Source organism: Amblyraja radiata, chromosome 6, assembly GCF_010909765.2.
Source record: "Amblyraja radiata isolate CabotCenter1 chromosome 6, sAmbRad1.1.pri, whole genome shotgun sequence".
Lineage (NCBI taxonomy): Eukaryota > Metazoa > Chordata > Chondrichthyes > Rajiformes > Rajidae > Amblyraja > Amblyraja radiata.
In genome coordinates, this window is record NC_045961.1 from 28,836,100 (window position 1) to 29,063,069 (window position 226,970).

The 226,970-nt window shown below is 42.6% G+C and overlaps 3 protein-coding genes and 1 long non-coding RNA gene across 4 annotated transcripts; 1 reads left to right on the forward strand and 3 right to left on the reverse strand.

The window, feature by feature from the left end:
• Positions 1 to 6,590: 6,590 nt before the first annotated feature.
• amotl1 (angiomotin like 1) lies at positions 6,591 to 118,949 on the reverse strand. Its single transcript, XM_033022402.1, is given in 17 exon segments — positions 6,591 to 7,461; positions 10,157 to 10,408; positions 14,380 to 14,482; positions 14,484 to 14,637; positions 16,634 to 16,759; positions 18,912 to 19,102; positions 22,821 to 22,970; positions 27,543 to 27,688; positions 43,219 to 43,311; positions 45,922 to 46,066; positions 66,074 to 66,136; positions 66,138 to 66,348; positions 73,535 to 74,462; positions 76,236 to 76,382; positions 100,450 to 100,500; positions 104,563 to 104,679; positions 118,797 to 118,949. Coding segments are annotated over 16 exon segments (2,958 nt in total). The 5' UTR covers positions 104,657 to 104,679; positions 118,797 to 118,949; the 3' UTR covers positions 6,591 to 7,357.
• A 10,216-nt stretch (positions 118,950 to 129,165) lies between these two features.
• On the reverse strand, positions 129,166 to 180,409 carry piwil4 (piwi like RNA-mediated gene silencing 4). Its single transcript, XM_033023425.1, has 19 exons — positions 180,397 to 180,409; positions 174,747 to 174,869; positions 170,942 to 171,156; positions 164,175 to 164,296; positions 162,132 to 162,212; positions 159,093 to 159,290; positions 155,927 to 156,038; positions 155,013 to 155,139; positions 154,272 to 154,389; positions 152,980 to 153,091; positions 151,644 to 151,828; positions 149,453 to 149,525; positions 141,116 to 141,313; positions 139,662 to 139,762; positions 138,659 to 138,729; positions 134,167 to 134,320; positions 132,081 to 132,206; positions 131,416 to 131,563; positions 129,166 to 129,878 (listed from the first exon to the last, which is right to left on the reverse strand). The coding sequence occupies exons 1-19, from the start codon at positions 180,407 to 180,409 to the stop codon at positions 129,762 to 129,764; spliced, it is 2,394 nt and encodes a 797-aa protein (XP_032879316.1). The 3' UTR covers positions 129,166 to 129,761.
• A 19,285-nt stretch (positions 180,410 to 199,694) lies between these two features.
• Positions 199,695 to 201,145, reverse strand: fut4 (fucosyltransferase 4). The gene has a single exon (XM_033022404.1). It carries the CDS (start codon positions 200,749 to 200,751, stop codon positions 199,714 to 199,716), a length of 1,038 nt encoding a protein of 345 aa, XP_032878295.1. The 5' UTR covers positions 200,752 to 201,145; the 3' UTR covers positions 199,695 to 199,713.
• A 6,334-nt stretch (positions 201,146 to 207,479) lies between these two features.
• Positions 207,480 to 222,465, forward strand: LOC116974192. The gene is made up of 3 exons (XR_004412301.1): positions 207,480 to 208,896; positions 212,165 to 212,167; positions 222,454 to 222,465. It is a non-coding gene; the product is annotated as an uncharacterized LOC116974192 (long non-coding RNA).
• The last annotated feature ends 4,505 nt before the right edge of the window (positions 222,466 to 226,970 follow it).

The following is a 226,970-nucleotide window of genomic DNA, read 5'->3' on the forward strand; positions in this document are numbered from 1 at the left end:
CAAACAGGGTGGACTGAATGATCTCCCCCTAAATCATGAATATTCTATGATTCTAAGAAAAGCAACAGTGCATAATGTGTGTGTTACTCTGCTCTAGAATGTATAGTATTTGTTCATTTCTACAATTCCTTAAGCACCCTTGCCTTGTGTGTATCTTATAACTGCTGTTATTGCAGTTATTGATCTCTGCAGAATACCAATGGATCAATATGACTTTGGGGTTTGTATACAATTTGTAATGCTGAATTATACTTTATCTCCCTCTAGTCCCCCCTGACTCTCAGTCTGAAGAAGGGTTTCAAACCAAAATGTCACCTATTCCTTTTCTCCAGAGATGCTGCCTGACCTGTTGAGTTGCTCCAGCATTAAGAGTCAAGAGTGTTTTATTGTCATGTGTCCCAGATAGAACAATGAAATTCTTACTTGCAGCACCACAACAGAATATTGAAACATAGTACATTGTAATCGATTTAATAAACAAGAAATAAATGCTCAGTGTGCGTATATATAAAACATACACATATAAACATCCATACATACACACGCATATATACATGCATACATACACACGCATATATGCACACATAAAAACAAACAAATAATAATACTGCAAAAAGACAAAACCAATGACCCCAAGTCTATATAGTCCAGAGCTTATTGAAGGTTGTAGAGTATGTTACTATGTTTGGTGCAAACCAGCATCTCCAGTTCCTTCCAACACATGATATTTTATCTGCCAGTTTCAATGTCTGCCCTCCATTGGTTATACATTCAGGGAAACATCTTTTTGTAAACTTTTTTGCAGTCCTACTTCGCAAATTTTCCAATTTTTATTTCCCACCCTGCCAATTGTTGTCACCTATTTTTACAATTGCGCAAAGTCAGAATGTCCAACTTTGTCCAACCAATGCATTGAATGTACAGCAGAAGCATTTAGGTCTCTTCAGAGGATGACTGTGTTTTGCCATCCTCACAGGCATCTGTGTCATCCGAATGTCTTTGCTGACATATGTTAATTCCAGATTTTTCTGCAAACAGGTGCAGGGAAGAAATGCATGGGAAATATGTGAAGCACACTGGTGGTATTCATACCAGACATAGATGGAACACTTGGGGAGTTGTCGAAAACACTTCAGGAATTTGCTAATAGAGTGACTGCTTAGTTACATGAAAACCTTTGCAATTAATATTGTACCAGACACATACGGGGAAGTGTTTTTTAACGTGCTTAAACATTTGTTATTTATTTGTGCAAGAGCGGAAGGGTAGAGTTGCAGCTTCACAACCCCACTCTGGTTTTCTCAGAAAGTGTGAATCCTGCAGATTTGTGAAAGAGCAGCGTTCATAAAACTGGAAAATTGTAAATACTTACTTTCTGAAGGAATTGAATCCTTGCCGTGGGGTGGTCCACTGATTCCGAAGCCAAGCAGTCATTATTCTGTTTGTGGTGGGAAATATTCCTTGCGGCAGGCACCTTGCCAGAGGCAAATTCGGTCTTCTGGTGATACTTGCAGGTTAACACGGTTGCCAGCAGGGGTCACTGGTTGGTACTGTGAAGTGCAAATTGCCCGGAATCTTAAATCCCCTCCCAGTGAGTCCAAGGACAACGTTCTTCATCCAGATGACCTGAGGTCAGATGGCAGTTCGAATCCGGGCCCTTCCTGTATGCAGCCAATCATTAATTCACCTCACACATACTTTTACACAATTGCCACAGATGGAAATAATCTTGCTGATGTGCATTGGAAACTAAAGTCCAAGCTGGAGTTTGAAATCCCCAAACTCCTAAGTTTAAGCCACCTTTAGTATAAGTCACTATCTTGGAAAAGGAGATGAATTGATTCAGCTGCATAAAGGATGGTTAAATATCAGATTAACAATAAAAATGACAGCTAAAACCCACCAAAAGCAGCACACACCATTTTGGCAGCTTCTAACAACAACCTTCCCAAACAATGACCAGTTGAACAGGAATAAATATGCCTTTACTGAGGATTTCTAGCACAAAGTTGAAAATTGACCTTGAAGCTGTTCTTCATAAGGTCATAAAGAATAGGAGTAGAATTAGGCCATTCGGTCCAACAATTCTACTCCGCCATTCAATCATTGCTGATCTATCTCTCATCTCCTAACCCCATTCTCCTGCCTTCTCCCCATAACCTCTGATACCCAAACTAATCAAGAATATATCTATCTATATCTGCCTTAAAAACATCCACTGACTTGGCCTCCAAGGCCTTCTGTGGCAAAGAATTCGACAGATTCACCATCCTCTGCCTAAAGACATTTCTCCTCATCTCCTTCCTAAAGGAATTTAATTCTGAGGCTATGACCTTTGCTCCTAGACTCTCCCACTAGTGGAAACATCCTCTCCACATCCACTCTATCCAAGCCTGTTGGCTGTGGGGTAGGTGATAACGAGTTATACAGATAGTGAAACTCATCAGGTACAACAACTGAGGTGGGGGTGGGATGGAGAGAGTGGGGATGGAAGGTTACGTAGAGAAATCAATATTCATATGCCTGTTTGGAGTTGCCCAAGCAAAATATGACATTCTGTTCCTCTAATTTGTGTTTGGCCTCACTCTGACAGAAAGACCAGTACGGAAACAGGAAGGGGGAGTTAAAGTGGTTTGCTTTTTGTGTCTATCTTCAGTTTGAACCAGCATCTGCAGTTCCTTCCTGCTCCCTCTAATTGGAAGTTGGCAAATGATGGATCAAGTGCCATTTCTATTTTAAAAATAACTGAATTTATAAAGAGGAATTGCTACTGTTGTTGAAATGTAGGGTTCTGCATCTGCTGCAAAAGTCAATATAATGTGCACGTTCATGAACGATCAAACTCCACTCGTCCATAGAATAAAAGACAAAGCATCTCAGGAAATTTAATGGCAAAAAATATTTAAAGGTTGATAAGGTTGTATGATGGGAACCTACCAAGCTGGGTTAACATCAACAAGTATAACAGTGGACTCTCTGAGTATTGTTCCAATGCATTTCTGTTGATCTAAGAGTGAGCTTCAATCTTGGTGGCAGTCGATCAACTTGGCAAAAGCGGTCCAGGATTTAATGGAGGCCGGTAATTTGCGGTAGTTTTAAAACAAAATAAAATGTATCTGGGGAGGGAGAATGCTTCCACTATTTCTTTTGTTTCTTCCGAGGGTTTCAAGAGACTTCTTATCACTCAGCATCCACAGAGGTCGAGTCCTATCTCCCAGCTGCTAGTCCAGGGACCCTGTGCGGGGGAGTACAGTTGTGGGGTCTGAAGATGGGTCCCAACCCGAAACGTCGTCTGCCCATTTCCCTCCACAGATGCTAGTCTGCCCCGCCGAGTTCCTCCAGCAGATCGCTTTATACATTGCTAGGAGGCCCTCTGTTCAGCAAGGCGCTCCTTCGAACAGCCCTTCCGAGATGAAGCAACAGTGAGTATAGGGTCTAAGAAGGAACTGCAGATGCTGGAAAATCGAAGGTACACAAACAAGCTGGAGAAACTCAGCGGGTGCAGCAGCATCTATGGAGCGAAGGAAATATAGATGCTGCTGTACCCGCTGAGTTTCTCCAGCTTTTTTTGTGTACCCGTGAGTATAGGGTCTTCTTGTTCATGGAGTCACCAGCAGAAAGACTGTGTTCAGGCATTGGAGGAAACCAATCAGGCCTTCATCTTGAAGAGGAAACCAGAAGCAGGCACTGCAGCAATGATGTGGACATTTCTCTCAGCGTGAAGACAGAATATCCACGTATCTCCAGACTTGCTCCACGAGCATCTCCAGGTTCTTCTTGGTGGACACTTTTGCCACTCTCTGTCCCTCCATATGTGCTCCATAGTCTGTGTGAAAGCAAGAGCACAGTGGTGTGATGCTTGCTCCACACCAATTTCTTCTCAACGTCTTCTGAATGCCAGACCTCTTATCAACAAAGGACCCGCTTATGCGCCCTTTTCACCCTTGCAGCAAAATAACCACTTTTACTTAAAGATCTGGTTGTTTTATTTTATTTTACAATTCTATGGGGCCAATTATCCTCCTTCCACACGTATCAGTAGCCAAGGTGTTAGCCAACCACCAAGGTACAAGTCTCCCTTTAATAATATTAGTAAAACAGTTAGGTTTTAATGAGTCTGGGGAAGGGTCTCGACCCGAAACGTCACCCATTCCTTCTCTCCAGAGATGCTGCCTGTTTGGCTGAGTTATTCCAGCATTTTGTGCCTATCTTAGGTTTTAATAATAACCTTGCAAGTTTGATGACAGGTTTATCCGGTGCCAACTCATAAATTAGCAGATTCATTGAATTCAAGATATGACAAGTTCAATAAATTCCTTGTGCCATGAGCTGCAGCTCTTCTCTATACCATTTGTCCTTCGCCATCTCACGCTCTTGGTAAAAGCAGCACTGCACCCCTTTCCACGGCCTTTCCATCACTCCAACTATGTCCGTTCTCAGAACATTAGGGCTTCAAACACTGCCTCTTTACTGTATCTGCTCTTTGCACAATGCTTTGTTGGCTGGCAGCAACATGAAGTCACAGGTCCTACAAATTACTTCTGAACAGAGAATTAAGCTGTTATCTAAAGCAGGGAATAGTACAATATATCAATTATACTGCACTACTCCCTCTACTCCACAGCAGTGTTTCCACTTTGAAGGAAATTACAAAAATTCAGGAAATTCTGGTTGTCTTCTGGTAATTTTAGGGAAATTGAATAATTTCGGGAAATTGCCGCATCCGGCCAGCGAAGGGGTGTGAAGGTAATACACTAATACAATAATAATTAAAGGTTTAAACAGAGCGCTGTCAGTTTAACGCGTGGGAATTTAAACAAAGAGCTGTCAGCTGCAGCGCTATGGGTTCTAAATATAGCACTACCGGCTGCAGCGCTATGGGTCACAGACTGTTCAGGAAAATTCTCGTATAACATTGAGTCTTTGGATTCTCTTTCTCAGTGGAAGTTGAGCCTTTGATTATTTTTCAGGCAGAGGTAGAATTCTGGATAAGCCTAGTGGTGAAAAGTTACCAGTTGGCGGTGGGATTGCAGTTACATTGGGATTGGCCTTGATTTTACAGAACGATGGGTGGGCTCAAGGGGTCGGAGGGAGGGATGGAGAAAGGGAGGGGTGGAGAGGAGGGAGAGAGGGAATAAGAGAAGGAGAGATAAAAGGACGGCAGAGAGGGGGAGGGAGAGAAAGAGGGAGGGAGGGAGATAGGGAAAGGGAAGGAGGTTCAGAATGTCAGTTTCCTCACCAGAAGTCAGAGCCTCTACAGTGATGTACATGGCTGGTGGCTCCCACTAATGCTGTAGTGGATGTTGAGGTGCTGGTCATCATGAAGCAAATGAAGCTCTCCCCTTCTTTCCCAACAATGCAACTTAGAAAACACCCCTATTGCCCTAGCAGGTCACATTTATTTTCATTGGTGATAATGACCTCTCTGCATCCTGCGTTTGCTTCATGTCGTTCATCAATATTACAAGCCTATCCAAATTATTCAGCTCGATTTTTTTGGCTCAGGGAGCTCGGCAAATTGTTTTTCAGTTAGTGTTTTTACTGATCGTTAAATTATCTCCTGGAATTATCACAGAATTCCTTCTGTGGAACATTAGTGGATTCTCCGAAGAAACAGCTAAGAGTTGTTAACATTTTTTTGAGATGGCCACCAATTTTCTGCCCAAGATACAATTAGAAATTCCTGGGAAGATTCTATCACCCTATACAGCATTGAACATTATTTAGTGTTTACAAGGGTTTTGTATTTCCAAATCTGGCAAGAACATTTATTACTGAGCTGAAGTATGATACTTTTAAATAACAACTTTAAGCATAAATATTAGAAGCATAGTTCTGCATTTAAAATTATTTCTGACAGCAGTAATACTATTAACTCTTTCACAGTTCAGATTTTGAGATGTTGCCACTATTTGTATAGATGCAACAAGACCAGGCTGGGGGATTTGGTGTCCCTCTGCTTCCTGCAGAAAAATAAATCGATGCAGGATCAGGATATAGCAGCAACTGGGCTATTAAAGAAGTGATTTTTACCAAATGGATAGCTTGCATACTCAAACTTGGATCTGATTGTTCCTATTAATATGGATGTTGAACTTCTTTTAAATACACATGTTCAGAAAACACACTACATTCTAGTAATAGAGCAAATCATGGTCAGTCACATTCCATAGATATCTGCAATATACTACTTGTGGAATTATGATAAATCCCTTTTTCCTGAAAAGCAATGTAACCTCCATATATCTTCCGAATGAGCTTGCCACTTGTTCTACTAGTGCCCAGTTTGGCAGAAAATAATCATCCTTTTGCAAACCATATTATAAGTAGGAAATTGTAGCCTATAACATTTATATATTTTATGGTATATTTAGTGAATAAAATCCCAATTTAGATTCACCATAATAATCATGACAAAATCAGTGTTTGTGTATAACATAATTCATCAACCTTTTGATATTTTACTTTTATGGTATCAGTGAAGTTGACTAATCATCAGGGCAGGTTCAATGCTGTTGTCATCTGCGAACCATTGGCAGTACCTGTAACGCATTATATAATGGTGGTCAACACTATCAAGGACTCCGTTATTTGTGTGCAAGGCAAGGTCTGCTTTTACTTTTGTGGACCATGCCTTTTTATTTTTTTCATTCTTTGATTGTATTACATGGAACATTTAATGCAGACATTTTCTTATAAATATACACCAGAAAATCTGCTTCGTTGTGATCTCTCCTTGTATATGATTTGCTAAGCTAACGATTCTAAGCCTAATGCACCTTATTTCCACATTAAAACAAAACAAAATACTAAAGTATACAAAGAGCAGGTTTACACAGTGGCAGCTTGGTGCCTGTTCATTTGTGTTTTTAATATTGCAATAGTTGCACAACTGAAAAGCAGTAAAGGTGCTACCTTATACCGTTTTATCAATAAACATATGGTCGTGAGTTCAGGAAAAGTGCAAAACAGCCACAAAAAACTGCTCCACTATGATATGAATAGAAGATAAGTGCATAGGTATATTACAATGAAACAGGTTGCTCAGAATATTGTGCTCCTAGCTCATGTCATTTGAGTTTACAGCTCCATCAAATGCATTTCAATAATAACAAACACCCATCCCATACTTTCCATCTCATCCACTGCCTTCCTCTTTGCTCAGTACACTTCCATCTTATATACAGCATATGCGCAAACAATTTCACAAATACATCTACATCCAAAACAGCGTCCTTCTTCTTTGACAAGATGTTTTCACAACTTCTGATGATCCATATCTTTATGATACTCGTGTCTTTAGTGCAAGCTTCAGACATCTGTGGACTGAGCAGCAGTAGTGAGCTGTATCCTGTTTTTAAATGAGGATTTCAACCACATCTCCATCAAGGTTGGGTTTGTAGGAAAAATAGCCACTTCTTCCTTTCTTGTCATATGATCGGGTAAGCATGGTGGATGCATCTGCCGGAGAGAAAGAAAATATTACAACATATCAGTGCTTTGGGGTGCATGATCTCTCTGTGCAGTCTCCCAAATTTAAAGAAACACTGGCAATTCTGAATTAATTACAAACCTTGATTTTACATTGTTATTAAGACGTTTGCAATTGTGTCAAAATATCTCCACAGGCAATGTATATGGTTATGTAGATTCAGGGGTACAACATCTGAAGAAGGGTCCTGACCTCATGTCACCTATCCATGTTCTCCAGGGATGCTGCATGACTCACTGAGTTAGTCTTGAAAGCATCCAGAGAACCTGCCTCCACCGCCCTCTGAGGCAGAGAATTCCACACTCACCACTCTGTGAGAAAATGTGTTTCCTCGTCTCCGTTCTAAATGGCTTACTCCTTATTCTTAAACTGTGGCCCCTGGTTCTGGACTCCCCCAACATCGGGAACATGTTTCCTGCCTCTAGCATGTCCAAGCCCTTAACAATCTTATATATTTAAATGAGATCCCTTCTCATCCTTATAAACTCCAGAGTGTACAAGCCCAGCTGCTCCATTCTCTCAGCATATGACAGTCCCGCCATCCCGGGAATTAACCTTGTAAACCTTCTGCCTTGGAATCAAATATGACGTGATATTTCCATTATTTAATTATTAATGGCTATTCAGCCACGGGAAAAATGTCTTCTATTTGAATGCAAAAACAAAGAACTGCAGATGCTGGTTAAATGTACAAAAGGGCACAGTGCTGGAGTAACTCAGCAGGTCAGCAGGCAGCATCTCTGGAGAACATGGATACGTGATGTTGAGTCCAGACCCTTCTTCTCCATGCATGTTGCCTGACCCGCTGTGTTACTCCAGCACTTTGTGACCTTTTGTCCTATTTGAATGTTGCCCTCACTCTAGATACACCCAGACTCATCAGGGTTTTACTGAATATCACTCAGTGACCAGGCTATTTTCACTTTCCAAACACAGTGGTACTATACACAATTGTAATTTCCTGAGGGTGTTCATCTTGACATTTTTTGATTAAAGTATTTAAGTATCAAAGTATTTGGACCTATTCCACACTGAAACAGGAAGGCAGGTTACTATCTAACTGGCGTCAAGTTGGGAAAAGTACAACGGGATCTGGGGGTCCTTGTACATCAGTCTATGAAAGTAAGCATGCAGGTACAGCAGGCAGTGAAGAAAGCAAATGGCATGTTGGCCTTTATAACAAGAGGAATCAAATATAGGAGCAAAGAGGTCCTTCTGTAGTTGTACAGAGCCCTAGTGAGACCACACCTGGAGTATTGTGTGCAGTTTTGGTCCCCTAATTTGAGGAAGGACACTCTTGCTATTGAGGGAGTGCAGCGTAGGTTTACAAGGTTAATTCCCGGGATGGCGGGACTGTCATATGCTGAGATAATGGAACAGCTGGGCTTGTACACTCTGGAGTTTATAAGGATGAGAGGTAATCTCATTGAAATATATAAGATTGTTAAGGGCTTGGACATGCTAGAGGCAGGAAACATGTTCCCGATGTTGGGGGAGTCCAGAACCAGGGGCCACAGTTTAAGAATAAGGAGTAAGCCATTTAGAACGGAGACGAGGAAACACTTTTTCTCACAGAGAGTGGTGAGTGTGGAATTCTCTGCCTCAGAGGGCGGTGGAGGCAGGTTCTCTGGATGCTTTCAAGAGAGAGCTAGATAGGGCACTTAAAAATAGCAGAGTCAGGGGATATGGAGAGAAGGCAGGAACGTGGTACTGATTGGGGATGATCAGCCATGATCACATTGAATGGCGGTGCTGGCTCGAAGGGCCGAATTGCCTACTCCTGCACCTATTGTCTATTGTCTAAAATGACCTATTTTACATAGTAAAATGTTCTTTAAAACTGATACTCTTCCTTATCTTGTAGAAAGATACCAGGAATTATCCACAAGATAAACAAAATGCTGGAGTAACTCAGCGGGACATGCAGCATTTCTGGATGGAAGGAATGGGTGACTTTTCGAGTTGACACCCTTCTTCAGACGGGTCTGAATAGAAAGAATGGGTGACATTTTGGGTCAAGATCCTTCTGATGAGTCTCAACCCGAAATGTCACCAATTCCTTCTCTCCAGAGATGCTGCCTGTCCCGCTGAGTTACTCCAGCATTTTGCGTCTATCTTCAGTTTAAACCAGCATCTGCAGTTCCTTCCTACACAGGAATTATCCACACCCAGTTACCACCCAGCAACCTCACCATTAATTAGCAAATCCTTTTACCTGCAGAGTCACTTAAACGCAGGAACAATGGTGATGTTTTATTTTTGCTTTATTTGGGCCAGAAATCCAAGGCAAATCATAAAGCACCCAACACCAAATCAGTCCCCCCTGTTCATCAGAGCAAGGATTACATGTGATCTTGCTGGCCTACATGGCTCAATTCTGCTTATGCTGCATTTATGAGTGAGCTTGTAGACAATCATTCAATATCAATCAGTAAAGGTAGCGCGAGGGCTGAGGAAATCCCTGCGTCTTGGTGCCAAATGTGGGAAATACACAATTATGTTTATTCAGCAGAAACTGCTGAAAATGGTCTCAGAAAGGATATAATCCCACAGCATTGAAGTTTTAAATGCTGAAAAACATTTTGTTTTGAACACTCCTGGAAGAGGAGGAGAATTAGTTCAACTTTATTAGCCACCACCAAAGCCATGGCCAAGTTTGTTTACCTGTTCTCTCAGTACAGCTACGTGCCGATTTAGGTCTGACGACGGGACTGCCAACAGGGGTAGTGTTGAGGCGCCTTCTACCATGGATTGGAGCACTACTTGGACGGACCAATTCAGGACTTTTATCAGTCTGCGTACTGTTGTCCTTACTGCCAGTCTTGCTGTGTGTGGAAACTACTGGAATTGAGAGCACAGTTGCTTGAAGAGGGGCGGACAAAATGTTTTCTTGACCATCTTTAGCAGTAAGCATCCCTGTGAAATAGAATCAAATTAGCCATCAGTCTGAAGAAGGGTCCTCACCCAGAACGTCATCTATCTAAATTCCACAGAGATGCTGCCCGACTCGCTAAGTTATTCCAGACAAAGTGTGTGGGAAGGAACTGCAGATGCTGGTTTAATCCGAAGACAGACACAAAAAGCTGGAGTAACTCAGCGGATCAGACAGCATCTCTGGAGGAAAGGCATAGGTGATTTTTCAGGTCGAGACCCTTCTTCAGACCTGAAACGTCACCTATTCCTTTTCTCCAGAGATGTTGTCTGACCCGCGGAGTTACTCCAGCTTTTTGTGTCTATCTTCGAGTTATGCCAGCAGTTTGTGTCTTTTTTTGTAAACCAGCATCTGCAGTTCCTTGCTTCTACATTCTAAAATTGGCCATTGGTTGTTTGACAGCTAAATTTGTTTGCGAAATTCAACTTAGCCTCATATGAATACAACAAATTTATTGAAAAGAAAAATCACCTGACATTCAAGTTTTTAACCAAATTGAACATATGGTCATATTCATGCATGAACAGTTAACTGTACCCTACTCCTTTTTAAAACTTAATTTATGCTGCCATTCTCATCAATTTATGGGCATGGAGCATTAAACAAAAATGTGGCTTGGAATGCATTTTTAAGAAGTGCCAATGTTTTAATGGTGAGTAATGCTTCCCTTTTATAGTTTTGATTCATGCTATTGGAAATGTAACCAGAGAGTAGGCTGCTTTAATGAAAAGCCCTTTATACAGATTTATATAGTAACAAAGTCGTAAGAAAGTAGCACTAAAATTGACAAGGCATTAAAGAATAATATTTGTATCAAAATTTTAAATCCATTTGCAAAACGTTCACAAGTTATAGGACCAGAAATAGGCCATTCGGCCCATCAAGTCCACTCTGCCATTCAATCATGGCTGATCTACCTTTCTCTTGCAACTGACTTCTCCTGCCTTCTCCCCATAACCCCTAACACCCGTGCTAATCAATAATCTGTCAATCTCTGCCTAATACATATCCCTTGACTTGGCCACAACAGCCTTCTATGGCAATGAATTCCACAGCTTTACCACCCACTGAACAAAGAAATTCCTCCTCATCCCCTTTCTAAAGGCAAGTCCTTTTATTCTGAGGCTATGGCCTCTGGCCCAAGGCCCCTCCACTGGTGAGAGTTCACTACTTGTTATTAAATTGTCCGATAGTATTTTTGATTATTAAATAACAGATTTACACTCATTTAATTGGCATAATCATGTCACTAAACATCCATATATTTCATAAATTCAGTTTTATAGATGCAGCTAAGAAATTTCATGCTTGTAATCCTGTGTGATGGATATGAAACATTTTAGACTGGCAAAGCTGCCAGCTCCAACCTAGGGTTCAAGAAGGAACTGCAGATGCTGGAAGATCGAAGGTACACAAAAATGCTGGAGAAACTCAGCGGGTGCAGCAGCATCTATGGAGCGAAGGAAATAGGCGACGTTTCGGGCCGAAACCCTTCTTCAGACTGATGGGGGGTGGGGGGGAGAAGGAAGGAAAAAGGGGAGGAGGAGGAGCCCGAGGGCGGGCGGGTGGGAGGAGACAGCTAGAGGGTTAAGGAAGGGGAGGAGACAGCAAGGACTAGCAAAATTGGGAGAATTCAATGTTAATACCATCCGGACGCAAGGTCCCTAGGCGGAATATGAGGTACTGTTCCTCCAATTTCCGCTGGTGCTCACTCTGGCAATGGAGGAGACCCAGGACAGAGAGGTCGGATTGGGAATGGGAGGGGGAGTTGAAGTGCTGAGCCACCGGGAGGTCAGGTTGGTTATTGCGGACTGAGCGGAGGTGTTCGGCGAAACGATCGCCCAACCTCCGCTTAGTCTCCCCGATGTAAATCAGCTGACATCTAGAGCAGCGGATGCAGTAGCCAAGATAATGATTGAGGAAAGAGTACTGACTACTTATCCCTAACTAACAAACTAGAGTAAAATGTACCCGAAGGTTGATGTCCACTTGAGTTCTGATGGGCTTATTTCCATGCTCCGTGACTATGGGTCAATTTTATGAGATTTTGAACTCTTTCCCAGTGAGTGTTAATAGCACCCTGATGCAATTTTACCGGATGGATTGTTCTGCATACATACGTTGCTCATATTTGCTCTTTAAAAGCATTTGAGCAAGAGTAAGTAGCTCAAGGAGGTAGATATACGATTCAATGGGGGTCAGGAGCAGCAGAAATGCTCTGACCAGGTATTTATGTGGGCTACTGGACCCATCCCAACTCAGGGGCCGCTCCACTGCTGGATTTCACATGGCCCGATGCTTCAGAACCATGCAGCCCACGAACGGCAGGAGTTCAAAGTAAGGCCAAATGCAATTTGAAGGAACAGCATCTCATATTTCACTTGGGCAGCTTACAACCCAGTGGTATGAATATTGATTTCCCGAACATCGTGATCCGTGCATCCCCTCTCTCTCCAACCCTCCCCCACACATCATACTAACTTCAAAGTCATCTTGTTGAGTCTCATTGTCTGTAATTGTAATTGGTTATCACCTAGCCCACTGCAAACAATGGCTTGTCTCCTTTAATATTGGTACTTTTTTGCATATCTTTCATTCATTTGTTCTATATCATCTTCTATATCACTCGGTTCCCTTTCCCCAGACTCTCAGTCTGAAGAATGGTCTCGACACAAAATATCACCCATTCCTTTTCTCCAGAGATGCTGTCTGACCCTCTGAGTTACTCCAGCTTTTTGTATCTATCTAGAAGTATTTCCTAGGCAGACACAAAATGCTGCCAGATTTATTTCTTTGTCAGTCACATTCTTGCCAGATGTATGGCAAATAGGGCCGGCCTTAGGAAGTGCGGGGCCCAATTGGGAACAATTCTGGTGAGTCCCAGGTTCCCAGCCAAGGTATGTAGAATCATAGAAATACAAATAAAGACTTTATATCTCTATGGTAGAATGGAAAGTAATCAAAATGTGCTCTTCTACCCCATCCTAACTTGGGGGGGGGGGGGGGGGGGGGGGGGGGTGGTGGGTGTGTGTGTGTGTGTGTGTGTGTGTTAGTTGTCTGTGCGTTAGTTGTCTGTGCGTTATGTGTGTGTGGGAGGGAAGGAGAGAAGGGAGGGAGAGAGAGAAAGAAGGAGAGGAGTGAGGGAAGTAGAGAAAGAAGGGAGGAAGGAGAGAAAGGAGGGAGGGAAGGAGAGAAGGGACAAGAGAGAGAGGAAGGAGGGAGGGAAGGAGAGAAGGGAGGGATAGAAGGGGAGGAGAGATGGGAGGGAGAGGGCCGGCAGCAGGAGCCGATGCCGGGGTCCGGGCGGACGGGGGTGAGCTGAGGCCGAGGTTTGTAAACGTTGCTCCAACCCCCGGCCCGGCCCTCCCTGTATTGTTCACCGTGTCTCCCCGGGGAGAGAGAGGGGGGAGCCGGGGCTGTGTGCGTGAAGCGCGGCGACTGGAGGGGCGAGAGCGCTGCCCCGGGACCGTGAGGGAATGACCCACCTCCCCCTTCTCCATTCACCCCTCACCCCCCCTCCCCGTCTACCCCTCTCTCCCCCCTCCACCCGGGGTAGATCTACCCGAGCGGAGAGTAGATTACTCCGGCGCGGGGCCCAGTTGGGAGCAATTGGTCCAATTGGCTTAAGGCCGGCCCTGATGGCAAAGAGATCTGACCCTGAAAGCAAAAGGTGTCATTTGCCATTGGTATTGAGCTACCAACAGGTTCACCAGTTAATTTTGGTGATTGTCCACAACTGGGTTATATCTGCATTGATCATTCTGAACTACATAACAGCAGGATGAAATGCTCACACTTACAACTCTTAACATCAAAACCATCAACGGCTGAATTACAAATGTCACACAAAAGAAAAAGAGACATGTTTTCCCCACAGCAATATACGATATACCAATAGGTTATTACATTTTCATATACCGTAATGGGGAGGGTAAAGTATTCGTATGGTGTTCACCTGCACTTCCGGTCCAGCGGTTTTCCTCCTTTTTCCCGTCCACTATTTGGGAATTGCTGAGGGACGTCTGGCGAGAATGCAGCCCATGTGTGGAGGGAAATGATCCTACCAGGCCTCAGAGACCCTGCTTCAAGCTTTCCCACCTCCTTCCGTGATCGCTGCTGGAGCACTTTGATCATGGCATCTTTCTCGATAAGCTGTGCATGAAGGTTTTTTATTCTATTCGAAATGCAGCCAAATCCACTTATTTCTGCTAACCTATTGGAAATTTTAAAAAAGTTATTTAATTGCGCAGTTGTTTATTCCCACTCCAGTCCCAAAGATGCCGAGTTTGTTCAATGGGCAGAGGTCTTCATATATGATCATTTACAGGTTCTCATCCTTCTAAGCTTATTTAACTCTGTGCTAATGTTACAGCTGTTAGTTATCTCTCCTCAGTCCATTATTTCCCCAACCCATTTCATGTCTTTCATGGCCCACTTAATGTCCAGTTTGACAAACACAAACGGGGGGGGGGGGGGAAACAGCACCTCATATGGCTTGCAACCTAATGGTATGAACATTGAATTCTCCAATTTTAAGTCACTAACCCACAAATAGCCCCTTTCCCACTCCCATTTCTCCCCCCCAAGACCACCCCTTTTTCTTTCCCCTCCCTGAACCCTGGCTGGCCTTCCACTGGCTTCTCCCCTTCCCCTCCATCTGTATCTATCCAATGGCTGCACAATTCACAACTTTTCTATCCCACAGCTTAACAATTTGCAACTCTTTACCGTTTTCGGGCTTACACTTGTCTTTTCGTCCATGGCCTTTGTTGAACAATCTCCGTATCAAAAAGGCCCTCACCTGTGTTCATCTATTAATGGCCGTGTTCTGTCTTGCCCTATCCTCTCTTCTTGCTTTCTTACAACCCCCCACACACCCCCCCCCCCCCCCCCCGCAATCATTCTGAAGGGTTTCATCCCAAAACGTCACCTATCCATGTTCTCCAGAGATGCTGCTGATCCACTGTTACTCCAGCATTTGGTGTCCACCTCATGTCTTTACATTTTCTTCACAAATAAGGACTGATCTGCTCTTTCTTTTCAACATTTTCAGTGTATTTATAGTATCAAGATCTTTAATTTTCCTTTTATGTCTTGTATAGTATCTAATTGATCAGTCGCTACCTCTGATTAAACACACGGATATTATAAATAACATCAACCTTCCAGTCCTCAGTAGTCGAGTTATCAGAGGTAGCTCATCAGCTGAGACATTGCCTCAGCTAGAATTGTCTGACTTGATGATTGTTTAATTAAATGCTTGTAAAAAAACACATTTTTGTTTTAGAATACTCCGTACCAAATTGAGTGATCATTTGCATTTTCAACAATTAGTTTCTCTATTAGTTTCAGTTTAGTTTATTGTCATGTGTACCGAGGTACAGTGAAAAGCTTTTGTTGCGTGCTAACCAGTCAGCAGAAAGACAATACATGATTACAATCGATCCATTTACAGTGTACAGATACATGATAAGGGAATAACGTTTAGTGCAAGGTAAAGCTGGCAAAGTCCGATCAAGGATAGTCCGAGGGTCATCAAAGAGGTAGATAGTAGTTCAGCACTGCTCTCTGGTTACGGTAGGATGATTTAGCTGCCTGATAACAGCTGGGAAGAAACTGTTCTAAGCATCTTCACGGAGTGCCTGGAGTTTCAATCGTGCCTTGCAGTGCCTTTAGATATCGAGCATGCATGAAGGGGCTGTTGCTATGGAGACAAGCTGTATTGGTGAGGCATTTATAGTGTGTACCTCACCTGCCAAAATGATCACCAGTCCACACTGACACGGACAATGAATCAGTTGTTTCCAATTTGTTCACATACATCATAAAATTTGTCAATCAATGAGAAAGAGGAAGCTCATTTCAGACCTCAGCCATCCATCCATATAAATCACACATTTCCTCCATGTGTCTCTTAAAATTCCTTTGGGGTCTTTGATTACACAATCCTATCTCTTCAAGAGCCCAACTTAAATTTGACTTCATAGTGTCCTTGCTTACTTGTGCACTAAATATCTATATTTTGTGTAACCAGGAAGTTAATGTTAAAACTAGTCCACAATTATTTAAATCAGCAATGTTGAAGTAAAAACACAAGCTGTTAGAGAAATATTTTCCTTTGCACTTGTGATTAGGCAATTAATCCTCGTATCAAATTAATCCTGAACACATGATTCTGTAAAAGATTCAGTTGGGGAGATGAAATGTACCTGTGTTCTGTGTCTTGGTGTCTCTGATTTGATTGTATTCTCTCCTCTTCTTCCTTCCAACTTTGTGCATCCAGTGAATTGTCATTGTAACTGCTGTTCGGCGAGTGATTTATTATAGTGGTGTCCCTGGTGACACAAGAGAATTTCTGTTTTTCCAAGTGTTCAATGAACCCTTTATGAATACCAACTCATATTAAACATATCCAAGTCAGTCACACTGTTTGACACACCGATGCAACTGAAAATACAAGTTTGAATTATACATGTCACTTTAGCTTTGGTGGATTCTAAATGTCCATTTGCAATGCTAAAAATAAAGATTAGATATTAGATGCATGTACTACTAACATTTAAGAAGGAAGTTAAAGGGAAAGGAAGATTAGACTGGAGAAATGGACTAGGCAAACCATTTCCCTACTCTACCCCTCAAGAAGAACGGGTTCATAAGTGATAGGAGTAGCATTAGTCCATTCGGCCCATCAACTCTGCTACGCCATTCAATGATCTATCTCTCCCCCCAAACCCCATTCTCCTGCCTTCCCATAACCTCTGACACCTGTACAAATCACAAATCTGTCTATCTCTGACTTAAATATATTCACTGACTTGGCCTCCACACCCTTCCGTGGCAAAGAATTCCACAGATTCACCACCAACTGACTAAATACATTTCTCATCTTCTTCGTAAAAGAACATCCTTTAATTCTGAGGCTGTGACCTCTAGTCCTAGACTCTCCCATTAGTGGAACCATCCTCTCCACATCCACTTTATCTAAGCTTTTCACTATTCTGTACGTTTAGATGAGGTCCCCCCCCCCCTCATTCTTCTAAACTCCAGCGAGTTCAGGCCCAGTGCCGACAAACGACAATCATATGTTAACCTACTCACTCCTGAGATCATTCTTGTAAATGGACCATATATTCCAGAAAAGAGCATGGTGCTGAGCTCTAGAAGAATCTGTACCTGGTCCACATTTCTCTTTTCTGTTATCAAAATTGTTACAAAAAAGAGAGGTTTAACTTCTCAGTCCAGTTCAGAAAACTGGAACCTAACCAGATGAAAGGTTCTGATGAAAGGCCATCAACCAAAAATCTGTTTCTCTCTCTGCAGAAGCTGTCTGAACTGCTTTATATTGATAGCATTTCTTTTAAAAAAATAATCTGCAATACTTTGCTTCTGTACATCATTAGAATGAATCAGCCTTTAGTTCCAAACTCAGTACCAGACAAGATCTATATTTATTGATAACATTTCTCATGAATCCAATCACCACATTTGTTTAGCATCTTTAACCTTTCACATTTTTGAATCAAAAATGTTAAGTTTTATTTTGCCATTTCTCCACTATCATTTGCACAACTTCTCTCTTGCCTGTTGACCCAACCAAACCTTATAGAACCAGAATGAGAGAGTCAGGTCCACACCCTACCAAAACATCGTGGCTTGGTGGTCAGCTCAGTTCTCTAGTTGAGGCATTTTGTTTTGATGTCAGTAAGAGCTGGCCGTGTTAGGTAGACACTTGGTCAGAAAGGAGTTCAGGGACATGATTTGTGATGGCAGCATTATTTTGAAAAATTGATTTCATGTTTGATTTGTTGTCTTAGTAGGAACGGGAGTCTAAGGGAAATATTGCCAAGCCTCGTACGGAACAGCTTCATATTCGCCCCTATGTAATAGCTTGACAGTGATATTCAACCAAGACTTCACCTGGACTTAACAGCCCTTTTCAGTCAAATATGTCAAGTCTGATTTTGTGCAATGTCCTGGTGCAATATTCTCCAAATGTCTACGTTGGACTTGGTTAGGAAAAAGAATAAGGGCTCTGGCTTGGATTGGCTAGGGTTCAAGAATACACTTGAACTCTGCGTAGCTGTCGGTCTTGTGAGAAGATTCACGGAAATACCAATTCACTGTGCCATGCTAAGCTGACTAGTAACCATAGCTCACAGTTAGTTTTCACTTTTAGGTGTCAGAATTGATTGAAGTTGCTAACTGCTGCCTAAAAAAAGAGCAGAAAAAAAAAATCAGAGGAGTAAAGAGCAAATGAGGTCCATCCCTGAGTAATTAATAATGCACTTGTAGTTCAACAACCAGAAGGCAGATACCATTCCAGAGGGGAGAATGCCCAAGCATCCATGTATGGCAAAGTTTCCAGGCCATTATGAATGTAAGAGGAAAGACATTGGCTCTACATGAAATTGAAGTCAACTACATGTTAGTAAGTTGTGCTAAAACAGATTCTCATAATTCCTTCCTCACACGATGCTTTATTGTTACCTCTGAGCAGCAGCTGTGGCAGCAGCATCCGTAGCAAAATGTCTCATTGCTTTTTCTTCCAAATACTTCTGCTCCCACTTGGTCATGTCAGCCTCCAGGGCCAGGATTCGTTCCTCTTTTTCCCGTAACGACTCCATCAGTGCCGGTGTGTTGTACTCGGGGACATTGGCCATCAGGGGACCACCGTGCCGCTGCAACAAAATAGCTTGGATTTTAAATTCAATTAATAGAAAAGAAAAACCCCGATGAGTCAATTTCAGGCTTGTCTAATACAACTGAAAGGTTCCTGCATCTGCTGCAAATACTTGTTCACACCGAAGATAGACACAAAAAGTCAGAATAATTCAGCGGGACAGGCAGCAGCTCTGGAGAAAAGGAATAGGTGACGTTTCGGGTGGAGACCCTTCTTCGGACTGAGAGTCGGGGAGAGGGAAACGAGAGATATGTAAAGGCTCACAACAAATCAGAGCCCGTACCAATGACCCAGGAAAGGTGAAGCCCACAATGGTCCATTATTGGTTGTGGAAGAGGTGATAACGATGGTATACAAACAGTGATATTAGCAGGGCGACTAGGGTAGGGGAGGGATTGAGAGAGAGGGAACGCAGTTGATATTGATTTCTCCAATGTCAATTTAGCCATTCAATCCCTCTTTCCCTCTAGAAGGAATGGGTGACGTTTCGGGTGAAGACCCTACGTGCTATTTTACATATCCCCCTTTAAGACATCAATGATCATACTATTTCCTCGATGTAGAATTATGTGTAGAACATTGCCAACCCCTGAAATACATCACCAATAATTTTCACCTTCTGTTTCCTCATATCCCAAACACCTCGCACTCTCTCATTCCTTACCCATACTCTTTAGGCTATACAGATACTAAAGAAATACAACAGCAAACGTAACGGTGTGCAAATAATATTTAGCTGACAAGAAATGGAAAACTAAAAGTGTTACCAAATGAAGCTTCTGATTTAGGCTGTTTATTTAGATTTTTTTTCCTTACTACATAATGTTTGGATAAACGACTATTGTTATATCCAACATTTCTAATGTGTCTGGACATAGGAGGTTAACTGAGCCTTGGTTATCATAAAGGCTCCTGTTAAAATGTTCCCTGGAGCACCTACTCTTCACCGTAGGAGCAAAATACCTCACAGTGTAACATGGAAAAACAGCCGACTTAACTCCTGTTTTTATGCAAAGACCCACTTTGAGGGCAGGTGTGGCTAGAGTTAAGACATAAACTGAATGCAAGGTCAACTAGGTTAATGATTCCTGTTGCTGAGTCAGTTATTAATGAACATGGCATTACATTGAAGATAAATTAAATCTGCTATGTTATGTAGCATTCAGGGACAATTACAGTATATGGAGGAAGGCAAAAGCACTTTAAAAGTACAAGAGGATAGAGCAGAAATTCAAGGACACAACATTTGTGCTCGGTCCGCCAAGGCCTACTGGACCTCCTGGTTTGCTAACTATTTTAACTCTCCTTCTCATTCCTATACTGACCTTTCTGTCCTGGCCTCCTCCATTGCCAGAGTGAGGTCACATGTAAACTGGAGAAACGGCAACTCGTATTCCACTTGGGTAGCTTACAGCCCAATAGTATGAACAATTCAATTCTCCAATTTTAGGTAACCTCTAACTAACCCGACACAAACCCTCCCCCTTCACCCCCACAGTTCCCCTCCCCCCCATTCTCCCACTTCCGTAACCCACAGCATCTCGCTCCCCTTCCCTGTAACCCACCTAGACTCGCGCCTATCCCCTGTCCCCCCACCACTGGCCTCTTCTGGCTGCACAATTCGCAACTTCAATCCTGTCTCAGACCTTCTGCTTTTATCTCTGGACTTTGTTCCTACCATCTGCCTATTAAAAAAAAAAAAAAACCCTTGCCTGTGTCCACCTATTACAACGATTTGTCCCGCCTCTCCCCTCTTACAGCTTTCTTCTCCCCCCTGAAATCACTGAAGAAGGGTCTCAGCCCGAAATGCCACCTATCCATGTTCTCCTGAGAGCTACTCCAGCATTCTGTGTCTATCTTTGGTTGTGTCCTTTTGTACACTAACCAGCATCTGCAGTTCCTTGTTTCTACAAAAACCAAAGGACTTAGTTTTCAGCACATACACTCAATAGACATGAAGTGAAGTTCTGCTGCACACAATAATCTAGCAATATCGACCTTTAAATGTTGATTTGTTTTGGTCTTGACCCATGTGCCCAAGAAAGAAGTCTGGATCCAATAATTGGTGTGGGAAATCCGAATATGCACACTAATGACAAAATATAACAAGTGTGAGAATTCCTGTAAAAAAACAGCGAGCTTGATACAAGATATTGTCTTTAGCTGGATAAAGAGAAATTGATTTAAATGAACTGCAATCATAATGTCCAGTGAATCTATTTCTGAATAATTTGGCTCAGATTTTGGATACTCATTGTCATTATGTTGTGAAACGGACATTAACTTAAGTGGAGTTTATCACATAAATTTCATTCATTCATTTTTTAAAGAAAATAATCTTTTAGCTTTTATCCAAATCATTTGTATGCTTGATGGCGACACAAGAGATTGTAATTTGGAGCAAAAAAGAAACTGTTGGATGAACTCAGCAGGTTCAGCAGCTCCAGTGGTGTTTATTACTTTATTATATTCCTTGAATGAGTGAACAGCATGCGTCATGATCCTGACCAAAGGGTTTAGCACACAACCAATGTCAATGAGGACCTACATTGAATAAAGCTGATGACTTGTACTGAACAAATCTACGTCACTGAATTACTCTTTTCTCAAATCTTCTTTTCTCAACTCATGGCTTGCAACTCATTGTGCAGCAAATATAAGATAGAGTCAAATTTCTGCAGGTAGTTTAATTTGAGGAATGTGATCCATCCATTTATTGGCTTTAATGAGATAATAAGATGATAAACCCCCCCCCCTCCCCCAGTACTGGAGTTTTTCTTCAGGATCAGCGCGTAACCACTCAATGTATCTCGACTAAATTCCAGAAACAAAGTCACACAAACCTCACAGTTGAGCTGCAGTGTGCGCTTGCAAAAGCTCAGAGGCTGGGCTCCAACATATCATTAACACATCCACTGGGCCAGATGAGAACATGAGCCTTACAGTCAACATACATAAAACCACGATCCTCCAGCCATCTGCCTCTGCTGCCTTCCAACAACAAAGGTGATGATAAGACTCTGAAAAATGTGGCCCACCTACCAAACCCTGGGAGCCAACCCCAAGCAAAGTGAGAAGGCTAAATTTCACAAATTTAAAAATGTCAAATAAAAATGCTAATTTTCTCCATATATTCTTTTAATTCCATTTACTTCAATAAGTCCATAGACTTTGCACTGGTTATAAAAGCTGGAAAATCTAACCAACTGTCCTGATCCAGTGAACTCTACAGGGAGCAAAGCTAGTCAGCACAGTAACAGTCAGCAAAGTGTCAAAGTGGAAAATACCACTGCCAACTTAAGGTAGTGCTAGCATTGGACGGGAGTCTTGGCAGAAGCAGTGAAATCCAGGCAGAGGCTGACCCACTGCAAATAATAATCGGCATATTTAGTTTTGCTCCTGGGTTTCATAACCATTGAGAAGGTTTGTCTCACAGGTTAACAGACAAAATGTTCTCTATCTGTTGTGTTCCTAAAGTCATCTAACCAGAGCAGAAAGCTTATAGTTTATGGTTTACTGAAAATACATGTTTTAAAACTCACATAGCTAATTAATAAAGGAAAGATTAAAAATAACCGTTATAAACTTAAATAATTATATACTTGTTGATCTTGCATAATAAACTATAGTTATATATTCAATGTTTTTGCATTTGATCCAATGATTGACTGGGATTTCCATCTGATACAAGTAGGTTGACTGAAAGCAGGGAATACCTGTTGCACTCGGAGAGATTCCAGCTCCCTCTCCAGTCGAGTACGCAGTCTCCGTTCCATCTGCTCCCTCTTTTCACAGGCTGCTTGCAGTTGTGCCAGGGCCTGTTGCAGCCTCTCCACCCTGTCCACATACATCTGCTTCTTCCGCAACTGTCAGGAAAACAATACATCGGCATCAGGGACAGAAAGTGATTTTATTTCTATCTCCAGAAGCTAGGAATTCGTAGGCATGCGAATCTCATAACAAGCACTTCTCAATTCCCCTGCTCTATCATAAGATCATGTGATAGGAGCAGAATTAGGCCATTCGGCCCATCGTCTACTATGCCATTCAATCATGGCTGAACTATCTATCCCTCCTAACCCCATTCTCCTGCTTTCTCCCCATACCTGTACTAATCAAGAATCTAATTCTGCCTTAAAAATATCCACTGACTTGACTTCCACAGCCTTCTGTGGCAAAGAATTCCGCAGATTCACCACCCTATGTCCAAGTCTGAATTCCAAGTGGTTGATACTGTATGTATCTCTGCTGACCACAGTCATGTTTGACCCAAGTACATTCTAATGCCCCTGTCCCACTTAGGAAACCCGAACGGAAACCTCTGGAGACTTTGCACCCCACCCAAGGTTTCCGTGCGGTTCCCGGGGGTTGCAGGTAGTGAGACTGACAAAAACCTCCGTGGACCGCACAGAAACCTTGGGTGGGGCGCAAAGTCTCCAGAGGTTTCCGTTCAGGTTTCCCCAAGTGGGACGGGGCATTAGTAATTCCTTTTGTTCACAAAATTAAGTTTCATTGGCTTCAATAGAACCTAATTTCAAAAACAGGGTTCAACTCGCTGTAGGTATCTGATCATGCATTGAGCATTTATGACTTGGGATTCATTTCTATACCTGGTGTTCAGAAGTACTAACTTCAATATTGAAGAACACAATTACTGGGTTACCAGTAAGGTTGATTTTATTGTCACATGCGCATGTATGGCAAGGTACAGGTACAATGAAAATATTGTTTGCAGCACGTAGACTCAGCTCACACACAAATTATACATAAATCACATAAAATTGTCTGCAAAACAGTAAAAAACACTGTACAAAAAAACAAGACAACAGAGCAAATCAAAAGTTAGAAAAACTATCCATTGTAACGTAACAGGAGGTCCACAGTGTTCTGTTGTGAAGATAGGATTATGGTAGTGCAGGTTTGTTCAAGAACTTGATAGATGGTTGAAAAGTAGCTATCCTGCGACTTCAGGCTGCTGTACCTGCACTGAGAAGAGGGCATGGCCTGCATAGAGGGCATGGCCTGGCTAGAGGGCATGGGTTTGCTGATAGATGCTGCCTTGATGCAGCACCTGAAGCAGATGCTTATGATGGTGGGGAGAGCTGTGCCCGTGGTGGACCAGGCTGAGTCCATTACACTCTGCAGCCTCTTACATTTCTGTCATCAAGTCAGGATACATTCGACAATATATCTCTATAGGTTTGTTAAAGTAGGTGGTGACATGCCAAATCTCTTCAAACAGCTGAGAAAGAGGTGGTGGTGCACTCTACATTTATTCGCTCAGCTCAAGACACGTCATCTGAGATGTTATTATAATCTCCAAGCAATGAGGCAGAAGGTTTCATTCTCACCTTATTTTGTCCCCATGGGAAGGCGATTTTACTCTAAAACAGTACCTGTGAAAAATCTAAACATATTTGTCTCCTTCCATTTTTGAGTCTGATAGAAGGTTCTATTAAATTGCACATTACAGTGTGAGCACCTTGTAGCAGGGAAGACAACTCGGAATATTCCAACAACACTGGTTTTAGTGATTCATATGGATGGTTATGGGAACAGGCAACTCTGACGCCCAAAATTAGAGTAATAAGGGCCAACTCGAGGACACAAAAATCTAATTTATTGATACAACAGCCAAATATGCCTATGGTCATGTTTGATGTTTAGTTTATTATTGTCATGAGTAGTGAGGTACAGTGAGAAGCTTTTGTTTGAGTGCTATCCAGTCAAACACTATACATGATTACAATTAAAGGCTAAGAACCCTGATGAGGCTACATAATTACAATTACATAGTCCTACTGTCTCCACCAACTTCCTTTCTCTTCCCCCCCACTCCCCGACATCAGTCTGCAGAAGGGTCTTGACCCGAAACGTCGCCTATTCCTTCTCTTCACAGATGCTGCCTCACCCACTGAGTTTCTCCAGCATTTTTGTCTACCTTCGATTGTTCCAGCATCTGCAGTTCTTTCTTAAACATGATTACAATTAAGCCTTCCACAGTGCGCAGATAAAGGATGAAGGGTACAGCATTTAGTGCAAGATAAAGCCTGATTAAAGATTGTTTAAAGGTCTCCAATTAAGTACATGGGACTTCAGGATCGCACTCCAGCTGATGACGGGATCGGTCAGTTATCTGATTAAAGTCGGGAAGAAACTGTCCCCGAATCTGGAAGAATGCCGTTTCAAACTTCTGTACCTCTTCCCTGATGGGAGTGGGGAGAAGAGGGAGTGAATGGGGTGAGACTCATTCTTGACTATGCTGCTGGCCTTGCCGAGGCTGGTCTGTAAGTTTCCTTTATCTCATATCACAAAGGTGCGAGATAACTTGAGTTGAGGATTTCTGATTTGATGTAGGCCAATTAAGACACCTTTTAGTTTTAGAGATATATAGTGCGGAAACAGGCCCTGTTACCTGCACTAACCTGCACGATGCAAAGAGCACCCAGGCCTCTGGCGCTGTAAAGCAGCGACTCTAGCGTTGCATCACCTTGTTGTCTAACTTTTGGCTGATGCATATGAGAACATGTCACGGTCATGTCAGTAGACAGCCTGTCGGCAAAGCTGCCCTTTTAATTTCAAACTGATTACTGTTTGTAACGTACGTAAGAGCAGGTTTTCTGAAGACTGGTTCTTGTTTGAATTAATGCCTGCTTTATCTACATAACTTTATAACTTCACTGAAACATACTGAATATTTGGTTTAGATTTGTTTCGTGTAGATACAGCGCGGAAACAGGACCTTTGGCCCACCGAGTCCACGCCGACCAGTGATCCCCGCACATTAACACTATCTTACACACACTAGGGACAATTTACACTTATACCAAGCCAATTAACCTACAAACCTGTACGTCTTTGTAGTGTGGGAGGAAACCGAAGATCTCCGAGAAAATCCACGTGGTCACGGTGTAGAACGTACAAACTCCACACAGACAGCACTCGTAGTCGGGATCAAACCTTGGTCTCCGGCGCTGCAAGCGCAGTAAGGAAGCAACTCTATCGCTGCTTCACCTTGTCCCCCTTGAGGGGGTAGATATATCCTCTGGCTGGAAATACCGGAACCAGGGATCACCGTCTTAAAATCAGGGGATCATCATTCAGAACAAAGCTGGGAAGAAATAATTTCCTGTTCAGAGGCCCATTTATTCTGTGGTTCCTAGATCCAGAACATACAATTGGTTATAACCGCTTCAAAGATAGCAGTTATAAGCAACTACAAGTTATGCAGTGTCAAAAGTAAACTGCAGCACATAATATTATTTTATATTTTTTTCTCTGGCACAAAATACTCCCTTCAGGTTGAACAACACTGGAATCTTTAAAATAAATCATTATCCATGTGGGATAACACAGCAGCAACAGCAAGGAACAAACTAAAGACTACATTGGAAGTTTTATTCAGCTTTTTCCTTTTTTGCAAGCTCATTCCTGGCATAGCCTCAGGAGGAGAGCACAGAGAGTGTTTCAAAGACATCCTCAAGGCAAACCATGCAGCAAATGACTCCGTTATTGGAGGCTAGCGCCCAATACTGCTCAAGATGGACTAAGTATGTGCCACAAGAAGCTGGCACTTTGAAAGCACGTGACAGCATCAGGCAATGGAAAACTGGGAAAAGCAGAAACAGTGAGCCGATGACCAGATCCCTCCTATTCTGCTGGGTGGTAGCAGACTACGCCACTCCCAGATCGGTCTATTCAGGTCAAGTCGATTCATGACCATCATCCTCACTCACCGGCAATCAGCAATAGCAATACGATAAATTCATTTAGAATGCAAAATCAACCACAATCCTCTGCTAAAACTCCTTTGTGTTGAATCTAAAGCAAATTTAGTTTATGCTTTTGTTCTGCAGTTGGCTGTGCTTCATACGAGAATTGTAAAATATATATATATTTTTTAACGATGTTTACACATACCAGATATGCAGATAGACACAAAATGTTGGAGTAACTCAGCGGGACAGGCAGCATCTCTGGAGAGAAGGAATGGGTGACGTTTCGGGTCGAGACCCTTCTTCAGACTAGCAGATATGCAGGCACAGAATTTTAAAAGGGATTTTATGTTAAAAAAAAAATTCACCGCATTTAACTGCTTCAATCTCTGACGTCAGAAGGTAAAATAAATGGACTTTCAAAAGTGACTACATATTATACTTAGTTTGGTTTCAATAAAAGCATATGCAAAGGAGTATCTGCTAAAAGGATCAATATCCATCAGGGAAGAATTCAAAGCAATGAATAATTGAAATTTGATTTCTTTGTGCTCAGTTTAAAAAAAACTAAATCAATAGCTCTAAGTAATTTGTAAAAGTAGCAAGCCTATTAAGACTGGATGCCAAATATTCTGCAGTGTGGCCAACTGTGTTGAATCTGTCCGTCACCAAGAAGCATAAATCAAACTAAATGATATACAAACATTGGGGTTATCAGCTCACCTCCTCGTCCAATTTGACCACCTTGGCCTGTGCACTGTTCAGTGCCTGTTCCAAAATTTCAATATGTTTTCTCTGGTCTTCATTGGTTGAATGTGTTGTGGCCAGTTCCATTTCCAGCTTTTCCTTTTCCTTCAAATACTCCTTGTCTGCATTAAAGATGGAGAACACGGTTAGCTCTGTGAGGTAGCTTTCCTCTTAGTTGAAACCAAGCCAGATGGATCCAAGCCTAAAGGAAACCTAAAGAAATGTAGTATACATCATTCTCATTTGAAAATCTTCTATGTTATAGTACATTTCAGCTGCAATGAATGACTACCCTTCAGAATTATATGGTAGTTATTTACTATTTGCTGAATTTTAATTTGTTTCTATGGATCAGCTACTGACTAAAGAGCGTAAAAAAAGGTTATCACAGACTTCCAAAATAGAGAGCAAAATGCATCAGGTCTGCACAAGTAACCCTTGAATCCCTTGGTACCAGAGAATAGCTTCCAGAAGGATTTTGGTTGTAATTTCCATTGAGGAATATTCACACGTGGAGTTAGAATTGGTAGTGGATGGAGAAAATACTAATTAGTGGAAAAGGTTAAATTGGGAAATTCACAGTTGCCTACCTTACTCACAATTCCAAATGGATACTTACGAGGACTGGTATCAGTAAATTATCAGAAACCGAGCCTTTGCATTTGAATTAATGTGTTTGGAATAAATTATGCATTTAGGATATAATCCCTACTTCAGCAGCTATTGATTTGCCTACGTTGACTAATCAAAAAGGGAAAATCTGCATGATAAAGAATCCATAATTTCTCTCAGAAATATCTGAAAGCCCCACCTAAAATTAATCTCTTTGAAATGCAATGATTGCTGCTACATAGCTAAATACAGGGGCATGTTCAAGCACATATACCAATTAACATAATTAGAATGAAAAACAAATCCAAAGTAGTGCAAAAAAAATGGGCCATAGTTTTCTATTGTCAAGGTAGGATTAGGTTCAGTCTGAAGAAGGGTCTCGAACAAAAGTGTCACCCATTCCTTCTCTCCAGAGATGCTGCCTGTCCCGCTGAGTTACTCCAGCATTTTGTGTGTACCTTCGATTTAAACCAGCATTTGCAGTTCTTTCCTACAATAACTTATTTCTGTAAGCAACCTTATAGTACAGCAAAGTTAGTTGTCCAGAACCAGGTTTCAGTATCTCCCGCTTGATGGTAGCAGTGAGAAGAGGGCATGGCGTATATGGTGTGTTCCTTGATGATAGATGGCTTCTACACAAGGTGCTGCCTCAAGAAGCTTTCGATGGATGCGAGGGCAGTGCCCATGATGGACCAGCTGAGTTCACCACTCTCTGCAGCTTCTTGGCTTTCAGTGCATTGGAATTACTGTACCAGGGGCACAATGCAAATTTAATTTCTATACTTTCTACAGTGCCCCTGTAAAGGTTAGTGAGAGTATTTGGAGATTAACCAAAACTCTTTAAAATTAACAGAAAGTGAAGAGTGGATGAGGCTTCGACATGATTGCATGTGCATGCTGGGGCCACAAAGGATTATCCAAGCTATTAAAGGTCAGAAATTTAAAGCTGCTAACTCTCTTCAGCACTGACCCATCAGTGAAAACTGGCACATCGTTTCTCAATTTCCCTTTTCTGTTCTGAAATTACTGATCGCTTTCTTGGTTTTATAGTTGCTGTGGCACCTCACAATCAGGTGTTCCTTCGATGTCCTGTACGTTGACTCTTCACCACCCCCAATTCAACCAAGCATGTTTGTGTTGTTGGCAATAGGAGCTATACTTAGCCACACAGTCATGTGCGTAAAGAGAGTAGCGCAAAGGGCCAAGCACACAACCTTGACGTGCACTTGTGCTGATGGTCGGTGAGGAAATGTTGTTACCACTCCGCACTGTTTGAGGTTGCTTGTAAAGAAAGGAAGGATCCAGTTGCAAAAAGGCGTTAGAGACCGAGGTCCTGGAGCTTGGTGATGAGTTTGGAGGTTTGATAGCATTAAACGCCAAGCTGTTGTTGATGAATGGCAGCCTGATGTAAATATTCCTGTCACCTAAAGTATCCAGAACAGAGCAGAGCAGAGAACCAGAGACATAGCATCTGCTGTTGAACGGTTGTGGTGAAAGGCAAGTTGAAGCTGCCTGACCCGCTGAGTTACTCCAGCTTTTTGTGTCTACCTTTGGTGTAAACCAGCATCTGCAGTTCCTTCCTACACATTGGTAATTTCTGAGTCAGTTGTTGATTTGTGCCATAACCAACTTCTCAAAGCACTTCATTACAGTGGATAGAAGTATTACCAGTGGTAGTCATAGAGGCAGGTCACTGTGCTCTTCTTATTAGTACAATAGATGCTCTTTTGAAGCGGGTGGGAACATTAGACCACAGAAGCGAGAGAATGACCATATCTTGAATATTCCATTAAGTAGGTCTCTACACATCTTTCGTACTCAGCAGGTACGCCTCTGAGCCAGATGTTTTTTGTGGATTTACTCTCTTGAAGGATGCTCTGTCAGCAACCTCAGAAACAGAGGACACAGGGTCGACAGGACCTGTGGAGGCTTGTGCAGGTGCGTCATTGTTCTCCATTTTAAAGCTTGCATAGAATGTGTTCAGCTCACCTGGAAGTGATGCGCCGATGCTAACTGGTTTTGCCTTGTAGGAGGTGATGGCATGCAATCCCTGCCACAACTGTCCAACATCAGTCTACAACTCCAGCTCAGCTCAAAACTGACTCTTAGCAGTCTTTGATGGTCTTCAGGAACCCGTCTATACATGTCTTTGGGAATTTTGTATGTTTCTCTTAGATCACCTCTCTTCCTACTGAACAGAACAGAGGATGGGCCCAGTCTGCTGAACGTCTCATCATAGGACAAACTCAGGAATCAATCTGGTCACCCTCTATCATTCGTACATCCTTTGTTGTAGAAACCAGATCCATATACTGTATTCCAGGATTGATCTCACCAAGACCTTTTGTACTTGCGGCAAAACTTCTTTCTTTACTCTTGTTCTCAAGTCCTCATATCATTTGCCTCCCATTGCTTGCATATCTGTGGCGTTTTGCAATTGTTTACGTTTCCTGCTGGATTACCCTCACATTCAACTTTTCCATTAATATTCATATTAATATCCGACATAAAACTCATTGGAAACTTATTTTCATGATGGTGCTTGAATTCACGCCATTCTAATTGGTTAAAAGATGCACAGTCTCTTGTTTGAGAACATTTCCACCCGAAAGTTAATCATCTTCAAGTGTGGCTAAACAAAACTCTGCCAACCACTTCAGTTAGAATGGCTGCAATAATGGAACGCTTTATAACCTATTTGAGCAGAGGCAATGTTTTTGAAATCTCTTCGGTTCTCAAAATGTAGTTGAATGATAAAAACCTGGTTAATGCTACGTAAGGTAAAATAGGTTAATTGGAAAAAGAAACTCAATATATAGCCTTGACCTTCAGATGAACTATCCTATTCTCCACTTAATATTAGTAACATACATTCTGGCTGCATATAGCATAATGTCGAAGGCACTACACAGGAATATTATGAAACAAAACTTAAGGCACATATGGGAATACTGAAACAAATGAGAAAAAGCTTGGTCAAAAATGTAGGTTTTGAAAGGAACCTCTTAAAAAAGAGAGAACAATGGATACACAAGAAGACTTGAGAGACATCATCCCAGTTAGGGCTTAGAGACCTGAAGGCAAGGCTTCCAATTGTAGAGCAATGGATAGATAGAACAAATAGAATGGAAGTCTAGTGATCAAATAGATGAAGATTTGTTTTGTCCTTGCCTCCCAAAACATTTAATTACGACTAATATTATGTAATGGGATAAATCACTATAATATCAATTTGACACCACAATTTTGTCAACAGATGTTTGGTTATTGATACGGCTGCTACAAAACAGATTGGAGTTCACCCCCATTTTCGCATAAATATGGCACTCATTAGCTTTGCTTGGTAAAAACAGCAAAAACATCAGCTGCACAGCTACTGACACAAATGTGATGCCATGATTGCTATTATAATGAATTATTTCATTGTCTAAAATAGCAATGCCTCACATTGATGAAAATATGCAGAGAAAATGCTTGAAATGCATTAATTGACTTGCCTGTGTCAACGGCTTATTTACAATCCCTACTTCCCCTATTATTCATTTTTTAAAGAATTTTATGATGCAACTTACTAACAATGAATACATATCAAATAAAACACAACAAGCTGGAGGAACTCAGCGGGTCAGGCACCATCTGTGGTCCGAAATGTTGCCTGTCCATTCCCTCCCCAGATGCTGCCTGAGCCACTGAGTTCTTCCAGTACTTTCTATTTTCTAAAGATTCCAGCATCTGCAGTTCCTCAAGTCCCCACAGAGTTATTCTGCTTGCGTAAATAATGGAAAAAAAGGAGAGAATGCCTTCACCTATTGATTTTATCAAAATGCTTCACAAGTTTCAGACATGTGATAACACATCCCGGCCTGTTTGACGGCTATTGAAATTGAGCTGATATTATGTGGGATGGCTTTCGTGTTGGCAAAATTAGAGCAATATCTCCAAGGGTCTGAAATTCATGAAGACCAAAAGGCAGCAGTTCTATATCTTACAATGAGGCATTTGACACAACACAACACAGAAGGTAGTTGAGGCCAGTTCATTGGCTATATTTAAGAGGGAGTTAGATGTGGCCCTTGTGGCTAAAGGGATCATGGGGTATGGAGAGAAGGCAGGTACAGGATACTGAGTTGGATGATCAGCCATGATCATATTGAATGGTGGTGCAGGCTCGAAGGGCCGAATGGCCTACTCCTGCACCTATTTTCTATGTTTCTATATCTAGCCCCACACTGATCGGAACAGGTTAAATCCTGAAAAGTTAACATCAGTCTGAAGAGTCACCTATCCTTTTCCTCCAGAGATGCTGCCTGACTTGCTGAGTTACTCCAGCACTTTGTGTCTATCTTCAAGTTAAAGCAAATGTCACTCAATTGCCAGGGCTCACTTGAGTGCAAAAATCATGATGGGTAAAACTAACTATTCAGAATTTGTCGATTGCTGTCACCTTATGTCTTCCTTTCAAACCAGTACCATTTAAAGCATGAATATTGTAGGGTGCTGCCGAGAAAGCACATCCAGAATTTGTATTACCTTAATTTGTGCCTTTAGATCAGGGGTTACATCTTTATTTGGGAACCCCCCCCCCCACCACACATTAATCATGTTAAATCGGTCAAAAAACAGAGCGCTGGAAATACATCAGCAGGTTTGGCAGCATCTTTGTGTACCCAATTATATTCACCATGTTACGGCAGGGTGGTTCAGCAGTAGAGTAGCTGCCTTACAGGGGTCAAGGAAAGAGCGTTCACTTCGCAGCCCTGTTGCCACCAATCTTTCCACCACCACGCACAAGAAGACAGACACCATTGTATGCAGATGCCAAGAAGTGTGTTCGGCTCGGACTGAACAACTTCTAATCTTGTGTGTGGACTCGATGAGAAGAAGAAGAAGCTACCTTACAGAGCCAGACTCCCGGGTACGATTCTGACTACGGGTGCTGTCTGCGTGGAGTTTGTACGTTCTTCCCGTGACCTGCGTGGGTTTTCTCCGAGATCTTTGGTTTCCTCCCACACTCCAAAGACGTACAGGTTTGTAGGTTAATTGGCTTGGTATAAAAAAAATTGTCCCGAGTGTGTGTAGGGTCGTGTTAATGTGCGGGGATCGCTGGTTAGTGCAGACTCGGTGGGCCGAAGGGCCTGTTTCCATGCTGTATCTCTAAACTAAACCAAACTTAATGTGAAGATTCTGGTAGATGTGTGCAGAATCCTTCTGGCATCGCACTGATGGGCTTTTCTATCTGTGAAATGTATTGATCAAGTGAAACTCACATGACTTATCTACTACCAGGTTTCAGGTCAACAGCTTAGAACAACCGTAAAACAATTATTACAACACCTTAATATCCAAACTCCAATCATAGAAATGTGTTAATGCGCTGCTAGAAAATGCTCTTAACAGTCAATGAAAACACCTGGATCAACTTATCTGAAGAAGGTCTGAAGAAGGGTTTTGGTCCGAAACGTTGCCTATTTCCTTCGCTCCATAGATGCTGCTGCACCCGCTGAGTTTCTCCGGCTTTTTTGTGTGCCTTCGATTTTCCAGCATCTGCAGTTCCTTCTTAAACAACTTATTTCTTGCAACTCTGGATTTTTCCCCCACCCACTGTACAGGCGAAGTCAACGTTGTAAAAACCACCCTCTAAAATTCATCATAACTTCAGAGAGGTCACTCATCTAAATATAGACATCCAATTGCAGAAATCCAATGCATTTTACAATCAAAGCAGATTGTTACTTTGCAACAATCGAAATAGCATCTTAGCATCGTCCCTGCATCATTCTTCTCTGCAATGATCCTACTCGCAATGACCCCATTTACAATTCAGCCAATTTTGGATTAAAATCAACGAAAATGCAGGATAAACATTTTGGGAAATAAAAGACTAAGGAATTTAAGAGCAGAGAATCGCAGGAGATCAAATATACAATGAGATTGATTCATCACTCTGGCCTCTAGGTTTTTACTTTAAATTGTAGCATCGAGTCAAAATAACACAAAATACTATTGACTGAGCCACAGTTAGAACATTTTATCCAATCTCTGGCACTCGTCTTTAGTAACAAATGTCAAGGCCAAGCAGAAAATACAAAGGAGATTTATTAATTTCATACCAACTGTGAAAATTAAAGAAACCAGAACATGTTGTCAGAGCTATAACGACAGAGGGGAATGGAAAACAAAAATCTGGAAATCTTCAGATCAGACAGCAACATAAAACTCCGGGTTGATGACCTTTCAACAATTAAAAAATAAACAATGTTCTTTCAGATAAAAATACATGTTTTGTTTAGTTTAGAGTTACAGCGCAGAAACAGCCCATTCGGCCCACCGGGTCCGCGCCGACCAGCGATCCCCGCATATTAACACTATCCTACACCCACTAGGGACAATTTTTTTACATTAACCAAGCCAATTATCCTTCAAACCTGTACGTCTTTGGAGTGTGGGAAGGAACCGAAGATCTCGGAGAAAACCAACGCAGGTCACGGGGAGAAGGTACAAACTCCGTACAGACAGCACCCACAGACGGGATCGAACCCGGGTCTCCGGTGCTGCTTTCGCTGTAAGGGAGCAACTCTACCGCTGCGCCACCGTGCCACAAATGTTGGGAGTGAGAGTGAAGAAACAAGTACAAAACATAAGCTCTAGGACATGATGAAATACATCAAATTCCAATGGCAAGGATTACGAACAAGGCAAAAGCCGGTTATAATGGGGCAAGTAAACAAACAAGGTTTTATATGCAGCAACTCATTTAACCAAACACTTCTGTACTGGTAGGTACACAAAAATGCTGGAGAAACTCAGCGGGTGCAGCAGCATCTATGGAGCGAAGGAGATAGGTAACGTTTCGGGCCGAAACCCTTCTTCAGACCTGGTCTGAAGAAGGGTTTCGGCCCGAACGTACCTATCCTCGCCATAGCTGCTGCACCCGCTGAGTTTCTCCAGCATTTTTGTGTACCTTCGATTTTCCAGCATCTGCAGTTCCTTCTTGAACACTTCTGTACTGGTGATGCTTGGGCTGTAAAATGAGTTTATTAAACAACCTGCTCTCTAAGCTTAAATGTGGAGAGTACATATTTAAAAGTATTCAAGTTGAAATATGCCAGGGACAAAGTATGGCAAATGTAAACAATCTCTACCACGTTGTTTTTCAGTAGATGCATATTTACTGGTATCCCATAGCAAAATAGCAGCAGTAGAGCTGCTGCCTCACAGCGCCAGAGACCTGGGTTCAATCCTGAGCATGGGTGTTGTCTGTGTGGAGTTTGTACGTTCTCACCAAGTGGGTTTTCTCCCATTCCAAAGACATGTACGTTTGTAGGTTAATTGGCTTCTGTAAACTGCCCCCAGTCTGTAGTGATGGATGGTCTGCGTGTTTCCACACTGTTTCTGTAAACAAAGCTAAAACTGCTGAACATTTGGCCATCTGCACTTGCCATTATATCAGCTCCGCTACACTGTGTCAGTGGGCCCCTCTCCTAAGTTATGAAGACTCTACTGGAAGCTTTCAGTGCATCTGGATCACCGAGTGTTAGGAGGCAATTGACAATAGGTGCAGGAATAGGCCATTCGGCCCTTCGAGCCAGCACCGCCATTCACTGTGATCGTGGCTGATCATCCCCAATCAGTACCCCGTTCCTGCCTTCTCCCCATATCCCCTGACTCTGCTATCTTTAAGAGCTCTATCTGATTAACTGGGTGTTCTAGGAACTGTTGGGTCGGTGGGTTGGACCTAGGGAGTTTGATTGAACAGGGCAGGGATTGTGGAAGAAATGCAGTGCTTAGCATTCACACAATGGGGGTGGGGAGGAGGATGGGTAGTACAAAGGTAATATCTCCGATAGGGTGGGAACAAATTAATTAATGTGGAAGTAAAAAATATGCTTGGATTCTTTGTCTGTGTTATGTATAACTAATAGCAGACTGCAGGAAAGTAGTGACAAAGGATGAGAAATAGCACAGGAGGTCAAAGACAAACAACCCAAAATGGTATAAGACAGAAAGTCTCACTAAAGGTTGATGAAATAGTGCGAAATAAAGCTATTATTGACATCTTCAACAGGACACAAAGGAATTTTGTTTAAAATCGTCCAAATTACAATTCAAGCTGAATGCCAACAAATACACAAGAGCCAATGTGCCAGATATTCTGAGTTTTGCTATGATATTAACTATAACTGACTGTTCAGCTGGTAGAGGTGAGGCCTTGCCTCAAATTTGTGGGTATGCATCGTGCAACATCAGATTCACAGGGACAAATCTGTCATTAGGCTCCATCCAACCCCATCGTGACCTGAAAGATTCAAGATCCCACCGATTTTAAATGAGGATTGAATAGCAAAGATTTAGGGGGCAAAATACTTTTTAAAAAATGCTTTAATTACAATTTTTTCAATATTTTAAGTGATTGTCTTTCTTGCCAACTGCACGTTTTAAAAAAGGTATTTTTCAGTTTTAAAAAAAAATGTCTTCAATTGTTGTGGATTATTTTAAACTATTAAACAGCAATGATAATTTTCCAGTCTACAAAGGCCCTGTCCAGGCTTTGCCAACTGCCAAAGGCAACCTCGAGGCTGGATCTTCTTGCTGCAGAGTTTAGAGTTTATTGTCACGTGTACCGAGGTACAGTGAAAGGTTTTTGTTGCGTGCTAACCAGTCAGCCGATACATGATTACAATTGAGCCATTTACAGTCTCTATATACATGATGAGTAAAGCCAGGATGTTTAGGCGCTAAAAATCTCTGAAATAGGCAGGCAAAAAGGCATAATAAAATTACAAAAAAGGCACAAAAAAGGCGTTCATTGACAAAAAAAGGCATAAAAAGGCACGTATTTCCACCACCAAAATATGGTTAAAAATGTTAATATAAAGGTATACTACATTAAATGACCAAAGTTGCCTGGTTGCACATATTTTCTAGCATTTATTTTCAAATTATCTGGTGTTAAACTATACCGTCTGTCAGACAGAATATGCTTCAGTTGTGAAAAACTTATTTCTACCACAGCTGAGGTCACTGGTGCATACCTGAATAACTGCACACGTGACGGTGGTTTGAGGAAGATTTTCTTGACATTGGAAACTAGGCGATCGACATTTGGAAGCTACGTATGTGCTTGGCAATTCTATGAAATCCTTGAGCTAAGCACGTCAAATGCAACATTATGGGGAATAAAACTTTAAGAGCACAAGCAGCTTTTTTCATGTACGGACCTGCATCAGTCATAAACAGAAGAACATTCTCATGTTTTATACCTTCTGGCCAAAGTACAACAAGTGAAGATGTAAACAACTGAGCAATAGTTGAGCTGTTTGACTTCTCCAATACTTCCGATGTCAACAAATAGTCGTTTGATGGTTGACCTGCCTCCAGTGTACCAATGACCACATTGGCAACATATCTCCCCACAACATCAGTTGTCCCATCTATTGAGATCCATATTTTGTTGCATGCAACTTCACCCCTAATTTTCTGCACAACAATGTTGAAGTTGCTGTCAACATAATTTTTCCGTAATGATGACTTGGCATATGTTCCTCTGTGTATTTCTCTAAAAAAACCTGAGAGATTTGTTTTCCAATTTCCACAGTGTAATTCCAGCATCAATGAATGCCTTGTACAGATCACTCGAAAACTCAGATTTGCGACTGGAGCCAGCAGTAAATGTAGTGAGGAGACAAGCTTGGGTATTTCGCTTGGGTAATCTACACCCCAGCGGTATCAACATTGACTGCTCTAATTTTAGATAGCCCTCTTCTTCTCCCTCCTCCCCCTCACCCTTCCCAGCTCTCCTTCTGGTCCTACTGTCTCCGCCTCTTCCTTTCTTTTACACGCCCCACCCCCCACAGCAGTCTGAAGAAGGGTCTCGACCCGAATCTTTTCCTTCGAAGATGGACACAAAATGCAGGGGTAACACAACGGGACAGGCAGCATTTCTGGACAGAAGGAATGGGTGATGCTCCGGGTCGAGACCCTTCTTCAGACTGATGTCAGGGGAGAGGGAGATACGTAGATAAGGAAGTGTTGGTGTGAAAGCAGGACAAAGGGGATGGTGATCAAGGAAAATTTAGAATAGAAACATAGAAAATAGCTGAAGGAGTAGGCCATTCAACCCTTTGAACAAGCACCACCATTCAATATGATCATGGCTCATCATCCAAAATCAGTGCCCTGTTCCTGCTTTTTCCCCTATCCTTTGATTCCGTTAGCCCTAAGAGTTAAATCTAATTCTCTCTTGAAAAGCTTTGTTAGCTTGGAGAAGGTAACAACAAGGGTGCTGACTTAAGGGCCTGTCCCACTTCCACGTCCTAATTCATGACCTTTTTTACTCATAGACATTTTTCATCATGCCAGAAAAACGCCCCGACCTACTTGATGCCACGAGCACCATCGACTAGCATCACGGCCTGTACGACCTACCTACGACCTCGTGACGACCATGCTGCGAGTATGAGTCGAGGGCAAACTCGGCAGAGGTCGGGAATTAGGTCGTGAAAGCGGGACAGGCCCTTAAGGCTTTAACGCAACTGGTTACTTCTGATGAAGAAACATATTTCCTTGAATATTGAGTAAATTCAAATCAAAAGAATATTATTCAGTCAAAATGACAAATTATAATCATAGTGGGTACCATCAATTCTCCAATAAACTGAATGTGACTAAATAGTTTACAATTTAATGGTATTGCTAGATCAACAACATAGATTAATTTATTTGAACTAAATTACTGTCTTAATTTAGGTAACATCTTTTCTTTATTGCAAATTAAACTAACCTCATTGTGCTCACGTTTTTCATTTATTCCAAGTAATTTGAGGCACCTCACGATTTTTTGTTAAAAGAAAAGGCAATCCCCAAAACCTAGTACTGAATTTGCTATTATTTACATGCAGGCTCCCGATGTATTTTCGTATCCATAAAGGAAACCAGTGCAGAGGCCAACCAATGGGGTAGCAAAACAGCTGGCAACCTGCCAAGCGAGAGCATCTTCAAACAGCAATGAATGGCATTTCTCAAGGTCCAGGTTAGAGTCTGATGATTGAAGCTCACGATATGCTCGGCTTATTTAAAGCACGCAAAAACTCCTGGCAAGAGTAATCCAGTGAGAAACTGTAAACCTTTAACCGACAATGCAGCTGCTGTTGGCATTCCCAATATGCAATCCATCCAAACTTAATTCAAGGGAATGTGCAAATATAGAAGTGGACATACTATTTCTGCACATTTAGTTATGGAAATAAAACTGCTATCACATGGTGCAAGATTCTCATTTTACTCAACATATCCAGCTCCAGCAGTGGATTTCCTGTTTTATTGATGGATTTATTAGTTCTACATGCTCAAATTAAATATTTTAACTCTTACACCCACCACCTTCCAAAGTTATCAGCAGCTGAAATTGAAAGAAAAATATAAATTTGAGATAGTTGCAGTGGTTTTATTTTTATAGTATCTTGATCACATATGTGACATTACATCATGGTTTATTTTTGGTTCAACTGAGTCTAGGCTACAGACAAAAACGTAGTTTCATAATATGTCGTTTATTTTTAATTACTTGAGGTCAACACCACAGCTTCCTTTCAAATGACGAGTATTTTTATGTAAAGTTTCTCCTCCTGACAGCTTGTATCAAGTTTTTGACCACTTGATGTGAGGAAAAATGTAATAGCAAAGCAACTCATGTTGAAAAACAAAATAGGAAGGTTGAATTTTAGAAAACAAAAACTCTCAGTGTTAATGAATTGCAATGTTTTATTATTTCACTCTACCTCATGGGTTTGATGCTAGAAAGCTCACATTTTCGGTACAAACTAATGAATTAGTAAATTTCATCAGTACATTTTCTTTTACAAAAATTCGTGAGGTGCCTCAAATTACTTGGAATAAATGAAAAATGTGAGCACAAGTAACTTGCCTGAGGTTAGGTTAATTTGCAATATAGAAAAGATGTTACCTAAATGAATCGGCCTGTCCCACTTAAGGGCCTGCACCACTTTTCCAGAGTTATTCACAATTTCTCCTGAGTTATTCACAAATTCTCCCGAGTTTTCAAACTCGCAGAATGTTCGTAAAGAGTCCGTAGGAGGCTGTAGGAGTCCGTAGATATGTTGTAGCGGCTCGTTATGCCAGCCGTAGGTACTCGGCGCTATTTCTTTACTCGTGGACATTTTTTATCATGCTGAAAAAAAGGTCCCGACTTACCTGATGCCCTGAGTACCTACGGCTGGCATAACGAGCCGGTACAATATATCCACGGACTCCTACGGCTTCCTACAGACTCGTTACGAACATTCTGCAAGTTTGAAAACTCGGGAGAATTCGTGAATAACTTAGGAGAATTCGTGAATAACTCGGGAAAGTGGGACAGGCCTTTTAGGCGATTTTTCAGGCGACTGCCGGTGACTGTCAAGAGTGGTACACACACACATTGCTTCCTTCACCAGCCCGTTATGCAGGCAGGGGACAGGGCAAGCGGGGGGAGCGCTGTCTGACTTTTTTTTTTGGTGTGTGCAAATGTTGGTTTAGGTGTCTCTCGGTGTGTCTGGTGTGGGGGGTGGTGGGGGGGGGGGGGGGGAGGGGAAACTGCTTTTCGGTCGCCTCCTTGACGGAGAGGCGACTTTTTCCATGTCACCTCCCTCGCGGCCTAACTTGGATTGGAGCGGAGCGACCTTCCCGGAGCTTCAGCAGTGGGCGCAGCGTGGACTTTTCCATTGCGGAGCCGGGCTAACCCTTGCCAGGGGTCGCCAAAGAGGAGTGCTCCGAATGCTGCCCTGGTGACTTTGGCATCATGGGGCTGTCGTCTGCGGAGCTTCTAGCCGCGGGCATGGTGTGGACTCACCATCCGGAGTCTGGGATCCCTTGCCGGGGTACGCCGGAGAAGAGCTCCGACCGCCGGCCTGTGGCCTATAACATCCTGAAGCCGCGGTCTCCGGTAGGAACGTGGCCGATTCGAGCACTCCAAGCCGCGTGTGTTCGACCATCCCGACGTCGGAGTTTTGATCATCCCGACAAGAGGGCCTGTACATCCGGCCGTCCGTATCGGCGACTAGGGAGGGTTGATGGCCCCGACCACGGATGAACAGAGGCGGACTGACTGAACTTTGCTGCATCTTCGTTGGTGGATGTGACGAATAAATTTGACTTTGACTGAAGTTCACACGGTGCAAAGCCAATGCGATACAGACACACACCGCGATGCACAGGAAGGTTGGCCCTGTAAGTAAGACGGTGAGAGCACAGTGTACGGGAAGGGTCACATAAGTCCTTTAAAAGAGATGGGGGGGGGGGGGGAGAAGGGGAGAGAAGGAGTGGAGGGGGGGGAGTGGAGACAACTTTTAAGAAGCCAGAGATACACGGCTGTGAAGCTCGGCGGTCATTCACATTATTGGTCGGTTATCCTTGGTTCTGAAAACTACTGCTTATGTTTTTTTTCCCAATGAGCCAATGAAATTCACCGGACAGCACCGGCTACAACCTACGAGAACCTACGACCTCCTGGCGACCCACTACCACTGCACCTACGGCACGAGAATTCTCGCTACTCTCCATGGCGGCTTCATTCTGGTCGGCGTTAATTTTCAACATGTTGAAAAATTTGCGGTGACCATAATAAGGCCGTGACTGGTTCCCAGAATGCGGGAACTCCTCACGACCATGAAGGCGATTACCCGGCAACCACCCGCGAATATGTGGCGACCGCATAGTCTCCTGCAGTCGCCTAAAATATCGTCTAAGTGGGACAGGCCCATAAGACAGTAATTTAGTTCAAATAAATTAATGTAAGTTGTTGATCTAGCAATACCATTAAATTGTAAACTATTTAGTCACACATCAGCTATTTAGTTTATTGGAGAGTTGATCGTACCCACTATGATTATAATTTGTCATTTTGACCGAATAATATTCTTTAGATTTGAATTTACTCAATATTTAAGGAAATGTATACAATTTCTAAGCATATTTTTCTTCATCAGAAGTGTTAAAGCCTTAGTCAGCACCATTCTTTAGCCCCCAGTGGCCATTTGTTATGTTGAATTAGAAGAAATAATGAATTTTAGAGGATGAATAGCAGTGTCTAGTGCCACCACTGTCATTCAGCGAGTCACGACTACAATATTAACATTGACTTCTCTAATTTAAAGTAACCTTTGCTTTTCCCCTCTCTCCTTCCCTCCCCTTCCCCTGAACAGTCTGATGTCTCCGAGTAAATTTTATCTCTGTTGGCTTTGTTGTTACCTTCTCCCAGCTAACAATGATCTGGTCTCTTTTCAAGAGAGTTAGATTTAACTCTTAGAGCTAACGGAATCAAGTGATCGGGGGAAAAAGCAGGAATTTGGATTTTGGATGATAGAAACATAGAAAGTAGGTGCAGGAGGAGGCCATTCGGCCCTTCGAGCCAGCAACTCCATTCATTGTGATCATGGCTGATCGTCCCCAATCAATAACCCATGCCTGCCTTCTCCCCATATCCCTTGATTCCACTAGCCCCTAGAGCTCTATCTAACTCAGCACGATGAGCCATGATAATATTGAATGGTAGTGCTGGCTCAAAGGGTCGTATAGCCTATTTTCTATGTTTCTATTCCACTTTTTCCTTGATCATTAAAAATCATCAAAAAATGATTCAAATGAATTAAAGGTCTCTCCATTTCAACCAGAGAATAAAACAAACGGGAACACGAATCTGATGGACAGCAGGAACCTTTGTAGATCATGGGGACTGAACTTTAACTTTTGATTTTGCATTTTTGGGGTAGATGTTGAATTTGTCCTGCTTACTCATAGGGATATATCTCAGCCAGCCTATGTCACCTCTACATGTCAACGTCACAGGGCTATTGCACTCTCAATACACTTTTATTTATTTTTTTAAAGTGAAAATTATGACACTATCCTGTGATCCTTTGTCCATCATCACAAAGCAAATTCTCTGCAAGTGAAATAATATTGCCATTAGCTCATAGCATCTACAAACTGCAGCATTCAATGAACCATAAAACTTGTTCTGGTAATTGTGGCCTACATAACTCACTCTGTGTTGTGTAATGGTTCTCTTTCGTCATGTCATCCTCAGCATCATCATACATCCTGTAGGCTATCTGTCTGTTGGCAGTCTCCAGGCGATCTATGTAGAAATAAAAACTTTTTACTTCAATAATGCTAAAGTACTATTTGTGATAAGATATTGCAGAACAGACATAGAAACAGAAAATAGGTGCCGGAGTAGGCCATTAGACCCTTTGGGCCAGCACCACCATTCAATATGATCATGGCTGATCATCCATAATCAGTGCCGTTCCTGCTTTTTCCCCATATATCCCATGATTCCGTTAGCCCCAAGAGCTATATCTAAAGCCCCTGACCCACTTCCCGAGTTACTCACGAATTCTCCTGAGTTTTCCCCTTGATTCAAACTCGGAGATGCCAGCCGCAGGTACTCGGGGCTATTTTTTTTACTCGTGGACATTTTTCAACATGCTGAAAAAACGTCCCGACTTCCCTGATGCCCCGAGTACCTACGGCTGCCATTACGGGCCGCTACAAAATATCTATGGACTGCTGCGGCCTCCTACGGACATTCCCGAGTTTGACTCAAGGGGAAAACTCGGGAGAATTCGTGAGTAACTCAGGAAAGTGGGACAGGGGCTTTACTCCCTCTCTAATACATCCAGTGAATTGGCCTCCACTGCCTTCTGTGGCAGAGAATTCCACAGATTCACAACTCTCTGGGTGAAAAGGTTTTTCTTCATCTCAGTCCTAAATGGGGAAAAACGTTTTCAAGTAATAAACTGATCAAGGCATACAAAAGTTTGCTCTTCATAGCAATTCTACTTCCAATAAAATTTCCAGAAGTCCTGTCGCAAAGAATGTGAATAATGCTTTCAGAACCCAACTTCCAACAAAACTCGTCATAACAGGAACTAGATTCGTTCATTAATATAATCCTTTCTCAAACCTAGATTACTTCAAAATTTGCTCTACCAAAATAACTTCTAAACTATAGTCTTTGTTGTAATGTTGCAAATGCTGCACCTATTTTGTGCACTGTAAGCTTTCATAAACAGCAGTGAAATAGGGACTGATTTTTTGCTTTGTTGGAATTATTTGAATGATACCCGTAAGCCAGGAAATGCTGTCAAGAAAACTGCTGCTTCAGGTATGGGTTCAGTTTATCATCTCAATTAAAAGATAAAATCTCGGCACATAAAACCCAGAAGCCAGAATGCAATAATGAGACACATTATGTAAAATGCCCTGAAGATAATAATCAATGCAAAATTAACTTTTGAACTGCAGGACATCCTGTTAATTTGACACCCATCAGTGAACTTGCCAAGATTCCCCAGCACTTACACTGGGCAACGTGTTAATGGATCCGGTGAGAGTTCAGACCACAAATAGGTTCCACCAGGCCATTTACATCAAATGGAGATTTTACGGATGCAAGGATCAGAATAAGTTATACAAGTTTCCAACGATATCCACTTGCTTCAAGTGCATCTAACAGGATTAAGAAATCACAAGGTGGATGGACCCGATATGAAACAGTGATCACAGGGATTACACTTGACGCCCATAACTGGCCAGTTATGCACTCCAAGGGAAATCATCCCTGGGAGTGCAGCTTCTCAATGGGACTGCCAAATCACACAATCTATCCATACTGCAATTATTTTAATCAAAGTCTGAAGATGCAAAATGCTACAGAGATATTATACGCATGAAAATGTAACACGACTGTGGCCGATAAGAGGATGCATAACAAGGAGATTGAACATAAAACAGTACAGCACAGGAACAGGCCCTTTGGCCCACAATGTCTGTGCCGAACATGATGCCGACTAACTCATATCTGCTGCACATAATCCATATCCCTCCATTCCTTGAATATCCACGTGCCTATCTAAAAGCCTCTTAAATACCACTGTCATATCTGCCCACATCACCACCCTTGGCAGTGTCTTCCAGGCACTCACCACCCTCCGTGTAAAAAAACTTGCCATACATATCTCCTTTAAACTTTGCTTTTCTCACCTTGAGGCAATGTCCTCTAATGTTTGATATTTCCATTCTGGAAAAAATGTTCCACCCGTGTCAGTCTGTCTACCCTATCAATGCCTCTCACAATTTTACATAATTCTTCCCTCAATCTCTGCCGTTACAGAGGGAAAAAGTATATCCAACCTCTCCTTGTAGCTATACTCTCTAATCCAGGCATCGTTAAGGTAAATCTCTTCTGCACGCTTTGCAAAGCCTCCACATTCTCCCTGTTTTGGGTGACGAACAATACTCCAAATGTGGCCTAATCACGTTTAGTTTTAGTTTAGTTTATTATTGTCACATGTACTGAGGCACAGTGAAAAGCTTTATTTTGCGTGCTATCTAGTCAGAGAAAAGACAAATGAATATAATCAAGCTGTGTGGAGAATGTTTTCTGGGAAAGCACATAAGCAGGCTATGAGCTTCTTCATCCAAACTTACCTTATACTGTAACCCCAAATATGTTAATCAAATCTTCAAACAAGAATAAAAATGACAATGGTCCCATATACTTGAAGTACCAGCAAACCAAACACTGAGCTTAGTTAAATGATAGCAGGTGTGAAAATATTGTGCTGGATTTTGTTTGTTACTCTAAAGCACTGACTGTTAGCCTGCTCTGCAAGTGCAAATTAAAATGAGTGGAATGTGCTTCTGACAAAAGCAGACCGTTAATAAAACAATTTCATAATACCTCGGAGGTCCCTGTTGAAATCATGTAATCTTCGTATTTCCCCTTCCAGTTTATTCCTCATGGCTTTATCCAGAGTTTCTCGTTTGGTGCTGGACTTCACCAAATTCTCATGGGCTTCTGAGATCCGCTGAATTTCCATTTCAAACTGCAAAAGGACATGAAATAGTGCATTGTAACACACACATGATCTCCATTTAGTTTCATTTCTTAACGGCTATTGAAAGGGGAAAGCACATGATTTGCTTTCAAGACTAACATGACATGTGATTTTGTTAATATTAATAGATATCAAAACAAATTTCTTGAAGCTCATACAGACATATCTATTATGTTTAGAAGTAGTTGCTATTGGCATAAAGTGGACCAAAAGGGCGTGTGTTTTCAATGGCAGGTAATGAATGAAAGGCCTCACATTCCTGTACTCACATGTTACTCAACGGAAAGTTTCAATTGAACAGCTTCCTCCAGATGCCCAATTATAAAAGCAGTTATTTAAAATCTTTTAACTGTATTGCTTGAGAGATAGTCAAGAATGCACAGTGCAACAACAGTGTTGAACAACACAAGTTGTGGCTGTAGGCAGGATACCAATGTCAGCCCATTGACCAAAAGAGAACCTGAACTATTTTCCAACATTATTGTGTTTCAAAAATAATCCCTCTGAAGATCATAAGTAATTCCACAAAAAAAACCATTAAGAATGCATACGCTAATTCACCACCACAATTGGACGAGAAATCTACACATTTTGACAGAATATTAACAATGGAATCCTACAAATGTTGGCTGTTTTAACAAAATATGCTCCACTTTTATATTTGATAGACATGGAAACAGCAGCATGGAACAAGTATGGAACAAGTTAGCTGGTAAACTTTTGTTTATAAAATTAGGGGTAACTAAATACTGCATCAAAATTAATATGTTGTGGAATGAGGAAGCACAGACGTTGGACATTGTGGACAATCAATTTGGATTGGGTGATTGGCATTAATATTGAACTGCACAACAGGGACAAAAACAATTCCATTATTTATCTCCAATATTTATTTCATTCCCTTGCCTCTGATCTTGTACACATTCTTGACCTCACCGTTCTGCACAAATAGACTTTGAGAAAGGCGATGGCCTAGTCTGGATCTCGTTACCATGGATAGTGTCTCACCTGATGCCAGTGCACATCAGAAAATTACCAATAGAACTCTGCAATTCTCCAGTAATTTTGGTGGCATTCAATGTATTTTACCATTGGTGCAAGTATGAAAGTTTCTGGCTTTTGACTACCATTTTGAATGATAAGATAAAAGAGTATATGATACGATAGGATATAACTATATTTATCCCAGGAGGGAAATTAATCTGGCAACAGTCATAAAGACAAAATACATGAAACATGAAATTAAAGTGATGAGTGGAAAGGATTGGGGATGTGCAAAGGTTGGGATGGGGGGGGGGGGGGGGGGGGGGGGGGGGTGGGGGAGTGTGGGGGGGGAGTCAGTATACCCCGCGACAGAAGGGGGGAGGAGTTGTACAGTTTGATAGCTACAGGGAAGAAGGATTGCCTGTGGCGTTCTGTCCTGCATCTTGGTGGAACCAGTCTGTTACTGAAGGTGCTCCTCAGGTCACCAAATAGGAGCAGCAGCAGCAAGCTGTCCAACTATTCAAGCTTGCTCCATTCATCATGGTTTGGGGCCACTTTTCCACATTATCCCCATATCCCATATTTCCCTTAATATTCATAAATCTAATCATCACCATTTTGGACGAATACAATCCCCAAGCCTCCACAGCCTTTAAGCCTAGAGAATTCAAAGATCCACCAGCCTCTTGAGTGAAAAAACTGCCCACCACTTTTTTGGGAATTTTGAAAGGTTCAATGAGACCTCACTTTCACACACTATGCAGAAGATGGGCCTAATCCACTCAATCCCTCTTCGTACAGCAAACCTGCCATCCCTGAAAGCAGTCCAGTGAATCTGTGCTGCTATGGCAAGTGCATCCTTTCGTGGGTAAGTGGATCAGTATATAATACTCTAGATGCGTTCCAGCAGTGTGGGAGGAAACTGGAGCACCCGGAGAATTAGCGCAAGACTTTCAGATTCCACATTCAAACCCCCTCATAATAAAGACCAACATATCATTTACCTTAATGTAACAGAAATGAACTGCAGATGCTGGTTTATACCAATGATGGACACAAAATGTTGGAGTATCTCTGCGGGTCAGATAGCATCTCAATTGAAAATGGAAAGGTGATGTTTCGGGGCGATTATTGGGAGGAGGAACCAGAAGCAAGAAAAGACCAGGACAACTCAGGGATGACAACAGATGAAATCAGGCAGAGTGGTTCCGATAGGCCAATTGTTAGCTAGGGATGGTGTGATGCCAAGAGGGATACAGTGTTGCAAACCACAGAACGAAATATCCAACTTCTAATGTCATTTGCCTTTCTAAATCGTTGGTTGCGCCAGCATTTTGGCTTTCAGCAACTTGATTAAAAAGAATACCTTGGCCCCTTTAAACTTCAATTTTATCCCACATTTAACAAACACTTTTCCACAAATTCTTGCCTACTCACTCAGCTTATTGATATTCCCTAGAGCATCTTGATATTCTCCTCAAAGCTCAGACTCCAACCAGTTTTGTACCAACAGCAAACATGGAATTATGACATTTGGTCCCCTCAGCCAAGATGTATAAAACACGAATAGTTGGGCACCAAAGCACCAATCCCTGCGACAAACACTCATCACAAACGGCCAACATGAGAAGGATCCATTTATTCCCAATTTGTTTTCTGTCTGTCACAGTGCCCTCCATAATGTTTGGGACAAAGACCCGTCATTTATTTATTTGCCTCTGTTATCTACAATTTGAGATTTGTAATAGAAAAAAAATCACATGTGGTTAAAGTGCACTTTGCCAGATTTTAATAAAGGCAATTTTTATACATTTTGGTTTCACCATGTAGAAATTACAGCTGTGTTTATACACAGTCCCCCCATGTCAGGGCACCGTAATGTTTGGGACACATGGCTTCACAGGTGTTTGTAATTGCTCAGGTGTGTTTAAATGCCTCCTTAATGCAGGTATAAGAGAGCTCTGGCACCTAGTCTTTCCTCCAGTCTTTCCATCACCTTTGGAAACTTTTATTGCTGTTTATCAACAAGGACCAATGAAAGTCAAAGAAGCCATTATGAGAAAGTCAAAGAAGCCATTATGAGACAGAGAAACAAGAATAAGACTGTGAGAGACATCAGGCAAACCTTAGGCTTACCAAAATCAACTGATTGGAACATCATTAAGAAGAAAGAGAGCACTGGTGAGCTTACTAATCGCAAAGGGACTGGCAAGGAAGACCTCCACAGCTGATGACAGAAGAATTCTCTCTATAATAAAGAAAAATCCCCAAACACCTGTCCAACAGATCAGAAACACTCTTCAGGAGTGGATTTGTCAATGACCACTGTCCGCAGAAGACTTCATGAACAGAAATACAGAGGCTACACTGCAAGATGCAAACCACTGGTTAGCCGCAAAAATAGGATGGCCAGGTTACAATTTGCCAAGAAGTATTTAAAAGAGCAACAGTTCTGGAAAAAGGTCTTGTGGACAGATGAGACGTAGATTAACATATCAGAGTGATGGCAACAGCAAAGTATGGAGGAACTGTACAAGATCCAAAGCATACCACCTCATCTGTGAAACACGGTAGTGGGGGTGTTAAGGGCCTGTCCCACTTGGCGATTTTTTCAGCGACTGCCGGCATCATTGAATGATGTGTCAGGTCACCGAAAAATTTGCAGCGTGATGACGTATGATGCGCGGTGTTTTTTTCAAGTGTCGCAACATTTTTTATGTCGCCGCTGGATTTTGAAATGTTCAAATCTTTTGGCTACACTGATATAACGCCTTTATGGCCTGAGCATGTACGGCTGCTGATGGTACAGACTCACTTATCTTCATTGATGGTACAACCGCTGATGGTAGTAGCATAATGAATTCTGAAGTGTACAGACACATCCAATCTGCTCGTTTAAACAAATGCCTCAAAACTCATTGGCCAGCGGTTCATTCTACAGCAAGACAATGATCCCAAACATACTGCTAAAGCAACAAAGGAGTTTTTCAAAGCAAAAAAAATGGTCAATTCTTGAGTGGCCAAGTCAATCATTCGATCTGAACCCAATTGAGCATGCCTTTTATATGCTGCAGAGAAAACTGAAGGGGACTAGCCCCCAAAACAAGCATAAGCTAAAGATGGCTGCAATACAGGCCTGGCAGAGCATCACCAGAGAAGACACCCAGCACCTGGTGATGACCATGAATCGCAGACATCAAGCAATCATTGCATGCAAAGGATATGCAACTAAGTACTAAATATGACGTCTTTCATTTACATGACATTGTTGTGTCCCAAACATGGTGCCCTGAAATGGGGGGGGGGGCTTTGTATAAACACTGCTGTAATTTCTACATGGTGAAACCAAAATGTTTAAAAATGGCCTTTATTAAAATCTGACAATGTGCACTTTAACCACATGTGATTTTTTCTATTACAAAACTCAAATTGTGGAGAGGCAAATAAATAAATGATGGGTCTTTGTCCCAAACATTATGGAGGGCACTGTGGCTATTCTAAATTCCTATTATTACATTAACCACAGTTCCGCATGCTCTAATACTGTTCACCAACCCTTCTGCTTCTCTTTTACCTTTTTCATTAATCACATCATCAAAAATCTTCAGCAGATTATTCAGACGTGATTTTGGTTTAATAATCTTCTCCATTTTTTCAGTCTTAAGGTGTATTAATTACTATATCCTTCATTACAGATTCCAGTGATTTCCCTAATCATGACATTAGTTTAACAGATGGTAGACAAAAATGCTGGAGAAACTCAGCGGGTGAGGCAGCATCTGTGGAGCGAAGGAAATAGTCAACGTTTCAGGTCGAAACCCTTCTTCAGACTGATGTGAGGGTTTCGACCCGAAATGTTGCATATTTCCTTCGCTCCATTGATGCTGCCTCACCCGCTGAGTTTCTCCAGCATTTTTGTCTACCTTTGATTTTCCAGCATCTGCAGTTCCTTCTTAAACATTAGTTTAACAGATTACTGCTTTACTATTTTCTCTCTGCTTTTCTTAAATGGCCGGGGCATTGCTATCCTCCAATGTGCAGGGACAACTCCAGAACCCGTGGAATTTTGGAAGATGAAAACCACCATCTCCAGGGTCATCACAAACACAAAGATGACAAAGAGATAATGAGTGCCAAATAGAGACAGAAATGAAATGACGGCGAAACAAATTTAAAAAGCAAAATAACGTAGCACAACGAACACAATGGACAAAATGTCATCAGCTGTACACAAAGTCATAGACAATAACAAAGAATGAGTAGGCTGGAAGCAATCGTTGAACTTGTTCAAGTGTTCAAGTGAGTTTATTGTCATGTGTCCCTGTATAGGACAATGAAATTCTTGCTTTGCTTAAGCACACAGAAAATAGTAGGCATTTACTACAAAACAGATAAATGTGTCCATATACCATGATATAAATATATACACACATGAATAAATAAACTGGTAGTGCAAATAACAGAAAGTGGTTGCTAATAATCAGAGTTTTGTCCGAGCCAGGTTTAATAGCCTGACGGCTGAGGGGAAGTAGCTATTCCTGAACCTGGTTGTTGCAGTCTTCAGGCTCCTGTACCTTCTACCTGAAGGTAGCAGGGAGATGAGTGTGTGGCCAGGATGGTGAGGGTCCTTGATGATGCTGCCAGCCTTTTTGAGGCAGCGACTGCGATAAATCCCCTCGATGGAAGGAAGGTCAGAGCCGATGATGGACTGGGCAGTGTTTACGACTTTTTGTAGTCTTTTCCTCTCCAGGGCGCTCAAATTTCCGAACCAAGCCACGATGCAACCGGTCAGCATGCTCTCGACTGTGCACCTGTAGAAGTTAGAGAGAGTCTTCCTGGACAATCCGACTCTCCGTAATCTTCTCAGGAAGTAGAGGCGCTGATGAGCTTTTTTGATAATTGCGTTAGTGTTCTCGGACCAGGAAAGATCTTCAGAGATGTGCACCCCCAGGAATTTGAAGTTCTTGACCCTTTCAACCATCGACCCGTTGATATAAATGGGGCTGTGGGTCCCCCTCCTACTCCTTCCAAAGTCCACAATCAGTTCCTTGGTTTTGCTGGTGTTGAGGGCCAGGTTATTGCGCTGGCACCATATGGACAGTTGCTCGATCTCTCTTCTGTACTCTGACTCATCCCCATCAGTGATACGCCCCACAATAGTGGTGTCGTCAGCGAACTTGATGATGGAGTTCGCACTGTGGTTCGCTACGCAGTCATGGGTATAGAGTGAGTACAGCAGGGGGCTGAGCACGCAGCCTTGAGGTGCTCCCGTGCTGATTGTTATTGAGGCTGACACATTTCCACCAATACGAACAGACTGTGGTCTGTGGACGAGGAAGTCGAGGATCCAGTTGCAGAGGGATGCGCAGAGACCCAGTTCTGCGAGTTTGGTAACCAGTTTGGAGGGGATGATTGTGTTAAATGCCGAGCTGTAATCAATGAATAACAGCCTGACATATGAGTTTTTGTTGTCCAAGTGGTCCAGTGCGGAGTGGAGGGCCAGCGAGATCGCATCCACCGTTGATCTGTTGTGGCGGTATGCGAACTGCAGTGGGTCCAGGTTTTTGTCGATGTAGGAGTTGATTTGCTCCATGATCAACCTCTCAAAGCACTTCATCACCACCGGCGTTAGTGCTACTGGTCGATAGTCATTGAGGCACGTCACCTTACTCTTCTTGGGCACCGGTATAATTGATGCCCTTTTAAAGCAGGTGGGGACCTCAGACCTCAGAAGTGAGAGGTTGAAAATGTCCGTAAAAACTCCCGCCAGACCCTAAAGTTGCAGTATTTTGAACTACATGTTGTTGAAAGATCAAGTTGATAACTTTAAGGTATCAGAAATTGAAGTGAATAAGGCAATGTACAAATCTTTAACAAATCACAGTGAAGGATTGGGAAATTAAAAATGCAAGCACTGAATGGGAAGTATGAATTAGTAAATATTAAATTAGACGTCAAACCATGCCAAAAAAAAAACCCCGATTTGATCGAGGATCAAAAGAAAATAAGTTTGGGACTCCAAAATGTTTAACTATTTAAACAAAGGAACGAGGTTGCCGACTTATAATAGTTAACTTCCATTGCCTCGTGGTTAAAAAGTAATAATCAACATTTATTACGCTGGCAATATTGTATTTTGAATGAAATTAACAACATAAGTTTGTGACATTTAGTTCACATTAACTTTACAATGTGCAATGCATTTCAATGGCGAGATATAGTAGATAGTAGCAAGCAAAGTTCTTGATGAGAGCGTATTGTTCCAGTTTTATTTGTATTATCAGTTAGATCTTCCCAACCCTATAGTTGTAGCATGGTTATTAATTACATAATCATTCATCAAGTTGTATGCCCGTCTGTTTATGCCATTTGTCAGTACCTAGAGTTTTGGAAAATTCAGTTATTTTCTTCACTTTTCTCATTTCCAAACTATGTTTGAACCAACATGGCACCACTAATTTGAATGTTTGTAGGAATCTGCAAATACCCCTTTCAGTTGCTTGTTAGGAACACACTAGATAGAAACAATGTTTCTGGAACATTCACAAATATGAGGAGCAGCACCTCAAATGCTGGATGAGTAAATCAGCATGCAGTAACGCCTTGGGAGTAAAGTGGAAGAGCTGAAACAGGTGTTTGACATACCTGGCGAGAGCTGCCATCATTTATAAAATATTTTCTTGGGTATGGATGGGAACAATATCCAGAGCATCAGAGCAAATGAATATATAGAATAGAATTTAGAATAGAATTTATTTGCCACACAACCAGGGTCGGTGGAATTTGGGTTGTCAGCAGCGGTACAATGATAAAGAACACACAACCACAATAAAAATGTAACACAAACATCCACCACAGCATTCATCACTGTGGTGGAAGGCACAACATTTGGCCAGTCCTCCTCCATTTCCCCCCCGTGGACAGGACCAAAGTCCAGAGTCAGTCCAGGATCGGCTCTTCCTCACCGGAGACCGCGGCTTTAAGTTGGTGTAGGCCGCAGGCCAGCGGTCGAGATTTAAAGTCTCCGCCGCAGCCAGAAGCACCGTAGACTGCAGGGCCGGCGGTCGAAGCTCCCCTCCAGGGGTGATGTTAAGTCCATGCCGGCCCCGCGGTAGAAGTTGGCCGCGGGCCGGCAGTGGTGGCTTCTTCTTCCCCCCCCCGGGTCCCCCACGAGGGATCCCGGGCTGTAGACGCCGCACCAGCTGGAACTCTGCAGACCGCGGCTTCAGGCTGTCGGCTGCCGCGGGCTCGCGAAACGGAGCGCTCCCCTCCGGCGAGCCCCAGCGAGGGCTCACCCGCTCCACGCCGAGAGTCCACGCTGCGCCCGCCGCTGAAGTCCCGGGCGCGTCTCCGTGGAAAGGCCGCGCCGATCCTTGATGTTAAGCCACGGGGGAGGCGACCTGGAAAAAGTCACCTCTCCGAGGAGGCGACCGAAGCGGTTTCCCCCTTACCCCCCCCCGACCCCACCCCCCACACAAAACACACCGAGGAACATCAAAAACATACTTTAAAACATACTAAAAAAAATTAAAAAGTTGAAAAAAAACTAACGCGCTGCTGACATGGCTGCTGCCAGAGCAGCGCCCCCTCCGAAGATTATCCGAAGACTAAACATTAGTCTCTCATGAACGTACATCATTGAACACAATGTTAAAGATCAAACAGATTGTATTAGTCCCAACCATCAGCTAAATATGGTGCACTTGTGCTTCTCAGAGCTTGACCATTATTTCATTTTTTTTAAGTTACTCGAGTATTGGGAGTTAGCATTCAATTTTACTTCTTGCATGCAGCAAAGCTGTATGTTTAAGGTCGAGTCAGTTGGTAAATAAGAGGTGAAGAGTAGATGAGTGGCAGAATTGAGGTGTCAATCAGATCAGTCATTAAATAGTAAATCAGGGTAGTTAGTAAATTAGAGCCCCACCTCTTCCTCTTACTTCATATATGTCTACGACCTGCTTACTATTATTATTATTGTTGCACTATTATTGTTTGTTTGTTTTTTATGTGTTTTTTAAGATCAGACTGATTATATAATAATATCTGTATTCATGTGTATATATGCATACACTGAACTTTTTTTTCTCATTTATTATATTGTTTACAGAGTACTATGTTTACATATTCTGTCGTGCTGCTGCAAGTAAGAATTTCATTGTTCTATCTGGGAATGACAATAAAACACTCTCGAAATGAAGATCTCACTGGCTCTACCTAGCCTTATTGTCATATGATAGAAATATAAAACTATACCAACCTGAGAAACAAAGATCCCTCACCCAAGCATCATGTATAAACAATATTGGTGGGCCGCACTACCACTATAGCAATGCTACATTTCGCTGATTAAATCAGAAGGTTTAATAACATTTTTTTTTAAAACCTCAGCACGCTGATGCCAACTATCGCTGCAGTTTTCTGCCAAGGACAAGAGAAATCAACAGATATTCAAACTTTGAATCATTTTAAGACAGTATTTTGCACTAAATCAAAGACATACTTTGCTACTTGCTTCAGTGCATCTATTTAACAAAACCTCTGTCATGCAACTTGAATTTGATTTGTCCATGCATTTGCCAATTTACTCATTAGATTCAGAAATAGAAAGAGCACTTCATTAAAATCTTTGCTCTTAGTCCAGGCTTTTAAAATGACTTGGAGAAATTCCGATGATCTAAGTAATCTAAAATAAACACAACATTTTATTTGGACTGGAATCTTAAAATGGCAGGCAATCATTTGCATCAAACAACTTCTGCCAGACAGACAAGATCTCTGGACAAAAACAAAAGGTCCAACAGATTTGTAATTAATTTGGTTTTGTTTGGGCCTTGACTGAAATTACTTCTAGTTCGGTTTGACCTGTAATGCTATCTGCTGAAACATGTTGTACTCTAGTAAATATGGGCATAATGCATGAAACAAAAGAAGCTCATTCAATGCTGGGCACATTCCTTCCACAGAGTAAAGTGTTGTAATCTAAGGTCAGATGGAAGCCATTTTATCCATTATGCCTGTGCTTGTACAAATGCCACATTGGATCTAACCACCACAAATCAATATATATCAGCCAAAGACAGTCTGACTTTGATCGTTAAACCTTATAGGAAATTAGTCACTCTAAATAGCATCATAGATGGAAATAAGTAAACACCCAGCCATCTATAGTTAATTCTTCCCTGTGTCCATTAATTTTTCCTATTCTTTTCATTAAGCAAAAATGAAACTTGGATAAAGTATCTGTTGGTCCGATTACTAATAAGGTGCCACACAGTGAGTAGAACACGACACTCTCTGGCCATGGTTGCTGATCCTGATGTTAAAGTGTGTTTATGTCATTGTGTTTACTGAAACCAGTGAAGAGGGCACACGTTTCGTTTAGTTTAGAGGTACAACGTGGAAGCAAGCCCTTTAGCCCACCAAGCATGCCGACCAGCGATCACCCATACACTAGTTCTGTCCTACACACTAGGGACAAATTACAGTGGCCAATTAACCTACAAATCTGCACGCGTTTAGAATGTGGGAGGAAACTGGAGCACTCGGAGAAAACCCACGCGGTCACAGGGAAAATGTACAAACTCCATGTAGTAGTCAGGATGGAACGCAGATCTCCGACCCAACTTTACCTGTGTCCGGCCTGGTTGGAGACGCCTGTTCTAGCTTCTCTGAAGAATTTGTAGCATTGCCAAGTAAATTGCCTGCACAGTATCACAGGTGCTGTAAACATTTTATCCAATCACAGAAGGTATCCAATGGTGCCCAATTCAGTGCCATCATGCACAGGTATTTTTCTACTAAAGAGATAGTTGATAGACACAGTAAATCATAACCGGCTCATCATTCACCACTCTTGGGCCCAGATAAACCAAAAATATTCTCAGTGAATATGAACAAATGAGGGAAAGAATACAAATATAATCTACAAAGTGGAGATAAACTCATCCTAAAGTAATTTCCCAGCAGATGAGAAATTCAACCCCAACTTCCAAAGTAAATTGCTTTAGGCAATTTTGCAGCTTAACAGACAGGAGCCATTAGCATACTCTTTGGCTCGATGGCGATAAAAATCCGGAGAAATACTACGCTGTTTTCTGCCCAATTTACAACATTATTTGTGTAACTAATTATTAACAGTAAGAGTATGCTAACTGCTCCTGTCTCTGTTAAACAGCAAAAATGGCATTGGTCATTAACTAGTGGTTCCTTAAATGTTTTACCCTAACCCACATTCAAAGCCATCATGTATCCCATTAACTTTAATGGGAAATAAAAATGTTGTTTTGATCACTTGCAGCAGATTGCTGTCTGATAACACCCATGCACTGTTTAGCAGGGCTGAAATATGATCTCATAATAAACAATTTTGATATATGCATTTTGGACTGAGCGCAGTTCATGAATACATTATTTTAAAAAGGACTCAATTCCTTCTGAAACATGAACATATCCTGGGGCGCCGCGCGCAACCGCGCGTCACTGCCTACGTCACCACACATCATGCGTGCGTAATGCGCACCATGCACGCATCACGTGCACGTCACGACGCGCGCGTCGTGCCTCGTGACGTGTACATGATGTCACGTAAATGATGTCGTGTAATGATGCCCAAGTGGGACAAGGCCTTAATTTTACTTCGGAGTCACGTGAGTGACTACGTGAAGAACCCGCTCAGTGCGCAGGCGCGGCATTACGCCAGCAGTGCAACAGCGGCTGCCACGGGAGTTAGGCTGTCCCGTTACAGATGAACCGTACCGTCAGGTGAGTACCCTGAGGTCGGGTTTTCTTTTACAGGTGAGCCTTTTTCTGCTTGTGTTTTTTACAGGCAGAGAAAAAGGCTCTGGAACAAAACTGTCCCCCGTTTTCCCGTTGGGGAGGGGAAGGGGGGCAGCAACAGGCGGTAGGAGCGTTACCCGGTGTTCCGTAATTCCCCGACACCGTGCCGAGGCCAGCCCGCTAGTACCTGAAGCAGCGGGCTGGACGCATAGCCACTCGAGAGGCATCCGGCAGGTGTTCCCGATGTCGGACGGGACGTCTCTCCACCCGCACGGGGGGAGAGAGAGCCGCCTGAGCCGCTGGAGCAGCTCACGGAGCAGGTGCCTGCGAGACGCGCTGCTTGAGGGGCGCTCTCACTACTACAAGGCACAAAAGCTCCAGAAGAACCTGTCCCCCGCTCGACTCCAGCGGAGGAGCGTTCCATTGCAGGGGGGGCAGCAACAGGCGGTAGGAACAATTACCGGTCGCTCCGCTATCCCCATCACCGCGCCGAGCCCAGTCCCGCTAGTGCCTGAACTGCGGGCTGGATGTCTAGCCATCCGAACAGGCATCCGGCCGGTGGCGTCCGATTCGTCGGACGGGGACATGTCTCCACCTAAATGGAGGAGAGACAGCCGCCTGAGCTGCATCCAACAGCAATTGGAGCAGCTCCAGTGAGATGCGCAGAAAGAGCGCTCTCGCGGAGGGAGGTCAGGCACCCCCTCCACAGTGCTTCATGCACTGCCCTCTGCTCCCTCATTACTGGAGGCTAGCATTGGTGACCAGGGCTGGGCTGGTCTGGAACAGGGGCAGGCGGACGAATTCGGGAGTATGCCAGGGGTGCAGGAACATGAAGAGCTGTTGGGTGTGATGGACCGCTTGTAGCAACCCCACGGGCTGGAGCACCGCTGGAACCAAGAATGGCGGCCAGCATCAACCATTACTGGAAAAGGTGCTCGCTGAGGTGCTGAAACAACACAGCACCAGAAAACGGTGAGGCCCTCAAAGTAAAAAGTGTCAACAGCCAAATCTGGGGGCATGTGGGTCACACATCCAGACCCAAGAACTCAAGCTACAGCGGATCCTAAGGCTCCTGACGTCAGCCATCACAGCCTTTGCTCGTTCCGTGGAGACCACAGAGATGGATACCTGCCAGCAGGATGTGCTGGCATTAATGTGTACCACACAATTTGAGATCAACAATCTCCGGAGGGAAACATAAGACCTGCCCTCAATCCCAAATTTGCTGGCTTGTGTAAAGCCCCAGCTGCGGAGACGGACGCGCTGCTATTTGGGAAAGATTTCAATAAAAAACTGAAGGAGATGCAGGAAGCACCAAAAACCTTCGGCCTAATGAGGGCAGGCCCCGGGACGAGCAAACTAAGACCTCCGATACCCAAGCGGCAGCACCCCACGGCATCCACCAGTCGACGTCCGCAATATGGGACTGGTGAACGCTTGGGGTCCGCACATTATCCCCAAAGATCTTTCAGATCAGGGACCGCAGCGGACCCTCTGGAAAATGCGCCTCCCCCCAACATCGCCAGCACGTCAGAACAAAATCTTCAGGAAAATGAAGAAACAGAATCGCCAATAACCATGGAGGTAGGTGGGTCTGGTCCCTACCAGCATATAGAGAATAAGGGTGCTTTATTAACAGGGGGGAGATTACACTTGTTTAAAGAAGCATGGGGTATGGTCACGAGTGACAAGTATATACTCAACAACATTACAGGATATAAAATACAATTCATGTCAGAAAAAACGCCGCCAGTTCAACAATGGCCCCAAAGGGTATTTCTCCCTCCGTCAAAAAGAAACGTGAGGGACAAGCTGAACTGGTGAGACTTATCACAAAGGGGGTCATCGAAAAGACCAAACATGAACCTTTGGAATTTGTATCGAATATATTCACTAAAACCAAAAAAGATGGTGTCTGTCGCATCATCATTGACTTAACATCACTAAACAAATTTGTTAAGTATATACATTTCAAAATGGAGACATATGTTACTGCCAAACAACTGAATTCCAAAGGACACTTCATGGCAAGCATTTATCTTAAAGATGCTTACTATCTAGTACCCATATACAAGGATCATCGCAGATACCTAAAATTTATCTGGATGGTACAAAGCATTGCCCTATGGGCGAACTTCAGCCCAAGATTATTCACCAAAATATTGAACCCAGCCATAGCAATACTAAGAAAACAAAAACATATTGTCATGGCATATCTGGAGGATATTCTCATAGTAGGGAAAACGATGGAATTGGCTGTGGCAGCAGTATCAGCTACAAAACAGCTCCTCGAAACTCTGGGGTTCGTCCTACATCCAGATAAATCTAAGTTGAAGCCATCCACTATCATGGACTACCTGGGCTTCACAATTAACTCAGTCCATATGACTGTTACCTTGCCAAAGGCAAAAATGGTTGAATTAGCACAATCATGCAACAAATTAATGGTCAACGAGCGACCAACTATTCGACAAGTAGCAAGAGTAATTGGGGAAATGGTAGCAGCATTTCCGGCTACACAATTCGGACCTTTGCACTATCAAAAAATTTACAGAGAGCAAAGGTACGGGCAATAAAACGACATACAGGTCACTATGATCGTGTCATGAACTTACCCACTGAAGCAATATCAGAGCTACAGTGGTGGGCAGAAAACGTTTGGCATAGTTTCAGCCCTATCTTTATCACTAACCCTACTTTAGTTATTCAAACAGATGCCAGTGCTCAAGGCTGGGGAGCGACTAACTCCATATCCAGCACAAGTGGTAGATGGACTAAACTAGAGTCATCATTACTACTTACACTGGGCATTAACTATCTAGAGATGTTGGGCGCCTTTTATGGTTTAAAAGCATATTTATCTAATATGCAGCACTTGCATTTTCAGTTACAAATTGATAAATACTACGGTGATGGCTTATATTAACCATATGGGTGGCATAAAATCATTATCATACGACAAATTGGTCAACATGATTTGGCAATGGTATGTCGAAAGACATATTTGGCTATCAGCTACTTACCTACCAGGTAAGCTAAACACCCATGCCATGAGAAAATTAAACACCTGGGTTGCAAGTTTGAACAGACCTTACCTGGAACTGGGATTGTCCAAACAAACCATCACCACCATGTCGGCATCCCTTCGAACATCCACCAAGAGGCAGTACTTAACCAGCATCAAAAAAGGGAGAAGTACTGCCAGGAAACATGGACAACATACGCAACAGCTACAGCCACCAACATACTGGAGTTCCTGGCCATCTACACCACGATGTAGGGATCAGCTACAGTGCCATCAACACAGCGCAGAGTGCTCTTTCTGCTTATCTCAAACCAGCGGCAGGACAACAGGCGATGGGATCCCATCCACTGGTGGTAAAACTGATGAAGGGCATTTACAATATCAAGCCCTAAGCCCAGGTATACCCATATTTGGGATATCAGTGTGGTCCTGACATATCTCAGGGAATGGCCACCAGCCAGATCCCCCTGCCTCGAGCAAGCTACACTAAAGACGCTCATGTTGATGGCATTTGTTTCCGCTTAGAGGGTCCAGTCACTACACCTATTGCGACTGGACAACATGATCACAGCTCCAGACCAGATCTGTCGTTATCCAGCGACTGGTCAAACAGAGCAGACCAGGAACACCTAACCCAGTCGTGGCTTACCCACCAGAACCACGGTTATGTGCCATGACCTACCTACTATCCTATATAGACACAACCAGAATATTCGAGGGAGATGAAAAGCCTTGTGGGTCAGTCACAAAAACCTTATGGTGGGGTACGAGCCAAACCATTGCGAGATGGCTCAAGCAGGTGCTAGAAACTGCTGGGATAAACACTAACATGTACAAATTTTATTCCACCAGGGCAGCATCCATGTCGACGGCTAAAGAATGGACATGCCTATAGACCACATCCTGGCTACAGCAGGATGGTGGGAAGGGAAAAGACCGTTCAGAAATGTTATAATAAGCCGTTGGCAAAACCTGGTTTATTTGCAGTAAAGATTTACGAACTGCAAATATTTAATTTAAGCCCAGGGGAGCAACTTAATTCTTTGTTGTTATTGTTTAAAAAATACCATTGTGTTTTTCTACAAATAGACTCATTGGTTCATTACGATAACACTTCCTCCCTCAAGAACTTCGGCAGTGAGTGAAATGAAACTGTTACACGGTTTGAAATCACAGAGCTTTGAAATCTTCACGTAGTCACTCACGTGACTCCGAAGTAAAATAGTAAGATTAAACGAGAACTTACCAGTTTGAAGTTTGATCTGTATTTTATGAGGAGTTACGATGAGGGATTACGTGCCCTCCGCTCCCACCCTCATTATATGGATCAAACTAATAAATTGATGTCTCCTTATCTTTACTATGTTTACTTCAAAATAACTGTGTCTATCTGTGATTCCACACCGCTGCTTGGAAGTATGCCGCGCCTGCGCACTGAGCGGGTTCTTCACGTAATCCCTCATCGTAACTCCTCATAAAATACAGATCAAACTTCAAACTGGTAAGCTCTCGTTTAATCTTACTATTAATCAAAAGTGCTAAATTGCAGCATTAATACCATACACCCAATAGTTAAGGTACTTCACAGTTTAGGAGGGCAATAGGGAATGGGCAGAGGGACAAAGAGGAAAATTAGATACTAGACAGAAATTTAAGAGTTAGAAGTTTCTAAAAGAAAAAAATAATATTTAAACGAAAATAAAATTTAAAGCAGGTTTTGAAAAATGGGAAAATTGTTATTGGTTTACGTTGATGGAATAGACAGAGCAGAAAAAGGTTTTGCAAACATTGCCGCTGACAGATTAAAAAGTAAGTTTAGATTTAAAATTAGTAGCTTTCCCTATTTGGTGAGACAGAGTCATAGAGTGATACAGTGTGGAAACAGGCCCTTTGGCCCAACTTGCCCGCACCGGCCAACCTGTCCCGGCTACACTAGTCCCACCTGCCTGCGTTTGGCCCATATCCCTCCAAACCTGTCCTATCCATGTACCTGGCTAACTGTTTCTTAAACATTGGGATAGTTCCAGCCTCAACTACCTCCTCTGGCAGCTTGTTCCATACACCCACCACCCTTTGTGTGAAAAAGTTACCCCTCCGATTCCTATTGAATCTTTTCCCCTTCATCTTGAACCTATGTTCTCTGGAAAGGTAGCTAGCATATATTCAAAACTGACAATTACGAATTACCTTGTGTAATGGGTTTCGTGAAATGTTCTTGGAACTGACATTCTATTTATTAGTACTATATTAAACAGATGTAGGCAGAATTCAAAATATGCAGGAGGAATGATCATACCCGTTTATTCTTCAAAATGAAAAATACCAGATCAAAATATTTATGTACTACTTACAAATGTTTCATCCCACTCTGCTGATGATAATTCAAATATACACCCCCTTTTTTTTTCTGATTCACGATGATGGATGTTTCCAATCAAAAACATTTGTCTTTAGAAAAAAATCTTTGTCAAATCAATCAGACTCATAGAACACAAAAAAGACCTCTTCACCCCACCATGTCCATGCTGACCATTTTGCCCATCTACTCACATCCCACTTGTCTGTGTTAGGACCATATCCTTCTATATCTTGCCTCTGTAAATGCCTGTTCGAATGTTTCTTAAACTGTTATTGTATCTATCTCCACCACTTCTTCTGGCAGCATGTTCCAGATATCAACCACTCAGAGTAAACAAACATACCACTTAGTTCTCCTTTAAATCTCCTACGTCTCACACTAAAGCCAAGGGCAGCAGGCACAATGGGGACAATATCTGCTATAAGTGTTGAACCATTTAAACTTGGAAATATGTTCCTCCAGGGTGCTGTGTCAAAATTGTGGAGCTCCTGCACTAACACTCAAGGGTATCTTGACTTCTCAGACATTAATGGTTTAAGAAGTCAATTTACCACTATGTTATAGTTGACGATTGGGTGGTGAGATCTGACCTTTGTGGAATACCCACATCATGAATAAATCGTGGAGAAAAAAAACAGTAGCTATCTAAATTTTAGGATTTTCATGAATATCTCTTCTAGACAAAATGAGCTTCATATTTAATTTTTTTTGCCCTTATAGCAAGTTGATGCCGGAGCATGACAAATCTTTGCAAGGTCATCCCACAAGAGGACGTACCATCGTTCCACTCTTTGAAGTTACTTTTGTATGGCTTGATTGATGTCCAGTCTGATTTGACTAGATAGTCCACAAAATAAAGCTTCTCACTTTATCTAGATACACGCAACAATAATATACCAAAACCAATTTAAAGCTGCACTTTCCTGTTTTTGATACTTCTAACATGAGAACAGGGCGGCACGGTAGAGTTTCTGCCTTACAGCGCCAGAGACCCAGGTTTTATCCTAACCACGGATGCTTGTCTGAACAGAGTTTGTATGTTCTCTCCGTGACCTCCGTGGGTTTTCCCTGGGACCTCCGGTTTCCTTCCACACTCCAAAGACGTACAGGTTTGTAGGTTAATTGCCTTGGTAAATTTGTAAATGGCCCCTAGTGCGTGTAGGATAGTGTTAATGTGCGGGGATCGCTGGTCGGTGCAGACTCAGTGCTCTGTATTTGCTCATAGCAACACTCCAACACATTGCATGTGTCCAACAACACCACAGTGATGAAAATGGTAGAAAAAATGTGTTGTGCAGGAGTGCTGGTTCTTACCACTAATCTTTATCAGTTCAGGCATTCTATCAATAACAACAAACTTAACATAGCCCAAGATGCAAGGCATGCTTTGTCAAATCACGTTTTATTTTAAAACATGATGCCATTGTAATGTATGTCTTTTTCTCGAGATGTGCAAATTGTAAGCTTGGAGGTAACTCATTCCACCTAATGCAGTATTTCAATTGGACTCAGACTGCAAAACAGAAGCTTCAAGTTAGGTGCTCAACATGTGAGGAGGAGCAAGTGCAGATGGGAACATGATGGCATGAAGCAAATAAATAAAAGCCCTGGCTTAAGATCAGCTCAGAAACATTGGATATCATCCAGGTCAATTCATGGATCCATTTGAGAGGTGTGATGGTAAATTTGGAGGACTTTACAAGTAATAAGAACGCAGTACATTTTGAATACTTAAAAAGATCGACAATCTACCTTTCAAAGGTGAATAACAAGCAAATCACTCTGCAGAGTCATACTACATGGAAACAGCCCAACCTGCACACAACGATCAACAGGTCCCATCTACACTCATCCCACCTGCCTGCGTTTGGCCCATATCCCTCTAAACCTATCCTAGGCAAGTACTTGTTCAAATGTTTCTTATGGGCCTGTCCCACTGTACGAGCTAATTCAAGAGCTCTCCCGAGTTTAAATAAAAATCAAACTTGTGGTAAGCACGTAGAATGTAGGTAGCGGGTACGTCGGAGCTCGGGACGTCTCTTAGCGGCTCGTAACGCTAACGGCAGGTACTCGGGAAACGCGGTAAGCTCGTGAAGACTCGTGAAGATTTTTCAACATGTTGAAAAATGTCCACGAGAGCCCCGAGTACCTACGAGCGGCTATTACCGTAATTCTCTGAGTTCGAATCAGGGGAAACTCGGGAGAACTCTTGAATTACCTCGTACAGTGGGACAGCCCCTTAAAACGTTGAGATAGTACCTGCTAAACGTTGCAATAGTGCCTGCACATCCCAGTTCAGCTGGAGGTCCATGTCAGAACCTTTTTTATTTATGCTATTTAGCCCCTATGCTTAATAACAGCATGTATGTATTTATCATAGTGGTGAAATGGACTGGATATGCTGAGGAAGTGCCTACCAGCCCTGAAGTAACACTGGATTGAATAGTGGAATAGAATCAACAACTGTGACTGAAAGCTTGAGTACAATCCGACAAGGTTCTGTTACACTTGGCTATGATCATTCTTGTTGAGTAGGATTCAACATCAGGGTCATGTTCATAATATTCTGAAATGATTTTATTTATTCTTGCAATAAAAAGTTAAGAAAAAACATTTGCTAAAATCGTAATGTCTTTAAGTTTTAGTTTTCTCGTTACACAGCTTTCATTTATATTGGCTATATTTTCTGTTCCTTCAGTCTAATTAACGACGGCAGTAATGGTGCTGTTAGAAAATTGGTTATATAACAGAGTAAGTCATATGGCTAGCAACTACTGCAAATACCTTAACAATGAACTACCTTCGGAACTTGGCTTGCCTTCAATCTGAAAGAACAAAAGAATCGCAGTACCTTTTGTAGCTTTACAGTCTTGTCACAGAAACCATCCAGTTCTTGGCACAGGGCACGGTTTTTTTTCCGATAACATCTCCACCATCTGCTGTGCACGTGCCACAATTGAAACCGCATCAACTGAAAGTTGCTGGTTTGACACAGATGCTGGCTGGGGCTGGGGAGACGCAGGCGGTATTATTGCCAGTTGCAACTGATTCCTTTCCAAGGTGCTCTGGGAAGACATGGAACTGTGGTGCTGCAATGGTTGTGGTTGACAAAACACCTGGCATTGCCTGGAAAAACAAAGCAACCACATTGACAATGATATCGTTTATGCGTATAAAGCAGAGCAGGTTTTATGCATCTTGCTGCAACATCTGGATGGCTATGAATACATAGCTAAGAACTAATCTCTTGTATTTCCTTCTTGAATCGTTCCACCATTCTTCACTTACAATGCTTCAAATCTCCTCCTTTGCCCTCGCTTTGGTTCACCAGACCCAATATATCCTGGTGACCTGGTATCATACAAATATAGAAGATAGGAGGAGAAGGCCATTCAGCCCTTTGAGCCAGCACCGCCATTCAATATGATTTCATGGCTGATCATCCAAAATCAGTACCCCGTTTCTGCTTTCTCCCCATATCCCTTGATTCCGTTAGCCCCAAGGGCTAAATCTAACTCTCTATTGAAAACGTCCAGTGAATCGGCCTCCACTGCTTTCTGTGGCAGAGAATTCCACAGATTCACAATTCTCTGGGTGAAAAGGTTTTTCCTCATCTCAGTCCTAAATGGCCTACCCCTTATTCTCAAACTGTGACCCCTGGTTCTGGACTCCCCCAACATGGGGATCATTTTTCTAGTCTGTCCAATCCCTTAAGAATTTTATATGTTTCTATAAGATCCTCTCTCATCCTTCTAAACTCCAGCGAATACAAGCCCAGTCGACCCATTCTTTCATCATATGTCAGTCCCGCCATACCAGGAATTAACCTGGTGAACCTACGCTGCACTCCCTCTATAGCAAGAATGCCCTTCCTCAAATTAGGAGACTAAAACTGCACACAATACTTCAGGTGTGGTCTCACCAGGGCCCCTTACAACTGCAGTAGGATCTCTTGCTCCTAAACTCAAATCCTCTCACAATGGAGGCCAACATGCCATTAGCTTTCTTTACTGCCTGCTGTACCCATATGCTTACTTTCAGTGACTATAAGCACACCCAAGCCTCGTTGCACCTCCACTTTTCCTAATCTGACACCATTCAGATAATAATCTGCCTTCCTTTTCTTGCCAATAAGTGGATAACCTCACATTTATCCACATTATACTGCATCTGCCATGCATCTGCCCACTCACCCAACCTATCCAAGTTATCTTGCAGCCTCATAGCATCCTCTTCGCAGCTCACACTGCCACCCAGCTTTGTGTCATCCACAAACTTGGAGATGTTACATTTAATTCCCTCGTCTAAATCATTAATATGTATTGTAAATAACTGAGGTTCCAGCACTGAGCCTTGCGGCACCCCACAAGTCAATGCCTGTCATTCTGAAAAGGACCTGTTAATTCCTACTCTTTGCTTCTTGTCTGCCAACCAGTTCTCTATCCATGTCAATACCCTAGCCCCAAAACCATGTGCTCTAATTTTGCTATTCTCTTGTGTGGGACCTTATCAAAGGTGTTTTGAAAGTCCAGATACACCACATCCACTGGCTCTCCCTTATCCATTCTACTTGTTACACCCTCAAAATATTCCTGAAGATTAGACAAACATGATTTCCCCTTCATAAATCCATGCTGACTTTGCCCTATCCTGTCACTGCTTACCAAAAGCGCTGCTATAACATTTTCAATAATCGACTCAAGCATCTTCCCCACTACCGATGTAAGGCTAACTGGTCATTAATTCCCCGTTTTCTCTCTCCCTCCTTTCTTAAAAAGTGGAGTTACATTGGCTATCCTCCAGTCCACAGGAACTGATCCAGAGTCGAGAGAAGATTGGAAAATGATCACCAATGCATCCACGATCTCTAGGGCCACCTCCTTGAGTACTCTGGGATGTAGACCATCAGGCCCTGGGGATTTATCTGCCTTCAGTTTACCGTACACCATTTTCTGACTAATGTGGATCCCCTTCAGTTCCTCCCTCCCACTAGATTCCCGGTCCACTAGTATTTCTGGGAGATTGGATAAGTCTCCACTAAGAAAGATACAAAGTACTTGTTTAACTGGTCTGCCATTTCTTTGATTTCCATTATAAATGCATCTGTTTCTGACTGTAAGGGACCCACATTTGTCTTCACCAATCATTTCCTCTTCACATATCTAAAGAAGCTTTTACAGTCAGTTTTTATATTCCCCGCTAGCTTTCTTTCATGCTCTATTTTCCCCTCTTAATTAACCCCTTTGTCCTCCTCTGATGAATTCTAAATTTCTCCAACTGCTCCAGTTTGCTGCTTCCTTTGGCCAATTTATATGCCTCTCCCTTGCATTTTAAACTATCCTTAATTTCCCTTGTTAGCCACGGTTGAGCCACCTTCCCCATTTTATTTTTTCGCCAGACAGGGATGAACAATTTTTGTCGCTCATCCACGCGATCCTTAAATCTTTGCTATTGCATCTCCACCGTCAAACCTTTATGTACCATTTGCCCGTCTATCCTAGCCAATTCCCGTCTCATATCAAATTTTAAGTTATGTATGATTGAGTTCATTTGGCAAATATCCTTAACGTAATTGTCAAGACTTAAATTATACTTGGGTTAGTTACAATGACTGCAAAATCCAGAGTCCACAGCAGAACATTGTATTTACTATATTCTGAGCGAGTACCTAGGTCAGCATGGTGGCGCAGCGGTAACGTTGCTGCCTTACAGCGCCAGAGTCCCGAGTTTGATCCTGACTATGGGTGCCATCTGTACAAAGTTTTGCACGTGCTTCCTGTGACTACATGTGTTTTCTCTGGATGCTCTGGTTTCCTCCCACATGCAAAAGACGTGCAGGCTCGTAGGTTAATTTGCATCTGTCTGGTGTGTCATTTGTAAATACGACTACTAAATTAAACTTTTGAAATATCAGGTCTGCCAGCACTTCAATTGGAACTTACAGCTATTTTTAATAAATGATGAATCAATATTTCATGTGTCTTCTGGAACTTTATTCCATAGATCAATATACTCCCCATTCAGTTCATTTCTCAATCTGTATTTTTCACTGGTTTAGGCTTTAATTCCACCCCCCACCCCTTACTAATATCTTGCAACATAGAAAATGGAGGAAAAAAAAGAATGTTTCAATACAGATGATTACTTAAATAGGTTCTTTGTGTATTTTTTAAAAATTTAGTTAATATAATTTTCATGCAATCCAACCATCTGCTCCCTGTAAGCTAAAGAATTCTTGTGGTTAATGACCAATTAACATCGAATTCACCTCTTCCTTTCCTTTTCCACATTTCCTTTGTTTTTCAATGTACATTGCTCTTTCTTAAATCTATTTAGGCAACTTATTTAAAATTCAGACGTAATCCAAATCTCCTGAGAGGCTTTTAAAAAAAGTCACCAGAAAGCCAAAATAATTCAGTGCAATCTTTTTTTCTCCATTTCTTGAGGGAGTTATCTAGAACATTGATTAGACTTTGCTGTAGAACTAGTGAACAATCGGATTGTTTGTACTTACACAAAGGAATGAGGTCTGGAGAACAGAATATTTTCTGTTTCTTTAGGATAGTGTTTGGAATGGTTAGCCCAACAAATCAGATTATTATGTTTGCAACACATTAGTCCCAGCATTAGTCCCAGTATTTTGACTTGCTACTGTAGTTCACTCCATATTCTGGAAAATTCCACAGCAAAAATGATGCAACTATTGGCCAAACAGGGTTGTTTTTGTAATATAAACACTGTGGACAATGTTCACTAATATCTTATTAATGAAGAGCGTACTACCGGTATTAATTTCATCTATATAAACTATCTTTGAACATTGACATCCTGTGTTTTTAAGCCATCTCTTAAATTATTATCAAAGTAGTACCTTATTTACAAAATAGTACTTTTAACGTTTGCTGATACCTCTTTTTGAGGATGAAATTTGTACTGTAATCTCTGTGCACAAGTATTTGAGCAGAAAAGCATAATATGGGACAATCAAAGCAGTGTGTTCCAACAGTCTTGCCACAGTTATGCAACAGTTAATGCCAAGAGGCATAAATACCTAGATATAAGCAGGCCATTTCTGAGTACAGAATAAACATGGCTTACACAAGGCTTACAAAAGAGCTGATATGATTAGGGATTGCTTTACTGTAGAATTTCCAAAATATCTAGCCAAGAGTATGACTGGATGGTAGAGAATTTTGTTACATAAAAGACAGGGTGGAATTTAATTGGCAATGGTTGACGAAATATTGGGGCACAGTTCCCATTGAAAAGTTCAAGATGTGTGGAACCGCCATTTTTCAAGTACTGAACTGAATGAAAACCTAGGACATCCGAGCACAATCTTCCATTAAAGTCAAGTCTCAATCTGGGCTTCGCAGATGGGACCACTCATCAATAGCTATGCAACATGTAGACTTCCACAGAATCCCCAGCTCTGAGATTTGAAAGACCACAAACATCGCCTGAGACAGCTCGTACTGTAAGTCTGACAAGTACAGTGGCCCCATTCAAACTGACTTCCCTCCACCTCCTAATGAAAGCCAGCCTCACAGATGGAGGTGGCTTCTTGGCTTAATGCAAACCCCCTCCCCCAGCTTGATCCTAGACAGGTGACTGGTGAGCTCTGGTCAAAGATCTATACCAGCTGACTCGGCGTGTTGTAAAGCAACTTCATTAACTTCCAAAACCCACTCAAAAAACAGAAAATGTTACATCTAAAGGGCCTGTCCCACTTATGTGTCCTTGGCATGCAAATTACGCGACCTCGTGGTTGCGTTGAGGCGCACGGGCATTGTGTGGCCGTGCGGGGCCGGTCCCACTGAGAAGCGCGGAGGGGTATGTAGTTGTGCGCGACATCGCGCAGGGCTCTAAAATTTTTGTAGCGAACAAAATCTTTGCGCGCCAACAGCCTGTCGCGTAACTGACGGCCAAAGTGGGACAGGCCCAAGACCCTGGCGCGACGCAACGTTTCACCTCCAACAGCAGCAGAAGCAGGCAAACGATCGCCGAGCTCGGCCTGGGGTTCACGACCGTTGCGGTCCGGATCCGCCCCCACTTCTACTCCCAGAGCGGGGCCATGAAAATTGGAGATAGACACAAAATGCTGGAGTAACTCAGCGGGACCGGCAGCATCTCTGGAGAGGAGGAATGGATGACGTTTCGGGTCAAGACCCTTCTTTCAGACTGAAGAAGAGTCTCGACACGAAACATCATCCATTGCTTCTATCCAGAGATGCTGCCGGTCCCGCTGAGTTACTACAGCATTTTGTGTCCATCTTCAAATGACGTCACTCGCTCCAGACGGCTGTGCGCATGCATGAAATCACGCGCGACCTTCGTGGGACCGTTGCGCCTCATCGCGACCACGAGGTCGCGTAATTAACGTGCCAAGGACATGCAAGTGGGACAGGGGCTTAAGTCACTGGCATTTAATACCCAGCATGCTAACTAACGAAACTGTAACGAGTACAAAATGAGATAAATGACAAAATTAGATAAATTGAATAATGTCGCAATCCTGGCAGTGCCTTGAGTAGGTATGTTGCAAAGCCTACCTGAAGCGTCTTTGAAAATCTGCCGCTGCGTGTGTGCGCGATTTTGGCGCCGTTTAGAGGGGGCGGGTTTAAAACGCGATTTTCTCTAGGCTGTTCAAAACGAAGATGTTCAGCCTAGTTAATTATTAACGAAAAATCGCTGGAAGTCCCCGTCGCAAAAGCTATTATTAGTTTTAAAGGCCTCGTAAAATAGTTATAGTAGTTTAAAAATCAATCTCTAAACCCGCGACCGCCAGCAACCGTAGGGTCTCATAAAGCAAACCACAGAAGGTAAGTTGTATATTTTTACATTAAAAAGGGCTTCTAAATATCCCTTTATACAAAGTTTAATATTGCGAGTAGCTCATTTTGGCCCCGTTATATCCCGCAGTATTTTTCTGGGGATTTGAGGGCACAAATCTACCGCAATGTGAACGTTCTAAACCAGCGCGTTCACAGGATCCCACTGGAAAGCTGATTTAAATGGGCATTTATTTACAGCAATTAAACACTAAATTCCTTCCATTTGGTCTATAAATTAATGTAAATGAGATTTTAAAATCATGTTTTATTGTGAATTATTTGTGAATATTATTTGGACATTTAGGCTATTTAAAAATGTTAATCATTTATTAAGAAATGGATAGATGTTTAGATCTAGTAATTGAAGTCTGAAATTAGCTGCAATTAGGTAACTAACTAATTATATGCTTTAATTTCAGGTCATCCAAGTAAGATTATTTTATATTTGTTTCAGAATGCTTCAATCTATGATAACTGAAAATTTCATTCAGTTCTCTTAATTTTTAAGAAAGTTATGGGCTTTTGACTGTTCACGATCACAGCTTTTTTGTTATGTCCATAGAAAATCAATAGGGAACAAGATGCTCATTTCCCAGTATGAAAATGGCCATAACTTTTTAAATACTTGAGATATGAAAGTGAATTAGGTGTCAAATTAAACTTATTTTTATGCTTTATCTGATGGGATAAATTGCAGACTTGATTTTTAAAATCTCAAAATTTTGTAACATTGCTACCTTGAGTTGGAGTGAAGGCAATGTAGGCTGAAGCAGTGGCATAGCAGTCCTGCAGATTCCATCTGATCCAAGTCACCTTCCACAGCCTTTAACATCGTATGCAGGTATAATGATATAATTCAAAATGCCTCTTTTATAAAAGACAGAAATGTGAAATGTATAAATGAATGCTGGCAATTTTTTAAATGAATCAATATTCTTACGAGGTACAGAGTGAGGAGGGCCATCAAAGAGTGAGGAAGGTCATCAGAGAGAGAGCGAGGGAACCATCGAGAGCGAGGAGAGTGGTCGGTCACCAAGGATGGTCGCTGAGAATGAAGGGGAACCCAGTGGTGGGAGGCCACTGAGCACGATGGGGGGGCTACTGCCACGTGCGGTGGCTGGCAATCGATAGGACTGCTCGGTGAACTTTTGTAGCTTTGTGGGCGCGAAAACGTGGCGACACTTGTGTACTACCTCAGTGAGGTTCGCTACATGATTTAATCCAGTTGTATGCAAAACAAAGCATTTCACTGTACCTAGTTACATGTGACAACAAGGTATCATTGAGTCATAAAGTTTCCAATGTGTGCCAGATTAGGTTAAAAGCCTTATTAAAATCCATTAGAAATCCTATAGGGAAGTAGAATAGAAACAGAATTCCCATAATAAACACACAGCATTAAGAATCTAATATTACTATTTCACAACTTCTAATTAGCTTGTATTTTTGTTAAAAAGAGTACATATAGCTGTTTTTACCTTGCCGATCCATATTCTGGTGGTGACTGGTATCTTAGGATGGTTGCTTCTTGTCTAATTGCAAGAGTACCAGAATATTGTTTAGGCAACTCATGAAGAATTCCCGAGGATGTATCACTGTAAAAGTGCCCAAGCTCGTGAGGCTGATTAAGTGTTGGAAACATTTGCCTGGCTTTGAAAGGGTATTCTGGGGGAGGGCCTCTAAAGTCGATTCCTGTGGTGGGGGTCTGTGGAGATGGCTGACCCCCATTCTTGAAGGTTTTGTTGGACTGTTGGGAAGTGATCTTGTTGTTTGAGGCAGCAGGATGGGACTTTACCCCACTCCTTTCCAAAGAAAGCTGCATTAGCCGCTCACTAAGTGAGCGAACGTGACCTTGCTTAAGTTCTTTCAGTGCTTCATCTTTATGCACCTGCCCAGAGCTTACTCGGTTAACTGTCGGTCTCCCCTCGGTTCTGGTTTTCTGACTGGCAACTCCAGCTACGTATATACCAGGAGCAACAGTTGCCTGTTGTTGCCCTCTGAAGAACTGAGACAGTGCTTTGGCTTCCTCGTAGGTTGGTAGCTCATCGACATTCTGCTGTGCTAGAGCAAGCCGTGCCTGCTTCTCCATCACGCTGTTGTCCACCTGATGCTCTTGCCCTTGAGGTTCTTGGCGTGCTGACTGGTGGACCATTTGTGGATCTTCCTGCACAAGGTTTTCTGTAGAAGAGTGCGTGCTCCCAATGTCGTTGGCTGGTCCTGCACTCCCTGCGGCTTGCTGCTGTATTGCCAGTAAGTTCATATTCTCATTTGGATTCCCATACCTTAAATGCTCCCGAATTAAACGCTGCAACACATTTCCCGTTGCTACTTCCTCTGAACCTCGCATTTCAAATGTTGGAGTCCCGATGATGTCCTGTGGTGGATGGTTGAAAAGTAGCTCTTTATCTAGAAAAAAAGTCAAAATGTAAATATTGATAACTTAAGATATAGATGGACATAAAGTGCTAGAGTAACTCAGCGGGTCAGGATTAAAAGGATAGGTGAGGTTTTGGGTCTCTTCTACAGACCGATTGTCACCCATATAATTTCTCCAGAGATTCTACCTGACCCACTGAGTTACTCCAGCACTTTGAGTCTGTCTTTGGTATGAACCATCATTTGCAATTTTTTTGTTTTTACTTAACATATAGACATTGGCATTATTTGAATAGGAGTACAAAACATCTTACCGTCCAACATAGGATTACTAAATATTGTAGTATATTGGAATAATTACAATAATACTATTTAATTATAAAAAGTTGCATATGTCAGACTTAAATTTACAGCAGCACTTTCAAACAAGTTAGCAAGATGAGAATGTAACGGCTAATGTAGAAACTTGAGGATAAATTCTAGACAGGTTCATAATTTGCACTGTAATATGTCCTTCACCCGAAATGTTAAACCAATACTCTTTCTGCCCATGACACTATTTGAAAATGAAAAATGGATGTGATCACACCAACATTTATTCTTAATTTGTTATTGTGCCAAAAACAGATAACCTGGTTACTTACGTTTCTATGACTTTGTCATACACCCTTGGACCAATGTGTTTACATACATTCCAGTAGGAAGTTACCTTAAGATATTCCGGGGCTAACATTGTGCATTTATATTGTAACTCTAATATGGCAAAATATCCTGTGGGGGGTGGGGGGGGAGGATGATGGAGACATTCGGTTAACTGCATATATCTGCCAGAGACATAGCTACCTGCAGTGGGTGATTTAATTTGTACAAGACATCAGTATAGGTGAAAAATGTCAAAGATTTAAAGGACTGGAAGAGGATGCAGGAGTAGAACGACTGGAGGCCATAGCAGGACTTAACATTGAGGTGCCCTTGGAGATTGTAGTCAGGAAAATGTGAAGACATTTGGACAGGTATATGGATAGGAAAGGATTAGATGTGTATGGGCCAAATGCGGGCAGGTGGGACAGCCTAGGTGGGGCATCTTGGTCGGCGGGGCTTGAACTGATAGGCTTGTTTCCATGCCGTATAACTTTATCACAAAGGCTCGAAGGGCCGAATGGCCTACTCCTGCACCTATTTTCTATGTTTCTATGAAGTGCACTTCAAAAATACTTCAATGTCGGTGCAATGTCCTGAACAATGACAAAAGTAGACCTGTTAATGCCTAGTGATTTATTTGGAATATCCAGCTTTGTTATCACGTGGAAAACAGATAAGAAAACTGAGGTTTCTGTTAAATATTAAAAAATGAAAAGGTAGAAATACAGTAGAAATTTACAGCTTTGAAAATTTACATGTTTATTCTCACAAAGATAGACAGAAAATGCTGTAGTAACTCAGCGGGACAGGCAGCGTCTCTGGAGAGAAGGAATGGGTGATGTTTCAGGTCGAAATGTCACCTATTCCTTCTCTCCAGAGATGTTGCCTGTACTGCTGAGTTACTCCAGCATTTTGTGTCAATCTTTGGTGGAAACCTGCATCAGCAGTTCCTTACTGCACATTTATTCTCTCAATTTATCTTAATGTGAGAGTTTAAAAAAACAATCACTGCCCTTGCAATTATAATTTGAGTTTCAGCTTCAAGCATGGACAGAAGCACTCTTGGATAGAAATACCTTTTCCAGATCCCTCTCTGATAGCAAGCACAATTTAATTTTAGTTTAACTCTTGCTAGCAGGGAAGATTTAAAAAGAAGGGTACCTTCTTCAGTTGCATCAGTTTCTTCTGTGTTTAATGGGAAATGCTCATGACACAGTTCAATCTCACCATAGGAGCCCCGTTCATAGAGATATCCCCTTTGCTCTAATAGGCAAAACGGAGGACCAGGGTAATATACATCAAGGGAATCTGAAAATTAGGAAAAACACATCAATTACCACTTTTATTCTACATATCCAGGAGCAACTATAATGTAGCAAAACAGTCTTGCATCTAACGTGCATCCATTCATCCACAGATACCGCACATCAAAGTATCACACTTAGATACAGCAGTAAACAAAGAAAAGAGAAAAGAGTGTTTAATTGCCCCATTTATCAACAACGGAACAGTGAAATTCTTACTTGCTGCATCTTACCAGGCTAGTAAACATAACACGCATAATAAAATAATCAAAAATAGATTGATAACAATAATACTAGCTAACCATAATAATGCAAAAACCAAAGTCTGCAGTGCACCCAAAGACTCAGTCCCCAGAAGATCATAGTTACTGAAGTTAGTGTTGTATAGTGTTCAATGGTTAATGGGAAGAAGCTGTTCTTGAACCTGATGGTCATGGATTTCTGACTGCTGTACCTTCTTCCTGATGGTGATAGCAAAATGAGAGTGTGGCCAAGGTAGTGTGGGTCTTTGATGATATTGGCTGCCTTTTTAAGGCAGCATCTCCCATGGATCCCTTCAATGGTGGGGAGATTACTACATTGCAACGCATCAGCTCCATAGACAAAGTCCAATGCCCACAATGGGATAGGGGTGAATCAGAGTGTATACTAGTTTAGGGAAGGACAGTTCAGAAGCGTTATAACAGAGGGGAAAGAGCTGTTCCTGAGTTTGGTGGTACGAATTTTCTCTTCTGTACATTCTAGCTGGATGATAGCAGGGAGGAGGAGGAATGACCAGTGTGGGACGTCTGATTATGTTGGCTGTTTTTCCAAGACAGCAAAGTGTAGATGGAGTCAATGGTGGGAGGTCTGGTCTGTGTGATGCAATAATACATCTAGCCTGCAACAAAATGCTGGGTAATCTGGGGACCTCATCGAAAATATAATGTTTTGATATTTTGCTATGACAAGAAGACAAAGAATATAATTTAACTTTAAGTTTAAGAAGGAACTGCAGATGCTGGAAAATCGAAGGTAGACAAAAATGCTGGTGAAACTCAGCAGGTGCGGCAGCATCTATGGAGCGAAGGAAATGGGCAAGGTTTCGGGTCGAAACCCTGTCTGAAGAAGGGTTTAGACCAGAAACTTTGCCTAATTTATTTTAATTAGAATTTTATCATTTTTATTTGCCGTGTCTTTCCTGTATTTTAAAACCAGTCTAGGGCCAAATCTCAATGTTCCTTGAATTATATTTTTCTTTCCTACTCTCGTCCAGGTTCCAACCCCATGGACATAACCCATTAAATAGGTTTCTGAATAATGTCTAAATTCCTGCTCATTGTACACAGTATAAAACATTTTTTTTGACTGCGTTAGTTTTTGAAAGTGCGTCTTCAAAGATTGTAAACAACAGGCAAGTTCCCAGTTTTATTCAGTAAGTGATCAATACCTCACATTCTATTGTCTATTGTCCTAGCTAGAAGTTTGGGATGTGCTTTTCACTCCAGTTGTATCAACAAAACTAGATGTAAAGAGATGTATAGCAAGATCTTGGTTTAAACCAAAGATAGACACAAAAAGCTGGAGTAACTCGATGAGTCAAGCAGCATTTCTGGAGAAATGGAATAGGTGACATTTTGGGTCGAGACCCTTTTTCAGACTGTGAATCAGGGGAGACTCCCCCCCGAAACATCAGCTATTCCTTTTCTCCAGAGATGCAGTCTGACCCATTGAGTTACTCCAGCTTTTTCTGTGTATCTTCGGTTTACTTGCACAGTTAGTTCCTACCTGCACAGAGAAGTATAGCATGCAGCTGAATGTCCCATCTTATTTGGCAATAATGACCAGAAATAAAATTCTCCCCTATATCAAAACATGCTTTGCCGAGAAATAAAGTATGTTCAGTCAAGTCTGAATTGTTGCTCAGGGTACTCGTTGCTGTGAAATAAAGCAGTTTTAATACTTCACACTTGCCAGTGTTAAGCCACATGTATTTTTGCTCCTCCAGAAAAAAGACACAGGGAAGCTAATCTGGACACATATAAAGGACCATTTATCCTGTTTCAATCATAATATTACCAATGCTGTGGCTGGCAGCTCCACTGTGGTGCTGTAGATTGGGTAGTTTGGACGATGCTCAAATCTCTCATTACAGAACTAATAATGCTCCATGAGAAAATATCCAAGTCAAGACCTTTAAATTACTGGTAGCCACCTGGGGTACCAAACTACATTGTAAAGAGAATTCAAAAATGCTTAAAGTTTTAAAGTGAAAATAAGAACAGCAATGTCAATATTTACAAAACTGTTGAAATCAAAATTATTGCTGCCATCAAGAGTAGTACGGGTCAGAGAGCAAGTAATCTAGACAGATTTTCAATTATAAGAGGAGAGTTTAATGTAGAACGAGCCGTTAAGTGCAGAAAATTCTTGGGAATGGTGGCAAGAATAAAGGGCAGTAAAATCAAAGAAGAATTCAGGAAAAGAGAAATAACCAAATTAATAAAACCGCCTTTGAATTGGATGACTGCTCTTCAAGATTTCTATATCTTCCACACCTTGTGCACTGACCAGTCATAGGTTCCAGTGATTATTTGATAAGGTTTGAGGTTATCTATTTTATTAAATCAAAATCGGGATGTTAGAATTATTAACCAGGGATAAGTGGAGGGAGCTTGACTTCCAGGCCTGGTGTAATATGGGACACCAGGATCAGGAATGTGGGCTAGGGTTTGGGGCCGGAGATGGTGTCAGTAACTTGGGAAATTGTACTGATATCTCTGTTGCTTGCTGCTTCAATGGTGGTCACGATGGTCTCTCACCATCCAGCTGCCACAAGTCTAAAGATCAGTTGAGGTCCTCCTGTAAGGCTGACGCATGTCAAAAGCAGCTGAGCATGCCTTGTAGGCTGAAACATAGAAGCTAAAGCTTTCATTGAAGTGGTTATATCTATGGAGGAATTGAATGTTACCAGTTAGTGTCATTGGCTGTATCCCAGAAGGTATCTAAAGTTTTTGCTATCCACAGTAAGTCCACATCCCAAAACCATGCAGATGGCTTCAGTCTACTTCACATCGGTTTATTCTTTGAGCTCATAATTTAATGTTTGAAATGTGCAAACTAAATCCTGATGAAAGATAGAACAATCCTACGTGCTTATAAAAAAAGAGTTAAAGACATACGAGAATGTCACAAGAAAATGAAAGTAGCCCGGACAGAAAACGCCTTTATACTTAGGGACAGCTTTCTGGGAATGTATTGGTTTACACATGCAGGGAAATTCCCAGAAGTGCTTGGATGGATCATTTTTTTAAATAAACAAGATTGTATTCAACATAATGATTTGAATGTTTAAAAGGAATACGAGCAAATCAGTTAATAAAAACAGAAATAACTCAATTGAGGCCAAATTGTTTTGACCAGTGCTTTTCATGATACCTTGAAGTGCACAATTACAATTTCATTCCTCAAAATAATAATTTGTCTACAATGAAAGTTGGGTTCTGATATTTGTCACTTTGACATAATGTTCAGATCTTCAGAATGGAGCATTTTGAGGGGAAGTGAACCACACACGGCCTGGTTAATAAAAGTTGCAGCCCATTAGAGAAGCAAAGTGAAAAAAGCTGCAAATAAACAAGTCATTAAAACTTTTAACAGCGGTTAAAAGGGCTTCCCACCCCCCCCCCCCCCCCCCACCCACCCCCCAAATAGTACATAAAAGGGGAATAGAAGCATGTACTAATACAGTTTGAAGTATGGAATGGAGATTGGCTGCAGCATAAATAACAAACAAACCATTTTTGTGTGGTGGACTAATTCTAGAAATCCAAGTACATGAAGCTGATATTTCAACAGGCCTCTGATGATTGTTCCATTGGTAGAACGTTCAGTGCAGGTTTCAAGGGCATATTTTCTCAATAAATGTCAGGTTGGGGATAATTTGTAGGGGTAGTGGCCAGTCTAGTGAGAGATTCAGGTAAGCAACGAAACAATGATTTGGGCTTTGGGAGTTGTGAATTATAATGGGAATGAGCCTTGGGGAAGTGGCAATAGAATAAAGGCATGTGGGGTGACTGACTCTTTAGCATTCCTAATCCAGGCCTATGTTACTCAAACATACAGTAGTTGTAGCAGAAGTGACACACCATTGGTCTCCAGAAAACCTAGTCTAAGTTATCGTTCAATATTCCAATACGTCAAGGCAGGCATAAAATGAGGATATATACTGCAATCAACTCAGAAAAGCATCATGCTATAAAAGCGACTAGCTTCCGCTAATCAATTTTCAGGAGTGATACAAGATGTTCTGGAAAAAGTCAGTAACCAGTTTCATCCCAGGAAATAAACAGTAATTACTACTTTCCAATAGTAAAAGGTTGTTGCTCTACTGTGCTACTTCTCATTCAAACAACTGCATTTTTTAAGTGCCAACTTTAATGGCAACATATTAACAGATGTTCATTGTGGAACGATGTGAGAATTAACTGATGCTGGATATTAATGTTTTTGTATGAACCGCTCACTCGTTTCCCATTCATGATACCATTCCCAATCACAGCCAGGATCTTCATGAAGAAGCAGTATGTAGAGTGAGAGACTAGATATTTGGATAAGGGAGCCATTTATTTATTTGTAACAAAGTACAATGCTCTCTGAAATGACCGATTTCATTGTTGGGGAATAATAGGAACCTTCTAATTCAAATATATAGAAACATAGAAAATAGATGCAGGAGTAGGCCATTCGGCCCTTCGAGCTTGCACCGCCATTCAATATGATCATGGCTGATCAACCAACTCAGTATCCCGTACCTGCCTTCTCTCCATACCCCTGATCCCCTTAGCCACAAGGGCCACATCTAACTCCCTCTTAAATATAGCCAATGAACTGGCCTCAACTACCAGTTCCAGAGATTCGCCACTCTCTGTGTGAAAAAGTTTCTTCTCATCTCGGTCCTAAAGGATTTCCCCCTTATCCTTAAGCTGTGACCCCTTGTCCTGGACTTCCCCAACATCGGGAACAATCTTCCTGCATCTAGCCTGTCCAACCCCATAAGAATTTTGTACGTTTCTATAAGATCCCCTCTCAATCTCCTAAATTCTAGCGAGTATAAGCCAAGTCTATCCAGTCTTTCTTCATATGAAAGTCCTGACATCCCAGGAATCAGTCTGGTGAACCTTCTCTGCACTCCCTCTATGGCTATAATGTCCTTCCTCAGATTTGGAGACCAAAACTGTACGCAATACTCCAGGTGTGGTCTCACCAAGACCCTTTACAACTGCAGTAGAACCTCCCTGCTCCTATACTCAAATCCTTTTGCTATGAAAGCTAACATACCATTCGCTTTCTTCACTGCCTGCTGCACCTGCATGCCTACTTTCAATGACTGGTGTACCATGACACCCAGGTCTCGCTGCATCTCCCCTTTTCCTAATCGGCCACCATTTAGATAATAGTCTGCTTTCCTGTTTTTGCCACCAAAGTGGATAACCTCTTGTCTATTGGTTCATTAGCTTGCAAAAAATGACTATTGGTTCTAAAGCTTGCAAAAAATGTCTATTGGTTCTAAAGCTTGCAAAAAAATGTCTAATGGTTCTAAAATGCTTGCAGATAGTATCTCTATTGCTTCTAAAGAGTGTGTGCGCGTCGTCTGTCTGTATGTATGAGTTGCTGTGTCTGTAAGTGTATATGGATGAGTGTGTGAGTGTCTGTGCATGAGTGTGTGTATGTGTGAGTGTCTGTGCATGTGTGTGAGTGTTTGACTGTGTCTCTGTGTATGAGTGTCTGTATGTGTGTCTGTGTGAGTGTCTGAGTATCTGTGTGTGAATGCGTGTGTGTGTGTGTGTGTGTGTGGAGAGCCACTAAGAATGCATGGGGGGAGATTGAGGGGAGATGGACTGAATGCGTGTGGGGGAGGGGAATGGCATGGAGCAGAGTGGGGGGGAGAAGGGAAGAGGGGTGACTGAGTGAACTGCCACCACCAGCTGTGAGTGACTGGGCTGCCAGCCCACCAACCATGAGTAAGTGAAATGCCAGCCCACCAGCTGTAAGTGACTGAAGTGCCAGCCCACCACGCATGACTTAGTGAACTGCAAGTCCAAAAATCCATTCAGTCCACAATGTCCATACTAGCCCTCTGGAAAACAGTTCCTTCAGTGCACAACAGCCTGAGTGACTGAGCTGCCCGGCCAGAGTGACTGAGCTGCCCAGCCAGAGTGACTGAGCTGCCAGCCCAAGAATCCATTCAGCCCACAATGTCCATACTAGCCCTCTGGAAGCCAGTCCCTTTGACCCACAACACACATAATAGCGCTCCAGAAACCCCCCCACTGGCCAGCAATATTGGAATTGGTGGAGAGGTGGAATATTGCGTTGGGGGACCAGCCCTCCCGTGTGATGCTGGGACCCAACGGGTCCCACTTAGTCTAGTATATATATATATATGGCAGGAAGGTTCCTTTGAATAACAAAACAAGTTTTAATGGAAGTTGACACTTAGAAAATAAATAAATTTATGAGCAAATAGCCTAAAGTACTGATATTGAGTATATTCCAAATAGCAAAATAGAATGCCACACCTGCTTTGTAATTCCCTGGTGTAACTGGTCTGTGCTGATGTTGATTCGACACAAGTCTCCTTCTATTCATCTAGCCAACACTGATGGTTACACTCCAAAAAGTACTTTGATTGGTGTAAAACACTTGGGATAGATAACCTTAGTCATAACAGGAGCCATATAATTTGAGATTATTTTAATCTAATAATATCATCGTAATATTTCTCTCATTTGTTTATAGATATACCTTCCCTAAATGCACTCAATTATTCAGCACAAATCCTCCTCCAAAATGAAAAGACAGTGAAAAATATCAGACTGCTGATCCTATCACCATAGCCATCCACAGACTTCTAGCATGACACTTCATTCACTGGGGGTGTACAAAAGAAGCGATTCGGGAAGAGAGCGTAATATTGTGTAACAGAATAAACTGTACTCATTTTGTACGGTGACCAATGCTTCCCTTTACTTCTGTCAGCAATTGTTGCAGACTTAAACCCAGAAAAGATCCTTTGCACCTATTAACTGTCTATTGACATCAACTTGAGAAATGCATCTATCCTCACACCTTTGTCAGAAACACAAATGCCAATTACTGATAAAGATTTGACACAACTCTGTGCAAATCACCTACAGAGAACTTGGTCAACATCCCATGCATTTTATAAGGGCCCTACATGACCAGGAAGGACTGACCTTCCCTGCCTTTCAAAAAAAGACGCAAAGTGGTGGAATAACTCAGCGGGTCATGCAGCATCTCTGGATAGGCCACGTTTCGGGTCGGGACCCTCTTGAGACTGTTACTCCAGTACTTTGTGCCAATTTTTTGTCAACACGCATTTGCAATTTATTTGCAGTCTGAAGAAGGGTCTCGACCCAAAACATCACCTATCCATTCTCTCCAGAGATGCTGCCTGTCCCGCTGGGTTACTCCAGCTTTTTGTGTCTATCTTTGTGAATAATCACAAATTGGTTTACATCACAACTCTCACTTTGACAATCAATGACACAAAGAGGCCTGAATAAAACCAAAACAACAAATAATTTACTTTGTATTTCAACCTCGCTCAAAGTTAAATTTGAAAGGAAATAAAAGGTTATGCAATTCTAGGGGTTCCTCCGTATTTATGAACTAAAGGAGTTTTACAATTTGCAAATTAAACTGTGGTTTAATTATCACGAGATTCATGTGTACAGGAATTTAGTTTCAACCAATTTACAAGTGTAGTGAATACATGGAACAGACTGCATTTGGAAGCCATGATGACAAATTCCACCATCATTTTTCAAGAGGAACTACATAGATTTATTTTGCAGAGAAATATAATATAGAAAATTGTAAAATGTTTTGGACGAATCAGATGAAATGCAAAAATATAATCTTCTGAATGCAAGTGTTATAAGTGAAAGTAATATATATATTATAATTATTATATATATATTATAAATTTGTATATATATAAATTTGAAAGCTTTTTATTTTGTGTAGCGCAATATGTACACAGAAGTTTAACTAGATTTCTCCATCATCCACTGCTGCTTTTTACCCCACACAATCTGTGTTGGTGTATCCCCCAGTTGCAAATTGTAAAACAAATACTCAATGTTGGTTTGCTGATCCTTTAACAGAACCTCTCGTTCCCTTCTCATTTATGTTATTATTAGATGGACTTCCACAAAACAGCTTTATTGCATTCTACTGGGACTGTTACTGTCTCTCAATGACCCTGGAATCAAAACATACACTGCCTTGGAAATGCTGTAATATCTGAACCCATGATATAATGAGGCACACTGATAAGAAAGTTGTAAAGTTGTGTATACGAGCAGTCTACACTCAGATTAATTAACTATCATTTTTATCTCACCGGTTAGAATTTGATGTAATTTCTTGTTAAACTAATTATAATTTTTATATAGTTAATGTGTGTACAGATGGTCTACAACAAAGGATCATATCAAATTCACTTGAACTTTGTCCAACTGCTTCATTAAGAATTCATAAAGTAGTTTCTGCCAAGATGCTTAGACTACTAAAGACTAAAATACCACAGAACCCATGGAAGACGAGGAAGAAGTTTCATTTTCCAGTGAATAGGGTCAATTACAAAGAGCTGAAAAAACAGATGATAACTATTACGAAGATAGACGGATATAATGAAGAGAACTAATCTGCATTTGTATGTCAAAAAGCACTATTAAAAAAAAAAAAAATGGGATTGTTGAGCAAAATATTTTGCTTACATTTTACTGACATTATAAGCATAATCTTAACATGGTAATCATGGAGATAATATCAGAGCCCAAATCAGATGACACTGTTTTCACCATGTTTTCTCCGTTACTATAGAAGTGTAGCAATGGCATTTAATACTGTCGGATTAGTGCTAAAACCTGGCACCAGCACATCATTTGGATAGGATGAAGTTGAAATCCATATAATGAGTGATCTCCGGTGGAAAGTAACTGACCTGAATGAGATCTGACTTTTTAAAAACATTGTCTTCCAAGAAAGCTGATGTTAAGATGAATTAATCAAGATTTCATTCTCCCACAGTTTATTCCTATTGTTCAGCAAAAGGTCACAGTTAGTTCATAATTGTTCTACATTGGTTGGTTACAGAGAGAGTTACAGTTCACATGAACCGGCAGGAGCTCATCACAGGAAATAACTCGGGGCAGCAAAATTTCCATGTCATTAAAACAGGCACACTTTTGTGCAGTGCTTAAATGATTTAACATGGTGCATCTTAAAGAGCATGAAATAGGCAATACAAGTTTATAATCTCAAATGAAATTAGTTGGTCCACTCAGGAAGGAAAGAATAGAAACATTACTATTTACACTGCGCTAATTCAGGATTAGAAACAACTAAATAAGTAACTTGAGCATCATCTCAATTGTAAAAAGCATGAAACATAACAGAAGATATAAAGTAAGTAGTGAAAGTGAAGCAGAATAAAATAGGAGCAAAATAACAAACTGATAGAGGAAATCGGCAGGTCGAGCGGCATCTCTGGAGGTAAATGGACCGTCGATATTTCGGGATTTAAGATAGTTGACCTTCAGTTTTTCAATATGAAAAAGGATTCCGATCCAAAATGTCATCTGTCCATTTCCCTCCACAGATGCTACTGTGTTCCTCCAGCAGTTTTTTTTGCACAAGATCTGCAGTCCCTTTTGTCTCCAGAATAAAAAGTACTGCTGCAATGGGAAACTGCTGAAACAGAATGGAATTAATAATACCTCATTGGTGCAATTATTTGGTGTAAGAAGCCAGGAGCCTCAGTTAGATAGCACTATAAGAGCAATAACCATCTGGTAAAGACTGTGGGGAAAATACTGTGCTTGCATCTTAAGAAAAGATGGTGTTCAAGCTAAAAGCATGAATCTAAACTCCCTATGAAGGGAGTTTACTACTCTGCAGGTGAAAAACTGAGTGTGATGGACATTTCTCGATGACACACAGCAGCTTGGATGTGAAAATATATTTTAGCATGGCAAAGAGATTCGACATGGAGAAATAAGCAAAAAAAATTTTTTTTTTAAAGAAATACTGCAATAATTTACATTTGGCACCTTTTTAATGTAGCAAAACACAGGTTTGTAATCAGACAAAAACTGGCATATGTTCAAGGTAGAAACAAAAAGCTGGAGTAACTCAGCAGGTCACAGAGCATCTCTGAAGAAAAGGAACAGGTGACATTTCGGGTCTGATAGAAGAAGGGTCTCGACCCGAAACTTCACCTATTCCTTTTCTCAAGAGATGCTGTCTGACCCGCTGAGTTACTCCAGCATCTGCAGTTCCTTCCTACACACCTGGCATATGTTCAATGTAGATGAAGATTAAAAATGTCAGGAGAAGGAATTTAGGGGAGGATTTGGGGGCAGGGAGGGAAGAGAAGGGCTTGAGAAACGATTTAAGGAGGAAACCCTGAGTTTAGGTCTGAGCAGCCGAGGCCCAATGCTGAAGGCACGAATTAGACAAATACAGAGTCCTTGTAGAAATGTGTATTGAAAGTACAGAAGGGCAAGCGAGGAGCCAGATCTAAAGATGAGAAATTATAAACAGAGTTAATGGTGATTTGGAGCCATATTGGTCAATGAAGAAAGAAGTGATAAGTGTATGGGACTTAATGGGAGTTTTAATAATCCAAGTGTTTAGGAAGTGGGTTAGACTATAGACAATAGACAATAGGTGCAGGAGTAGGCCATTCGGTCCTTCGAGCCAGCACCGCCATTCAATGTGATTATGGCTGGTCATCCCCAATCAGTACCCCGTTCCTGCCTTCTCCCCATATCCTGGAATAAATAGACACAAATTGCTGGAATAACTCAGCGGCAGGCAGCATCGCTGGAGAAAAAGAATAGGTGCCATTTCAGGTCCAGGCCCTTCTTCTTCGAGTCTGAAGAAGGGTCTCGATCCGAAAATCACATATTACTTTTCTCCAGAGATGCTGCCTGACCCGCTGAGTTACCCCAGCAATTTGTATCTATCTCCAGCAGAAGTCGTGTGATAGGAGTAGAATTAGCCCATTCGCCCCATCGTCTACTCTGCCATTCAATCGTGGCTGATCTATCTCTCCCTCCTAACTCAATTCTCCTGCCTTCTCCCCATTACCTCTGACACCTGTACTAATCAAGAATCTATTTACCTCTGCTTTAAAAATATCCACTGACGGCCTTCTGTGGCAAAGAATTCCACAGATTCACCACCCTCTGACTAAAGAGATTTATCCTAATCTCCTTCCGAAAAGAACATCCTTTAATTCTGAGGCTATGAACTTTAGTCCTAGACTCTCCACTAGTGAAAACATCCTCTCCACATCCACTCTATCCAAGCCTTTCACTATTCTGTATGTTTCAATGAGGTACCCCATCATTCTTCTAAACTCCAGCGAGTATAGGCCCAGTGCCGACAAACGTTCATCATAAGTTAACCTACTCATTCCTGGGATAATTCTTGTAAACATCCTCTGGACCCTCTCCAGAGCCAGCACATCCTTCCTCAATTTTACATGCGAGTGGGTAAGAAAGATCACTCTAATCTTACTCCAAATCGATGCCACCGCCAAACTGGTTCAGGGGGTGGCAGGAGGCTGTTAAGGTGGGGAATGGTCTGGCATTTCTGTTTGTGGTTGGCGGCATTGTCGCACTCACCTCATGTGGTTTCAGGTGTGGAAGGTCTGGAGCAGATTGCAGGTCGGATCAGGCAGAGTGTGCCAGGGGTAAAGTGGGTGGGCATGGTGGGGGGTAAAGGGGCAAGGTGGGGATAAACGGTCAGGGTGGTGAGTAAAGGGGTGAGGTGTAGTGTAAAGTGGATGGGGGTAAAATGTTGAGGTGGAGGTTAAAGGGGGTGGGGTAAGGCATATAGCGGGTGGGAGGAAGACCTGAGGTCACTCCCGGGTCGGAGCATAGCCGGACCTGCCAACTGGCCGCATCTAGATGTCAACTATTCTCATCATAGACCGACCTGGCACCGAGAGGATTTCCTCCAGCTTCGGGTGCGGGGGGCGGGGGGGACACACAGAGTAAAGAAAGCAAACCGTTTTCACACAAAGTAGGTAAGCACTTTTGGCCGAGTCTACAGATTTTCACCACGAAACTTTATCTCCGCCTTACAGAGAAACTAAACGTGGGGCAACGGACTGCTCCTCCACACTCTGTCCCACTTCTACAACAAGTGGAAGCCCCAACTCGGCGAAATAGCGCCTTTGTTGTACCTTAAAGCGGGCCCGCTCGGTATTCAGTCAGTCGCTGAGGCCGGGCGGGAGCAACCCTCCTCGCCAGCCAGGGGACAAAGTCAGTGAGGAGCCGGGTCCGAGAGGCCGGCAGGTGAGGAGCAAGAGCCCACCGCCCGCTTCCCCATTCATCCGCCGCCAGCCGAGCTGCGCCAAGCCGCTCCCGGGACTCCCCCTCTCGCAGGCGGGCTGCAGCTCGGCTCAACCCCGTCCCCTCCCCTCCCCTCCCCAGCATCAGTTGCCCCCAAGACAACAGCGGTACCCGCTCAATCCAGGCAAAGCTTCCCCCCCCCCAACCTTCCTCAAACCTTCGAGTCCAGCCTGCAGATAACTTTGTTCGCCGAAGTGCCCGCCTCCAGCTGCCTCTTGCAAAGTTGCTCCAAAGTTTGCAGGAACCAGCCAATTTGGAAGCGATCCTTGCAACGCCACTGTCAACCGAGAGAGAAAGAGCAACGAACCGAGTGGAGCCGAGGCGAGCGGCTGATGCGGGGGGAAATGCTTCAGCCGGAGGGAGAGCTTCGCCAGCCGACAACAATCAGCCCCATTCACAGCGGAATGAGAGGAATGGCAGCGCTTCACCTCCTGCAGCACAGCCCCGGCCCTCTGGGTCCTAGCGAGCGCCACTGTGCACTCACTGCAGTCCCGGAGCATCTGATGCCTGCAAGGCTTCACCTGTTCTAAGATAGACACAAAATGCTGGAGTAACTCAGCGGGACAGGCAGCAGCATCTCTGGAGAGAAGGAATGGGCGACGTTTCGGGTCGAGACCCTTCTACGGATTGAACTAACGTGGGTTTCCACAGGTCTCTCGCCCCCACTGTAAATTACAACGAAGACACAAGAGGCTGCAGATGCTGGAAGCTTGGACAAAATAAAACAAGGTGCTGGGGGAACTCAGCGGGTCAGGCGGTATCTGTGGAGCGTAAAGGACAGACGACGTCCCGGGGCCCTTAGATTGATAAAGAATCGCTGAGGTCTTCCTCCAGCACTTTGTAAATGACAACGATTTCAATATGGTCTCTTTGAAGGACTTTGTTTAAGAAATAAATGTTATAAGGCGTACAATTTCACTGCTAAAGGGGAAAATCCACTATTACTAGGAAGAATTTATTTCATTATCAAATCAGGCGAATTTCTGGTTCTTTATAATAGGTGGCTTTGGTGATCATTTTGTAAACTATTATTATATCTATGCCTCATCACAATATTCCCATCTTTCACTTTCTCTGGGCTGCTTTCTATAGACAGCAACTCTTTTTGATGCGCTTATGCAGTGCTTCTTGCATTTATTTAGAATATATGATTCTATTTAATATTCTTTCAATTTTACCTATGTTCTGTCCAGATTGTGTTTCGTTGCTCTCGGAAAATGCTACCCTACAGAAAGTAAGCAGGAACAAAATTGTTTAAGAAGGAACTGCAGATGCTGGAAAATCGAAGGTAGACAAAAATGCTGGAGAAACTCAGCGGGTGCGGCAGTATCTATGGAGCGAAGGGAATGGGCAACGTTTCGGGTCAAAACCTTTCTTCAGAATTCTGAACAAAATTGTAATATTTTCAAAATATTAAATTATGTGTCCAATATTATTTTCTGCCTTTGAAATGTTTGGGTGAAAACATTGTGCAAGCTTATGTTTTAATTTATTTAAGGATGAGCAGTGCTGACTTTCCTGACTGCCATGTTGGAGTCAGAGTAACCAACATTATTGTTTAGTACAGATGCTGGTTTACACCGAAGATAGACACAAAATGCTGGAGTACCTCAGCAGGACAGGCAATATCTCTGAGGAGAAGAAATGGGTAACGTTTCGGGTCGAGACCTGTATGAAGAAGAGTTTCGAGCTTCTCTCCAGAGATGCTGCCCGTCCCACTGAGTTACTCCAGCATTTTGTGTTTATCTTCGGTGTAAACCAGCATCTGTACTAAACAATAATGTTGGTTACTCTGACTCCAACATGGCATTCAGACTCTGGTAAATGGGTCTCAGCTCATCCCTATGCAATTAGATCCTTGACTTCCTCATCGGCAGACAACAATCGGTAAGAATTGACAACAACGATTGTTCCTCGATGACCATCAACTCAAGGACGTATGCCCGATCCCCTGCTATACCCATGATGGTGCAGCTGGACACAGATTCAATGTCATCTTTAAATTCGCAGAACAAATTAATTGTTGAGCGAATAATGGATAATGATGTGTCAGAGCACTGAAAGAAGATTGAATGGTGCCAGAGGAACAATCTTGCTCTCAACACTAGCAAGACCAAGGAGCTGATTTTTGACTTAAAGAAGGGAAATCTGAGGATCCATGAACCTGTCTTCATCAACAGGATAGGAGTGGAGAATCGGCAGCTTAATGTCCCTGGGGTCTGAATCTCTGAAGATTTACCCAAAGCCCAGCTCATTGGTGCATTCACAAAGAATGCTCATCGGTACCTCTACCTCTTTAGAAAATAGATGAGATTCAGTATGTTGCTGAATATTCTATTGAACTTCCACAGGTGTGCATTAGAGAGCAAGTTTAGTGGTTGCAAGAAAGTCTGATTCGGTAAATCAAATGATCAGGAACGATGGAAGTTGCAGAAAGTTATAGACGGTGTCCGGTTTATTATGGATATTGACCTTCCCTGCATCGAAGGGATCTACAAGAGGTGCTGCCTCAAAAGGCAACTAATACTATCAAAGACCCACACCACTGCATATGCTTTCATCAAGACTAAAATGCCGGACTTCTAGGGTGGTTATCTCTGGATTGCTTCCAGTACCTCGTGCTAGTGAGGACAGGAACAGGGAGATAGGGGATCTGGATGTGTGGCTGAGGGGCTGGAGCAAGGAGCAAGGATTTAGATTTATAGACCACTGGGATCTCTTCTGGGGTAGGGGTGTCCTGTACAAAAGGGACGGGTTACACCTTAACTGGAGGGGGACAGACATTCTGGCAGGCAGGTTTGCTAGGGCTACACGTGTGGGCTTAAACTAAATAGTGGGGGGGAGGGATTGACATGGTCATCAGACTCTGGTAAATGGTATAAAGATGGAGTTGAAGGGGAAGTGGCTACAGGAAAAATTACAAAAGATTCTTGAATTAATGGGAAGGAAAGTTCGACAAAGCTCTTAAAAATAGCGGAGTCAGGGGATATGGGGAGAAGGCAGGAACGGGGTACTGATTGGGGATGATCAGCCATGATCGCATTGAATGGCAGTGCTGGCTCGAAGGGCCGAATGACCTACTGCTGCACCTATTGTTTATTGTCTATTATCTTGTTTCTACCATCAGCAGAGGAGCCTGTGACCTTCTCTCCGGAGATGCTGCTTCACCCGTTGAGTTACTCCACCATTTTGTGTCTCCTTAATGAGCCTGTCCCACTTAAGCAATTTTTTCAGTGACTGTCATAGTCATAGCATTTGCTGAAAAACCAGCGACTGGACCCCCTTACGACAATGTCTACAACAACCTACCTCCTAGTCGACGTCAAGCTATGTACGGCAAGCTACCAGCGACCCATAGGACGTCCACCTACGACCACACCTACGACAACCTACGTCCACCAGTGACAAGCTACGACAAGGTATGTCAATTCAGTCGCCGGTACCTGACGTAGGTTGACGTAGGTAGTTGATAATGGAATTCACCGCTCAACATCGACGACAACCTACGTCATCCTGGCGACAGCGCTTCGTCAGGCTACGATCGTTGGTGTCAAGCCCACGGGCGCTAACTGTCGCCGAAAAGTTTTGAACACTTCAAAATCCAGCGGCGACCAGAAAAAAGATACGACTCTTTGGGCGATTGAGGAGACCATACAGGCGACACCCCGGCGACCATGTGTTGACTGCCTAGTCGCCTGCAGTCGCCTAAAATATTGCCTAAGTGGGACAGGGGCATTAGAATAAAGAACCCGTCAGGTTCTTGAACACTGCACAACGTTAACCACAACTCCATCTCAGCAACAATCTATTAAGGACTATGTTTTGGTTGCACAGCATACTTTGGTTTTGCACTGTTAAGGTCTGGTTACCCAGTATTATCGATTACTAATTTATTGTGTTATTTATTTATTTGTTGTGCTATTGCATTAAAAGGCCTGCATAGCTGCAGCAAGTAAGGATTTATTTGTTCCAATCCTGGTACAAATGACAATTAATGCTCTTGACTGATTCTTGATCTGTAAGAATTTAACTCCTCCCCACACCACCATGTTTTTGAATTACTTCAATAGGGAAATTCAGTGATGAATACTTGAATCTTAATGTTATTCGACATGCTGGTTACATTTACGCAAGTGCAAAAAGCAGGAAATATGGGAAGCTGTGTCATTACATGGCATCATCACATTCACCAGATGTGCTATTGCAATGTTAAACCTCTATAGGTGTAAATAGTAATAGGTGTAAAAGTAAGGCTGAGCAGTAATTCTACTTTGAAAGTTTTATTCTTGAATCCGTGCGTCTGCGCTTTTGCATAATTTTCATGTATTTTTAAACTTGATGCAGGAAATTAGAGATTCTGCAGCTTTCTCGAGTGGAAAAGTTCAATTCTGTGGCATGATGCTACATTTCACAGACGGGCTTGGTTATGGGCCAGTGACGGTCAGACCATCCCTCCTCAGGGGAGTACATGTTCATCCTCCACACCCTGGGCAATAATCCATCAGGGTGTAACACCTTTCTTTATAGGATGTGCATGATATCCATTATTTAGAAATTAATGGAAAAATGTAATGTGCTCCATCAGCAAAATTCAACCCTATTGTTTATAAATCACTATCGTTTATTAATGTGAAAGATTGTTATAACATTAATTTATCTTGCCTTAAAGCATCATGAAGAGAATCCATATTTTGTGTAGGTGTACATTTAGCCCGTCTTTAATGAAAATTGTTATAGTGCATCAAAATAATGGAAAGTACACCAGAAAGTACTGATTGTAGCTTTTACACATGAAAAATCACAAATGTCTTTACTTTTCTTTAGTTTGTCTGCAGCTTTGAAAAAATTAAACTCCTACAATTGCTGTTTTGTCACTTACAAACACTAACTGCTTATATTTCTTGGACTTTTTTTGTTTATTCTTCATTTGCATGTTAATGAAAATAATATTAATCTGGCCTATTTCAATTTATTTTCATATGTATTTCAACAGACTAATAGTTAATCTGGGTGGGAGAAGTATTTGATTCTCCCCACCAATTCCCCCTCACTGCTTAGTTTGTCTCTAATGTAAAGTTATATATTTACAAATAATGATTATTGGGTCCTTGTGATTGATTGGAAACCCTTTGCTACTATGTTAAATGTTGTACGGTGGTTCTTGATTCATAAGCTGTATCTGAACTGTTCTTTTATATTTATTCATTTTCTGGGATCTAGATGTCACTGGTAAAGCCAGAATTTATTGCCCATGTCTAATGGTCCATGAGAAAAGCTGGTGTGCCACATTATTGAAGAGTCGTAGTTCTTCTGGTGATCATACACCCAAAGTGCTGTTGGTTAGGAAGTTCTAAGATTGACACCCAACAGTGCTGAATGTCCAATGATACATTTTGAAATTAAGACAGTGTGAAAAGTGCTTTTTCTCTGTGCATCTGTAGGTCTCTATTCAAGTTCAAGTTCAAATGTGTTTGTCACATGCACCATAATAAGGTGCAGTGAAATGTAATTTACTGATCTCCATTCAAAGCATTTAAAGTGACATTTTAGGGTAGAGGTTAACATTAACAATTGTGCTAAATATATCACCACATTGCTCTTTTCCCTCTAATAATAGATTAATTTTGTTTTAAAACCAATTGTGATTTTGATTGAATCTACACCACTGCCTTGCAGTGCCAGATGCATGCAGCCTATGCCATTGAAGCATTGACAGGCCTCTCAACATCTGTTTGTTACATTGATCTGCAGCAAGTCTACACACAGGATGTGCTTTTGTAGAAACCTTAAAAGGATCTGATCACTCGGGCATGATTTATTTCAAGCTTTACTTAGTTGAAAGTGTTTCCAAGCAATTGTTGGAGTTTTTAAGGTTTATAACGTGGGTTGGCACGATGGGAGGTGTACGGTGGGGAGATGATGAACATGGGGAGGCGAGAGGCAATGGAATCCAGAGTTGAGGCTTAAACCAATGTCCAAGGGAAAGAGTGACTGAGACCTTTCTCTATTTGAGGGGCGTACTGTTGTGATCTGGGTGAAAGGTCTTGTTAACCATTACGACAGCATTTTCCCGACAAGACAGCAAATGACAGGTTATTATAAACGGGTGCAAATTACTGTACACCTGATACCTGTAAATCGTGTCCCTGCAACATTCTGCCAATGTCTTAGTAGTGCAGTGGGAAAGCTCCAAATTCTTGGCATTCAATAAAAATTAATTAATTCAATACAAGCTGTAGTTTCAAGAATTGATAACTGATTCAGCATTTTACTTTAAACTCCAAATCATTTTTTGAATCGATTGATGTGCAATTATAGAGCTATATATATACTTTAGCTATATATATGACTTTTGTGGATGACAAGCTTGAGTTTAGCTCTGCGTTTGCACTGTGATGTGATCCGTGGGCCCGAAAACAAAAACATGGGTGGGGCAGCAGATAGAGCTACTGCCTCACAGCGCTGGACACCTGAGATCGATCCTGATCTTGGGTGCTGTCTGTGTGAAGTTTGCTTGTTCTCCCTGCCTGTGACCACATGGGTTTCATCTGGATGCTCTGGTTTCCTCCCACATTCAAAGACGTATGGATTTGTATGTTAATTGGCCTCTAAATTGCCCCGAGTGTGTAGGGAGTGGGATAGCCTAGAACTAACGTGAACACCATCATAACAATGGTTGGCTTGGACTCAGTGGGCCAAAGGACATGTTTCTAAGCTGTATCTCTAAACTAAACTAAAATTTAGCTCAACATCATCTTGCTTATTCCTCTCACTGGTTTATGTTGTTTGTTTAGCATCCAGGGTTGCACAGAGAAATGTTCTTCTATTTAAACAAAGGAAAGTTTTCTATTTAAATGGCACATACTCTATTATCTAACCATCATTTCCATTTCTGCCCAAGAGGGAATCTTTCAAATCTATAGCCACTTCAAAACAAAGTGCATCTATTTCTAGCTCCATAATATCATTTGTATTCACTAATGCTTTCATATTGCCTTGAATCGGAAATTCTGTAATTCTCATTCTCGGTTATGCTTATGTTGCTCCTTTTATAACCCACAAGTATTTCTGATAGGAAATGTGTCTCACAGGATTATTGCCAATCTCCTAATACTAGTGCTGTCATAAAGCATGTGGGAAAGAATGGTTAGTGTGGATTGTACAGTTACAGATGTCTGTGCTGGAGCAGGTGGACTGACCAGAAGCATTTCTGATAATGTATCCAGGACCAATACGTTGCATGGGTATTGGGTTAGTGCAGGAAGTTCATCAGCAAAGATCACTCACTTCTGGGTGTTCCATCACCAAAACCGAGGAAGTAAATGGGAGGGAGGTTGATGACCAGAAGAGTGGCAAAGACCAGGACAAATACAGTGGCTACAATAGAAGATAAACTATCAAGGATGGGACTAGGATAGGAGATATAAAGCAAGACTTGCATTTCCATTGTGACTTTGATGACCTCTGGACAACCTAAAATATATTTAGTGTACATTAAAATACAGAAAGCACAGTTGATGCAAGCTTCCACAAAAAAAATAGCAATAAATTGCCTCGAGTACCTCTCCTGTTTTAGCACTGAATACATCAACTAGCAGTGATATTTTATGCCTCTGAAATTCAGGTTTAGTGCTTACAGGTTGAGTTGTGAGGCAAATCTGTTCGTCTGATGGTAATAGAAAATTGCTTATTGACTGTGATGACAATCCTGTTCTTCTGAATAGTATGTTCACCCCAAAGGAAAAATATAGTTTCAGTCCAACACTTCATGTGTAAGCCACCGTCCTAACACTGCTATGCTCCAGGATTCCGTAATCTAGTCTCTGGAGTAAGCCTCTATTCCATGAATGGACATAAAATCCTGGAGTAACTCGGTGGGTCGGGCAGCATCTCTGGAGAAAAAGGATGGGTGATGCTTTGGGTCAAGTCTGAAGAAGGGTCCCGACCCAAAACGTCACCCGTCCTTTTTCTCCAGAGATGCTGCCTGACCCGCTGAGTTACTCCCAGCACTTTGTTATAAAAGGGCTCTTTGGTAGTAATGGTGATAATTCTGTAGCTCTTTGTTACTCTATTCCATGGCCTTTTACTCGGAGGTAAGGGTGCCTGCCACTAAAACCACACATAAAGTAGTGCAGTTAGTGCTGTTTCACTGTCCCAGTGACTTGGGTTCAATCTGATGTCTGGCGCTGTCTGTGTGTTTACATGACCACCCACATCACAAAGATGTTAATTGGCCATTAAAGTAGCAGAATCTAGGAGACGTTGATTGGAATTTGGAGAGAATATAATCAAATTACTCCATATATGGGTGCTTGATGGTCATTGCTGACTTGATGGGCTAAAGGTGCAGGAAGAAGGGTCTCAACCTGAAACGTCACCCATCCTCTCCAAAGACGCTGCCTGTCCCGCTGAGTTACTCCAGCATTTGGTTTCTGATGGACTAAAGGGTCTGTTTTCATGCTCTTTGACTAAAGCAAAACCTGGGCTTGGGAGTGACTTCTTAGGAAAGGAAGCAACCCTGTTCCACTTAGCTTCACATTCGGATACGTAATTTTAAAATTCTTACTTTTTTGGTTGTGCCAATAATTCTCCTTTTATAGCCTCAAAATAAAGCGACACAAGAGGTTATTGGCCTAAACGTATGCCATTAATTGGCGCTAAGTTGGTTCCTTTGAGCAGGCCACGTTGCTCGCCTGTCTGACACCAAAACAGATTGGCTGTTCTGATCTCTGTCAAGTAGGGAAAAATATTGTGATTGGGGATGTTCTTAAAGCCTCTTTGGGAGGGGGGTGGGGGGGGGGGGGGTGTAGGGTGTAACACCCCCACAGAATTTAGAGAAATTCTGGCTCATGCCCATTAAAGGTGGAGTTGGAGCATTTGGGATGATGTTAGGCGTTTCAAGATCATTCGTCAAGAAAACACAAAGCCCTGAGACTGACATCAACTACTGCAGGAAGATCATCAACCCGGTGAAAGATGGATTTTGGTCGGCCTGAAACCTGTTGCTCTTCCAGTGTCATGAGATGTCTGTGAGCAAATGCTGCCGACTGAATGACACATTCCAAGGTGCACAAACATGTGCTGAGCGATGCACTGAAACGCTTTGATTCCCACATTGGCCACAAGACCAGAGTGGAAGATCACAGATACATGCACAATATGTCAAATGACACATAAGGCACAACCACAATCCTGGAATTAGTCTCACTATGTGGTCTGTAGATGGAATACCAGAGTATATCGTGGATGAAGTAGAGTGATTAAAATGGTCATAAAATTACTAGGATTATGATTGAGAAGCTGGAAGCACTGAACAAAAAGGTGGGAACCTCTGCCCCCTAGTGGATTATAAAGTGATCAGGTAGATTTATTTGACTTTTAAGAGGATTGTTTTATTCTTTATAATATTATCACTGAAAGGAGTATTTCTTTTCAGTATTTTTATGGAATAGTTATTTTTTCTGTTTAGTCCTGGTTTACATGTGACTCTTTGCTGAAAATATATTACAGAAAGGACTTTAGCACAAGAAATTGCAAACAAAAATAATTTGCAGTTTATACATTAAAAAACCCCAGAATCAATCTAATTAACCATACACTTGACATCAACAGCGATTGAGGAAGAAAGTACACATCTTCGACAACCCTTTGCTCGGAGTGTCAGCCAGGAAACAACTCTAACTTTGATGCCGTCTCTTTTATCCTACAGTCCAAAAACAACAGAAATAGCAAATATCTACCTTTGCAGTTCTAGTAATCTCTTGAAAACATTGATCAAGTTACCCTGAAACTAAATTCCAGTAGATGCAGCACAAGTTGGTGCAATCATTCCTTGAAATTAAATATTTGAGTACAATTCCGCTAATTCTATGCTGCACCCTGATTTCGATGACCTCACTTTTGCCTATACTTAAATCTATTTACCTCAGTTATGCTTGTTTATCCTCTTGGGAATCTCTTTAATTGTCATTACAATCTCTTTGTAATTTTATGCTTCCATATGACCACGTTCACCGTTTACACTTACACCGTAGACTTCTCTAACTTCAAGTAGCCCACGCTTTCCCTCTCTCTCTCTCCATCCCCTCCCCCTTCCCAGTCCTCCCACCAGTCTGCGACTACATTTTGTCTCTGTACCGCCCACTCCCCTGACATAAATCTGAAGCAGGGTCTCGACACGAAACGTCACCCATTCCATCCCTCCAGAGATGCTGCCTGTCCCGCTGAGTTACTCCAGCAGTTTGTGTCTACCTTCACCGTTTACAATCCTGTTCACTTTAGTCTGTGATGTTACATTTCTGGCTGCTCTTATTCATGACTAAATTACCTGTGTCTGAGTAAAAATGAAAACAACAAACAAAAAGCAGGAGATACAAAGCCAACCACACTAAATGAGAAGCAGGACAATGTGAACATTTCAAAATTAGGAGCATCTGATGTTGATAAAGTGCAAGAAATTGTTTGAGAATACATCACCTTCTATTTATTGGCTTTGCAATCAAATCTCAAACTCACGGAACATTGTTCCCTCTTCCTTTCCTTTTGACTTTTCCCATCTTCTCCATCAATGTCTCTTCATTTATTCTCTTCGCTCCCAACCTCCTCTGTCTCACCTCCTTATTTTCTTTTTTTGATAGGTTTCATGTGTATAACATAAGAGACAAGTGCCAGAAAATCCTAACATTATATCCTCCAGTGTATTAAATGAAAGTGCGGTACTTTGTTCTCATTGTGTGGTATACATCCACAAATTCTGCCATTTAAACGCTTTCTTTGAAATAATCATCTTATTATCAATTTTGAATGATTTGGAAAAATAATGGTTTCTAAAAGCAGCACAGTGGCGTAGCAGTAGAGCTGCTGCCTTATGCCACTGTCCCACTTATGCCCTGTCCCTGTCGGTGGTTGCCGGAGGTTGCAGGTGGTTGCTGGAGGTTGCAGGTGGTTGCTGGAGGTTGCAGGTAGTGGAAGGAAAGACCTTTGGTTTAGAAGGTAAGACCTTCCACTACCTGCAACCTCCGGCAACCACCTTCAACTAGCATAGCAACCGGCTTCGACTAAAAAATTACCGCTTTTTAAAATGGCAATCTATTTTTAGTCGCGGCCAGTTTTGAATTTTTTGAAATAATCGCCGGAACAGAGAAGACGCGCAAAACTACTTTCGACCATTAGGGAGACTGACAAAAAACCTCCAGGAACCACATGGAAACCTTGGGTGGGGCACAAAGTCTCCTGAGGTTTCCGTTCAGGTTTCCTAAGTGGGACAGGGGCATTACAGCGCCAGAGACCTGGTTTTGATCCTGAGTATGGGTGCTGTCTGTACGGAGTTTGTACATTCTCCCCGTGACCGCGTGTGTTTTCTCAGGGTGCTTCGATTTCCTCCCACACTCCAAAGACGTGCAGGTTTGTAGCTTAATTGGCTTTGGTAAAATTGTAAATTGACCCTAGTGTATAGGGTGATCGTTGGTCGACACAGACCCGGTGGGTCGAAGGGCCTGTTTGCACGCTATCTCTAAAGGAAAATCTAACATTTGGTTTAGAATTAGTGCAAACATGCATTCGTTTCTGAGAATTCATCCATCATAATAAATTATCACCATTACTACTTGTGGTGTTATCTGGTTTATAACATCTTACCCATATGATTGCTATCCACTGGAGGAGGTATCAGTCCTGATTGGGCATTTTCTGTGTGAGAGAAATATTTCTTGTAAGTTTTTTTCTGAAAATGTTGTATTACCCTAAAAAAAAGTCCACAACCCATCTAATTCCCATAACCCACAGTGTTCTGAGTTTACACAAAAATGCTGGAGAAACTTAGTGGGTGCAGCAGCATCTATGGAGCGAAGGAAATAGGCAACGTTTCGGGCCGAAACCGGCCCGAAACGTTGCCTATTTCCTTCGCTCCATAGATGCTGCTGCACCCAATGAGTTTCTCCAGCATTTTTGTGTACCTTCGATTTTCCAGCATCTGCAGTTCCTTCTTTAACACAGTGTTCTGAGTTTCTTCACCTACAGCAATCACTCGGCATCAAAGTTGAGTTGCTTCCACTCAATTCTTGTGTGTTCCATGGTGGCTGCTGAAGCTAATGTGGGAATTGGAGTCTTTTAGAGATAAGGCTGAAGGAAATTCATCAAGTTGTTTGTTAATGCTTTGAAGATATATTTAAGAGATTTTGCAGTGTAGGCATACTTTTATTTCTGAGTTCTGTGGGCCTTTGTGAAATTGTGACCTTTTAATTTATAGCATTTTTAAAAAATCTTTCGAAGAATATTTTAAAGGAGAAAGCCTCAACTAATATTCAAAGTATGTATGTGGGGGCAATAACGATATTACATGAGATATAAGTATATGTGGGAATGCTGTTAGTCTGCAACATCACACGTGTTCTGAAGCTCCTGAGGTCTCCAAAGTACATAAGAAATTGGTACAGAAACAGACCATTTGCCCTTTGAGCTTCCTTCTGCATTCACACATTTCGGCACCATTTTGCTGCGTAATCCCCATATGTCTTGATTCTCGTAATATGCAGACCATTATTGATGTGTTATGAAGATAACAATAACTTTATTAACTTGCTTTGGAAAGTGACCTTGATATATGAAAATAATCTCGCATCCCTTCTCCATACAGTCTGACAAAGCTCCACCTATGCTGTGAGGAATGGATCGCAGGGTTGTGGTATTAGTTTGACTGGATCATAATGAAACGGAATCAGTGTGTTCAGCAGCCATGAGTTCCAGAATACAGCTTCTTGTTTCTTTGCTCACCATTCTGTTGCCTTCAGTAAGTTCTATAGATGCTAATAGTTTTCTGAAAGATGGCAAGAAACAGAAGTAGCTGCCATACTAAGTACATCCTCAAATTATTCAAGTTGGTCAAATTCAGATAGCTTTATTATGTTTTTGATTTCTCCCTATCCAGTCTGCTATTCTCCAGACTATCATAGAAGATTCTGACCCTGGAGCAGTCAGCTTTGCTTCTCTTTCATCAGTTCTCACCAACTTCAAACATCCCTTTCATCTTGATCCTTATCTCATTGCAGGTAAACTGGAAGCTGGGTCTCTACCCGAAACGTCACCCATTCCTTCTCTCCAGAGATGCTGCCTGTCCCGCTGAGTTACTCCAGCTTTTTGTGTCTATCTTCAGTTTAAACTAACATCTGCAGTTCCTTCCTACGTAAATGGAAGCTAGATGCCTAATTGAGCTTGATCTGGCCAATGACACAACGTGTCACCGCTACTACAGCCCTGGTGTTCGTCTTAATCTCCACAGAAATTCTCTCTTCTTCAATGATTGTTGGTGTATGGAAACGTTCAGTGGAATTCTGCCTTTGTGTGAGCAGCCTATATAATCTATCTAGGTCAACGTCTTCTTTACCTACTTCATGTACAAATTATGGACTCCACACTACTTGGTGGTTTGGAATTATCTTGGACTTAATCTTGCTGTCAAGCAAATTGCAAACAGTTGATGGTGAACAAACTGATTGTTTCTGCATATAATAGCACGACGCAAATGATAACGTTTCATCTCCAGTTGGTTATTCCCTTTTCCTGAATATGCAATGGAGTTAGTCACATTTTAGCATAGAACATAGAACAGTACAGCACAAGAATGGGTCGTTTGGCCCACAATGTTTGTGCCGAACATAATGCTTAGTTAAACTGATCTCATCTGCCTATACACGATCCATATGACCCAATTCCTTGCACTTCCTGTGCCTATCTTAAAGTCTTTTAAATGCCACTTTGGTATCTGCCCCACCACCATCTTGGCAATGTATTCCAGGCCCCCGCCACTCTTTGTGTAAAAACATAACTTGCCCTGCAAATCTCCATTAAACAATCAATAATCATAATTGAAAGTTTAAAGCTCGTATTACAACTGTCCCCACTGTTGTTGGGCATATCCACCCTGGGGTAAAAGGTTCTGACTGCCTACCCTATCTATGCCTCTGATAATTTTATATACTTCTATCAAGTATCCCTTCAACCTTTGACGTTCCAGAGAAAACAATCCAAGTCTATCCAACCTCTCCCTGTAGCTGAAACCTCTAATCCAGGCAACATTCTGGTCATCCTTCTCTGCACCCTCTCCAAAGCCTCCACATCTCCTATTGGAGTGCCCAGAACTGCACTCAGTACTCCAAATGCAGCCTAATTAAAATCCCATCGAGCTGCGTCATCACCTTGCTAATGGTCTGACACTACTGGGCAATGTTGTTAATCCTGTGCTTGATTGTTTGTTGTCTTTCTTGTGAGAGCAATGTCAAATGCCTGCTTCAAATATAATTTATTTTCAATTTTCCTCCTTTGAATATACACATTTTGGCATTCTACATGATAATAAAAAGCTTAATAGTTCAGAATTAGATGATAATTATTCCATAGTCATTGGACAGCAAAACTGTACACTTTTGTGAAATTATTAGTGCAGTGTGTTCTTAACGTTGGTGGTGACTTTCAACTGCTTGGATATACGTATATCACTGTCTGTCTTTGGCTATTTGTAATTTGATGAGGATGCGGATACTGGGACAGTCAATTAAAGTGCTCCTCTACCACAAAATCTCAACACAAATTCTTGGTTGAATCAAGCAATATAACCGGCATGTGGCGCCAGCAATGGCTGCCTCGCCAACAATCTGTCTGACCCTTCCTTCTTTGTTGCTCTTTTTAGTATGTGTTAAATGTATGTTTTCAGTGTTCTTTAGCTTATTTTATGTGGGGATTGGGGGAAACTTTCTAATATCTTACCTCGATGGAGATGTGATTATTTATTTATTTATTCCCCCCCCCCCCCCCGTATCGTATCTCCATCCGCACTGCGGCCTAACATCGAGGAGTTGGCGGCCTTTGCTGGAGACCGACTTTGGGAGCTCCAACGGCAGGAGCCTGCAGGACTTACCATGTTGGAGCTTGCGGTCCCTTTGCCAGGGATCGGCCTCGGAGCTCCAACCGTGGGAGCCTGCGGACTTTAACATCGTGGAGCTCGCGGGCCCTGGTTAGAGACTGACTTCGGGAGCACCAAGCGCAGGAGTTTCGACCGGCCCGATACAGGAGCTTCAATCGCCCGGATGCGACAGGCTTTGATCGCCCAGATGCAGGAGCGTCGATTGCCCCGACTGCGGAGAGTTCGACTGCCTCGACCGCGGGGGAAAAAATGATGGAAGAAGATTAGACTTTATTGCCTTCCATCACAGTGAGGAATGTGGGGAATCCGCTGTGGTGGATGTTTATGTTAACTTTTATGTATTTGTGTGTCTTGTTGCTTTCTTTATCGTATGGCTGTATGGTAATACGCATATCACTGTACCTTAATTGGTACACGTGACAATAAAAGACCTTTGAAACTTTTGAACTTTCATGTGTATATGGGATAATTCTAACTAAATAGAGCACTTGCCAATTGAGCAGGTCAAAGTATAGTTGCTTTGTAACAATGCAAGAATTAGGAAAAGTAACTCTAGTTTAGGAGTGACGTTAAACAACATTGTAATAGATGATAATTACAATTATAGGGTTTACTAATCTACACATGTATAAAAATATATAACCAATGAACTGTTTGTTTTAAGTGATTCTGATTTAAATAAAGCAGCAACCTGTTGAAGCTTTGAATAAATATACAACCATTGAATGAATAATAATCTACTACAACCGAGTCTTTACATGCACTGTATTAACTCTACTAAAATAACAAATCATGTTTATTTGGAAATCTTGATGATTTAAATATTTATTTACCTTCACTTTTCACCATATCAGCAATGTGATTGATTCCGATGTGTGTTAACCAGTTGGTCAAAGCTGCAGAAGCCCAGTTTTCACAGGGATCCATACCGTTAAAGAGTTAAACCCGCACTGCAACACAATATTAATACATACTGTCAATAACACTCTGTGATTGAATGGTCTGGCTGTATTCCTTTGTCAATTAATATATGTTATTTTTATTTTTCCCGCAAATAATACGTCAAGTGTGTTTTTTTTATTGGACTATATTATTCTTCTATTGTTTCCTTTGTTATAACGGATGCTTATTGAATTTCTGAATGACTTCTTTTACTCAGAAAATGTTGTGAACTTCAATGCAAAGATCCACAAACCTGTAACTCTCAACGTGGTTGACACCAATTATAACTCTGCAGACATAAAAGATGCAATTTATGAAGTCCTGACAATTTATTTTGAGAGGTGGAGATCATAAGGTCAGGTCTTCATTGCTGCCACACTACATTAATAAGTACTAAATTAGATGGGAATTATTCCTTAGGAACAAGAGCTACTACTTCAGAATGGCTGAAGTGTCACTCTTGGATTGCTCATATCTGGGGAATAATTCCAGCATCTTGAGATAGTAATTTAAGATAAATGAGTATTAGCTCTGCATAATAATGTAGCCCCATACTTTCACTGCATTTTATCCTATTTAAGAAACAATGAGGCATTCATCACAGTTAACATCATAATCAATGTAATGTTCAGATATAAAGACTTCATACAGCAATATCCAAGGTGATGACTCATTGAAGATTACTTTCCCTAAATGTAATTACTTTACAAAATGATCTGACTTGCCAAATTCATGATTAGGAAAGCTTACTGCTTCTCGTGAGAAATCTTGGAAATATCAATAATTCTCCTATTGATTCTCCTTCTTCTTGCGTTTGAGGAAGCAGAATTCAGCTGCAGCGGGGTAATGCCATCCGGTTCGACATCCGTAGGTGCGCATTTTCAAGATTATAGTTGCATTGCATGATGGCAGAACTTCAAGGATATGAGAGTGATGGAAACCGTATTGGACAGACAACTCTGGTGGTTTTGCTCCACCATAGGCAGTCATGAAAATGAATTTAATAAATTAATTTGTCATTTAAAAAACAGAAGTGGTTTACTAATATTTTTAAAGAAAGGTAACTGAACCACTCCACGTACATGTTTCTATACATGTGATTCCAAATAACAAAACTGGCTTGTTGTTAGGGCAACCTCCACTGGGTCACTCCCATTCTTGGTGGGATGGACTACGTACAGACCTAACAGCTAGAACCCGAGCCGTGTGTCATTAGCGGTGGTTTCACAATTCTAAACCACAGCTTAAAGTCATAGAGAAATACAACGTGGCAGTGGGGCCCTTCGGACCATTGAGTTCACACCGACCATCAAGCACCCATTTTACATTAATCCTACATTAACTCCATTTTTTCCTTCTCCACACATTCTCTTCAGCTCTTCCCCAGATTCTACCACTCACCCACGCACCAGGGGTAACTTAGTTAGGCCAATTAACCTAACAACCCACACACCTTTGGGACATGGGAGGAATCCCATGTGGACCAGGGACTGTGCACAAACGTCACATAGGCAGCACCCAAGTACATGCTTGAACCTGGTTCTCTGGCGCTACAAGGCAGTAGCTCTACTTTGATAACTTGCTATAAGGAGCGGGTTGAAGGCAGTGGGGCTACTATTGTGTAACTTAAAGGGAGCTGCCTGTGTCATTCCCAGTAGCTGAGGTATGATGCTGGAAACTGGTTTTAGTTTTGGGTACATAGTAAGTGAAAGAAAAACCTTTGCCAAAGAGATGTGCAAGCAGGTTCTGGTGGAGGATCATCCTGAACAGTTGGGTGAGACTGAACTCTCTGCTCAATGGTGTTTTCCCCAGGGCCACAAGACTGAGACAAAGAACAACTGCTGTTGGAAGATGATCAATTCAGTGAAAGGCACCCTTCGTTCTGCCTGAAACATCTGTCTTTCATATGCATGTTCCTAGGTCCGGGATTAAAGGCTGAGGGATGCAGTGAAGCTGGGTGCAACCCATTGCTTAAGGACATCATGCCTTTAGTCATTGAATTATATGGCCACAGAAGTTAAGCAAAACCAAAAAAAAAATGTCATGCTAATGTACTGTGGATCTTGTTCATAAGCCCTTGGTTGCCATCTCAGTCCTCCCCACTCAATCACCATCCCTTATCATGAACCTGCCATACTGGGCGTGACCCTGACTCCCAACGCTCCGACATGAATTCTCCGCTAAGATCGTCTGATTTAGGATTTTCCTTTGTCCACTCCTAGCCTCTCGTTAGGTTAAATATATCTCACCGGGTAGAGAAATGAAATAGCTCAGTGTTGGCATTATGTATTTGTTATGAAAGCTATGTACAATGACCAGCATTATTGAATGTTCAAAAACGTCACTCTTTCCTAACATGCAGTAACTGCATCAGGCAAGCCTAGGGTATGAACTTGAGAAAACAACGTCTCCTTTCTCTATATTTCAAAACATATAATTTGTTTATTAACTAATGGATTTTATGCAGAGGCATCACAAGCATGGAAAATGGTTGATGATCAAGCATACTTGATTCCTTCTTTGATTATCAGAGATTTAAAAGACATTTGAACAGGTACATGGATAGGAAAGGTTTAGAGATAATGTGTGCAGTCTGAAGAAGGGTCTCGACCCGAAACATCATCCATTCCTTCAATCTAGAGATGCTGCCTGCCCCGCTGAGCTACTCTGGCTTTTTGTGTATCTAAGGTTTAGAGAGATATGGGTCAAACATGGGCAGGTGGGACTAATGTAGTTGGGGCGGGCGCCTTGGTCGGCATTGACAAGATGGGCCGAATGGCCTGTTTCCATGCTGTATGACTCGATGATTCTACAGAAACCAAATTAACCTACTGCACTTATAGGATATGATTAGAAACTGAAGCACCAGGAGGTATTCAATGCTGTTATATTTCTTGTGTAGGATTGTTTGCCTTTATTTTCTGTTGGTTTTAGTGCAGTAGAGATGACAGGTAAAATGGTGCAATGTCCCTCCAGCAGGATGTGGGAAGTTAGGGAAACTGCTGGTGTTCCTGTTGACTAAACTTGTGGAGATTGTGTACACATGTAGCTCTTTATTGGGGAACAGGAGCTGTGGCCGGACGACCTCAGGATTGTCCAGGAGAACGAGAGCTCCATGGAACTAAGTTAGAACATGGTCGTATCTAAGGTATAGGAAGAGAGTAGGTGGGTGACCCAGAGGAAAGGGAGTAGGCAGAGAGTTCAGGTGATCCCTCTGGACATTCTCCTTCAAAAACAGGTATACCCTTTCAGATACTCTTGAAAGGGATGACCCGTCAGGGCTGAGAAGCAGAGTAGCAGTTGGGTCTGTGGTAATGAGACAGGCTTTGAGACACAGTGGGGAAGGGTAATGTCAGGCAGAGCAACAGTGGTAGGAGACTCAATAGTTAAGGAGGCGGGCAGGAGGTTCAGTGGCAGCAATCCATACTCCATGGTGGTGCGCTACCTCCCTGGTGCTAGGGTCCAGGATATATCGGAGACATTCACAAAGAGGGGGATGAGCAACCAGAAGACATTGTGCATGTTGGCACAAATGACATGGGTAGGAAAGGGGATGATGTTCTGCAAATGAATATTGGGAGTTAGGCAAAAGGTTACAAAGCAGAACTTCCCGGGTAGTGACCTCTGGATCACTCCTGGTGCCACATGGAGAAATGACTCCTGGTGCCACAGGAAGATAGGACAGACGAATGAATGGCCAAGGAGTTGGTGCAAGGGGCAGGGACTCATATTTTTGGACCGTTGGGATCGCTTCTGGGGCAGAGGTGACCTGTACAAGAGGGATAGATTGCACCTGAACTGGAAAGGAACCAATATTCTGGCAGGCATGTTTGCTAGTGCTACACAGATGGGTTTAAATTAGATTAGCAGCGGGGAGTGCTCCAGTATCCTCCCACACTCCAAAGACATACAGGTTTGTAGGATAATTGATTTGGTAGTGTAAATTGCCCCTAGTGTGTGTAGGATAGTGTTATTGTGTGGGGACTGTTGGTCGGTGTGGAATCAATGGGCCGAAGGGCCTGTTTCTGTGCTGTATCTCTAAACTAAACTAAACTCTGATAAGATCAGGGAATGGGTTCAAGAACATCTGGGGTCAGTTTGAGATTTATTACAATTTCACCTTAGATCCAAACAAAACCAATTCGATTTTGGAAGTTAACATTTTCCCCTTTATTGCTTGTCTGTCTCTGCCATTATTTTCAATTGCAGAGCTGTAAAACATTTCTATATTTTTTTCCTTTTCTTAAGGGAGCTATTTTGCCTCCTGCACTATTTTGTCTAACTTTCTTGTCTATGGCATAGTGGAATTAACCAACATGAAATACAAATTAATGAGACTGGAAACAAGTGGAAATATTTGATTGGAATTGATCATTCCTATTTAACACTTTATCAATAGACAATAGTGTCCAAGAAATCCTGAAATGGGAGGGGAGAGGAGACTGAGGTTGTGGTACATATAGGTACCAACGACATAGGTAAAAAAAGAGAAGAGGTCCTGAAAGAAGAATTTAGGGAGTTAGGTAGAGAGTTAAGGAGAAGGACTGCAAAGGTAACAATCTCAGGATTACTGCCTGTGCCACGCGACAGTGAGAGTAGGAATGGAGCGAGGTGGAGGATAAATGAGTGGATGAGGGACTGGTGCAGTGGGTATGGATTGAAAGGAAATAGTAAAAATTGGAAAGAGCCATGGTTTTCAAGGGAAATTGGACACTTGGTTCGGAAAAAGAGGGAGATCTACAATAATTATAGGCAGCATGGAGTAAATGAAGTGCTTGAGGAGTATAAAGAATGTAAAAAGAATCTTAAGAAAGAAATTAGAAAAGCTAAAAGAAGATATGAGGTTGCTTTGGCAAGTAAGGTGAAAGTAAATCCAAAGGGTTTCTACAGCTATATTAATAGCAAAAGGATAACGAGGGATAAAATTGGTCCATTAGAGAGTCAAAGTGGACAGCTATCTGCAGAGCCAAAAGAGATGGGGGAGATATTGAACAATTTCTTTTCTTCGGTATTCACCAAGGAGAAGGATATTGAATTATGTGACGTAAGGGAATCAAATAGAGTAGTTATGGAAACTATGAGATTCAAAGAAGAGGAAGTACTGACACTTTTGAGAAATATAAAAGTGGATAAGTCTCCAGGTCAGGACAGGATATTCCCTAGGACATTGAGGGAAGTTAGTGTAGAAATAGCAGGGGCTATGACAGAAATATTTCAAATGTCATTAGAAACGGGAATAGTACGGAGGATTGGCGTACTGCGCATGTTGTTCCATTGTTTAAAAAGGGGTCTAAGAGTAAACCTAGCACTTATAGACCTGTTAGTTTGACGTCAGTGGTGGGCAAATTAATGGAAAGGATACTTAGAGATAATATATATAAACATCTGGATAAACAGGGTCTGATTAGGAACAGTCAACATGGATTTGTGCCTGGAAGGTCATGTTTGACTAATCTTCTTGAATTTTTTGCAGAGGCTACTCGGGAAATTGATGAGGGTAAAGCAGTGGATGTTGTATATATGGACTTCAGTAAGGCCTTTGACAAGGTTCCTCATGGAAGATTGGTTAAGAAGGTTCAATGGTTGGGTATTAATGGTGGAGTAGCAAGATGGATTCAACAGTGGCTGAATGGGAGATGCCAGAGAGTAATGGTGGATGGTTGTTTGTCAGGTTGGATGCCAGTGACTAGAGGGGTGCCACAGGGATCTGTGTTGGGCCCACTGTTGTTTGTCATGTACATCAATGATCTGGATGATGGTGTGGTAAATTGGATTAGTAAGTATGCAGATGATACTAAGATAGGTGGGGTTGTGGATAATAAGTAGAGTTTCTCTTTATGCGAGAGCTCCAGACTGACGCTATAGAGAGAGAGAGAGGACGAGAGAGAGATGAGAGAGATAGAGAGAGAGAGAGAGAGAGCGAGAGCAGAGGAGGAGAGAGAGAGCAGAGAGAGAGAGAGAGAGAGTAGAGAGAGAGAGAGAGAGAGAGAGAGAGAGAGAGAGACGAGAGAGAGAGAGAGAGAGAGAGAGAGAGAGAGAGAGAGAGAGAGAGAGAGAGAGAGAGAGAGAGAGAGAGAGAGAGAGAGAGAGAGAGAGAGAGAGAGAGCGAGAGAGAGGAGAGAGATCTCGAGAAGAGAGCGAGAGAGATGAGATAGGAGAGAGCGTAGAGCGAGAAGAGCTGAGAGCAGGCCTTTCCCCCTCTTCTCACACCCCGCTCTCTATCCCCTCTCTCCCCCTCTCTCTATCTCCCCCTCTCTCTCCCTCTCTCTCTCTCCCTCTCTATCTCTTCTTCCCTCTCTCTCCCTCCCTGATTGGATGCAACCCCCTTAGAGACAACGGCTGATGCCCGTTTTTTCCCCCTCATTTCAAAATCATACTGTTCCGATTTTTCACACTTTTTAACTTAAAAATCAGAACAAATATGATAAAATCGGACTAGTTGGCAGGTAAGCTCCAGGTGTGGTCTCAGTAGGGCCCTGTACAACTGCAGAAGGGCCTCTTCGCTCCTACACTCACCTCCTCTTGTTACGAAGACCAACATGCAATTTGCTTTCTTCACTGCCTGCTGTACCTGCATGCTTACTTTCAGTGACTGATGAACAGGACCCCCACATCTCGTTGTACTTCCCCTTTTCCCAACTTGACACCATTCAGATAATAATATGCCTTCCTGTTTTTGCCACCAAAGTGGATAACCTCGCATTTATCCACATTAAACTGCATCTGCCATGCATCTGCCCACTCATGTAACCTGTCCAAGTCACCCTGCATCCTCATAGCATCTGCCTCATACTTCACTCTGCCACCCAGCTTTGTGTCATCTGCAAATTTGCTAATGTTACTTTGAATCCCTTCATCTAAATCATTAATGTATACTAGACCAAGGGCAGACCCGTTGGGTCTGCTCCCCCAACGCAGCCGTTCCCTACCCGTAGCCCCCACGGGAGACGTGGTCCTCCAACTCAAGCGGCTCAGGAATGAGCAGTGCGGCTGTTTTTAAATGGCGTCTTTGAGGCGAGATGCGGGCGCCAGCAGCCGTTATGGTCGCTGGCCAGCAGGAGACGACAAAATGAGTGAGTGGAGGGGGGGGGGGGGGAAGTATTTGATTAAAAACGTGTACTTAAACACGACGAAATGTAATGAGGAGCGGATACTTAGAAAGAAAAGTGAAATCTCTACCGAAATGGAAAAGATCTCGGCGATTGAGCGTCTGGATTCGGCGTGGCAATGAATCAAAGGCAGAAAGGCAGCCGGACGGCAGGCAGCAGCCGGACGGCAGGCGGCAGCCACAGAGTTTTAATAGTATACTAGACCAAGTGCAGACCCGTTGGGTCTGGTCCCCCAATGGTGTGATCCCCCAACCCAATATTCGTCCAATGGAACTGAAGCCGTTCCCAAATGTAAGATTCCAGCACTCCCCTGCCTCCCTCAGCAGTGGATTAAAAAAAAAATCAAAATTGCACCTCCCCTGCCTGCTGCAGCAGTGAAAGGTTCAGAGTGTTCCTGTCTTGCAAGTTTGTTTCGATGTGTGTTGGAAGCTGTTTCGAAGTGTGTTGGAAGCTGATAGGAAGGAGCAGCCGTCAACCAATCAAAAGGCAGAAAGTCAACGAATCAAAAGGCAGACAGGCAGCCGGACGGACGGATGTCGGACGGATGGGGCGAGAGTTTTATAGAATAATAGATAGATAGATAGATAGATAGATTGTAAATAGCTGCGGCCCCAGCACCGAGCCTTGTGGTACCACACAAGTCACTGCCTGCCATTCTGAAAGGGACCCATTAATCCCTAAGTCTGAAGAAGGGTTTCGGCCCGAAACGTTACCTATTTCCTTCGCTCCATAGATGCTGCTGCACCCGCTGAGTTTCTCCAGCATTTTTGTGTACCTTCGATTTTCCAGCATCTGCAGTTACTTCTTGAACCATTAATCCCTACTCTTTGTTTCCTGTCTGCCAACCAATTTTCTCTCCATGTCAGCACTCTACCCCCAATACCATGTGCTCTAATTTTCCCTACTAATCTCCTATGTGGGACTTTATCAAATGCTTTCTGAAAGTCCAGGTACACTACATCTACTGGCTCTTCCTTGTCTATTTTCCTAGTTGCATCCTCAAAAAATTCCAGAAGATTAGTCAAGCATGATTTCCCCTTCGTAAATCCATGCTGACTCGGACCGATCCTGTTACTGCTATCCAAATGAATCCATTATTCCATCTTTTATAATTGACCAGCATCTTCCGCACCACCGATGTCAGGCTAAATGGTCTATAATTCCCTGTTTACTCTCGCCCGCCTTTCTTAAAAAGTGGGGTAACATTAGCTACCCTCCAATCAACAGGAACTGATCCTGAATCTATAGAACATTGACAAATGATCACCAATGCGTCCACGATTTCTAGATCCACTTCCTAAAGTACCCTGGGATGCAGACCATCAGGCCCTGGGGATTTATCAGCTTTCAGTCCCATCAATCTACCCAACACCATTTCCTGCCTAATGTGAATTTTCCTCAGTTCCTCCGTCACCCTAGGTCCTCTGGCCACCTATTACATCTGGGAGATTGTTTGTGTCCTCCTTAGTGAAGACACATCCAAAGTACCTGTTCAACTCGTCTGCCATTTCCTTGTTCCCCATAATAAATTCACCTGTTTCTGTCTTCAAGGGACCCACATTTGTCATAACTAATTTTTTTCCTCATCGCATATCTAAAGAAACCTTTACTATCCTGCTTTATATTCTTGGCTAGCTAACCTTCGTACCTCATCTATTCTCCCCATATTACCTTTTTAGTTATCTTCTGTTGCTCTAAAATTTTCCCAATCCTCTGGCTTCCCGCTCATCTTTGCTATGTTATACTTCTTCTCTTTTATTTTTACACTGTCCTTGACTTCCCTTGTCAGCCATGGTCGCCTCTTACTTCCCTTAGAATCTTTCTTCCTCTTTGGAATGAACTGATCCTGCACCTTCTGTATTGTTCCCAGAAATCCCTGCCATTGTTGTTCCACTGTCATCCCTGCTAGGGTCTCTTTCCAGTCAACTTTGGCCAGCTCCTCCCTCATGCCTCCATAGTCCCCTTTGCTCAACTGTAATACTGACACTTCCGATTTTCCCCTCTCAAATTGTAGATTAAAACTTATCATATAGGAAGTCACTACCTCCTAATGGCTCCTTTACCTTGAGTTCCCTTATAAAATCCGGTTCATTACACAACACTAAATCCAGAATTGCCTTCTCCCCGCCCCCCGCTATCAATGTTGAGGAGAAGATTCCAATTCAGCCATAACAAGAACAAATGTAGTAATAAAGTAACTCGCTCAAAGCATTTTCCAATACCAGTAACCAGCCCAGTTTTTACTTTTGATTACAATGTTTTAAATTATATTCTTTGGTACAAAGTTCTGTCTCAAATTAAATTAAAACAAATTATCATTTAGGAGCTAAATAAATTGAAAACTGAGCTGGAATGTTTCAACGTAACTGATGAAAATGCTGGAAAATAAGTGGTTAGTTTTACATTGTCATATCTAATGGTGAGAATGAATAAATGGCAGGCATTTGTTTTGGACTTTGATCAAGATATTTGATTTTGGAATCTCTACTCAGTGCCAGTGAAACAGACTATTTAATGGGAGCAAAAATTCCATAGATGCTGGAAAACTGAAATAAAAAGCACTCATCAGATCAAGCAGCAGCGTGGGTTGAGAAACGGAGTTTCACATTTCAGGTCAAAGACAGTTCTGGTGAAGGATAGGCCATACCCTTCTTCAGAAATGTTTCCAGCATTTTTGGTATTGCTTCAGATTATCCTGTTCATACACAGCAAACAGGTTTGAGGCCTCTTTAGATATTTTACAAGTGCCTCATTCTATGACTGGATCTTTTTCTTCTTAATTGCTTTATTGATGTGCAGATGTCACTGGCAAAGATTCCCAAAGTTGTGCAATTCCAAGTGGGCAGCCGTGGGAAATAGGAATCTGACTCATTTGGCGTCTTTTGTATTTTCACTATCTTTTCTCAAAGATGATATAAGCATACACATATTTCTCTATGCCCATGTTCTATATTTTTAAAATTCTTCACTTGCACTTTAGACTTTAGACAGCATTGAAACAAGCCCCTCGGCCTGCCGAGTCTATGCCGACCAACAATCACCCTGTACACTAATACTATCCTACACAGTAGGGAAAATGTATTTTTTTTAAGCTAAGCCAATTAACCTATAAAGCAAAGATAGACACAAAAAGCCGGAGTAACAGTGGGACAGGCAGCATCTCTGGAGAGAAGGAATGGGTGATGTTTCGGTTCGGACTGGTTAGGGTAGGGATAAGGGAAACGAGAGATATGACAATAGACAATAGGTGCAGGAGTAGGCCACTCGGCCCTTCAAGCCAGCACCGCCATTCAATGTGATCATGGCTGATCATCCACAATCAGTACCCCATTCCTGCCTTCTCCCCATATCCCCTGACTTCGCTATCTTCAAGAGCCTTATCAAGCTCTCTCTTGAAAGTATCCAGAGAGCCAGCCTCCACCAACCTCTGAGGCAGAGAATTCTACAGACTCACCACTCTCTGTGTGAAAAAGTGTTTCCTCATCTCCGTTCTAAATGTCTAAATGTTTCTTCGACATTGTGATAGTACCTGTTGCAACAAAAGTGTGTATGGATGGGTTCCAACTGCATTTCTAACAGCTAAATTAGGTTTACATGGTTAGAGAACCAAGTCATGCAGAATCATGAGACGGAATCTCTGCTTCATATAGACGATGATGTGGAGAGATAAACAATGAATGAAAAATATGCAAAAAAATAACGATGATAAAGGAAACAGGCCTTTGTAAGCTGTTTGTAGGGTGAAAATGAGAAGCGCGTGTGACTTAGGTGGGGGAGGGATAGAGAGAGAGGGAATGCCGGGGCGACCTGGTGAGAGAAATCAATATTCATACCCAGTAATTCATACAGTAAGCTGCCCAAGTGAAATATGAGATGCTGTTCCTCCAATTTGTGTTTAGCCTCAATTTGACAATGGCGGAGACCGAATGGGAAGGAGAATTAAAGTGTCCAGCAACCTGGAGATCAGGTTGGTTCAGGCGGTAAACCTGTATGTCTTTGGAGTGTGGGGGAAACCGGAGCACTTGGAGAAAACCCACGTGGTCACAAGGAGAACGTACAAATGCCGTTCAGACGGCACCCGCAGTCGGGATCGAACCCGGATCTCTGGCGCTGTAAGGCAGCAACTCTACTGCAGCGCCACCGTGCCGCCCATTGGTTATTTAAAATAAAAAGTCCTATCAGGTTCCTTCTTAAATTTACTAATATTTTCTATTTCCAGCATCTCCTTTGTATAATATAGTTAACTCTAGACTGTCTGCTCCACTATTTAACATTTGACTTTTAGTCCACAACTCTGATTGCAGAATTTATAATTGTACCAAAATAATTTATTTGCCTCAATTTATCTGCATCTTTCAGAATTGTTTAAAAAAATCTGTCCAGTAGATTAGGTATCAAACTTCAAGCAATAGTTTACCTGCTTAACTATATACCCTTCCCAAAAAAAGGACTTTCTCACAGTAAAAATATAAAAAGAATACTGCATTGGACAGCACAATAAATGAGATCAATTATCCAGAAGGTCATAAGGTCAATTATACTGGTTACATTTTATGTTCTTATTCCTGTACTTATGCCCTTCCTTCCTAGCATCCTTGGGATTTTGGAATTTATCTCAGATGAGTGTGAAGTGATGGATTTTGAGAAGATGACCTCGGGCAAGACATACACACTAAATGACAGGGTCCTGGGGAGTGTCGTAGAAAAGAGAGACCCAGGGGAAAAAGCACATAGTTCCCTGAATGTGGCGACACAGGTATAAGGTGTGATTGAAGTATGCAAATGGGTCCTGATCCAAAACATCACCTATCCATGTTCTGCAGAGCTGTGCCTGATCTGCTGAGTTATACAGCTTCTGCAATTCCTTGTATCTCCGAATGGCAACTAAAGTCGGGACATTATTTTACAGGTTTGCAAGTCAATGGTGAGACCGCACCTGGAATATTGTGTGCAGTTGTGGTCACCATTCTTTAGGACGGATGTGATTAAGCTAGGGAGGGTGCTGAACAGATTCACAAGGATGCTGCTGGAACTGGAGGGCTTGGGTAATAAGGATAGACTGGACTGTAATAAGGAGGGACTATTTTCCCATGAGCGAATGAGGCTGAGCCTTATGGAGGTTCATAAAATCATGAGCAGCATGGTTAAGATGGATGGTCACATTCTTTATTTCCCAGGCTAGCGGAGTCTAAAACTAGAGGGCAACACTTTTATCACACTGATTTGCAATCTGTAATAATCAATGAAAAAATACCCTACCTTTGCAATGAGTCGCTGATGACTATTTATCTGTCTGCTGTTTGTATGAAGCAGGGTATAAAACTTCCAAATCCCAATACTGCAGCCCAATGCTATATTCAGTACCCTGAGGTCCTTTAAAGCTTAATGTAGTTCATTGCTATGTATTGACTTTCATATTCCATATCTCGTGATCAAGACCAGAATGTTGTTGTTCTTTTTGTAAGGCTTTAATATAACATACATATACAGCCCTATGTCTTTCTTTTCTTACACGGCATTCAGTATGATTCCATATCAGTCTTGTTTGTGCTTTGTTTCATATTTATGATTGAGCTTTAATTTGTTTGCTGAAAAGACTGCATTTAGCATTGGTAGTATGTATGCTCAGGAATTTGAGACTGAGCATGCCTGAATACTTCAGACACATGTCATACACAAAGTTACCTTTGTGCATGTCCTTAATTAGTGAGTGGGGGGGGGGGGGGGGGGGGGGTGTCATGTTGGCAAAGTTGTTTTACCTACAACTCCATTCTAATTCCCTGCTTACCAATACATTGCACTTAATTTACTTTCCCAGTTCAATAAGGTTAGTAAGAAAATTGGGCCCATTCATGTAGTTTTACCTGGAGTTGCTATATGTACAGCTTTAACGACAGTGAAATAAATTGGGTGTGATTCATTTCCACTGATACCACAATTATTTTTTTTGGACATCTACCCTTTATGCATCAACTAAGGGACTCTGGTTGGTTGTGTCAGCATCACAAGAGACCATATTGCACATGGGGCTTACTACAGGGATACCTTAAAGCAGAGAAAACAAATGCAGGCGGATTTCTTCCTAGCCGACTGATTCACACAATGTAAATTTATAAACTAAGACAATAAAATTATTAAGCCCCACTGAGCAAATCGCACACGTCCCCCTAGCCAACTGTTTGTTAAATGCCTCTAACAGTGGCCAGTTTGCTGGCCAGTTTTCAACTCAATGTTAGCGAAATCAACTTTAAAAAAAAATTTAAATGAAAAGGATTATCCACCATATAAGCATTGAACAGGCATTTGAGGTATAATGCTTTGTTGAGAGCCAAGTTAAACTATTAAATCAAAATAAGCAAACCATGGAATTCCCACAATACCCAGTTGGAATAAAGGCTATGATTAATAAACAATAAGACTGTACGTACAATATGTATCACAAGGCTGATAGAATGCTTTCAGAATATTGGACAATTAAGTGGATCATATTACTGTAACTCAATAAGCTTACATGGAATTCCAATTTTATATGAAAAGAACTCTGTAAAATGATCACAAAAAAATTATTCAAACATGCAAGCATGCATTGATGACTTTTGATTATTATTACCATTATTATTATTATTATATTCCCCTGCAGGAGCAGCCATGTTAAAAATGAGCCGTGAACAGTGATTGCAACACAGTGCTAAACAATTACACACTGCAGTTCCATACCCGGGAACCAGATCCCATGAAGTGTATGTTTAGTAACACCACATTCCATAAGAAATAAGTTTTAAATAATCCAACCTTATTAAGCCTTATAAATCTCATGCTTAACTCCTCAAACATTTGAACCATAATCAATAATGTTCTCTGGGCAATGGTGCTTGTTTTACAAGCAGTGGTCACGTTTCACACACTCAGAATTGTCTTTGTTCTCAAATCATGGAGCAACAAGAACTCTTATCATCATTAAACATTCAAATATTGTTTGGTATATCTGGGTACAAGTTCCATTTTCAGTTTCTTACCTTGTAAAAGAGAAATGTAAAGCCTTTGGTGCTAAGAGTTTTACACCATTTGCTAAGTAATCCACATCGTTTCGAAACAACGAACTCACAGCTTGGAGAACATTATGAGTCAACTTTTAGCAGTTTCTTCTGATAGAGGAATGCAGCTATGTCTGGACTTGTGTCTGTCAGGTGTGTTGGTGGAACTTGTCTTTAGCTGGAAGCGTTACAGCAAGCTTACACTGATGATTAGATTGCTAAACACATTCTTTCAAGTGATGAATGGATCGTATGATGCATGAAGCTGAGTATGAAAACTTACTTTGAAAACAGTCTTTTAAAACAAAAACTATACTTTGCTCTTCTGTTATTTGATGCAAAGTAGTTATTTTAATAAAAGCACAGATGTGAGCATAAAAAAAGATTTTTTGATGTCTGAATTGAAATGACGGTGTCATTAGCTACAGCTCCCTTCACTTGTATGTGTCTGAACATGTAGAATGATTCTGATAAAATGGGTGGTTCAAACTGGAAGCAACAACCAATGATTTATTTACATAGGTTACTGCAGTACAGTACTTACTAGCAATTATAAATCTATATCTGTCATTTTTAATTCTAATATCGGTTTAAGTGGTAATTGGACCTCCAGGACTTCCCTTTAATATCTCATTGCCTAGTAGCATGCAGCCTTATATCATTTTGAATTTAAGTTGCCTTCCTATCAATAAGATACAATTTTTCATTTCAGATGACATTGCCACAGCAACCTGGAAGAAAAGGGGATTGTTTTCCTTTCAAATTGGTATGGAAGATACACACAAAGTAATGGAGTAACTCATCGGGTCAGGCAGCATCTCTACAGAAAGAGGATAGGTGACGATTTGGGTCAAGACCCAGCACAATAACCTGGCTCTCAACACCAGCAAAACCAAGGAACTACTCGTTGCACGAGGACGGTGCCTACCGCAACATCGGAAACGTCCACGGTGAGGGCCGTTTGGGCTGACGCCCTAGGGTGGTCCAGCATAGTGGCATTGGCCAATGCAGTCTTAGCCCCCTCAAACGCCTTCTCTGCCTCCTTGGACCAGACCAGGTCTTTAGGCTTACCGGCCAGGCATTGGAACAACGGCCGCATGATGGCGGCTGCTGACGGGATGAATCGGTGGTAGAAATTAACCATCCCGATAAACTCCTGCAGGCCCTTGACAGATCAGGGCCTCTGGAAGCGACGGATAGCGTCGACCTTCTCGGGCAGCGGCTGCGCGCCGTGGCAGGTGATGCTGTGACCTAAGGATGAAATGGAACGCAATCCGAACTGGCACTTCGCGGGGTTGATCACCAACCCGTGTTCGCGCAGCCGTTCGAAAGGCAGGCGGAGGTGCCTGACGTGCTCTGCCTGCGAGCGGCTGGCCACCAGAATATCATCGAGGTAGATGAATATGAATGGCAAACCCAGACCAACCTGATCCATTAACCTTTGGAACATCTGAGCGGCGTTCTTCAGGCCGAAAGGCATTCTAAGCCATTCGAAAAGGCTACACTACTCTAAAATAAAACTAAATAGAATCTTCCCACAAATCTCTCCTATTTGTGATAAATGTCTACATCTAGAGGCTAATTTAACACATACGTTTGCAAACTGTATAAAACTTAAACATTTCTGGACTGATATTTTTGAAATAACTTCAGAAGTTATTAATACAAAACTGGACCCAGACACAAAATTAATAATACTTGGAATATCAGAACAAAGCTTAACACTCACAACAAACCAAAGAAATTTCCTCAACTACAGTATAATAACCGGGAAAAAATTAATATTAAAATTTTGGAAAGGCCCTACAACCCCCACAATTAAAATGTGGATTACGGAAATGTCGGAGACCCTATACTTAGAAAGAATTAGACTTGTCTTAGTGGACAAACAAGATCTTTTCCATAAAATTTGGGCTCCATTCATTAACTATCTGAAGGGATAGACTGGCACAGCACGAGGACCCAACTGAAACTTGAACTCAGGAATAGATGAAAAGCTATACTTTATAACCTATGAACCTATCTCCATTGATGTATTACAGGTAACCCATTCCACCCCCCTTGTTTTTCTGTTGTGTTTTTTTTTCTTTCTTTTTTATTTGTAACTTTCTACCCTCTCTTTTTCCCTCTTTCTATAAAAAATAAAAATACTAGAAGCAGAAGTAATTGATAATGGAAAATTTTAATAATGTATGACTGATGTATATGAAAAGTTTTTTTACTATAATATGTAACTACATTTTAAAATATGTCTACTTCTAATAAATAAATTTAAAAAAAATAAAAAAAAGAAAAGGCCGAAAGGCGTGATGGTGGCCGTCTTAGGGATGTCGTCGGGATGGACCGGAATTTGATTATTTCTGCGAATAAGTTTCGATCTTTGAGAAGAAGGTTGCGCCTTCCAGATGAGCTGAGAAATCCTGGATGTTTGGGACTGGGTACCGATCTGCTGTGGTTACCGCGTTCAAACGCCTGTAAACGGGGAAGCCCAAGGACTATCCGACTGCCGGACAATCCCCCTGTCCTCCATAAGCTGGAACTCATCTCGTGCAGTTTATCGGGTGGGAGGTGGCGCGCGCAGGCGTGAACCGGTGGGCCCTTGGTGGGAACGTGGTGGACCACGCCATGACGGGGCGCGGCCCTGTTGAACCAGTTGTGAGCAACTCTGAGAAGTCGGCGAGCAGGGCTGCGAAAGGTTGCTGGCTCTCAGCCACCTCGTCGAGTTGCTGTAGGGGCGTGGACGAATTACGCGGCTTGGTAGGGCACAGATCCGACACAGGGACTATGCGTCCGCCTCGCACATCGACTATCGGCCCCCAGGATCAGTTGGGCGACGTCAGCAACGGTAAACTTCCACCTGTATGGGCGGGAGTCGAAATTTAAGTCCAGGTGCGAATGTTGCTCCCGTTAACAGCCAAGAGAACGGGTCCTACCTTACCGACGCGAGTATCTCGGACGCTCGGAGGCAGGATGCTGGCATGGCACCGGAGTCCACCAGGAAACGGTGGCCAGAATGGCGATCACGGATGTAGAGGCGTTCGTTTGGGCCGATTGCGTTCGCCTCTATGGACGATTGGCCGAGGCATTTCCCTGGTACGAGCAGGGGCTCCGACATCTTCGGGCTTCGGGCCCGATTGTTGATGGTAGTAGCGCCAACGACGTCGGCTGTAGACCACTGGCCGCGGCAATGCTTTTTCGGCGCTGCGCTAGGCTTCTTCTTCCTCCCGATGTCGTCTCGCGCCTATATCTGTTTATTTATGTGTGTATATATATATTCTATGGTAAACGGATACACTGATCTGATCTGTATTTATGCCTACAATATTCTGTTGTGCTGCAGCAAGCAAGAATGTCATTGTCCTATCTAGGACACATTACAATAAACACTCTTGACGACTTTGGGGGTGCAGGTGGGGGGAGAGTGGGTGGTGGTGAAGAGCTGGCAGCGAGAAAAGACCAATCAGGCCTGGCAATAAATAATTAAATTAATCAATATACAAATTCCACAAAGAAGAACAGAGCATCTGTGGTTGTCTGGTTGTGTTTGCCTGTTCACTTTCAAGCTACCAAATTATCTTGAAATTATGAACATTTCTGAAAAAAACTCACAAGGAGAGAAAGAAGCTGTGAAATAATTTATGCATTCTCCATATGGTGTATATGCCTCTCACTCTAAAATCACAGTGTACAAAAAGACGTCAAAGAGTACCCCCCCCCCCCCCCCCCCCCCCCCCCCCCCCCCCCCCCCCTAATTAGGTGGATGAAATTTGGGAGAAGGTGTCCCAAGCCACAGATTCACCATCTGCTCTTTTTGTACACTGTGATTTTAGAGTGAGAGGCAAACAATGATTAAGGGAAGTTTGGCAAAAAAACCCCATTAAATGTGTAAAGTGGGCAACCTACAATAGGTGAGGTGGCACAGTGGTGCAGCGGTAGAGTTACTGCCTTACAGTGCCAGAGACCCAGGTTCGATCTTGTCTACGGGTGCTATCTGTACGGATTTTGTACGTTCTTCCTGTGACTGCGTGCGTTTTCTCCGGGTCATCTTCCTTTTCTGGATCCCATGTGATCTAATCCTACAGAGCAGCCTACCATGCAGATACCTATTAAACGCCTTGTTATCCCACCTATGTCCATGCAGACAACATCTATGGTTTTGTCATAGCCTCTTTGGTTACTTCTTCAAAAAAACTCTATCAGATTCGTAAGATACGATCTCCCGCATACATAATCATGCTGGGTATCCTTAATTAGCCCCTATCTATCCGAATGCACATATATTTTAACCCTCAAAATCGTCTTCACAGATAGTAGGCTCACTGGTCTATAGTCCTCAGGCTTCTAAGATAGATTTTTCGCCTTCCATCACAGTGAGGAATGCGGAGGAGTCACTGTGGTGGAAGGCGAAACCTTTGTGCCCCACCGAACTCATCTCCACATACCTTGACTCCATACTATCCCCCTTGTTCAAATCCCTTCCCACCTATGTTCTAGACACCTCAGACACTCTCCGCCGCCTCCGCGCATTCCACTCTCTAGGCCCTCACCCCCTCATCTTCACCATGGATGTCCAGTCACTCTACACCTCCACCCCCCACCAGGATGGCCTCAAAGCCCTCCGGTTCTTCCTCGACCAGAGGAGCAACCTATACCCAGCCACTGACACTCTCCTCCGCCTAGCGGAGTTGGTCCTCACCCTCAACAACTTTACGTTTGACTCCTCCCATTTCCTCCAAACACAAGGCGTAGCTATGGGCACATGCATGGGCCCCAGCTACGCCTGCCTCTTTGTCGGGTACGTTGAACAATCCTTGTTCAATACGTACCAGGGCCCCATCCCCGACCTCTACCTCCGTTACATTGACGACTGCTTTGGGGCCACCTCCTGCACCCACACACAACTGACTGACTTCATCCACTTCACCACCAACTTCCATCCGGCACTCCAATACACCTGGACCATTTCCGACACTTCCCTACCATTCCTTGACCTCACCATCTCCATCGCAGGGGACAGACTTCTGACCGCCATACACTACAAACCAACTGACTCACATGGCTATCTGGGCTACACGTCTTCCCACCCTGCCCCCTGTAAAGACTCCATCCCCTACTCCCAATTCCTCCGCATACGCCGCATCTGCTCCCAGGATGAGACGTTCCACACCAGGGCATCGGATATGTCCTCGTTCTTCAGGGAACGGGGATTCCCCTCCGCCACCATAGATGAGGCTCGCACCAGGGTCTCATCCATACCCCGCAACACTGCTCTCTCTCCCCATCCCCGCACTCGCAACAAGGGCAGAGGCCCTCTAGTCCTTACCTTTCACCCCACCAGCCGGCAAATACAACAAATAATCCCTATGTCTGCCTTCTACAAAGACCGCTCCCTCCGCAACTCCCTTGTCAATTCTTCCCTTCCCTCCCGTGCCACCCCCTCCCCGGGCACTTTCCGTTGCAACCGCAAGAAATGCAACACCTGTCCCTTCACCTCCCCCCTCGACTCCATTCAAGGAGCCAAGCAGTCGTTCCAGGTGCGACAAAGGTTCACCTGTATCTCCTCCAGCCTCATCTACTGCATTCGCTGCTCTAGATGTCAGCTGATTTACATCGGGGAGACTATGCGGAGGTTGGGCGATCGTTTCGCCGAACACCTCCGCTCAGTCCGCAATAACCTACCTGAACTCCCGGTGGCTCAGCACTTCAACTCCCCCTCCCATTCCCAATCCGACCTCTCTGTCCTGGGTCTCCTCCATTGCCAGAGTGAGCAACACCGGAAATTGGAGGAACAGCACCTCATATTCCGCCTGGGTTGCTTGCGTCCGGATGGCATGAACGTTGAATTCTCCCAGTTTTGCTAGCCCTTGCTGTCTCCTCCCCTTCTTTAACCCTCGAGCTGTCTCCTCCCATCCCCCCGCCCTCGGGCTCCTCCTCCCTTTTTCCTTCCTTCTCCCCCCCACCCCCCATCAGTCTGAAGAAGGGTTTCGGCCCGAAACGTCACCTATTTCCTTCGCTCCATAGATGCTGCTGCACCCGCTGAGTTTCTCCAGCATTTTTGTGTTTCTTCGATCTTCCAGCATCTGCAGTTCCTTCTTGAACATGGATGTTTATGTTAAAATGTATTTTGTGTGTTCCGTTGCTTTTTATTTGTTTATTGATCTCAAGCACAATTGGTTATTGACCTTAATCTCAATAGTTGAGCACAGCATTTCATCTCACTAAATAACATCTGACAACTCTCTTTTCCTGTTTCACACACAGAACAATTCCCTTTATCGCATTCTACGTTACCAAACACAAGGTGGCACCTCTCATGCTCATTCCTAACATATTCATCTTTTCTTCACTTTTCCTCAAGTCTTTCCTTCACCCTAACACTTTAGCACTCCTTCCCATCTCACATTTCACACACTTGGCTTTACATTTATAGCTTCTCTCATGTTATTCCCTGTTGCATTTCCTCCCAGTGCACAGACTACATATGCACAAATCACACACAATTCCACTCACCTTTCCCACAGTTACTCACTGTCACAGGGCGGCACGGTGGCGAAGCGGTAGAGTTGCTGCCATACAGCGCTTGCAGCACCGGAGATCCGGGTTCGATCCTGACTACAGGTGCTGTCTGTATGGAGTTTGAACATTCTCCCCGTGACCGGGTGTGTTTTCTCCAAGATCTTTGTTTTCCTCCCACATTCCAAAGACTTACAGGTTTTTAGATTAATTGGCTTGGTATAAATATAAATTGTCCCTAGTGTGTGTCGGATCGCTGGTCAGTGCGGACTCAGTGGGCCGAAGGGCCTGTTTCCACGCTGTATCTCTAAACTAAACAAAAAACTAAATTAAACATTAGCTTGCTGCAGAACAAAATGTGGCTCAGTGAGTCAGGAGTAAGATCAGAGAAGAAATATGTCACATCTTGATTCTTCACCCAAAAGGAGCAAGAGGCATCATATACAAAAGTTTGGGAATTAAAATTGCACAGCCCTCATGATGATAATTACATACAGATTGTAAGCTTCACCTTTGACTCTGATATGATGCAGGAAGTCAATAATAGTTAAAAAATGTCGAAACAGTGGTCTGCGTTTCACACTATTCCAGACCGTGCATTGCGAAAACGTTTATGATTTAAATAATTAAATAATAGTTTATGATTTTATCATTTAAAAGAGAGCTAAGCATTACTGAAAGTCTTCAAAATGGCACCTTTTGTCCAAAGAATTCTGCAAAGATGGCTCCACCTTCCTCAGTGTCAGTGAGTTCCATTAATTCAGCCAACATTCTGATTCCAGTAAAGATAATTTATGAAAATCTTTGGTAAAATGTGTACGTTCAAATGTTTCTTTGATATGTGAAAGGAGGAGAACAATTAACTTATGGGTAAACAGGAAATCTTTTTTATTTTTCCGACATCGTTGCTCCTATACTGTATGTGAAACATCTTCTTTTAATGATACTAGAGGAGTCCAATTTTCCCATCAAGTTAATGCTGGCTCATGAGCAATACCGTCAGTCCTTTTCCCCCTCTCCTACATTAAAGAATCTTAAAGAAACCTGGTCTTGATCCCTCCTCTCTCATTAACTACCGCCCAATCTCAAACCTCCCCTTTCTTTCAAAAACCCTGGAGTGTATCGTTGCGTCACAACTTCATTCCCACCTCCTTGCGTATAACCTACTTGAACCTCTCCAATCTGGCTTTCGCCCCCTCCATAGCACAGAAACTGCTCTCCTCAAAGTCCTCAATGACCTCCTCACCTCTTCTGACACTGGTTCCCTCAACATCCTCATCCTCCTCGACCTGAGCGCAGCCTTTGATACAGTGAACCATAACATCCTGCTCACCAGACTCAAAGACCTCGGCATTGAAGGTTTTGCACTCAGCTGGCTCCGTTCCTACCTTTCCAACAGATCCCACTTCATCTCTCTCCATAACCACACCTCTGCTACAGCTACAGTCACTCAAGGCGTTCCCCAAGGCTCCATACTCGGCCCCCTCCTCTTCATCATCTACATCCTCCCCCTTGGTCAGATACTCCACCACTTCAACCTGGACTTCCACTGTTACGCCAATGACACCCAGATCTACCTCGGCACCAAATCCCCCCACAACCCCCCCCCCTCTCCCATATCAACTCCTGTTTGTCAGCTATAAAAACCTGGATGCAACATAACTTCCTCAAACTCAACAGCGATAAAACAGAATTCCTCCTCATAGGCTCCAAATCCACTCAACAAAATCAATAACCCCACTCTCACCATCGACGGCACCACTGTCTCCCCATCTCCCCAGGCCCGCAACCTTGGCATGATCTTTGATTCCACCCTCTCCCTTGAGCCTCACATCCGCCATGTCATTAAAACCTCCTTCTTTCACCTCCGCAACATCGCCAAACTCAGACCCTCTCTCACACCTCCCGCTGCTGAAAGACTCATCCATGCCTTCATCTCCTCCCGACTGGACTACTGCAACTCACTTATTTTTGGCATCAGCTCCACCTACATCAACCGACTCCAACTGGTCCAGAACGCAGCCGCCCGACTCATCACCCACACCAAATCCTGGCATCACATCACTCCAGTCCTCAAACAACTTCACTGGCTTCCCATCTCCCACCGGATCACCTACAAAATCCTGGTCCTCACCTACAAAGCCCTCCACCATCTGGCCCCCCCATATCTCACTGACCTCCTCTCCCCCTACCAACCCTCACAGTCCCTCAAATCCACATCAGCCGGTCTCCTCTCCATCCACAAGTCCAACCTCCGCAGTTTTGGGGACAGAGCCTTCTCCAGGGCAGCTCCCAGGCTCTGGAACTCCCTCCCCCAACTGATCCGCAATTCCGTGTCCCTCACCATCTTCCAGTCCCGCCTCAAGACCCATCTCTTCACCTCTGCCTATCCTTAGCCCCACGTTTCCCTCCCTTTTCATCTGTGCTTGAATTGCCTCATATTGTGTTTTGAATTGAATTCTGTCTTTAATTTGTGTACTAGTCATGTCTCTACTATTTATTTCATTCCCCTTACATGTTTTTCCTCTACTTGCTAAATTTTTGTAAGGTGTCCTTGAGACTCTTGAAAGGCGCCCATAAATAAAATTTATTATTATTATTATTATTATATCTCAGTGACCTGTTCTCACCCATATGTCCATCAACTCCATCTTTAATTATTTTTGCCACCTCCCTACACAAAAGGGGAATGTTTAGTAACCAGTTTACCTCCAAACACATTTTGGGATTATCTGGAAGAAAACACATTTGTCATGAAATGATGGTGAAAATTGTGTGCGGATGGCTCCTGAGGTCAGGATTGAACCCGGGTTCCAGGAGATGTGGGGCAGCAGCACTAACCACTGCACCATCATGCTGTCCTAAGAAAGCATGGCGCTATCTCTCTGAGGTCGTCAGTGGGAACCTCAGAGTAGTGTCTCCTCTACCGCTTGCCTGCTAAAAAATGCCCAGCCAGGAGTTCAACAGGAAAGCAGGACCGGGGAAACAGTGAAGGAGCAAGGGGATGGGCAGCTATAAAACATTCCTATTATGAAGAGTTCTAAAAATAGCATAGGACAGGCCCTTAAGGAAGTGACAAAAGGCTAAAAGAGTGGTTGAATGGCTTGTGGGAGAGAATAGGTTGCAAGCTGCAGGGAAATAGAGAGAATGGGACTGAAAGAAGGTGATGGGCCATATGCTTTGTCTCAATGTCATCATAATTAAGTATGTGGAAATGATTTGGGTATATTCCTTGCAAGCATCCATAACCAATATCTTCACCTCTCACATTGTAGGCTCCTTTAACTGGGGAAAGTTTATCAGTTGATGTCTTTGCCAAGTATTTGCATCCTGCCCGTAAAAAAGATTCTGACCTTCCTGCAATCCATTAGTCAAACTCCCCCTCACATTCCCACTTTGACATTTCTGTCTTTGACTTCCCACACTGGTCAAACCAAACCCAGTTCTAATTTTGGGAACTGTGTTTCAAATTCCTCTCTCACATACTGCAATCCTCATGTTTTTGAACGCCCTTTGGTCCACCTAGTCTGCGCCAACCAGTGATCCCCATATAGTCCCCTTTTTGTGTAGCTGCTTTGATAGGTGAAATCCTACCTGATACTGTCATTTGTTTAGAGGCCTTTGGTACAGTAGTACAGAGCTCAACATCTTGCCTCAAGGAGCAGGACAATTCAGTCAACATAACACTGAATTACAGTAGGTCTAGTTTATGGAAAAAATGACCCATCACCAAAAATGCACATACTTGTAAAGGAATCCTTTAATTAACTTAATGTATCAGCTTTTTAATACCTTTGAAAAGTGGACTTAGATATGAAATATAATTTTTGAGGAATAATTGTAAAATATGCAATATGAAAAACCCATCAAAAAGTACAAATCAAGTTAACTAAACAGATTAGAAATGAAAGGACTAAGGAATAATCTACTGTAACAGATTAATACTCTAATGAGAGTCCTGTACCTTCACCAGCCTTACGATTAGTTTACTGATTATAACATAATTATCAAAAATTATTATAATTTTAGATTAAGGTATTCAAAAGCAACAATACAAAGTCTTAAAAATATTATTTTGCTTTTCGAAAAGATGTACAGAACAATCAACCTGAATAAAAAATCCAACGCAAATATAACACTTTCTTGTGTGCTTATTTACTATCTTTTAGGCAATGTTTAAGGCTGACCATTGCCACACTAAGAAATATAACATTCTATTTTCAAAGATGTATAGAAAGACCAACATACATGTAACAGGAATATTTTTTCAAGTAAATGTAAATTATGCTTTTAGAGCAAATCTAAAATCTCTAATATAGTTTACTTGGAGACTTCCTAAAGCAGAGATTATTGTGGATGTCAAAAACAACTGAACACGCATAACATTTTTGTTTTTTTCAGAAAGAAAGGTCACCAATTGCCTGGTTTCTGGATTCACAGGAAGAAAAGGCGATCGGCCAACTCGAGGTCGGGTTCTCTGTGAATGTTTTCGGCCACCAATCTTGTCAGCTTGCACGCATATTGACATGGAGCAGGAACACGTATCACACCCTGCAACAAGGCAAAACAAATGTAGGTATTCCTGAATATCAAGGTATTTCCCAAATGATCCACCAAGAACATAAATTGTCAATTACATGAATTTTAGTAAGAAGTGAGTTGAGCACTTGATGACTGCATGGTAATCATACACTGGTTCAAGATAGTTTCATTATAAGGGTCACAAGATGGTAGCAACTGCACAACTAGCAGATGGAGTTTTCTACCAAGGCACAGAAGGGACATTCTATTCAATATTGAAGAAAGATAAGTTGCAACACATGCACGTCACAAGATCCTACTTTTCATGAAATTAAATGGGATGCCATTTTTTAAGTGGATGTAAGGAAGAAAAGTTTGACAGGCACTACAGAGGAAAATCTTAAGCTTATATGAAACCTGCTATACAAAATAAAATCCCATCTGTTTTAGTTTTCAATGTCATAGATGATTTCTGTTATTAACCAAAAAGTGCTTATTACACATTGATAGAAATAAGACTAATTCCACAGAAATCCTTTCACACTGTGACATTTTACAGAAGAAAATACAGAGACTCCCCAACTTACATAAAGGTTACATTCAGTAAACCCTTGCGTAAGTCAGATTGTACGGAAGTCAGGATCATTTGAAAACTAGGTGGGAACAAAGAACTGCAGTGTGGAAGATAGCAGTGAGTCTGGGGGAGAAGGAGGAGGAGGCGGTGACAGGGGGGGGGGGGGTGCGGTGGAGTGGACAAAGCGACGGGAGGAGGTGCCAGTGGAGCGGGGTAGCAGACAGGAGTGGCCGACTGGAAGAAGTAGCTGCTGTTGAGAGTAGAGGGAGTGCCACGGTGACTGAGCACGAGCTGTCGATGAAGAAAGCACTGTGGGTCAGGGGCTACAATGTGAGCCACAACAACAGCCGCATCAACAGGATGGTGCAGCTACTGGTGAAGAAGGGCTCGCTGGTGCACCTCCATATAAAGAATTGTTAGAAACAGCTTCTAAATGTATGAATTGATAAACTATCACATTATTTATCAAGGAAAAATGGGACATGGTTATCAAATGTTGTAATATTAATGAATTATGGAAGTATATTCAACAATGGAGCATCTAGATTAAAACTGACAACAACATTTTAATATTACTTGAATTTTTCACTATATTTATAAAAAATAAATTTCTTCTGAGGAAGCAAGTGAATCTGCACCCTCAAAGTCTAAATTATATTAAACTGGCACAACACAACATAAAGCATTATTCCCTTAATTCACATTTAGTTAAATGAGCAGTTGTAGATAGTAAAATGTTTAGAAATTCAAATTCAAAGACTGCTTTTTATTTTAAGTTCAACTCCAGCATCAAGGCCTCTTTTGATTAGCTTCTTTTCATGAAGCGTGCATCACACAGCCCATTAATTTACACCGGCCAGCTGATTCCACCTCTGAAAATCGAGACAATGCTAAGTTTAACACAAAACAATCATTGAATTATTTTATTGATGTTGAAGAGATGACAAAACCAGCTCTAAACTAAAAATCATTGTGATGAAAATGTTGACTTACAGGCCAATTGTAATAAAGGTGACACAACTTGTAGGTCAACCGTTGTGTGTGATCTGGCTTCATGCAACTGTTATCGTAAACGACATTGTAGTGTGTGGGGGAAACTGTACCTTGACGTGCACACTGACTGATTAGGAAAAAGTCATACCTATGAATATCACAAAAAAATAAAGTCAATCTCATTATATTGTGATCAGTCGGCTATTAATATACGAGGACACCTTATTGGCTTTAGAGGTAACATTCTGAGTAAAAGGGCCAAAGCTTCCATTGGCCTCTGACAAGGTCATGACAGCAAAGAGATTTCCATCTGCATATGGTAAAAAATCTGGTTCAGTCACTCGGGATGACCATTATTAGAGGCTGGAAGCACAAAGGGGCAAGGTTGTAGATTATAGAGCGAGGGATGAAGCAGATTAGTTGCTCAGGGAGATGGAACTGGGTATTATACTTTGTTGAAGTCCCTCAAACTACAGCTGCAGGCCTGCATGGACTTGTATCTGCAGAGCACTGAGCCCCGGCTGGCCTGTGCTTCCAACCAAACCTCTCAAAAACTGCAGCCAAGTCAGACTGTCGTGACTCAGCCAGGGTGATTGCCTCCAGCGCTTTTCAATGAATGCCAATGTGATGTGGAAATTACTCCGCTCATTTATACTCTCACAAACCATTCAGGACGAGTCACTTCACTGTCAATCAGGGTTCCGACTGGTGGATTTTGAAGCATTCCATTCGTGTCAGCGAAGAATCGACAGGTCCCTTTCTTCCGAACTACAATGATGGTAACTTTGGGGCTAAAAAGATCAAGACTTCCATTAAAACACACCCAAAATACTGCAGATGTTGGAAATATGAAATAAAAACACAGGATGCTGGAAATACTGAGAAATCAAATAGCATGAACAGAGAGTGACAAATTATTATTTCATTGGAAATTAAAAATGTTCACCACTCAATTGTGCACTGAGCTTATGATATGTTACGTGTGCATAAACCCAGGTTACAAAAAAATGGGAGCATTGGGCCGTTCAGACCTTCTGCCATTCAGTATAATCATGGCGGAGAGGCCCCACAATATTCCCACGCTCTCCTCTCCTTAATACCTTTGGCATCTGAAATTTATCTATCTCGTTCTTAAAGAGATTTAATCACTTGGCCTTTGCAATTGAAAAAAATCAGATTCACATTCTCTGAATTAAGAAATTTTTCCACATCTCAGTCATAAGTCTCTTGCCCTGTAATTTGTGGGCCCAAGCAGAACACTCTCCCCACATCCAGTCTTTTGGAAGCTTCAATTAGAGCCTCACTGATTTTTCTTAACTCCAGAGAGTACAAACCTAATCGACCTAATGTTTACTTATATAGAAGTTCTGTCATGATAAGAAACCCGTTGGACGATCCTCTGCTACACTCCTTCTCAGTTCGGTAGAGTTTAGTTTATTGTCACCTGTACCGAGGTACAGTGAAAAGCTTTTGGTTGCGTGAAAGGCAACATATGATTACAATCGATCCTTTTACAGTGTATAGATACATTGATAAGGGAATAACGTTTAGTGCAAGGTACAGCCAGCAAGTCCAATCAAGGATAGTCCGAGGGTCTTCAAAGAGGTAGATAGTAGTTCAGCACTGGTCTCTGGGTGTGGTAGGATGATTCAGTTACCTGCCAAGTTTGTCCTTGGACAAGCCCAAAGCGTCACAAAATACCCCAGGTGTGGTCTTTGCAACACATTCTAGCTCCTTTACTCTAGTTCCTTTGTTATGACGGGCAACATACCATCTACAATACAATACAATACAATACAATTCAATTTATTGTCATTTGGACCCCTTGAGGTCCAAACGAAATGTCGTTTCTGCAGCCATACATTACAAAACAAAAAGACCCGAGACACAACACAGTTTACACAAACATCCATCACATCGTTGTGATGGAAGGCAAAAAAAAACTTATCTCTCCACTGCACTCCCCCCCCCGATGTCAGAGTCGGAGTCAAAGCCCCCGGCTGGCGATGGCGATTGTCCCGCGGCCATTAAAGCCACGCCGGGTGATGCAAGGCCGCGCACCAGGTCTTGGTGTTAGAGCCCCCGGCGTGCGCTCGCAGAGTCCCGCGGCCATTCCAAGCCGCGCGGGGCGATGGTGTAAGGCCCCGCTCAGGTAATCTTCAACCCCGCAACTCGGGCGGGAGAAGTCGCCGTTGCGGAAGCCCCGAAAAGCGGTCACCCAGCAGGGACCCGCGGGCTCCCGGTGCCACCGTCCGCCAAACCCGTAGTTGCAGCCTCCGAAACTCCGGAGGTCGGGTGGCAGCAGCGTCCACCACCGCTCCACCTGCTCCGGACTCGGCCAGCTCCGTGACGGTGAGTAGTCGGCAGCTCCGCAGCTGGAACCCCAGGTCGTTCCAGTTGGAGGCCGCTCCACGTTGCAGCCCCAACGACAACGGAGACCCGACAAAGAAAAGGTCGGGTCTCCCGTGCAGGGGAAAGATTTTAAAGTTACCCCCTCCCCCCCACACCACCCCCACCCCCCACACACATACCCCAACAAAAAAAATAACAAAAACTACATAAAAACGAGACAAAAAATAATAAAACACAGACGGACTGCAGAGGCCGCTGCTGACGAGAGTCGCGCCGTCCATCTGCCTTTATTACTGCTTATGAACCTGGACATTTGCTTTCAGTGACTGACGTGTTAATTAGTGAGTTCATTGTTCAAGTAATACAGTAGTTGCAGTAGATGCAGTAATGCAGCCTTACCTATAATCTGAGTTAACTTCCTTGAAGCTGTCAAGTATTTGGGGCACTTCATAGTCCACCAGTGTCATTAGTTGCCCATCTCCTACACCATCACGATAAACCACAATGCGGCCCGGCAAATCATGATTTAACTCAAGCCATTTACGTAACGCACCTATGCAATATCACGTCATCAATAAGATTAAAGTTAATGGTTATTATTCTGGTGAATAGAATATTTTTGCTTGCTATACATTGACTGGAAATCCAGTATCAGAATCAGGCACTGCCAAGAGAGACGGCTGAATAACTTAATATACAGTGCTGTTTAATCTAGCTTCACACCCAGTGCCTTATATGTAAACTCATGTTTGAATAACAAAGACATTTAGAACCTTTCACTTTAACGAGTTATCATAGGCTGCCTGGGCAAACCTGGCAGTGGGGTCTCACATTCTGCTTCTGACAGATGGTTGCTTCATGCAGCCTCTTCTGCCTCGTAGAAGGGCTTCTGGCATGGAGGTGTCCAGCACCAAAGATCCTATAGCGGAGTGCACAGCTCACTATCGAAGCTCAGTTACTGTCCTCAACAAAATTATAACTCATGGCATCAATCAGACAGTGTCTTATAAATTATTACTGAAGTCAAGGGACAAAGGGAAGCAACTTTTTTTCCTCTCATATCATTTTACTGAGAGCAGCTGAGAGGAGGAGCAGCAAGGGAGATTTTAAATGCAACCGTTAATGAACCAGAGTGACTGCTGCTGGTGTTGTGTAAAAGGAAGAAAGGCATAGCAGAGTGGTCTTTTGGGGGCAGACATTTTTGGGAATGGCTGTGTAGAGGCAAAGGGCAGTGTGTGAGGGTAAGGGCTGAAGTTTGGGTTCAAGATTCTTCGGCCACTAGGCTGAACAGAGGCTGATGATTAAGGCAAGGTTTTTTGTTTTGAAACTCTTCCTTGCTCTTAGAGCAGTGGGGATAAGAGTTAGGGCACTGGTTGGTATGTTTGTCGTGCAGATTGTGGGAAATTAGGGAAACTCCCAATGCCTTTGAGGACTACACCAGTAAGTCTAGGTGACTTACCATGTGCAGGAGCTGAGACTACAGTTGGATGATGTTAGGATTCACCAGGAGAATGGGAGCATTATAGAAAGGAGCAATAGTGAGGTGGTTACACCTAAGGCACAGGTAGAAAGTAGATGGGTCACCAGGAAAGGGAGTAGGTGGCGAATGCATGAATTTAGTTGTACAAACACGGAAAATTGTGTCACAGGTATATAGGGTGGTGAAGAAGGCTTATGACTAGAGCCGGGATGTTTAGGAGCTAAAAATCTCTGAAATAGGCAGGCAAAAAGGCATAATAAAACTACAAAAAAGGCATAAAAAGGCATTTATTTCCACTACCAAAATATGGTTAAAAATGATAATTATAAAGGTATACTACATTAAATGACCAAAGTTGCCTGGTTGCACATAACTACCAGCATTTTTTCAAATTATCTGGTGTTGAACTATGCCGTCTGTCAGACAGAATATGCTACAGTTGTGAAAAACTTATTTTACCCCAGCTGAGGTCGCTGGTGCATACCTGAAACAAGCTACAAACTCTACATTCATGTCGGTATCTTGTGCATTACAACTACCTTTGAGAACTTTAGCTAGGTTTTATATTTCTTCAAGATCTTTGTTAGCTAAAATCACACTCTCACATTTTCCTTGTATGTCTTCACCTACATCGCCAGGAACTTTAAGTACAAAGTACAGCAAGTGAAGATTTAAACAACTGAACAATAGTTCAGTTCTTTGACTTCTCCAATACTTCCGATGTCAAAAAATACTCCTTTGATGGTTGACCTGCCTCCAGTTGACCTGCCAATGACCATATTGGCAACAAATCTCCCCACAGCATCAGTTATCTCGTCTATTGAGATCCATATTTTGTTGCATGCAACTTCATCTCTAATTTTCTGCACAACAATGTTGAAGTTGCTGTCAACATAATTTTTCCATAATGATGACTCGCTTGGTATATGTTCCTCTGTGTATTTCCCTAAAAAACCTCAGAGATTTGTTTTCCAATTTCTACAGTGGAATTCCAGCATCAATGAATGCGTTGCACAGATCACTCGAAAACTCAGATATGCGATTGGAGCCAGCAGTAAATGTTGTGAGGAGACAACCTTGTGTATTTCCTACCTTCTGTTTCTCTGTCACCAACTTGTGTTTAGCTGTCTATTATACATGCATGGAGATGAAATATTTTTTCTCATGATTCACTGTTTTCTCACATACATTGCAAAACAGCACACAGTTGTCTGTAGAGAATATATCACTCCCGTACACTCACACCAAATCGTTCAGTTTTTTACAGGGTGTTGACTTGACTTTAGGCATTTTTGATGCTTGCAAGGGTAGATCCTACAGGAGCGGGGATGCAGACCTCTACAGGCATGCCAAGTACAAGCTAAGAAGAGGAATCAGAGCTGCCAAGGAAAGGTACTCTGAGAAGTTGAGGAGCAAGTTCTCAGCAAATGACTCTTCTTCAGTGTGGAACGGCTTGCAAGAAATCACAAGCTACAAGAGGAAAACCCCTTGCTCCTTGGACAATCGTCAGCTGACCAACGACCTGAACGAGTTCTACTGCAGTTTCGATAAACAGAAATTTAACCCTGGTAACTCCAACCAACACTTCACTCCTACTCACAGCTTGACTCCAGTTTGAAAAGACTGGACCCTTCCCCACCTACTCCTCCCCAATCACCACTTCACACCTACTTAAAGCATGACTCCTGTTTGCAAAGACTGGACCCTTTCCCACAGACCTCTCTTCAATCACCACTTAACACCCACTTACAGCCAGGTTTTGCCCCGGTGGTGTAAATTTTCTTGTAAGTTACGTTAAAATGGCAAAAAAGGCTGATTTAGGCACTCGATCGTGAAAAAAGCATCATCTTCCTGAAATCATCAAAAAAAGGCATGAAAAGACACATGGCATTTATGGCAAAATCCTGGCTCTACTTATGACACACTGGGCCTCATCAGACAGGTAATTGAATATAATAATATAATATAATAATAATATATCTTTTATTGTCATTGCACGTCAGTGCAACGAGATTTAGTGTGCAGCTCCACTGATGTACAAGAAAGGCATATACAGCAAGTTAGGTCATTATGTTCTAGTTATAGAGTCATAGAGCCATTAGATTGGAGACAGTCACTCCAGTCCACACCCATGCAGAGTCTAGACTAGTCCCACCTGCCCACGTTTGGCCCATATCCCCTTAGACCAGGTCCTCAAGTCCTGGCAAATTCCTCATAAATCTTCTCTGTACTCTTTCCAGTTTACTGACATCCTTCCTATAGCAGGATGAACAAAATTGAACAATATTCCAAATGAAGGCTCACCAATGTCTTGTACAAATGCAACATAACAACCCAACTTCTATACTCAATATCTTGACTGATCAGTCTGAAGAAGGGTTTTGGCCCGAAACGTTGCCCATTTCCTTCGCTCCATAGCTGCTGCCTCACCCGCTGAGATTCTCCAGCACTTTTGTCTACCTTCGTATCAAAGGCCTTCTTGACCATCCTATCTACCTGTGATGACACTTTCAGGGAACTGTGTACCCGCACTCTTAGATCTCTGGGCTTTCCCATTCACTGTGAAGGTTCTGCCCTGCTTTGACTTCCAAATTTAAAAACCTTGCACTTATCTGCATTAAACTCCATTACCGATTCGTCAATCCATTTGCTCAACTGATCTTGATTTGCTCAACTGATCCTGTAATTTTCGATAACGATCTTCGTTCTCTGTGACATCACCCACTTTAGTGTCATCTGCAAACTTGCTAAACAGGCCTTGTACATTCTCATCCAAATTGTTGATATAAAGCACAAACAGCAATGGCCCCAACACCGATCCCCGAGGCACACCACTAGTCACAGGCCTCCAATCCAAAAAACAACCTTCCACCATAACACTCTGCTTCTTTTCATGAAGCCAAATCTCCCCTGTGTTATAACCTTCCAGAGCAGCCCACGATGTGGAACCTTGTCAAATGCCTTGCTGGTGTCCATAGAGACAACATTTACAGCTTTGCCCTCATTAAACATTTTGGTTACTTCTTCAAAAAACTCAATCAGAATTCGAAAGACATGATCTCCCTGATACAAAACCATGCTGACTATTCCTAATCAACCCATCTATCCAAAATCATATACATCTTATCCCTCAAAATCTTTACCAGTAACTTGACTACCACATATATTAGGGCACTAGTCAAGACACATAAAATGTTGGTGTGGCTGCACTTGAAGTATTGTGCTCAACTTTGGTCACCTTCCGATACGAAAGATACTATTAAGACGGAAAGAGTGCAGAGAAGATTTACAAGGATGTTGCCAGGCCTTGAGGGCTTGAGCTATAGGGTGAGCTTCTGCAAGCTAGGAGTTTATCAACAAAGGTTTACAGTGCTTAACAAACCAGATTAAAGAGGGAGTGGATATCAGTACCTTTCATGCAAACTTTCAAGCAATCAGCTGCTTCTGCACCATGAGGCTGGAAGATGCAGCGAGAAAACCATCTGCAGAGAAATCCATCCATTGAAGCATTCTGATTATTACATAAATCATAAGATTGACAAAAAAATATTTTGAACGTTTGAACTTTGTATCAGTTTTCTTGTGCCACACAGGTGAAATGGGAAATAATCTTTCTTTGCCCAAAAGCATCCAAATGAAGAAACTTTTTTGGAGGGGTTGAAATGTCTCACATTGAGATTAAATATCCCTTCTCACAGGAATAAAATGTGCAGGAAATGCAGACATGTATTATTGTCAGACAAGCCTTCCATTAGATGAACAGTCATTCACTGCAAAAATATTGCCATTTTTCCATCACTGCTCCATCTGCTTAAAGGACATCTGTAGTGCAGGGATGCCACAGGGTTAATTTCCCCCCCTCCCCCTCCCCCTCCCCCCAACCTCCTTCCTCAACCAGTAGTGAGCAAGAGTAAACACAACTAACTATTGAGCACAACCACTGACATTTGGTTGGCATTGTTTGTTAGCTTCACCCAGGCACTGCCTCTTCCAGAGAGAAGAACATTTCTGATTCCTGACCTCCAAAACGGAACTAATCAGAACAAAATAAAATCTTACCCCTTGAATTATCTAGAGTAGACCACAGCAATGGCAGATCCCCATAGTGGATCCCATTTTTAATGATCAATAGGCCACGTTATTTTCCTTCTCAGAATACCAATTACACAAAATACATCAAGCTTCTGAAAATGTAAGGACTGAGGAACTCCCAGATTAACAAGCCCTCTCCAGTCAACATATGAAGAGTGGCCTCAGTAGAAGATCAACAGCAATATAGCTGGGTCCCAAGACAGTCATCTTCTAAAATATTTTCGTGGAAAGCATTCAATAAACACTTGTATTCTGAAAGTATAATAGAAGTTTAATGCTTGAAGAGTTGGAATTTATTAAAATAGAATTAAACTGAACTTACTTTGTGACCGTGAAGTTGATGCTTGCCACAAATCCAACAAACGTTCCTTTACTAAGTGCATCTCGGTTCATGTCAATACCAATCACCATCAGGGATTTTAACTGCAGAATACAGTTTCATCTTTAAAATTACCACAAAATCATTGTTGTTTATTTCCAAATGTAATCATGGTATAAACTATATAGTTATTCTATTACATCCTGTATGAATGCTGAAAACATTCTGGTTATTTTAGCATCTTCCAAACCAAAATATATACTAATATGGGTTGAACATATATAAAGGAAAATAACCACCTACACAAATAATAATAAAGTCATGTCATAAGTGATAGGAGAAGAATTAGGCCATTCGACCCATCAACTCTACTCCGCCATTCAATCATGGCTGATCAATCTCTCCCTCCTAACCCCATTCTCCTGCCTTCTCCCCATAACCCCTGACACCCTTACTTGTCAAGAAAAAACCTCACTGTTATAACTTACACTGCGTAATAGCACATAGGTCAGATGAACCATCAGAGAGATCTCTTTGTATAAAAAGCTCAGTAAGAGAACATGCCAGTACAGCAAGTAACTTAGGAGGACTTTATTGCAAAGAGGATAAAGTTAAAATGTTTTGCTACAAGGAATCACACTGAGACCACACTCAGAATGCTGCCACGGTCTTGGCCTTTCATTTAAGAAAGCTTCACCAGTTTGATTTCTCTGAGTTGTCCTGGTGAGAAAAGTTAGAAGAATGAGAGGCAGTCTTATTGTACCATTTAGATGTCCGAGGGGAATTGACAAGGCAGATGATGTGAAGTTTTCTCCCCTTGTGGGGAAGTCTAGAACTGAAGAAGAGAATCTCAGTGTAAGGATCGACCACTGAGACGAGGAGGTACTTTTTCTCTCATTTGTTTGTGCATCAGTGGGACTCTCTACCCCAGAAAGCTGCAATGCTGAATATGTGGAACAACTCAGAATGCTGTCATTAAGCATGTTTAAGGTTGAGTTAGACTTTTGAACTGTATGAGTATTAAGAATTACAGATCAACCAGGAAAGTGGCCAAAGTTCAGATGAAGCATGACACTGAATAATAGACCAGGTTTGTATGGGAGTCTGTATGGGAGTCCTGTGCCTACATCTGATAAATTCTGAAAACTCACTAAATGTAGAAATCAAAATGCAGGCTGAAAAAAAAGACAGAATGGTAGTGCAGCATGGATGCAAGTGAAAAAACTTATTCAAGTGGAAAAGAATTTAGGATTGACCAATTCCGCAGTGGAAAATCTAACCAGCATCAGGATTAGTCAAGAGAACAATCATGCATTTACAGATTGCTAGAAATGGTAAATAAACACTTAAAACTTCAATATTGATGCAATTTGAAAGAAAAGAATGAACATCTTGAGATCAATGACAGCCAAATTTAAAAAAAAAGCTTTGATGACGATCTGGTAGTAAGTACTCACAGGAATTTCCACCATCCACAATTCTCCCCCTATTTTGCAGGCCATCTGCAAAGCAATTTTAGTGACAATACTCATAATATTTGCTCTGTTCAGTGTATTGGCCACCACACATTGACTGGAAGTTGGTTTTTCCACGCACAAGAATTTCTTTACAGAATCATATTTATCCTTCTGACTTGAGGATAGGATGTACAATACCTACGAGTCAAGAAAAAATAGGTGAATAACATATTGGCATAGAGATTAGTATGCATGAAGGTCACTTCTTGGGAATAACGTGCATGCAAATATTAGATCACATATACATCAAGCTAATTGATAGTGTGTCGGAAGGAACTGCAGATGCTGGTTTACACTGAAGATAGACACAAAATGCTGGAGTAACTCAATGGGCCAGGCAGCATCTCTGGAGAGAAGGAATGGGTGACGTTTCGGTTCGAGTCCCTTCTTCAGACTGGTAGGTTCCTTTGATGCATAAATTAGGGGCTTCAAATCATGTTGAAGGAATCTTTTCAAATCGCTCATCTCATATGTTTTTTCCATGCCATTATGTTCCCAAATGTAAAAAGAGGCCAAGAATAAATCCTCAGATATGCAGGGATAGGAAGAGAAGTCATCATACTAATTCTCTGACTCTGATTAAACCAATAGGAATAACACTAACTAAGAACAAACCCACTCAGCTGTACAGCCTGTTATGCTGCTGCAAGTAAGAATATCATTCTGTTTTGGGTTCATATGGCAATTAAACACTCTTGACTCTTGAGCTGAGGAGAGGTGCTGCAGAAGGTGGTCACTAATAGATGTAAACTGTCAATGATAATAAAAATGCAGACTTTACCACATTTACAAGAAAGGTCAATAGAGACTTTGATTAAGGCTACTTGGATGCCGTGGAAGAGGCATGAACCTTACTGGAGGAGTTCAAAAAAGAAACCTCAGCACCCATGGTAGGACCACGTTGCATAGAAATGAATAAAGCGAGTGCAATACCATCCAACTGGATGGCAGAAGAGAGATGCTGAACAAAGATAATGTTTTATAACTGAACTTTCTGTAATCACCTGTACTCCATTCAGATTCAAACTTTATTGTCATTGTGCAGTGTACAGTACAGAGACAACGAAATACAGTTAGCATCTCCCTAGAAGAGCGACATAGAATATGAGCAATAAATAAATATATTTACGTGCATACAGTCATAGTAGTGCAATTTTCTATTTTGTTCCTGGTGGAAGGAGTGTCCGGGGGGGGGTGATTGGCAGTCACCGAGGTACAGTGTTGAGTAATGTAACAGCCGCAGGGAAGAAGCTGTTCCTGGACCTGCTGGTCCGGCAACGGAGAAACCTGTAGCGCCTCCCGGATGGTAGGAGGGTAAATAAACCTGAAAATAGACCTGTAGCGCCTCCCGGATGGTAGGAGGGTAAACAGTCTGTGGCTGGGGAGAGAGCAGTCCTTGACGTTGCTGAGCACCCTTCGCAGACATCGCTTGCCTTGGACAGACTCAATGGAGGGGAGTGAGGAACCGAGAATTCAAGAGTAAGAATGAGGGGACCACCTACAAAGCAGCAGCAGGGGGCTGCTACTGACAGAATGCAAAACCAGGAAGGTTACTCCACCATTATCTCTGGGCAAAGTTTTAGAGTTATATTCTTCCATCAAAAACAGATGAATGATTTTTATTAATTGTGAACAGATTTCAAAAATCTCTTCATAAGCCAAGAACGATCCCAAATAATTGCTAACTGTAGCAATGTTACAAAATTTTGAGATTTTAAAAATCAAGTTTTTAATTTATCCCATCAGATAAAGCATAAAAATAAGTTTAATTTGACATCTAATTCACTTTCATATCTTCAGTATTAAAAAAGTTATGGCCATTTTCATACTCGGAAATTGGCATCTTGTTCCCTATTGCTTTTTCATTGACTTAACACAAAAGCGGTGATCGAGAACATTTAAAGGCCGATAACTTTCTTAAAATTGAAGAGAACTGAAATAAATTTCCAGTTATTTAGATTGAAGCATTCTGAAACAAATATGAAACAATCTTACTTAGATGACTTGAAATTAAAGCATATAATTAGTCAGTTACCTAATTGTAGCTAATTACAAAATTCAATTACTAGATCTAAACATCTATCCATTTCTTAAGAATAGATTAACATTTTTAAATAGCCTAAGTGTCCAAATAACATTCACACAAGAATTCAGAATATAACATAATTTTAAAATCTCATTGTCATGGGTTTATAGGCCAAATGGAAGGAATTTAATGTTTAATACCTGTAAATTAATGGCCATTTAAATCAGCTTGCGAGTGGGATTTTCTGGAACGGGACCATTTAGAACGTTGAGGTTGCGGTGAATTTATACCCCCATATCTGCAGCAAATACACTGCCGGTTCTTCGTGGGGGGGGGGGGGGGGGGGGGGGGGGGGGGGGAAATCACCGTTTCGCAACTTAAAATGTGAATTAACTACATCTTAAGAAACACTTTTACACATAAAAATAAACTACTTTCTTTTACCTGGTCCTCCATAAAATCCGTCCCAGTTGTCGGCATTGACGGCTTCAGAAGCTGCTTTTAAAATCATTCCAGCGATTAACTTGTCGGGTGAATTTTTTTTTTAAACACACAGAACGGCCGTAGGAACGATTCTTTAGCAAAATCTTGCACTCCAACAAATATAATTCAGGACCAGGTCAGGAAAAAACCCCGTTTTAACCCCGCCCCCCTCTCAAACGTGCCAAAATCGCGCACACGGCCAGTGGCAAAATTACAGCGCCGCTGAAGGTAAGTTTTGTAACATACCTACTAACTGAACCCAGCCATCCTAGTTTTCTTTGGTTAAAAAAAGCGAAATGATTATTTTCTGTTACTAAACTGTTGCATATCTAATTTATTTGTATAACTATTCCCATTCCCAGATCCCAGGTAAAACTAGAGCTAATGGTAGTAGTAATGGCATTCTCTTTCTTTACCAATGTCCAACTTTCCGTTGCCATTTACACACAGGTAAGTAGGGGTGATTTTACGCAGATTAAAAAGAACAGATCATCCAGTCGTTAATTCCAGTTTAATTGATTCTTTATTGAAGTAGTTGTACAAACAAAGAGATGAACATACCAGGTTCTCCTTATTCTCACACACGCTGTAACTTTCTGTTCTCTCCCATCTGCTGAGAACTGTGCACTCTCCACCTCCTATGCCTGGTCTGCATCATTCCCTGTCCCCTAAGCCCATATTTTTCGCCCCTCTATGCATCAAATGAATGCTCCCAAGTGTCCAAAATATCTAGACAAAATAATATAAATTGCCAACAGTAACTAGCCTAAACATAAATGGCTCCTACACACCGCCCACTAATTGTTCTAATGCATATAGCAAAACAATTACCAATAAACATTAAAAGCTCCCCGTTGGATTGCAACCTAGTCGTGGTCGGGGAGCTTGTGAGTCTCCGTGACCCCTAGAGCTATGCCAGCAGATGTGATGTATGTGTAATATAAATGCCAGTGCCCCTTGAGGCCAAAAGCAGAAGCTGGTAAATGTGCCTGTGCCTCGTGACTGAGGTCAGGTGACCTTCTAGAAGTTTCCTGGTTGTGCAGATTAAATCCTTCTTACAAGATGTTGAACGTGTATTCATTGTGCTAGTCACAACAAGGTCTTACGGAAGACATTACAAGATCTGCTAACGATCCTGTCCATCGCTGACAGAAGGATTGGGGTATGTTTTCATCCCATTCGAGTTTTTCCTTACGGAGCTCCTGCATAATCAGCTTGGCTGGCTGAGTAAACGGTGCTAGAAATCCTAAAGGGTCCTATGTAGAGCCAACCACGGACAAGATGCCCCGTCTTGTGTATGGTCGTTCCTGTGTCGCAATCCTGAACTTGAACACATCTGTTTCAACGCACCAGTGCAATCCCAGTGCCCTTTCCATAGGTAGATTGTCTTTGTCCAAATCCAACTCCCTGGTCTCCTTGGCTTCGTTTTCTTGTGGAATGGATGCCAATACATAAACGACTGTTGCTGATCCACTTTGACAGCATGAATCCTCCCATTTGGCAGAGGGAAGTCAGGTCTCTTGCCAATTGAACTGCTTCCTGTTCCGAAGGCATGGAATTTAAACAATCATCTACATAGAAGTTGTTCTTTACTGTGTTTGTCACCTCTGCTGGAAAGTGAGCTTTGTTGTCTTCAGCGGTCTTCCTAAATGCAAATTTTGCACAACTTGGTGACGACACTGCTCCAAAAAGATGCACCTTCATCAAGATCAAGTATTCAACAAGATCTTGCTGCACATCACCCTCGGGCCACCACAGGAATCGCAGATAGTCAATATGCTTTTCTGATACCTTGACCTGACGAAACGTTGCTTTGATATCAGCCATCAAAGCAACCACTTCTTGTCTGAATCTGATGAGAACTCCAATAAATGAGTTGGTAAGGTCTGGACCCTGCAGCAGTTGGCAGTTAGGTGATGTTCCTTTAAAGACGGCACCTCAGTCAAAGACCACCTTCAAGGTCCCATTCCTTGAGTGATACACCCGTGGTGTGGGATGTACCAGAGCTCTCCATCACCTCCATTCAACTGCTGCTCTGGTACCATTTCAGCATAACCATTGTCAATCATCTCAGTGAGGAAGGATGTATACTAATCATGAAATTTCTTATTCTTCCTAAACCTGCGTTTCAGGCTCTGGATGAGCTGCTCCACAATGCAACGGTTATTTGGCATGGTGACACTTTCTTCTTTGAAAGGTAATAGTGCCCACCTATCATCTTTGCTGAACGATTCATAATATCCAAGAATTTGACCTCTTCCCTGGATATTTCTTCTATTTCCTTGCAGGTTCTTTCACTGAAGTGGTGATTGTATTACTTGACCAGTAGCTCCTCTAGGTTTACAATGGATATTCGATTGACAGCAGCAGCAGGGCAGCCATTTACATCCCTGCTTTCGTTGTCTCTTCTCAGGAGAGCATAAATGACCTACCACAGTAGGGTCCCCATGGCGAATGGTCCATTCCCTTGGCTGTTGACCAGCTCCCAAGGTTCCAATAACTTGGAAGCATTTGTTCTGATGAGTAGGTCGATGCCATTTTATCAGGTCTTCCTGTCTGGGTGTGTTTAGCTGAGAAACAGGCCTGGTCTTATGTGTGAACACATCAGATAGTTGTATAAATCGTCTTTGTCCAGACTAGATATTTCCAAACCTGAGATATGATGACTGATCACAGGCTTCTCTTGAGTTATGGTACGCAAGAGAATACTAGTCTTTCGTCCTGTAATGTTCAGCCTTCTCATCAAGCTTTCTGTGCAAAAGGTAGTTGAACTTCTATGATCCAAAAATGCACATGTTTGCAACACTGTGTCCCCCTTGTGGCTCTTTACCTGTACTGGTACAATGGAGAAGATGCAGGTTTCTTCACCGGCCCCAATATGCCCACATTTATGAGATGAGGAAACAGCATTACTCACAATTGGCTTCCCGTTCTGTTCTGCATACTCTGGCTTCTTCTTGTTGTTCTTCTGTTCAATGTGAAGTATTTCAGGATGATTTTGGTTGCACACATCACAAGTCAAACAACTTTGCAGTCTTTGTTCATGTGTCCTTTCTTCTTGATCTGTGGACTTCACCCCAATATGTGCCCACTTCTTCTTGATCTCTTGGCCTTAAGGTATATTGGCTGCTGCCAGCTCAGTCTCCAGTTCCAGTTGTTCCTTCTCTCTTTTCAACTGCTGTTTTTGTCTATTCAACTGTTCTTCTTTTGCGTCAGTCTCTCTTTTCAACTGCTCCTTTTCTCTATACAACTGTTCTACTTGTGCCTCAAGCTTGTGCCTTTTGTCCATGGCAGCAGCCCGTTCCAAAAGAGCAGCCTTTTCTGCCTGAGCTTTTAAGCAAGCAGAGGTCGTTGAAGATGCACATGATGAAGAATTAGATTTGTGGCTTAATTTTGGTTTTGACATTTGAAACACTGTCACCAGGTCCAATTTCTTCTGAGTTTATAACACTCTGCAGTATAGCACTTTCAGCAATTTGCTGTCCAACATCATAACAACCTCTCTACATCTTGTATAAAACCATTAAAAGATCCCATTCTTTGTTGAAACCACTGATTTTGCCGTTCAAGTTCCTTTTCAGGCAGTGGTTCTTTCATCAACGGCTCGTGCTTTTCTCTTACTTCATTACAGGGCTTGATTAATTGAACCAGGTTAGATTATACTTCATTCACATTTTCATCTGATTTCATGAGCTCTTTCAGCTTTTCCATTAACTTGTTAGCTTGTTTACTTATTGAGTTTCTTGACTTCTGACACTTTTCATAAACAATTCCCAGTTTTTATCCGTGTGCCTAATGATTCTTCTTTCCTTTCCAGAATCCTGCCCAATATCACCCTCTTGTGACTGAGCTTTAGACGTACTGGCTCACTATCCCTTTGAGACGTGTTGACGTAAAGCCGTAAGCCTGCGGGTAGTATTTCAAAACAACTGATAGCGCTCAGATCCTCAAGGTCACTTCAAAATTCTCCATTTTAGCAGCCGTTTTCCAATACAACATTATATATAGCTTCTCCAATAAACCTTAATACTGTATGTACTCACTCTACCTGCGCGTTGACTTTCGGAGTTTCCAATCTTCGTTATTCAGATTTGTGCAGGTGGCGACCTTGTCCAGTTAATTAGAATGAGGATGTCAGACTTGTGAAATGAAACAATCCTTTGTACCGTTTGAATGATTCACAAGCTCCAGTTTCACTCACAGAGCTAGTTCTCACTTAATTGTAATGGCAATTTCTTTCTTTACCAATGTCCAACTTTCCGTTGCCATTTTTACACAGGTAAGTAGGAGTGATTTTACACAGATTAAAAAGAACAGATTGTCCAGTCGTTATTTCCAGTTTAATTGATTCTTTATTGAAGTAGTTGTACAAACAAATAGATGTACGTACCAGGTTCTCCTTATTCTCACCCAAGCAGTAACTTCCTGGTCTCTCCCATTTGGTGAGAACTGTGTACTCTCCACCTCCTATGCCTGGTCTGAATCACTCCCTGTCCCCTAAGCCCATATGTTACGCCCCTCTATCATCAAATGACCGCCCCCAAGTGTCCAAAATATCTAGACAAAATAATATAATATGCCAAGATTAACTAGCCTTAAAATAAATGGCTCCTACAGTAGTGAAGTAGGAAAAGAAGGCATTTCGGAAGATTATCTGATTACAACTTCACCAAAGAGATTGGAATCAGACCAGCGCAGTTCAATAAGGAAGACTAGTAAGAAGAGTTGTTGCAAAAGTATGGTTGAAATTTGAAACTGATCAAGAACATAGTCCCCTGAAAATGGTGTCCTGAATTTTTGATATGCTGGCCTTCATCAATCAGTGAACCAGGTATAGAAGTTGGGATATTATGTTACAGTTATTCAAGACATTGTTCAATCCACAGTTAAGAGTATTTGTGTGTTTTGGTTACTTTGCTATGGGAAAGAAGTCACGAGGGTCAGAGATATAGGGAATGGGTGGGAAGATTAGGACTTTTTTCCTTGAGGCATAGGAGACTGAAGGGTGATTGGTAGAAGTGTATAAAATCATGAGATGAATGGTTTAGAGGAATATGAGCCAAATGCGAGCAAATTATAATACCTTAAATGGGGCATTGGGTCAGCATGGAGTTCAATTAAGAGCCTATTTCTGAGCTGTACGTCTCTATGACTATGAAAATAATGTGGAAATAGTTTACCTTAGATACAGTCATAGAAAATACCAAATCTGGTTTTGATAAGAGACAATTCTGTTATATGTCAGTGTCATAAAACTTTAAATCACAACAAAGTTGACATATGTCCTATTGCCTGCGATAAGCATTCCTTTATTTACTGCCTTTTTTATTGGTATTTTAGGGAGGTTGTGCCTTGAGCTTAAGGCATGGAGTAGAATCAATGTAAAATGGAAGAGGAGTTAAGAAGTGGAAGAGGTATATTATTCATCAGTTTGGCAGAATATACTGAAACAGCCAAAACAAACTTGGGTGTTGTGAATTGCTGGTATTTAACAAAAATATTCCAATTAAGCAATTATCTTTTTCAATGGAGTAACTCAGCGGGTCAGGCTGCATCTCTGGAGAAAATGGACAGATTCAGACTGAAGAAAAGTCCAGACCTGAAACGTCACCTATACATTTTTTCAAGAGATGCTGCCCGATCCGCTGAGTTACTTCAGCATTTTGTGTCTATCTTTGGTATAAACCGGCATCTGCAGTTTCTTTTTACTAACTTTTTCTATCATCTTTTAAACAGTAAATAAATCCAGCAATAGCTTGCATACTTACCAATTGTGTACTGGGCTCAATGTTATGCCTCAAAGCCTGTATAAAGGACGTGGTCGTTTCATTTACTTGCACCCTATAAATGAATAACAAAACAAATGTTAAGCAGTAACTATATAACCAAATATGTTCAGACATCCAAAAGTATCATGTATAGAAAACATGCACATTTGAGCATAATTATTGAAATGTATGTAGAATATTGGAAAACAAACATTTATTTTAAACGAAAGTTCATAAAGAGCTTCAATGCACGAAGTTGAAATCATTACATCTAACTTAAATGTATCTCAGATTACTGAAGGAGGGAAGGTGAAAACAAGGGAGTCCCTGGCTGCAATCTCTCTATCCTTGGTTTTGGGAGTGGTTGGGACTTTGTATTGCTGGAGAGTTGCAAGGGTCGTAAAAAGGATCGATGGATGAACAGATCAACTACAGGGCACTCAGTCTGGCACAAATACAATACAATACGGTTTTATTCGTCACATTGCACATAAAGTGCAAGTGAAATTAATTTGCCAGTAGTGGTACAATGAGAAAGAACACACAAAAACACAATAAAAATTTAACACAAACATCCACCACAGTATTCATCACTGTGGTGGAAGGCACAAAATTTGGCCAGTCCTCCTCCATTTTCCCCCGTGGTCGGGACCTCAACCCTCCGCAGTCGCCGCTGCGGGCATCCAGATGAATGAAAGTCAAGGTAAGTCCTGAATCGGTGCCTTCCCCACCGGAGACCGCGGCTTCAGGTTGGTGTAGGCCGCAGGCCGGCGGTCAGTGATTTAAAGTTCGCGCCGCAGCCAGAAGCACCGCAGACTGCAGGGCCGGCAGTCGGAGTGGAAGCTTCTTCCTCTCCCAGGTCCCCAGCGAGGGGTCCCAGGCTGCAGACGTCGTGCTGGCCGGAGCTCTGCAGACCGCGGCCCCAGGCTGCCGCGGGGCAGTGGACGGAGCGCTCCCTTCCGGCGAGCCCCAGCCCGGGCTCACCCGCTCCACGCCAAGAGTCCGAGCTGAGCCCGCAGCTGAAGCCCCGGGCGCTTCACAGGGAAAAGCCGCCCGATCCTCGTTTCCTCGTTGTTAGGCCACGGAGGAGGCGGCCGAAACGGTTTCCCCCACACCACCCCCCCACACAAGACGCACAAAAAAAACATTAAAAACATACATTTAAACACATTAGAAAAAATTAAAAAAATTGAAAAAACTGACACGCTGCTAGCAGGGCTGCCGGCTTTCAGCGCCCCCACCGACCTACACACACACATGGTGTTCGAAACAAAACACAGAGAGTACTGGAGAATTGTTATGTTCACAACACATCCAAGAACACTGCAGATGGTCATGGACTAAGAATTCTCAAGAAGCAATGGGAATTTTTTCAAAGAGCCTTTGAGCATACCCTTGAATCTCTTCCTCTGACACCAGATAATCTTTTTCCATGATAGAACTTGGAATAGGGTATCTGGTTCGGGAGTCTGGTGACAGGCAAATGAACAATGTAGTTTACTCATTGGAGCTGATTGAGTGAAATTTGGTTCTCAATGTTGGAGACATTGCCGTGGGAGAGGCCATGTATTGATTCACTTGTCTTTCAAACAAATTTGGAAAATTTGGTAGAGATAGCTTTTTTCAAGTGCCTTGAGATATCACCTGGCCCACAGCCAACAATGGACTGTTTCCTTGATCATCGTAACTTTTTTGTATTTATTTAATTAATTTGTTCTATATCTCTCTATATTACTGTCTATATCTCTCGTTTTCCTTTCCCCGACTCTCATTCTGAAGAAGGGTCTTAACCCGAAACGTAACGCAAAACCTTTCTCCAGAGATGCTGTCTGAGTTTTATCTGAGGACATACATCCTCCTTTCAACTGGTGAGGTCATTTAAATTTGAGATGTGGAAAAATCTTTTCGCACAGAGAAGTTAATCTCTGATATTCTCTCTTCCAGAGAGTTGTGGAGGCCAGATCATTAGAACTATAACTAAATAGATATTTGAAAGATCGGGGAATTGGGTGCCATGGAGATTCACCACAAAAGAGGAGTTGATAATATAGAATTGAGGAATTGATAATATTGAATGGCAGGGCAAGGAAAGATTTGAGGAGGCAGATACCATACTCCTGTTCCTATGTTCTTGTGGAACAATAAACAGCATATTTATTAACAATGTCATTTACCCTTGGTGCTCACTTACATTTTGGGATTCTCAATTGAAAAGCCCATTGATGGTCCTACTCTCCTGAGGAGTGCCAAAAGCTTTCCAGCAGCATCACAGCTTCTTTGGCTGAAAACCATCAGCCAATTTTGGAGTGTGTGACTGCCAATAATCCTTGAATGTTGCAGATTTCTGGACCAGTCGACTGGCGATACTGGCATGAACTGTACATAGTTTAAAAAAAGGGAGAATGGTTCATATTAAATAGTTTAATTGCTTTGTTAAGATTACACAAAACAACATAGAATACGCAGCCCAGAGCAAGACCTCCCAGCATTTTGAAAGACGTGGTAAAGTACCAACTTCAGTCACTACTGCAGGGCAGTAATAGAGGATGGCAAAGTGAACAACAAAAATATCTAGGACAGAGAAAACAAATGAAATTCAAAATTATTAGAAGGAAAAGAAGTTGGCAGTGCTGAAAATGTAAGGTATAAGGCTTTAATGGTTAATAATTGTTACTACATTGCTTGCTGCAGACTCGTACCCTGAAGCTGTAATATGTTTTGCTGGAGGATGAAATGCTGCATCATTATCTTATGTTGACTTCTATTGAAAATATGTAGGTAGACCAAAGGCAGAGAGGTTAAAGTGGCAATGAGATTGAGGTATAGTGCTGGATCACCCTTGTGGAACAGATGACACATCTTGTTAACAGATCACCTAATATATTTTCCAATTTAATGCTCACAATGTTGTCTGTTCTACTTTAGGAAAACAAATTGCAGATTGGGCCTTTCCACCCCATCACATTTTCCTGTATTTTAAAACTGCCATTCCATGTTATTAATTTATTGACTTTTCCGCCATTTCGAATAATTATTACTTCCTTATTTAAAAATATAATAATAATTTCTCCTGAGGACACCAACTGCACTCTGATTCATAAGGTGCTGGTACACCTCTTTCCTGTCTCAGTACAGATGTAAGCGGCTCATGAAAAGATCACTCTCTTTCCCTCACCAGCCCTTTAGCAACTTGTTAAAATTATCTGTCTCAATCTTGATTGGCATGCTGCTCAGGCAATGTTTCAGAGATTATTATTCAGGATGAATGACCTTAACCATGGAAATAGGAATTTGAAGGTTTGAGCTATTTTGTATTTAAAATTCATTGTCTTCATGTGTTGACACAAAATAGTGATATCAGCGGTGGCATTCCTGGAATATATAGTTTGGCAAAGAGCGATCAAAGTTTTTTAAACTAAATTTAGAGCATTCACATTTTCACAAATTGAATGATCCATCAGAGCATAAATGTTATTGTTGATCTCATCCTGATGATGTTTCTGCAATATCAAAAGCCGAATACTTACAGAATGATCATGCATGTGAATTTTCTCAGGAGGAAGAACACGGCCCGACAATGAAATCTGCTCATCAAGGCGTAATCCCCAGCCTTCCAACTCAGTCCGTGCTACTTTATTCCTGTAAAGGACATTGCCAGAGAATTATTATTTTATTATGCATCTAGCTTCAAACTTATGCACATGTAAATTTATCTTGAGTTACAATGCCATAATTGGGGGCTGCCGTAACTCAATAATCCAGCAGAGGCTTGGTAGGCTGAACATTCTGATTCTGTGTTGTGCCATTCTTTGATTTTAAACATTACAATAAAGGAGTATTTATTCCACACAATTTTCTCCTGAGATAAGAAAGTCAGGCAGAGTATACAGAAGCTAATGATTCAGCATATTCATATTCTTTCTTATTACTCAAAATTAATTCAAATATGACAAATTTGGGGTAAATACTGAAGGCTTGGTTTTCTAATAGAATTATTCAAATACTTCACAAATTATGTTCATTATTATCTACTGCCATGAGGAGGACATTTTATTTAAAGTAGAGGGTTTCATACTCAGTTCTCCCATTGCAAATTTTCTTGAGAGTTATTGTACTGAATATGAATGAAGCTGCAATTGACAGAAGGCAGCAAATAAAGAGGGAGGCAATGGAAAGTTGACATGGTAGGATACTCTAACTACATAAGAGGGTGTTAAGACTGTGGCTTAGTTTCTTTGTATTCTGAAGGCCAGAAGCAAAGATGGATATATCGGATAGGGAACACAGGAACTACAAATGTAGAATTTTGAGCATAGATCATAGTGTTGGGTGAACTCAGGCGGGTAAAACAGCATCTGTGGAGAGAAATTGACAGACAACATTTTGGATTGGGATCCTTCTTCCGACTGAGTCGGGGGAGATAAAGCTGGAAAAGAGACGTGGGGGTGAGACAAAGCTTCGCAAGTGAAAGGTGGCTATAGGTGAGATGGGGTGGTGTTTGGCAAATTGGTGAAATAAGCGCCAAAGGGCAGAGGTGGAAAGGAGACAAATGGTTATCAGATATGAAAGGTGGAGGAGTGAAATGTGAAACCAGAGGGTGGGATATGGGTGGAAGTCAGGGAAGGGGAAAGGGGTAGGGGGGAGGGGGAGATGGAAAGAAAATAGCATCTGTTTTTACAACAGAACAATGAAATTCTTAGTTGCAGCTGCATAACAGGCCTGTAAACCCAATGGACATAAATATATAATAAACATAGATCCAATAAATTAATAACCACAATACTAGTGGAAAAAAAAATGTCCAAAAAAATCTGCTGACCTCTGTATACTATCTATCAATTCGTGGAGTCTCTGTTGCCTCTTTTGAGGAGTCAGCTGTGTTTCTGCAGCCAGATCCTTCATTATACGGAAATCAGAGCGAGTCTGTTTGCTTAGCCCTGTGATGAAATACAAGCAAAATGTAGCAAAATTATTATTTCACAAAATGAGTGAATGAACCTCAGATTATTCTGTGTAGAAAGGAACTGCAGATGCTGGTTGATACCAAAGATAGACAGAAAATGCTGGAGTAACTCAGCGGGACAGGCAGCATCTCTGGATAGAAGGAATGGGTGACGTTTCCAGTCGAGACCCTTCTTCAGACATCAAACAAAGTCAAAGCAGTTCTCCTCCAAATGGTAGTCCATAATTGCTATGGCAAGCACCTCAAGGCACCATCAAAAAATGTCTCACAAAATCCTCAAAAGGATAAACAAGCTAACATCAGTGTCTTCAAACCAGGCCAAATCCCCAAGCATTAAGATCATAGTTACACAAAGTTAGCTATGTCGTTCACATGTCTGATACAGGTCTGAAGAAGGGTCTCAACCCAAAACATGACCCATTCCTGCTATCCAGAGATGCTGTCTGTTCCGCTGAGTTACTCCAGCATTTTGTGTCTATCTTCGGTTTACACCAGCATCTGCAGTTCCTTCCTACCTGAAATATAAACATGTTTACTTTTGTCCCTCATTTCTCATTTAAAGAATAGTTGTTTCACTGGAAATCTGTTGTCAGTTACCTGTCAGAAAGCAGAACTCTGGTATGAGGTGAGCAATACGAGGCACCGCATCTGTTCCAAGATGCTTCATCTTTAACTGGCTGACTAGCATTGGTTGATTCAAATCAGATATCGAGGCATCATATTGCTGTAAAACCAAAGTAAAAGATGTTATGAAGTATGCATCAAGGACTGAAACAAATAATTAGGGGTGAAAATAGTCAATAGCAGCAATGCAAATTGAACATCCTTTTAACCTTTTTGTAGATTGCTGTCCTTTGCCATCTCATGTTCAGGCCAGTTCACTTCTTGGATCCTAAGCTCCTTAGGAAACCATGAATAATGATATAATCAACAGTGCCATTTAAGAGGCTTTTAGATAGGCATATGGATATTCAGGGAATGGAGGGATATGCATTATGTGCAGCTAGATGAGATTAGTTTATCTTGGCATCATGTGCAGCACAGATGCTGTGGGCCGACGGGCCTGTCCCTGTGCTGTACTTTTCTATGCTCTAATTCCAACTGTGCGGATTTCACTAATTGTACCTCTGCCCAGCATCAATGCATTTGCATAACATTTTGCCAGAATACATCTAGAAATATATTTATTGTTTTATTTATAACTTATAATTCATGTATATCGAAAAGGAAAATACAATTTTAACATACAATGCAATGAATCATTATCCACTAGCCCCACTTCAGTTAATTTCTTTTCCCATGTATGGAGCCTGAATTAGGGCACACTATTAAATTATTATGTCCTTGAATAGCAGTACAAAACAATTTGATACCAACGAAGTTCAAATATGTCTCCTAAAGCACTTGTATCATATTCCTTTTCTAATACTTTTAGTTAGCGGTAGCAAGATTATTGATCTTATTGATCAGAAAATGCATTTTTTATGCTTTACTTCCATAATCTTCCATACCTGTGAATAATAATCAACATAACTGATTTCAGTTCCATCTTTCTTTTTAAATGTATGAGTGGGTTTCACAGCCCAATCAATATCATCAATGCGATATGTTTTATTATTATATCTAGGAGAAAGAATCAATGCATTATTTTTACAATCAAGTTGTTCCTATAGTAATGCCAGCATCTGGCTGTAATTCAAAGCACCTGGAATAAAACTGGGGTGACTTGGTGGTGCACCAGTAGAGTTGCTGCATTACAGCCCTTGCACAGACCCAGGTTCGATCTCGACTATGAGTGCTGTCTGTACGGAGTTTGTACACTCATCCTATGTCCAGCCTGGGTCCTGCCTGGGTTTTATCTGGGATCTTCTGGTTCCTCCCACACTCAAAAGATGTACTGGTTTGTAGATTATTTGGCTTGGTACGAGTGCAAAATTGTCCCTAGTGTGTGTAGGATAGTGTTAATGTGTGGGGATCGCTGGTCACTGCGGACTTTGTAGGCCAAAGGGCTTGTTTCTGTGCCGTATCTTTAAATTAAATGAAACTAAAAGGGACTTTGACGTATGCTTGCTTCGCTTTAATCCCTGCTGTCATTGTCATATTCACAATTTATACTAGGCATCGAATATTTTCTCAAATACAGACAAGCATATAAATAATTACAAATTACAGGAAATGTTAACAAAACATCATTCCCCTTATCACTGCCAGAAGATGCCTGTTTGCCCCTTGCAGCATCAATTGGCTTAATTCTGGATGCTGTAGTGGACAAGGTTAATTCCCGGGATGGCAGGACTGTCATATGCTGAGAGAATGGAGCGGCTGGGCTTGTATACTTTGGAATTTAGAAGGATGAGAGGGTATCTTATTGAAATGTATAAGATTAAGGGTTTGGACACGCTAGAAGCAGGAAACATGTTCCCGATGTTGGGGGAGTCCAGAACCAGGGGCCACAGTTTAAGAATAAGGGGTAAGCCATTTAGAATGGAGATGAGGAAACACTTTTTCACACAGAGAGTTGTGAGTCTGTGGAATTCTCCGACTCAGAGGGTGGTTGAGGCCGGTTCTCCGAATACTTTCAATAGAGAGCGAGATAGGGCTCTTAAAGATAGCGGAATCAGGGGATATGGGGAGAAGGCAGAACGGGGTTGATTAGACATAAACATAGACATAGAAAATAGGTGCAGGAGTAGGCCATTCGGCCCTTCGAGCCTGCACCGCCATTCGATACGATCATGGCTAATCATCCAACTCAGTATCCCATCCCTGCCTTCTCTCCATACCCCCTGATCCCTTTAGCCACAAGGGCCACATCTAACTCCCTCTTAAATATAGCCAATGAACTGGCCTCAACTACCTTCTGCGGCAGAGAATTCCACAGATTCACCACTCTCTGTGTAAAAAATGATTTTCTCATCTCGGTCCTAAAAGACTTCCCTCTTATCCTTAAACTGTGACCCCTAGTTCTGGACTTCCCCAACATCGGGAATAATCTTCCTGCATCTAGCCTGTCCAACCCCTTAAGAATTTTGTAAGTTTCTATAAGAACCCCCCTCAATTTTCTAAATATAATGTTGCAATTAGTTTTTCAGTGGAGTTAAGTGTTACAGAGCGGAAACAGGCCCTTCGGCCCTACAGAGTCCGCATCAACATTAACACTATCCTACTGTGGGATAGTAAATTTTTACTCTAGGGACATTTTTTACATTTATACCAAACCAATTAACCTGCGTCTTTGGAGCGTGGGAGGAAACAGAAGATCTCGGAGAAAACCCAACGCAGGTTCACGGGGGAACACACAAACTCCTGAAGTCAGGATTGAACCCGGGTCCCAGGCGCTGTAAGGCAGCAACTCTACCGCTGCGCCACCGTGACACCGATTGGGGATGATCAGCCATGATCACATTGAATGGAGGTGCTGGCTCGAAGGGCCGAATGGCCTACTCCTGCACCTATTGTCTATTGACTTCCAAGACCTGATGTTGCTGTCCTCCAGATAACATTGGGCAAGATCCCAGGCTGAGCCAGGGTATAACAGCGCTCTTATATACCCTGAAGAAGGGTCTCGACCCGAAACGTCGCCTATTCCTTCGCTCCATAGATGCTGCCTCACCCGCTGAGTTTCTCCAGCATTTTTGTCTACCTTCGATTTTTCCAACATCTGCAGTTCTCTCTTAAACAGTGCTCTTATAGTCAGTAAGTCACTTCCGTCTGCTCCATCACTAAAGTTGCAACTAAATGAAAGGCCTGATATCAAAGAATCAACTACATAACAGTAAAAAAGATTGTGAACTATTGAATTGAAGTTGTGTGAAATTTCTGTTCCAGAGGAAACCATGCCCAGAGGCAGATTTTACAATTACTGAAAATTACAAGATTAATGTAAGATGGGGTGAAAATTTTCTAAAGTTCATGTATTTTAATTGATAATACAGTATTTCATATATTTAAATTTATAGCAACATGTAAGGCAATACTAGAGGAATTGTTTGCACTCAACCGCTTGATTGGATAAATAACCAGGTCTGTAAAAGATTGTACAATATTTCTGAGCAAATGTTAGGAAAATAAGCTGTTAATGATAAAGTAATTGCAAGTTAGATATTGGGCTTGGAAGTAGTACCTGACATAATAACGTCCATAAAAATGGAATACCTTTTAGGGAAATTTTCAATGTATCAATACCAGAGAAGTGCATTGTGTATAATTTATGAAATAATAACAGTAATCTTAGATATTATGAAGCATTAATTCAGTATAGCAACAGTGTTGCTCATTGAAGGTACACAAAAATGCTGGAGAAACTCAGCGGGTGCAGCAGCATCTATGGAGCGAAGGAGATAGGCAACGTTTCGGGTTGAAACCCTTCTTCAGACTTGCTTATTGAATTTAGTTGAGAAACAGTTTGAAGATATTTGTGCAAAAACATTTAAATTCAGATAATATTAATTGCAATTTCAACATCTGAATTAAGAATTTGCTTTATAAGTTGTTTGTTTCTCTCTGCTAGTTTTTTTTTAAATTGGATAAAGTGTCATGTTTGTTATTGTTAGTAACATCATACCAAAATAAGATGTCCGGGGAGTTCAATGCCAAGAAGCACTATAGACTTTTGTACCATTTGGAGTATTGTAACTTTTTAGGGTTTCTCATGTGGAACAATTGTGTCTTTGTTACCTTGTAAGAACAATGAATCCCACTAATTCCTTCATACAGGTATCAATGAAATGCTGATCACCACTTCTGTTGTATAGCCCAGTCATGAAATCCAATACAGTTTCGCTCCGTAGAATCTTATGACTTATATCAACAGACAATAATATCTTGGTCTCATATCTCAGGATTGAGGTAGCAAACCCAGGCCACAGAACTAGTCTGGAATTTAAAAATATAAAAAGTTAAAATACAAGTGTCTAGAATTTGAAAGCATCTATTGTGTTGTGCTAAACAATGGAACATTTTGCTTGAGAATGCAATGCTCGGAAATTCAGTGGTATAAAAGCTAAAGTATCTGTTACTCCAGACCACGCAAAAGATATTAGTTGGGACTTGGACCATGGATGAGGGATTGTGGGGACTTGATGGTTGTGAGTGATGATGGACGATTTTAGATAAGAATGTACATCAGGGCTGATCAGGAACTAGAGAGGTCATGAACTGGATTGCTACAAAGAGTAGGGAAGAAAGATGGCTATCAGATTCAGTGGGAGCGGAGAGAAAATGATTGTTGGAGCAGGATAAAGAAAATGGTGATCTGCGAATGGGGCAGATAATTTTGGACGGTGAGGATGAAAAGGGCAGGGCTGAATCAGCGTCATAAGCCTCATGGGCCCATAGGAAAATTGTTTAGATTCAATGCTTAATTGGTATTTATCCAAAGTATATTACTAGCACCAACTTAATCTTTGGCCAGCTGTGGGAAAGCGCATTTCTTAATGCCAGTAAATCTCAGACCCGGCACAGAACTCGTAGTCCACTGGGCAGCAGAAATGTTCGCCCTTATGTATACTTCACTGATCTTGAATATTGACAGACGCTCATAAAAGCAATAGAAAAACACCATCAATACATCAAATCCCCCAAATTCATTGGAAGGATAAGTGAACCAACATCATTGTCCTCTACCAGGCCAACAATCCCAGCATCAAGCCCCTACACTCAGATGGATGTTGGGTAGGCAACTTCATTTGTGTGCCTGACACCATACTTTTAATACAAACACTCAATACTCAAGAAGAGATTACCTCTCAGGCAGAGAATGTCAAAGAGCAGAAAAAGAAGGGATAGGGAAGAGAAAGATGGGAGAAGTTGGAGGAATAAGGTGGAGGAAGAATAAGGGTTAAGGAAGAGTAGAAAAAATGGAGAAGGTGGAGGAGAAATAAGGGAGGAGAAGAAGAATTAGAGGTTCAGTTCCTAATTTTTCTGCTCATTTGAACCAGTGGTTGTTTTTATCTGGTGGTTTCCACGTTTTACACCAGTCAATTCTCCAATTTGTATGGCAACTTGGTTTTACTGCCAACAATTTTATTGCATGGACCACGGACTCATTTACATTCCAATCACCGTAAAATTGTAAACACCTCCAAATTCAATCTGCTACTCAAGGAAACTTCCTGTGCAACTGCAGGATGTGAAGTATTTACCGTTTAACCTCTTCCCTTTCCAGCATCCAAGGACCCAAACAATCCTTCCAGATGAAGTAATGATATACTACTTCTCTCAATTTAGTGTAATCACAATGCACACTCCTGCACATTGGAAGACCTAATATAGATCAGGTGACTTGTCAACTAACCATCCTTGCTCAGTTCACCAAGGTGACTGGAATTTTCATCTGCCTGTCAATTTAATATTACATTTTCCAGTTTTCACTCTGATCTTTCCAACTTTAATTTGCCCTTTAGAAGCACTAACCCAAGTATGCTCGGTAATCTTAATGGGCCTGTCCCACTTAAGTAACTTTTTAGGCTGCAGGAGACTATGCAGTCGCCACATGTTCACGGGTGTTTGCCAGGGAGTTGCCTTCATGGTCGTGAGGAACTCCGGCATTCTGGGAACTAGTCGCAGTCTCATTATGGTCACCATGAATATTTCAACATGTTGAAAAATTAACGACGACTAGAATGAAGCCGCCATGGAGAGTAGCGTGAATTCTCGAGCCGTGGATGGGTTCTAATGGGTTACCAGGTGGTCAAAGGTTCTCGGAGGTTCTCATAGGTTGTAGCCGGTGCTGACCGGTGAATTTCATTGGCTCATTGGGGAAAAAAAGGTAAGCAGTAGTTTCCAGAACCAAGGATAACCGACTGGTAATATTAAATGTCCGCCGAGTTTCACAGCCGTGTATCTCTGGCTTCTTAAAAGTTGTCTCCACTCCTTCTCCCTCCTCTTTTAAAGGACTTACTGTACACTGTGCTTTAGCCGTCTTTTTACAGCGCCAACCTTCCTGTTCATCGTGGTGTGTGTCTGTTTCCCCTTGGCTTTTCACTGTGTGAGTTTTTTAGACACCGCTCCCCCTGCTTGCCCTGTCCCCCGCCTGCATAACGGGCTGGTGAAGGAGGCGATGTGTTTTTGTGCGTGTGTGTGTGTGTGTTCCATTCTGACAGTCGCCATTCCAGTTGCCAGGGCGACTGCCGGCTGTCTGCTGAAAAATCGCCTAAGTGGGACAGGCCATAAGGACCAGTTTACTTTAATTTTCATAGCTTAAAACAAAATCTTCATATTGATTTCTAAAAAATTAACAACAAACACTTAATTATATTTTCACAGATGTTGTTCCCATGAAGGAATGAAACAGTTGCCAATGAATGGAATTCATTAGATCTTCTAGGTTATTGCATTTTCTCATAAATGGTTGGACATTTGACATGTTGATTACTTACATTTCCTATCTGTAATCATTCTACTTTTTAATGCACCACAGTTATACAAGCAATATTTTCATTTATTAAATATGAGATTGGGTATTTCCTAAATATAAAAATAGCAAAATTATAGGCACATTGTAATTGGCCAATTTATAATTGTTCCCGTTAATGAAAGCAAGCAAACATAATCTGCAGGCAAATTGCACAAATCAACATTGGTAAATGTCTACAAAATATTATATTGACGACTTGTAATCAAGAAAAACTGGTTTCCCCTCAGGTGCAGCAACCCACAAAGTAGTTATATAATTGACTGCAAAAAATTTGTAAAATAAATATAGAAACGGCCTACCTGTGTTGAGGAATATGAATTGGAGTTGATGGATTATAAAAGTTTCGCCCAATTGGATACAGAGACAGCATTTTTAGAACTCTAATCAAAAACAGAAGTTTGATATATAAGGTATGTATTTGTATTGACATAGAACAAAGTACTATACAGCATGGGAAGAGGCCCTTGGGCCCACAATGTCTGCATAAACCCTTGATACAAATTTAAACCAATCCCATCAATCTGCATCTGGTTTGCATCCCTCAATTCCGAACCTGTTCATGTGCCTCTCTAAATATCTCTGAAATCTTGCTGTCGTATCCGTTTCCACTGCTATTCCCACTCGAGGTGTAAAAAAAAACTTACTTCACAAAACTCCGTTAAAGTTCGCCCTTCTCAGCTAAACATATGATATACGGTACTTGATATTTCCATCTTGGGACAAAGACTTCTACTACCACATCTATGCTTGATATGAACCCCCTCACCCCCTCGTCAGTCTGAAGAAGGGTTTTGGCCTGAAACGTTGCCTATTTCCTTCGCTCCATAGATGCTGCCTCACCCGCTGAGTTTCTCCATCACTTTTGTCCACCTTCAATTAAGGCAAGATAAGGCCACCTTATCTGCTTGTATTGCGGCTTTCAGGGACCTATGGACTTGCACTCCAAGATCCCTCTGTACATCACGTTAGTGCATTCTTCAGAAAAATACATTTATTTAACCATGATGGCCAGAGCACGCAAGAGTCTTAAACTTCATGAACTAAAAGGACCCGCCTCCTATCTTTTATTAGCTGTTAACAATCCCGTTGGAATGGTGTTGGAGAGGGAATAAAATCCATCTATTACTGTAATAGTAATAGACAGACTTTATTCCAGCAATATTGGGTTTTTAAAATTTATATATTTATATATATTTGTTTAAGTTCTTTAAGAGGAATCAGGGCCAAGTCTCCTTAACAATAAGATAATCAGTCACAAAGAATATGGATTACTGGTGGGACCAAAAGTGATTTTGACTTGTTCAGACCTCCAAAGTACCCTGATCTGCTTTATAAGAAAGAAACAATGAAGGTGTTGTGCCCATTCAGGTGCCAGTAGCTCATACTGGCTAAAGAAGTAATCCTAACAAATTAAATTTGTATCAGGATATCTTGCCTTGGGAGAAAATGGGCAGTTTACCTGTGCCATCCCAGGCTGGAGTTTAAAATTCTGTGGATAAATATGGGTCATTAATAATCCAAGGAAAAATGGTGATGAATTGCATAAAGATAGTGACAGGCATGGCAAAAATCCTGGAGAAACTCAGCGGGTGAGGCAGCATTTTTGGAGCGAAGGAATAGGCGACGTTTCGGGTCGAGACCCTTCTTCAGACTGGTGTGAGGGGGGGGGGGAGGAGCAAGAAAAGGAAATAAGAGGTGGAGACAGTAGGTTGTGGGAGAGCTGGGAAGAGGAGGGGATGGAGGGAGAAAGCAAGGACTACCTGAAATTGGAGCAGTCAATGTTCATACCACTGGGGTGTAAACTATCCAAATGAAATATGAGGTGCTCCTCCTCCAATTTGCGGTGGGACTCACTCTGGCCATGGAGGAGGCCCAGGACAGAAAGGTCGGATTCGGAATGGGAGGGGGAGTTGGAGTGCTGAGCCACAGCATGAGGTATCTATTCACCAGAAAAACAATGAAGCAGTGTGCTCATTGAAACAATGAAGCAGAAGGTCATTATATCTCCCCCTCTCTCAGCTGGCACCATCTCATTTCTCTCATTTAGCTTCTCCTTGTCTTCATTCTCTTCAGAAATTCCCTTTCTAGTCTCTACCTCTTACCCTTCTCTACAATTTAAAGCATGTTTGATTTCTAACTTTCCTAGTTAGACGAAAGGTCATCAGCCTGAAATTGTAACTATTTCTTTCTCCGTAGATGCTGTCCTACGACCTACTGTGCTCAGCGTTTTTTGTTATTACTGACACCCATTTAAAACCCATGGGACACCCATTTTCTAATTTTTAGCTATTGAATAACTATCCAAATTCTCAATCTAATTTACTTCATTGAGAACAACTCACTTTCTGATCGTGATATTGAAAAACTGGATGCACGTGGGAGAATCCTGTGGAAATTGGCTTGTCAGAGCAATGGTTATATTCACTGCCTGGCCATTTTTCATTATGCTTGTCACTTCCATTATCTTGAAAAAATGTAAAAACAACTGTTAGATGTGAAAAGGTCGACTTAATTAAAAAAAATTGTTAGTTCCTGTCTTTGTGCATTTTGAGTGGTCTAGGAATTCCAAATCTCTATGAATTCCACGTCTTTACAGGCATTAACACTTGCCCAATGTACATCATTTTGCGGTTACAGAGTGGGTAGTTCATAGTGCCACACAGAATGTTACATAAGGGGACCATGAAGACGTTCTGCATTGGATCTTGCACAACTGCATTTATGCTAGCGATGGCTACTTTTCATATTTTGTCTTGTTGAATAATTCCAAAGAAATGTTGTAACTGATGCAACACAAATCTACTTCTCTCAGATATCAGCTGTGAAGAAGTATTTCGTTTGTACTGCAGTATGCCTTGGAGATCTCAGAGAACTGCGAAGATTTGAGAAATGAAAAGACTAAGGTAGATGGAAGCTACGCAGGAAGAGGCCATGTCTGTAGATTGATGCTGTTCAGCCACTAACCACATGTTGCTAGCTTTACTAACTCCACCCCATCACCAGAGCAAAAACAGCACTCCCCTCCTCCTGCAGTAAGCCAGATGCTGCACGAGGTCCCAACGGCTGACAGCTTCCAATGCTGTGCTTGTACAACAGTGATTAAAGTTGTGTTTGATCTAATGATCTATTGTCATCAGTCTCACATCATTTACATGGTGTAGAAGTGGGATGCGAACTGTTTACCGGTTTTTATTTGTTTACTGAGTTTTTATTTCTCACCATCATGTCCTCGTGCAGAAAGCCCGACCCTCTAATCTTTGATGCTGATATCAGCGAACGCTGGGCCACCTTTGAAATAGACTACCGGCACTTCATCAATGTTGCACACCGGACTGACTCCGATGCTGTAAAGGCCTCCCTCCTATTCAATCTTGCTGGGTCAGAAGCACTACGCCGTTCCAGAACCTTCAGATATGCCCCTGCGGTTCTTGATGACAACGACCAGGTAATAACTCCAGCGGAGTCTCCCGACGATTATAATTTGTTACTGCGTAAATTTAGCCAGATATGCGATCTCCCATCCAACCATATCCTGGACCGGGCCAAGTTTTTCTCTCGACGACAGCTCCCTGGAGAGCGAGCTGACACGTTTATAGCAGATTTATTGTATCTTGCTCAGCGGTGTAGATTTCAGCAGCTACCTGCTGAGGAGCTGACGGATCAATTAACTCGAGACATTTTGGTAAATGGAATAAGTGATCTCAAGCTCAGATCTGAGTTTTTAAGGAAGGTTGACCTCACGTTGGACAAAGCCGTGCACGCGTGTCGCACCGCAGAATTTGTCGTTCCCTCTGACCCCCGGGAGAACAAAACTATACATCAGACAGGCCTCGTTAGACAGAGGGACTGCTCGGATAACAGACGTCCCATGACCCAGGTCTCCTCTGACAGGAGACGCCCCACGACCCCTGCCTGCCAAGCGTCCCGCAACGACCCTCATAGGAGGTGTCCGAATTGCAACATGGAAGACAGGCTTCTTGCCCTGCTATGGGAAAAGCCTGCAACTATTGCCGAAAAATTAACCATTTTGCCTCTGTGTGTCGTTCAGCCGCTCGGTCCCGTGGGAACAGGCCTGCTCTCAACTTTCTACTGCAGGGTGATAACAGCACACGGCCCCTTTCCGACCTCTCCCCCGGGCTCAGCCCAATTAATTCGCAAGAGGACTCTGTTGTTTATACTATCAACCATGCAGCTGTGCAGCACTCAGACCCTGCTGTCACTATCTCTGTGAATGGATTTCAATTTATTGCCCGTCTCGATACCGGCGCGAAAGTAAATACAATGTCTGTTTACCTTTTCGAGAAGATTAGAGCTAACGAGAAGCTCATCAAGGACAGCTCCACTCTCCATGCATTTGGCGGTGAAGTTCTCACTCCCCTGGGGAAAACTACTTTGAAATGTGACCTAGCCAAATCCAGCAAAGCTCTAACGTTCTATGTACTAAATTTTAATTCTGTGACCCTCCTTGGAAACCAGGCCTGCCAAGATATCGGCCTGATTGCTTTCGACAAAACTGTTCACAGGCTGCGCACCTCCTGGGATCCACTCCCTGATCTCTTCGACGCCATCCCAGGCAGGCTACCTGTCACCTATAAGATTGTCACAGACCCCAATGCAACTGCCGTTGTTCGACCACCACACCGCCTGTCCGTCGCGCTGACAGACGAGGTACACTCCAAGCTCAAGGACATGGTCTCTGCTGGCATAATAGCAGCAGTCAGCGATCCAACCGACTGGGTCTCCACCATGATCACGACCGAGAAGAAGAATAAGGGTGACATTCGTATATGCATCAACCCTAAGGACCTAAACTCTGCCATTATTATTAAAGCTTTATTTCAGACACAGGTCCATATAACACATCAAACAGTACAAAGAATTACAAAGATACATTAAAAAATTGCATATTAGCCTAAAATATATATAAGCTATTGCACCAATGCCGTCTTAGCCTAGAAGTGAATCTATAGCAGCTTTTCAGAGGGCTGACTAGGGCTTCAATTATGTGGTTCTCTGATTTGTCCAGGCGACACATAAAACTAAACATCAGCTGTCTGTCTTAAGAGTGCCTCACAGGTTGGCACTCTAGTGGACACAAACAATTGACTGGCACTATGCCACCTAGGGACACGAAGTAGCAACCTCATTGCATCATTGTATGCAACCTTAAGCCTCTGCATACTCTTTTTCTTATAATTAGACCACAATTGAGCAGTATATAACGGTGTGATGTAGGTTCTGAACAGGGAACACTTCACAGAATCAGAGCACATATAAAACTTCCTTATAAGCATGTTGGCTTGAAGATAAATTTTACAGCGCTGTCGGTAGAGGTCTTTGTCATCCTTCCAGTCATCAGATATGACATGACCTAAGTATTTAATTTCCTCACACACAGCAAGAGGACTGTCTGACAAATAAAAGGTCGGAAAAGTTGATTCCCTGTCCTCAGCGCTTTTAATTACCATTATGCGGCTTTTCTTAGTGTTATACTTAATGTCATAATCAAGGCCATACTGAGAGCACACCTTCAGCATCTGCTGCAGCCCAGCACTATATGGACAGAGCAGGACCAGGTCATCTGCATACATCAGATGATTAACAATAGTGTTGCCCACAAGACAGCCAGTTTTTAGCCTATTTAACTGATTTGACAATTCGTCCATATAAACATTAAATAAAATAGGAGACAAAATTCCTCCTTGCCGCACTCCGTTACTAACACAGAATGGAGCAGATACAACATTGTCCCATTTAACGTAAAACGTTTGATGGGCATACCAGAACACTAAGATTCTCACTAAGAATTTAGGGGCACCTCTATTTAGCAATTTTACAAACAAGTGTTCATGGTTAATTCTATCAAATGCCTTGGACGCATCAATAAAACATAGGAATACAGATGAATTCAGGCTTGTGTACCTGAACACAATCTCTTTAAGAGCATAGATACACAGGTCAGTTCCATGTTTTCTTTTGAACCCAAACTGATTGTCCATTAAGCGCCCCCACCACCCCATGAAGACAGTGGAGGATGTAGCGGCAAGAATTGGAACGGACACCCTATTTTCAGTTCTGGATGCAAAGAACTCCTTTTGGCAGATACCGCTAGACAAAAAGTCGTCAGACCTCACTACGTTCTCCACCCCGTTCGGTAGATACAAGTTCCTCAGAATGCCATTCGGTATCAACTCCGCTAGCGAAGTCTTTCAGAGAATGATGGAGCAGTTGTTTGCAGACCTACCTTGTGCCATCATTGTTGATGACATCCTTGTGTATGGGAAAGACGTGGCAGAGCACGACCGCAACCTCAAACTCGTTCTGGAGCGTGCACGAAAAGTCAATCTCAAGCTCAATCCGGACAAGTGCAAGTTCAGGGTCCCAGAGGTCACATATGTCGGACACGTATTCACCTCTGGCGGCCTCAAACCAGATCCTCAAAAGACTGACGCCATCACCGAGATGCCAGCCCCCACTGATGTGAAAGCCTTGCAGTGCTTCCTGGGTCTGGCGAACTACCTCGGCAAATTCATCCCGAACCTCAGTGAGATGAGCTCTCCACTACGACAGCTTACGAAGAAAGATACCACATGGATGTGGCTCCAGCAGCACCAGGCGGCCTTCGATGTGCTCAAGTCCAAGATGAGCAGTGCGCTGACCCTGGCTTTCTTTGACCTTGATTGTCCGGTGACGATCACCTGTGATGCCTCAAAATTTGGACTTGGTGCAGCCTGTCTACAAACGTCCTCTGATGGCACCTTACAGCCCGTATCGTATGCATCTCGCACCATGACTGAAACGGAGCAACACTACGCGCAGATCGAGAAGGAACTGTTGGCTGTCGTGTTTGCCTGCACCAAGTTCCGCGACTTCCTCTATGGGAACACATTCACGGTAGAGACAGATCGTCAACCCCTGGTAACGATCCTTAATAAGCCCATTCATGCCGCTCCCGTTCGCCTTCAACGCATGATGCTGCAATTGCAGGGTAACGACTTCACGATTACTTACAAGAAGGGCAAAGACATGCACCTTGCCGATGCTCTCTCTCACGCCCCACGGGCTTCCTGCGAACAACACCCACACGAGCGAGAAAGCTTCACGGTCCTCGGTGTCGACTTCGTCTCCAGCAGACAGCTACGCACCCTGGCTACACACACTGCTGCCGATGAAACACTTCAAGTCCTATCGTCCGTTATCAAGGCAGGGTGGCTTGACAAGATATCCAACACGCCCATAGCATTGCAGTCGTTCTTCCTCGTCCATGACGAACTGGTTGTGCAAGACGGTGTTGTGGTCAAGGGCCACAAAGTGGTGGTGCCCTCGTCGCTAAGAGACGAGTACTTCGTGGAGGCACACAGCGGACACCCCGGAGCTGACGCCACGCTAGCGTGTGCCCGCGATCTCTTTTACTGGCCGGGGATGGCGAAATACATCCAGGATCGCGTAGCTTCATGCCCCGCCTGCAACAGCCTCGCGCCTCATCAGCAGCGACAACCGCTCCTACAACAACCCCCGCCAGCACTGCCCTGGACGTCGCTGGCGGCAGACATCTTCGCGTGGTGCGGCAAACACTATCTCGTTATCGTCGACTCTTTCTCCAATTGGTTCGAGATCGACCAGCTGCACTCCCTCACGTCCGAGTCTGTCATACGGAAGATGAAACGACAATTCTCTGCCTATGGGACTCCGGTAAGCCTGCAAACCGACAACGGCCCCCAGTTCAGCAGCCACACGTTCAAGCTTTTTGCTGATCGATGGAACTTTCAACACATCACAAGCAGTCCAGAGTATCCACAGAGCAACGGACTCGCTGAACGCGCCGTCAGAAACGCAAAGCACTTGATGGAGCATGCACGTATTTCACATTCGGACATTTACCTGGACCTGCTGAATCTTCGGAACATTGCCCGGGATGGTGCCCTGGGCTCACCGGCTCAACGCTTGATGTCTCGCTTGACAAGATCTCCGATTCCCATTGCACAACAACAGCTGATCTCCCGAGTGCCCAAACCCGCTAACGTCCAGAGACGCCTCCAGGAGAAGAAAGACATACAGAAGCGGTCCCATGACCATTCTAGCAAACCGCTCCAGCCTCTACTGCCTGGGCAGGTCGTCCGCCTTCGCACCACGACTGGTCACTCCCGCTTGGCCACTGTGATAAACTCGGCTGACGAGCCATGGTCGTACATTGTTGATTGTGATGGAACTGTTTACCGCAGAAGCAGACAACATCTTCTTGCTGTGAGAGAGCCGCGATCGTCACCCACTGGTCCATATGCTCCTCCACTCCAGTTCCAGTCGCCATCTCCTGCATCCTCCCCTCGCGCCCGCATGCCTCCCACCCCTCCGCGGCTCACGTTTACTACTAACAACGGGGCTGCGCCCGTAAAATCTTCTCCCTTTCGGTCTCCACAGATGGGTTCGGGGACGTCCTCGTCTCCTGGTCTTTGCTCTCCTTTTCTTGATGAGGGGGGGGGGGGGGGGGGGAGGGTTTAGTTCGCACGCGCTCAGGCCGTGTGAGTCAACCCCCGAACAGATATGGGGAATATGTTTAACATGTGCATGCCACCCCATGTTTGGCGAGTGTGTTTCATTTTAAAAGGGGAAGGATGTAGATTGATGCTGTTCAGCCACTAACCACATGTTGCTAGCTTAACTAACTCCACCCCATCACCAGAGCTATAACAGCACTCCCCTCCTCCTGCAGTCAGCCAGATGCTGCACGAGGTCCCAACAGCTGACAGCTTCCATTGCTGTGCTTGTACAACAGTGATTAAAGTTGTGTTTGATCTAATGATCTATTGTCATCACTCACATCATTGCCACCATAGTGTTCAGTGTCATTTTCTGAACTGGGGGGAGGGGAGGAGGGAGAGGAGGGAGAGGTGGGGGGAGGAGGGAGAGGTGGGGAGGGGAGAAGGGAGAGGTGGGGGGGGGGGGGGGGGGGGGGGGGGGGGAGGATCCCAACAACTGATCAGGAAATTTAATGAAACATGTTAAAATAGGTTTATTTTTTTGTGTCATTTTGAAACTAAATCGAATTCATAACATTTCACTATGTTAAAAGTTCAATATTTGTGAGCAGGATCAAACATGTGCTTTTTACCTGGTTTTGCAGTTTATTTGGAAGGAAAAGTATAGTTCCATCAAATCCCCTGATCTTTCCTAACAGATCACAATGGCTAAAGAGTAGTGCCATCCGTAAGCGTTTTGATTCAATGTCAGGCAAGAAAGTCACATGATACTGGTACATGAACCACTTTGGAGGAGATCTGAAGGCAAAAAGATTTGTGATGATCTTCACTGGAATCCCACTGGAACCTGCAAATGTCCAAACATCAAATAATTATCAGTATTTTTAATTTTGGTCATAGTGTTATATAGTTATAGACCTCGGGAAAAGTTCTTCAACCCAACTTGCCGTTACCAACCAACATGTCCATCCGAGCTTGTCCCATTGGCCTGCATTTGATCTATATCTTTCTAAACCTTTCCTATCCACGCACCTGTCCAAACTTCTTTTGAACATTGTTGCATCTGGCAGCTCGAACAATGTACCCACCCATCCTTTGTGTGAAAAAGTTGCCTCTGGTCTATAAAACCTTCCCACCATCTTCAACATTTGCTTCTAGTTTTAGATTCTCCTACCCTGGGGGGAAAACATTGAATATCTACCCTATCTAAGCCACTCATGATATTATAAATCTCTCTCAGATCACCCTTCAGCCTCCTTTACTCCAAACAGTCCCAGCCCATTCAGTATTTCATTATTTCATTATAACTCAAGCCCTCCAGTACCAGCAACATGCTTGAGAATCTTTCCCACCCCTCGCCAGCTTCATCGTATCCTTCCTGCAGCATAGGGACCTAAACCTCAGACAGCAATCCAAGTGCAGTTGTACTCATGCCATGCACAGCTGTAACAGGACTTCCCAACTCATGTACACAATGCCCTGACTGACGATGCCATATTCCTCCTTCACCAACATGTCGGCTTGTGTGGAAGGTTAGATTGCTGGAGATCCAGGATGAGTTTGCCAATTAGAATAAAAATTGGCTTTGTGGCCATAGGTGATCACCCTGCACACTAATACTAAGCTGGTGTAACTCAGCGGGTCAGACAGCATCTCTGGAGAAAAAGAATAGGTGACGTTTCGGGTCGGGACCCTTCTTCAGACAGTCTGACGAAGGGTCTCGAGCCGAAACAACAATTATTCTTTTTCTCCAGACATGCTGACTGATCCGCTGAGTTACTCCGGCTTTTTGTGTCAACCTAAAGATTTGTACATCTTTGGAATGTGGGAGGAAACCAAAGCATCCAGAGAAAACCCATGTGGTCAGACGGAGAATGTTTTAACGCCATATAGACAGTACCCGTTGCCAGGATCGAACCCGGGTCTCTGGCGCTGTAAGGCAGCAACTCTACATTTGCGCCACTGTGCAGTTATGTAGAGAAACTAGTCTCCTATTAAGTCGGCTGAAGTTGATGAAACCCAGAGATTTTTATACTGAATGATTTTAGATTGAAGTGTTGTCTGAGACAGGTCATGTTAAATATAAATTACAGCAATACTCTCCTTCTCAACCTGACATTAGCTTTTTGACAAAATATGTGATTAGCCATAGCCTTCCATAAATTGTTAGAAGAGGTTTCATAAATCTTAAACTCATAAAACTTTGAAACACACCCTTTGCATCTGTCTAAGTCCGCACCAACTACCATACATCATTTATAATAATCCAACACTAATCATATTCTATATTCCCTAGATTCCCACAAATTCCCAAGAGATTCTACCACTCACCTGCATTCGAGCAATTTACAATGGCCAATTCACGTACCAATCTGCACAACCTTGGGATGAGCAAGGAATCTGGAGCAATTAGGGAAACCTATGTGGCCACACAATGCGCAAACTTTACGCAGCCAGGTGTCATGAGGTCCGGATTATACCTGGGTCACTGAAGTTGTGCAGCAGATGTTTCGGTAGAGATTTCACTTTTCTTTCTAAGTATCCGCTCCTCATTACATTTCGTTGTGTTTAAGTGCATGTTTTTAATCAAATCCTTCTCCCCCCCCCCCCCCCCCCCCCCCCCCCCAATATTTCAAAAATAAACTGGCTTCTCACCCATAGAAGCAGCACCAGCCCCAGCCCATGGTGAACGTTCCATCGTGTGATGTCACAATGCCCGATGCTCACAGATGTCCAATCGGAATGGATTCATTTACATATGCCTTTGCAGGAGCCCCAGCCAATGGTGAACGTTCTATTGTGCGATGTCACAATGCCCAATGTTCAAATACATTGTTGCCATAGAGGGAGTACAGAGAAGGTTCACCAGACTGATTCCTGGGATGTCAGGACTTTCATATGACGAAAGACTGGATAGACTCGGCTTGTACATGCTAGAATTTAGAAGATTGAGGGGGTATCTTATAGAAACGTACAAAATTCTTAAGGGGTTGGACAGGCTAGATGCAGGAAGATTGTTCCAGATGTTGGGGAAGTCCAGAACAAGGGGTCACAGTTTAAGGATAAGGGGTAAATCTTTTAGGACCGAGATGAGAAAAACATTTTTCACACAGAGAGTGGTGAATCTCTGGAATTCACTGGCACAGAAGGTAGTTGAGGCCTGTTCATTGGCTGTATTTAAGAGGGAGTTAGATGTGGCCCTTGTGGCTAAAGGGATCAGGGGGTATGGAGAGAAGGCAGGTACAGGATACTGAGTTGAATGATCAGCTACGATCATATTGAATGGTGGTGCAGGTTCGAAGGGCCGAATGGCCTACTTCTGCACTTAATTTCAATGGTTCTATGTTTCCCTCTCGTCACCCCTCTCCCTCTCCCACCCATCCCTCTCTCCCCCACCCCCTTCCCTCTCTACGCCACCCCCTTCCCTCTCTCCACCCGCCCCCTTCCCCCTACCCCTCTGTCCCTCTTCCACACTCCTCTACCCCTCTCCACCTCCCTCCCCACTCTTCCACCTCTCCTCCTTCCCCCTCCACTCTCCCTCCCCACTCTTTCCCCTCTCTCCCCCACCCCTCTCCCCCTCCCTCCTCCCTACCTCCCCATCCTCCCCCTCCCCCACATCTCTCTCCCCCATCCCCCTCTCTCACCCCCTACCCCGCTCTCCTTTCCCTCCCAAATCTGTCCCGTTTCCTCCACCTCCTCTCCCCTCCCTCCCCTCTTCACATCCCCCCTCCCCCCACCTGTGTGTTTGGGGGGTGGTTAATGTGAGTTTGATGCCGCAGCCCCCCCCCCCCCCCCCCCCCCCGCAAAACGCCGTTGCGGAAACAGACCCAACGGGTCTGCACTTGGTCTAGTACCAATTTAAAAGTCACATTTAGCATCTGCAAATTGAGTTGTAGTGTGATGTAGTGACATATATCTTTCCCACAAAAAGCAAAGTGCTGAAGGAACTCAGCAGGGCAGGTAGTATCTGTGGATGGAAATGGGCAGAAAATGCTTTGGGTCAGAATCGTCTTTACACCCGATGGAGTAGAGAGTAGAAAGCTGCGAGAGAGATAATGGGAAGCTTTCTGCTGCTCCCTCGCCTGCTGAGTTCCTCCAGCACTTTGTATTATTACTCAGAATTCCAGAATATGCAGTCTCTTGTGCCTCCCTATATCTTTCCAAGCTCATTTCCAAGCTCATTCCAAGCTTAAGACCATCAGGCATTTGCAAGATTACATTTGGAGAAGGAAGTATCATATAGCGACACTAAAATTATGGAGGTAATTTAAATTTAGACCCTTCAGTATCTATATATACATAAAGTACACCAAAACTCTAAATTAAATTGTATCACAAAGGAACTTTTTGCAGTAAATAATTTTCACAAGAATATATTAACAATTTCAAAAGCAGAAAAAATTTAAAATAATAATTTCTGCCAATCAATTCTTTTACCTGATTTAGAATCCTTCACGTGTTGTATCTCTTTTCTCGTATTTACACCATAATCAAAGAAATTGCGCCTCTTGGAGCGCCCTCTCTCCATCATTATTTGCTGCTCAAAACCAGCAGACACTGCTAAGCAAGAAAATGATTGCAAGACTGATTATATAAGTCTCTAGTAAAGTTTCATTATTGGAAACAAACTTTTGGAAAACATGACCCCTCATGTTTGAATCATACTCTTATTCAACATTGGAATAAGAAAAGTATACAAACATCCTCCGAACAAGTTTTATACTTACGCAGCACTGAGATCACTCACAGCTTGTAACTAAGGTATTTTTGTTATATGCAGTGACAGAATGTGGCCAATAAAACAAGTGATGGCAAAATATTCAAAGGAAATGCACTAAGTGTCCCACCTCTCCACATAGGTTCCAATACATTTCCGATGGTAAAAAAAAGTGGCAATTATGTATGTTTGTATTAGGGACCGTTTTCCATATAATTATTTAATAGCATCTTACACAAGAAATATTGGTATTGGTATTTGTTTATTATTGTTATGTTTACCAACATATAGTGAAAAGCTTTTGTTTGCAAGCTGTCCAGTCAAACAAAATCATACTATACATGAGTACAATCAAGCCATACACAAGTACAACAGGTAGGGTGAAAAGAAAAATACCAAGGCAGAATACGTGTTACAGCAGGATTCGACCATCCAGTCCCTTAACACGAGGTCAAGATGAACTCAGAAAATAAACAGATGCTTTAGCTAAAGTTTTAATAGACTTTTTCTAAATTAGCCGTACGAATTCACAACTTCTATCATTGAAACCTGTTGAACTAATTATTTTATCTTAAGCACTATATATACGTTTAGTAACTTCTTATTTTAACTGAAACAAAAAGCCTGGGCAACATAGAGCGATCTTACTTTTAAACCCTAACCTCAAAAAGAACCCCAAAAAATCCTGTATGTATATATCCTTGGTGTATGCTCTATAGTTTCTCATCCATCAGAAGAACATGTTGGGTGGAAAATAAATCACCAAATTGCCAAAAAAACAAAACTCTACCTCACTAGTTAAAAAAATCTTGGGATTTTGGAGAAGTACAGCTGCAATGTCCGTTACTCACTCATGATGAGCAGCCCCAAAATCAGAAAATAAAATTAATATGTCTACAAATTTTCAGCACAGATTGCCAGATTGACATAATATGAAGCCACATCTAGAAACAGTATGTTATTTGCATGTGTTTTGTCAACAACTGTGTTTAATGCAAGCCATTACCTACATTTTGCATTTGAATTGAGAAAAAATAAAACTAGGTGTAAATCCTTACGACAAATTCATTAGAAAAATAAATGTTGTGAACCAGGCTATCAAGTCAGACAGGCATGCAGTAAATATGTTTTAATGAAATTCAATTGTCCACAATGAAAAGCAATGCTATGAACAATAGAACTCACATTTTCAATGTTCCTCAATAATTCATAATGTAACTTCAAAGACAAGTACAGAAACAATTATCCTATGCAAAATGAAATCACCAACATTTAAACACTAGCAAAACACTGTTAAGTATCTCAAAGATTCAAAACATTTTCTTTGTTCAAAATTGGAAATGTTATCATAAAAACTGTGATTGTATTACATGGCCTATTTGGGTGAAATGTTTGGTGAATTATGCTCCCATTCATCTAATCTGATTACAAAAACACAAACAGTAAAGGAATGTGCTGGAAATTTAATACTACCCCACTGTAGGGAAGCAAGGAAGAGTGATGGGTCATAACAACTCTACGGGCTTGAAATGCAAAACATGGCAGATACCCAAAATCTGAACCAGAAAATACTGCACTCAGCAGGCCACGTCAGGTCAAGATAAACAGTTTACATATAACATTTCAAGGTCCTTTATTAGAACTGGAAAGCATTACAAAAATAATGGTTGGGGATTTTAAGTGGGGGAAAGGTAATTTCAGTGTTAAAATGAAGCCAGCGTAGCCATGGAGATGAGATTGTTGTCAAGAATGACAGCAAGATCATGAACTGTTGGGCAAGTGCGCTGAGGAAGAGTTCATGGAGTTCAATTCACATGTGTGTGATGTTGCATTCTGGGAAGTCAAACCAAGGCAGGACCTTCACACTGAAGGGTAAAATATTTCCTGGGGAGTGTTGTAGAGCATAGATCTACGAATCAAGTACATAGTTTTCATAAAGTGGATTGGGTGGTGAAATATAGATTGGGTGGTGAACAAAGCTTCTGACAGGTTGGCCTTCATCACTCAAAGAATTGACTATAGTGGTTGAACCAACTATTTACAGATAGACAAGATGTTGGTGAGGCTGTACTTGGAGTAATATGTTCAGTTTTGGACACCTTGCTCTAGAAAGATGTCATTAAGTTGGAAAGACCCACATACGAAGATTCATGAGGATGTTGTCAGAAATGAGGGCCTGAACTATAGGGAGAAATTGGACAACGCTAAGACTTTATTCCTTGGATGGCAGGAGGCAGAGGGGCGATCTTATAGAGGTGTACAAAGTCATAAGGGGAATACATAGGGTGAATGCACAGTCTTTTTCCCAGGATAGGGAATAAGGAACCCGAGGGCATAGGTCTCCTAATTTGAGGCAGCGTAGGTTCACCAGGTTAATTCCCGGGATGGCAGGATTGACATATGATGAAAGAATGGGTCGGCTGGGCTTGTATTTGCTGAAATTTAGAAGGGTGAGGGGATCTTATAGAAACATATAAAATTCTTAGAGGATTGGACAGGGTAGATGCAGGAAAAAATGTTCCCCATGTTGGGGGAGTCCAGAACCAAGTTCAAGTTCAAGTGAGTTTATTGTCATGTGTCCCTGTATAGGACAATGAAATTCTTGCTTTGCTTAAGCACACAGAAAATAGTAGGCATTTACTACAAAACAGATAAATGTGTCCATATACCATGATATAAATATATACACACATGAATAAATAAACTGGTAGTGCAAATAACAGAAAGTGGTTGGGGTCACAGTTTAAGAATAAGGGGTAGGCCATTTGGGACTGAGATGAGGAAAAATATTTTCACGCAGAGAGTTATGAACCTGTGGAATTTACTGCCACAGAAGGCAGTGGAGGCCAATTCACAGAATGTTTTCAAGAGAGAGTTAGATTTAGCTCTTAGGGCTAAGGGAACCAAGGGATATGGGGTAAAAGCCATAACGGGGTACTCATTTTGGATGATTACTCATGATCATATTGAATGCTGGCGCGAAGGGCCAAATGGTCTACTGCACCTATTTTCTATGTTTCTATGTTAAAGTGAGAGGGGAAAGATTTAGTAGGAACCTGAGGGTAAACTTCTTCATTCAAATGGTGGTGGGTATATGTGTCTTTTTACAATACTGGAGAGATTTTGAGGAACAAGATTATCATTCAGTTTTTTACACCATTACACTGTTCTTAACAAAAATCTACCCAACATGTGAAACCTTATAAATAACAGATATAAATTAGATAACTTCCAAAGTCCATGATCAGCTCCTTCGTTTTTTGATGTTCAAGAGGAGGCTGTCATCCTGGCACCAGAGTGCTAGACCAGCCACCTCCTCCCGGTAGGCCTTCTCGTCGTTGTCTGAGATCAGGCCCACCACCACAGTGTCATCAGCAAACTTAATTATTGAGTTGGAGCTGAACCTAGCCACACAGTCATGTGTGTACAGGGAGTACAATAGGGGGCCGAGGACGCAACCCTGGGGCGACCCTGTGCTCAGGGTGAGGGACTTCGATGTATTCCCTCCCATCTTGACTACCTGGGGCCTGGTGGTGAGAAAGCCCAGGACCCAGGGAGGTGTTGAGCCCCAATTCCATTAGCTTCCCGGCCAGTCTGGTGGGGACTATCGTGTTGAAGGCTGAACTGTAGTCTATGAACAGCATCCTCACGTAGCCCCCCTTCTGGCTGTCCAGATGGGAGAGAGCGATGTGCAAGACCTGGGAGACCGCATCGTCCGTGGATCTGTTCGGACGGTATGCGAACTGCAACGGGTCCATGTTCCGAGGGAGGAAGGCGCAGATGTGTTTCTTCACCAGCCTCTCAAAGCATTCTCATAGCATCCTCCTCACAGTTCACATTGCCACCCGGCTTTGTGTCATCTGCAAATTTGCTAATGTTACTTTGAATCCCTTCATCCAAATCATTGATGTATATTGTAAATAGCTGCGGCCCCAGCACCGAGCCTTGCGGTACCCCACTGGTCACTGCCTGCCATTCTGAAAGGGACCCGTTAATCCCTACTCTTTGTTTCCTGTCTGCCAACCACTTCTCTATCCATGTCAGCACTCTACCCCCAATACCATGAGCCCTAATTTTGCCCACTAATCTCCTATGTGGGACCTGATCAAATGTTTTCTGAAAGTCCAGGTACACTACATCCACTGGCTCTCCCTTGTCCAATTTCCTAGTTACATCTTCAAAAAATTCCAGAAGATTAGTCAAGCATGATTTCCCCTTCGTAAATCCATGCTGACTCGGACCGATCCTGTTACTGCTATCCAAATGTGCGGCTATCTCATCTTTTATAATTGACTCCAGCATCTTCCCCACCACCGATGTCAGGCTAACTGGTCTATAATTCCCCGTTTTCTCTCTCCTGCCTTTCTTAAAAAGTGGGATAACATTAGCTACCCTCCAATCCACAGGAACTGATCCTGAGTCTATAGAACATTGGAAAATTATCACCAATGCATCCACGATTTCTAGAGCCACTTCGACCAGGACGAGTGGGATGAAGAGTGTGCTTCCATGCTGTATGACTCTATGAAGGCAAGATCACCAGGAGGATATAAACATAGGTAGTTAGATAACAGTGGCTTATTTGTTTGAGAATGCCTAAGTATGAAACCATTGCGTCTTTTTACAATCAACGAGTACTATTAATACTATCTGTCTAATTTAAATGAAAGGCTATCCAGCCCCCAAGTTGGTTGCAAAGTACTGTCTACTTATAATAACCTCAAAAATGTGTGGTTGCACATAATTATTCCCTTCGTTAATTAATTGCTGTTTTAAGATACCATATTCACCAATTGGCAAATTAATTTTAGTTTTTAAAAAAGCGTAATTTAATATTAAACAAATATTGGAATTTGATGTTGCCAGCGTCTTTAATGAGTTATGCTAGAGTTTTCAACTTGGTTTAGTCTAAAAATAAATCAGAAACTTGAAACACCATTTCCTGCAAAATCCTGACGCGATTGGAATGCAAAAAAAGATTTATTCTCTCACTGTTTCACATTTTGCAGAAACGTCCATTTTGCAATAAATAAAAACCTCGCCGGCAGATCTATGTGAATTAATGTTATTTACAGCACTTCAGATTTCTTGCAGGAGTATTTTGATTAAACCCTAAAAAGGACGATGCAGTTCGGCTTCGTGTGATTGTGACGCACACGAACCAGCGTCCCCGCACTGTGAAACCTGTCGCCCGTTCATACCATCTTTAAACCATTAAAAAGGACATTTATTCATCATTAACAACGGTTCAACAACTGCCTACTTATTGCGGGACTAGCCTTCGCTAAACTAAGGTACAGCCCACAGAAACACTCGCCTCTCTGGCACAGCAGCGCCGCATTAAAGTCTCTGAGCTGCCTTCAACCTCACCTTGTCTCCTCATCTAGAGGCACCGCCCTTTGCAGTAAGCCAGTGTGTACGTATGTGCTGGGATAGTGCAGGCAGCTACACTCAGCCACTTCATGAGTAACACAGGGCTGGATAAAAATAAGGACAGAAGTGGTTTATTATTGGAATGAAAAATTAAGGAGAATTCTAAACCACTCAATTAAGTATATTAGGAGCATGAGGGTAAATAGGCAAAGAGTGTGTGTGTAGGAAGGAACTGCAGATGCTTTGGTTTAATTTAATTTAAAATGAAAATATATAAACAATTATATATTGTTTCATTGATACAAAAAATAACAACATTTTATAATTCTAAAATGGACATTCTCTAAGGAATAAAATCTTCTTTAGTAAAGTGCTGCAGTTGTTTGCATATTTCTGGCAATGTGTCTCTCACAGGAAAGTAGACTGTGAGGAAGAAATAAAGTGCATGCATAAAACTATAGACTGGGTAAGTGACATGGCCAGAACATTTTAGATGGCATTTAACTTTAAAAGTTAGCATTTTAGCGGATGCAGAAATGACGACCAAGTTTTCTGAACGTTTTATTTACACACTCGCTCCTTGGCAAACAGGTCCCTGCAAACACCTCTGATCACAACGTGGTCAGCAAAACAACTGTGGCGCAAAAGCGAAAATGCGCGAAAACAGCAGCCCCTCCCGAGTCACGTGACCGCGGCTTCGGAACGCCGGGTTCGATATCTGCGTGCGCCAGCAGGCACCGCTACATGCCCCCCCCCAGAATTCGCGGTACGGAAACGCACGGGTAACCGGACGGCTCAACGGGAAAGCATAGTCCGAGGTCGAGGGGCGAGCGTAACATTCGGGGTCGGCAAAACAGAACCGGAGGGACGCGGCAAATGCGAACGAGGGACAGGCGTAACAGAGGGGACCGGTGAAACATAACCGGGGGTAACAGGTGCAGAGGGAGGCAAAACGGCCGGTGGACGCCCTCTACGCCGCGGAGTGGCCACAGCCACCGGGCTATCCTCGTCGACGTAGGCTGGCTTAAGGTGGCTGATGGAGATGAACTCCTCCCTGCCACCCATGTCCAATGTAAACGTCGAGGTACCAGTCCTCATCACCCTGTACGCACCTTCGTACACCCGCTGTAATGGCGAGCGGTGAGCATTTCTACGAAGGAAAACATAAGCACAATCCTGTAGGCACATGCACCGCGGACGACCCACGTCGGGAAGTGGGAACGGGGACCAACGCTCGTGCTCGCTCGCGAAGGTCAACTAGCACTGCCGAAGCCGGGACCTCCTGATCGTGGGTGGCGGGCAGAAAATCCCCAGGAACCCGCAAAACCGAGCCGTAAACCAGCTTGGCCGAGGAGGCGTCGAGGTCTTCCTTAGGCATGGTTCTGGTGCCTAGGAGAACCCAGGGCAACTTGTCAACCCAATTGGAGCCGGTGAGCCGGGCCTTCAACGCCGACTTAAGATGTCTGTGAAACCGCTCGCCTAAACTGTTCGACTCCGGATGATACGCGGTGGTCTGGTGCAGCTTCACGCCGTACAGCTACATACCACCCCACAGGGTGGACGTAAACTAGACCCCACGATCGGTAGTGATATCTGAAGGGACCCCAAAACGAGCGATCCAATTGAAGACAATGGCTCACAAGCCTCAGCGGAGGTATCGGTTAACGGTATTGCCTCCGCTCACCTGATGAACCTATCCACGATAGTTAGTAAGTGAGTGGCCCCACGTGAACACGGCAAGGGACCCACCAGGTCAACATGGACGTGCAGGAACCTGCCGTCTGGAACAGCAAAATCCTGCACGGGCGGGCGCACATGCCTCTGCACCTTGGAGGTCTGATGGGATACAAGCGCGAGCCCATGCTGCGACCTGCTTTCGTAACCCATGCCAGATGAACTTGGAAGCAACCAGGGCAGAGGTGGCGCGGATGGACGGGTGAGCTAGGCTGTGGATAGTGTCGAAAATCCGACACCTCCAGGCAATCGGGATGATCGGGCGGGCTTTACCCATTGAGACATCGCAAACGACTCGCACGCCTGTGGTGCCACAAGGCACCTCAGCCAGCTTGAGACCCGATTCAGCATTGCGTTAATCCTCCATGTCGGCGTTGGCCCTTTGGGCCGCTGCCAGCTCCACATAATCCACACCTAGGTTTAAAACGGAAACCTCAGGGACCGCCGGACGGGAGAGCGCGTCGGCCACAACGTTCAGCTTCCCCGCCACATGCCAAATGTCAGACGTGAACTCGGATATGTAGACGAGGTCCCGCTGTTGCCTGGCAGACCAGGGGTCGGACACCTTATTTAAAGCGAACGTGAGCGGCTCGTGGTCCGTGAATGCGGTAAACGCGCGGCCCTCTAGGAAATAACGGAAATGTCGGATTGCTAGGTAAAGCGTAAGGAGCTCCCGATCGAAAGCACTGTACTTGATCTCCGTGGCCCGCAGCTGTCTGCTGAAAAACGTCAGCGGCAGCCAGCAGTTACCTACCCGCTGCTTGAGGACAGCACCCACAGCGACGTCTGACGCATCCACGGTGAGAGCTATGACGTCTGATGCCCTCGGGTGTACCAGCATGATGGGGTTGGCCAGCGCGGTCTTAGCCCCCTCGAAAGCTAACCCAGCCTCCTTGGACCAAACCAGGTCCTTAGGCTTGCCTGCCAACACTTGAACAACGGCCGCACGATGGCGGCTGCTGACGGGAGGAATCGGTGGTAGAAATTGACCATTACGATGAATTCCTGCAGGCCTTTGATGGATAGTGGCCTCGGAAAGCGACGGATTGCGTCGACCTTCTCAGGCAGCGGTTGTGCGCCCTGGCAGGTTACCCTGTGACCTAAAAAGGAGATGGAGCGCAATCCGAACTGGCACTTCGCGGGGTTGATCACCAACCCGTGCTTACGCAGCCATTCGAAGAGCAGGTGGAGGTGCATAACGTGTTCAGCCTGCGAGCTGCTGGCCACCAGAATATCATCGATGAATATGAACGGCAAACACCGCCCGACCTGATCTATTAACCTTTGGAACGCTTGAGCGGCGTTCTTCAGGCCAAAGGGCATTCTTAGCCATTCGTAAAGGCCGAAAGGAGTGATGGTGGCCGTCTTAGGGACGTCATCAGGATGGAGCAGGATCTGGTTATACCCACAGACCAGGCCGACCTTCGAAAAGAAGGTAGCGCCCTCCAAATGAACCGAGAAATCCTGGATGTTCGGGACTGGGTACCGATCTGCTGTGGTTACTGCGTTTAGACGCCTGTAATCACCGCAAGGTCTCCATCCCCCAGACGCTTAGGGCACAATATGCAGAGGGAAAGTCCAAGGCCTATCCGACCGCTGGACAATCCCCATGTCTTCCATAAGCTGGAACTCGTATTGTGCAATGCGCAGTTTATCGGGCGGGAGGCGGCGCGCGCGGGCGTGAACCGGTGGGCCCTCGGTGGGGATGTGGTGGACCATGACATGACGGGATGCGGCCCCGTCGAACCGGGGCGTGAGCAACCCTGGGAAATCAGTGAGAAGGGCTGCAAAAGGTTGCTGGATCTCAGCTACCTCGTCGAGTTGCTGTTGGGGCGTGAACGGATTACGCGGCTTGGCAAGGCACAGGTCCGACGACAGAACCATTCGCCTCGCACATCGATCAGCAGGAAGAACGCGTGCAAGAAATCGGCCCCCAATATCGGTTGGGCGATGTTAGCAATGGTGAACTTCCACCTATATGGGTGTAAATCTAAATTTAAGTCCAGGGTCCGCGCACCGTAAGTTCGAATGTCGCTCCCGTTAACGCCCGAGAGGCCGGGTCCTACCTTACCGACACGGGTATCTCGGGCGGTCGGTGGCAGGATGCTGGTCATGGCACCGGAGTCGACCAGGAAACGGTGGCCGGAGTGGCAATCACGGACGTAGAGGCATTCATTCGGGCCGATCTCGTTCGCCTCTATGGGCGATCGGCCGAGGCATTTCCCTGAAACGAGCAGGGGCTCCGACATCTTCGGGCTTCCACACCGTAACGGAAATGGTAGTAACACCAACGGCGTCGGCTGTACACCTCTGGCTGCCGCGATGCTTCTTTGGCGCTGGGCAGATCCTGACCTTCGTCCCAATGTTGTCTCGGTTGCACCCGCGCCGTGGCAGAGGGGCGGATGAAAGAACGAAGTCCCGTCGTCTGTGGGTCCACAACTCGTCGGCTCTCTCTGCGAGGTGCTGGGGATCGCTGAAATCGGCTCCGGCGAACATCAAACAGACCTCGTCTGGCATCTGCTCCAAGAACGCCTGTTCAAACAGCAGACACGGGCGATGCCCGTCCATCAGGGCCAGCATCTTCGCCATGATGGTGGATGGACGCCGATCACCGACACTGTCCATGTGCAGGATCTTCGCTGCCCTGTCTCTACGGCTGAGACCAAAGGTGTGTAACAGCAGGGCCTTCAAACCTTCATACTTTGCGATCGTCGGCGGGTCTCTGATATACGGCAACAGCCTCGAGGCACAATCCTGTGGCAGAGCTCCCACCACGTGAAAATACATTGTGTCATCCGCTATTATTCGATGCAGATGGAACTGTGCCTCTACATGGGCGAACCACACCTGAGGTTGATCTGGCTAAAAGGAAGGTAGCTTGTAGCCCGGTGAGCCCTGCCTCGTGCTGGCCGATTCTGCGGGGACGTAGTCCTCCTGCATGATCTCTTGTCTAACGACGGCTAGACATGTCGGGGTCACCAATTTAGCGGATGCAGAAACGACAACCAAGTTTTCTGAACTGATTTATTTACACAATCGCTCCTTGGCAAACAGGTCTCTGCAAAGACATCTGATCACAACGGTGGTCAGCAAAACAACTGTGGCACGAAAGCGAAACCGCGTGAAAACAGCAGCCCCTCCCGAGTCACGTGACCGTGGCTTCCGAACGCCGGGTTTGATATCTGCGTGCGCCGGCAGGCGCCGCTACAGCATGTTGTTTTAATAGGATGTCAATAGGGGAGTTGCACGTAAGGTCATCGGGTCAAAGGGGGTGACGCATGGAGCAGCTCAATCCATGTGGAGGACATGGCAGTCTCGACATTCACTGTTAACACACGAAACGCGTACCTTCTTACCTGTTAAAAACCACCAAAATGGTCTATTTTTGCGCTGTAAATAATTGTGAGTGCTGTCATTGAAAGCAGGAAGGTATAAGGTTTAAACTGGCGTTATCTCATGGTGTAGCATCTTTTACAATCCGTGACTAATAGCCGCATTCATTGTCGTGTCCAGACAGCACCATCTCGATAAGCCATCGCTATATAAAGTGAACTCAAACTCAGAGCAATTTGATTGCAATATTGTGGGGTTATTTTTTTTGGGTGACTGAGGGTCTGAGTGAGGTAGGGTCTGGGGGGGGGGGGGGGGGGGGTTAGGGTCGGGAGGGGGGGGTAGGGTCGGGGGGGGTATGGCCGGGGGGGGAGAGACGTGGGGGGGGGGGTGGTCATGGGGCGTGCCAGGGGGGGGGGGGGGGGGGGAGTAGTGCCAGTGCAGTACGGTCAGAGACTCTGGGTAGGCGGCAGGACCAGATTGTACCCCCTCTGCTGCACGCTGACGGGGACGTTGCTGGCTTTTCGTCCCTGTGTGTCCGCGGGCGGCTCCGCTCCACCCAGCCCGTCTGTGGGTGCTGCCGACCCACAGCCCGTGACAGTGTGGCCGCTCGGAGGGAGACGGAGGGGGCGGAGGGCAGCCGTGGCGGACAGCGCTGACCTCTGGGGGGCTGTCCCGAGGAATGCGCTCCTTCAGCCGCTTACACCTTGCTCAGGTTCAGAGCAAAGATACTAGAGCGTTTTGTTCAGAGCGCTCAGTCACCCTCCACAATTATTGATAGCCCAAAAATTGATCATTTCGGCGGCTTTTAACAGGTAAGAAAGTACGCGTTTCGTGTCTTAACAGTGTATGCCAGAGGCTGCCATGTCCTCCAGACGGATTGAGCTGCTTCGTGCGCACGCCCTTTGACCCGATGACCTTATGTGCACCCCCCCCTATAATAGGATGCCCAAGAAGAGAAGGGTGACAGGCCTCATTGATTACCAATAGGTGGCACTAAAGTCCATGGTGATAAAGTGATTTGAGAAAGTGGTTTTGATGCATATCAACTCCTGCCTTAGTAAGGACCTGGATCTGACCCACTACAATTTGCCTACCGCCATTATAAATCAAAATGAGATAGGATCTCGCTGGCTCTCCCCTCTGCACAGGACCACTTGGACAATAAAATCAACTTCCTCATCGCAGGTCACAATCAGTATGGACTGGAAACAACACTTCCTCCTCAATAACCATCAACACAGCTGCACCTCAAAGCTGTGCGCTCAGTTTCCAGCTCTACCCTCTCTATTAATGGTATAACCGAACACAGCTCCATTAATGTGTGAATAAAGAACAATGATGATTCAGAGTACAGGAGGAAAATCTATTTGAATGGTGCCAGAACAACAATCTTGGTCTCAACGTTGCGAGGCTGAAGGAATTGATTATGTTTCCAGGCCTGTTAAGCTGCAGCAATTATGATTTTTTTTTGTTCTGTTGCTGGTACATATAACAATTAAATGTCCTTGATTCTTAACATGCAAAAATGTAAAATAAGGAAATACAATAAGAATATTGAAAGTGTGGGGTACTTTCAAAAAGATGAGAGACTAGGAAATGATGAATTCAAAATCTTTATACGAGAGTTCTTCTTCGGCCCCCTTCGGTCATGGCTGACCATGGGTGTCTCCAGGGTTGGAGGACGCCAGTGCGTGACTTTGTTTAACATGGGGAGACTGGTGCACAGACAGCCACCTTGACAGATCTGGGTCAGGATCCAGTGGCATGGAGTCCAAGACGACCGGAGACCCTTTTCTGCTGCAGCCTTCATTCGCCTTCCCAGCCGTTGTGACACTCCACTAAGGTCAGCCATCATCCTCTGCCTGTTTCACCGTTGAGGTCTTGGTTGGATTGCTCTTTGTCAGAGTCCTCCCCCTCGACCATACCGCCATGGGTGGCCCCACCAGGAGCATAGCTCCAGACGACATCGCTCTCAGGACTACACAAGCCTCTCCACCATGACAAGGTGACAATCCACGGAGAGTATACAAGAGTATTAGGAGGGGAAATAGTACACCGGGCTTCAATATGATTAGCTACTAAAGCCCATTACAAATTCTTGCATAATTTCCTCATGAGCTAATGAGAGAAAGGAAGGATAGCATTAGATTGAATATTTTGCCAAAAAGGGATAGCAAACCCTACCGTTGGGAAAATTTGTAAACCCACACAATGGTTTGCTATTCTTTTGGTAACATTTTCTTTTAATCTATTGCTTCAAAGTTTTCTTGAACCATTGATTGAGATAATGAGCATAAAGTTGCAAAAATTGTGAACTTACATTGAAAGAGCTTTTTTTTAATTAAATTAAAAAAAAAAAAGAAAGAGCTTTTCAATTGCATAAAAAGAGAATTAATGAAAATAAATGTGATGGACAGTTTTACTCCTGGATCCAGATATGTTTATAACATTTATGCAATGCCTAATCCAGAATCATACATTTTAAAAACATAAATAACTTTAAATGGAGATGACCAAAACCTTCATGCTCCCTGTCATTTCAGATTTTATCTAAAAATGATAATACCTTTTAATTCTATTTATACCCAAAATGTTTCCTCAAAGGATTTTTTTTCAAATTCATTAGCAAAGCCTGCACAGCACAATGCCTTTAATATGTAAGTACTCTCACTTCTCATTAGTCAAAAACATATTGAAAAAGAAACTGACAGCTACCTAAACTATGACTGTTACACTGATAACAAATATTGAATCAGAGTCATACATCATGAACATACAAGGGGATTGTAGGAAAGTGATCCTCTCTCGATGGAGAAAATGCCTCCTGGAAATTCAGGACTTCCACAAATTCAAGACTTGTGTGGGAGTCTTGAATATTCCAAGTCTTAAACTAGGAAATGCTGTGAATTTGTAATAGATATGCCAATGTTTCTCAGGAAACTCTTGGTTATTGAGAACTGCTGAATCATTAAAGCAGTAAATGCTCCCTTCATAACAAGCATTAACATTGAAGATCATATTTCCATAGTCAGCAGCTGGTTGCATATTTCAGGCATCATGTCCACCACAGATGGATGGGAAAGTAGTGGACCATGGACAGAGGCAGGATTTAGGGCTTAGTTTTTGAGTTTCATGATACACCTCTGGAAAGTACCTGCACATGTGTTAGATATGTAAAAATGGGGTATATCATGCGTACATACAATGTTCCCATGTTCGAAAATTGGGAGTTAAGGATTAACGGTCAAAAACAAAGAAAAAGTTACATTTGGTTGCTAAGGACATATTTCTCCTAAGCAACGGTGACATATGTACCTTTAAATTACCTAAAACTATGCTAGATATGTGTAAATTAAACAAAATGACCCCCCCCCCCCACACACACACACACACATCCACACCCCACACACACACATATGCTCATCCATCCCTCAAATGTACCTTTAAATTACCTAAAAATATACTAGATTTACCTAAATGTACTGAGGCTCCATCTGTAGGTGTGTCCGATGACATGGGAGCAGCAAGATCTTCTACAACCTCGGCACACACAAATCTTCGACAAATACCAAATTACTCTCATTGCTACGTGAGGATTTCATGAATCTCAAAAATGGATACGTCTTTTGCAGCCTCTTTTTCAAATTCCATGGTTTGAACCCTGGAATGCTTACTTCCTCTACATCCTGAACACATTTCTGAAACAAAGTTAGTAATTTCTTTAACCTCAACACTTCTCGATTTCGAATTATTCTACTCTCTACAACTGACCCACAAAAATTGAGTATACCCTTCCTGATACATGTCTTTCTCTGGACCCTCTTTTTGCTGCCTAGTAAGAAACTTTGAGTAGCTTTGGTAAAAACTTAAGTGATATCTTCTTATGCAACAAGATCTTGCCCCCGAATGTGCAGGAGAATTCCCTCATCTTTGCACATTTCTGCAGCAAGGGGAAGTTCACCAGTGGTTAAAGTATCACATTGTATCAGTTTCACATTGTATCCGGAAGTGGCGGCTAGCTGCGGCTCGCCTACAGTCCGTCTGTTTTAACTTTTTGTTGTTGTTTTCTTTTGTTTTGTTTTAGTTAAATTTTAATTTATTAGATTGTGTATATGTGTGGGGGTGGGGGGGTGAAACATGTTTTTTTTGTCTCTTCCTTCGGGGGGGATGCGACTTTTCTTGTCGTATCCCCCTTCTCTGCCTCCGTGTGCGCATAGGCCTAAAGGCGGAGCTGGCGGCCTCCAACTGCGACCGACCTCGAGGCTCCGGAAGCAGAGCCAGCCAGGACTTACCAACAAGGCTGGCCGAATTCGGAGCTGTGGCGGAGTTACGGCGTTCCGGTGGCGGTGGCCTGGCTTCGGGGCTTCGGGGCTTCGGGCTGTGGCGGCGTTCCGGTGGCGGCGACCTGAATTCATGGCTCGGCCGCGGGCCCAGTGGATGACATCGTCAGGAGCTCACAGGTCACAGGTTTGTGACCTGTTTTTCCGGAGCTCCCGCAACAACAGCTGCGTCTGCTGGATTGGAGGGCGGCAGCTTCTACCACCCCGGACCACGGAGCTTGAACCGACCCGTTCGCGGAGCTTGGTTGAGCCGCAGGACTTACTCATCATCATCCGGCGGGGTCACAACATCGGAGGCCTGGATCGCCTCGGGGCAGAGGGAGAACAAGGAGGGAAGAGACAGAGACTTTTGCCTCCATCACAGTGAGGAGGTGCCTGGTGAACTCACTGTGGTGTATGTTAATTTGTGTTTATTGTGTGTTTTGTTATTTATTACTATATGACTGCAGGCAATGACATTTCGTTCAGACCGAAATGTCTGAATGGCAATAAAGGAATCCAATCCAATCCAAATTTTCCCTTTTCCTTTTTCTTGTGTACTGCTCAGTGATGGTCTTATCCTTTCTGCATATGATGCTCTGAGGAGGCAGAAGGTGGGCAGATCTGTGGTGAGAAGATGCAACAGGAGGATCAGATCCCTTTGAACCCTGACCTTGGAGGAAGGCTCTTCTTCTTCTTCTTCTTCTTCTTCTTCTTCTTCTTCTTCTTCTTCTTCTTCTTCTTCTTCTTCTTCTTCTTCTTCTTCTTCTTCTTCTTCTTCTTCTTCTTCTTCTTCTTCCCCTTCCTTCTGACTGATGGTCGCAGCTGGATTGAAATATACAAAATACCAGAAACAAAATACAAAGATTGTACAAAGATAACTTAAAATAAGTGATTTATGAAGTATTGCGACTTATGAAGTTTAATAATTATGTAATTTGAAAAAAAGTATTTCAACTCTCAATGGGTTAAATAAATTAAAAAACCCTAGGTAATTATTTTTTTCAATATCAAAGAAGATAACAGGAAAACAAAATGATGATTACATTTCGTTAGGTGTGGATGAGTGGACAACTTTCACAATATTGTCATTATGTTGTGATCAGTCTTGTTTATGTCCTATATCAATATTTGCAAAGAAATTCAAGAATGGGGATAGACGTAGCAAAATGTCTCCAATTTGTGACAGTGCACTTCTATTGTCTCTTCATTGTTTGATATTTCATTGATGTTCGTTACAAAATGTCAGGGATGTCTGATCGTACTTACCTATTTTTTGTGTGTAAGTTAAGAATATATTTACTTGTCAATAGCTGAACAAAACAAAATGAGAGAGTATCATGTGCAAAGTCACAGAATTTAATCAACCCCCAATTTCTAAAGTCATTAATAAAGAATAAAGCCATTTATAGAGGCACATAAAACAATATTTAAGTTTGTTGTTACATTTTGCAGATGGAGGTCATTCAGTAGTTAGTACCAATCCTGAGTTTAATTTAAAAATTATACTGTCCCTATCCAGGTTGCCAACCATTCAGTGCCACAAAAGAAAAAAATATATTTCTGTTATCGTTGGGTCAACTTCCACAATAATGCCAAGATGATAACATGTACCAGTACCACAGTCCACACTTTGTGACGATAATATGAGGCAAGAATTCCATCCAATAACCTAGATCTAAACCTCTAAAAATAAGACCTATTCTATAGAACATAAATTTATATTTATATTGATATTTTATTATTTATTTCGAACAGAATAAAAGAATAAAAAGCAAGTGTGAAACAGCATACAAAAAACAAAACAAGAATATTTATAAAGTGTCATAAACAATATCTATAAATAAATGAAATTGTATGTGTCCAAAAATGAAAGTCAAGACCAATTTGGTTAGAAATAATAACCACGACTGATCACGGCAACATCACGACAGAGAGGTCTTATACTTTTTACTTTGTCGATGCATCATAATTTGGTATTCTTTTTTTTGAGGGGTTGTGAAGCATAAGGGCCCAAGTAAGAGAAGCTAAAAGTTAGGTTTAATAGCACTTGAATTGCGTTATGCTGCTAATTGAACAAAACTGTTGAGAAAGTGGGTGAAAAAAAGAGAGAGAGACAGAGAGAGAGAGAGAGAGAAGCAAAACAGACACTGACATGACTGAGACAGGCATGGTATTGATTCATTGGGTCACACGATTGTCAGTATGTGGGGCTGTACTTAAGAACCTGCAGGTGGGTGGAACATGCACTTAAAAAACTGTTTCAGGCTACAGTGATTACGTAAGAGGATGTAAATACTCAAGGAAAATATATTCTCTGTAAATCTACTTACCCTTTCAGAGTACTTTCCAGAGGTGGATCATGGAATGAAAGAATTTCAGTGCTTGGCCCATGGCCTATAGGCTATGTAGAAGAAACAAAGCCTGCATATAAATGTAGATGGGTTAACTGGTATAGCCAGTAAACGTAAGAATATAACACACGAGAATGTAAAATGAGGCACTTTGGTCAGAAAATTTTAAAAGGAAAAAGCTTTAAAAAAAAAAGTGAGAGACTAGGAAACCTTAGATTCCATGATTTTGTAGAACATTACCGAAAATTCTGCAAAGTATTAGAAGGTAAATAATGCATTAGGCTTCATTGGAATGTAGTTTGCTACAAAAGCATATTACACATTCTGGCCTGATTTCCTTATAATTCATTTAATTGTTCAATCAGCCAATTTAGTCTATATTAACATTTTAAAGAGCTAAATTGTTTTGGCTCTAAACTACTGGCCGAAGATGCTGGAGAAACTCAGCGGGTGATGCGTTACTTCAGGGATTTGTTTCTGACTGTGTAGATTATCCTTATTGGTAAAGTTAGATTTATTCCAAAATCTCTATGCTACTCTTGATGAGGCAGCTCCATACCGGACGAGGACCGGGCGGGTTAGCGAGCCACCTGTTAGATATGGCGATTATGTTTAACCCCATTATTATTAGATGTGGCGATTTGCATTTAACATTTTATTTACTCGGTGTCGTTGTAATGCCTTATTTGCTTTTCATTTATACAAGAAAAGATGTAGATTGGCTATTGCATGTTAACCAATTAGAATGCTTAGTAATTATAACTCCACCTAATTATAACATTTATTGTGTAAGAACTCGCCCACTGCCTGCCAGTAGCCGTAGCAGTGTGAATGTGTAATGACCTGCTTAGAAGATTATGACCTGAACAATAAAGATGCTTGTGTTTCAACCTGTGTGAGTTTGAGCTCTTTACAAGTAGTTAATATTAATGTAAGAATTGCAAGTTTCAAAAGTTTACTCAATAATTGCTCTGTGGTTATTTAATAGTTCATGGTGCTTTGTTTGTTGAATTTGTATCCGTGTACATAGGAAGCCTATGTGGTTAGAAAATATTGACAGCATTGTTTTATTTGTTTGACTTAGCCTTAATAACTCTGTTGTGTAAATCAGAAGCTTTGAGCGAGTGCTATTACTGAAGAAAATTGAGTATGTAAGCTTTACTAATATTTCCCTTCTGTGGAGATGGAATGCTGAGCTCGACTTTCCACAAAGCCCCAGTACTGTGTTGGGAATTCAGCTGGAAATAACTGACATTATGGCAACTCTCTTTATTATAACTGTTTTTTTTTTAAATTTCAACCCATGTTCAGAGCGTGGTAATGGTGTTCTCAGAAATTCTTGCTTCACCCTTATATTTTCCAGTCTCTTATGCATCTTCTTGGTTTCAGTTAAAAATTCATGGCTATGGTCGTTTAGCCGATCTGTGACAGAATTGTCTCTATGTTCCAATGCAAGGAGTTGCTGGAATTCTCAATAGCAGGTAAGCATTTACCAAACTTCAATTATACCAGGCAGGCTATCTAATGTTTCATAGTGTGAGCACATATTCCTCGGAAGACCAGTCTAAAGTGAGAATGTAAGTCCTAGTAGCAGAGCTCGTGTGATTTTGCCCTCTTGCAAGCTGCAGACAGTGATGTCATGTCCTCCTGCCTTAATGCCAACACAATTGTGGTGGTGATTAAATGTATGAAAATGCTTCTACCCTTTTCTGCAATGTGTGCATGATGCTTATCTCTAAGTTAATACCAGATAGCCCCAAATAGGGTCACTGCACCTTTGGGAAAACCCTCCTGGTCCTTATATGTCAAAAAATGTATCTTCACTTTTCCAGCATCTGAAATGAAAGAGAAGGTTAATGATATTTTATGGGTGAAAATACCAACATAGATATGTGAGTGTTTTTGTCATGTATCATGTATGAGATAGAATAAGGAACCAGAAAGAGTGTTAAGCATTAAGCATTAAGAGGCCTTGCTCAACATCTCATAATATTGATCTTTGATGAAAAGCACCTTTTCTTTCACAGAGCAGAGAAAGAGCAGGGCGGTTTAGCCGGCAGTGGGGCCAACCTCTGAGAGCATTTAGTTGACAAACAAGGCTTGTGATGAAAACAAACTTTATTTCATCTCTCGGACAAAGTTAAGTGCAAAAAGTGTTACAGTTCAATTAATTCAACACTCCAGGATGCTATCACTGAGAAAGCCAAAAGCTCCATCCTCATGAGAACATCCTCTCCAAGACATTAACCATCATGCCCCAAACAAGCATTCTGCTTTCATCATCATCACCAGGTTAAAACCCTGGAACACTTTGTCTAATGTCATTGTTGGAGGGCCACAATCAAGATCACAATTCTTAAAGAAAATGCATTAAAATGTAATAATTTACACGTGAGCCTGGAGAACAGGTTTTAGCATTGTATTCAACCATGTGGTCCAAAAGTGCAATTTCTCTATTGAGCTTGAGCTTGGCTTCATTGAAATGTAAATGTAGGCTGATCCATTCTTGCAGGAAGTGCAGTAAGTAAATGGCTGTTTCAAATCTGTACGTTGATTAAATCTCTAATGCGTGTGATGCAATCTTATCGGTTAGCGACTCATGTAAATTGCACTTCGTCTTCACCCAATGTCAAAGCATTTCTCGAATTGTTCACCACATAATAATTAGTAATGCCCCTGTCCCACTTAGGAAATCTGAACGGAAACCTCTGGAGACTTTGCGCCCCACCCAACGTTTCCGTGCGGTTCCCGGAGGTTTTTGTCAGTCTCCCTACCTGCAACCACCTGCAACCTCCGGGAACCGCACAGAAACCTTGGGTGGGGCGCAAAGTCTCCAGAGGTTTCCGTTCAGGTTTCCAAAGTGGGACAGGGGCATTAGTCTCTCTTTTATCCTTATGCACTAAAGCACATCCACCACATAAATCAGCACAATGTGCAACCTGTGGATCACAAATTAGTACAACTCAAGATTAGTTAAAAACTACTGTTTTGACAAAACAAATAAAACTAGAAAAATCCAATGTCATATTTTTATTTCATATTTGAAAGTATAAAAGTACAAATTCTGACATTGAAATATCTTATAGTGACACAGAAGATAATTTGGCGCATCAGTTCCATACCGATTCACAAAGACACAATCCCATTAAGACATTCCCCCTCTCATCTACCTTTACTCCTGTAACGTATACTTGCTAACACTAGATCACCAACTCCACTTCGATTCTTTTTCCATTAATTACCCACTGCATCTTTGGGGATGTGGGAGATCCCAAAGAAAACCTTCCAATCACTGAATGTACAACCTCCACTTAGACAATACAACAGGTCTAGAGTAAACCAAGAAAATACCAAGGTTCTTCAGTTAAATTTTTAATAGATATTTTTTTCTAAATTAACCAGGCAGTTTCACAGCTACTGCCATTCAATTTTTGGTTACATTCTCAATATTAATCTTGCTGAACTAATAATTTTGTTTGAGACATGTAAATATTATTTTCCATAGCATTCCATATACCATAACAAACACTGTAAGACCTGCTGGCAATTTTGTTAGGTGCCACAATTAGGTTAAATAATATTATGTATAAATTAATAACATATTATTCCATTCAGTATGTTAACAGAAATACAGTAGCATTTGCAGTGAGATAACTCTGATCGCATATATTTTCACGGTGGTTTCCTTTCAAATTTCCTGTCTGTGCTTCATATACCAGGCCAGCTGTTCATTTAGCTTTTAATAATGACTGTAACAAAATACACCCAGTATTTAGAATGCTCAAGTAGTCAGTCATGATTTCACTTACAAAATTCAACTAGCATTATTGTTTGCTATTTTTATTGCATGCACCACCAAGAATAAAATAAAAACTTCTTTCAGAACGGCTTAGAGAGTCTCAGGTTTTACTTCTTCCCAAAAATATGAAAGCTATCTTGTATCAATAAAAAGGCAACATTTATTTCATTATAAGAACGGTAGGAATTGTAAAAGCAAACCGCTAAACTCTCCTCTATTGAGAGTTGATTTAAAAACATCTTTATATGGAATATCTATGAATCTCCTTCCTATTTGAAAATACGCCAAACATGTGAGTTTGTAAATTTATGTTCAAATGACATCCCACTGGAAAAAAACATGTTGCATTGGAATCAAGTCACAATTATCACAAACATACCCCATATTGCACATCCCTGAAGATTGGTGCTTGATAACCTACTCATTAAATAATGTTTATAGTCAGTGTTTATACTTGGAATGAAATTTGATCTGAATGCTAATTACTTAAAATACTTGTTCAGGGCAATTATCATAAATAAAACATAAATCTGAAAGTGCTTTCCTAGTAACTTTCTCAGGTTACTTCATCCAAAGTGGACTGCAATGCTGTTCACAACATGAGATGGCAATGCATTTGCTATTGTAATAAAATAACAAAGAAATATAATTTAGCAGGTACAAAAAAAAATCATAGTTTACGAATTGGAACGGAGTATGATTATTTTTTAGCACTGGGCAGTGATAAGGCCAAATAAACTAACATACTGCTCATTTTACATGAATGATTGGGGAACGTAAAGTTTAAATATATAATTAGAGTTGAACAAGGCCAATCTTGCCATCCACACTCCTGCATATGTTGGTAGACAATAATTTTCACAATGGAAAGCTATGCTACACTTAATCATTGATAGTAATACTAAAATAGTGTATCCTTTGGTTGTTCTGCTAATCTTAATAAGGCAAGCAAAATTACATATTTAACATGATCCTTAATAATACTATTTCTCACCTGTATGTGGCTGAAACTAGAATAATTACTAATAATGTGTAAGAAAGAACTGCAGATGCTGGTTTAAATCGAAGGTAGACACAAAATGCTGTAGTAACTCATCGGGACAGGCAGCATCTCTGGAGCGAAGGAATGGGTGACGTTTCGGGTCGAGACCCTTCTTCAGAGATGCTGCCTGTCCCGCTGAATTACTCCAGCATTTTGTGTCTACCTTCATTCCTAATAATGATTTAAATCTATCAATTGCACAATGTCCAGTAATTTCAATGAAGAGTCATAAGAAGGAGAGATTAACTGGATAAAGCTTGTGGCACAAATAATCCTGCAATTTGCTTGGTGCAGTTTCATAATTCATGAGTTACTATTTTATAAATTAATAACGGAGTACACAGTTAAAGCAGCATTTTTATGACACAAATATCTACATTGAGAAATTGTAATGTAATGCAAATTTCCCCAGTCTTATTCCAGAATAACGTCCTAATTGTTGGTGAAATCCAGAAATGCTTCCAGGTTTTCTAACTGGCAGCAGTGGGCTGCAACAAAATATCAACAACTTGTGTATGCACTGCCCCAAACAGGACATAAGGCGGATGGAGGTGTAAAAAAAAAATGCAGATAATTTTCCCTGCACAGTTAGCTGGTGCGAGTTTATTTTATGGACGTTAATGTAAATTAATAATATTGTACCTTTGCTAGGAAGTCAAAAATTTGCAGTTAATTTTTAGCAACCAGTTCAAGATTATTTTATGGAGATTGGCCTTAAATTGCTTGAATCAAAATAAACAGTACTTCAATATTACAGCCAATAAATATTCTTTATATAGACTCCACAGCATCTACTCCAACACATACCAAGGCCCCTCCTTTCAACATCTCCACTGACCTCCTTACCCCTCCTCCACACTGCTTCCTCTCCCAGTTTGACCTGGTCACCCCTATTAAAATCTCCAAACTCATCAGCTCTTCCAAACCCACTACCTGCTCCCTCGACCCTCTCCCCACTCCCCTGCTGAAGTCCTGCCTCCCCGTTCTCTGCCCCTACCTCACTAATCTCTTCAACTCCTCATTGTCCCAAGGAATTGTCCCCTCCGCTTTCAAAACTGCTGCTGTCACACCAATCTTAAAGAAACCTGGTCTTGATCCCTCCTCTCTCATTAACTATCGCCCAATCTCAAACCTCCCCTTTCTTTCAAAAACCCTGGAAGGTATCGTTGCGTCGTAACTTCATTCCCACCTCCTTGCGTATAACCTACTTGAACCCCTCCAATCTGGCTTTCGCCCCCTCCATAGCACAGAAACTGCTCTCCTCAAAGTCCTCAACGACCTCCTCACCTCTGCTGACACTGGTTCCCTCAACATCCTCATCCTCCTCGACCTGAGCGCAGCCTTCGATACAGTGAACCACAACATCCTGCTCACCAGACTCAAAGACCTCGGCATTGAAGGCTCTGCACTCAGCTGGCTCCGTTCCTACCTTTCCAACAGATCCCACTTCATCTCTCTCCACAACCACACCTCTGCTACAGCCACAGTCACTCAAGGCGTTCCCCAAGGCTCCGTACTCGGCCCCCTCCTCTTCATCATCTACATCCTCCCCCTTGGTCAGATACTCCGCCACTTCAACCTGGACTTCCACTGTTATGCCGATGACACCCAGATCTACCTCGGCACCAAATCCCCCCACAAACCCCCCCCTCTCCCATATCAACTCCTGTTTGTCAGCTATAAAAACCTGGATGCAACATAACTTCCTCAAACTCAACAGCGATAAGACAAAATTCCTCCTCATAGGCTCCAAAGCCACACTCAGCAAAATCAATAACCCCACTCTCACCATCGACGACACCACTGTCTCCCCATCTCCCCAGGCCCACAACCTTGGCGTGATCTTTGATTCCACCCTCTCACTTGAGCCTCACATCCGCCATGTCATTAAAACCTCCTTCTTTCAGCTCCGCAACATCGCCAAACTCAGACCCTCTCTCATACCTCCCGCTGCTGAAAGACTCATCCATGCCTTCATCTCCTCCCGACTGGACTATTGCAACTCACTTCTCCTTGGCATCAGCTCCACCTACATCAACCGACTCCAACTGGTCCAGAACGCAGCCGCCCGACTCATCATCCACACCAAATCCTGGCATCACATCACTCCAGTCCTCAAACAACTTCACTGGCTTCCCATCTCCCACCGGATCACCTACAAAATCCTGATCCTCACCTACAAAGCCCTCCACCATCTGGCCCCCCCATATCTCACTGACCTCCTCTCCCCCTACCAACCCTCACGGTCCTTCAGATCCACATCAGCCGGTCTCCTCTCCATCCACAAGTCCAACCTCTGCAGTTTTGGGGACAGAGCCTTCTCCAGGGCAGCTCCCAGGCTCTGGAACTCCCTCCCCCAACTGATCCGCAATTCTGTGTCCCTCACCATCTTCCTGTATTCTGTCTTCACTTTGTGTACTAGTCATGTCTCTACTATTTATTTCATTCCCCTTACATGTTTTCCCTCTACCTGCTAAATTTTTGTAAGGTGTCCTTGAGACTCTTGAAAGGCGCCCATAAATAAAATTTATTATTATTATTATTATTATTATTATTATTATTATAATAAATAGATCGTTTAGAAACTTGACCAATTATGGTCTTTGCAAACAAATTTTTGCATCCACCGTTCCACCTTGAGCTTTATGCAATGATGCAGTCGATTCCCAATCTTCACAATTAAGAGTATTCTTCCACCACCTCATCTTTTTTTAAAACAAAAGTAGACTACAATCACTGAAACCAAGTATCCAGATTTGAGATAGTCTTGTGTTGCCTCCCCGCATTCTGGATAGCCTCGCATACTTTGCAATACTGCTCATCCCAAAACTGTGTCAGGTGCACATTGTAGCCCTTTTTCCACTCGAAATATTTTTTATAGCTTCCACTATTCTTATCCAAATACATCAAATACTCGGCCAGTTTTCCTGGACTCGAAAAGTCATTTACATGTATAAAAGAATCCGCCGGTATGTACTGTTCATAATTGGTTCTGCTGGGTCCCAACACCACGGGCACAGCGCTGGATAAAAAAGCATTTTTCCAAAGTTTTTCGGTTATGTAATCCACGTGTTGGGAATTTTCGAAAGACAGATAAAACTTATATGGCAACACTGTCAGAACAACATTGTTATTTTTAAGATCCAAGCCAAATTTTCCATATACATCAATGCTCACGTAGTTCTTGAGCTTGTTGTAATATTTAACCCGTGCATGGTCTTCATTCCAATTGCTGATGACCCAAGCGACCAGTTTAGTTTTCTTGGGCAGCACTATCTGTCGCTTTTTCTTTCTGGGATAGAGGTATCCGTAAGGGACGAAGATGTCAGACTCGCGTCTGTAAGTCATGGTCCAGTTGAAGATACCGTTCAGCTGCTCAAGCTGGTAAGAGTGAGTCGGGGACTCGAAATTCATCCAGATCCATCTCTGAGCTATGGGTCTCCGTCCCGAGGGAAGTTGATCCAAACGACTTTGCAAATCCCGGTGATGTATGATTACAGCCTGCGAGAGGACATAGCGCCGTCGGTCTGTTGTTAACTGACAGCTGTGGATGTTGTAGAGAGTGCCGCAGTTCTTGATCTCGGTTCTCTTGCCGAACGGATGCCACCAGATGAGCACAGTCGCCGTTGGCTTCGAGCTCCTGCCCCCGACTCTTTCCTGCTGCGAGGTGAAGGAGTGGCTGAACAAGAGAAACTCTCGCACAGTCAGGTACGTGGTTAGCACGATACTGGCGGAAGCAAGGAGAGAGAGCCGTCGGCACAAACTTCTCATTATTTATTCTCATAATCTGAACCCGAGGCGACAGAAAATGCCAAACGCGATTTCGGAGCATTTGAGTTCAAATGGTGAAAGTAAGTTAACTGGAAAGGCGCGAATGGGCAGCGACCATCCCTGGGCTCTCGGCAGCTCTTGTGCTCAGGTTTGTCAGAATGAGATAAAGGTCGTAGTACTCCCGACAAGTTCCTGACGTGGCACGAATTGGAGAGGGAGTGGATACAGAGAAGGGGCGTGTTGGCATTTGCAGGGTTTGTGTTTACTTATGCCTGAGGCGGCTGCTGGAAAATGATTCAGATTTTCAAAGGGTTTTCCTTCGTGTTTAGTATTCATGATCCGTCCTATAGCCCCCCGGCAAAAAGGCGTTACATTGGCACTGCCTCGATCACGGCTAACGTGGACTGCTTGGACGCAATGTTAATAATGGACGTGCCAATGAATGTGGCAAATGCCTCAAGGGAGCAGGACGAAGATGTTTATTTGCTGAGCGCTTGCTCGATTATATCCAAACGAAAGACATTGAACAACTGGCATTATAATAAAATACTCGTCATTATGTATCAGGGAGTTTCTTCCGATCGGACATGGGGGCAATCCTCAAATTGGAAAGTCTTACGCATTTTTTTTTAAATTACTGCAGTCCAAATTCTCGGCACCGCTCACTTCAGAAATAGGCCAATGGCCGAGATTAGACGGAAATCAAGTACAACTGCAGACGCTGGAATCTGAACTAAAACATAAATGTTGTCTGAGGGATTCGGCAATTCATGGCCCAGTCCTGTTCTAAAAATGTGGCCTTGTCAAACATAAGGTTTGGCACAACACGCTACGAATCCCAGTTGTGGAGACACTGGTATCATTGTCTCGTTGTAGGACACTGACCTTTTTAATTCTGGATTTTAAGTCATGTATTGTGTTTTTTGTATAATTTATGATGCTTTTATAAGTGATATACTAAGATTTTATATGTATTTTATGGTGTTTTTATATGCCATGTATTTTATGTAATGTCATCCCTTGTCTGGACCTTGAATCCAGAATAAAGTTAAATAATAATAATAATTTACTGGCACTGTGATGTTGCTAACCTTGTAATTAGTGTTACCGAAGATGGACACAAAAAGCTGGTGTAACTAACTCAGTGGGACGGGCAGCATCTCTGGAGAAGGAATGGGTGACGTTATGGGTCCAGACCCTACTTCAGTGTTAGTCGAATTAAAGGTCTACATGGGGAATCAGCTCAACATCATAGCAAGGTCAACAGATCTGGTCGCCCCATTACAGGAAGGATGTGGAGGATCTGAGAAGAGTGGTGCAGAGGTTTACAAGGTACTGTCTGCTTTAGAGGGTTTCAGCTACAGGGAGAGGTTGGATAGAAGTATATACAATTATGGGAGGCATAGATAGGGTAGACAGTCAGAACCTTTTCCCCCAGGGTGGAAATATCCAACACTAGAGGGCATAGATTTTAAAGAGTGGGGGGAATGTGTAATGGAAATGTGCGGGGCAAAGTTTTTATCACAAAGAGTGGTGGGGCCCTGGAACGCTTCGCAAAGGTGGTGTTTAAGAGGTTTTTGAATAGGCACATGGAAATGCAGGGAAATGAGGGATATGGATCATGTACAGGCAGATGAGATCAGTTTAATTTGACGTCATGTACAGCACAAACATTGTGGGCTGAAGGGTCCATCCCCCTGTGCTGCATGGTTCTTTGTTTAACCACATGCTGATCCAGTGACTCCCGCAAACCAACATTTGTAAAATAACCTTTTTTAGGAAATAATTTCATTTGATAGCTCTCTGTATTCACCCAAGCTATATATAGTACAGGAACATGTTTCTTTGGATGCCTGCTCCACCATTACCATAATTCCATAGCTGGGTACTATTTCCATATGAAAAACCTTCTTGCAGTAATCAATGTTCACAATTATTAATTTCTTCAGAATCTGAATGACATTAATAATGTGGCTCTCTGGAAGCCCCTTTTAAGTCCAAGTTCCAGAAACAAGTTGGTCATTCCTCTTCCAAAAGGGGGTTGACCAACTTGCGAAAGAGACAAAATAACGTACAATAGATTGCTTAATTTCCCTCTCAGTAATAATGTGTGCAACTGCAACATTAAAAAACAAGGAGCGTTCTTAATAGCTTTAAGCAGCATACTTTACATGTACTGTTCCAGACAATAGGGGCCAGTATCTATATTACTAAAAGTCTGATCTTGACCACTTCCTGTTTTTCTGTTTCATGATTTTAGGATTTTTCCCATCGATGAAAAATAAAAGTTATTAATGTTTTAAAAATGTTGCGATTCTCTCTGTTGCCCCTGCTGGTGGGAATTGGGAGGGACTATGGGGGAAGTGAGAGGGTCACGTCTCTCAGTCTGAGCTGTGAATAACACGGAACACATGTCTACTAAACATGTGAGTGTGGTTTTACTGACCTTGAGTGCCCTTAATGTGGTTTGAAAATGAGGTTGGTTTGAAGTAAAAGCACTGCAAATGGTCGGTGGGGGTTGGATTGAAATAAAAGCACTGCAAATGGTTGGTGGGGTTGGGTTGAAGTAAAAGCACTGCAAATAGTTGGTGGGGGTTGGGCTGAAGTAAAAGCACTGCAAATGGTTGGTAGTCTAAACTTGACAACTTCCTGTTTGCATTGTATATTGATTTTAGATAAAATGCTGCCACTTACGGCTGTGATTTTTAGCCATCTTACTCAGTCCCCCTCCGCTCATCGGGTACAGAGGATTCTTCCCATCAATGAAAAAGAAGTGTTATTAGTGTTTAAAAAATGTTGAGAATCTCTCTCATGTCAATCACACCAAGAAGGCCACACCTCTTCCCGTGGGAGGGGGTAGGGATTATAAAACCCGGAAGTGTGGGTGTAGCTCAGTCTCTGCATGATGGGGAGGGAGAGGTCATGACTCTGTCTGAGCTGTGAATCAACTGAACACGCTGAATGTCTACTGAACTGTGAGTGTGGTTTTATGGTGGTTTCACCCTGCTTGAAATGGTATGAAACTGCATTTGAATGTGGTGGCCTTGCACCCTGCATGAAATGGTATGAAACTGCATTAGAATTTGGTGGCCTTGCACCCTGCTTGAAGTGGTATGAAACTGCACTTAAATTTGGTGGCCTTGCACCCTGCTAGAAGTGGTATGAAACTGCACTTGAATTTGGTGGCCTTGCACCCTGTTTGAAGTGGTATGAAACTGCACTTGAATTTGGTGGCCTTGCACCCTGCTTAAAATGGCATGAAACTGCACTTGAATTTGGTGGCCTTGCACCCTGCTTGAAGTGGTATGAAACTGCTCTTGAGTTTGGAGGACTTGGATCCTGCTTGAAGTAGTATGAAACTGCACTTGAATTTGGTGGCCTTGCACCCTGCTTGAAGTGGTATGAAACTGCACGAATTCGGTAGCCTTGCACCCTGCTTGAAGCGGTCGGAAACTGCACCTGAATTCGGTGGCCTTGCACCCTGGTTGAAATGGTAGAAAAATCGATTTGAATTTGGTGGCCGTGCACCTTGCTTGAAGTGGTATTTCAAGGAATAGCCGTGAGTCAACTGCCAGCACATCAGGCTTGAGGGACTGAGCTGCCACCTCAATAATCCATTTGGCCCACCATGTCCATACTAGCCCTCTGGAGACCAGTCCCATCAGCCCACAACACCCATACCAGTGCTCCAGAAAGCACCCCCACCACACTGGCCACCAATATTGGAATTGGTGGAGAGGTGGAATATTGCGTTGGGGGACCAGCCCTCCCGTGTGAACATGGGACCCAACGGGTCCCACTTGGTCTAGTATGTACTGACATCTACCACAAACCCACTGATTCCCAGTTACCATGACTCGTCTCACCATGCAAGGATGCATTCCTTACTCACATTTTCTCTGTCACTATTACATCTGCTCCCAAGATAAGGCTTTTTACTCTAGATCATCTGAGATCTTCTTTCTTCAGTAAACATGGTTTCACACCAACTGTTGTGAATGGAGCCCTCACCTGCGTCAGAGTTCTCCTCAAACTCCCCACCTCGTTTCCAGCTTTCTCACCCTTACTAAATCAATCTGAAAAATGCCCTGACTTTCCTTCCCAGATGCCATCTGACCCACTGAGTTCCTCCAGCTATATATAAATTTATTAAATGTGGGGAAGTTGTAATGGTGCTGAAAATAAACGGTTCAGAGTAGGTCAAGTGCAGCAGGAGGCAATGACTGCAGAAAGGTGAAGCATGTGGTGAAGAGTTTTGTCACCTGCGAGGCTGTTGACATGAGGGTGGAATCATTGATGCAAAGGTCGGATTCTTAAACTTGTGACTCATGAAGTTAATTAACAGGAGAGCAGTCAGTCTAAGCAGTGTAACCAAGCCTTGGCAGATGACCTCCAGACACAGTTTTTCTGCTGTTTTATTCATTATCCCCTGGAAGGTTCTCTGTTCCACACTGCTGGCATTGGGGTGAAGGACAGTTTCCTTCCAGTCCTTCCTTCAGTGGTATACAAAGCATCAGTGGAAAATTTAAGAGATTTGAGCTGCAGACTGCAAAGCAATTTATTTTTCCTTAAGAAGCACTCCAAGCTATCTGCAGTCATACTGAATCTTCTCTTTAAAAGTTATTTAAAGTGCTGCTAGCAATCATCAATGTATCCTCTATCCTAACAGTGAATAGCCTAGCTTCTGCAGGTTGCTCATCTGCCTGATGAAAGTGAGATGACAGCACCAAAGTAACATGCTGTTCATGAACAGAAAAATCACCTTCTTCGTAAAAAGTATGCACAAAATGTTTCTAGCCTTAAAATGAAGTTTGAAAATGGGGATATCATACACAAAAAATATATACTACTTGGGCAGCATTGTGGCGCTGCGGTGGAGTTGCTGCCTTACAGCGCCAGAGACCCGCGTTCAATCCTGACCATGGGTGCTGTTTGTACAGAGTTTGCACATTCTCCCTATGACCACGTGGGTTTCCTCTGGGTGTTCCGGTTTCCTCCCACATTCCAAAGTTGTGCGGGATTGTTAGTTAATTGGCTTAGGGATAGAACTTGGGTATGGGTAATCACTGATCGGCGCTGACTTGGTGGGCCGAAGGGCCTGTTTCCATGCTGTATCTCTAAAACAAACAAAAAAAACCCCAAGTAATGAAGATTGCCTTTACATTTAAATGATTTGGACAACTTGTGACCTACACCAGAAAAAAAAATCTAACTTGTCAGTTCTCTTCCCCCTCCCCCCCCCCCCCCCCCCCAAACAAACTAGTTACTGATCTTCAGGGTAGGAAGTATCTGACAATCTGTAGAGTGGGATATGTGTGTGACTCTTATAATCAGTACTTGGATTTTAATGTCCAAGAAAGTGACAAATTCTAATCATGAGTTTAAAACAGTATATACATTTTAGACATTGAACCAATTTATTTGACTGATTGGGACAAATGTAAATTGACAAATAAAGGAGGCTGGAAAATAAATCCTGCCAATAATTGAGAACACCAAAATAATTATTGCACATGATGTTATAAATGTAAATTACTGTTGGATGTAGACAGGACATATTTTCCCCAACAAAGGAATAAGACCTTTGGACCTTCTGGCCTTTTCTTGCCCATCCAGTCCGTCCCCCCCCCCAATACCTCACCTCTATCCGAGGAAGGGTTCCGACCCGAAATCTCACCTATTCCTTTTTGCCAGAGATGCTGCCGGACCTGTTCAGTTACTCCAACATTTGCAAGTCTAAGTCAAAGTCAAGTTTATTCGTCACATACACATACGAGATGTGCAGTGAAATGAAAAGTGGCAATGCTTGTGGATTGTGCAAAAAAACTACAAAACAGAATGGAACAGAAACACATATTCACAAATTGCATATTTGTGGGAGGAAAAAAAGGAAAAAAAACAGCAATTTAAAAAAGACAGTAAAATGGTGCAGTAAAGTTAGTCCCTGGTGAGATAGGAGTTTGCAGTCCTAATGGCCCCTGGGAAGAAACTCTTTCTCATCCTCTCCGTTTTCACAGCATGGCAACGGAGGCGTTTGCCTGAACGTAGCAGCTGGACCAGTCTGTTGCTGGGGTGTAAGGGGTCTCCCATGATCTTGTTGGCTCTGGAGTTGCACCTTCTTATGTATAGTTCCTGCAGGAGAGCGTGTGTAGTTCCCATAGTGCGTTCGGCCGAACACACTACTCTCTGCAGAACCTTCTTGTCCTGGGCAGAGCAGTTCCCAAACCAAATCGTGATGTTTCCGGACAAGATGCTTTCCACAGCCGCTGAGTAGAAGCACTGGAGGATCCTCAGAGACACTCTGAATTTCCTCAATTGCCTGATGTGGTAAAGGCGCTGTCTTGCCTTACTCACCAGTGCTGCAGCTATTTTGCGTCTATCTTTGGTATAAGCCAGCATCTGCAGTTCCTTCCTACACAAAGAAAGGAATAAACATGCTGCTCTTTGCAAAGTGGTCAGGAGCAGCATCAGTTGCAATGTCATATATGTCTACAGTAGATGAGAATCTCTTCTGGATGCAGTCTAGTAAAATTATTTCTCAATGTATGTACAATATAATCAGTTTGGTACACATGTTAAAACCTAATTAAAACTTATTTTCAGAACATTCTCTGTTAATGAACTGCAAACTTGATGTGCTGATTAGCCTAAGTTTGTTACTAAATTGAAACTAAAATAAGAATTTATCTAAAGTTACTATATTGTTTCATGTTTTGCAAAAGTCAGGATAATGGAATCTTATATCAAATTGTCTTTCAATCTAAACGATAATATATCCACTATCATGTATCAGTGAAGAACACTGAGCAAATAACAATTCTACTTTAATTAGTCCATATCTGAACAAAAGAAAAGCAAGTCAATGTTAGTTGTATTTATTCAACAGACTTCTACTTTTTAACAGCCATATTTTAATTTTTCTTCTGGTTTGCTTATTTCAGGGTTAAAGTGCAAATATAACAGGCATAAAGCTAAAAGCTGCTGGAACCCTCACAGTTCACACAGCATCTGTGGAAAGAGAAACAGGGTTAATAACTCAGACCAAAGACCCATCGTTAAAAGGGAGACCATTTTTACACTTCCAGGCAGTTTTTTGATTATCTCCAGCAATGAACAGGCATTACCTTTGGAGTTATTTTTCAGTGTCACAGATAACCAGATAGGAATTATTTAGCCCAGTGTCAAAACAAATACAATTTAGAGAAGAAATGTCCAGTACTTTAGCTCCCTACCTGACGAAAGTTCCTAGTTCTTCAACTGGCTTGCTAATTTCTAATACAAGCACACGAGTTAGGAACAGGAGTAGTCATCTAGATCCTGCTCTACCATTTATGAGCTCATTCTGTGTTGTTAGCTTTCAAATCTCACCCATACTTCACCAGCTCAATGATAATCAGAACCACAGTTAGAGATGGAGTCTTATTGAAAATTCCCTCATGTTAAATCAGCACATACTAATTTTCAACGCTTTAATCAGTGACTGGTAGCAATGTGTAGCAAGGAACAGCAGATGCTGGTTTAAACCGAAGATAGACCCAAATTGCTTGAGTAACTCAGCGGGACAGGCAGCATCTGTCTTGACTGTCTCGCTGAGCTATTCCAGCATTTTGTGTCTATGACTGGTAGCAATGGTTCTCCGAAGTGCATTAAATTAAAATAAACTGACTTTCCAAAAAGGCCAACTGGATCACTGCTGCTGAAATCCACAAATTAAACTCGCTAAATCTGGTAGCAAAATAATTATTTTAGATTGAGTGTACAAGTGATTTCTATTTCGTCATTGTTTACAATGAATGTTGAGTAACAAACCTGCGTCATCAACCTTCAATGCATGGTCTTCCAGAAGCTGGTTCTCCCATGGTTACCTAACAGATTTTATTCAAAAGCAAAAGTAACCTGTAGATTCTAGAAATCTGACATAAAAGCAGATAATGCTGGAAAAACTTAGCAAGCCAGGCACTATCTGTGGAAATAAAGCAGAGTTAATGAGTGTAGTGAATGGTTATTCATCAGAATTAGGAACAATTAAGGGAAGGGGCAGAGGTGAACAGAGCAAAGGTTGAAGAGCACGAGAGAATGAATTATGCCAATAGCAGTGAAGGAATGACATCAGGATGCGAGGTGGTGTACACAGCTCAGTCTGAAGTGGAGATGATCGAAAGTTTCAAGTTTCAAAGCGTAAATATCACCAACAATTTGACGTGGTCAAGTCACATTGAAGCTATGGAACAAGAAAACACAACTAACCCTTCTACTTGTTCAGAAGACAATGAAATTGGGCATACCTATAATTTTTACAGATGTATTTATTGGCAATACCACCATTTGCAGATGTTTTGTCTTGCTTGGTCTCTAACACTCGCGACGATGGGGCCTCAGCGGTGATAGAGCCTCGCGGGTCGACTCCTGGTCGATGAGAGCATAGAGGACCACCGTGAGGGAGGGGGAAGAATAATGGTGGACCTGGCGTGGGGATCTGTTGGGGGTGGGGGGGGGAAGGGGACAAAAGAAGGAGCCGGTGTGCTTTGTAACTTAGTCAGCGCCGTAGGTGGCTGTTGTTTGTATTCATTGTGTATGCAAGCAAAGAATCTCACTGTACCGAGTCACATGTGACAATAAAGTATTCCTATTCCTAACCTTTTCCTTGTTCTCTCCATTCTTTCTCCTTTTCTGCAAATTAAAACATGCTTGTTTTCTAACTTGCCCTAGTTCTATGACAACTCATTAACCCAAAACATTAACTCTGTTTTGCTCTCTATAGAGCGTGGCCTGACCTGAGTATTTACATCATTTTCAGATTTTATATTCAATTCAAACATTAGACCAATTTCTGCATCATCTATCCTGCTTGGATATAATATAACATAATGCTACACTCCAAGTAACAAATACTTAACAGGCATGACCAACAAATGCATTTTCTATATGCTGATCATTTACCTCAAATTATTTTGAACTTTTTAATACATGAAGATTGTCATAAATAAATTGTACAATGTATCTTTAAATTAAAAAAAATATATATTTGTAGCAATATGTTTATTTTAATTTTCTAGTCAAAATTAAGGTAATAAGTAAGGAAGTAACAGAATGTTGGAATGGAATGGAAAATTGATAAAAATTGTGAAATACTTGTTCATTATTTATATTGTCAGCCATATTTTTGGAAATTGTTACAAATTTGCAGATTAATCAGATCAATTATGCTGAAAAGCAGCATTTTAATATACTTCGGTTTCTAAGACAACACCAAATTATATAATAAATCTCAAATATTTAAATATTTAGTTAAAATATGTGAAAGCATTCACCTTTTAATTATTAGAAATTTAAATAACACTGCTTGACTTTTGGATGAAGAATATAAATGAATCTTAGAAATCAAACTCCTCCTTTTTTATTCAGACAATCGAAGGCCTTTCCATTCATCTGACATTCTTTTGATCTTGAAGATTGCTTCATTTCAATTGTATTATCTGATCAAAAATAATAGAAAACACATTTAGAAAGAACACGTAAAAGTAGTATATGGAGATAAAAACAGCAAAATAATTTGTCAGATTCCTGTTCACTGATGCAATTTTACGGTGTTTCTGTCATGAATACCCCATTAGCCTGCTTGACGGCGTTCTACAGAATGGTTGCATTATAGAAGGCGGCATTTGACGCATTGAATCTACAATGACTGTATGCAAGAACAATTCAACTTGTCCTGCTTCCTTGCCTCTCCTCATGAACTGCAAATTCTTTACTTCCCTTTTCATCACTACAATGAAATCACGACCAACTCAGGCAATACGATTCAATCCCTAACCACTAAGTGTCACTCATGTTATGAGTCATACTTCGTGGCTACGCCCACTAGCTTAACAGTAAGCCTCCCTGCCTTGTTCCCACACTTTTAGAGAAACGTGCTAGTATGAAGTTACCGATGCTGTAACGTTAATAAAGCCTTTGGACCTTTATCATGGTGTAAGACTTCAGTTAATTAAACAGCAGAATCGCAACATGGTGTCAGAAGTGGGATTTGAACCCACACCTCCAGTTGGAGACCACACAGGTATTTTAACTCTGTCCATGCAGGGCACCCAGGCGCTGAAGCTACTGTCCTACGGGTAAGAAGCTGTTTTACTGGCCTGGCATGGCCGAATACAGCACCGAGAATGTGGCGTCCTGTGCAGTGTGCAACAGCTTGGCACCTCACCAACAAAAGCTACCACTTCTTTCACATCCGGTTCCTGCACTCCCGTGGTCTACAGTGGCAACTGACATATTTGAGTGGCATGGCAAGCAGTACCTGGTACTCGTCGATTCGTATTCAGGATGGTTTGACATTGATTTTCTTAGCAGCCCCACTTCTCGCGGGGTGGTTTCGAAGCTTGCTCGCCATTTTTCAGTCCACGGATCTCCGGGTATACTGTTATCTGACAACGGCAGTCAATTCACCAGCCAACACTTCAGGGAATTTGCTGCACACTGGAATTTTCACCACATCACCAGCAGTCCTGAATATCCACAGTCGAATGGACGGGCTGAGCGGGCTGTCAAGAGTGCCAAACAGCTCATGGAACGTGCTGTTCTCGTCCCTTTTATTCCGATGACAAGCCTATTGTGCAGCACTTTATCAAATGCCTATTGCAGTTCTTTAACAAATCCTTTCATAGTTGATGCAATAAACGCTCGTTTATAACAGACCCTGGTGGGATGGTGTCCATTATTGCCAATTGTCCACTATAACCGAGTATGGTACTATCATAGTATAAGTAGTAGAAACAAACAACTGCAGTTGCAAGCTAATACACAAAAGGACACAAAGTGTTAGAGTAACTCAGCAGGTCAGGTACTTCTGGAGAACATGGATAGGTGACGTTTTGGGTCAAGACCCTGCTTCAGACTCTCAGTCTGGAACTGCCTGGAATCCAGGCGAGTTGCCGACCCCGTCCTTCTTGCAGCTGGGGGAGCAGCAAGGATCGGCGGAGTCAATGGTCGCGGCACGTGGGATAGAGTGAAGATAAGGGTCAGCGGTGGCAGTGGCAGGCGTAGCTTGGAAGTGGCCGAGAAAGCTGTGTAGGCTGGCGGTGGCGGCAGTAGGTCCGGCCTAGAAGTGGCACGAGCCAGTGGGGCAGAGTGGGCAGCTGGGGCTGCAAGCGGCCGGGGAGTCAGTGCGGACCGCCAGCGCTGCAAGCTGCAGGGGAGGACCTGGTATGGAGGGACTGTGTGAGGGAGGGGAAAAACAAAGGGGAAACTGGGGAGGGGGGGGGGGGGGGGGATTTGTGACTTTGCAAGCACCCTTTATGGGTGATTATTTACATTCCTTGGCAATGTATGCAAGCAAAGAATTTCACTTTTATTAAAGCATTCAATAAAGTGATGCATGTGGGTGCGGGCAACCAGGGCTGCAAGCAGCTGGGAGTTAGTGCAAGCCAGGGGTGGTGTGGGGGGGGAGGGGGGTGGGGGCGGTGTGAGCGGCCGGCACTCTAAGCTGCAGGGGAGGCAGCGTGAGGTAGGGGGGAGCGGGCAGCCGCCAATAGGTTCGTCCACTATAACTGAAATCCATTTATAAAGAGGTCCGTTAAAACAAGGGTTTACTGTATTATATATTATACATCAACTACATTGCCCTCATCAGCCATCTCTGTAATAGAAAAAAACAACTAATAAAAATCATAGAGAAAGAATTGTTTTTAACAAATCCACCATACTGTTTTTTTTCACTAATAAATCTGCATTCGTCTGGCCTTTGTCATTTACTCCACGCCTCTGCTAATTAAACCATTCTCTGAGATCATAATATGTCCCAGAGTAAGGGATAAAGGATAATGTATAACTCCACATTCATCTAAGGGAATGTGTATGATGGTGAGCTTGTGGGAGAGAGAGGCCCCTGAAAATTTGTAGTTTAGATACAAATTGTAGGTGAGTTATGCATCTATAAACTGGTAAGATTAAGACCAAATACTGTGGATGTTGATACTCAGAGTTAATCAATTGGTCCTCAGAGAAGTGTAATGAAGAGCCTGGGTTGGTGCACCATGAGGGTGGATAGGTCTATACCATGTCCAATGTGGTTTATTTGACTATCTGGGACATCTCCGACACCCACTGTAACTCTCTGTACCAAGTGTAGACAAGTTCCCATTTTCGGGACTGCATTGAAGTCATTGAAAAAGCTTGGGCGTCGCCTTCTTGAATGTCAACAGTTTATAGTGTAATTAGTGAAAATATAGAGTGCCGTAGAGCAGCAATGCAAAGAATTAAGGCCATGACCTTTAATAGCATGTCCATGATATTTAAACAGCATCGTTTCAGGGGAGAGGTTTAATAATACGTGGTTGTTTTCCATGTCAATAAAAATGTTGAGCTTATGCTGGAGACCAATACTTGATGTTGAATATGGTTGACATAATTTGGGGTGTTTTACACCACAGCAACATTTTAAATGCTAACAAATATCCCGCCTGGTAGTGAGAGGTTGAATTTCTCACTTGACACCAAGTGTGAATGGAATCAGTCTTACTCTGCTGTAGGTGAAAAGTCCAAACACATAAGATTCCATATTACAGGGAATAATTTCAAGGACCAACCAATTTCAACTTCAATCTTACCTCTTACTTCACCATAACGAGAATAGTATTTAGTAGAAGTAGATGATGTTTTTGCAGTTTTTAATTGCCCTAATGGTATGTTCCTTCTAACATTCCATACTTGATCTAGATCAATAGCTATGAAAATACAAAAAATAAATTTATAAAAGGAATTTGCATTTATTATATACAGCATATGTGCTTATTGCAAAATTATTCCCAATATATATCTATATTACTAAAAGTCTGATCTTGACCACTTCCTGTTGTTCTGTATATCGATTTTAGAAAAAACGCTGCCACTTACGGCTGTGTATTTTGGCCATCTTACTCAAGAGTCCCCCTCCGCTGTGCAGGACAAGAGGATTTTTCCCATCGATGAAAAATAAAAGAGTTATTAGTGTTTGAAAAATGTTGAGATTCTCTCTCCTGAAGGCCACGCCCCTTCCGAAGGGACTATAAAACCCGGAAGTGTTGAGTGCCTCAGTCAGTCTCTGTAAGATGGGGGAAGCGAGAGGGTCATGTCTCTCAGTCTGAGCTGTGAATAACACTGAACACTAAACTGTGAGTGTGGTTTTACTGACCTTGAGTGCCCTTAATGTGGTTTGAAAATGAAAATGTGGTTGGTTTGAAATAAAAGAAACAGCAAATGGTTGGTGGTGGTTGGTTTGAAATAAAAGAAACAGCAAATAGTTGGTTTGAAATAAAAGAAACAGCAAATGGTTGGTTTGAAATAAAAGAAACAGCAAATGGTTTGTGATGGTTAGTTTGAAATAAAAAATGAATAAAAGTCTAAACTTGACATCTTCCTGTTTGCATTGTATATTGATTTTAGATAAAACGCTATCACTTATGGCTGTGATTTTTGTCCATCTTACTCAGTCCCCCTCCGCTCTTCAGGTGCAGAGGATTCTTCCCATCAATGAAAAATAAGTGTTATTAGTCTTTTAAAAAATGTTGAGAATCTCTCTCCTGTCAATCAAGCCATGAAGGCCACGCCCCTTCTGGTGGGAGGGGGCGGGATTATAAAACCAGAAAGTGTGGGTCTGCAAGATGGGGGAGGGAGAGATCACGACTCTGTCTGAGCTGTGAATCAACTGAACACATTGAATGTCTACTGAACGGGTTTATGGTGGTTTCACCCTGCTTGAAATGGTATGAAACGGCATTTGAATGTGGTGGCCTTGCACCCTGCATGAAATGGTATGAAACTGCATTTGAAATTGGTGGCCTTGCACCCTACATAAAATGGTATGAAACTGCATTTGAATTTGGTGGCCTTGCACCCTGCTTGAAATGGTATGAAACTACACTTGGATTTGGTGGCCTTGCAACCTGCTTGAAGTGGCATGAAACTGCACTTTAATTTGGTGGCCTTGCACCCTGTTTGAAGAGGCATGAAACTGCACTTGAGTTTGGAGGCCTTGCACCTTGCTTGAAGTGGTATGAAACTGCACTTGAATTTGGTGGCCTTGCACCCTGCTTGAAGTGGTATGAAACTGCACTTGAATTTGGTGGCTTTGCACCCTGCTTGAAGTGGTATGAAACTGCACTTGAATTGAGTGGCCTTGCACCCTACTTGAAGTGGTATGAAACTGCACTTGAATTCGGTGGCCTTGCGCCCTGCTTGAAGTGGTCGGAAACTGCCCTTGAATTTGGTGGCCTTGCACCCTGCTTGAAGTGGTAGGAAACTGCATTTGAATTCGGTGGCCTTGCACCTTGCTTGAAGTTGTAGGAAACTGCACCTGAATTTGGTGGCCTTGCACCCTGCTTGAAATGGTAGGAAACTGCACTTGAATTTGGTGGCCTTACACCCTGCTTGAAATGGAATTTCAAAGAATAGCCAGGAGTCAACTGCCAGCCCACCTGCCTTGAGTGAGCTGCCAGCACATCAGAGTTGAGTGACCGCAATAATCCATTTGGCCCACAATGTGCATACTAGCCCTCTGGAAACCCGTCCCTTCAACCCACAACACCCATACTAGTGCTCCAGAAAGCACCCCCCCCCTCAACACTGGCCACCAATATTGGAATTGTTGGAGAGGTGGAATATTGTGTTGGGGGACCAGCCCTCCCGTGTGAACATGGGACCCAACGGGTCCCACTTAGTCTAGTAGTATTATAAAATAATGTTAAACTATTTCTGTTGTGTATTTGGGTGCTTCGAACAGACTTAAATAAGGCTCGTACACGGGTGTAATCTAACAAGCTTCTTTATTCTAGGATGCCACCTTGAGTCTCCCACGCACATGCGTACTTGCACAAGACATCACATATACTAATTACACTCCTCCCCCTTTAACTTGGAGGCAGGTAACACCATTTCTATTACATACCTAACACTCCTCCCCCTTTAACTTGGAGGCATGTAACATAATTTCTACTACACACACCACATTCCTCCCCCTTTACCCTGGAGGCAGGTAATACCATTTCTATTACATACACCGCACTCCTCCCCTTTTAAGTCAATTTCACCTGTACGGTATATGCTCTTGTTGTTTCATGAGATTCTGCAATGCATAACCATTTGTCCATTGCTCAGTGAACGAGGCTCCATGCTGGACTATACTGAAGTGTCCTAATTGCAATCGGTCCTGCATACTTTTGTCTTGACCGACAAACCTCTCTTCTTTAGAATTTTCTATTAGGAGCTCCCTACTCATTGTCACACATTTATTTAACCTTTCTTTGAATCGTTTAAGCCTTTTCTGTTGTTCATCTATTTGTCTTCTTAAGTCAACTTTGTGGTTCTTCATCAAGAAGTAAGATCTATATTGTCTTTGCAATACAACATTGGCTTTGATTTGTGCTCTGTTTAGTTTTCTTGCTGCATAAGTAAGGTAGTGAGACTGCACTACAATTGTTGTATATTTCAGTTTGAGGAAGTTTTTCCTATATCGTTTAAGCCTTTTGTATCGTTTCAGCCTTTTCTGTTGTGCCACTAATTGTCTTCTTAAGTCTTTCCGATACCAACTCCTACGGAGTACTGACTGCACTTTTACAGTAGCTCTCTTTTGCTTAACCCACTGCCTAATCACATACTCTTGCAGGCAGCCTGAATGGTAATAGTTGCATCCCTCATTGACTGACCTTGCACAAACTGGGAATACCCTATTTTGCATGCTTGGTACCATCTCTGGATCGAAATGATTGCTTGACGCACAGCTCTGTAGCGTACCCTTAATCGGTAACCAGGCTTGCTGGCTTCACAGGCTGGCTTTCACTTAACTCTTAAACAATTACTGCATCTGCCCTCACAGAAGATGCACAAAACCTGCCTAATGTACAAGAAAATCAAGGGTCTAGTATGAAAAGAGAAAACAAAGGAACTATCAACGTATTATACAAAAGGAAGCTGCCGAACCTGAACAGACTTGATGATCGACATGTCAGAATTCTGAAGGAGAGTGTGGTTGCTCAGGTTATTATCTTCCATAACCACAATAATACTTTATTAGCTAAGTATGTTTTGCAACAAACGAGGAATTTAATTTGCCAAGTCAGTCAAACAAATAAAAAGCAACGGAACACACAAAACACATTTTAACATAAACATCCATTACAGTGCCTCCTCCACATTCCTCACTGTGATGGAAGGCGAAAAAAGTTCAATCTATTCCCTTTGCTCTCCCGCGGTCAGGGGCCTCGAGCCCGCCGTTGACGGGATTATCTTGACTCCTGTAGTCGGCGGCGGGCCCTCCGCATTGAGGCGATCAGCTCCTGCATCGGGGGGATGTCAGCTCCCCCGCGCCGGACGATCGAACCCCGCATCGGGGCTGGTTGAAACTTCCACGACGATGGAGCTCCCGACTAGCTCTCCCGAGACTGCGAGCTCCTGATGTAAAGTCCGCAGGCCGCAGTTGGAGCGATCCCAGGCAAGGGATCGACTCCAATGTAAGTCCACGCCCCGCAGTTGGGAGCCAAGGCCAGTCCGAGGAGGCCTCCAGCTCCTTCGATGGTAGGCCGCAGAGCGACCGGAGAATGCGATCCGAAAATTAATCGCATCTCCGGCAAGGTAAGAAACTGAAAAAAAGTTTCCCCTTCCCCTTCCCCCACATAAAACAAACCGCAGAACATCTACACAAACTTTTACCACACACTAAAAAATTAAAAACGATGAAAAAACAGATTGTTGGCAGGGCTGCCAATCGTGCGGGATGCCTGGTGGATTAAGCTCTATAAACTCAGGAATTGTTCCTATGGAATGGAGGATAGTAGTGGTGTAACACAGGGATCAGTACTTGGGGCCCCAGCTCTTCAGAATCTATATGAATGAGATACATATTTCTAGGTTTATTGACAAAGGTAGATAGGATTATACTTATGGAAAACTATGTAATGAGATTTCTAACGGTTATGGATGAGCTGAGAAAGAGGACAGGAACATTTTAGCTGGAATACAATGTGGGAAAATGTAAGATTTTCTTCTTTAGTACATATTACAAAATAGCATAATATTTATAAAATAGTGAAGGGTTGGGTAGTGCCGACATAGAATTTAGAACAGTACAGCACCAGAACAGGCCCTCGGCCCAGAATATCGGTGCTGAACATGAACCTAAAGTAAACTAATCACATCTGCCTGCACGTGATCCATATCCTTCCTTTCCCTGCATATCAATGTGCCTATCTTAAACCCTCTTAAATGCCTCTATCGTATCTGCGTCCATCATCACCCATGACAGCACATTCTAGACTCCCAACACCTTCTGTAAAAGAACTTGCCCCTCGTGTTTCCTTTAAACTTTATCCCTCTCAATTTAAAGCTATGCCCTCTAGTCTTTGTCATTTCCACCCAGGGAAAAAGACTCAGATTATCTACTCCATCTATGCCTCTCATAATTTGATATACTTCTCTCAGGTCTCCGCTCAACCTCTAGAATTTCAGAGATGACAATCCATTGTTGTCCAACCTCTCCTTGTAGCTAATACCCCCAAATCAAACAAAACAGAGAATGATAGATTTCTCAACATTAAGGGAATCTGGTTAGATAGGGATGTTACAGGAAAAGATCAGCCACAATTAAATGAAAGGTGATGCAGGTTTGAAGGGCCAAATGGCCTACACCTACTCCCATGTTCTTCCATCTGTATTAGTGTACTATAAGATGTGAAGTATCTAGTCATCAGAAAAAGGACTCACAATTCATTTGTTTCTTATCTTGCAGCTTACAGCTCTGGATCGTAGGTAAGTTATGAGATTTCTCCACTGGACCATTGTAAAGGAACATTTTTTCTGTAGAAAAATTCAGAATTATAGATACATAAAATAAACCAATTAAATATCATTTAATAACATGCTTACTCCAACTTCAATCTGAAGGAAGATTTATAGATCTTCATACATATGTATCTATGCATTGGATACACATATGAAACAGGGATGAATGGTAGGAGGAGGTAGAGAGAGGGAGAGAATTCAGTTTTAAATGGGAGTATTTTTTAATAATAACAAAAATGTAAAGAACCATTCCAAAATAATTTAATGGAAAATGCTGATGCATGCACGTGCACACACACAAGCTTTGAAGTTTGCCATGCTATTTTACTATGAATACAGGTAAAAAATGTGAAACTCTGGGGCCAAATTAACAAAACCTAACCGAGATTGTGTCCGAGCTCCTAACCCAAATTACTGCGTTATTTATAAGGCTATGTTAAGTCCCATATTTACAAGTTATGAAAATTAAGTTACATTAGTGCGACCCTCAGTTGCCATTCACTTTCTGATCATGAGCCAGGCAGAACTTAACCCACTCTTGTACTTTGATTTGGCTATTAGCTAAATATTTATAAAATTCACCTCAGTTTAAATGTTGTTTAATAAAAATTAAACTAAATGCTTCATATAATTAGAGAATAAATATCTACCGTATTTCCCTGCGTCGAAGACGCACCCCCATTTTGAGTTGCTAAATTTTGAAAAAAGGCTGGCGGGACAGAATCAAGGGTTTGGTTTAGTCAATAGAAAGGAAGAGGTGAAATTCCTTCAAGGAGGCAATGAGGACCGGGGAGCCTCCTTCTTCACCTGTCCCACTATGCGCTGTGCGGTTCAGGTCTGAGGGACGGGGACTTCCTGGCTCAGGGAGCTCACATAATGGGGCGAGGGAGAGGAGAGAGAGAGCCCGGGACGGAGCAGCCAGCCTTCCGCCCAGTAGCTACCCGCCAATCACCACTTCCACCGGTTGCCGAAGGACACCGTGGCTGGCCGGCGGGCCGGCAGAAGGCGCTGAGATGGCGGCCGGTTCCTCTGTCCGGCCCCAGCGGCCGCTCGCAGTCAGCAGAGTCCGCAGAGCATCAGCACCCTACGGGATGTGGCAGAAATTTCAGGCAACAATCCAAGACGCAACCAGGCACATCATAAGGCACATCGTAAAGTGGAGAACATGCAAGGACGTAAGCCATTGGTGAAATGGCCAAAGTCTAGCAGCAAGGAGTGGGAAATCATCAATGCAGATGTGAGCTTAATCTTAAGTGGAATCAAGGGATCAGCAGAAAAGGAGAAGATGGGTGATCTAGTCTACAGCTATGGAAAGGAGAAATTTGGTGAGAAGGAACAACTCAGCAGGAAAGATAGGCCTCCTCCCCCCAAGTCCCGTCGTCTCCAGGAAATCCAATGACTTGTTAAAGAAAGAGGCCTGAGGAAGGTGTGGAAAAAAGCAACAGCAGAAGAAAGGGAGGGCATCAATCTCCTTCAAGAGGACCTAAAACAGAGGCTCTCGAAGCTGCTCAGAGCGGAGAATTTAAGGAAACAACGCAAAAAGAAGGAAAAAGCAAGAACAGACCAACAAAGATCCCTTTAAGTTTGTGAAAGGCATTTTCACAAAAGAAAAAAGCAGATCCCTGAAAGCATCAAAAAAGGAGGTTGAAGGATACATCAGAACCATCCACATTGATGAGTTAAAAGATGAACCGACCTTTGTCCCTGCTGACATCCGACCAATCTCACCTCCACAACATCAATTTTATATCAGCCCTCCCAAGCTGAGTGAGGTAAAAGTAGTGAGGAAGGCAAGAACGGCCTCTGCACCAGGCCCTAATGGTGTTCCATATTGTGTCAGCAAGAATGCCCCAGATATTCTGAAATTCCTCTGGAGGAACATGAGGGTTGCGTGGGAAAAGGAAGTCATCCCCAAAGCCTGGCGAAGAGCTGATCTCAAAAGAAAAACATTCTTCCACCATCGAACAGTTTCGGCAAATAAACCTTCTTAACATAGAGGGCAAGATCTTTTTCAGTGTGGTGGCGAAAAGACTTACAAAGTATCTGAAACAAAACCATTTCATTGATACATCAATCCAAAAGGCTGGCATAGCAGGCTTCTTGGGATGCCTTGAACATACCAGCATCATATGGCATCAAATCCAGACTGCTAAGAACAAAATAATCTGCATGTCTTGTTCCTCGATCTGGCCAACGCCGATGGATCAGTTCCTCATTCGCTACTGTGGACTGCTTTTGAATTCTTTCAGGTGCCTGCAATAATAATAAATCTGGTAAAAAACTACTTCGAGGATCTGCAATTTTGTCTCACAACATCAGACTTTACCACAGCGTGGCAACCACTGGAAGTAGGCATCATGGCGGGGTGCACCATCTCCCCATTGACTTTCACTATGGCAATGGAGCTCATTAGCAGAGCATCAAAACGGGTTGTGTGAGGAAAACGGCTACAGTGTGGTCAGCGATTGCCACCGGTACGAGCCTATATGGACGATAGAACGACACTAACAACAACTGTCCCCTGCAGCAAGAGACTTCTGGAAAAATGTCATCAAAACATCACATGGGCAAGGATGAAGACTAAACCCAGCAAGTGCAGAAGCATCTCCATTGTCAAAGGTCAAGTCAAGGATCAAAGATTTCATATTGACGGAATGCCTGTTCCAACTGTTTCAGAAATGCCAGTGAAGAGTTTGGGCCGATGGTATGATGCAAAGCTCAAGGACACCGAGCAGTTTGAGCAACTAAAAAACGATACCATCATGCACATAGCTCGCATCAACAAGACCTTGCTACCAGGAAAACTCAAGCTGTGGTGCTTCCAATTTGGCATACTACCAAGAATCATGTGGCCTTTAACTATGTATGAAATCAACATCAACAAAATGGAAAAGCTGGAAAGAATGATCAGCAACACATGTGAAACAGTGGCTTGGACTTCCACGATGCTTAAATGCTGTCGGACTGTACGGGAGTGGCAAATTGGAATTACCCATTGCAGGACTTGTGGAAGAGTTCAAATGCACTAAAACAAGGTTGGTCATGACCTTCACTGAATCTGAAGATACTGTTATTCGAACAGCGGCCCCCAGTGTGGCAACGGGGGGGGGAAGTGGACCCCATCTGAAGCCGTTCAGAGTGCTAAGTCTGCTCTTCATTTCCGGGATGTGGTTGGCCAAGTCCAACACGGGAGAGCTGGGCTCGGGCTCGTCCCAAAAGCTCCTCAATGGCACAAGGCAACATCAGTGCAGAAAAGACGGCTCATGGTGGTGGAGGTGAGAAGACGGGAGGAGGCAGAGCGACACGCCAAGGCCGTCTCAATGGCCAAGCAGGGCCAATGGACTAACTGGGAGAGCCTGGAAAAGAGGAAACTCAGCTGGCGTGAAATCTGGCAAATGGAAGGATCTCGGCTAAGTTTTGTCATCAGAGCCACTTATGATGTTCTACCATCACCCCAGAACCTGAAGCAGTGGTTCGGAGAAGACCCCGCTTGCTCCCTTTGCCAAGCACCTGCATCACTAAGACACATTTTAACAGGATGCACTAAGAGCCTCGGCCAAGGGCGTTACACTTGATGGCATAACCAAGTTCTCACACAGTTGGCATCAATCCTTGAACAGAGGCGAACGATCACAAATGCTTCCCCACCAACATCGGCAGGAAATGTCCACTTCACAACATTTGTACCAGCAGGCCAACCTCCAGAGCACCAGATAACATCAATGGATGCAAGCATTCTGCAGGCTGCTCGGGATTGAAAAATGGAAGTGGACTTAGAAAAAAGGCTTGTGTTTCCTCCAGACATTGTGGCTACAACACTCCGGCCAGACATGGTCCTGTGGTCCACAACAGCCAAGTTGGCATACGGTGTGGAATTGACAGTTTCATGGGAAGATGGTGTTGAAGAAGCTTATAAGAGGAATAAGACCAAGTACTCTGAACCGGCAACTGAAGCTGCCCAGAATGGCTGGAAGACCAAGATTTTACCTGTCGAAGTGGGATGCAGGGGATTTGTTGCTACATCTATGACCAGGCTATTAAAGAAAATGGGGGTGAGGGGTCGCTCCCTCCAACAAGCAATCAAGTCATTATCAAATTCTGCAGAAAAAAGCAGCAATTGGATTTGGATCAAAAGGAAAGACAACAAGTGGGCTGCTAGATGAAGACGGGAGGGTATTGAATTGAGGGGGGCGTAACTGGGTCGCCAGGCATCACCGTTGAGCCCTCTGGTGACTGGATCGTATTGTGAGGAAACTCTTTTGTCTCCATTTCACGTCTAGTCTTTGTCACATACGCAATCCATCTACCAATCACATCTTCCTCATCTGTATCCACTTATCATTAGTCAGGCTTTGTCCTTCCCTCTTTTATAGTTTTCTCCCCCCTACAATTAGTTTTAAGGGTCCCAACCCGAAACATCGTCACTCCATTCCTTCCACAAATGCTGCCTGACCTGCTGTGTCGCAACAGCACTTTGTGCTTTGCTCAAGACTCCGGCATCTCCAGATTAATTGTTATTTGAAACTGTTATTTGAAACTGCTATTTCCATTTACACCTACTTAAAACCTATAATCTACTTCTTTACTTGCACCATTATCAACTTGCTACATCATGCTTTGTTAATTAATATTTAGAAGAGGCTCAGTATATATAATATTGGAAGCAGGACCAGTATTTGACATTTAGAGATGCTATTTTATAAACACTATTTGATGTAATTGGGTAACATAAACCTAGTCAAAGCGAATATCTGGATTTATTTAAAATGCCCAAAGTAAATTTTCAGATTTTCCTTTTTAGCCTCAGGATTTTCGTGGGTTTATTTTAGCTTTAACAACTTATTAACCACAGGTTTAACTTCACATATTCATTATGTTAGGCAGCAAATTAGAGACATCGTCACAAGGCTGTACAGCACAGAAATTGAGCCAATGTCTCCTTGTAACTAAAGCCCTCCATTCTAGGCAACGTGCTGGTGAATCTCTTCCGCATTTTTTCTAAAACTAGTACATCCTTCCTGTAGCGCAGTGGCCAGAACTCTACATAATGCTCCGAGTGTGGCCTAACCAACATTTTGTACAGCTGCAATGTGACATCCTAACTCTTACACTTAATGCCACTAGCCAATCACAGCAAGCTTGGTAAATACTTTCATTACCCCAGCTGTTTTGTGTCACCACTTTTGGAGAAGTATGAAAGTGCTTTTTCTCAACGTCTTTCTGTATAAAACACTAATAAGATTCCTACCATTTGACATCTGGTTCCTGCATTTGATGCTCAAAATACATTACCTCATACTTGCAAGGATTAAATTTCCATCTTCCATTGCTCTGCCCAACTTTCCAGCTGAGCCATGTCTGTCTGTATCTTTAAACAACCTTCTTCACTATCTATGACTCCAATGTCGTCAGCAACTCTTAATCTACAATATATTAAAAAAAACAAAGGTCAGCAGCAATCCCTGCAGTACATCACTACTTACAGATTTCCATTAAGAAAATCAACCCTCCACCATTATCTTCTGCCTCCTTTCATCAAGCCAACTTTGGATTCAGTTTTCCAACATGCTTCGGATCTCATATGTTTTAATCCTCCGGACCAGCCTACCGTTTAGCATTTCGGCAAAAACCTTCCGGATGTCCATGTACATTATGTCTACTGCTCTGCCTTCATCAATATTCTTTGTGACCTCCTCAAAATCTCAGTCAGATTTGAGAGACATGACCACCCCTGCACTAAATCATGCTGACTCCTCCTAATCAGTCAGTGGTAGACAAAAATGCTGGAGAAACTCAGCGGGTGAGGCAGCATCTATGGAGCGAAGGAATAGGTGACATTTCGGGTCAAGACCCTTCTTCAGATCAATCTTTATTCTTACTCGCATTGCTCGGCAGTTCAGTGAAGGTTTACTAGACTAATATCTAGAATAACTGGATTGTATTGTGACCCGAAACGTCACCTATTCCTTCGCTCCATAGATGCTGCCTCACCCGCTGAGTTTCTCCAGCATTTTTGTCTACCTTCGATATTTCCAGCATCTGCAGTTCTTTCTTAAACACCTCATAATCAGTCCCTGCTTTTCCAATATCCTTCCTTTATAAATGTTAACAATAATTTTCGTACTTGTTAATGTTTCAGGTCTAAAACAATTAATCAAAACAAGGGAAGTGAAAAATTAAGTTTGTTTTATTTGCAGTGAGATTGGAGTAAAGATGAATAGGACAGAGGATTACTAATATAAAAATAAAGCATGTTTAATCTGAACTATCATAATTAACCAATAAAATGAATGTTAGACATTTACAGAAGATATGTTTTCTGTATCAAGGTTTCAAGGTCAGTTTATTGTCACATGTACCAATTAAGGTAAAGTGAAATTTGAGTTACCATACAGCCATACTAAGTGATAGGCAACAAGACACACAGCCACATAAAAGTTAACATAAACATCCATCACAGTGGATTCCACATTCCTCACTGTGATGCAAGGCAATAAAGTTCAATCTTCTTCCACTTGTTCTCCCGCGGTCGGGGCAGTCAAACCATCCTCAGTCGGGGCGGTCAAAGTCCCCGCAGCCGATGATCAAAGCCCCCGTCGGGGTGATCGAATCTCCCGTGTCGGGGCGGTTGAAACTCTCTCGGCGGCATGGAGCTCCCTTGTCGGCCTCTTCTTACCAGAGGCCGACTCGGGTCTGCTCTTATGATTCGGGCATAGGTCTTTGGTGCTGGAATGTTTGAACCATAGTTCATAAATAATTTTATTCTTCGGCCATGGATTAACAACATCCAGAGTGCAGCATTGTTCCCGTATCATGATACAACTACATAGTGAAGGACAGGAGTTTTTCCAGCAAAGCGGAGAACAAAGAGAAAGGTGCACTTAAATATAGACTCATTAAACCTATGTAAACCTACGGAGATGTTCATCTGGAACATATCACATTCTCCACGACATTTAATCAAGCTCATACCCCACCCATTTAAACTGGTGGGTAAACAGCTGAACCTTCCTGATCTTGCAATGATCACTCCTAAAATTGATCAGCTCTATTCATATGATGAATAATCACGATGATCGTGAACGTTATGCCAACAACTACTTTCAGTCTGCCATTGGTATCATGTATTCAACGAATAGTTGATACATGTAGTGTTGATTGACAACATTTGACTGTCATAATCTTTATCCTGAAATTTGAAGAGACTTTTTTGGTTTTGTATTGTAGCTAATCTGCTAATACAGAAAGGCTCATGTAACTTGCATGCTTCGATATGTTCCTTTCACCAATTACATTGTTTTTAAGAATAGGAAGATTCTTTTCCATAAACATACAGATTGTTTGTGGCTGCAAAACGTTCATAAAGATAGATGCAGATAGCCTAAAGTTGCCAGATGCATTCATAAACATCCAGTTCACACTCAGCCTTATCTTGGATCACTGTCTTTGATGGATGCATCCTTCTGAGTGACCAACTGCTTCCTTTGGAGACCCTTCTAGCAACATCCTATGCAATCCCAGAAATGCAGAAAATGGGAATCAGGTGCCGTTTTTTAATTATTAATAAAATCACATAATTGAAATGCAAAAGAAAAATGTAGTATCATTCTGTCCTATCCATGTACCTGTCCAAATGCTATTTAAAATATTGTGATTGTTCCCACTTCTTCCACCTCCTACGGCAAATTATTTCATATGCTCACCATGCCCTTTGTGGAAAACATCGCCTTCGGATGGGTTTTAAATATTTCTCCTCTCACCTTAAACCTAATTCTTCCACAACTGTTGGAAAAAGAAACAAGTCTGAAGAAGGGTCTCGACCCGAAACGTCACCTGTTCCTTCGCTCCATAGATGCTGCCTCACCCGCTGAGTTTCTCCAGCATTTTTGTCTACCTACTATATAATCTTCCATCAATATTCATTGCTTCCTGCTGTTACTAAGCTAATTTTGGATCCAGTTTGCTAAAACACCTTCAATCCCATGTGCCCTAATTTTCTGATCAAGCTTACTATGCAGTTTCTTGTCAACAGCTTTGCTAAAGTCTATGTCCTCAAAAAACGAGATCAGATTTGAGAGGCAGGATTACCAAGCAAAAAAAAAAACCAAGATGATTCTCCCTAATCAGTCCTGTCTTTCTAAGTGATCATTAATCCTATCTCTGAGATTTTCTTTCGACTATTTTTCCAACTACTCACCTCCTTGGCAGATCCCTACAACATCAGAATAACATTAGCTATAGTCCAATCTGCCGGTACCTCACCTGTGGCCAAAGATTATGCAAAAATCTCAGTCAGAGCCCTAGCAATTTTCTCCCTTGCATCCCCAAATACCCGAGATAGATTTCATCAGGCCCCTTGGATTTGTCCACCTCAATGTGCATCAATATCTCGAATACTGTACTTCCTCTTT

Excerpts from the sequence above, each read along its gene's own strand:
- fut4 (XM_033022404.1), bottom strand. The coding sequence starts at position 200,751 with ATGAGAAGTTTGTGCCGACGGCTCTCTCTCCTTGCTTCCGCCAGTATC.
- piwil4 (XM_033023425.1), bottom strand. Across the intron at positions 151,829-152,979 it reads TTCACATGCATGATCATTCT|TTCATGCCAGTATCGCCAGT; the intron begins GTAAGTATTCGG and ends AACTATGTACAG. Across the intron at positions 141,314-149,452 it reads TTGAGCCCAGTACACAATTG|GTATTGTACATCCTATCCTC; the intron begins GTAAGTATGCAA and ends CTTGACTCGTAG.